The sequence below is a fragment of the Pempheris klunzingeri genome, chromosome 18, assembly GCF_042242105.1.
Source record: "Pempheris klunzingeri isolate RE-2024b chromosome 18, fPemKlu1.hap1, whole genome shotgun sequence".
NCBI classification, from domain to species: Eukaryota; Metazoa; Chordata; class Actinopteri; order Acropomatiformes; family Pempheridae; genus Pempheris; species Pempheris klunzingeri.
The window spans coordinates 16,382,539-16,670,896 of record NC_092029.1 but is presented as its reverse complement, the minus strand read 5'-3'; the positions used below and the strand labels follow the sequence as shown (position 1 = coordinate 16,670,896).

The following is a 288,358-nucleotide window of genomic DNA, read 5'->3' as shown; positions in this document are numbered from 1 at the left end:
GATGCCAGTGTGATCATGATTTATCAACAGGGAAAGCGTGTTCTGTAAAACTTCTGCGTTTTCCTCTGCTCTCCAGTACGATGTGGATCGATGCCCTGCAGAGAAAAGCAGATGAGGAGACTCTGGTCCTCCAGAAGTTGACTGGCGACTGGCAGGACTACAGCCGAGTTCTGAGCACCATCAAATCCAACACGAGCAGCACCACGCAAACCATGCGCTTCCTCCAAAACAACATTGCAGCAGATCACCAGAGAATTGCCATGTCCACTGAAGTGTACTACGACCTCACCCAGCAGGTGTGTGTGTTTCCAGCACCGAACACCATGTACATGCCCCCATGTACATTTTCAGTTTAATTTAAAAGTCGTTGTTTTGCGGACTACAGATATTTTCAATGTGGGTCCTCACATGTAAAGTAAAAGCAACATATTTCTGTATTTTCCTCAGGTGATGAACCTGCAGATGCAGCTTGACAATGTGACGACTTTCATGGACGAACACGAGGAAAACATGCATGACCTTCACTACCATTCCAGGTAGCACACCTGGAATGTTCTACTGCTCAGAAGAGTATTGATTTACATCAACTCCCTGGGGATGAACCAAAACCTTAACCTAAAGCATTAACCTTGTGTGGATGAAATACTTTGTCTCAGATGGGAAGTCCCTACATGTGACCTTGACTGCATTTACATGCACAATGTTTTGTACCTTCAGACCACAAATGTGGGCTTTTCTTTTGGGCATGAATCACTACTACAGCCTTGTAAACTGTTGGCTAGTTGGTAAAAACGGCAGTTGAGAGGCATGTTCCACAAGAGCTGTATACATGTCAAGACAATGCTCCTAAAACCTAAATAATATTGGCATATCCTTTCTTAATCAGGGATGCTACTCTCAGACTATGGCCTAACCAGAAGACCCAAATGGCTGTTTACATTACCCATATCAAATATGGAATACTGTCACATTCAGAGTTATAAATGTATATAGAGAGAGTATTGTCATCCTGGAAATGTGAAAACTCACCCTGTAACGAACCTTTAACTGTCCTCTTTAGGTACTATGAGAACCGTACAGGTGAGCGTTTTTCTGCTTTGGATGGTCGTCTGAACTCCATCGCCATGGAGATCGACACGATCTCCTCCAGTATCAACGCCACCGTCAGCCACGTCCAGAGCATGTACAAGTACATCAACATCGAGAGCTCGTCCTGCCAGAGTCGCCTGGGAAGACACACAGAAGATCTACAGGTAATAACAACTAGAGTTCTCTCTTCTTGCTCATTCAGCTATCGACAAATATGAATGCATACAAAAAATATAGGTCAGGGATGAAATCCTGCATAATAGGACGCAGACTTTTGGTGGCTGTGGCTCAGAGGTTAGAGTCCACTAATCGTCTACTAATCGAAATCACTAATCTGTTCGATTCCTGGCTCCAGTCCACATGTAACAGTATCTTTGAGCAAGATAATGAACCCTGAATTGGGCCTGAGGCTGTACTTACCGTGTGAGTTTGTATGAATGGTCAAAAAGACTAGACAGGCGCTAGGCAAGAATCATTTACCATTCTTTGTCTTTGCGTTCTTTCTTCTTTTGCTTTTGTCCTTTGTCCTCCTCGTCTCTTTCATGCAGAACCTGAACAACACAGTCTTATTACTCCTCCATTTGGCCGACACACTGAGACAGCAAAATATGTTGTTGAATGTGCGACTGGATGTGGATGTCAGGAACCTTTCCATGGTGATGGAGGAGATGAAGCTTGTGGATCTTCACCATACCCAGATCATAAAGAACTTCACTATATTAAAAGGTATTGGAAATTGTCAAGTGTAAAGAGCAGAACAGTGCATGTACAGGATATTTTTCAACTTGACTGCACCATCCTCTGTCAACAGGTGCTCCTGGACCACCAGGACCCAAAGGGAACCGTGGTGAGAGTGGATCAAAGGGACCCTTGGGACTGACTGGTAGCAAAGGTGATCGAGGCCCTATAGGAGGCCGTGGATTACATGGAGAGAAGGGTTCTCTTGGTTCCAGAGGAGCAACCGGTGAAACAGGCCCCAGTGGCAATAGAGGGGCAGTAGGAACCAAAGGGGCTAAAGGGTCTCTCGGTCCACCGGGTCCACGCGGAGAGAGGGGCCAGAAAGGTGACATTGGCCTCACCGGTAAAGACGGCCTCCCAGGACCCACAGGGCCTTCAGGGATCCAGGGTCAGGCAGGACTACCTGGCATCATTGGGCCACCAGGCCAAAGGGGAAAACCAGGGCCAGTAGGGTCGCCTGGACCACCAGGAACCCCTGGGCCTCCAGGCTTGCCGTACCACTATGACCGAATCAACACCCAGCAGCAGGCCGTGACGCCTGCTACTGGGTCCAAGAGACAGTAGGAAGATGGACGAAGACATGGACTCAGAGCTGATTTGTCCGGCACACAGATGCTTAAGAGTTATTGACAGATACAAACTGAAGGAATGTCTTCCATCGCAACTGGAGACGCAATAATCCATTTATGTGGGATTGTGCAAGACAATCAAGAACTTTATGAACAGATGCAACAAATCAAATTCAAGATGGAGCGTTAAAGGAGGCATTCCCCTGATAGTATGACATGGACACATGAACCAAGAGGAACATTTTAAGAAATAGAAAACAGAACTGCTGCCACAGACTGTTTGAGTAGAGAGAAATAAGAGTACCCAAGGCCAAAAAATAACTGTGTTGACAGACTTTGAGTTTTGTATGATAGCATGTTGGGGTAAACTGCTTTCATGCAACACATGAGTCTCAGAACTACTTTTGATGAGGTTTTCCTTGTACAGCAAAGAACACACAAACCCAACAAGCCACATTCATATATGAATGACATAGTACGACATTTTACCAGAATTAAAAACTTCTTCGTCTCAGATGATAAGATCAACAGGAATAAAAAAAACAATGTTGAATGTACTGAAACCAAAGAATCTGTTTTAGGTTGTTGTCAAGCCACCAAAACCTCATGGAGCATAATAAATAGGAGAGCTGTTAACCACAGATTTGGACTGAAGCAGTGGTATTTTTCCATCCACACTTCTCAAAGCTTTACAATGCCATGCACTACTATAGGGGCACAGAAAAATATCTGTACACATTGACACATCCTTTTCTGACAGCTGGCACTTTATTTGTCCTTAAAGTGTAAAAAGTGAGGTCAGTTTGCTTATTCTTTTGGCACTTCAGAGCAGGTACTCTGAAGACTTTTCATTTAGTGGGCTAAAAAACGTGATTTTTCGATCTGTGTTTGAAGAAGTAAAGTTTTAGAATGTATGACCTCTGGATTTCCACTCTTCAACACTTTTGTTTGACATTGTATGCAACATTTGCTTCTATTGTTACTACTGTTGAAATACACAGATTTGTTTTCTCTCAGAGAGTTTGATGACAAGATTGATACTACTCTCATGTCTGTGCGTGGGCCTGGTGATTAGCCTAGCTTAGCATAAAGACTGGAAGCAGAGGGGGGGTAGTCTGACTTTCTACCTAGTTTACTAGCACTTGTAAAGTTCACTAATTGACAAGCTGTATCACACAAACAGAAAAGTAAAAATAACAATGGTTGCATGAGGAATTACATGCTAACTGTTTCTTGGTGTGTTCTTCTGTGTGAAGAATCTCCTTGAAGCTGTTGTTTGCCAAGAAACAGTACCAACACACGACTCCCTGTAACTACATCTCTGATGAACTATTACTTTAAGAGGTACGAAGGCTAGAAAGGTCATGCAGCTCTTTCAGCACATAAATGAATGTTTGTAAAAAATGTCATGTAATGAAATGAAAAACACCAAAGTTGCAGTTAAAGTTTGTGTTACATTTGCCACAGTTTCTACTATTAACAATTGTGATAGCAGAGTAATGACTAATGAGTGGTCTTGGATCTTATGATACAAACATAATAGATCTTTTATATCTCAGAAAAAAAACTCTCACAAAAAGGGAAACGTACTATTTTTGTAAACCTGTGTGTTGTAATGAAATGCGACTGGCTTGCATCGAACTTCAATAAAGCTTCTTTTAACAGTCTTGTTCATGTCAGTATCCTACTGTACCTCCAAAGCAGAGCGCTATTGTTGCCCTGTGAAGGAAAGGGAGCGGTCATTAATTTAAAACACATGTTAACCCCTCCCATTGGATTTTTGAGGTTTGCTGCCACAGACTCAAAGATATTCAATTGTCCAGATTTGGCCTGTTGTTGTAATTTAAAGATCCTTCCAAAAATGTGGCCTACAATTAACATTTTACAGTTTGTAGTGGAATTTAATAAAATGTAGGGTACAAAAATAAGAGTCCAGAGATCAAGGGGCAAAAATGATACCTGATATGCCCCAAGCCACCTGTTTTATGCTATCTATCGCAAAGCATTTATCATCTTCAAAATACTTGTCAGAATATTTCAGTGCGATCAACAGTGTTGCTGTAGATGTGTTGTTGTTGTTGAAAACAGCTGATAACCTCCCTGAAGCAGGCCGTGGCGACAGCCCTGATCTCCTGCTGAATGATATTTTCACAGCAGTTCCCTCTTTCTCAGTGCTGGAACATGACAGGCCGTGTGGGATGTTAGGAACCTGATCTCCAACAAAAACTTCCTCCAAGAATCCACTCAAATCCCTTATTTCTGCAGTCCCCACGACTCTTCGCTATAAGCATCGAACATTTAGTTCAGAACCACTCGCTGCTTTCACTTCAGAAACCTTAAGTAAAAGCGTAAAATGGCTGTTTCTGATCTATGAAGCAGGAAAACAGATAATTAAAATCCAGGATTATTCCTATATGGTATATAGTGTGTCTGTATGTCTGATTTGAATTCAAATTATACTTTATATCCTCTGTAGACATCCTTCAATTGGACTAGCAGCATTTCCCTGCATTTTTCTTTTTTTCCCTTGTGGTGTGGGAGGCCTCCTGCAGACTTCTGCAAATCTAAACTATTCCCACAAGTGGAGCCATAAATCATCAGGACTGTTGCTAAACCGTTTTGAGGACACATTTGCTGGGCGCAGAGTTACAGATGTCACCACATCCAGCTCAGGACTAAAGTGTCAGAAATTTGTCTTCCTATGAAGAAACATAAATCAATATTTCATCATTTCAAAGTGGCTTTTCCACTGTCAGCACCATCCACACCTTTCTGTGAGCTACAGCAACATGCAGTGCATCATGTTTCAGATTGTCAACCAACCACAGCCCCGATCAAACTGAGGTTCAGCTGAGTAATATGAGAAAAGGGGCAGGGGAACCAAGGTCTGTTTGAATTGGCAGGAATCACTTGTTCATTTTTGGTTTGCCCTGTACACCACAAGTTACTTGCAAGGTATATTTGAGAACTTTAAAATTGCCAGAGGTCACTGGAGGGGGATTTTCTGGGGGAGCTTAATTACTGTTTTTCTCCTTATTACAGTGGCTCAGCATCTCTAATCCTAGAGGAAAAAAAAAAACACCACAAATGTATGGCAAGATGAAAACCTCTTTAGTGTCCATGTCATCCTTTTGTAACTCAGTAAAGCAGCATTGCTTTTACTGCACCGCTTTTAGTTTATTCAGTGGGTTTTAAAAAGTATAATTAACCTGAAGGTACTGTAATTTTGTGAGATGGATTAGAACATCAGCAAATGAGGTTAAAACATCTCCATCTCCAGTCTCCAACATGGACAGAGAGAAAGAGAGCAGCTCTTCGCTATGCCACAGGAGCTGAAGTAAGGCATGGTGTGCTATAGCTGTGGTGAAAAACACAGAGCAGAGCCAGCATAAACCCCCAGGCCAGATGTGCTCTCTGGACCTTCTGCCAAGACTGACTTTCCCAGGTGGAATATATTTCACCGCTTCATATACAGGTAATTGTATCACCCCGCGGGCTTAGCAACAGGCTGAAAGCTCTAACTTCATAATTTAACTTTTTTTTTTTTTTCCTGAAAGCCATTAATGACCAGGATGTAACACCTCTCTCCCTCTTTCCACATGAACACTTCAGGGCTGATTGGCTGTGAAGTAGATTGAGTAGCTGTGATGTGCCATAATGGAGTAATGGTTTGTTACCTAACGCGCCTCACAGGACCACTGCTTTCTGCTGACTCAGTGATGTGATGTCATGCCTGCACATCACTCAGATCAAATGAGTGATCGCTGGGTCTTTATCTTAAATATAGAAGTTTCATCATAGAAGGCTCTGTGTTTAGACGGCCTTTGTCACAAAAATGATTACAAAATGCTCCAGCCTGATTAATGTAGTTGACGGATATTGAATTTGAACTGGACCGATATTACTTTTTGCTATTTCGGTCTTTCAGTCCAATCAGTCAGATTGAACAGTTATTATGTCCTGTCACACACGCACTGTTGCCTTGAATCAGTTGGATCTGATTAAACTGATTTTACCCTGCCAGCTCACTGGTACAAAAATCCATGTAATGTCTGATTGAGTCCGTGTGTGAACATTGTCCACAGGTGATTGTCCAGTCCACTCTTGTCTGATATTGCGAATACTTTCAAATACACATAGTATTGATATCAATGTGATCATGATGGATGAGTCAGTAGCCATCTTTGATGTGCTGTAAACACAAATCTCCAGTAGTTTACTGTACCTTTAGAGTCATGTCCTCCCTCCCTCCCTGCATGCTCTGCTGTATTGGTATTTCCAGAGAACAAGGCTGACACCGATAATCTCTGGGTGGATTGTCATAAAATTTGGTGCATACATTTGTGGTCCTTGGATGATGATTCCCACTAACTTTGATGACTCTCTGACTTTTCCTCTGTTTTAGAATGACATTTCTCAACAGCTCCTGGACAGATTGCCCTTCCCCTTCCCCTCAGGATTGATTGTAATAATTTGTCTGAATAACCTTGGTTTCCTTAACTTTTTATTGTCAAATACTTTGATTTATGACCAAGATCCTGAAAAATTAATGAAATTCACATTCCCTAGATAACAATAAAAAGAACACAACACTGCTTTTCTATTGATTTTTCTCTTCCCTGCCATTGAAAAGAACACAAATGCTATTTTTATTACAACACCTGCTACTGTAGTGATTCATGAAATTCTTCTTCTTCTGAGTTACCTGAGTTAGAAAGGATGTTGGACGTGTTTGTTCTTAATAGTCACTGACTGCTCACATCTTTATTAAGATCGACAGCACTGGCAAGTGAACCTCTCACCTCTGCAGTGTTTGCACATCTCATTAATGTAACAACTCTCTTTATATTCCACTTTTAATTCTCAGCCCTCTGTCGCTTTTATTCATAGTTTAGGTTGTGCAGTTTCAGTCATTATGGCATTAAATCTGCCAGGACTGGGAGGTGGCACAAAGAGACATTACCTAACATTGACCAACACACACACACACACACATACACACACACACACACACACACACACACACACACACACACACAAACACACACAGTTGAGACGTTAGCTAAGCGTTCACTTGACAGGACCCCAAAGAGCTCATTACGTAGACAGCTGTAAAAACACACTTGGCCTTTCACAGTGACTCAGGTAACCATTATTCTGTGTGTGTGTGTGTGTGTGTGTGTGTGTGTGTGTGTGTGTGTGTGTGTGTGTGTGTGTGTGTGTGTGTGTGTGTGTGCGTGTGTGTGTGTGTGTGTGTGTGTGGGGGGGGATCACACCTGCTGCAATGTGTGCAGTGAGTCAGCAAGTAAAAATAAATAGATTATTTGAGCCTATGATTGAAACTACACAAAAGAAAGAAATTGTGATTGCAATGAGGCTTTGCCCAAACAAGACTGATGAAAGCTCACGTCAGGAGCTCCACCTGCTCTCCTTCACATGCACCAGGCACAGACGTCCTTTTTCAGATTCAGACACACAGCTGGTTCACAGGATACTACTGCACTTGGCCCTAAAACGATTGGGTTGCTAATTGTGCCTTAACTTGGCCTTATTTTTTTGTAGTTTCTCAGCAAAATCTTATTGACTCTTAAATGTTAGGTCGCTGCTGTCCAAACGGAGTTGAGAGCGCAGACTGGCACTACTGATCTCACCATGAAATTTGAAGACATTCACTTGGAAGGAAAGGGCCGGACAGACCTTTTGAACCACATCAGTCATCCAGCTTGAGACACTATTTCTGTTGGCAGTGAGTGCAGCGAGGAGGCTGGGAGGGCTGAACGCTCGCTCAGTGCACGAGAGCGTCTGCAGAGTCACAACAGGCAGCGGAGGAACAGTCTGATCTCTGCTGTTGACCCTGCTGAGGCATTCTTAAGTTTATTATGTCCCTTTTAAGTTGGGGAATCGAAGTGGGTCTGATCGTTTTTCTATCCTGTTAGCGCATGACAGAAGAATTAAGACCACATGTCCTGTTAGTTTCTTTTAAAGGAATATTTCAACATTCTGGGAAATATGTTGATTCATTCTATTTACAAGACTTGGATGATTGAGTAGGTTTGGAGGTGTATTAATAATTAGCCTAGGCTAGCGATTAGTCTAGCTTAAAACCTGGAGGTAAGGGGGGGTCACCATGTAGGACTGAGTGAGGTAACACGATGTTAATAAAGCCTATGGCACACTCATGAAAACACTTGAAAACTTTGTTGGTGGCGACATTCCCAGAAAAATCACAAGTAGCGGACAGTTAGTGACCTGTTTTCTGTCACCCGGCTGTGATTATTCTGCCAGACAACGTAGACAGAGCTAACACAGATTCGCTCTTATAATACACATCCATGTCTTCAACTCACTTGTGTGTGAAGCGATGTACTGTTCTTCTCTGTTGCGAATAAACCTGACTAACCTCACACAGCCAACACTAGTTTTCAGCAAACAACAGCTGCTGAACACAGTGACCCCTGGTATTTGAACGTATGTGTAGAAATCACTGGAGTCGTTGTTCCTTGTTGCTTTAATGCGACAGAGAACAGCGGCTAATGTCAGTAACTATAGCTGCTGTTATCACATGGAGGTGTTAAGAAAATCCGACGGTGTGAGTGAGGTTTCAGAGTGTTTAAATGAAGTATAAACTGAAGTTTTACTGAGTTCTCCACACATATGAAACATGCCGTATGTGTGCATCTGAGTGGAGAAGTTGTGTCAACATGATGGAGAGCTGGTAAAAGGAAAACCAACATTAATGCACAATAAAACCTCACATTTAATGGACATGTTAAATACGCTCTTGCGATTTTCACATCTCACACCTGTTTACCTTGAGCGCCGGCCCGGCTCCTAATCCGTGCAGTAAGACTGTTTTCCTCCAATAGAGGAAAAATGACTCAGCTTCCTCAGACACTCTGAAGTCAAGTTATTTCAATAAGTAACCTAACATTTAATACAGAGACTAAATTAAAGTATTACATGTTTGTTTGCTTTGCATGGCTGTAGAGGAAAAAATGAGGTCCAGTGTTATTATAACCATGAGCTTAGAGTTTGGCGTGAAGCTGCAGCCAAATGAAGAAGATTAGTCTGCATTCACTGGCTGAACGACATTGGCTGATTGGGTTTTTTTCTTCGTTTTATTTTTGGTTCTTTGATTCAGCGTGTCTCCTGCTGGCGCCAGAAACTGTCGTACGATCTGGTTCTGTTTTTAAAAGGGTATTTCATCGAAGCTAATTACATTAAAATGCTTCTTCCCGGTTATTGAAGCCTGGTGAAAAATCATTATGAATAACGCCTCAGAGGCATAAATCAGCATCACACATGACACAATATTACACAACACCAATCAATCTGAATAAATATGTCTGTTTTATGAACAACAGAGAATACAGCTCTAGACAGAGCATGTAGAGGAGCTCTCGGGATTTAGCGGAAATTGATCATCTGATCCTCTCTTTTGCAATCTGAGATGTTTTGCTTATGATCTACATTTGCCCTTCTTTGTTCTCCAGCTTTGCCAAACAACAGATTTCGTTGAAACAACTTCAGCTCTGGGTCCTGGATGTTGTCACTACAATTTAGCAGCAACATGATGGTGGTCTTATTGTGGGTTGGTGGGTGTTCTCTCATTGCTTTTCTTGTTTGGGGAAAAAGGCCAAACTGTGTACGAGTCATGCACGGCCCACATGGCAGAACATATTTCTCTTCTACTTTGCCATCGCCTATAAACGTTCCCCGTCTCAGTCACAAATAGCTTCTGACAGTTTGCAAACTCTGGTGCTCATCAATAACCTGCAAAGACTGACCACACTTGACAGATTCCTTGGTTATGCAAGTAGAAACAAGGCAGTGCAATTGTGTGTCACCCTCTCACTCCATGTTTCAGCAATAAAAATCTTCCCGCTGGTCCTTCATGTTTGTCTTCCAGCTTGTGTTCCCTACATTCATTGTTACTACTCAGTTCATCTTAAAACCTCTAGCTTCAAACCAGAGGCAGTCACTTCTTCATCCAACTGCTGCAGCAGTAGAAGAGTGAGCCATGACTGTCCAATGAAGTGGATTTGTGTCTTTAAAGCTGTGCTAATCAGTATCTTTATACGAGCCACTGATGAAATGACCATTAGTGTAATATGAAAGGTGCTGCCCTGTAGTTCCTCTCAGATCTGTGGAGCGTTTTAACATTTTTTAGCTCATTGTTTTGGTTTCAAGACCTGCAACCTTACAATTTCATCTTTTGCTCCTCATTTTCAGCAGTAGGAAGTCATTTCAGTGAAAATGATCTGATTAAAGTGGCTGTAGCTGGTAAACTTAGCAGAACATTTAGCTGCCAAAGAGCCAGATATTCCCTCTGGAACTGTTGGAGACCAAAACAGAATATTGGATTAATCATTTTGACAGAAACACAAACAGCAAATGAATGCTAATGTTTCTCCTTCATCTGCCGGATGTGTGAATACACAACTGTTTGCTAACACAGTGTTGAATGTGTTTGCAGGTCCAAAAATATCTCATTTACAAAAAATCAAGTACAAAACAGCATAAAAAATAATATAAACATCAGGTGAGTGATTGTCCTGGAGGTCAATTTATCTATTAATTTATGAAAACATGGATGACAAGATTATCTGTGTGTCCCCAGTACATCAACAGCTCTCTGTCAATTTAACATTTGGTAAACTGCATGTGATATCTCCTACCTAAAACCTAAAACATGTGCTGAACCTAACATAGACTGTAGTATTTTCCTTTAAAAGGTGACTAACACATACGTGACCCCGCACAGACACACCGTCAGACCCTTGGTTAACCCTCGTCCAGTGTTTTTGGGAGGAGCTGCAGTATAAAATCCTCTCTTCATTTCCCTCCCTGGGTTTAGAATAACAGAGGTGCAGCTGCTCCAAATGGAAATTGCCGCTTTCAGGCTTTTTACTCTGCTTTTTCTCTCTCCTCCTGTCTGTTTTATTTCAAGTGAAGCTGGGCCTCGTTGATTCAGCACAGCAGCTCTGCCAAAGCAAGGATGTTGGCCATGAAAAATTTAAATAACCTCTCCCTTGCATTATGCAACTAGGCTCCATGCAACTGTGTGCCTCCATACTGTAATACTACCCCTTCCCACACACACACACTAAGCATAAACATTAGCAGGGACAGGTTTTCTTTTTCTGGGGTTCATTTGCATATGTATGTAATAAAACATACAGGAAAACTGATTTTTTCCACCTTTTTCCCCATAGACCACCATTCTAAAAGAGACACAGGACACTTTGTCAAAAGTTTTGACAGCGTTTTAACACTTTTCACAGGGCTGCATACACACAGTCAGTCATATCATATGACTTAATCCACAAAGGTTGTACATTTGGACAGCTTCAAGATAACACTAAAAAACTGGCCAAAAACAACAAGCAAAAGTTAAATAGTGTGGCTTTCAGTGAATCATCTTATGAGGTTTTTGGGCAGAGCCACAACTCAGCTGAAGTTTCCTGCTTTATTTTCTGCTTTAATGCAGGAACGTGCAAGAAACTGTGTTTTATTGTTGTCTGGATGACATGACACTAATTATAGTCTGGAGTCCTTTTAGGCGTCAAGACAGACAGAAATCTGTGAATGTTGGTTGAAATAGTCTTTAGGTGTGAGGTCTTTGGTCGCTGTGGGTTTGATTCTTAAAGGAGATTTAATTTAATTTAACTAATTTAACATTGTTCTCCTTTAACATTGTTGGACCTGTTGTCAGATCAAAATCAGTGCTGCAGAGCCAGAGCTATCTTCTTTTTAATTGTTCTTCCTTGCAAAAACTTGGCGTAAATAATATCCACAATGCAACTTGATTTCAGACAGTTCAGTCAGATTCAGGTGCGTTATGCTAGTGGGGCCTAACGTAGCATGGAGCTGCTAGCTTGAAGCAGAAATGAGTAGCAGGCCACAGAGGTCTGATCAGATTACTTCTGTCTAACTCCGCAGCTCCAGATTTTGTCGGGTTCGGACCCAACCGACACCAACCCACAAGACACCACTTGATGCAATTGTCCCAAAGTCCTGTAAACGCACGTTGATGGAGTTCCCATTTAGTGCTTGCTGCCATCCTTTGATTGCATCTCCTCTAAAGCTTCCCTCTCAGAGCCGTTAAAGGATTCACAAACTTCATAACTATGTTAAGATTATGATAAAAAAAAAAAAAACTTACAGGACAATCTACACTGTAACATATATAATCAGTTGCAGCAATAAAGAAGGGTGCAGAATAGACACGCTTAAGTGCGACAAACAAGAGTAGTTTTTAGTGTCGACAAAGCCATTTCAGCACAGATGATTATTTCCACGGGGACCAATTTGTGGTCAAGCTGTAAATGTGACGGGGCCTCACATGTCCTGATAGCAGCTTTACGACTGTGGGTTTGTAGGAGCCAGGGGGTCCTAGAGGCAATCAGAGATAATTATGGGATGTTTATAATGTCATTGCTTGCAAAACGAAAACACGTACAATCACCCACCTACACGACACATTCTTATACAAACACTCGTGTGCACGCAGACTCCTCTGAGTGGACTCAGATCCCTCTTATTTGGAAATGGTTTGAGGGTATTTAGACCTAAGTCTGCTGGATTCTTAAGAGCTCAAAGTATTCATATCCAGACGACCCTCTTATTCTTCAGGATGATGGATTTCCACTGAAAACCTACTGTACTGAAATGGTAACCCAAACTGAACCTTTCTCTGCAGGTAATTCTGTCTGTGTTGCATCACAAGTCACATTTTCCTTCTTTGCTTCTTCTCGCTGTCCAAACATTCCCCTTACAGACTCGCAGGAACCTCTCCTCTCCGTCTGGCAAGGCCTCGGCAGACCTGGCTCCCATTAGCATTTTGGAAACCGTTCAGATATTTGTAGTCGTGATTGATCGCGAGGGCCTGTTTACCCTGGAGCCTGCGGAGAAGTCACGAGTAGAACTGCTGACACTTCCTCTTCTCCAGCTGATGCTCCAAGAGGATTAACGGAAATGTTGGCCAACGTTTTTTGGCCTCTGTCTGACCCAGAGAGGCTTTATTACGCTGTCAAGGAGATGGAGTAAATGAGTGATCAAGCGTCATACATATCATGTCCAAGGTACTCAATACTAACTGATAAACAAACAAGGTCATGCATAAACAGATATAAGAGAGTGGCAATACTTTTGGGGCGGGGGCACAGGTATGCAGGAAGTCTGTGGTTGGTTTGTATGCAATCCGTTCAATGGATTTCCTCTTCTGAAACATAAACCCATCAATCAAATCAGAAAATTTAACATAAGTTCAATAAAATATATTTTTGTGCTATTTTCTATCACTACTGGGAATTAAAGTACAACAGCAACACCTCAATTGCAAAATGGAAGAACAAATCAAAGATGAATGTGATACTTTTCAACCCCCTGGTCTCATTTGTTTGCCATCTTCATACCAAAGTATTATATTTAACTTGACAATGAGTGAAGTAAATGGAGGGTGAGGACTGTGCCCAGCATTCTTACTGTGAATGACCACAAAATCATAAACATGTTACGCAGAGCTCACGCATGCCGCCGAAACACACACACACACACACACACACACACGAGCGGCTGCCAGATTGAACAGCAGGGGTGCACATGCATGAGAGGAACAATGATCTCACAGGACTTCGCTGCAGAGGATCACCTGGTATGGGTTAGCTGCGCGTTCTTAACAAGCCTGTCATCTGATCGTAAACTTGAGGGCAAAAATCATTTCATGTAAATGTGGAGAAAGCCACTGAGTCGCTGGAGCCGCTGCGGGGGGAGTGACACTTGAAATGAATCTTTGATTTCTTTTTAGAGGATGAGGTTCTTTAGCAGTTATAAGATAAGATAAGATAAGATAAGATATTCCTTTATTTATCCCACAATGGGGAAATTTCAAGTCAGCAGCAGTTCTGATTCACACATACAAGATACAGTTCACACATACAAAGAAAGGGAATAAAAAATAAAAAATATATATATGTTTACATGTACAGTATATACAAAAAATAATGTATGGTGAAAGAATGAAAGAATGAGGTGAGATATAAAGGCTATTGCACATGGGGAAATATAAAAATATATAAATATATATGAAATATTGCACTTGTTCCTTTTTCTTGGTCTTTGGTCTACTGGGAGCAGATTTGGTTGTAAAGTCTGATGGCAGCAGGGAGGAAGGACCTGCGATGCCGCTTTCCAGGGCTCTTACAGTTATAGTTATAGTGATTTGAGTTATTTTATTTCAGAAACTAGAAAGAGTGTTAATTACCAGGGAATAGGGGAGGATGGCTGAGTTTGTGTAAAGAAGAGTGAATTTGTTTTAAAGTGGAAGAACAGACAGATGAGATGTCATTATATCTCTAGTTCCAAGAACCTCATGGTTCAGACAGACTGAAATAGTAATATTTTTAGGACTATTATTACAATAAATCGTGCTTCATTTTGGCATTTCAGCCTTTCACTTGACAGCGTAGATATGGCGAGCAACAAGGACAAAAAACAAAAAACAAATTATCCATTATGTGGTACACAGCCTAACCATTCAACACCCAGGACCTGCTTTATTATCAGAACCTGTGAGGCTGTGACACACTCTGTTTGTTTAACCAACTGTAGAAATGATTTGGGAAGCACGACTGATTGGACCAACGTGCAGTTAGTCTAGTCAATTATTTTATGATTCAGTTCATCAGTCAGATTCAGGTGTGTTTTCCTAGTCGTGGCTAATGTAGCCTGGGGCTGCTAGCCTCAAGCAGGAAGCTACAGAGATCTGATGAGCTGACTTCTTTCTTACTCTTACAGATCCACGTTTTTTTTTGTCATTTTCAAACTTCAAACCCTGTAAACACACTTTGAAGGAGTTCCCCTTTAAGGTTTATTCCCATCCTTTGCTTGTATCTGCTCTAAAGCTTAAAGAATTGAAAAAAACAAATTTCAAAGCAAATGCTGGCTGTTTTAGACAATTATCATGTCATGTGGTGTTGCGTAACATGTGTCCTCTGCTGGGTTGTTTACAAGGTATTACAGTAATTGTTACTGCTGCTGGGTTGCAGGCCTTTAGTCCGTCTTGATGTGGACAACGTTATTTGGAAAACTGGTGAAGCCGCGTCTTCACCAGCAACACACAGAGACCCAAAATGTTTGAGACAAATGAGTGTCGACCTTTTGGACACGGCTTGGGTGACTGGTCTGCACGCACAGGGGAGCATGTCTGCATGCAGGGACCCACAAGCATGCGCCCACACACACACACACACACACACGTGCACGCACACACACTTTAGGCTGCCATGTTAGTTTCATTATCCAACAAAAGCAAACACTGCTGTTAAACACAGCTTAGTAAAAAGTGGTAAAAAAAAAAAAGTGTGTGTGTGTGCACATTTGACACCGTGCTCTGGTATGAGGTAGGTCAATATGGCAGACACATGGGGTCGGAATAAATCATTTCTTTCTTGAAGTGTGAGGACAATATATGCTATCACTGGCGGTATCCATGGTATTCGTGTGTGTGTTGTTAAATGAGAAACACCGAGATGGTTCACTTCCCTGTCCACATACATCTATGGCATGGTAGGCATGATGTGTGTGTGTGTGTGTGTGTGTGGTCCTCATCTAGCATTTTCAACAACCAGCAGATGTTAGGATGACCACCATGGGGGTGGTAGATGTTATTTCCATTTGTGTGTGTGTGTGTGAGCACTACAAGAGTGGAAGAGGTTATTGTGACTGGAAGCCTAGCAGATAAAACAACATGGGTAACTGAGATCATCACAGACCTCACTCAGACTCTTCCTTACATACACACATGCACGCACATGCGTGCGCACACACACACACACACACACACACACACACACACACACACACACACGCACAGTGCTCTGTGTGCAGACCATTTGGCACCATGGGTAATTTTACTGTTTCAAAAGAGTGGATACAAAAATTTGGTTCCTCTTTATTTTACTTAAGTCCTCTCTGTCTTTCATTTGTTGTAGGTGGAGGATGGACTGTGGAGAGGATGACAACATATTTCCTATAAACAGGAACACACACACACACACACAGAAAAGAAATCCTAATGAGAACTTAACTTTAGGAAACAATCAAAGGGAAAATTGCTCAAAGTAAATATGAATTACATAAAATAGGCAGTCAAAAAAGGTCAAAGAGGATGATTTCCACCATAAATTGCCTGCCGAAATTCTCACTAATACACATTTCTGGCATCCTGGATTAAAGCTTTTTCCAGTGGAGATCAGCCATTATGGAACATCACACAGTGACATCTTACTGTAACCAGTTTTTAGAGGCCAGTAATGACATTTTTTTAATTTTCTATTTATCCATTAAGAGGAAAGGCCTCTGTGGGTCTCTCTAGATATGTTGTTAATGAGTCACAACACGATCAAGCACATTTTATTAACAAGTTAAAGGTGGACGACGTTCATTAGTATCATTACTCCTCAAGCAGACTGTCACCACCATGTCCTGCAGAATCCACAGTGTCTTAATTAAATGGTTGGATTTGGATTTATATTGTTTGTTAGAGTTTTTTTTTTTCTTGTGTAGCCCTCATCATAGGATTTGACCATCCCAGGCCTAAATTATTCTATCACCACCACTGCTACTTGAACCCTGGACATTTAGGTCCTTGATTTGATATTCTTGACATAATTTGCGGAAAATTATTTTCAGTTTTACATTTTTACTTGTAGCAGTACAGTCAGAGCCCAATCTAGATGCCTTACCCTATTCTTCTGTACCACAGATGTATTTTCCCAGCATGCTTTGGAGCAGGTAGGAAGTTTCAGCACTGCAGAGCCAGCTGGACCATCTGGGATGATGACTCATGTTTTCCAAAAAGACCTTAGAACAAATACAGCTTCAGTATTTACAATGAATTCTCAACATTTCTCCTAACCTTTCTGGACCACCACAAGGGTGGAGTTTACTGCTTCAGGATACAGTAGTTTACTGTTAAACTGGACGTGTGCTCCTGCCAGTCTTTTTTAACTTCTAAGATACTATAAATTGGAGTGGGAAAAATAATGTTTAATGGGCAGAATAATATCCTCCTCAATTAGCAGTGAAATACTGGGAAAGAAGAAGGGGCTGGCCGACTGAACTACACATATACATGTTGAAGATGTGAATTACAGGAACCACGGGTGTTTGGCAGGATATCTCGTCATTTCTCCCCATAAATTTGAGATTAAATGGCAGTAACAGAGCTGGGCCTCCTCCCTGCAGGGAAAGCCTGTCCTGATTTGTTCTGCCAGACCACTCTGCCTCCCCCAGCGTCACTGCCAACACTTTTACTGTGGCTGTTTGGACGACCCTTTGCCCTCTTGCAAATTACACTGTCTCTTCACTGGCCGGTATTTTACTCCCTCGTTGCTTTAGAAGTTGTCATTCCTTTTCTGTATTACCACCTTTACAGTATTGTGTATTTGGTGCAGTGTGCAGCATACTGTATATTTACCTTGAGCAGCTGTTCCCTGCCAGATCATCCACAGTAGTGAGCCATCTCTCCTCCTTCCAGGCTTGTTAGGACCCATTAAATGCCTTGTTGGACTTCTTACCTGCTTGTTTTCCACTTTCGGTTGCCTGGTTTTACTGCCTGCTTGATCCTTGATCCTTCCTACTTTCACCTTACTTGCGTTCCCATGAGGATTAATAAAGTCAGTTAACTTAAATCAACAAACACTTTTACAGCACACTAGCTGCTGTACACTTTTTGACAGGCAATAATAAACTCACCAAATGCAGTACAATGAAACTCTTTCTATGTAAATTACATTAAAAAGCCATGCACACCCACACTGATGTTTTTCGTTGCTCTTGTTGTGGCACAAGTAGTATTATTAGTAATTATAATTATAGTAAGTAATAGTTATAGTAATTATAGTAATTAGTTTTATGTTTAGGGGGTTTAGTCACTGCTGAACCGTATAACTGTCCCACCAGGTTCCAACATTTCTAAATACCTTGGTTACAACTCAAGAAAAGGATGCAGGCCATACCTGCTGCAGATCCATACTGACTGGTTTCAGTTGATTCTTGTTAAAAAAAAATAGATGCAGACATTAACTAAACCAAATAAGGGACAACTCTGTTAAATGTAAACTCGGGCACAAGTAGACTAATTAAGTGGATTGTCTCAGCCAGCAGTAATGTAATATATCCTTTGGGGCAACCTTGGCTGTCCAAATATGTCCACTAAAAGTGTTTGTTTTTTCCACTGACACACTCAAATTGTTATTTGAAGTGTGCGACAACATTATATAGAGGATCGTTACAAAGATAGACCTGTAAGTGTCTGACCAGAAACAGCGGCTCTATCTTGGTTCAAAGCAGACCAGACTCCATTGACAAAAACGATAATTTTACCTCACAGAACACGGGAGTTGCTGGCTACCACTGCCTCGAACAGTTGGTTTGCTTCTGTTATTGTGTAACTTTGCATCTAATGTGTTAAAGCACCAAAGTTGCAGCAACTACCCACGTCCTGCAAGGTAAAATTACCGCTTTTGTCAGCTTGTCAGTGGCAAAAACACAAGCACTTTTAGTGGGTGTAATTTAACGGATGAGGTAACACAAAAGGATCGTATTACAGCTATCGTAGCCCCTTTGCAGCTGCTGGCAGAGATTTACTGAACCAGCTCCAAAACTTTTTGCACCTACCAGTCATTTCGAACCCAAAGTATGTAAAAATAGGGCTAAGATTTAAAAATACAAGAATTATCCCTCTCCACAAAAACAGTTGCAAGAGTTGATATAGATTAGTAATGAGAGTTACTGTATAAAGTTACTGTAAAACCTCAAGTACCCACAGCTACAGGAACAATTATAGTAGAACAATATAGTTTTGTGGCTTTAATGACCTGGAAAATACAATTCTTGCCATTTATTGTGGTGAGACCTTGCACATAAAGTGGCTGTGACAGGAAGTGCTTCAGTTATGATTTGTTTTCCTGCTGCAGACAGCTTCTAATGAGATGGTGGATTCTACAGATCCTCCGTCACAAACAAACTACAAAGCAAACTCCAGACACCAGTTTGACTTTAATATCCACAACAAGTAGAGCAACACATTCTCGTTTTATGATGCATTTTACCACAGCATCAGAACAAAGGCCTTTTTCCACAGCCGGATGGATTCATTAACCCAAAAGCAAGAAGTGTGATTTCAATGCATCTTATGAGACTTCTTTTGTCTTTAGGTGGAGTTGAGAAAAATAAAAACACTTAAAACACTTGAATGCCTCGGTGAAGTTTCTAGATGGACATTGTGCACCACCTGCTGTTGAAAGAGCAGACTTCATATTCTGCTTAACTGGGAGCACAGTGCTAGCTTGTGGCCTAAATGAGAGTTAAACGATTCACATAACATGCAATAAATATATTTTTATTATCCTCTGTATGTTTCAATGTTAATCAACTATTCTGAACGCTGCGTCTGGGCTCTCACTGCCCACCAAAGTGCACAAAATAGACTCTTTCCTAACGATTGCTGTGTTTACATCTTTGCTGGATTAAGACCAGAGTCGGTATGCCTCTTCCAGTAAGCGCTGAGCCTCTGACACAGAGGGAGCTGAGTCACAGGCCAGATGGAGGCTGTAAGAGGACAGAACTGTAATGAGTGGAAATCTGGCTAAACCATAAACGCCTCGAACAAACACTGAGCCAAGTCCTACAAAAAAAGAGCATATCATCTATTTCAACATTCATATTGAAAGTAATATATGTAATTAATATCAGTGATATATGTAAACCATATCACACCATACCTGCAATATATTTTTTGTTGGGTGAAACTATTCATAGTTTTCCTTTCATATCCAACACTTGATTTTCCACTTACACAGCTGAGGTTCATGCACTCCTGTTTGTGCAATATATTTCAGATCTCCAATGAGTCACCCTTCATAAATGCGTCATCTTTGGCTTGCCTCTAATGGAGCACTTGACCTCTGACCTTTTGAAAAGGGCCGCAGGACATCTGGACAACAGCTCACTAATTAAATATTCAGTAACAGTTAAACCTGAGGACTGGATGGGTAATTTATCAGTGACTGATTATTTGACTGAAATTGACTGATTTTTCTGAAGGCTTATGAGAAAAAGATACTCTCACGAGTATTTATGACTTTTTTAACAAGTATAACAGCAGAATGGAAACTCATGAGCATTTATTAATGATTCAGTTATGACTGACTGACCAACCTAAAGGTTCTCTTATCAATGGCTTACAAATGATCTGTAAAGCAACATTACATAATTTACAAAAGTACTGAAGTCATCAGGGCAGCGTGGTGGTGCGGTGGTTAGCACTGTTGTCTCACAGCAAGAAGGTTCCAGGTTTGAACCTGAGGTCTTTCTGGGTTTTCTCCTGGTGCTCTGGCTTCCTCCCACAGTCCAAAGACATGCAGGTTAATTGGTGACTCTAAATTGTCCGTAGGTGTGAGTGTGAGCATGAATGGTCATCTGTCTGTTGGCCCTGTGATTAGCTGTGATTGTTCAGCATGTACCCCTCCTCTCCCAGTCAGCTGGGATTGGCTCCAGCCCCCCATGTGATCCTGAAGGATAAGCGGTACAGATAATGGATGGATGGACTACAGTCATTACTTACAGTACAATTCATTAACCCTTCATAAAGAGTGACCCACTTACTGAAAGTGGTGTGGACCAGGGATTACACATGTAAGTGCTGTGAAGGAGCACTTTGAATGAATTTATTAGCATTGTCAGCTAGAATGTAAACCTGTATAAGCATGGACATGTTGGTGGTCACAACTACAGGCACCGTTCAGACAGACAAACTGCTTGAATGTTCACAACCTTCTGAGGAAAGTTCTTCATATTTATTATGAGCTTGTAACACTGATGCAACACTCAACTTTCATCTTCATCATCTTTTGATTATGTTATTTACTACAGAATAAACACAGTCTCAAATACTGGACACTGATAACATGAATTAGGTCGTTTCTTCATTGTTACTCCTGTTGGTTGTTCCGTAGTAGATATTCAGCCTGCAGAAATAAAACAGAACATATCAGCTGCATCACTTCACTTACATTTAGCAATGGCTTTGCAAAGCTCCAATGTGTAAATACCAGGAAGTCGACGGGGTCGTCTGGTTTGATCTTGCAGCACTCTGACATGGCCTCAGTGAGCGAGGGCATCACATACTTCATCAGGTAGTTCCTCAGAGGAAGAGAGCGAGCTTCAAACATCTCGTGCTCCTGTCTCTTCACCTCAGACAAATTCCTTTGCTAATAAATAATAAAAAAGAAACGGTATGACACAAATGTGGCACTGCAATTTATCACTACCATCTCATTTTATTTGCCTCAGTCCTGAAATATTTTAATCCAGGTTCAGCCATGTAAAGCACTTTGTAACCAAATCAAAAAAGTTTATTATTAAGACTTTTATTGTCTGTGAGTGTTTTTCTTTCAGCTTACCCACTCCTCATACTGTGCAGCCATCTCAGCCAGTGCAGCTTCATTCCTTCGTTTCTTCTCTGCCGCCTCTGCAGCCATTTTCTGCTTCCTCTCTTCTTCTTTCTTTCTGTCCTCCTCCTCCTGCTCCTTTTCACTCAGGCCATAGTTTTTGGGATTGCCCACCATCTTTGTGATCTTCTTCATGACATCTGTGTACTCTGGATCTCCTGTACTGACCTCTAGAGGGAAACAAGCCAAAAGTTAGTTGTAACACGACCATCATGAAGTGGATTGGCAGCTTCTACAAGCCTCTCTACTGAATATTATGTTTGTGGCCATGAGGTGAACAGAAGATCGCTGTTTTTCTTAATAAGCCAGGTGCTGGAGAGGGAAAAAACTAAAAGAAACATCACGTCCAATGTGTTTATCCTTTTCATTAAAGGAACAATGAAGAAATGCTCTCTTTCTAGGAGTTAGATGAGAAGATTGTTTTTCTGAATCCTGTTGTGGCCTTATATGAACTATGTGCCTTTGAGGACATTACCGATATGTTCTGGATGAATCTCAAGCTCATCAAAGTAGTCCAGTATGGTTTCCTCAGCAGTATTAAGTTGTCTGTATCTGATCAGGCGAGGGACAAATTCCTCTTGAGTGTAGCGCATTTCCTCTGCCACGCTCTGTGGAAGTCCCTGTGCCCTCTTTGTCAGAAAATCATCTGTCGCATTTAGGGACAAAACGTGCTCTGCAAGGCATTAAACAAGGAGAGTAAGAAAGAGCTTTAGCCAGAGTTTTGAGCAAGTCGGTATTATCGGTATGAATGATGCTGTACGAATTGAGTGGCCTGTCTTATGCCTTTGTGGTAAATTAAAGTAAGAAGTACATCAACAACCTGGAGTGATGTTCTTGTTGTACAAGGGTGCTTTGGACATCAAATCCTGGTTCTCCAAGTCCTCATCTGAATGATAAAATCACCACATCCACATTAGTGTAATCAATATCAATCAGCATCATACAGTAATTAAATGAACGGATGAGACTTACCAGAGAAAATCAGCTTTGCTTGCTCGTAAGTTTTAGGGAAGCCGTCCAGGACAAATCCGTGGTTCCTACATGGCTTTGAATTCAGCTTTTCTCGCAAAATTTCAAAAACTTGATGGTCAGCCAGTCGACCTGATGGACCAACATGTGTCGTTTAAACCTATAATGAGGAACTAAAAGGCTCTGTATGCAACAACAACCCACCAATAATCCAACCACAGATAAACCTATTACAAAAGTCTCTACAATGAACCTGCATTCATATCCATGCTATTGTTAAAGTTCTCCAGTTGTTTCTGTGCAGCAGCTGCTGCCTCTTCACTGACATGGTCAGGATCAGCTGCACTCACTGTCTCCTGTGGGACATGGAAAGAAACATAAAAAATGAACAGTGGGTCTCAAATTGCAAAAGAACTTCCACAGCAGGGCAGGGTTACATGACAGCAGTGAGAGAAAACTGAAGTCTGCAAATGTAATTCTTTGGCTCCACTGACCAGCTGTGTGATCTTGTCCTCAATAATGTCTTTGATCTTGATGTGATGTATCTGATAATGACTGCAGAGCTTCTCTGCAACTGTGGTTTTACCCACAGCTGGAGGTCCAACCAGGCAGATTCTGATCGGCTTTGGAAATTAACAGAACATTTTTTAACTGGTATCAAAATAGCTTTTACATGTTTGTATGGATCTGCATGACTTTACAGTCGATATAGATAAAGTCCTTTATTTGAAGGACTTACCAGTAGCTGCCTGGTGTTTTTGTATTCCTCCACAACGCTCTGCATGTTTTCAACCATCCCAGCTTCAGACGTCCAGCGCAGACTGAAGGAGTCTTTTATAATGAAGGCATCCAGGCGGAGGTTGATACTTAGGTACTCCAGTTCCTCCGGCTGCAAAGAGAAGACTGGTTTTACAGTACAAACACAACGCTTGAAGGCAATTGAGTCCCAGTCATGTAGAAATCCCAGTGTCAATAAACATATGCACCATTGTCTCGTCATGCTGGTTGTGATGACAGATATGACCAGACTGACAAAGACTAAAACTAAAGACATTTCCTATATATTTTGTTATTTCACTTTAGTTCGTTTTTTAAGTACACAATGTCTTTTCAGTTAGTATTTGTTTTTCTCTGAAGTCTAGTTTTGATTTTTATTTCAGTTTACTAAAACTGAAAATGACAAGAGATTGTAGTGTTTGTACTAAAGCTTGGTTGGATATTCAAGCTTAAGCAGCTCTACAGAATTGCTTGACAGATTGATAGATTGCAGACTAGATTCTAACTTATCTAAAATGACAGAAAAATGGGCATACTGTACCTTAAAAGCCTTCGTGGTGATGGCTTCCTGCTCTGGTAATTTGTTCACTTTTCCCGGCCCGAGTGTATCGCTTATCATCTAAGGGGTTAAGAGTCAGAGAGCAAGAATATCTTTTGTATTCTTTTTGCACCTTTCTGTCTTTTTTTGTCATTGCAGCTCATTGTAGAAAAGTCACAATTGAGTGATGAAAAACAAAAGGGGAGAGAGACAACATGTAACAACCCCGCTGAATTCAAATCTTGGATTACCTTTATGATTCCCTCTAAAGTGCTCTTGGAGTCATCAACAGCAAGAATGTACTTAGACTTTGGCCTGAGTTCAATGATGCTTTGGATCACTCTGAAAAAGGAACACAGTTCAGCACTACTGTAATGATTTCAAAATAACAAATTATGGTCAATATGTAGAAGTCCAGTCAATTAAGATCACCCTCCAAGGTCGTAAACGTGTATCATGGGGATGTAATTTGTGCCCTGTCCAAACAGAGGAACTTCTGGAAACTGCATCAACCAAGACACCTGTTCGTAAATACAAACAAAACATTTCCCGAAAAACAATATTGCAAATTAAGCATCCAGTACATACGCAGACATACAATATACTGAGTTACTATCACATTCATATCTACCTTAAAAAAGAAGTGAAAGAGGTTTTCTCCCTTTCCATACTGAAGACCACATGCTACAACATAGCCAGTGAGCTTAGACCTTTTCTGTAAGATTGGAAAATAAAACAGAATTTTAGTTTTACAGACACTTTTGCCGTCTGTATCTTTTTATAGTTCATTCATTATCCTGTTAGATGACGTGAAATGCTCCCATTCTTTTATTTGTATGAAGTTGAAGTTCCTATCCGAATAATGTACTTACACCTCTACCCAGTTTGAGCACAAGTTTCTCCAGATTATTGTGGTTTCTGAAACTGGGATGTGGCCTTCGTCTTCTGAACTCCTCCTCTGTTAGAAGAACATCTGTTTCATCCTGAAGAGAGCAAGTTGTGTTTTATGCACTGAACAAGTCGACAGTTTGCCAAAGTTTCCCTGCAGGCTCACCGGATTCTGTGGTTTGGTCATGGCCCAGGTCATCACGGTTGAGACTAAGATGAACATTTTCCGAGAATTGAAACTCTCCATCTCAGCATGAAGGGCTGTTTGTAAAGGATGGAAAAAAAATACAACATAGAGCAAGGAAACAGCTGTAGGCTTAGACCAAGATATATTTATGTCACTGTGTAATAAGCCTACTTAAGCTCTTACCTGTGATTGCCCATGTCGCTTCTTCAATCTGCTGTTTTGTAGCACTTTCTGAGATGTTGTACACCACCACATCACACTGCAGCAGGCGTTCAAGAAGCTCATCTTGAGTTGGTGACTACCAAAAGATTTTATACACCCCGTTACACGTTGTCTGCAATTTGCTTTGTCCAGAAACAGACATGAAAGGCACTGAGTTGTTGTGAACACCTTATGCAGTGGTGGCAAGTAAAAGCAGCTATGCCACATTAAAACAGCAAAAGCTGAGTTGAATAAAAGTGTTAAATGCAGAAAAAAGGCCTTTGTGACAGTTATACTATCACATATTATACCATTAGATTATTATTAGCCTTATGCATTAATGTAAAGGCTGACTTTTGAGGTTAAAGTGGAGCTAATTTCTAACTATTATGTATTATTATTATTATTATGTATGTGTTATTATTATTATAAGACTCTGGACTCACCTGGTGCAGTAATTTACCTCAGTGTAATAATTTGTAATAATAATTTTTAATACATCTTTTTTTATACATACTTTTATATATTTATATTTTACTTTGTGTTTGAAGTTTATTCTTATTCTTATTCTTTTGGAGCTGTGTGTAACAAAAAGCAATTTCCCCCTGGGGATTATTAAAGTAATTCTGATTCTGAATTCTGATTCTGATTCTGATTCTGATTGGACTGCAAGTAATGATTATTTTCCTTATGGATTAATCTATTCTGATCATTCTCTCCATTAACTGATTGATTGTTCAGTTTACAAGAATTCAGAAAAAGTAGTGAGAAATCCCACCACAGTCACTCAGAACCTTCACAGTGCTTGTTTTGTCCAACCAACAGTCCAAACCTCAGTGAGTTTTCAAAAAATAAATCAAAATGATTCAAATCAGTCAGTTGACTAATCATTTCAGCTGCTGTGTCCTCTGTCTTAATTTGTAAAGTAATGAGTGACTAAGTATGAGATGAGATGAGATGAGATGGACTTTATTGATCCCCCATCTGGGGAAATTCACATGTTATAACAGGAACTCCATCCCCCCACTGCTGCAGAATAATTAGTCTTACCTCCAGCTGGCAAATGGTAAAAGTAAAAGTACTTAAAAGTAGTTACCTTCAACCACCACCTGTGCTGTAAATATTTGCCAAAATAAAGCCTTGAATAAGTGCCACATTCCAGCACACAACCAGAAGGACCACTTTGTGATTTAATGGCTGACTCACTCTGTACTGTTCAAGCAGAAAGCTGCCTCTCTCCTCTTTGGCGGAGGGAGACACAGTTCCCACTATCTGGAAAGCAGGTTCCCCTGGAGGGGAGGCCGACGTCTCCTCGGCCTCGGCTTCCTCGGAGCTCTCTCCGGAGACGCACGTCGATAAAAACTGTTGAGTAAGTCAGAAAAAACGCAGTAAATTTGATGTCAACCCATTTGACATGAACAACATAGCATTAGCTACTTATTGACCTGCCTACCTTAGCAATGTTTTTGGAGGAATACCTCTCCACGTCGTTGATAAAAACACGTTTCGGACGTGCTTGTTGCTTTTTGTCCCCCATTATAAAAAGGCGACTAGTTTTACTAATATGTTGTGCTTTTTGCAGAAATGACTACTTGTACTGCTAAAAGTGTGTTTTAAACTGTTTAGCAGTATAGCTACATTAGTGAGAATAACTGCGGTGTTCCTAATCGTCCGTTGCTATGGACTCATCTCGGTTGCTATGGCTCAGCCAATGTAATGAGACGTTGAGGAAACGTAAAGTTGAGACGTCACGCGTTAAGTTACTTCACGCACTTCACGTTCACCACATCTCTTTTAATCATTCATTATTATTTTGTGGTCTTACAATTTGACAAATTTACACTCACACACACACACACACACACACACACACACACACATATATTCCTCCACCTTAATAACTTAAATATATTAATCAATGTGTGGATAGAGAAGTTCAATAGGACTGAAGATGTGATGTTTAAATATACACGTTAGTTAGTACGTTATACTGTACTTTTTTTTCACACTGGACTGTTGCAGAGTTAAGATTTATTATCTTCTGTGGTTATTATTTTATTATCTCTTACAGTAAAAAATTGTGCCTTTTTATTTGCCCAGTTGTGCCCTAAAGGGTACTTTTAGTTACCCCAAACCCATGATTAAGGTCAACCTAATGTTGAGACTGTGGTTTGCTTCAAAGTTTAGGGAAACTTCAGGAATTTAACATTGGAGTTATATTCTGTGTATGTTGACATACCCAATTTTATAGGGACTTAAAACATTAAATGTGTGTGGTCTTTGTTATCTCTTTTGATCTTTCATCCCCAAATGCAGCTCCCCGTCTAACTCAGGACCCCTCAAACACTCTCTCACACACACACACACACACACACACAAACCACACAAACCACACACACCTGTGGGCCTGTAGATCCCCTCATGGCACGGGACAAAGGAGCACTGACATGGAAACTTTCACCCCATATATTTATAGAGCTGATATTATCTGAGAAACGGCTGGCAGTGCTTGATGGTGTCTGCTCTACACAGGTCTCAGCACTCAGTAAAACACACCCTGTACGTTCAGAACACAGCGATACCGAAGGGAACGGCTTCATGGACGACCGATTGTTTCTGGCCATGTATAGTAAACCTAAACTTAAATTAACCAGTGTTTAATCATTGTGTTTTATTCCTAAAAACTCACTGAATCCTGAGAGCTGGAGTTAAAGTATTTGATTGGTTTCATAAACAATTCCTGGAAAATATTGGAATTTAAAAAATTGATCAAAATATAAGAAGAATCAGAGCGCCATTATTATCGTCCAATATTAGTTTATCAGAGATATATTATATTAACATATCCTGTGTCGGCCTAGTACCATGAAATTTTAAGACTACTTGGTAAATATGTCCTGGGATCTTTATCAGAAATGTTTATGTCTATTTGATATTTTCTATAACAACAAATTATCAAATGACAATATGAAAACAATGTGACAATGGAATCAGTCTTATGTAGTGATGAACCTACAAAGAAATCATTTAAACCTGTGGTTTCGCTGGGCTTTACGAAGCTTCATAGTGACCACCTTTACTGTTTTGGTTTACTCTCACTGCCCTCATGTAGTGTTGTTTTTGTTGTTTCCGCTGTCTCATATCTCCTTTCTCCACCTCTGGTATAATGATTTACAGTGACAAAATAGCTGCTGATGTGATTGTTCTGATTAACATGTCAACCAGCACGCAGTTTGTCAAACATTGAGCCATCAGCTGTTTACAGCAGGCATGTGGCACATTACCATAGCGGCTGCTTGGTGCCAAGGACAGCAATGCATCCTCATTGTTGGTGACTGGTTATGAAATGAACTCCTCTGCAGTGACAAAGAAGGGGAGAAGAGTTGTAGAAGAGCAGAGGAGTTGTAGGATTTCTTTTCATTCAAATATCAGGAAAAGCTTACATAGTTTTTGGTTTCTCTTTTTGTACAATGTTGGATGAAAGGGTCTCTCAGATGACAGAAATAACACGTGTCAAACTTTGCAGACAATGTGGCACAAAATGCACCAGATTAATTTTGTCTTTTTTATTGTCATCTCAGCAAAAATATGTATTGTAACACTGAAATATGAATGATGAACAAACCACTGTCTGAGCAGGGCAGACTGCTAAAAAGCAATTGCTGCTAGCAGCTGCTGAAGTGTGTGCATGTGTGTGTGTGAGATAGAGCGAGAGAGAGAGAGATAGAGTGTGTGAGAGAGAGTGTGTCGAAGGAGGTGTGTGTGTGGGATAGGGGGGGTTTGCGGTGCAGAGGGGGCAGCTGTCAAGGCAGACAAACCGCGTGCTTCCTACGTGTCCTTATAAGGATGAATGTCCCTCAAAACCATGACCCATTTCAGACCGATCCGCTTTATCCTGATAAAGACCTGGTGATAAAGATAGGACTCTGCCAAAAAGTGCTACACTGACACGAAGGGGCCTGTTGACAAAACACAGCACCGGTTTCATCCCAAAACTAACGTGATGTTTCTGCCTCCTACTTTCTGCTAAAAAATGTGCAGAAGTTTTCCCCTTAGTGAACAAGAGAGTCACTTGAGACACATGTAGCAGTAATTAGTCAAATTCTACATTTGTATGGTTGGTGTTGATATTATCAGCTCAGTCAGAATCACTCAAACAAACTATTAATGACGCTAAGCTGGAAAGTATCTAAGCATTTTTATCACAAAAGTACTTAGGTAAGATTTTGAGGTACTTTACCTTAGAATTTTCATTTCCTGCTATTGGACATTTGTACTCCACTACATTTTGTATGTTTCACTCATTATTTAATAGCTATAGCTACGGGTCACTTTTCAGAATATAATTTCACAAGCAAAACATATGATCAGTTTATAAGATACGATGCATAGTAATAGATTTAATACCCAACAGCATATGAAGCAGGACTAGTTAGCTACACTACAACCAAATACCACAATAAAGCTTAAGGTGACCTGCAGTTATAATAAGAAATGATCCACTAACATAAAAAACTGACAGCTGTACTTTTTCTTTCAATACTTTAAGTCGATAATTTACTGAAAATAGATTAGTACTTGTGTAAATATTGAGTTTACTTGTAATGTGGAGTGTTTATTGTTAGTTTCACTTAGGTGAACTTCTCTCATTGCTAACTGATGATGAAGGCCATCAGAGGGCAAAAGACTCCTGGAGGTCTGTGATCTCTACTGCTGCTGCTGCTGCTGCTGCTGCTGCTGCTGCTGCTGCTGCTGCTGCTGCTGTAAAAAAGTATATATATAGAAAGCTTGCAGTGGCAAGAAGAACAACACTTGAGTTAAGATATGCCCGTACATAATCCACATGTAGTGTAGTACGTCCAGCTTCAATAGAGGACGGTCACGTGGCTTTATTTCTTAGAGTTGTATTCGTAAAATCTTACTTTTCTGCAGGATATTTCTCATTTGTTGGCCTGATGATCCAAATTTCTGGATTACGTCACTGACACAGAAAGTACATAAAGCTTCATGTCCCATAAGCAAATAATCCCCAAATTCTCTGTTGATTTCAACTTAAGTTACAATCATGTCACCCTCTGTGTTGTTCTCTTTGTGGTATACTGTCTGACTAATTTATATTTCATATTGTCGTACATTGTCTGCCTCTCATTTTCTCTTCAGGATGTAGATTCTGGGTGACTGAGATCACCGTAGAGCTGAAATAGTTGGCTGATCAACAGAAAATTAACAACAATCATTTGATAATGGAAAGTGATTTTTTTCAGGCAACAGTGAAAAGTGGATTTAATATCTGATCTGAATATTTGATCATTTGATCATTTGATCATTTTGTTAATTGAGCCTCTTTGCAAAATACAAAAAACCTATGCAGACTGTAACGATTCACCAGGAATTTCCCCCCAAAACTTTAGTAATAGTTATGAGTTGACAAAGATATATGATGTGAAAGTAGCTCAGGTCTCTGTTATGTAAAAGCTTGGAATAGAAATAGATAAGTAGGTTAGTAGCGTCTCTCCCTGAGGTACATTACAGCACATGGCTGCAAATGGAATATTTCAAAGTGTTGATGGTGCGGGGGGGTATTTACATTCTTATTGCACTCACAGTGGCCTGATAGGGCTCTAGCATGGGGACGCAGGCACTCTGGGGGCAGTACAGGGTGACCAATAAGGAGTATGAGCTCTCGCCGCAGTCTGTGGCGACACGCAGCCACTGGCACCTGTTACACTCCATTTCCCTAAAAGGAGACACTGGAACCAATCAGAGCTCAGAATCACCGCTCGTCGCTCCCTGCACAGGCCGTCCCAGAGATCTGTCGTCTGCTGGAGGTCTGTTCTCTGGCCTCGGCTCCATCCCACCCCCTTTCAGAGTATTGCCTCTCAGCTGTCTGGCATGTTTTTGGCCCCCTCCTCCTTCCTTCGACATGCCACAACACTGGCAAGCTGTCACTGGCAGGTCCCCTTAGACAGCTCCTTAACCAGGCTGCTCAGACAAGATCTCAGATTACCATCACAGCACCACATCCCCAGTGCCCTGTTTGAGCTTAGTCATATTAACACATCCTCAGGGAACTGAAGGGCAAGTCAACAAAGTATGAGTGGGAGACAGATGCTGCTATGTATGGGGCATGAATCTGAACTTACCATGGTATTAACATTCCAGTTGAGGGCTTTCTGGGATGTAAAGGGAGTAAGTCGATTTGAATTAATTTTAGAAGAACCCACGCACATAATTTGACACCTAAAATAACAATAATACACTAAAGTCCAATAAGTGGATAACAAATATGATACAGAATTCTAATAATCAAACCAAATATATTTGTCTCAAATGTGCACATTACAATTTGAGAATATCTCTGAGCTTCTGAGTCACTCTGAAATTCAGCACAGACTGTACTGTAAAAGCAAACATTATCAATCACAACTTTTTAACATCCTTTATCATCAAAATTCTTCATGAAACATCCCACTGATCTTTACTTCTGTCCACTGCCTTTTGTCTCCAAGGCAACATCTCTCCAGTTTGGTGGCATCCCTGACACAGGATCCACTTTACTGAACCATTTTGCTTCGCAGCACTTAATTTGGGCTTGTGTGAACTCCTGAGCCCGCCCACCGGCCCTCAGCCTCAGGACGGCGGGGCATATTTAAGGACCCCCTCGCACCCTCGCCCTTTGTCCCAGTGGAAACTCCAGTCTTGTGGTTACAACTTGGTGAGTGCCTTTGCAGCCTTCTTTCATTTCAGCTGTTGGTTTCTGGACCGTAGGGATCAGGGAAGATGAGTAGACGCTGCTGCTGTAGGACATATTACTGCCACAACATGGATATATATCTTACAGTTTGAAGCTGTTTTTGTGTTTTGTGATCAGAGTCGATGATGTTGATGCTGTTGGGATGGGAGCTGAGTGTAAGAGGGGTGGAAGAAGTAGACAGAAAAGGAGAGAAAAAAAGGAAAACTGGTGGTGATGAACAGTTCAGAGAGTGTTGCAAAAACATGGAAGGGCCAGAGGCCAGATTCATTAACAGTGACCTGCAGACTAGGAAAAGACTCTGAGGTTTAGGATGCAGAGATGGGATGCTTCCTGTGGAGTAGCATGCAGGAAGCTCTGAGTCAGCTTTGATTCAACCTGGAAAAGTAATTACTTTCAATCAATATTGATATACCTTTAAATTAAATACATAATATCAGTAAGTTTGTTGAAATACCAAAAAGAACCAAACACCACTTACAGAATATTTTCATGACAAGGATGAAAATCCCCTGAAGTAGCCTTTTAAAGCTCTGGGAACCTGAAAATTATCCAATGAAACTATCAATGAACAAAATCTAGTCTGATCTTGGTCAGCGCATTTTTCAAAAAAAATAATTTAATCTCTTTGAGGCTTTCCTGGTTGATTTAAACAGAAATGGTTAAATAATGAAGTCATAGTAGCTTTTTAAATCCAGTGTGGCACACTAATGCAAATGGCCTCTTAAATAATTTTGCACATAACAGCCAGCAAATTGTATGACCTGAAAATGACAAGACTATGTTTAATTGTGGGTATCAAATAAGAAATACCTGCAAATTCAAATTTGATTAAGAGACTCTTGTACTTTATCTCTGGTCAGAGATGAACCACGACTGGCATGGATTTGCAGAATTAATTAAAAAAAAATAAAAGAGAACAATTTTGGCTTAATGTTTCATCTTGTTGGACAATCTCACAGGAAGGATTTAAGAGTTGACAGAAATTATACATTTTCCAGCAGTGCATTCAAATCTTATAAGGTTTGAAAAACTCCATTTCTATAAAAGATGTGACGTAGAATCCTACAGCAGTCATTTAAACCGAACCTACAGCCTCCCCCTGAAGGAGAGGATGCTCACACTTGGGATGCAGACTGTGGCTGGACATCCTGGAGGGATCAGACCACATGGTCTGGCTCCAAACAGAGGAGTCCACTATGTGGCGACAGCTGAGGAGACACCCAGGCCTCCACTGCCACTTGTCAAAAGACACACCGCCTCAGCTGTTAACTGGCTCTGGCTTAACGATGAGATATGGAGGAGGGTTTGTGGGGGTGGAGGTGGGTGACAAGGGTCCCCAGGCTGAAAATAGACCCGTGAGTGTGAGTGGGGGGTCGAGTCATGTCCCGTTTTGGCTTTCCACGCAGCTGTGAGACTCAGAGGGGAGATTAGAGCCCTAAGAGGTGTCTCCATACTGAACATGGTGCTACATTGTTTCTCACAATGGCATGGTTTTATTTTTTTATCTCAGATTTTCAATGGAAATATTACACATTTAAACACAATAGGTTAAATGTGGTTGGTTGACTTGAAAAAGTAAAATTGAAACTTTCTTAAGAGCCTTGAAGAGAGCAAACTATGTTCAGTGTTTTGATCTAAACGCTGTCAAATAGAGTTCATGATTAAGTTAAAATAACACCTTTCCTGTGTGTATCACTAGCTAACGTTTCCATCCTCTCTGTCGCACAGAAGGCCAGCCCAGAAAAGACCAAACATGTGTGACGACGACGAGACCACCGCCCTGGTGTGCGACAACGGCTCTGGCCTGGTCAAGGCTGGGTTTGCCGGTGATGACGCTCCCCGTGCTGTCTTCCCATCCATCGTTGGACGCCCCCGTCACCAGGTAGGAATCCTGAAGCGGCCACGAGTTTCTGAAAGATTACATTTCTGTAGCTTTTATCACAGGCTGTCTGTCTGCGCTCGTCCTCCTTCCTGAGGTTCTGAGATGTGTTTGCTTCGTTCTCAGGGTGTGATGGTGGGTATGGGTCAGAAGGACAGCTATGTGGGAGACGAGGCCCAGAGCAAGAGGGGTATCCTGACTCTGAAGTACCCCATCGAGCACGGCATCATCACCAACTGGGACGACATGGAGAAGGTGAGATTGTGGGACATGAAGAACATCAGAAATATCATTGTCCATCTACTATGTGAAATTAAGTGCCTGATATACTTCCTCCCTGTTCCTCTTTCACAGATCTGGCACCACACCTTCTACAATGAGCTCCGTGTGGCCCCAGAGGAGCACCCCACTCTGCTGACTGAGGCCCCCCTCAACCCCAAGGCCAACAGGGAGAAGATGACCCAGATCATGTTTGAGACCTTCAACGTCCCTGCCATGTATGTGGCTATTCAGGCTGTGCTGTCCCTGTACGCTTCCGGTCGTACCACTGGTGAGTCTCCACCAAGGACTTAAACTCCATGACAGCATCAGCGCGCAGGCAGATAAAAACGCATGCTTTGTGTGCCGTCCTCTGACAAAAGGCTGCTTTTTCTGAACAGGTATTGTGCTGGACTCTGGTGACGGTGTGACCCACAACGTGCCCATCTATGAGGGTTATGCTCTGCCCCACGCTATCATGCGTCTGGATCTGGCCGGTCGCGACCTGACTGACTACCTGATGAAGATCCTGACTGAGCGTGGCTACTCCTTCGTCACCACTGGTAAGAAGGCCTGGAGACAAAAGTTAGCCACTGTGACAATTACCATGAGCAGGAGTACTCGCATGCTTTACTTCCTAATGAGTTCATTCTTATTTTAAAAGTTTCAAAAGCCGTGTTTCCACATGTAGTATCTAGAACTTTTAGTCCCAGGAACTGAACTAAAAGATTCCTGTTGTTATCTGCTTTTCCACCACTGTTAAAGACAGCGAAGAAAAAGCAATTTAGTCTGCGGAAAAATGAAAAAGCAACGGTTCTTTTCACACATAATTTTTGCGCAGATCTGTACAACTGCTGTACAACAGTCTTTTATTATTTTAAAAGTCAGTCTCACTTTAACATGAGCTACCATCGCCAACTGGTGATGACATAGCAGCAAAAGAAAAACAAAAAAAAAAATGAAAGAAAATTATATTTTATCACTTTATCACAAAGAAAAATGAAGTGCTGAACTTTAATCTGCAGAAATGAGCACACAAGACTGTTTTAGGGTTATGTATCAATCATAGTGTTGCACTGTTTGCTGTCCAGTGAGACTAAAGTGTGACATTTCCTCCCTGCAGCTGAGCGTGAGATCGTGAGGGACATCAAGGAGAAGCTGTGCTACGTTGCTCTGGACTTCGAGAACGAGATGGCCACCGCGGCCTCCTCCTCCTCCCTGGAGAAGAGCTACGAGCTGCCCGACGGTCAGGTCATCACCATCGGCAACGAGCGTTTCCGCTGCCCTGAGACCCTGTTCCAGCCCTCCTTCATCGGTGAGACCTGCCAGCTGGGCCCAAATCTGACCTGCAGTCTGCAGGTCTCATTTCTGCCTGGTTGTGGTTCATGTGCATGGTTCCAGTGAGCTTACTCTACCTAGATGCCAGGAGAGGAATAACAGATAGAAGCCAACAATTTCACTTAGAATCTGAATGTTCACACAGAATAAGACACCAGCAGACAAAAAGAATAATGTGACCTGAAATTTAGATTAAAGTAAAGCATGAAAAAGGAATCCTATCAAATGTGTATCTCAAATTAATCTGGTCATTAAATGTTTATATGCTGCTTGCAAGTGATAATTAGGGGTTACAGTAAGGTCTTGCCATAAAAATTTGTTTTAAGAATATTTTTTAAAGAAGACACTGAAATATAAAAACACATTAAGAAAAAATATAGACATTTTTTTTTAACTCGTGCTTTATTTTAATCAACATTTTTTCACTATTTGTTATATTTTACACACTAGTTATTTGTTTTAGTGTAAAGCACTGTGTATGTTTATGTTTGAAGGGTGCTATTATTATCATTATCATTATCATTATCTCTGTATTAGCATGCATGTGCTGTCAGTCTGACGTATAAAAACTCTCCCCTCTCCTTCCACCTGCCCAGGTATGGAGTCTGCTGGCATCCATGAGACCGCCTACAACAGCATCATGAAGTGTGACATCGACATCCGTAAGGACCTGTACGCCAACAACGTGCTGTCCGGTGGTACCACCATGTACCCTGGTATTGCTGACCGCATGCAGAAGGAGATCACCGCCCTGGCCCCCAGCACCATGAAGATCAAGGTGAGCCCTCATGGACCAGCACCGACTGGCTTAATCCAGTTGACAGGAAGCTGTTGTGAGATTGTTCTCGTACCAACCTGTCCCTCCGCTCCTCCCTGTAGATCATCGCTCCCCCTGAGAGGAAATACTCCGTCTGGATCGGCGGCTCCATCCTGGCCTCCCTGTCCACCTTCCAGCAGATGTGGATCAGCAAGCAGGAGTACGATGAGGCTGGCCCCTCCATCGTCCACAGGAAGTGCTTCTAAATCTCCGACCAGCACCAACAACCCCACACCAACTGCACCAGCTTTCCTTCCATATCTGTATTTCTACTGTACCTTTTGCTGTATATACATGTACTGTTGTAATAAAAATAGCTGCCTTTAACAGTAACAGTCTGGAGTTTGGGTCTCAATATTTAAGCATTTCCATGAACGCATCATATAATCTGTAGTCGTTTCCTCGCTAAACTTGATTTCCTGTTTTAATAAGTTGAAATCCAAATTAAGATATCATGAGGTGAGGTGCTGATTTATAAAATGAAATTTATATAAAGAAAGAAACAAACCAGCGACATTTGTAGAATACACACCAACTCTTTCTGCGACAACTGAGTTGTTTCTGTAGTTTTGACTCTTAAACACGACTTTTTCTTCACCGTAAAGAAGTAAGGACTTGACACCCTCACTCAATTTGAATCCTAATTTGAAGGAAATTGAAGGGAGTTTGAAGCCTCAAGACATAATGATTAAGATACTTCTTCCACCTTAAAAACATTATTTTCCTCTTTCAATAAAATATAGTAGTTACCTTCACTTAAAAGGCTGTATAAGTGAGAATATCAAACCGTAAAGTGCTGGAATAAAATCATGCATAATACAATATAAAGTTATTTATTATACTTTAAATGTTGCTGGATGTTTGAGCCTTTAAGACTTATTTTTCTTTTCTCAGGGTGGACATCCTCTCAAGTGGTACTTAAAGAAGAAGAAGAAAGTAAAAGTGTTCTTGATGCAGTAAAATCATCCCCAAGGGTTAATCTACAGCAATGCATCATGGTCTAAAAAAATCATCATAAAAAATGATCATGTTTGTAGCTTGGCCGTCCTGTGAGAACCACACGCCTCTGAAACATCAACCTTTCATGAGAGAAACAGCCTGTTTGTGACAGATTTAAGCTTTTTTCCAGCTGTTCTAGATAGTTTAAACAGATTTAAATAGTTTACTTATCTTCAGAGGGAGAAGAATTTTCTAAACCCACAAAAGAAAACTTAATCCTTCAGTTAATCAAAAAAATCAAAATCGCAGAATCTGTAGAAACATGGTTTTAACTGGACTGAAAAGGTATGAAAAATCTGAAAAGTAGTAAAATATCAGCCTCTCAAATGGAGTTCAGTAGAGGTATAAACTAGTATAAACTATAAAGTAACTCAGATTTGTACTTGAGTTAAAATACTTTCCACCACCTTCCATCAGCACATGAAAGCTTTGGTGAAGGATACTTTCAAATTAAAAACTCATTTCTACCACTTTCCCCGTGTGACCTGAACACAGCACTCCCCCCCCCCCCCTTCACTTCCTTGTCACCTGGGCCACAGGTGATCTGGATGAGCATAATAAATCCCGCCTCCTTCATTCACAAGTGATTTTCCAGAGTTTATGGTGTTTCAGTCAAACGCTGCTCAACTGTGTGGTTTCTCGCATCCTCTCAGTGGTATCTAAACGATGAAGGTCACAGACAGCAATGTGATTCAGTTTCACCTTCAGGTTATTTATGGGATATCTGTGAAGAGCTCTGAGAAAAAGAAGAAGAGAGTGTTCATCGGCGGAGCAAAGACCTTTGGTGTCCCTCTGGAAAATTTACCCAGGCGATACATTCCTGAGTTTGGACTGGTGCCCTGGTGAGTTGGTTGCAGCCGGATTAGGACGTTTATGATGTTACCCAGGACAGCAGGTCAGTGATTAACTGTTTTTTTTTTTTTTTAACATGTTATGTCTCAGCTTCTTGGTGGAGGCTTGTTCATTTCTTCTGGAGCGTGCTGGGACTGTAGGCCTGTTCAGAAAGCCAGGCTCTCTTCCTCGCATCAGAGCCCTCAGGGTATGATTCTGACCTTTGGTAGACTTTAAGAATATAATTTCTAAGTGGAGCAAAAGCGTCCTCTAGCGGTTTGAGCTGACGCTGGTGCTGTATCTGTCTCAGTAGGATGTGTGAATGAGCAAATTCTCCAATCATTTTGTTGTCTTGTGCCTGTTTCAGGCCAAGCTGAATGCTGGCGAGGGGTGTCTGTCCGCAGCCCTCCCCTATGACGTGGCAACTCTCATCAAACAGTTTTGCAGGGAGCTGCCAGAGCCTCTTTTCCCCCCCGAGCACCACGCAGCCCTGCTCAAAGCCCAGGCGCTGTCCAATCTGCAGGACAGGACCTCGGCCCTCCAGCTGCTGTCCTGTTTGCTGCCTGCCAGAAACTGCTCCTGTCTGCATTACCTGTTTGACTTCCTCTCCAAAGTCTCCCAGAGGTTTGTCAGAATACTGATAGACGAAGAGTGTTCAAATGACATGAAATTACTTCAGACTGTCCACGTTTCAGAGTTAATAGTGGGCTTTTATCAGGTCATTGGATTAGATGACCAGGATCGTTACTTAACACAATATTTAAACTACTTAATGCCAGAAAAAGTGATATTTAAAGGTGATTGCACCCTCTGTATAATTGGCTTTAAATGATGAGTCTTTTCTTTTTGATTTAATTTAGATTTTTTTTTTTCTCTTTTACAGTTATTTTACAATTATTGGATATCGTCCTTTTAGAAAGGGCTTCACACATTTTCAAGTCACACATAATGATTTAATTTCATTTGTTTTTTTCTCAGCTGCTCTGAAAACTTGATGACCAGCTCCAACGTCGCCACAGTCTTTGCTCCGTGTCTTCTGCCGCCTCCCAACAAGGCAGAAATGTCTGAAGGGCGACTTGAACTCAGAGTTCTGGTCCTGCGCACCTTCATTGAAAACCCTCAGTTATTCGGTAACAAACCAGTCATCTTCTTTTGGTACCATAATTCATTTAAGAGTATTTGTGCGACTGGAATATCTGCAACCCTCAGATCTTCTCTGTGTTTACTAGGCGTGATTCCTAAAGCTGTGATGGACAGCATGGAGTTTCTGATGAATTTCCATCTTGTGAAAGACTCAAAGAGAGGACATAAAAAAAGACACAGTTTCAAAGGTATTACACACAAGCCTTTAGATGTGACGGTCCCAGCTCACAGCTCCTTAATTAATACTTCAGTGATGCAGTCTGTGAAGACGGTGCCCTGGATTCAGGGGAGGTCAAAGCTCAGGCCTCGGGTCTCTGAGCAGAGGCAGGGGTCCGCCCCAGGAGACAGGCCGGCCTTCAGGAGGAGCCTCGGCCTGGAGACTTTCCCCAACGTCCTGCTGTTTAGGACCTGCATGCCTTGTGCAGGTGAACACAACATGAAGACATGAAGGAAGACGCAGGTTGGGATTGATGTGCATTTTCTGTTTGGTACAGAACGTAATGATGATTGAAATTGTTTGTAGACCAAAGTTTCAGGCCGGCAGCGGCTCTGTTGGACGGTTCGGCTCCTGCTGACAAAGAGGCCTGCAAGACCCCACAGGAGAGACTGAAAAGGTAAATTATGAACGCTTGGAAATGAATTTTACTAATTTTACTACACACTATAGAACCAACTAATGATTATATCAGCCTCTCATTTCCCTGCTTCCTACAAAATGTGGAATGTAGCATTGCTTCTTGTGACAACTGATTGGAGAGATTGCATTAGATAGTATAGTGACTGATGATGCATCTGTACATTAGTCACCGTGGATGCTTCACATTATTCAGTTCTGGAGAAATCAACAAAAATTGAACCGTAAAAGTCAGAATGCTGAAAATGTGAAGCATGCTGACAGTTTTTCAGTGACTTCATGTTAAAAACGACAACATCTTAAATCTAATGGACATAATTCTTAGTTTCTTCTTTGGTTTGTGTCCCTTTTTGTTTTCAGAGACCTGCGTTTGGGTCATTTCCCGAAGTTCACCAGGGGACCAGATGCAGACGGCTCTCCTGTGCTCACTGGTGTTGGGAGGCTGCAGTTCACACCTTGGAGCAGACGCATCTCACTATAATGAGTTGGATGTTAAGAAGCTGTCATGGGGTTTGCTCCACGCTATTGCAGCATTCTGGATTATAAGGTGGTTTAGTGACGTAAAGTTTAAGTTACATTCTAAATTTTAATGAATTTTTATGTATTTGACTATTTATTTGATTTCAAACCCAGACTGGTGCTGTATTGGACTTTCACTTTTCTATCAAGTAAATAAAGTTGTTGGCACTAACTTGTCCATCAGGAGCAAGCTGGGGTTCATGTGAGGTGGGGATCAAACCACCTACCCGGGGATTAGTCTGTTGAAATCTTAAGTATCTGTTGAAGATTAAGAAAAAAAATACCAAGTTTAGGGGGTTTTTTAACCAATTTTTTTTAAATTAGTTACAAAAGTAATCCACTTAAGTTGGCAAAAGACTGTCTGAGAAGAAGAGCTTTCCTCGTGGATTAGAAATACTTGTTTTGACCACACTTTGGTTCTTCTGTGTTCAGTGCTGCTGTTGTGGCTCAGAGTAACAACCAATGAGAGGAGGAGGGGGGTTGTTGGTATCTTAGCAACTGCATCTGAACCGTGAAGTGAGGCGGATCGCATCCTTCAGCAAGGTTGCATAACAGACAGCGATGATGACAAAGGAAATGAGGTGATTCCCTCCTCCAAAATAAAGTACAAGTAAAATGACCCAGGGGAAGCAAAGCTTGTTGGCTAATTATTGTAGAACAACGATAAAGAACTAAAACATAAAAGTTCCCTAAATAAATTTTAAATTTGAGAGAACCCGATTACGAAATTCCTTTTTTTCTTCGCGTTTGTGGAACAAGCTTTTTTTTATTTTGAAAACCAGAAATGAGTTCTGTAATTCTGGCCAGCTTGACAGAGGTATCGCTCAGTGGGCAGGTTCCGTCATCAGCTCGGGCACGGTAAGAGAAAAACAATTATTAATAGTCTGTGATGTTTTCTGGCAGTAAGATCACACATTTGATGAAGGAAACGTGAATAAATGAGCTTTTATTATAAATGGTGGCGTTTTCTCTGCCCCACAGACATATGCAGGCTATTTATAGACTATTTACATCGGCCTTGTCTCTGTTTACACAGAGAGCGGCGCACCGAGGCTTTATTCCAATTAGATACAGTTTCTATTAGCAGTAATAACAGGTGACAGGAAAACATGTAGAGTCCATCACTCCTGTCCACACTACTGCTCCCTCTCCATCTAATTACCCTGTAGGATGAATGTGACAGGAGCACGCAGCCGTCCACCTCCTGTACTGGTGTGTGTGTGTGTTTTCCCTCCGCAGATGTCAGACATGAGCTCGGCGGTGCGGTTGTCGTTGCTCGGCCTCTTCCTGCTCCTGCAGATCGGCGGGGCTCCGGCCCGCAGCCCCCGCACGGCGGACCAGGTGTCGGAGGCCGACATCCAGAGGCTCCTGCACGGCGTCATGGAGCAGCTCGGCATCGCTCGGCCCAGGGTGGAGTATCCAGCACATCAGGCCACCAACATCGTCGGGCCTCAGAGCATACAGGGTATGCTGGGTGCATGATGAGGGTTAGGTGAACCAAAAAGACATTTAAAGGGGGGGGGTGCTCTGGTTTTCTCTTTCACGTTACTTTTTAAATGGTCACCTGCAGGTAAATGTTTTTTTTTGTGTCAAACGTTGCTTTAGACGTAATAATTCATATGATCCTGGTTCAGTTCCATTTCAGGCCAGTGTTACTCTTTTATGAAATAGTAACACTATAGTGAGATAATAGTCATCTATGGATGACCTATTAATCATTCTGTCTATGAAATGTAAGAAAATAGAGAAAAATGACAATCAGAGTCCAAGTTGATGTCTTTAAATTGCTAATTTTATCTGACTGACAGTCCAAAACTCTACAATATTCAATTTTCTGTCATGCAGATTAGAAAAACATCCAATCCTCAAGTTTGACAAGCTGAAACCAGAGAATTCTTGGTTATTTTTGCTTTAAAGAAAATGACTGAAATAATGACTCCAATATCAAAACAGTGTCAGATTTATCCAGCATTGATTTAGGCCCATTCAAATGCTGAAAGCAAGTCATGTCATTAATCACATATCAGGGTTTGTCTGCAGAAATAGATGCTGTAAATATGCAGATGAGGTTTTATCGTGAGGCTGAAACAACTACTAAAAACTTGTAGACTTGTGCTAGTGAAACATGTAGAATATAGTTGTTTGATATGACATGACCTGGGTTGAAAATGCTTCATTGATGACTCCACCTGTATTATGAAGCTGTTTTTTTTTCCCCCAGCTGCTGCTGTTGTTGCTGTTGTTTTTGTGGTGATTGTAGTGCTTGTTTTCCTCCACAAGGTGGTGCTCATGAGGGGCTGCAGCACCTCGGCCCTTATGGCAACATCCCCAACATTGTGGCCGAGCTGACGGGCGACAATGTTCCCAAAGACTTCAGTGATGACCACGGATACCCAGACCCCCCAAACCCCTGTCCCCTGGGAAAGACAGGTACACACTTGTGCTAATCATTCCTGAACAAACTAAGTGTGAAAATCAGGGCTAATGCTGCCACTGTGTCAAACCTTTCTGGTCTTTATTACTTTTATTTTTCAGACATCTGACATCAGTACATTAACCTCTTTTTGATGAACTGCTGGTGTTTTCCACCAGTCCAGATGAACAGATATGGTTCTCTTATCTCCTCTATCTCACAGCAGCGGACGGCTGTTTGGAAAATGCTCCGGACACGGCCGAGTTCAGCAGAGAGTTTCAGAAGCACCAGCACCTGTTTGACCCGGAGCACGACTACCCAGCCCTGGCGAAGTGGGTGAGTGGGACTGTAACTAATAAATATTTTCATCACAGATCAGTCAAATGGTGAAATGGTGAGCCCCTTAGTAGTTCAGAGAGCTTGTTTTTGTCCAAATAACAGCACAAACCCAAAGATATTCCAATTCCGATTATATAAATTATATATATTATCAGAAAATGAACACCATGCTTGAACACCTCGTTAACACAGAATTCTCCTGTTTTTTGTTGTTTTTTTTTTTTTACATATTGCACATTTGGCAGGTTGTTTTGTTCAATGCAGCTTATAATCATAAGACATTCAGACTTGATGTGAATGAGAACTAGATGTCATCAAAACTTGAACTTACAGCCCTCTCGTGTAAACTAAAAGAAACTCAATATTAGCGTTGGCAATATGATAACAATTTATTGTAGTTTCATTGTCTAACTCTTGAAATAAAGAAATTCTATCTGAACTTTTCCTGGATGTTAGGAACAAGCAGCACAGCTTTGGTTTCTCGTGGTCTACCCACGCCGGCCTGTTCTTTAAAGCAAAATGAAAAGAAAGAAAGAAAGAAAAGCTTTTGACTATTAAAAGATCAAACAAAACTTGTATCTTGGCCTGAAGAAATCACCCCTTTGAGTGTTTTTATTCCTTGAAAATCCATTCAGGCAATTTGTTGACTGCTTAGGAACAAAGGTACTGGCTGTAAAATGACGGATACATGATGCATTGATATCTAAGAAGTGTTTTTTTTCCTGCGTTTCCTTTCAGAACAAGGAGCTTTTGTACCAAAAACTGAAGGGAGGACCAAAAAGAAGAAAAAGGGTATAGTGTTTGTTGTTGTTTTCCTCTTCCTTTGTAGGATTATGTCTGAGAAACCACATCACCAGCACTCACATTTACCCCTGAAGGGGACCGTGCACTCTTAAAGTCACTGCTAAGAATCTCACTTTAGGTTTTTTTTTGTAATAAAACACATTTTTTGTTTGCAGATTATTTCTGTACGGTCAGCTGCCAAGTCTTTATGTCCATGCTCTCCGAATGTAAAGTCATACTTCTGTGTGCCTCCCTGCAGAGTGTCAACCCGTATCTGATGGGCCAGAGGCTGGACAACGTGGTCGCCAAAAAATCTGTCCCTCACTTCTCTGAGGAAGAGGAGGAAGAGGCACCGACCGCCTCTGCTGCCAGCAAATCCACGACCTAAACTCCTGCACCCGCAACACTCACTGTAATGTTAAAGGTTTTTAACACTGCATACTTAAGCATTTTGGTTTACAAGCAATGAAATTGTAACTTCAGTGCAAGTGCTAGAAAATGAGGAATAAGAAAATACTTTTGTTGTTGTTTTTTTTAAAAATATATTAATTGATCCAGTTCCTGTTCACTAATTAGGCACAACATACTGTATCTGTCCTATAACTAGTGCTCATATGGGCTTAATTGGTAGACCATAATGCACCATTACGATCTAATTTGGTCCACGGAGACAGAATTGCAGGGCTTTATTGAAACGCTGACACTCATCTGTCATCATAGGGAGCAAATTTCAGTACAGAGAAAAGCCAGACAAAATGTAAAATCTTTGTTTTGACAGCTTAAAGGTCAAACAGTTTGAAAGATCGTCTTGGAGAGAAAACACGCTGGTCATTCATAAGAGATAAAAATGAATCTAGGTTCACTAACATCAACCAATTAAACCCAAAATGCTAAAATACAGTGTGTTAAAAACAAGACTGGTAGTGTACAGTATATCTACAACTGTATTATAATGAGACGTATAAAGATATATTGATTTGGAGGAATGTTGAATGACAGTTATTATAACTCATGACTGTACAGAGATCAGTTTACTTACACTTTGAAGTTTCTGAAGTTTAATTTTTGTATGTCTTGATATGACCAGCTAATCATCCTTTGTGTCCTGAAGAAAAGGTTCAGCACAGAACATGTTCTTAGAGGTTAATCATGAATTGTAGTAGCTTTGCTTTGTCACGTAAGGGATGACTGTGGACTATGTAGCATGGCACATCTACAAAATCTTATTCTGATTAGTATCTGTTCTCTTTGTCATACCGCAGTAATGTGAGTCTTTACAGCCGACACTGAATCTGTCTTTGGTCACTTCATCTTGAAAACATGGCTGTGTTATGTTTTGGTTCTGTAAAGTCAAATAAATGATTTATCTGCATTGACAAAAGATTGGAGTCTGAGATTTTTTTTTCAGCCTCTCAGATGGATGAACTGAAGATCTGGGTTCTGGGGAGGCGTGTTCTGCTGAAGCTCTGAAACTCAAGACAGTTTAGAAAAGCCCTCAGTGTGTCATTCATAAAGCCATTATAGAGGAGGCAGGACCTGGAGAAGAAACACGTGCTCTAAACTGTCTGACTGGTTAAAGTTTTCTTGTGAGGAGCTTGAATAAACAGGTAACTTAACTCCAAAATCATCTTGTCCTCTGTGCGTAATGCGCGCGTAAAGGCTGTGCGTAAAACTCTCTCCATCAGTGACTTGACTTGTATGTTTCTTTCCCTTCAACTTCAGCGATGAAGACTCCATCAGTGCTGATCTCTGCAGCAGTTGTGGCGCTGCTGCTCAGCCCGCTGAGGAGCACAGATGCTGCCACCTTTCAAGGCGCTTTCCCACACCCGAACAAATACAACCCAGACGAATCGGATAGGTGCCAACAACCCGCCATCAGTGGACTAATTTCCCGCGGGACGGGTCCTGTAACCTCGACGGACGAAGTGCTGGAATCCAGTCAGGAGGCGCTGCACGTCACGGAGCGTCGGTACCTGAGGCTGGACTGGTGCAAGACCCAGCCGCTGAAACAGACCCTCCGCGAGGAGGGCTGCCTGAGCCGCACCATCATCAACCGCTTTTGCTACGGACAGTGCAACTCCTTCTACATCCCGAGGCATAATTACCAAGACGGAGACGTTTTTCAGTCCTGCTCCGCCTGCAAACCCAAAACATTCAGCACCGTCACTTACACCCTCTTCTGCCCGGGTCAGACACCCAGCACCAGGAAGAAACGGGTCCAGCGCGTAAAGCAGTGCCGCTGCACAACAATAGATACGGATTAGACGCAAACTAACACACCCAGGTCGATAATATCCTCTTCCACTGGAGGGAAAAGCAGCTTTGCAAAGATTAAAAAATGGAAATTGTATTTTGCTTAAAGGACACACGAAAATAAAGTGGAAATAGGAAGGTGAGCAACCTACCTGAGCCTTATTTTATCATTATAATGGAGAGAAGATCCACAGATTCTCATTATAGACGACATACATGACTGGTTGATTCAGGTGCCATACTCCCCATAAGATGACACTTGACCTGCAATCAGTCATTGCTTCCAATAAGTCAGTTTCTTGTGGTCTTACATGCAGGGACTTTGCCAAAGTTTATGGTTTAGTTAAGTGAAGTGATGACCTTGAGAGCCAAAGACGGCATGTTTAAGCTTGAGGCAGGCTGGTTTGTAACAATTTCTAATGTCCTATTAGTTGCAGACATGTAGATCAATGGATGTGCCGCATATCAGAAAGGACACATCTTCAAAGGAATCGGATGGTTGTATGGTTTCCACTGTGTGGGATGATAAGCTGATCATGTATAGTTTTTTTTTTTTTTTACAACCTGCACTGCCAAATGCCACTTCGTTTCATGACTGTGTGTAACATGTGTACCATTGATCATACGGTTGCTTGTAAATAAAACTTTTTCCAAGTTATTACATCACATATTTTTCTGATCAGTGATTTTATTTGTGGGAAAGTATTGAAAAGATGAAACTTTACATGTCAGAATCAATGAAAAATGTAAATGTGATATCAGAATCTATACACAGTTGAAGCTCTCTCTCTTGTCTACATATTGCACAAGATTTTTTTCAATCTTTTAAATTTAAATACACATTTAGGTAGGAAAATTATATATTACATAAAGTTGTGGTCTTGATGAGTGCGTGGGTTCATCTGGGACAGCCTGATCCAGCTTGGGGAGGATGGTGACTGCAACATTTTTATACCTCCTGAGGGTTTTTACGTTGAAGACATGCTGGCTTCTTTCTGGCGCAGTCGCTCTTTCTGTTGAGAGTCAAATATGGTTTGACTTGAGATTCAATCAGTACAGCAAAACAGAACATGGTTTTGTATCTGCTTTGCATTTATCTGCATAGCATGTTCAAAACTTGGTGTAGAAAGTGTCTGCTGGCGTGTTTCTACCCATAGAAATAAACAGAGGACAAAAATATCTCTTTGCCTCATCAGTATATCAGCTCTACTGACTGAATCCTGCCTTACCAGACTGTTGGGGTTGATCTTCCTGGTCTCCACCTTCTTCTCTGCTGTGATCCTCTTCACTGACAGCTGAGCCTCTTTTAATCTGCAAACAACAATTCAATACAATTCAATACTTCAGACTGACTAGACTTTCATTTATCAAGAGAAGCTGACGTGATCAGCCTGCACATATGTGGCTTTTTCCAAACACAGTGATCAGCCAAAAGCATGGCCACAAAAGCCATTTGTTCCTATCACATTAGGGAGTAGGTCACTCATCGATGGTGACTTTTTGCAGAGATGAAGACTTGAACAAAACGCCCCAGCTGCCTGATACCTCTCTTTAGAGATGTTCTTGTTCTCCTTCTTCCATCTGGCCTTGAAGTCGGCACAAAACTCAAACCAGAGCATGAAGAAGTGCCCTGTGGTCACCTCCTTCTCTCCCGTCTTGGGCTTCAGTCCAAAGTAAACAGCCAAGTCCTGAAACCTGAAAAGCAAGTATTAAAAAGAAAACACAATAAACCACGATGGAGGTTTTGTTAGGTCTTGTTCTGTGTTGCTGGATGTAACCACACTACTGGCAGAGTTCCCTATTTTGTCACTGTTGAGCTGTGACAAGCAAATACTGACAGTCATCTACATCTAATATTTATCTTGTGTGAAACGCCCATGTTGGGCCATTTTCTGAAGGTACTATTTTTACTACAGCCGTTTTGTGACTGTTGTTTTGTATTCTGTTAATAGCCACAAGCCGTCTCAGGCTAATGTGTTGCTAATACATAATTATTATATCCTTAGAGGGACATCCAGTTTCCTGATTGTTATATATATGTATGTTTACACCTTTGGTTTGACTCAAGTTTTGCTTTTATCTCATCTCTCTTTTCTCTCATTGTCCAAAACTATTGATTACAGTTTTAAAGTTGCCTGTATTAAAAACTACATAGGCCATCTCTTGTCGTGAACCTTTACTGGAGGTGTGTTTAGCTCACTGCACTCACAGTGAGGGTAGAAGAAGACTCTCAGGTGACTCTCAGGAAAGCACATTATCACACATTTGCACGACATTTGGTGAGCGTTTCTAATTTTCCCTCTTGCAAAAGTTATGACATTAATAAATAATAGTACAACCTCCCAGTGCCGTCACTGAAAATGATTAAGATAAATGTTGATGCGCTTACATGTTACCTGCTTTGGTTTGTCAAACGGAAGCATACTGTACACATTTTGTGGCTGCTTTGTGTTGACACTGAACTCAACATCCAAATTCAGACACAGACCAGTATGAAAATGCAGCACTATTCATTCCTCCAACCTTTTTTGTACGTTCATCAGCTGATAAGAAGCCTCTCCGTGTTCTTTTCGCGCTGCAAGCAAACAAGAAAAGGAAACGGTTTAGCTGTGCTCAGACTCCCCGAAAAACACAGATATGTATTTGAAACAGTCCTAATCCCTCTGGAGACTCTGGCTATAGAAATATATTCAGGAACACAATGAGAATCTCTTGTGTGATGATGACCATGTCAAACAGAGCCAGACAACCATTTGGTCAGCAATTACACAGTCAGTTATTCAACAATGGAGCCATTCTTGCACCATTATCACAAAATAAGAGGCTCACTACTACCTGCGTCTGTCTCCCTATAAAGTGGTGGGATTCTGCTTTAGCCTCCAGATAAATGTCTGACTCAACAAATTTTTGTCAACTTTTTTTTCTTCAGACCAATTTAGGAACTATTTTTTGAATAAAGACACATTCTCTTCGAAACCTTTGTTTCTTTTGGTAACTACAGTTGTAATGCTTGGCTCAAAACATCTAGGAAAATGTTTTATTTTACACCTACTGCATTTTAAAAGAAAAAAAAATGCAGCTTCACATTAACTTCCCAAGTTCCAAATGACAAGAAAGGCTTGAAAAATTGCCTATAAATTTATATCAAATGACAAATGAGCTATATAAGGATCTAGCAGTAAATAGTCCTGCGTTTTCTGGTTGGAGCACACACACACACACACACACACACACACGCAGCATGGACAAGCTTTGATGTGCCACTTTTCATCATGGCCAAAAACGATAATTGCATTCAAATGTATCAATTGCGATACATCAGTGTCATTTCCAGTGCCGGTAGATGGGACGCTCTGTTCTAATGCGGGGCTGCGTGATGGGTCAGTATAAAAATCTTACGACGTGGAATGCCTCTGTAAGTTGGACGAATTTTTCCCAGTGCCTGTGTGTCAAGCAAGAGTCTCTCAGCCATTGCCAAATCTGACTGATCCCTATCTGAGTGTCTAGCCTTTACTCTGAATCCATCCTATCTCCCTTCACACACACACACAGATACCAAAAAATAGGAAGAGGGACAAAGATAGGCCAGTGACAGGATGAAGCCGATAAAGACAATAGAATAGTTTAGATGAGGGATATGGAGACAGAAATTGAGGGACAGTTGACAGGTTCCTGAACGTAAACCGACTACATGGTAACTCTTGACGAGTTTGCATTGCATCTAAATTGACTCTTTTTTTTTGTTTCTATTTTTCTTTACCGAGCACCATGTCTCCAGAGTGAAATCTACCTTGTTAAACACATTAAACTAAAGCAGGTACTTGAGTCCTAAATACTACAAATGTGCTAAAAGAATGTCCCAGGTTTGCAGTTGCGCAATATATGATAATTTCTCACCACTGAGAACAAAAGCCTCCATTTTGTCCTTAAACGGCTGCAGGTGTTCTTCAGGAGACTCAGAGCAAACTTTCTGTACGTCTTTCTCACATCCTGGAAAAAAAGCAGCAAGAAAGAAAATGAGGGGTAATATACTTCACCATTATTTTTAAAGCTGGACGTAAGAGAGGTGTTGAGATAGTCAAAACAAAGGGTCATTTGCTAAAAGTGCACAAACTCAAAATATCCATGAAAGCATGACAATACTGGACTGGTGATCCCTGAGAGGTGCAGAGTAGAAGTACAGCAATGTCTGTTCATATAAGGAAAAGGATCTCACACAGAAGGGTACAATTTGGTGAATTTGGTGAAACCAGAATGACTCAATGTTTCTCTTCAGCAGCACTTTGAGAAGCGGGACATGATTCACTCAGGAGTGTTAGAGACATTGGTCAAAATTTTGGATCCTACATTTCCCATGATGCAACTCAATAGCGTCTTTCGTAAGAGAGTCCCTGGCTGATAAACACCCACTTCTCCAGACCCACAGCTTCAGTTTGTAACATGGGCTCTACATAATACATTTGCCCCAGAGCCCAAGCTGATAACCCTGATGACATCACTATGACATCTTAGGGGTTATTTTCCTCAGACAAACTCTCTCCAAGAGCCACTGAAGCCTCAGACTAAACCCTTTTTAAAGGCTGTGTAGAAGTCCCCTTGACTTCTCTGTTAAAGCCAATATTTATAAATGCATAAATCCCTTTTTGAACTTGACCGCTGCAGCTGTAACCCTCAACTACAGTAAGATGGATGGAAAGAGAGGCAGACAGAGTTAAACTAGCTCCACCTGTGCCCGAGCTGGAGGTTATCAGCACCGCTTCCTCTTCAGATATCACTTATTGAGATTCACCCAGAGATGGCGACTTCAAACTCCCTCCCTCTCTCTCTCTCTCTCTCTCTCTCTCTTCCTCTCTCGCTCTCTCTCTCTTCCTCTGCCAGTCTGTGGCTCCACGTTGCTCTGCGTCCAATCAGTGGATCAGAGGAGCCAGTCTGCGGAGCCAGTCATAATAGAGGCTGCAGAGGGAGCCGAGCCCCGGCCCCCGACGCTCGATCAACATCTCACAGATAAGATTACAAAAGAATACTGTTTTCATTCGGGATTTGTATAAACTGTGGAGGCGGGTATCTCTCTCTCTGCATTGTGTGGCGAGCCTCTCTTTCCTTTGTCTGCCTTTTGTGTTTGACAGAGGTTTGCTTATTTCAGACTGAGGAGGGTTATAGACCTTCACATAAACAGAGCCGGCTGATGAGGAGTGTGGTGCTTTCAGATGTGAGACTGGAATTACACAAACTGCACTGAAGCAGTGATTTGGTTTCATAATAAATGTTTTCTTAAAGAGCTCATAAATCACAGCAATATCATACCAAAGAAACCAAACTCAGGCTACAGCACGGTAAGTAAACAGAAAGTCTTCAGGAAGGAAACTCTGTCTTTACAAGTTATATTTCATATGAAAAGAGCATAAATCTGCCAAGAAACTTGCTACCAAAATAAAGACAGATTTTCACTTAAGCCAGTTACAAATAGACACATGACAATGGAAATATTATTCAGAGAGATGAAACTTCATGCCAGTCAGTAAAGGACACAAAGTAGAGCAGAAGCTGAGTTTAATCCATCTAATACCTGCTGAGATATTTCACTTAAAGCTCCACATGGTGGCACTACAGGAAAGGTCAGAGAATCACCAAAGCTAGTAGGATTCATCCTCTGGGGACCATGAATGTACAACATTTCATGACAATCCATCCAATAGTTTTTTTTTCAGTTTTTCAGTCTTGAAGCGACGGACAAAACAGATTATTGCTATCCATCCGTAGAGCTACGCTGCTCAGGTGGCTACAAATGAATTTAGGGGATCCTTATTTCAGTGTATATTATGTGTGTGTGCTGCTACTCCAGATTTTTCTTTAAAAAAACAACTTGAATATCAGTCGGCATTTGCCTCCAAACTCCTGCATCAGCCTGGCTATGAACACTTCCAATGAAAACTGGTGACAGAGAGCTCTTCTGGTCTTCTGGGATACTGGCAGTAACCAGAGAAGAGTTTCTGGAAAAATACTTTGCCGGTGAACTTTTAAATGTAATTTTTTAATGAGTAGCACAGACACCAATTCTATTCACCTCCATCATATTGGGAGGAGGAAATCATCTCGGAGATTACAATCTCAAAACCTGGACAAATAAACCAAATCTGCTTGGCTGGATGCCAGGACAGATAGGTCAGAAAGTCTGTACTTTGAACTTTTAAACTTTTATTAAACATTTATAGCGAATAAGCTAATAGAACAAAGCCCTTTTAAGTATAATTCAGCCTTTGGATCTCCTTTCGCTAAGTCAACATGGATGACTTAACAGAAACTAATCTCCGTTTAACTGTGTTGGAAAACATTTCATACCAACCAAACAGACAACACAGGCATGAGGGCGGTTCAAACAGGGAGAACAAAAGGAACCTGCGACTGGCGATCCAGATTGCACGGTGGTTTGGCCAGCCGGGCCGATAAGACAAAGCTGTGTTGAGAGGTAAAGAAAGCAATCTGTGGCACGCATCTGGGGGCCACACTGGAGCCCAGGTGATACAGCCGAGCAGGTTAAGCATATGTGCATCTCTGCAGAGGCCCGTGCAGATACGCCACAGATACTGGAGGTCTGGAGATTACATAAGTGGGAAGCTATGGTCTCCCTGCGCTGGCGACAGGGGCACAAAAGCACAACGATGGGAGATCTGATGGGCAGGAGGATTAGAAGCTGGATATGAAAGGCGCCAGGCCAGTATCAGCAGCAAGACTCCTACTAGTCTCTGAGTACACGCACACACAGCACACGGTGACACACAGGCAAAAACACATGTATACATAGGGATACAACAATGCTCTCACTCACAATCATACACATGTAAGAGTGAGCATTGTCCTCAGTATGACTTGTCTGGTTTGACCGGCTGGCATGCTGAATGGCGTCATATGGGCACACTTAGAGAGAGAAGAGAGCAGGCAAGAAGGATAAGAAAGAAGAGAGGAAATCTTTTGTTCTGGGGCTGTAGCTAACCCAAGTCTGGTCGAAGAAGCAGGCCTTTAGCCCTAAGTATAAACAGTTACTCAATGGCTGGGGCCAGTGATGGGAAACCAGGGTGGTGAGTCGTGAAGGGTGGGGGTGAGGGGGGTGGGGGGGGGGTGTCTGAGGAAAAACGATGCCAGACTAGGCCGAGGTTTGGTCTGTGGGAACCTCTCAAAATCATAGTGATAGAGTTACACAGGCTGGCTGAGGTTTTCAAACAAAAACACACAACAAAATGACCACAAGGCGAGATTATTCCGGTCACCCAGTCACATGGATGGAGCTCACCGTCTGTCTGCTCAAAACGGAGCTAATGTTTTGGGGAATGTGTGCAAAGATCTAATATTATAACCAAAGAGGGGGAGAGGAGAATTGGCAATCATTTTCTCTGCATGTGTTTGGAGTCGATAAAGGGTGCAGAAGTGACATCACATACTTGTCAGATCTCGTACGAGTTGTCTCAGGTCTCTGCTGAGGTCGTCAAACTTGACCTGCGCTGCCAGGAAGGTGTCCTGAGGTTCAGGAAGTGGGAACATACTCTTGTCTGTGCCGGCGTTCTGGTGGCATACAATCATAAATAAAACATCACTGTTAGCCTGAATAAATGAGGAAATGAGGATGCAGGAAACACACAGTGCTGCCGTCTTCAGAGTCAAAGAGGAAGGCAGAGAAAACTGTGCACACAAGGACAGAAATATGTAAATATATAACTCAACGTGAAGAGGGGCAAAGAAAGAAAATGCTATTTAACCGATGGTGTTGCATCAGCGACAATTGGGACAATTTATAGGTGCTGCACCACTGATTTATCACATGTGTACTTGTATATCATCATCACCATAATACAGTTATACTTAAATCATTCAACCCCCATTGCAAATTAGGTGCATTGGCAAAACTAACAAACTTTCAGCTGTGTTCAACGAATAACTCAAACAACAAATATTACAGGTGGTTTCTCCAAATTCAACATGCAGTGTCAAAATTATTCAATCCCTTCTTGATAAGCATCTTTAGTACTTAGTAGAGCACCATTTTACTGTTATGACCCACTGAAAACCTGATGCACAGCCAGACACCAGGTTCTGACAGCGTTCCTGAGGAATCTGAGCCCATTCCTTGTGGCCAATATCCTCCAGCTCTCTAATATTCTTGGGTTTGTGTGCTGCATCCGCCTTCTTCAAATCCCACCAGAGATTTTCTCTGGGATTCAAGTTAGGCGACTGTGACGGCCACACTAGTATCTTCCAGGACTTTTTCTGAGGCCAAGCCTTGGTGGACTTTAAGGTATGCTTTGGATCATCGTCCTGTTGGAAGGTCTGGCAACGTCCAGGCTTCAGCTTCCTCACAGACAGCACAACGTGCTTGATACTTGATTGAATCCATCTTTCCCTCCAAACGCTGCAGGTTTCCAGTGCCACTTGTCTTGTGTGTTTGGGTCAGTAGTGGTGTTTGTCTTGGAGTTCAGGCATGGAGGCCTTCAAGTGTTCAGCATGTGCCTTACTATAAAAACTGAAACCTTAGTGGCTGCTGCCTCCAAGTCTTGCTGCAGGTCTTTTGCAGTCACTTGAGGGTTGTTGGCCTCCTGCCTCCACAGAAATCTGGTGGCAGCCGTTGATAGTTTCCTCTTTCTTCCACGTCCAGGTAGTGTAGCCAGTGTTTAGCTTTGAACTTGTGAATTTGCACTAGGGGCTGAATAATTTTGAGTGCAACAGTACCTCAGTGATGATGAATGTCAGAAAGCTGATGATAGATTGATAGTGCTCACATTGGAACAGAAATCAAAAAGTGCTTCAAAATCAGTATAAAATGATCATGAAAAGAGAATTAACAGGGAAATGAAGGGTCACTATGAATAAAAAGAATGATGAAATTAAACTTCAAATCTGCTTGTTAATTGATCCAAGGGTGGGAGTTGCCATATCAAATTTCCAAGTGCAACATTCCACATGCACATCAGAAACAAAAGAGCACAGATATACGAATCTTAAAGCTGAAAATATAAAGCACAAAAAAAGTGCTGCATCAGTCAAGTGTAATCAGTCAGAGGAAACATGACAAACTCAGTTCTTTATTTAGACCAAAAGGCTCAGATGTTGTCTCTCTGCAGTGACTTGACTATGACAGCTCCTACATACTAATAGATTCAGGAGATATTGTACCATCTCAGTGAACGCCCAAACTAAGCTTGAAACCCATTTTGTGTTGCAATTACTGGTTTTTAAAAGCAACTATTTTTCCTTCATGAACATGATGAATACCAACTATGTTAAAATACTGATGGGAAAACACTAAAAAATGCATCAGCTTCATGTAGAGTAAAGATACAAAGCAACAACAACTAATACCTTATCCACATTGTGCAGGTAGTAGGACACCACGTAGTCCACCAGGCTGATACGATTGTCCTGTGAGAAGAAGCACAGGAGTCAGAACTGCATCAGTAAAAAGCAAAACCTTAGTGTGCAGCTCACTGTCATATACCATAGCCTTCATTAAAACCACATCATTCATTGCATGATATTCAGACTGCATGCAAAGAGAAAATCAGATCACTCAGACAGATCGGTGTTTAAGTTGATCTTTCTTTTATTGCCATTGTGTAAAAATGTGTTTAATGGACTTTTTCCAGCCAGGGTTTGGCCTCTCAGATATATTATATATAATGCTGTGATTGGAGGAAGCTGTTGAGTCCCAGCTGAAAAAAAGCTCTGCAACCCCCTCTACACGTTTTTATGAGCGTAAACAAATATTTTACAAACATTTTTACAGTTAATATTCTGTGAACAGTTCTGTGCTCCCAATGAGCAGTAAGGTTCACTTTTTACACACATAAGAAGACCCAGAAAACTGTATTTACAATAAGTAAATAAAAGATTTAGCCACTACAGTCCTTACCCTGCTCTTGACGTCCTTCAGTTTAGGTAGAATCTCCAGGCCAAAGCCATCAGCCTGACCCCTGACCCTGCTGCCTCCATTCATGTGGTTCCCCAGAGCCAACACCAGACCAATCACTTCCTTCACACCTTCGCTCTCTAGCAGAGCCTCAAAAAAGAAAACACACACACATAGAATCAACTACATTTCATAATTAAGTGCAGACACCTCAGATTTTCCATGTCCCACGTCTCCAAAGACAAATATGTCTCACACACACCATATGAGACTCACTGCACTCAGGTATAATCCCTCTAAGTACCTTGTAATAAATGGTGGCCACAAGTCTGACAGATTTGATCACATTTCAACTGTTTAATTAACATGCATTGATATTTTTCCTACCTCACACACAGAGGAGACCGTGTTGAGCTTGCGCTGGATGGACGCAATCCCATCGATGAAGGCTGACTGGAAGATGATGCAGTGAGCTCTGCCTGCAAAGTCTGGGATCTGAGACAGCTCATACAGGAACCTGGAGCACGACCACATGAACAGGAAGAGGACACATTGTGGTGATACTGTCTGCTGCTACTGCTGACAGAGGCCACCACCACCACTTAGGCCAGATGCCCTTTAAGTGTCATCTAAGGATGCCTCAGAAAAAAAGAGTTGCATGAAATCACCATAAGGATTTCTTTATGATATTGTGAGTGAAAACCCTTTGATGTTGCCTGTAGCTGCTTCAGCATTCCCTCGTGTGTTGCTAGAAGGTGCTTAGTAAATATTTTCCTCAGAGTTTTAAGGGACCAATTCCACTATTAAAAGTTTGGGTTACATGATGAATAGCAGAGTAACCAATCAGCAGATGCTTCTCACTCAGCAGTCCTCTGTGTTATTATTGGGCCCAACCTCACTCCATTTTACGGGTTAGAAGTATAGATGCGAGTGAAGTGTAACCATGGTAACTGAAATGCTGTATCATGATGTTAACTACTGTAAAAGCCTTAATCCAAACACTAATGCAAGGACACAACCTAAGAGGCTTTATGTAATGCCCCTAAATGAACCCCTTAGCATAGGGACATGATTTGCATTAGTGTCAAGTTTATGGCAGTTTATGCAGCCGGGCACTGGTATTTATTTGTCTCCTCAGCACACACACACACACACTGGCACACTGTTAGCAGGTGAGATACTGACTGCTCAGGTTTGTCCAGCAGTTTAACGTCCTCTTCCTCTGACGTCTCGTAGTGCTTCTTGATTCTCTCCAGCTCCTCTGACTGTGCTCTCTGAAAACATTGACAATAAAATATGAATGAAGAGGTTTGTAATTGTACAAATGCGCTTGTAGTTAAAGCTCTGTAAAGTGAGATATAACACCTACGTTTTCGTACAGTGCTTCAATGGTCTCCACGTCCACCACTGAGGGGTCCACTGTCAGTATGGCTAGAGGGAGGAATGTAGAGAAGCAAAGATATCAGTGAGATGAAATGGCAACATAAAAACATACATAAAAATATATAAGAAATGTTATTCTTTGGATGCTTTCTCTTTCATTTTTTATTGAGGTACTTTAATCTTAACTGTTTTTCTCTCTTTTTATGGGCCCGGAAAGACGTAATTCTGTGGCTTTAGAGGCGTACATACTACAGATGAACCAATCTCCCTCTTGTCATTTTCTTCTAGAAATATTTTTATTTCATTTCTCGTTTGAAAATGTGGGTAGTTCAGGAAGTTTGTATTTATCCTCTACAATGTTCTTCAAGGTTTATCACTAATATGTACAGTGCAAGAGAGAGAGCATGATCAGATGGTTCCAATATCACAGCCATGCATTCTATTAAAAGTTAAGAAAAATCCTCTAGTGTGCAGAAAGTGATGGGTTTTTATGGCCTGCAGATTTGTTTTAAATAAAAGAACTAGGTCTGAGCCATCTTGGGATGTTCTTTGATACAGCGCACAATAGAACTGATCCTGAATACCTTCTACTTGGTCATTTGTGAGACTAATGATCCTCTGATAAATCTTCTTCTGATTTGAAGAACCAAAAACTGAAATGTTTGCGAGGCCAAACAGAGCTGCAGCTCCCCGGGGGAACATGAACACATTCCTCTCACGGGGGAAACACAGTCTGCTGTTTGCTACAAAGATGTTTAGCAGTTTGGGATTAACAATGCAGATTGCCTGCCTGTAACTGCCTTGCTGACATTGTGGTGAGCGTCTTAGCCTTTAATCCTGCTTTAAGTGCACCAACAGCTCACATTCAGAGTGAAATACAGGGCGACTTCAGTGTGAGGTTAAAGTTAAACAAGGGTGATGTTCAGGGAGCTGCGGTCACCTGACTGATTACAGATGAAGGTTGGAGGAGTCCCCGCACTGGCTGGGAAACACAGCTAGTTTAGTGATTCACTGTAATCCATCCTATGTGATCGACATAATGATGTCATGAGGTTTCAGTAGTGATTCTCATGGTATTTTAAATGCTGCTTCAGAGGCTTTTCAGCCACAACAAGGCTAAATATCTGGGAGGGAAACACTAAATGCTTGTAAATATGCATTCAAGATCTTACTGGAGTAAAAATGATTGGTAGTATCAAAAAATGTTGCTCAACTATAAAAGTAAAACTACTCATTCTACAGCCAAAATGGACCCGGTCAGTGTAACATTACTATATATCATAGTGCTCAATTATTGTAGCTACGGATACATTAACAGGGAAGGAGCATTTTAATGTTGAATTGAAATGTACTGGAGTTTAAGTATAAAGTAGCATTAGAATAAGATAAGATAAGTTTCATTCACATTGTGATATATGGTACTGAAGAAAACTTCTCAATTTATATTAAAGCTACAACTATGACGTAAAACACTTCATCTAAATGCAAACTTTTATCTGTTATTCTACTTTGTGTAATGATATGTTTTTATACCCAGAGCCGGAGAAAAATAGATTTTTTCTTCATCATATTGCCACAATGTACGGGAACATTTTGAATGTAGCTGACAGGAAATAAGCGTTGATCCAAGCTGTTTCCCAGCAACACAAGTGAGAAAACCAAACGCTCTCACCTTGTTGTATATCCTTCATCTCCAGGTGGAGGCTCGAGATGAGGATGCCCACGGTCTGAGAGCGCTTCCCGTCCAACAGCTTAATGATCTGACACACACACACACACACACACACACACACACACACACACACACACAGTATGTTACCATGACCACCTTACCACTAGAAACCATTAGTGAGCCATTAGTGGAGAGTTTATTGTGCTCACAAACAAAGGCATAACCCACCATAACCCATTAGCACTTCTTACATTTGTAACCAGATGTCTGGAATGAAGGATTAATCTTTCTACACAGCTGATTCTGATTATAATGGCGACTTCTGCTACATGATGATCTGTGTTTGAACAAATGGGATCTTCTTTTGCCTTTTTATTTAACCTTAATCTATGCTACTCTCCTTCCCTCATGGTCTCTTAAATGTTTAAATCTCTTTTACATGTCATATATATTGTTCTGTGGGCTGCCTTTGCGTGTAAGAGGTGTCTCAATTTATAATGCTCATCTGAGAAGTTTGTAATGATCTGGCATCTGTATGATATGACAGTAATGACAGTAACCCCATCTAGTGGACAAATGATATATTTCAAATAACTCCAAAAACTAAACGTGTCTTGTATGATGGTCCACTTAATTCCGCATGTTACCTTCCTGGCTTTGGCTTTCTTCTCGTAGGCCTCAGACAGCGGCTTCCTCTTGGTCTGCGTGGTGGCTTTGGCGAACAGATCCTCAAACTCACTGGTGTTAATTATACTTGGTTCCTCTAAAATGTTCCACATTGTGTTGTTACTGGGGAGGCAGGAAACATACATTATGGACACATTAAACAGCCTTTGTTTTCGTCTATTATTCTACTCTCTAAACACAATAACACAATAATATATAAGGGCATTTAGGCAAAGCCTTCACCGTCATGTTGGAGTTCACCAAAGTGACAGTGTTGTCAGTGTTTTCAGACTATAATCTCGATTACTCCATAATCCTTTCATGCATAAAATGTCCCAAAAGAAATGACAAAATGCCCAGCTCTACTGCTCAGAGATAAAGAGGCTCAACATCTTCAGATATTTGGTTTTGTCCCATCAACTTTTTTTGTCCCATCAACTAAACTTTTTTTTTTTTTATTAAAATGACAGTGCATGAAAGCAGTGTGTGATTTTGGAAGATAATCTCGTGTACATTCTTATGTAATGAGCGGTCGTTCTTGGCTGTGAACCTACTTGTTGTCCTGGATCTGGATTCTGTTCCAGTAAAGAGGCCTCATGGGCCAGGACGGCTCCACCACTGGTTTCCTGGGAGGTTTATCAACCATGAGAGCCCCACCCAGAGGAGGAGGGGGTGGAGGAGCTAAACCTGGCATGGATGGCGGAGGTAGAGGAAAAGGAGGTGGTGGCGGCGGCGGAGGAGGAGGAGGAGGAAGGCCTTGTGATGGCTGCATGTGGTTTAGGGGTGAAGGCAAACATGGTGGAGGAGGAGGAGGAGGCAGATCATGTGTTGTGGTTTGTAACGTTGCCTGAGAAGCAGCAGGTGGTTGTTCTGCTGGAGGTAGTGTGGCTCCAGGAGGAAGAAGAGGGTCATGTGATGCAGAGGAAGACAAGGTATCGTCCCTCCTACCGCCCAGGCTGATTGTGATAGAGGCCAGGTCCAGTTTTTTGGGGGTCACCCTCTGCTGCTGAGGGCTCGTGCAGGCTCTCCCAGAACCTTCTCCATCTTCAGGAGTCTTAACAAATGTCTCTCGGTCTGTCTGGATGCAGACGGTGCGGTAGGATTTGTGCAAAAAGACGTCTCCCGTTGATACAGCAACATCTTTGAGTTCCCCCCGATGGCGAGTTCCAACCTGGGAGAGTTTGGCCTGCAGCTCGGCCAGAGTGAACTCCAGACGGGCGACATTGTCCTCGTTTTCCACCCTCAGTCTGGAAAGTTCCTGACCATAATCCTCCTGAAAATAATATTAGTTAGACTGAGCTTCACTGTGTGCCTCTGATGTATTATCATTATTATTATTATTATTACATTTGAGTCACAGAACTGTACATCAATTTTTCTTAAATTAACCGTTAATCTTTGGTCATCTCTCAAAACCAAACCATCACTAACTATATTTTTTAAGCTGTTTTAAACATATTTTTACCACCAGAATACAATATCTACCAACCAGAAGTTCTGAAACTCAATAATTAATATTCTATGTGTAGTTTGTTAAATCTGTGCAAAAAGATAATATGCAAAAACCTCACATTTTGGCTTGGTCCTCTTTGTTACCTTTGCACAGAGCCTGGCTAGCTGTTTCCCTCTGTTTTCAGTCTTTGTGCTAAGCTAGGCTAACTCCCTCTCTTCAGTTTCATATTTACTGTGCGCACATGAGAGTGGCATCAATTATCTCATCTAACTCTCAGCAAGAAAACAAACAAGCATATGTAAAGTTATAAGTATATACATTTGGTGGTTACGTCCTTCATTCTTACCTGTAACGTCTCCAGCTCCTCTTTGCATTCTCTCTTCAGCTGCAGCAGAGCAGCCTGGTGTTCTGAGAGGAAGCACAGCAGGAGAACAGTGAGGAAACATCTAACAGTCGCTCTGTGTTCTGTCTTGTACCAAAACAGATGTTCATCATTACAGCTGTGGTGCCCGAGAGCACCTTTTATTTTTACCACAATGAGTCTATTAGTGATGCGGCTAGGTACGCAGTGAAGATGACAACCTTACAACAACAGTGAGACACCGAAGAACTGTGACTAATTTTGCATGACAAATCAAATTCATGTTTTCCCACTGCAGGTGACAGATGGGGTGTGTGAGGATCCACAGCAGTTGTGGAGGGCAGAAACAGTCAAAAACAATAGAAAATGTGACCAGGGGATGGCAGCAGAGCCTCAGATGTAACTGTAGCTGGCATCTTGGACAAACTGTAAAACAGCAAATATTTATCTGCTAATGGATGACTGATCTCACTGAATGGTCAGTCAGAGAGTGTATTTACTGTCAGGAGGAAGTGACATGGGTGTGATCACACAGAGCACACAGTTTTATACCTGCCAAATACGATCAATTATTTTTTCAAACTTGAAAAAACATCGTATCATTTTTCTTTTGATAAAGAACATGAAAATGGATGAAATCAGGTCCCACAAACCTGAACAACATATAAGGGTTAAAGGAGCCAGCCTGTGCCTCATGTGACCCCAGTGTGCAGTCTAGTAAATCCCTTCACATACTGAAGGTGCTGGAGTCTTGCAGACTAGTTTGCTGTGGACACACACAGGGTGGAGTTGTGTTTACTGTAGCAGCAGAGCTTGATATTACATCCACCACCTAATATCACAGAGCAAACACTCCTACTCCCTCGACTGCTTTGTCTCCAGTTAACATCTGTCATGAATATTCAGAACAAAGTATTAAACATAATGAATCCGTGTGGACTTATAGGGTGGTGATATCTAAGTCCACGAGCACTTCTGTTTCTGTTTCTGAACAATTTCGTCACATTATGGGTTAAAATATTGTATATTTCTTTGTCTTTGAATCAGTTTTTAGCAAAGGAATATATAGTTGTTCATTGATAGCCCATGTAACATATAAAGCATAAAGTATATCCTTGCCTTTTGTAATAATACTTTATTATCTGTTTTCATACAAACAGATGAGAAATCTGTGGGACCCAAGCAAAACCAATGTCAGCAGAAGACAAGAGTTAATTCAGTGAGGAGACATGACTGTAGAAATGTGTTGTTACCTGCTTCTGTGTACTTCAGCCCAACTTTTTCCTCCTTTAGTGGCGGCCAGACGGCGTGTAGACGACCAGGAGTCCTCTCTTCTCCCTCTCCTGGGGTGGAAGCTTCGGACTGGAAGGAAAAAAACAATTGACTACAGATTTATAACAGAATCAATCGTAAATAAAGCTTGAGCATCTTAACCCTCAGGACAGAATACCAGCAATGGCTCTGGTGAAGCGAATTTTCCACCAATACAAAGTGATGATTATATGTCTGATGTTGGATGTTGATTCATACACAGTTCGTACTTTGCCATCAGGTGAGTTCTTCTTCTCTGGCGTCTTATTGGAGGTTCTCTCAAAAAGCGCCCTCAGCGCTTCTTTATCCGCTCTTATCTTCTTCCTCACTGCCTCCAGGTCCACCTTTTCTGCAGGGTCCTTCTTCAAAGGCTTTGGGGTGAAAAAAGCTTTGAAGGCATCGAACGCTGCCTCCGCACTGGACACGGAAGGTTTTGTAGACTCAGATGAAACCACCGCAGCCTCTTCTGTTTCAAGTTCTTTCCTCTCCCTGTCTGAACTTTCTTCACTCTCATTCTTCTCTCTGGAGCCATCCTCGTCTCCCTCAGCCTCCATGTCCTTCTCCTCTCTCTCATCTCCCCTCTTGTCCCGGTTCAGGAGCTGGGAGATCTGGTTCAGGAAGTTCCCCTGAACTTTAGCGTCCCCGGAGAAGATGTCCCTCCTTGCTCCTTGAGATAAAGGTTTGATCTGGGCCACAGTGTCATGCTCGGGCCCGACCACCCCCTTCTTCAGGACCCTGAGACCGCTAAAGAGAGCCGGGAGCTGGATCTGCTTGTCGGTGGGGGAACCTGGGGAGAAGGTGGCTCTGGTGAAGGTGGATCCAGGCGGAGGGCTATTGGGTGCAGATGATCTGAAAATATTCGGCAAAGTGTCTTTTGGGCTGGGAGGATGGTGGGGTTGGGCGGAAAAGTCTGGAAATTCATCTCTTTTCTCGCCCTCTTCTTCGCAGTCCTCCTCTGCATCTGCTCTCTCATCTTGACTTTTAAAGCTGGAAGGTTCACCAGTTTGCTCCGATGCACCTATTACTATTGGTTCAGCCTGTCCCTCCACTGCAGGTCCTGTCCGAGTCACAGTTATCACTACGTGCTTGGTTTGAGATGGTTTACTTTCTGCTGATTCCTCCACATCAAAACCCACATCTGAATTGGAAATACCTGTGACAACATCTTCCTGGCAGTGATTGCCTTCACACTCTTTTCTCACTTCTTTATTGACACCGATTGGTGCAACATATTCTGTGTCTGGATTTGTGCAGTCAGTTGAAATGTGTTGGCATTTTGCTTGCAGAGATTCTTCCAAGGCACATTCATCAAGTGATATGCGACTACCCTCGTTGCTGCAACCATTAACTTTGTCGCCGTGTTCGTCCGGCATCGTGGCCTGCTTTTGATTTGTTGCAAATGTCTGTTTCTCAGAGCCATCCTCAGCGTTTACAGCCACGCTTTGCTGCTCTGTTAGGTTGACATTATTCCTCTCCTCCTCTGTCATCTCTGAGTCATTTCCTACTTCTCTCCTCCTTATATGTCCCACTGAGTCATGAGGGAATATAACATACGATAAGGAGCCTCTGCAGTTCTCCAGAGCATTTTCAAAACTCATATTGACATTTTTCTTTAGATTGAAACTCAACTCAGTGTCTCCTTGCATCATGTCCTCATTTTGCTCCTCTGAGAGGGTTCTGAAATATTTTAGAATGGCTTTTTGCTCCTCCATTTCCTGAGAGACAATGTCGCTTATAAAGAAAGTGAAGTTATCCAGAATGGAGGGAGCAGGAAGTTCTTGAAAATCTCTTCTTCAATGAGATACTTAAGTGCAACATTGTGCTATCTTAGATCAGAAAAAAGCAGGCTAAGAAGGCATGAATAGTGTTCAGGCATCTGTTAGCATGCATTCATTTCTATTAGTGGTTCCACGATCATGCAACTTCCACTTATTATCAATAAAGTAATGTAAGATATGCTTCAGTCTATTCATTAATATAATCAGTTCAGAAATATCCGACCTGTTTCCGCTCCAGTTTGTTGAAAAGAAACAGATTTATCCTGCCACTGCTACAACGGTTCCTTCATGTCTTACCAGAGAACTGAATTTCCAAACCTAAAACTGGAAGCAGCTGTTAGTCACTCAAAGTAACCAATAACAGGAGAGAAATCTGCAGAGTAATGGAAAAGTGAGGGTTTCCATTCCCAGCTCAACCACAGTTAAAAGTCAGGTCCAAGTCCTGGTTTAGGCTTCCAAGTTGTGCCTCCTTTTCCCTCTGGCTCTTCTATACTTGCTGTAGTAGCTTCCAGAGCTGCCTTTTGGACGCCGTCCTGCAGAATGTCAAAGTGTAATTGGAAGCAGATGGTGTCTTCAGCCACCGTCTCTGACAACACCCTGACAGATCCGTGAGTCGTAAGGCAAAGGAAGCCACCCACAACAGATGGGGGGGCACCACACCCAGATCTGAAGGAGGGTAAACAGGACTGCCAGGGATCACTTGTTAAACGTTTGGCCTGTAAATCTCTCAGCTCCCCTGCAGGTACTGAGCAACAGCCAGCTAATCTTGGCGTGTTAGCGGGTCTAACCCCACCTACACTGTACTGTTAATCAGCTCCTATGAAATCACAACATACCCCATGGACAGACAGACAAGTTTAGAATCAACTTGCATTTTAATGTTATATGAAATGTGTCTTTCTGTGTAATTGTTTTTGTAAATTAATAGTTTTTCAAAATAATGTTACACATGTCACATTTAAGTTGGTGACACAGTAAAAAAAACACAGAAAGAAATCAATAAATAAATATTTCCTCACAATCAAGAATAAGCTGCCAACACTGAAAATAGAAATGAAACGATAAATAAATACAACAAATTTGTAAAAAACAGTCAAGCTGATCAGTGAAACTGAGCAATGCAAAAGACGGAAGCATTTGGTTGTAATAATAATAATAATAATAATAATGTGAGATTAAGACGGTGAAAAACAAAAAATAATAACTAAAATAATAAAAAATAATAATTGCAAAACAACAGCAGGGGAGCCATTTGATGCAGAAAAATACATAACTTTTAATAGAATAAATATGTACAGGCACTTATTAGCTCAAGAACACAGAGAACAAACGTGTTTCAAGGTGTTTCAAGAGTATTACTGACCTGCCTACTTTCTTATGGATTCCTGAATTTCTAAACTCAGCCTGACACTTCCTCCTTCACTGGTTCATGTTTGGATTATTCTTAGCTATCAGGTTCCACCCTTGTTTGCTTTTATGCTACATTATCGCAGGCAGCTGCAGGTAAGTGACAGAACACATTAGTGATAACATCTCATTGTTTGTCGTTACACTGTGTAACTTTCTCTGACACTTACTGCGCTCAGAGACATGCCTGTAACTTAACCAGATGAATACTAATAAAGTGATTTTGCATTCCCAGGGAGGGACACTGTGGCTTTTGTATGAGCTGTGTTTATGTAACAGGAATGAATCCAGATAATCCTATGAAATAGCATTAGTATTTCTGTTGAGTGTTGTGTGCGCTCTCTGATTCTAATGTCCTGTACACAGCAGATCAACATACCACATTACAGTGTCTCGGTATTAAAGTGGTCTTTACTGATTGGTCACAGGTCTGAACTTATCTGCATAGTCTTTGCTGATTCATATCAAATTCATAAATACAGTCCCTCTGCCTTCCCAAAATGACTTCCACATTAGAGAACATTAGAAAAAAACATTTAGTGGGAAGTTTGCAACTCCATAAGACACAAATTTATGATGATGGAAATAATTTTGTTGTCCAGCTTTAAGTTTGTTTGGATGAGTTCAGAGTAGCTTCAGACTGGATATAGTACAAAAGAATAAAGGCCAGATTCTCTACTAAAGTAATCAATTAATTATTATTATTATCATTATTATTATTGCTGTTGTTGTCATCATCACATTGTTGATTTCTGTCTATATTTCTCATTGTTACTTTAGCGTGATTGAGTGGTTTAGTGGTTGAAACAAATGTTATTTGTCCAGGACAACAGCTCCACACACACACAGAGGCAGAGCTTTAAGCCTTAAACCCTTTTCATGCTGATGCAGATACCGCTGCTTATACATGGCACCTACAGAGTTACATTAAATCCCTTCTGTTATGTAACCACAAGGAGCTCTTTGTCGCACACAGCTGTATGAGGCCATTTGCTGAACCTGGATGAACGAACTGTTGAACAAGTAATTGCCCCACAGAGAGACCAGACTCCACTGTCAGTGTCATGATGATGCCATGAAGACGTTATTTGCATAGGAGTTTATGTGTGAGGATTCAGAGAGCTGAGTTTTCGTTTCAGTGCTGATTACACAAGCATTGAAAATTACTCTCCCTGCCACGAGGAGGAGACAAAAGTTCCTGCGGGTTTAAGGGGAAAAGCCAAATTTTTCCCCAGTCAAGCGGTTTAAGGTACTCACCCAAAAATCTGGTGGGAGAGGCGTGGTTGTCGGTGTATCAATGATGTCATCTTCGGGCGCTGTGATGCGCAAGAAGTCAATGTGTTTCCGCCTGGATGGATGAGAGAGTGAGCTGCAGAAGGAGAGAGACTCCTCCACCTCCAGCTGCCAGATCTTCTCCTGCCTCTGCAGAGCCTCATCTGGGGGAAAAGGAGTAATTGGAGCAGAATTATTATAAATGGGGAATCTCAACCTGGAAGAAAAAGTGGCCCGAATCTGTTTTTGCTCCTTGTGACACATCTGTTTCTTTAATTCACAGTGAATCTGACATTTTTAGCTCTGATTTGGACAACTTTACCGTAAAACGAGTCAAATATTACACAGGATATACCGTAAAAGACAAGTTCTGACTGTCAGAATGCTTTTCACATGTGGCAACTGATCAAGGCTAAGACTGTAAACTGGCCTTTAAACATACTGAGAGCCAAATAAATCAACCCAGAGCTCTTTAAAATACTTCAGACTGATTCATTGGCCTTGCAGTGAATCTTGTGTGTTATGCTACAGTGTCACCATGAGGAAACGAGACAGAACGTCAGCTGCAAATAAAAAGCAAAATCATAACCAGCACCTACACCTGAGATTATATGCAATTAGCATACCAGTATCAAAATTCATCAATTTCTAAATGACTCTCAGTCTCAGTTTGGTAAAGCAAATGCTCCAGAGTGAGTTGCAGTTTTTTTTTGTGTGAGTGTGCAGCCTGTTCCCAAGATCTGTTCCCAAGATCCAAAAAGTTTAGGTGACATATCCTGATGAATGCATGCACCATGCACACACATGTTACACTGAGAATGATCATCCCTATCAGTTACGCCCTATATTGTAAACCTGCATTAGAGGATGATTGATGCATGGTGATGCAACGTTGACAGCTACTGATCCCAGGCCAAATGTGCTAATTGAAAAACTGCAGATGTACGATGGGAGGTTTTGGAGCTGACGTGGTCATTCATCACTGTAATTATCACACAACACTTGTTTAAAAATCCATTTTAATACATATTCAAGTAAGGAAACTGTCTATTTATTATTTATTTCTGTGGAGCTTCCTGAGCTGCCACAGTAGGATGTTGGGGTTCGAGGGTAACACCGCTGGAATTATGGGTTCAAATCCTGCTGCAGTCAAGCTAAAAATGTACTTTATGGTCCTGAGGGCACTTTAGATAAAAACATCCAGCTAATACCCGTCACGGTCAAAGGCGGTTCAACCTTGAGGTGAGGACTGTGTTTTCTTTCGCTTCCTGCATCCAGATTTTCCTTGTTTATTGCCCAACTGGTCACATTGTCCTCACTACAGTAAATCTATCTGTATCATTTCAGATAAGGGCGCCGACAGAGATACCAGCTGCATAACTTTTCAGCAAACACATAAGCGCCCTCAAAGCCACATTAAACAGCTTATGGAAATGTGTTATCTGGCTCAGTTTGACCACACTGAGGGGAGCACTGGATTTTGACAATAACCCTCGGGAGGCTCTGCTCGTCTTTCTTCCCCTCACTCTAATCATTATCCTCTGAAGATGTGTTGTATTTCACAAAGCTCAGCGCATTAATCCTATTTGGACACAGCCCGGTCCAGCTTGCACTTCCTGAAAAGTGACATCAGACTCTACACTGATCTAACAGCCTGCCAGACTCCCCTTCAAAAATACATTTATTAGCTAACTTACAGTTTCATTCCTGAATATAGAGTTTTCTCTTTTTTTTCCCCCCTAAAGACGCTTTAAGCTCGGTCAATTAATCTCATTCTACACTGTGATTGTACAGCACACTGAATATCAGCTCCCAGCTTTTCATTGAGCTAAATGATGTTTAAACTGAGTGAAATATTCCAACCGAAAAAGAAAAACTCCTGCTGTCTTGTGTAGCATTTTGTACAACTTTCCTCAAAATCCAGCCTTACGTATATGGTACCTTTGTGCATACATTTCTATAGATAGAGAAATAAAGTTCTGCACAGCAGAGTTTCTAGTAACCTACCTAAAGGATTAAAGACATTTTTCAAATGTAAATTCAACCAGCAAGAAGCGTCGACATTGAATGATATAATCCACATCATGGGTTGAAACCTGCTTTACATCTACACTCTTCTTGATTTATTGTGTTTAAGGAGTGTTTATATGCAGAGATAGACACATAGACGCAATAAAGGCAACAACATGTCCTTATAATATGTAAAGTAAATGACATAGCAAAGTAAGTGCAACAGCTGTTTGATGTTTGCAACTTTTATTACAGGCCTCTGTCCCATACTGTAGCCTGCACACACACACACACACACACACACACACACACCCGCATACAAAATGTCTGCTCTTTAAAGGGAAACGCTGGTTGTCTCAGGTCAGTGCCAATCCAGGACTATGAGGGTATCCACATCAGGCGCTCACTCCTTCATCCCTGAGTGAACAACACACACACACAGACGTGGTATGTCAACCCAGCAAGGGGTCATTATTTACAGGCTGCAACACATCCTTCAGGACTCCTTCAGCAGCTGTGATGAGAGAACGAGACAGTGTGTGTGTGTGTGTGTGTGTGTGTGTGTGTGTGTGTGTGTGTGCGTGCGTGTGCGTGCGTGCGTGTGTGTGTGTGTGTGCGTGTGTGTGTGGGTGTGTGTGTGTGTGTGTGTGTGTGCGTGCGTGCCTGTGCAAAAGACCAGACACCACCAGGCTGAGTTCAGAGCGCTAAAGCCAGAGTGTCTTAATCAATGTGTAAATCTGACAGTCAGGACCCAGCATGTACTAAGCCGTCTGCTCTTCCTCATCTGTTCACTGACCGACCACTGAAAGTCTGAACGTCATGCTGTGGTGCACACACATCCCTCCTCACCCTGGAACAAGCTGAAATCTTTCCAAAAGGTATTCCTCCTCCCTAATCCACCGTACGCTAACTGACCATGAAGTACAGAATGAAACAGCTACAAGATACAGCCATGCTGTTAAATCCTTTAAAATACTTCATATTATCCTCGACCCTGGTAAACTCACTCTGAAACTGAACAACTAGCTAGCTAATTCTGGAAAAAAAAACTGCCTGTCATGTAACATCCTGTCAGGCTTGGTATCATGTGTAAAATGATTATAAAATGTTCAATCCTATGCAGCTTTTTACAGTGAAGTGTGAGTTTCTCTATTGCTTTCAATCACTTGATCTTCATCAGCACATAGAGTTTTCCCAGATGCTTTGGAATTATAAATGCGTTTAAGCACTTGAAAGCTCTTTCTGTCCATGTTGGCTTAAAAGCTGAAGTTAGAAGTTCTGTCTTGACCTTGGACTAGTTGAGTAGAGGCAATTAAAGAAACAACCCAAGAACACATCTAATAGCCCCAGAGCGAGCACTACATGGACCTTGAGGTGAGTCTGTAAGTCTGTTGGTCTGTAAGATGTCAGGAATTAACTTTAAAGTTGAACTTTTATTCAAATATTTAATAAAATGCATATGACTCTTTGTTGCAGTAGCATAATCAGCATTATTACCTGAAGATAGTAGATGATCTTGAGTGGCCTCTGTCTCACTGGTCCATCTGTCCGTCTGTCCATCCTTCCTACCTGTGGTGGTACTTCCACAGCCTGCAGCCCCCTGAGGGAACAAACTGTCCTCCGCTGAGTTTATCCACTCTGTGTGTCGCTCAGAGGTGTCTTTGTCGTGCTGCTCGGTCAGGCTCAGAGAGCACTGGCTGGATGTGAACACAGGCGACAGGATGGGGGAAATGCATTCAAAGCAGATAGATGTTCTTGGGGAAACATCCAGGACTGCAGACAGAGGTGGTGAGGGCACAGGGGAGGTTTCTCCACGTGCTGGGAGAGAGGGTGAAGAATTATCTGGTACAGTAGAGGTGACGCAGGAAGAGTATGGTGGTAGGTTTAGAGGCCTTCTTGTTGAGCCTATGAGGTTTGGCTTATAGGAGGTGTCTATGAAGGCTTCACTCTCTGCTTTCGCTCCCTCCATCCTCAGGACCTGACGCAGACTCTGGCTCAGAGCTTCACCCAGAGCTTGAAGCTCCTCAGCTATCAGAGGACTGTCTTCGTGGCGCCTTTTGCTCTGGGTCTCCAACCAGGAACTGAATTCCGCTCGGCATCTGTGTTGCTCCTCACCAACACATCCGTCGGAGATAAACTCATCTCTCCCATCGCTGCCTTCTCTGATCCAGTCCGAGCTGGTGAGACTCACCCGACGTATGATCCCTTCCACCTCCTCAATCTTACCCATCACTCGCTGTGCCGCAGCCTTCTTCCCCATCTCCTCATACCTCCACTGAGAGGACTTCACCTCTGCGCCTTCTGCCTTCTTTTCCTCGACTGTACCTCTTCCTGCCTGGACAATCTGAGCTTTCTGAGTATTCCTGGCATTGTCCTCTGCCTTACTAGTCAGCTCCAAACTAGTAGAGGAGATATACATTGAGTACATATCATTGTCATATTCAGAAAGGTCTGTGTCTGAGTCAAGGGGAGCACATTCTTCCTTTGCAGATAAATCCTGTCTGGGAGAGAAAAGGCCTTTTTTGCTGAAAGGGGAATCTGCAGACGAAGCATCAGGCAGCTTCACTCTCCAAGCTGGCTTCAGCTCCTGTGGACTCCCATTCCTCTCCTCCGATAGTGAAACTCTTTCTTTCCCCTTGGCCCTCTTTCTCCTGGCTGCAGGAGTGCAGATGATTGGCCTTTCTTCCTCTAAATCCCTCTCATCAAAGGTAGAAGAGCTCATTATCCGGAGCTTTGTCAGTCTCCTCGCCTTCGGAGGCACCCGTGGAGTCCCAGGTGTCATCTTGAGGTTCTGTTGAAAGGCACCGCCGTAAACAAGCCCTTCAACTCTTCTCCTTCTCTTCCGAGGGATCTGTATTCTGGGGGATTTTGGTAAAGTATCCCAACTCTCTGCGTAGCCATAGTTTGGCTTATTCTTCGTGCTCTGCTGGTTGCCCATGCTCATGAAAACCTGGCACTCCAAACACAACGGTAACAATTCCGTCAGCCAGCGGATCTCAGAGGTATCATCCAGTGCTTTGAGGGCTTCTTCAAAGTCCGCAAGACCAATTTTGTCTGATTGACCCTGCCTCACTGTTTGAGCTGGACCCTCCTCCTTGCAGTTAGAGGTTAGTCCTCGTTGGTGCTGCAGAGGGGCTTCAAAGGGGGAAGCTGGGCCCCTGCAGTAGCAGAGAGATGGGCTTACACAGCTCTTCTCGCTGACTGGGGTGTAGAGGCGTATGCTAGAGTGAAGGCTCTCCATGATGGTATTTGATTACGACAGATCAGATAAAGCAGGAGATGATTCCTTCACAGCAGGAATGGGTTCTCTAGAGCTGCTAGACCACTGAGTTCTCAGGCTCCACTGGACATCCACATAATTCCTGACACAGACAGATGCAAAGTTTATTTCATACTTGTTGTAAATGACAGTGTGTACATGGGTTTACATCAATCGCCTACTACTTCAACACTGACATCGTATGGGCCAAATCATCAATCAAGAAAAGAATCAGTAGGTCAGTAATCAAGTACTAAACTATGGTACAATTTTTAGATGCATGTATTTCCATTTTCTGCAACTTAATACATCTACTCCACTATAATTTGGAGGCAAATTGTATGGCTTTTACTCCTCTACATTAATTTGACAGCATTAGTTAGTTGTTACAAAGTCAGATTAATAACTGTCATTAACTTTAATCCAGTAATATTCTATAGCCTATATCAATTTATATAAGTCTGGTCTTTTAAGTAAATTAAGTTAACTAATGTTTTAGGAACTTTTACTTCAGTACTTCAGTAAAAGATCTAGTTCTGGTACTTCTAGAAATGGTACTTCTTCCACCACTGCCGCACACCGATGCTTCACAAACAGAAGCAACAGAAGATAATATGCATGTGAAACAAATGCACTGATGCCTGGACCCTGTTTACCAGTTACGTAACTTAAGGATGACTTTTAGGGGAAAATCATTTCAATGAAAAGACATGAAAAACTGTTGTCCTGTCCTGACCCTGATTCACAAACGTTATGGATTAAAGAAGAAACTCCTATTAGTCAAGTGTATAACTTTCCTTTTGTTATTTTAGTGTTATTTGGTAAATTGAACAACCCATCCACAAGTTATAATCTCTAAAAATGTACTTGAAACAAGTCAAGAAGCCAGAATTGTGTTTTAAAAACGTCTTATTGACAATCCTTTAAATAAATATTCACATTATAAACTGCATCATATAAAAAGGCCAGTAAAGCAGTAAAGCATGTATTTAGACTTCCACTTACTTGTCACAGTCACATCCCTCCAAGCTGCAGCATGTCACACATCTCACTGAAGAGACTCTCAGGTGACTGGAGACAAGCTCCCGCCCACTGCAGTGACACACACGCGTTCCATCCAATCAGCGCAGTCGGTGAGGATTCGAATGACTCCCATTGGCTCCTCAGATAAGAATCACTGCCGTCAATCGCGTGAGCGCTGCCAGGTAATGAGGGGAGCACCTAAACAAACAGACGGTAGGCTTAGTGAGGATTTGCCTCTAATCAATGTAATCCTCTTGGCATCGAGTGGGCACCACTGAATAGCCTTTATCAGTGTGGCTGACACGTCACAGTAAACCAGTTGGCTATTAATGTCTTCAGGAAGAGTGTTTCTGTGCAGTCACAGCTCTTAATTGTGTAAAAGTAACAATACTAAAATGTAATACTGTGTGTATTGTATATGTAAAAGTCCTCCATTCAAAAGCTTATTTATGTAGAGATGCACAGGGCCTAAGTATTAACAATAAAATACACTTACATTAAAAATAATCATTATGCAGCAGAATGGCTCAACTGTAAATTAATATATATTACAATAATGTCATTGTACTAATTAATTAGTCTGTAAGAAGTATTTTCAGGTCGTAGCTGGTGATAGTAGATCTAGTTTTATTCACTGTGCATGTTCTCATTTAATGTATAGCATTATAGATCGCCTGTTTTGAGTGTGAAATCTTAATGTGCAAAGTGACCAAGGGCTAAAGCTGTTCAATAAATATAGGGGAGTATGGAGTTCAATATTTCCCTCTGAAATGTTGTGAATTCTCTGAAAATGAAAACACTGGAATACTGTTGCTCCCTGTGAGTTAAGGCTGTGGGTTCATGCCAAAGGCTATGTATAATCTCTATATTAACCTGAACCATGTGAGTCACATCTGCCTTCCTGCTGTCTACTGACCATGGGCTCTATTTAGCTCAGCTGTTCACCATGCCGAGCTGCACCCTGGTCAGTGGGTTCACCGGCCTAATCTGACCTACTGACCACCTGTCTCTGGTGGATTACGGAAGTTTAAAGAAAACAGCTGTTAAGGTCACTGAAACTGCAACAATGAAAAACAAGATAGATGGAAATCTCAGTCTGTGAAATTAACTAAATCTCCCGTGACTTGATGACATATTGTCAATCCTATGTGTGTGTAGGAAGTGAAGCGGTGTTAAAGCAACTGCAATAATCGGCAGGTGTAATCATGCTGCACACGTTCTGGCTTTACAGAGTCAGTAAAAAGGGAGCGCTGTAAGGGACCAGTAAGTCCTTTCCCCCAGATACACAGCCATACAGACACACAGCTGAAAGGAGTGAAAAGGACACAGAGTTACACAAGAAATCTGAGTTATTGTGCAGCCAATGACATAAAACAGTTAAAATGAATGAGACTTCTGAGTGGTGCCTACAGATGGCATGTACAATACAATATATGCAGCTCGATTGCATTATGTGCAAGTGCAGTAACGCCTCGGTTTAAGGTTTCACAGGCTGATATTGTCAACGCTCTTTTGGGCTGTTTATAAAGTATGATGTGCAAAACTGTCCAAAATAAAAACGGTCATAAAATTCAGTACACACAGCTACATGGAAGGTTCACTAGGTGCCCACTAGATGTCAGCGAGGTTTTGGTAAGAAACATGATGTGCAGCAGGTCTTTCCTCCTGTGTCTCCTGATCAGTGAATGAGACCATATGAAGGGCACATATGGACACCTGACTAATGTTAACTGGGCTTAGCTCTCCATAGAAACTCACACTGAAGGTAATACTAATTTGAATATAATCTGCACTTCATCTGTATGTGACTGTTGATTATACAACAGAGTTCTGGTGTGAGTGAAATATTGTACACCTACATGACTTTTACCTGATCTTAATCGAGTCAGATTTGAATTGGAAACTCTAACTCTTCTAGAAAAGTTGCCGATAACTCATATCAAATCCAACAAGTGTTTAAATAAAGCAAAATGAATGGAGTCAGTTTGGGGTAGTGGACGAAATTCACCTGTTTCTTAGCAACACAGTGATTTATGATTAACATTAGAGCTGCAGCCAAACTGATGACCATATCATCTTTTCTTTTAGCGCAATAAGACCAGATATTTGAGCCAACTTAAAGATTAAAACAATTCCAAAAAGAGAGCAAGCACAGCAAGAAAGTAAGTAAATTAGCGAGTTGGCAAAACAAGTGACGATAAAGAAGCATGTGTATGAGAAATATGCTGTAAAACAAGCCGGTAAGTTTTAATAAGCAATGAATAAAGAAGCTAAACTCTGTTTCCACATCTGTTTCTCCCACAGTTGTAGTTTTATGAGATGGGCCCTGTCACATGAGACAGTGAAAGCTGTTTTCTGTGCTGCAAACTGAAATGGCATCATTTGCACAGGTGTGAAGGGTCAGGTGTGTGCATGGGTGAGGGAGGGGGAGCTAAGGTGAGGTGCAAACGTGGAGCCAGAGCCACTCATAACTCCACATTCAGCCGCACAGCTGCCACTCAAGTCTACCATCTGACCACCGTGCGTCATTGTCAGACAGACGGGGGGAGCCCTTCAAACTGCTGACTCACGGAGGGGCTTCACCGCAAAACATTTTAAAAGTAGTACTGTCTCAGCCTCCGAGCATCATCAGCCATCATCAGCAGCCGGCAGCAGCATCACAGCCGCCGGGTGCTCGCCCTCTGATGCCCCGGCACCCACCGTCCGCTGGTCCGCACTGCTGCTGCTGGCGTCTGGGCGCAGGGAGGAGGGGGAGGAAGAGGAGGAGTGAGGAGGAGGAGGAAGGGTGGATGAGGGGGTAGGTAGGTGGGAGAAGAGAAGAGAGGAGAGAAGAGGAGAGGAGAGGAGGAGGAGGAGGAGGAGGGAGGGAGGGGGGGCTCGGCCGGGCTGCCCTATATGGCTGTGGATGAGCTCTATGCTAATATCGGCTTGAGAGGCGCAGCATCGCGTTTCTGCCGGCAGTCAGTGGTGGCTTCCAGAGTCTGAGCAGGCTCCTTCACAGCCATGGCTGAGGGCGGAGAAGGGGAAGATGAGATCCAGTTCTTGAGAACTGTAAGTAAAGATAATTTCACCGCACGGTATGATCCGTTTCATACCGTGCGGTGCGCTTTCAGTTCTCCGTCGCCAATTAACGCTTTCAGCTGCGCCACACAGCGCTTCAATTAAGCAAATCAGTCATCCAAGTTGGATTATTGCTAAAGTTTGGGGGTTTTTTGGAGGGAGGGGGGGTTGATTTTGGCTTTGCTTGTGCATGAGTGATGATTTTTGGAAGTTGCGGCAGGTTGCACGCTGCGCTCCGCGGCCACGGCGCACCTGTCGACAGGACTCAGGACTGATGTGAGGAATCTCAATGAGACTCCAGTCTGCTGGTGCAAGGGCAAAAACGACTGCCTTTCCATTTCATGGCACATATCCCCCACACCCGACCCACCCACCCAACCCCTCTCTTTTTCCACCCTTCATCGCTCTCTGATCTGCATCTTATTCCCGGGAACGCCTTGTACAAAAACGCCCCTTTTAGATAACCTCTATTTTTCATTACTTTTTATGGATGCATTCGGCTCCTTGGGGAGAAGAGTTTCAATAAGTTGTGCTCTCACGCAAGCCGCCCTCTGAGATGACTATTTTAGTTGTTTGACGCAGGCTGCTCACGGTGTCCCTGCTCTCTGTGTGGTTCTGCTTGTAAATGATATGACAGCTTGTATGTTGGTGTGGTGGGAATATCTATGGCGGTGGCTTGACCGCGCACGTATTCTTGTCTTCTTTGTGACCCAGGTGTTGAATGAAGAGCAATAAGACTCAGTTATGATGCAGGCGACATGCTCAGCATGGAGGTCTAACTGGTTTCAAGCCACCTGCATCCATATAAGACTTATTTTCACCATCAGTCTAATGGTTTTTAACTCAGCAGATAATTCTGTACACAGAGAGATAAAATTATGGAGGTGTACCATCTGGTTTGAATCCTTTATCCTGTAATTGGTCTAATTTCTAGTGTTATTGAGACCTTGAGCCATCTCCAGGATCACTAGAGTTCTCTGCATCCCAGCTTTCAATCATGGATTTAAAAAACTCAACTTTTCTTATGCCATAGCAGTTGGTTTTCATTGAGAATTTATTTGTTGATTGTCAAATAAAGTCTCTTGTTTTCTAAATAAGAAATTTAGTGAGATTTTAGGCATATAAGGACTACACACTTTACATCACAAATGATAACCTTTGCTGGTCTGATTAAGAAATGTGGATTTACAGGATTTCGCTGAGGAAACCCTTTATTCCCAATCATTTCTGTGTGTTTTTCTTATGTGCTTTATGAAAAACACCCCCCCACACACACTTGCATGAGTTGTGTAATCCATCACAGTTGCATTGTTGGTGTGAAAAATGTCAGCAAACACTTGTTCATCGGTGGATTATAAAACTCAGATTTTAATCCCACACAGAAAATAAATGGGAAACAATGGCTGCTTGGGACTGTAAAAAAAAAAAAATAGCACCAGCAATTTAGTATAACACATTGAAATGGTCAAAGCCATAGCAGCAAAGGCCAAGATATCCTGACTTTTGGTTCCTTGTAGGAGTCAAACCAATCAAAAACCTGAATCTGACATTTCCCATAGTGCAATTTGATATCTTCTCTCATTAGAAAATCCCTCCAGAGCCACAGAAACACATTGAACCATACATTTCGCTGACTGTGTAATGACTTTGTGACAATTAAAACCAATCTTCCTTCATAAAATGGAGTGACGTGACCCTTAAAGGAACTAAAACGGCTGTTTTAATCAACATTCGGTGATGTGATTCTCTGTGTTTTGGTTTTGATATGCAGTATCTATACGTAGTCTCCTGAAGGCTTGACTGGTTGTTAGAGGCAGACGGGACCCTGCACTTAACAGCTCCTACTATTTGTGATGCCAGTGATATGCTGACCCATGCCTCTCAAATTCTACTGTCACAATGGCATCCTGGTTATTTGATGACAACAGCGATCTGAGAGGGGGGTTTCCCCTGGGGTCCACACAGCCTTGTTATCAAACCTTGGTGGTGAGAGAAACATGCCCTCACAGGAAGCCCTTAAATAAGAGTGTTAATTGAAATACACTACGTTATAATCTGTTGAACATTATGGTATAAGCTTATGTACAACTGGCATATCTTTTGTGAAGGGTGGGATCAAAACTGTCTAATTGATTTTGTCAGCAACTACATCTGTAGCATTGCTTTGGAAGCCAAGTAGTGACATAATGTGCTGGAATGTGCAGCTCTGGTGGGTTTTCTCATTTTCAAATCAGATATTTTAGAAGAAAGAAAATGCAAAAGAATTTTGAATGGTCAAAAGTGCAAAGGATCCGGTAATTGAATACTGCTGTCAGGCGGTGACAGAGGTCCAGACATTGTGATTCAATTTCAGCAGGGACGCAGTCTCACCTTGCTGTTGATGTGTAACGTTGGGAAAGCTGGCAGCGATGAGAGCTTCTCTGTCAAAGGAAACAGCCATGAAAGGCAACTGAGAGGAGGAAAATGTTGCACCTCAATTGCAAGATGAAGACAGCAGTCCCATCTGTAACTTTATAGACCCACGCTGAGGCTTTACCCTCTGTCTTGGTAACAGACATACAAAGGTTCAGAGTAGCGGCAAAAAGAGGTTTCCTTCTGAATGAAAATGATAGGACTGCTGTTTCTTGTTATTCCTCAGTATGCGCATGTAAAAGGATGACAAAATAGTATTTACTTTGTTGCCAGACAAATGCTGCCGGGTTTGTCTTTAGCTTTGATTTGCACTGCACAGGAGAGCTGAATAACATTGTTTTGGCTTTGAGTCATGCAGGAATCATAAAATGTGCAAGTCATTTGCTCAGTCTGCAAACAGCAGAGTCAGAAGAAGTGATAATTGCAGTGGCATCAGATAATGATGTGCAGTCACTTGTTTTATTTGTTGTATCGTTAGTTACTGATTGTGTTGCTGTGTGAGACTTTTTGCCAAACAAAGTAATATTAGTTTACTTCTTGACTGGAAATACACTGCGGTATATTGTCATTGTCAGGTGAATACCTTGTAACCAGGTGATTGTCATGTTTTACTGAAAAGTGTGTTGGAGCTAAATCTGGCTGCTCTTCCTCAAATGTCCAGTCATAACTTAGCAACTGTGATATTCTAGGTCTGTCAAGCTGTGGATTTCTCCACATGCTGAAGTGGCATCTATGAGGTGCAAAATGTTGCAGCCTTTTCAAAACTGCAAAGATTTCTTTCTTTTACTCATTCACTGTTGTCTTTCAAAGCAGAGGAAGTGCCTGGAATAGATGATTTACCCATTGAGGTCTAAAGCAAATGATGTAATTTGACTAAAAAACAAACCAACAAAAAGTAATGATACTAATTTCTTGTTTTAATTTTCTCTCACAGTGTATTTGTCTAAGAAAGTAGGTCTCATCCCCTTTTTACTTAAGCAGAAACCAATTTAAGGACCATGTGAATCTCAATCAATAACACCTCAATATTATTAAGATACTGACTAAATGTTTGGCTCATAGACTGAAGAGTGAGCTGACAAACATTGTCCATCAAGATCAACCAGGTTTTTTGGAGGCTCAGTAACCTGAGACCTACCTTTTGGCTTTTAGCATTTAAAGTGAAAACACTGTTGCAAAACATGAACAAGTTGCTTTACAGCGAGACAGTGTCATGTTTTTTGGCTATCAAGTGTATAATTAACATATTTAGAGTGTTTTTGTAGTAAAAGTAGAGTTAGCAAGAAATATATATTTTTTTTAAATCAGCCTTTTTTAACCAACTCATGAGATAATGTAATTAAATTAGCTCGCTAGTTACAGCTGATAAAATCTGCGAATCAACTGAACCATCATTGTCATTATGCAAATTAAAAAAAATAGCCTACACGAGCAATCTAAATCCAACTTGTATTGTATTAGTAATAAGCATTGTGGGAACATAATTAACATAATATGTTTGTTTAGGCTATAAACGGAAAAATGAGAGTCTGAGTGCCAGAAAAACAAAAAAAGAAAAACACTGTGCTATCCAGCTCTCTTTATAAATCCATACTGTGGTGCTGCTACACTCTCGTTCAAAGGCTCTGATAATGTTCCACTGAGTCACCTGTGACTCCTAGAGATAAAATTCTATATTACCAGTCTGGTTGGTCATTTGGCTCCACAAGCTCCTGTTACACCTTTAAAACCAGGTGATCAAGGCTTACAGTCCACCAGTAGCTCCTCGGGGCTTATTTGGAGTTTATGTTGTTCTGGAAGCCTTCTGCATACCAAGGGGAGGACTCTGGGGGTTTAAATTTAGCCTTTTTAAAGATGATGCTTCCACAGCACATACAGCTCTGCTCCCCTGGCACTAAACCACACATGGGGCAGTGCTGGAGTTGGGGCAGCACAAGATAAGTGACACTTTAACACCATTTTTATAAGGATAAAGTAGCATTTAGATGTCAAATGTGCGATACCACACAGTAATACATAACATTTGCAGAAGCTTAATATGTCAAAGTAATGGACAGTGTCACTCAGCTTTCAAATGAAGCAAATCTGAAACGGTCATAAACAAATGAATGTGGCACAACTTGGATTTCCAAGGTGTTTATTTTGAGTGAGTTTTTATGTTGTCTAAGTAACAGTGTGTACAATACCCGTGTAATGCATGCAAATGGCAATCTGTACTTCTGTGCTTCAGATTTATTCTTCAGTTTAAAGACAACATGCTGTAGGGTCTGGATCTTAAACCAATGCCAAGGGATGATGAGCTTAAGCTTATGTTCTGATAAATGACTGTAGGATTACTTGAGCTTCTCTGATGTAACTGGTTGAGGAGTTGTATGGAGTCAAATGTCAGTGAAAGTGAACAGAAGCATCAGACTGATCTTATATTAACTGCCCCAGCAACAAAGATTTCCCCAAGAAGTTAAAATAGTTTCTATGGAAATGTGTTTTAGACATTATTTTCTTGAGGATGTCAAAAATATAATCAAAAGGGCCTAACGGTTTGACATCCATGGACATCAAACCTTTTGATAATTGCCTGCCTAATTAGGGATGATTGCATTTGATTTTTTTTTGTTTTTGGCCAAAATGCTGTGATGTTTCATTTCCACCAGGTAATGTTTAATCATTCCAAGGTTTTGTAGCTGTTTTGGGGCTTTTAATAAGTTATACTGTAGATGAACATGAGCACATAGCTTCCTCTGATTGTTGGAAAGTGAGCCAAGATAGCTCAACTATTCTTACTTTGTGCAGACACAACCTGGAATATACAATGATGGAGTGTAATTTCTTTGTAATCAAGTCGCCACTCCAGTCCAGGATGCAGCATTTAGTATATTGCAGTGGTTGATGCCCTTGCAAAGTTTTGCCCCTTCGCTGAGCGCTGGAAAGAGAGACAGAGAGAGAGGCAGCATTGTCCTACCGCCTCAGGTGAACCTCCCCGAGCTCGATTTTTAAATTGAATGAGAAGTATTTCCTCTGTATTGATTGAGCAGGCCATGACGGCAGAGCAACAGTGTGTTCTTTGGCAGCTCCGGCTCTCTCCAGTCATCAGTACTGAAGGACAGCGAGTCTGCTGCCATCACCATCATTTACACAACCTTGATGTAAAGGTGGCAGGACCTTACGTCACCGACTCTCTTTCACGCTTTTAGTTTGTAAATGAGATGTGAGGGGTTTGACTGGGGTGGCCCTGTTTACTTAAAAAAAAGCACTAACTGATTATTTAAGATGACATTTCTGACACCATTTGGTTAATATTTCATGCTGAAAGAGCTCCTTTGGAGTTGCATTAAAATGTATGAACTTGTTTGAAGGTTTGTGAAACTTAGCTGGTTGAGAAGGAGATTAGGAACTTGTGAGGAAACACTCAACTGTTTATCTCAGCCTAAAATGAACATGGAAAATGAATTAGAATAATATAAATTATTGTGACTGGCTGGCTTGTCTTGGAGAGAGAAAAGGTCAGATTCATTCAGCGCTCTGTCGCTTTCCAGACAGAAGGCTGTCTTTTCTCTGCATTACTCCGTCTTCAACCTTGAACTGGTGCTGTAGAGCTCATGAAATAGCCATTAATTATGAAAGTGGTGAGACAAGGCTCTCTGTCATTTCAACTAGTGTGTGGCCTCAGGTTTTATCTTCACACACACGCCTTGAGTAACTGTTCACTCCTAAAATACTCCATATCAATTACTGTAAGACTCATTAACTGTAAAACAATCTATTAACCTGCAATATTACGGCCATAGGTCCCCCATATATGCACATTTTTCTACTTGGGCTATGAATCATTTTGCCTTGACTGTGCCTGTGCCCTGTTTGTGCTTTATCACAAACTGGAAGAATGCAAGTGATTTAATTAGCAAACATTATATGATCAAAATCAATAGTTTATTAGAGTTATTGGCTCTAAATGCACTTACTCAATACTATGATTTCAAACTGTGTGCATTAACTTTTGTGCCATAACACAAAAACTTAATTGAACTTTATATTGATGTTTCATTTTCGACAGGAACTGTGCAGCTTGTGCAGTTGGGTTCCTGTAGTGGTCCAGGCAGAGTTAGCGGTAGAATCCCTGTAGCAGCAGCAGCAGCAGCAGCAGCATGAGTGGACTCTCAACCCAAATAATTACCTTCATTAATCAACAGAGGACTGAAAAAGGTGCAGACGGTGAGCCATTTGCCGTTTTGAGTGTCCCTTATCCTTATCCCAGGTCACTCAGTTCATTTTCATTTAATGCAGACACAGTTCAGTTTGATGTGAACTAATGGTCTGCTTATAAAAACCAGTTTTATTTGTAGTGTTTTATTCAAATGCGCTGAAAATGTATTGTCACATCCAATTTCTTTTTTTTTCCTTTGTGCCCCTTTTGCCCCTTTTAAATCAGAGGGGCTCAGTTGGAAGAAGATGATGTCACATACTACCATGCACCAATCAGAGTATATCAAGTTTTAAATCAGAATCTGATCATATTTGGTGGGTTGTTTGGTCTCTGATCAAACCACACGCACACAGTCCTGATGAAGCAGACAGCACCCACTTAATTCTACACTAAAATGTTAAACTTTAAATCTTAAGTAGTTGATTATTTGGCCATGAATAGTTATTGTTATAGAGAGATACTTGTTGTGATCCATGTTGTGAACGAACACTGATGGTGTTACTGTCCACCTGGCTAATGCAAGTCAAATGTTCACTCTCTTTCAACTCTGTTTTTGGTCTCCACCAACTCCTGAGGGAAATATTTGACTCTTCAGCTTCTATATTTCCTGAATACTCACTAACTGTGTGTGTCTGCTGTATGGCACTAAACAGGTAGTGCGCAGCAGCATTTTAGAGCTTTTTTGCCAAAATGGTTACCTGCTGCGACGAAAAAACGACATTATGAGACTGGTGAGAGTGAACCTGAACAGAGAAGCTGAATCTTGCCAAGAATCTCCATAAAGTTGGGTGTTGCTGCAGATTTGTAGGATAATTGTTTCATCAAATTTTGATTTGATTCAAGAATATCATTTAAGGCTACTTTAAGATTTGAAGCTAACTTTTCTCAGGCGCTTTAAGTTTGCCAAGTGCCTTGCTCAAGGGCACCTCATAGTAATGATAAATGGGGATCAAGCACTCAATTACCGCCAAACCCGATTTTTAAGGATTGCAACCAAGAAAAATCCATTGTTTTAATTACTGAACCAATTTATATTACTTTCTAACAAGATAGGACGTAAGTACAATCATGTTTCCTGAAGTGGAACATCCTTGTCATTTTTCTAATAAGTCACTCATCTTTAGTTTTTCCGGAAGCCCACCAACATCCTAGACACACCATTTTCTATTTGCTGTGTGCATCCAGCCATGGCAGCTGCAGTGTAGAGATGACATCCTGTAGCTTGATGGATCTGGAAACAATTTCCAGCCCTTGTAGGAAGGGAGGTTTACCTTGTCACAGACTGCTACTGATGTATTGCGAAACACTTAAATGCTCATTGAATTTATCTCGTGTCACGTCCTCTATTGACCCATAGGTATTCAGTCTATCTGAGGAATGAGGTTTTGACCTGTTTTAAATCTAATTCAAAGAAAATGGGCTTGCCTTGTCAGGATGCTGTCTTCTTTTGTAGCATTAGAGCTAAAAATTGTCTAAAGTTTGCATCAAACACGCACAGTGGGATGGAGGGTAAAACAACTGTCAGTGTGTCAGGAGGGCTTAGAGGGAGAAAGGGAGGTTTAAGTTGGCTGCAGGTGAATGTATTCATTTTAGTTGATCTCTTTACTTGTCTTTCAGTCTGTTTTTCATCTCACAGCTAGACGCACAAACACACACACACACACACACACACACACTCCTGCCTGTGACCACTCTGTCTCATACGACAGGATGATGGACTTTAGAGAGGTTCTAGCCTCGTCCCTGACCAGAGGCCCCCCATTTTTCAGAGCTCCTGCTGAGGTGGACGCCTCGGCCTTGCACGCATGGGGGCCTCTATTATTTGAAGCTGCTCTAAAGCAATATGCATACAAACTAAGCCAAGAAAATCCAATTTGTTAGAGGAACACCATATAAATCTTAGCGTCTGTGATCCATGACAGTGTACTACGGGGCAAAACTTGCTTGACTGCTGAATTTTATTTCATTTTTTTAATATACAGCTCTGATGTGTGGTGCATTATTCATTTGGAGCCATGATGTTTGCACACTTACTTGTGGATATGCACACCTTCTGCATGCTTATATGTCTTGCACATGATGTGTGACAGTGATGGCATGATGCTTAAATTAATCATTAGTGACAAATCTTTGTGTGTAACTCCTGAGGTCAGAAAAAGGAAATGTGAACATACTATCAAACCATTTGTCTTGAGCGATGCCTAGTGTCTGAGTTTTTTTTAAAGTAGATCTGTCAGCTTTTATTAACTATATCTGTTTGTCGTAAAAAAAAGGAAACCCAGACCTAAATCAAACTTGAACAAACCGAAACATCTAGCACAGACAGGGTGAGATCAAAGTCCTGCTTGGCTGTACTGTCCTCTGTTCACTATCTTAGTGGTCCTTAATGTAGCTCATCTCCATACTGGAATAACAGACATTAACATCATTGTATAGGACTGTAGGGAGAATCCTATGCAGGCCAGAATCCTAACGTTTCCCACTTAGGTAGCTTCATCTTCTTTGTATTCTAGAGCTCAGTGTCTGAATGTCTGAGTGTGTGTTTGTTTAAGAGCCACAGATCTGAGTCTCATTCGTTCAAACATCTCATCAATCAGATGTGACAGAAAGCAGCGTGGGGATTTTTTTGTAGACAATGACTGGAAACATTACCCAACACAGCCACTACTGCTGCTTAAACTCAGAACTGTAGTAGATGAACTGTTATTGCGCATCGGAGTGACGTGAGCTTCTGTGGAAGTTTGAGCTTTGAAGTGAAATTACATAAAATCTAATGTTGCCGTTGTCTGTGTCCTACTCTTGCTCCCTCCTCATTCTCCAAAGATGCACATGAATGAATCCAAGTGAAATGTGAAGAACACACATTTTTGCTCCTACATTTATTCAGTGACCAAGACCGTACCAGTGGTGTATGATTACCAGCTTTTCACACCTACCAACACCTGATCACTGATCCTGAGCCTGATCACTGCAGAGTGACATGTAGGCTTTTATTTTTTAGGTGTTGAATGCCTTTCATTTCACTCGCTGACATATATATGTTCATTACTTTTTGTGCCTAGGAAAAAAGAATAGTTATAAGATCATCTGTCTCTATGGCATTTTTTTATTTACTACATTTATTTACTACTGCTTTTTTCACTGACTCTGCATGACCATATTAAACAAGCAATCTTATACCTAAGTATACATAATTTGACCATTCGTTTGACCTCAGAGAGTACTGACCACTAAAATTACCCAGCAGATAAACTGAAATCTGTTTCATCACTGTTTCTGTTTTAGATGTATGAAGGAGCTGCAGGTGTAACGTGCAGGTGTGGTTGACTGTATTGAGTTTGTATCAGATCTGATTAATAGATGGAGCAGCGACAGACTATGGCCAAATCTGCTATAGCCTGGATATGAACCAAAAGTGCTGTGGCTGTAGAAAATATGACTGTAGAACTAAAATATCAAATAGCTAAAAAGCTATTTGAAAATAGCTAATAGCTAAAAAAAAATTCCTCAGTCCTCCTCTCTGTCTCTCCAGCAGTTTCTTATTTTCATCCTCATCTGTTTCTATTTCAGCTTTGAATTCTATTTTTCACTGTCACTGTACTTTGTCGGGTACTCCGCTGCCTTTAATCATTCTTTCACAGTCTCACTATTTGTCCCATCTCCTGTGGCTCTAAAATATTTAAAAAATGTAACATAAAAGTTGGAACACAGTGTCTAATAACTTAATTATTTATAGTCAAGTGCTCATGGTTGACAGATCACTCATGAGTGCAGATATTCTTTAGATCTGTCTTGGCTGTGATACTTTCACAGCCAGGGATCCACAAAAGAAAGTTTATTTCACAGTTATGTGACACAAAGTCTCACATTTCATGCTGTGCTCGCAATTGCATGCAATGCTTCAGGCCTCAGTACAGACAAACAACAGTTCCAGTTATTTTCCCCTTGGCTGCTCTGCTAGACATGGATGCCCCATATCATTGCTGCTGTTCACAATCACCATGGAACCTCTTGCTATTTCTCTGCATACCACTTAAGGCTTAAAAGGAATTAAGAGGAGGGACAGAACATAAGGTGTCATTATACGCAGATGATTTATTGTTGTATATCTCAAACACTTCAAAATGAATGCTGATTACGATGTCAAACTTGAAAGGATTTGGAATACTATCAGGATATAAGCTTAACCTCTCTAAAAGTATATTATTCCTAGTCACTCTTAAAGCAGTGCATCATGCACACATACTTTTAACTCCTTACCATTTGCAATTTCAAATCAATTTACTTACCTTGGGATACATAACTCAAAAGTTTTCTGATGTACTTAAACAAATTTCTCAAAGTTATATGACCAAGTAATGCAGGATTTTGACAGATGCAAGAATTAAGAAAGCTATCTTACAAAGACCAAGGACACATGGGATTCCCTTGCTTTTGGCTTTATTAAAGGTCTTGTACCATAGACTCCATGACATTAGGTTTCACACACAAGGCTAAGGTTGGAAAATCAAAGTTGCTCCCCTTTTCAATACTAGTTATGATTTATTCCAGTAGCCTTACATTGAATCAGATGAGGAGACACTTTAGCTGGCAGAAATTCTCAGTGCTAACTCCACTGACAATCACACATTCATTCCATCACTCTGTGACTTGACATTTCATCAGTGGCACTTCAAAAGCATACATTTTATATGAGACTTATTTATTGACAAGATTTTTCCCACATCCCATAAACTACAGGAAAAGTTCGATTTTTGTAAAAATACCATTTCCATCCTTTCCCAAAGAGTCACCTGGTTCCACAATGGATGCATTGTTCTTGTTCAGCCCTTCAACTGAAGGAGCTACATCAAAAATTCATGAGACACTGGCGCAAAGACTGTATAGTCATACTGGACCGACTGAAAGAGGCGAGGCGAGAGGATCTAGGAGTGGAAATTACATGAGAAGAACACATCTATTCCTTTTCTGTGTGTAGCTCAAGATATTATAGAGACTGCACCTATCAAAACTAGTACTCTCCTACATGTTTCCTACTGTAAATCTATCCTGTGACTGATGTGCACAGGTACCAGCTTCATTAGCACATGTGTTTTGGAACCCCCCATGCATTGTTAAATATTGTTAAGTATTCCAAACCTGGTCTGGTCTTACAGAAACAACCTAAACCAGACTCAGTGCTGGTTGTGTTTGGAGTGAAAGCACTTATGATAGAGCTGTCAAATAACCAATAGAATATGCTTTGTGATATTGTTATCAAGAGGACTGATTTTGTTAAACAGAAAAGCCCACCAGCCCAATTAAAAGCAGGATGTGAAACAATGGAGAAACTAGCAACAATAGCTAGTCTCAGCTTTTCTGCCTGACAACTAAAGAGTAATGTTACCTTTAGGTCATAATTACCACACCACTCGGCTCAGAAGGTGTGCTTTCTGCTGTTAGCTCACTAAATTGCAGTCTGTAGGTACATACATTTGAGAGCCGTGTCTCTCTCTCGTTCGTTGGGTCAGTGGCTGTGTGCTTTGTGAACTTTGGCTGCACTTTCTTGACTTTTTCCATCAAACTATCTCATTTATTGATTGCTGTCAGGTTGTTATTAGACTATTATGGACTATTTCAACAGGATAAACCCATGACTGGTATTTGATTACAGTGTCATCGTGTAATCAAACATTGACGTTGAATTGAAGTTTTGGATTTTAAATGTTTGGGGTTTTTCATTCTTTTTTTCTTCAGACTAAGAAATGTTCAAAACATATGTACAAAATTCAGAACCTGTGATTGTATTTTCAAGAATATCGAAATCTCCAATAAACAGAAGTTCTAAAAAGAAGCTGTAACAGGCATCAACATCAGCCCCAATCTGGCTTGTCAGATTTTAGTTCTGACACATCTACACTGTATCTACTTTGCTCTCCATGTTGTTAGCTAAGCTTTACTAAAACATGTAGCTTAATCTGTACTTAACACCCTGCCTGACATTTATGAGAAACGTGATACCTGAGCAGTCAGAGCAATTTAGGCAGACTACACACTGAGACAGTGTGAACAAGGAGACAAACGTGTTGGAAGTTTATTCAGTCCCTTCAGTTTTTAACCCCCCGTCTTTCTTTTTTCTTCTTCCCAAAGTCTGCATGTTGATCTCCACTGAGCATGTGCAAAGCATGTGTGTCAAAATAGCAGCGCTGAGGGATTGAACATATTCACCTTTTCTCAAGTTCACATTGGTGGCAGCCCCGGGGGACTTGTGGGAGTTTATTTGGCACGCCGGAGCATCTGTAGTTCTCATGTTTCAGTTGGTGGATGCATTGGGCGGTGTGCACACACACCCGCGTGCACACACATACACAAACACACACACACCTGTTGCTGTCTGTTAAGGTATTCAGAGGCTGGCTGCTTAGTCAAACGAAGTAGAGGAAGAAGAGCAAGAGAGGGGTTGGAAACGTTCAGGGTCTGTTGAAGAGACTCATCCAACACTGCCAGTGGTCATTCAGCAGAACCTCCAACCGGACTGACAAACGCTCCTTTGTTTGAGAGAGTGGAGAACTGTTGGGCCTGCAGGATCCAGAGAGATATCACGGGGTAGCGAGGGCGGGTGGGGTCGGGTTGGGAGAGGGCAGGGTCAAGTTCCCGCTCTGCACTTGGAAGCTGGGTAAAGCAGCCACCCAACCCCTCGCTTGCCTCCTCTCGCTACAAGGCCAGGGCCCTATACATAGTACTGATGCTGTTCTTTAGCTGTCTAGCAGATGGTCTCACTGCTGTTGCAAGGATCACTTTGCCTCAGATTCACCAGATTCCCTGGCTGGGGATCAAGTCAGGAGTGCAGAGAGAGACAGAAAGTGTGTTAGGAAAGTGTCATAGCTATGGCTACACATTGGTTTTTTGTTACTTTTTGAGATTTGACAATTGTGATTGGATTTTTATTAGAGAACGCCACTATGTATCCATTCTTGACATTAAACCCTGTCATGCACAGTGTCTCCTGTGGTTATATTTATTTAGAACGATGTTGGCATTATCATCCATCCAGCTTTTCCTCCCATTGCTTCACACTGCTCAGATGACTGGATGGCATCCATTCTATCTAGAGTTTTGATCCCAGTGCAGCTCTGACCAACTCTGGCTCTGAAGCTGCACTATCAAAATCAAAAAGTATCAATTTTCTGAATCTGAATATTGTTGCCTGGGTTTCAGTGTAGTATTTTAGTGTTGGATCCAATCGCTGCTTTGGCGGATGTTTCATGGAGGCAAATAATTTTATGAAACCAATCACGTTTCTACAACAGTTTGGCACCAAAAATCAGCTGATAGCGGTTTCATAAGCCTTAAAAATGCATGCTACATACACACTTAGATATAGTACACCACTAATGGTGCCAGGACCTGCTGGTTTCATAAGGCCATCAGAATTCCAAACAGCTGAAAAGAAAGAAGTGTATTTACTCCTTTTTAAAGAGGTGACAAGTCTTTGGTCATCCAGCGGCCATATTGAGTTTCCCTCCCTGTAGCTTGAAACAACAAGCTGTATTTCCTCCATCACACAACTACCCAGAAAGCAGCAGTATTGATTCAGAGCCAGCAAAGATGCTTTCTGATATCGGTAAGCACCTCCCCGAAGCTCCAAGTCGAGTTGTGGGGTATTTAAAACGCTGCTGGTATGAGCTGCTGTGCCAGCTCGTCCCCTCATTCACTTTCCAGTGACATTTAACTCGACTGCGCTTCACTTTATCCATTAAAAGTGCTTGAAGATAGATTTTTATTTCTCCGCTGCACAAATTGACTAGAGTGTGTATTTAATAACGTTGTAAAAGAATCATGAACTTTGCCTTTTTGTTGGATCTTCATTAATTAGCTTCGGTACTAATTAGCTGCTGCATAAATCACTGACTGCCCCTATAATCATGATTTATTTATTCATCTATATCAGCCACATTTTGCTCTTTAGGCTGTGCAACCACACCTATAGTAAATAATAATGATAATGATAAAAAGATGTTGATTTGTTTCTGCCTTCAGTTAGTCATTTGTAGCATAAGATTTCACGAGAGCAGCGCCATACTGTTAAAGGAGAAGACAGTCCAATCAGTACCTTTTTGATCGTGAACACCTCCCACGCGTAGAAACCAGAAAAACCAAGGATCTAATTTGTGTTATGACACCAACCCCTGATGCTAAATATGAAATAAAGGGATTGACAAAAGGCCTCCTACATTGTCTGATTGAACTTGTACATCTGTTGAAAGAGCAGAAAAATCCTAGAAAAACTGTTCTGGATTTTGCTTGACACCTTTTCTCTTGTATCCATTTAATTTCCATCTGTACGGAAGTGTTAAATTACAAATTAGGATAATAATTCTCTCTTTTATAGAGACGGTAGGGTATTCTTTGTAAATGTAGAATGGGGTGCTTTCAAAAGCTGAAAATGATTTTCTTCACAGTCTGACCATGCAGGGACTTCACACCATCGCACTAAAATCGTCTAGTTTTGGGTCCAGAGTGCCATTGTTTGCAATATTGTCAGGGTCTGTTAGCTCGCCTCTCGAGTCTGTGGGTGCTGTGCAGCCTGTATCTAAATCTATTGAATTAATACGGCTGTGAAGGAGGTGGGAGCCAGAACCATGGCAACCATCAGCCCAGATTAGTGTGGGACGTGAGCTGGCAGGAGACATGCACACACACTCTCACACAACACACATACATCCAGTACACAAACAAATCAATATCTGTGTGTGTGTGTGTTGCCCAATAGAGGCTCACCCGCCCGACCCTGACAGATACAGATGTTCATTTATTGGCTGCGCTGATTGAATCGAGGTTTTCCTCTCTCCCACAGAGATACCAAAGACTGCGTAAAAGGTTTAGAAATGATATTACTCAGAGCTGCTTTGCTGTTACTGCTATTGATTAATATAGTTTTTTGTTCTTTTCTTTCCTGCTGCTGAACTGTTTGTCTGTTCTAATTTGACAGTGAGATATTCCTTTTGTGTGATTTCCTCAACAGTCTAATTACATTAGATATAACTATTTCCATACAATTACCATCTAACTCTACGTGTGCTCTCGTCCTATAGTCTGTTTTTTTGCTGTGATGGATCTTGCTCTTCAGGGCGCATTCACATATTCAGTCACCCCCCACCCCATAACACACATCTACGGGTTTATTTTTTATACCATTTTGACTTCACTAGCAGCAGTGACCTCCATAAGTCAAAGGTGCATATCATAGTATGTTTTGATTCCAAGTGAGGGAGGCATGACAAGCAACAAGCCAATATAGATTATTTTCTTCTTGTCTGGTCTCATTTGTCTTGGATAGGTCACTGTCAAACATTTTTGGCTTTAACACTCCTCTCTCGTCTGGCAGGATGACGAGGTGGTGCTCCAGTGTGTGGCCACCATCCAGAAGGAGCATCGCAAGTTCTGCCTGGCGGTCGAGGGACTCGGAAACCGTCTCTGTTACTTGGAATCCACATCTGAAGCTAAGGTGACGATGGCAAGCTGCTTTGTTTGAAATTTACACTTTATGGCTGCTGTAGATATCATGAAGAAATGGCAAGTCAGTAGCAGTTTGGCATGAAAAAAGCAGCTAAAGCAGTTACACAGCAGTATAATAATGACCTTTACAGCAGGGAAGTACTCTGCTGCTGAAAACACTTTGGCTGAAGACTAGTTTTACCACTGTCTTTCAAGCTGAAAATGCATAGATTTTTTTTTTTCTTTTAAGTTTTATGAGGTAGTGCAGTGGTTCCCACAGTTTTTTGTCTTTTGTAACCCAGCAGATGAGCTCCAGTCTTCCTTCTTCAACACCCCCATCATATTCTAAATGTGTTCCTTTGAGCTGGTCTTAATGTGGATGTTATTTAACACTATTAAATATGAAATAACCATAATTCTTTCCATACAATTGAACTGTCAATATTTAGGCGGATTTGTAAATGTTGCATTTGTTGTGTGGCAGAAGCTGAACATTTCAACCATTTATCTATTAGCTTTAGCTAATTATTTCAACTGTTTACTCTTCATTCATTCATTCATTTTACTGTTTCAATGATTTATCTATTATTTCAACCTATTTGAAGTGTTTATCCTTTATCTTTAGCTAAGTATATCAACTGTTATCCATTACTTTTAGCTAACCATTTCAACCATTTATCTATATATTTTGCTATTTAACTTTAACTGTTTATCCAATACAATCACTTTTACCTAAATATTTTAACTGTCTAAGTTAACTAGCTGTATGCTCAACTGTCAACTGTTATAGAGTTATAGAGAACAGAAGAGTCTTGTATATCTAAAAAAAAGTTTGAATCAAATTGTAATTTTTATTTTTACAGATTAGTTGAGCTACTCCACAGTCTTTCCAACTACTCCCTGGCCTATGGGGTTCAGGTTCTTCTTGGTAAACTTGGTGTCAGTGATCACCTATCAGATTTATAGAGGAAAGCTTCTTTCTCAATTAAATGACAGAATGAGACGTTTGCCAAATGTAATATTCAGCAGAGACATTCCTGAAATGTAATTAACTGAGTGCAGCTTACTCAACATCTTGAAATCAGCCCAGATATGAATATTCAGACATTTACTGTTGTGAAAACTACACATGAGACTAGACTGGAGGACGATGTTAATGCTGATGAAGTGTGACAACAGAAAAAGTTGGAGCCCTATTAGTAGCTCTGTTTCCCTTTCATGTTTCCCTTTCCAAAAATTAATTACGTCTTCCTGTAATTGGATCCTTGAACTATTAAATTGGAATCTAACCTCTTTTGGAAGAAAAAAACAAAAAAAAAAGTGATTCTCTTGCATAGTTTAACAGACACACAAAATAATGTTGCACCACAAAAACGTATGCAGTGCAGTCTTGTTCTTTGGCAGTCTCTCTTCCTGATAGAGTGTAAATCAAAGAGACACTTGTGATTTCTTTCACTGAAACCCATCTGTTTATCCCCTCTTTCCCTCCCACCCACTCTTAATGAGATGAGCTTTCCTGTCAAATAATAGCAGTGGAAGTGCAGACTCTGCTCAGGCCCCACGGTGCAAAGAACATCTACTTGGATAAAAAACAATATGAAAATGGGTGCTTTGGTGGTGCAGAGGAAAAACATCCCCCCACCCCTGCAGCGATCGAGGTTCAGCTCCTGACTGTGGGGCTTCCAGCTTGGCGAGAACCCAAACAAACACAACTGACAGTGTTAGTGGGGCTGGTCATGGATCATGTCCTCGTTTCTGCACTGGTGCATCCCAGTGGTTGACCACGGGGCCCTCGCAGCCAAAACAACAGCAAATATGCATAAAGGATGTTTCTGACCACTTTTGTTAGTGGAGTGAAGTTTCTCATTGTGACTGTGCATCGATAATTAGCATTTTGCTGCCTGTGGTGTTGTAGCGACACAACAGAGCTGTCAGTACACTGTTACACGTCTCATTAATCTTCTTTTTGACAAGATGGACTGTATGGTCTTCAAAAAGATAAAAAAAAGACTTGTTGAAATGAGGCAGATCGTGTTGGCCCAGGAGAATATGCTTCTTAATAGGAACATGATTGTTGTATATCATTATCTGCATCATTAGTCACAACATTTTCAGTGATGTTTTTGATTTCGGTGGGGAGTGCAAGTTTGTTAGTAATGCACATGTATGTGGGACAGACATTGCAGCTGATATTTGCTGTTTTATTTTTGGTTTCACGCCAGATGTCAGAGTGATAATCAACATTCATAACTGTAAAACACTCCAATGCCAAGTTTGGATTTTTTCATCTGCTGTGCATTTCAAGCAAATCCTGATTTAATCAGGCGACTGAGAAATAAGACTTTGAGACCAAAATTTAGGGGGTGTGAGGGCTTGTTTCTGTGCACCCATCTGCAGAGCTCTAGACAGCCCATCACAAACACCTTTCCCCCCTCACCTTCGCACCGGTGACAATGCTTCGGGCCTCCTTGGGTGTGAAATGTGGCTGTGTGTCGAGGGTGGCGGCTGTGGTTTGGCACGAGGGGAGGGGCTGTCATCTGCTGGCTGGTCTCAGGTGTTGACACCTCATTTCCCAGACTCTAACGAAGCCTGGCTGCCTGCCGCCGCCTGTGGAGAGAAATGAGGCCTGAGTGAAAAAAGGGAGTCATTTGGTCCGATTGAAAACGAGTTCTGAGGCAGTGTTTTACATATGATGTCACTCCATAAACAACTACCAAGACATATTATCAGCTTGGGCCATTACAGTGGCATAATTGAACCATAAATATGAATATTCAGGCAAACTCTTATATATACCATACATAAAAACATTTATATGATATACATATACGGAACTTAAAGACATATTAGTTAGTTAGTTAGTTATTGCTTTGATTAATTGGTTAATCCATGTCTTTGTTATTATATATGTTTATTTTCCAACATTGTTTCAATTGTTTTTCTACACTTACTTCTACTATACTGTACTATACTTCTATATTTTATTGTATAGCTTATTATATGTGCTTTTACAATGGAGGCTACACAGAAAAACATGAGGATTTGCTCTTTTCACAGGATTTGTTGACAATCATAGGAATAAAGAATACCACCACAGATTTACAGATTTAACACTTAGAAAGTCATTTCAGTTTACGTGCATTTTGTTAGGGAGCAAGAGGAAGTTAATGGGATTTACAACAGGAGATGACCTTGAGAAGACAGAATTAATCTTATTTCACTCGAGTTGATCTCTTTCGAATAGCTTGCATACGCTTGCTAATTCTCCAGATTGTCAAACAATACTGTTTGATCTTGTGAAGGTTCATTTTAGCCATTTTATGGCTTATATTATAGTGCTGAATCAAGCCCCCCCACAGAGTTTGGAGGGAAAAAAAAACTTTCTAAAGGTCGCTGTGACCACTGAGACAGTCTTTTTCTATTTCCAGACAAGAGAGAATGTTCAGTATGTCTGCACGACCCTGGAAGAAGTATGTTAATTGGAAAATTGGTGGTGAATAATTCATAAAAGGTGTAAGGTCTGCGGCAGGCTGTGAATTATATCTCAAGAAGGTCGTATGACACCATAGGTGAAGCTGGGCCATATAATATGGCGGCCTCTCTCAGGCAAAAGTAAATATTCAGCTGACCCTGTTTGTGGCGAAATAACTAGATTCTGGGGGGCTGCTAGCTTTTTATAAAAGTCTTTTTCAGTCATATTTCCTGGATTTTTTTTTTTGTCATCTTGTCTGAGTGTAGATACAATTAAATGATGACTATCTGAGTGGACCATATTTTGCGTCAAGGCTATTCGTTAGAGCTCACAGGACTGTGCACATGCACACACACAGAGGTGGTGGAGATTCCCACGGATGTTTATATTGAGCAGTGCCATCCTCATTATCACTCAGCAGCCCCCCCTTCCACTTACATTTCTCACTTCACTGCGGAGGTCAAGGGTCGGCTGGTGGTGTTACAGAGTCAGGGCAGGCACCCGACACCTTCACTTTTTCTTCGTCATCTGCTGTGTTGGTGGGTTGGTGATGGGCGGCAGTGCAGCTCATGTAACGCTGGCTATTGTTATGAAATAGAAACAAGCTGTAAGTGTGTGCTAAATAATGCTAGGGTCACTTAAGGGTACTAAGTCAGGGATATGAACTGATGTGAGGGTGTGGGAGTTATTGGACCGTGGCTAATGTGTTTGTTTACATGTCATGTCATCAGTGTAATGTTAATCAACAGTGCCATCTAGCACATCACAAAGTAAATTAATTTTTCTTTATTTGACAAGCAAGTAATGAACAGGTCCCCAGGTCTGCTTCTAAACTGTTGTTGAGTAGCCGCTAATTATGTAATTATGTAATTATGTAGCATTATGTAATCTAAAAAGCCTCATTTTATTTTTCAGTGTCCTCTCTTTCCATTGACTATTTGAATAAACTTCACTTGACTCAAAGATCCACTGCTAAATCAGTATATTTTTCATCTCCGCTCCCTCTTGCTGTGGATATTCTGTTATCACTGAATAATTTATGATTATCAGTTATTACAGCACGCACTGACCACAGCAGCAGCGCACTGAATGTATAGAGGCAAACTTAAACAGTTTGCTGAGAGTTGAAATCCAGATCTGGAGCCTCTTATAGCGGAGAGACAAACAACAGTGCGTGCTGAGGAATAAATCCTAGCCAAACTAATTATTGGCCATTGCTGCCACAGGCTGCGCACCTTTTGACAGCCCTCCTCATAATCCCCAGCCACTCGTTAGCAACACACCAGGATGGCAAAGAAGTTGCAAGTCATCAGAATTATTTATGTGCAACATCTCTCCCTGCGCAGTTTAATAATTTCAGTTGGTCTCTTGTCTCAGATCAGAGCCCGCATTTAATTTAGTAACCACTTACCGCCATGGAGATTTTCAATAAATATTATATAATATAATAGATAAAATGTTATAATCTCCCCGTTGTTTTTAAGTCAACTCACTTCTTTAAGATTCATAAATGTGAATAGAAAAGAACAAAAAAGAATTTCTAATGCGTTGCATCACTGTCACCAGAATTAGTGACATGACTGATCGAAGCAAACACGCTGTAGAGTAAATACAAATGTGCATTCAGTGTATTGTAACGGCAGCAAAGAGAGTTTTTGTCTAGTGGACTACATCTTCACATGCTTGTATGTTTATGGATTTGGTCAATTTGAACTTCTCTTGTCCTTATAGCCATGTCAGCTCAAGAACTTGTTTCCAAAAATATTTGAATAAATACCTATTTACTGTGTCGTGACTGGCCCAAGAGCTACTTTAGACTGACACTGCAATCTTTATTTAGGTCACTGCCTGCACATCACAGTCTGTCAGACTGCTTGGATACAACACAACGTTTACAATGATAGAGACAAAACTGCACATTTCTCCAACCTTAGTCTTTACTCTCACATTTTTCGAGGTTTTGTTATGCTGATTCTCACAACCTGCCACTGTCGTGTCATGAGTCAGTAGATCAGGGAGGCTGGGTGCAGCAGCATATCTTCGAGGCTACACGGGTAACATAAAAGGGCGCAAACAAAGTCAAGGAATTTCAAGGAGAATCAACTCGTTGCATATTGTTTTTGTACCCAGGAGAGAAAACAGCCTGTCATTGCCTCTTCAACTAATGTTTCTTTCCCCTCGTCCCTTCGTCCTCCTCTCCTCCCTACCCTCTCTCCCTTCTTACATCCTTGTCTTTCTCCTTCCTTGCAGTATGTTCCTCCAGACCTGTGTATTTGTAATTTTGTGTTGGAGCAGTCCCTGTCAGTGCGGGCCCTGCAGGAGATGCTGGCTAACACCGGGCAGAGCAGCGAAGGGGTGAGTACTTCCCTCCCTCTCACTGATACCCCACCGCTCTCTGTGTCTCACGCTCACAAACACACTCAGCGCGTGCATACACAAACACATACATGCACACTCGTGCACAAAAATCCATTTTTAGTCGTCCAGCAGCACAAAATGCCCTTGGGGCTTTACACAGTATAAATTTCAGTTACAAGTTTGATGCTCTATTTCTGCGATATTGCTTTTTATATGTACTGGAGCCTAAGATGAGTGTGACAGAATAATGCTCTTCACAAATGTTTTTCTGTTCCCATAATTCAGCCAAAAGGATATTTATTGAGTGAACATGAAAAGAAATCCCTCCCTGGAAGGAGCAGTCACAGTACTGGAAACACAAAGGCACCAAATCTGCTTAGAGGAGGCGTCTCAGTTCAAATGCGAGAAACTGGCCTGATTGGAAATACTTCAGGGTTTTTTTTTTCCAGGCTACCCAATCAAAGCCAAGTCCAGCCTTGATGCCTCTGCTGTTGTTCCCAAAATGATGCATTCAAATGCTATCAGGCTTTGTCAGGAGACAGGAGAAAGAAGCACCTCAAACTTTAATGTCAGATGTGGAGATCAAATACAGATGGAGCACAACTTTGTGGAGCTGAAAATGTGACATTTAATGTTCAAAGTCATTCAGTCGTAACATCTACCAAAATTTCATGCTGACTCGCAAGTACCTGTAGGCTCTGCTAGCTGGATCTTGGCCATGTTGGATGTCCCACTTCCCCATCTGCAGAAAAGTGCATCCAAAAGAGACATCAATGTGTCTTGAACCTGCAAAAATGCTGATTTTTAAGGTCAATAATTTTGAATTTGAACACTCAAAAAAACTGACTATCGACACATAAGATTACAAAGACACTTAAAGGTGACTTTTGAGTATTAGTATTTTGAAGGTACAGTACAAGGGACATACTGTAATACATACTGTAATACTACCTTACTGTAATGGCTGCTCCAATACATTGCCCACAACAATGTGCATGAATGGGAGAATTACACAACCAGAGACACACACAAAATATTTCTGGAGTAAATTTTGCTTATTTTTAGGAAACTATGTTACAAATCAGTAAGTAGGTTGATCAAATCCCAATAGCATTTAGAGCCAGCAGACAAATCACACCTAGCAATGCTCTGAACTGCATTAACCCCAAGAACAGCAGTCAAATTCTAAATAGAGGCTATCTCTTGCCATTCTCTGCAACACGTCCCAGTTTTGCGAAAAAGAGATTAGAGGGCCGTGATAATAAAAGTCCATCGGGGGTCAAAGAAAGGAGGGAAATGATCTGCGAGTGCCCTGCTGCATCCACAGCCTCCTCCCTCAATGCTAAACGCTGTGCTAAACAGAGTGAGCCCCCTTTCTCACAGCTCCGCTCCAGCTCACTTGGCGTGTTTATTAGAGCAGGTAAGTAATCTCTGATTGGACAGAGACTCTGTGGTGCCAGCGGGGTGTCATCGACAGCGGCAAAGCACTCCGGTGGACTACGTGTGGTCTGTAAACCCAAGTCGAGATGCTCATATTCACTCATGCTGCTGTGCTCTAACAGAGTCATTTCATGTGTCATTTAATCTCATCGCCCAGCACTTCTAGAGTAGATCCAGAGGGGAAGGTTAAGAGCTGGAAAGGGATGGCATCTCACTTGTTTGGATGAAATGTGGAGCCCTTCCCTCTGAATATCTTTTGGGAAAAACTAAGAGAAAACAGCGCTTAATTCTCGAATAGATCACCACTACCTACGAGAAATTGCTTGTAAATGTTTTTTTCATCACTGTTCCTATTGGATACACATGGTCTGTGTTGATATTGGCCCATGTATTATTATTAGTTAATATTTTGGACAGACCACTAGTATCTAGGATCAGAGATGATAAAGCTATGGTAGCATGAATCAGTGTGCAGTACAGCTGCAGCTATTAGAGAAGCCCGAGCACTACACAGCATTACAGTGCTACTTTTAAGATGAATTGAGTACAAATCCCACAATACTAATAGTAAAATACTCCAAATTGCGTGTTGTGCTGGATGGCTCTTGCTCTGACTGTACTTTCATGCACAGCATAGCCTTCTGGCACTGATGTGTCTTTAAGTGTCTTATTTTGTATACCGCTAGGTTCCTATCCACTGGTGAATTAGGCCTGCATTGTTATTAGCCTGGGTAGCAGATTTGTTTTGTGCTCAACAGTGCAACATTGTTGGCTGGCCTTGTTTGGCAAGACAACATGATGTTGGCCTGAATACAAACTCTCTGGTAGCAAGGCTAATAAATCAGCCTCCTCTTCCTTTCCACTGTAAGGGCCCATTTTTTTATCTATTGTTGCTCTCAGATTTGTGTAATTGACTGCAATACGCCCCAATAACACATTCTTTTCATTTGTATTTGTGTGTTACTAGAGTGCTGATCATGAAAAATGGGTAGGTCCATCAGTTCGTTCATCCATCATGTTGTCAGTGTGCATGACAGACTGCCAAACGCAAGGGTTGAGCTTTCGGCTCTTTCACTTGAAATGAACGCCCATTTCTCGATTGCCATAAAAGCTGCACTTAAAGCATATACAGCATTTAGTTTAACAGTCCATGGCAGGTGATGCATTGTGGGGGGATATTAAGCAAATAGTAATACGTTTAAATTTTCCCACCTCATCATATATTGTGCAGATGGATATTTTGAAATTACATTTATTTCTCACTGTAGCTCATCATACCCTCTTTCCCCCAGCGAGTTTGCAGACAATCAATTAGCTTGTCATAGATGTCTCTGAACTTTAAATTATGGCAATCTTGAAATAGACTTCCATTGGTGCTGTCACCTTGTGCACAAGAGTCAAATGCCTCGCCTCTGAAGACTGCTTTGTGTGCAAAGTGTGCAAGTACCTTCAAGTGATAGTGTCTGCTTCTCATTTGCTTAAAGCCATTTATTATCCATTCTTTGCTTTCAATGCAATGAGATTCAAGCGTCAGTACACATGTTGAAAAGCTTGTGCTGTTGAAAGATTAATACTTATACATACATTATCATTACCAAGAGGTAGCAATGAGCTTCAGAATTTATCTAATTTAATGCATCTAGATGAAATGATCTGAAAACCCATACGTTGGCAGAAAACTCACTTTTTGGTTTGGGTGTGCTGCTCTGTTTTCTCTGGGTTTGGTCTCACGTCAATTAATTTTAAGGGTATTGGCACGAGGAAATGTCCTGAAATCAGTTTTGATTTCAGAGTGTTCACATGTACTACTGTTGAGCTGTTGAGCAAGGATTATTTTTCTGTACATATAACTCACACAACACACTGGACTGCCAAAACACAACATTTGATTTTATTTTATTTTTATTTTTAAAATTTTTTTTTGTAGAATAACTAGCCTGGATGGATGGTGTGTGTGTGTGTGTGTTTTTTTTTTTTTTTCTCTCTGAACTGTCACATATTACGCATCATGGTGTACATCATATTTTGATGGACTGTTAAGAAGTGAATGTAAAGCAAGTGTAGCACAATCTCTGTCTCATCATCCAGATGATTTGAAGGACAGGGCACTGAGTATGTACATGAGAATCAATATATCAGATGGTACTCAGCCAATGAGTCTGGCATGACTCCCTTCCTCACGGCCTTGAAAAATTGATTAGTGTGCTATTTCCTATGCTCAGGCTGCTCCATATAAGATAAGCTATTGATATGAAGTGAGCATTTAAGTAAATTACTTAGTCATGGTTTAGTGTAATGGCTGTGTCAAGCATTAGCAAAAAGCCAAGCAGGCGAAATATTAAATATCACTTAGTGCTCATATCAGCGATTAAAAAAACAGCCACCCAAAATCATCCAGATGTTTTAAGTGAGTCTGTAAAATATGAGGTTTAGGTGTCTATTTCACACAGGCACATTTACACAGCTTCCAAAGGAATCACCAGGAAATAAATCATCTCCAGAGAAAATGGATTAGAACTGATCGGGTGAACTTTTCTGTAGCAGTTATGCGTATGGTATCGCTTTGGTCTTTGATAAACACTTATCAAAACTTATCAGACCCCATAGTATTCAGCATTATCTTGATGTATATCTTTTATTTGTTAAAAAATAATATTGATGAAGCAAATAATTATTAGTTGTGGGTTAACTTCGTAGCTGCAGCTGAGTGGACAAATGGTTGATGGAAAACAACTAATACATAACATTACAATTTATTAGACGTTAGAGTAAAAACAAACCAATGGCCATCTTACGGAAGGAAGCACGTACGACGTGATGAGGTCACAGATGCGTCTAGGTGGTATCCTACGTCTCAACAGTTAAACATTCTAAACTAACTGTCCCTGATGGATGAAGGTAACCACACATCCCAGGCGTTAGCGTTTTGTTACAGACACTACTTACAAACTTCTCAGTTACAGTACAGAAGAAGGTTTGGTACACAGGTAAAAAAAAAAAAAAAAAAAAAAAATCAAAATTGGCACATAATTGATGTCGCGCAGTTCGCCTCTTCTTCTCTCTGCGTTTTAATGGTGGAATCGATTGGAATGTCACTTAGTACGATGTAGTTTGTGACGCTGTTGAACTCTACTGTTTTCTACTCTCCAGGTGTTTTATTTCAGGCTAAGTAACAAACACCTGTGTAATGCAGCACAGTTGAACAGCGCCATAAACTACATTTTCCAAAGTGACCATACAGTTGAAGCCTTACCTCTCCATAACAGCTTCAACAAAAACTGACCATGAAGGAAGGTGTTAATGTAACATTCAGGACTGTTGTAGCTAACAGGTGTACTTAATAAACTGCTAAGTGGGCGTAGCGATCTATGTGTATTGTTGGCGTGTATGCTAAGGCTAGCTAGCTACAGTAATTAGCCCCGAAATAAGTCGCAACTTCATTATAACGTTCATGTTTTGGTTAAACTACTTTAAAAAGTGTTAGTTCAACTTTGTGGTGGTTTGTTGGGCTGTGCGCGATGCTTTTGATCATACTGAGATGCGAGTTCAGTATTGATTCTAGCTACTCCCATTGATGTTAATCGTTAAGTGAACAGAGAGTATTTTTAGCTAGTGTTAACCTATTTTTAGCTAGGTGTATCTTACCCTGACTGGAAACACTGCGGGTTCCAGCCACCACTGAATTATCATTCAGTTTTGCTGAGACGTTTACAGTCCTCTGATAGTCTGGTTTTCTCAGTACTCACACCAACTACCGATGGCAAAAACAAAAAGTAAAGCGATCCACAAATATGATGTGTGATCATCAGTGCTAAAGCTACATGTTACATCTCATTAACTTAACTTTGCTAGTATGCAGCTATTAGTCAGCACAATGTGTGGCATGTGCCGAAGCCAGCGATCTACCACAAAACAAAGGATGATTCTGGTGTCTGGATATATCCTGTTAACATGTGGGCCGATTACATTTCCAAAAACCTACAGTATTCTTTTAAGATACAGCTTACTGTACACACACACACACACATGCATGCACACAAACACACTCGTACAGACTTCTCTGTCTTTGTTTCTAACACCGATGTACTCCCAGTACAAAGCTGTTTAGGATATGGTACTTAAACTGGAGGGGCAGCAAACCAAAGGTCACAGTTCCTGGCAGTGATGTGTCAGCACGACAGCAGGCTTGAAATACAGGCTGGCTCTCTCTCTCTCTCTCTCTCTGTACCCCCTCCCTCACTCCCAGCTGTTGCTGGATACTCTTCCCATTTTTCTTTCGATCGAACTCCGTTTCCTTTTTTGTCTGCCGTATACAAGCCATCTGGGAGAGATTAGGTAGCTAAAAGAGAATCAGCTTGGGGTCATATTCAAGGGACAGTTTGGAGTTCCCTGTAGGTCAGTGTAAAAGTTGACCCCGTGAGCAAACACAAATTAACACTGACAACTGGACAAGAAAGAGGATAGCTGTCATGTATTGCTTATAGGATAAACAGTGCAGTGTGCACCGCACTGGTTAGTACAGACCCAGTCCTGAGCTTAATCCCAGTGCTGGGCTTGGTCCCAGCTGTTTCTGTGACAAGTTTAGACATTGCTTGTCACCTCAAGAGACAATCAGATCAAGCATGTGTCTGAATGCTTGAGCAGCAGTATCGGGTATGTGACCATTGGGCGAAATTATCCTCCAATCTTTTAACAGAATAAAAGCAAACATTTCTGAAAATTATCAGAAAATTATTAGAACCCTCTAATGGAAAATCATGTCCACACACACACACTCCAAATTTGTTTTTATCCAGCTCACAATAGTAACACCTGATTAAAATTGTTGAAAAAATGTCACTGCTTATGCTACCTTCTTTTTTTTTTCTTCTGCCGCTAGAGGTTGATTAAAAAGGTAAGTAAATTTTTCTTTAATCGCCTCAGTGGTGGAGAAGAAATGATATCTTTTTTTCTTTTTTGTTCAGCTGTTTCCTCACATTTCCTCACAGTGCTGCAGTATATATATCATATATAATTATTCTTCTTGGTCGCAAGAATGCGCAAGGTGTCTTATGAGTGTGGTAGTGTACATGTTTGTTGGTTTATTTGATTGCGTGTGTAGTTTAGTGTGTTGCCCTCCCTCTTTATTTGTCTGTTTCCTGCTTGCACTTGGAATGGAGGTCCAAAGTAGAGAATACTTTATCCATTCAGTCCCATGCAGTTTGCCCACACAGGGTCAAAAGCAGAGGACACTCTCGACTTAATGTCTGACATAGAGGTGATGTGGAGGTTACTAACTTTTTGTGTTATGTCAAAACTGACAGGGTCCAGAGTTCAAGGGTGCTATATGATGATATGATGATATGATGATAATCTGTAACCTGTGTATTTCCTGGCAGGCGGCTCAGGGGGGTGGACACCGGACCCTTCTCTATGGTCATGCCATCCTCCTTCGCCACTCCTTCAGTGGTATGGTGAGTATCAATCATCATCGACTATGCCCAATGAAATAGTGCTTAGTGCCACATGCTGAAATAAGAAATATATACACGTATGATACTAATATAACACTTATGCACTTGTCAGAGCAGCAATAAAAAAGTGTTTAGCATTTATACTTACTTGGAAAATCTCTCTGTTTATATATATTTTTAGTCTTTAATCAGATATTTGAATAAAAGCTGATTTCTTAAATATTTCCTTTGAACTGCCACTAACTCATTTGTCACTCACCAGTACTTGACCTGTTTGAAGACATCAAGGTCTCTGACAGACAAGCTGTCATTTGATGTCGGACTACAAGAAGATTCAATAGGTACAGTATGACTAACGGGCACTTGACGGAGTTCACTTGACTTTTTACTGTTTCCAGTTGAATTCGGTTTGAATCCGGTAGCCGCTTCAGGTCAACCTAACCTTGAAATGGAATCAATACCCAGGGGTGAAATACTGCAACTGCGCTCTGTGTTCTGTGCTACATTTGATGTTTGAACTAAGGAAATGCTTGTGGCCATTTATCAAGCATAAATGATACTTCAACTGCTCCTTTAGTTTTACTTTTCATACTTTTCATCTCTCAGAATGCAGACATGCCGTCACCTTAACAGCAGAGAGTTGGACTCTCCAGAACAGCAAACATATGACTGTGTTGGACAATAGACCTGCTGAAATGTTTGAACATATTCTACATTACCACCAAAATACGCATAATGATTCGTGTACTTGTGTCAATAGGAGAGGCCTGCTGGTGGACCATCCACCCGGCGTCCAAGCAGAGATCTGAAGGAGAGAAAGTCCGCATCGGAGATGACATGATCCTTGTTAGCGTGTCAACGGAGAGATACCTGGTAGGTTAAGTCCAGCATGTCCTTTGCACAAAATGTATTTTTCAAACTGCAGTAAAACTGAGACGGTCAAATACATAATTTTTTTTTCAGTGGCATCAATGGAAAAGAAGCCATAGAGTTTTTTCTTGATGTTCTTGCTTGAAGGTTAACAAATAGAACAACTTCATCATGAAGCCAAAAATCATTTGTAGGCATGGTAATTATTGCCCAAATATTATATATATTATATTATATATATTATAGATATCCAAAGATATCTAACAGAAAACACGCACTCAAAGTAATGAAGCAATCTGACAAACGTAGAGGAAAGCTGCAAATGCTGCTTGATTCTGATACCGTTAATCAAATGACTCCCATAGTAACACTTCTTCAAAAACTAGAGTTATAGTTGAGCATTAGCTACAGAGATCCATTTTAAACTAACCATCACACACTAGAGAAGAAGATGCAGTTTAAAAAAATGATTGGCTAATTTCAGCTCACACTATTCTCATTAAATCAACAGGGCTCTGCTCAGTTTCTCTTTTCGGGATAAGAGGTTTTTCTCCATGAATATTTATGATTTGTTTCAGACAGTGTGGATAGATCAGATACAGCCTCTTGTTTCTTGTTTCACTGCTCTGTATCATCTTTTATTTCCTGTTAACTGGATTGCTTGTCGATCTCGCTTTATTCATATTCTCTGTTGTTTTGATTTATTTTTTTGTTATTTCTCTGCCAAATGTTTTCATGTTAGAAGAGAATTGTCTGCCTCTAAAGAGTTTAGAGGCAGACAATGTGCCACATTTTGGAGATAATGTGGCCCGCATTGCTGGTGTTATCTGCTTTGGTTCACTGTCTCTCTCCAAAAAGGCACTAGCTCTGATATCCGTCTCATTCCAGCCAACTTCAGAGTGACAAGGCAATTCACGGGGCAAACTTTAAAACTTTACACTGCTATCTGTAATGGAAATCTGATTACTTGTAAAGCCCTCCTGTACAGTTTCTTTTGAAAAATTGTTTTTAGGGAAGGCATCCTTCTGAGTGATGAGCTTCGAGTTAATGCTGGCTCCCTCATGCAGAGCTATACACCCAACCTCAATTAACTTCCTAGGTAAAGAGAGAGGAGAGGGAGCTTTCAAGAGGGAGAGGCAGAGAGAGAAATGGAAAAAAGGAGGGACAGCAACGTGCGAGGCATAGGAGAGTGAGCAGTGCTGATTCCTAGTGGCTGCTTTGGTCCTTCGGGGAGGGAAATTTGCAATTAAAGCAAAACTGGCCAAGAGCCAGACTTTCTTCTGCTCCGATGGGAAATCTTTACCTGATGTGACCATGACAGACACTCAGCTTTTGAAGGAAGGAAAAAAACCATCAGAAATTCAGTCTAGAGCGATCAGTGCTCCATTACCGCGAACAAAAGGTTGTGACATAGTCTTTTTAGGACGCTTGCTTTTGTTGCTTCATGACCAGTTAGGCTGAATTGTGTTAGCGGTTTTCCTTTGCTCTTCATCTGCGGTGTGTTTGAACCTGGTGCCCAAATGTCAGAAGCCACATTAGGTGCAGCTAGTGCACTAAAAAATTTGACTTCACACACCTGCAACCCACACGCTGGTGTGCAGTAGTTTAATGCACAGAATGCCATCAATCCATATCACCTGTCAGCATGTAGGAAAGGTTGCACTGAAGTACATGCTGTGTTAATAAAACAAGTAAATGCATAGTTATGTTTGGCCCAAACATGTTGGAAAAGTACTTAATTTCTAGGGGAATTCAGTGAGATGGAACAAGATGTCCCACATTTGCATGTTTTTGTCCATCAACACATCAGCTCTTGCGAAGATGTAGCTGGAGGCTAGGATCACTTCGAGCTTTAACTCTTCTCTGAATCCTGCCTGTAGGGAAATGACAGCTGCTCTATGTGCTTCTGCTGCAAGGCACTATTGTATTATCTGGACACTGCTGCATAGAGAAACACTGTTGCAGCCCCCAGCGTTATAACACCGTTTGGCAGCTCCAAAGAAGAGACAGTTGTTTTAATCACTTTTCAATCCCAACACTGGGGCATCTCCCTCCTCTGTGCAGTAGTGCTGACTCTCAGTGTTTGTCTATGCCCCCCTCTTGCTAACACAACTACCTCACTGGCAGTCTTCGCCCTTCTGTCTAAAGCCATGGGCACCCTGCTTCTGTCTTGCAGCACCTCTCTATCTCCAATGGCAACAGCCAGGTGGACGCCTCCTTCATGCAGACCCTGTGGAACATCCAGCCTACCTGCTCCTCAGGCAACATGCTCGTAGGCAAGTTCAGGACCCCAGCTAATCCACTTTTATGGTCTGTATGAGAATTTCTGTCTGATCAAAGTGGGTATTGTAACACATTTTTATCCTAATCATTATTATTAGGGTATCTGATCGGTGGTCATGTCATGCGTCTTTGTCGTGGGCACGATGAGAGCTTGACCATCCCTGGAGCAGACAAGAGTGAGGAGGAGCAGAGGTAAGCAGATAATAAGATCAGTTATTCAGCTAATCCAGGTAATCTTGTGACCAATGAATCAGTATAAAAAAGCTTTGAGATCAACAGTTTAGAAAGTAGTTGTTGTCCAAATGCTTGAGCAGTGAGACTCAATATTAGTGGTATTTCCTGTGCCACAACTGCAGAGATATTTCAACTTCTTTCATTCCCGCTGTGACTTGAAAGACTCAGAAGTAACAGAAGCCTTTTGTGTCTTTTTCGCTCTCAGTATAGTGAACTTTGAGGCGGGAAAGGGAGCGTCAAAGGCCCGCTCACTTTGGAGACTGGAGCCTCTCCGGATCAGGTGAGATCAGACACAAATGCACACACAAACAGTGTGTGAAATAAAATCAGTAAAGTTAATAAAAGAAAACTCCAACATAGGTTTCTCTCTCTCTGAAATACATAGAAGCTTTGACTTTATGAGAGGGATCTCTTCACAAAGAATAACAAGAATTTGGTGCTTTATGTACAAATATCACAGTTGCTGTACTAGAAGTTATAAATAAACTTCACCTCCCTCTACTTCAAACTGTCACTTCCAATTAGCCGGCAAAGTCCTTCAGAGGGTGCCGTTCTGTTTACCATCCCTTTCAATTGACTTCTCTTTCTCTGTCTATCATCCTCCCTCTTCCTCTTCCTCTTCCTCTTCTCTTTCCTTTCTTTAACTGGCCACCCACGCAATTATCCTCCAGTCACTTCGTCTGCCAGCTCTCACTGGGACTGCCTGTCAGAGTCTGTACACTTTGAACGGTGCAGGTGCATCTATTAAGGCACATGTTCTCTACCTCGGCTTAGGGAGACATTTTTTCAACAGTGGAAAATTAAGCTCCACTGACAGTAAAAAAAAATTCAACTTAATCTATTTCTCAGCTGACATTCTCATTCTATTCGCAGATTGGTTTTACGGGCATTTTGAAAATATTCTAATTGGGCGATTTAATCTGCACTGCAGAGAGAAATGGCACAGTCCGTGTTAGCTGAAGGAATTCTGTTCAACATGTAAATAAATATTTATCTGTGGTGTCTCTCTATATTCAAACGTTATCATTCATGATTTCAAAGATTCAGAGCCAGAGAGCTGTTTGCTCAGCTAGCTGAAATGGATACGTTATACTGCAAAACAAACAAAGATAAAAATAAAATATAGAAAAATAGAACTATTATGTTCATACATGTAAGTGAGAAATACATGCATGTCTATACATAAATGCATAAGTAAGCAAAACTTAAAATATTTGACCAAATATTTGATGCCAAAGACACATTTCAGGCAGTACCAAAAAAGTATTTTGATACTTTGAGATAACAATCTCATTCAGTCTGCGTTTAAAATAAAACTACAGATTGATTGTAAAATCAGCCTCGTGAGGTTTCCAGTGTTGAAGAACACAAACGATCCACAGATGTATGCAACGTTAGTGACACTAGTACTTTGTCTCCAGCTGGAGCGGTAGCCACATTCGCTGGGGGCAGGCATTCCGACTACGGCACCTCTCTACCGGCCATTACCTGGGCCTAACCGAGGACCGCGGACTGGTCCTGCAGGACAGGGAGAAGTCTGACACCGCCGCCACTGCCTTCTGCTTCAGGCCCTCCAAGGTGAGTGATCACTGTCACTATATGAGTATATTTTATTTGTTCTGTTGTTGCAACCTGCTCAGGTTGCCCCTTTGAGCAAGGCAACTACACCATCTGAAAGCTGCCCTGGCGTTGATGCAAGCCGAGTCAACGTACCTCATTAAAAGAGGACTCAAAATATCTCCCCTTGACTCAAAGACTCCCGAGATGGGTCTCTAAGCTCTTAATGAGCTCATGGCTCGCCACAATAAATTGACCTTTTCACAGCTGCTGAGTAGACAACACTGTAAATGTAAACATTCATGTTGTCCGCCGGACTAACAGCAACTGACTGAAACGTAGCCATTTTCAGCTGCAGTATTAAGATTCGCTGTGAACCAGTGGGGGATTTTCAGGATACTTTGTACTTTTTAATTTGCCTCTTGTTTATTTCTTTCCCTCAATTACCCACCCTTTTTTGATCCCACACTTTTTGAACTCTCTATCTCTCTATCCGAGGGATCTTCAGATCTTTTGTTTTAATAGCATGTATTCCAAAAATAGCCTCACTGCCATGAATAACCTTAAAAAGGGAGCGTGTGTTTCACTTGAAATTCAAACTGAAAGCAGGTTTTTTTAGTGGTGCTGTTCAGTGATGCTTAGATATGATGTGCTTGTAAAACCTAATCTTGTCTTAAAGCTAGATAATACATTTATTTCCATTTTTAATTGTTTCAGAACTTCTACCTTAAATTTTCCCGGATGTACCGTTTGTAGCTTAACTAATGATTCCCCGGTGTTGAAATGGGTACTGCCACATAAACAGCACAGCGCCATGAGTCACCTTCACAGAGTACCATTGTGTCCCTGTAGATATCCTTTTATCTACAAATGGTACAGTTGAAATCCTCCTGAGTGCTGTCCACTTGGAGGCTTTCATTTTCCAACCCATCCCACTCTTGACAGGACTGTGTAATTGCCCTCAGTAATCACTGTTCCTGCAGGACCCACAGGCTTTTTGGGATTACTGGGGATTCATGCTTCTTTGGAAAAATAATTATAGGTAGAAACTCTCTTGTTTTCTATGGCTATACCTCTTCTCCCTCCAATCGTTGTATTCCAATACATGGAACCCAGTGCCAGTCGGTTCCCGTATCTGGTAAGGTCAATGTTTTGCCATGTTGAACATTGGCATTAATACGTTCCCCGCTACTTGCTGTCGACTGCAATCAACTGCATCGCTCCATCTCTGCTGAGCCAGAAATGTAGCAGAGTTAATGAGGCCAGCAGCAACCTCCTGGCAGGCCAATGAATGCACTCTCCTCAACCTGCCTCTGTGATTACCATCTAATCACAATATATCTTCGTTTGTCATATTTCAATGCCTGTGTGTGTGTGTGTGTGGGCGTGGGCGTGAGCGTGCGCGCGTGTTTGTGTTGCTTTTCTTTGTGTGTATATTTGCTAATGTGGCTATGTGCCTCTCAATGTCAACGCAACAGGAAAAGGTCGACTTTGGCCCAAAGAGGGACATCGACGGCATGGGAGTGCCAGAGATCAAGTACGGAGACTCTGTCTGCTTCATTATGCATGTGGCGACAGGCCTGTGGCTGTCTTACTTGTCTCCCGATGCCAAATCATCTCGCCTGGGACCCATAAAAAGAAGGGTAAACAGGATAAAACTTTTTTACTGGATTACACACCAACAATATCTAGCTAATCAGCCATAATAAGCAGTGTCATTTAAAATGGAAGATAGTTGATGAAAGATGTATTAAATGCTATCAAAATGAAAAGCGGGTACCTGTAGAAGTACTTCTCATGGTTTTTGTGCTCAGATAGTTCCTTGTTTTGTAGTTTGTAGTTTACTTCAGTAAGAACTACATTCTAATACATAGTTTCCTTTTAGCAGCTGCTACTCAATATTTACTATGAGAAAACATACTGACATTATGCTGTTATGTACATACACTGCACATACTGTATGTAATAGTACAATAGTACAAACAATGGTTGGGCTTTAATTCCACATTGTCTTTAATTAATTTTCCACTGTATTTTTATTCGGACAAAATGATCATTTCAGAATACCAGTTGATGTTGATGTTTAACTTAATGATTTCAAGCAAATTGTAATCAAAAACTGACATTAAGTTGGTTAGTTCACATGGACAAACTAATCAGACAAATCAATCCACCAAACAGTGTCTCTGTATTTTGCACTCATTTTTCATATGTGTAGTATAATATATTATAGTATAATACTGGAAATATACTGTTTCTATTCCTGCCCTGGTTTTTATTGTCACAATTCACCATTAGTTGTGGTCTAGTTGTGGAATATATTAACACTTTAGGAACATGTTGCAGGCTGATCAGACTTCAGAGCTGAAAGTGCCCATTTCATTAGTTATAGTGAAACAAATAGCTATATATATGGCATCTGTCTACCTATGTGTTTACAGTAAGGTCCTGCATGCCTGCCATAGCTCACCCCCAACACCTCGGAGCCCATGTTCACAGCAACAAATCACACCTAATCAAACCAGCGGGCCATTTACATACCTACCCCACTCAGGCAAATATTTATTTTCCACTCTACTTAAAATCATTGTCTACCCTGGATGCTCTTGACGCGACCCCTCTCCCGTGGCACCAACCCATTCTGCACACAGGATGTAGCAACCAATTTAAACGTGATAATGGGCCACATGGAGGGTGACAGTTAGTTTTGGGTGAGACAGGGGGGGATTAGGGCGGCACATGAACGCTGCTCATCGCTGGGCATGCCTCCAGGGGCATCAAGCTCCTCCTCGTACTGGCGCCAGGCAGTCCCTGCAGCCTTGGCAGCATGCCAATGCACCTGATATGTAGGAGGTGATGGCCAGTCTACACTTAGACCCCCACCACCTCTTGCCTCCTCTTGATGATGCCATTTGATTACAGCGAGTCAGGTTTCACTGAGCTGTAGTGGTGTCAACCCACTAAGTGCAGGAGACTCTCCCTTCACACTTGTCCATCACAATTCTTACTTATATTGCTTTTCTCAGAGCTTCTGTATCTAAAAGCTATCTCTAATGTATCCGTAATCAGAGAGCAATGCTGAGATTAGGCTGTGATTGTGTATTTATACATCTTTCATTAACTTTGACAGCTGTTAAAAGTTTTACACATTTTCTCATCCATTAACTTGAGACTAAATCTCTCCATTTGCCAAAGTCTGACTAAAAGACATCTACTCATGACTGGTGGTTTCACTGCTTTATTAATTTGATGATGTGGGTCCCGCTGTAATGATGAAATGTATATTTATGGGTGCCTTTCCTGGTCTAGGCCTGCCTGCATTCTGAAGGCCACACGGACGATGGACTCAGCTTGCAGCGCTGTCAGCACGAGGAGTCTCGGGCTGCACGCATCATTCGCAACACCACGTTCCTCTTCACCAACTTCATCAAGTATCTGTCTTCTCTATCACACTCATAAGACATGACAGAACACCCACACAGTGTTAATTCTTCCTGAGTCCATTTCGAGATTTACAGCTTGATTCTCCTCCTTGGTCTCCCCCGTCCTCCCACCCCCCAGTGCTTTGGACAGAATTGCTGAGGGCGAGACCATGGATATGGCAGGGTATGTTGAAGAGGTACTGCAGACGCTGAATGACCTGATCGAGTACTTCAAACAGCCCGATTCAGAGCTGGAGCACGAGGAGAAACAGTGTCTTCTCCGTTCACTCATCAAGCGTCAAGATCTCTTCAAAGACGAGGTGAGAGGGGATGATGTGGAGGCGCTCTGACAAAATACCGTTTGCGAAGTCGCTATGTGGATACACCAAAAGATACTTTCACCCACTGGAGCAGCTTCAGTTCAGATACATCAAGATGACAGTTCAGACTATTTAGAGTCGTTGATGGGCTGAGATTTTGACAGTAGAGAGATGGCAGGAAATGAGTGGAGAGATGGAGAACGACATGCAGAAAAAGGTGCTCAGCTGGGCCTACTGCAGCCCCTAAATCTAAGACAAGATGGTGCCTTGAAAAAAGAATTTTATGATATAAGATATAAGATAATAAACTTGGGCCCTGCTTGAAAACCCTTATTCCTTAGAATGTGTTATTCGCGCTTGTAAATGTTTGTAAAACTTCACTGTATTGAGTGATTTAGAAGCATAGTTACATTTCGTTAATGTTATATACTTCCTGTGTAATGAGGGGAATCACAGGTTAATTGTGGCCTCGTTCTCAGGGCATGCTGGCCCTCCTGTCCAAGTGCATCGACCGGATGAACCTGTACAACAGTGCTGTTCACTTTGGAGAGATGGCTGGGGAGGAGGCAGGCGCAGCGTGGAAGGACATTCTCAACCTCCTCTATGAACTCCTGGGTAAGCGGGCCTGAGTGACGCATCATAGGAAATATCCACATCTTCTGTCAGCACTGTCAGCTGTTGACCCCGGGAAGACATGCAGTATTAATCTTCCCCAAGTGTCTTCACTTCTAGTCTCACCTGTTTTCCTCTCCTCCTTTCTTCCTCTCTCCTCCATAAACTGCACAGCTGGTAACAGCCTTCATATGACTTTTATATGTTATAATTTGTGACAAGGGAGTGCAGAGAGAAACAAAAACAAGCCAACAAACCAAACATTTTTCTTGTATTCTTCTCACAATCTGTCGGACCCTCCATTTAGTTCATCCTGTCCCTGAGATCAGTGCGGGCACATTACGAAGCACTGAGCTGCATATTTGATGAAATGATGGCGTCGTTAACAAAATGCCAGCCATCACAGGTGCTGGCATTACCCCGTTCTCTCGGGGCCCTGTATTGAGTCATGAACGCTGAAAGCTATGACCCTGAAAAGTTTTTCTTGGGTAGTTTGTTTTGCTGTCATTGGAACTTTCCCCATCAACAGCTTCCCCTCGGCTCACCTTGACTGCCCTTATATTCATCATCACCTCCCCAGCATGTACTCTCGCATGCACGCACGTTCAACACACACACTGAAAACCCACAAATACACTCCTCAGAGTGCGCGCCAGCATCGCCCACAGAGGGGTCACCCCCAAACATGCTAAGGCGGTCTGGTGAAGCAGGTTTCGCATGATGAATTGTGCCATAGCCTTGTTTGTCCTGACCTCCTCTCCTCACCTTTTCATAGAAAGACTCTCTATTTGAAGGAAAACGCATAATTAGTTAATTGTCACTTACTTGGTAACGGATGAGGACATGAACATAAAATTCTTTCTTCATTGTTAGTCGGTTAGTCAGCTTAACGTAAAACATGAAACCTCACCACTTTTAATGCAAAATGATCAGACAGTAGTTTGAGTACTTACTGTATTTGTCATTGTGAAGTACTTTGACAATATTTACCTCATTATGAAAGCTCATTATGTGTTATGAAGGTTTTATAGGAGAAACAAGATTTTCAGGTAGTGTTAAGTAACTAGTGTGTATTATAATACATTGTGATGGAAGCTGTAATGAATTACAAATATAGGCATTATAAGTATAACGTAGAGGAAGCTCTAAAATAATGTGTTTATTCCAAATGCAAAATGTGAAAAATCTAACAAAAAACATTGTGGTGAACTTTTTTTTTATGAGATGGGACTGTTGATCCTGGATTCAATGTATTGAATTGTTGACAGTATTATTACTACTAACAGCTCAGTGGCGTTCTATGCATCTTAATATAATGTTTGCTGATGTAATCCTCATTTGAACTTTGTAGTCTGCGTAGCCTCTCCGTCTTTGACTGAAAATGTCACCTTCACACCAGTCACAGTGAACTTCCTTGCCCTTGCCTCGTGTTGTGCTTCGATCCATGTGTTCATATTGAACGATAGCTTTCCCGAAAAGGCCGAATTAAAGGAGATTAGACACCCATCAGTATTCCCTTGTCACAAAGTGCTGTGAAATTGTTTCACAGGCATTATCTAGTCTGGTGTCCCTGAATCTTAATGGTGAAAAATGAGACAGTAAAGTAATAAGGAGACTTCTTAATGTCACCACGGTGGCAGAGAAAGGGCACAAGGCGACACACCTCAACTTTTTAGAGAGGACAAGAACGCCTGACTTCACAGTGGCTTCCAAAGCTGTCCCATGTATTTTCAATCGGAAAGACTTCATAATAGGTGTCAGGTGGCGTCACGGATGTAATTTTAATATCTGCCTGTGAACGGAGGATTTCACACTTTATGTTCACAGGAAAACGGTGGACTACTGTTCATTAAAAGTTATACAGTCTGCAATATCCACTCATTTACAAGTCACCTGCCTGGGTCTAATTTTATACCTTTAACCGTAATATTAGTGTCTTTACTAAACCCGGTATGTATTTTCATTCAACCATGTGAATGCTTTGTCCTTGGTTCAGCTGCACTGATTCGTGGGAACAGGAACAACTGCACCCAATTTTCCCGCAACTTGGACTGGCTGGTCAGCAAACTGGAGAGACTGGAATCTTCATCAGGTATTATGGGAAATGTTTTTTCAGATATATATATATTTATATATATATATGTATATATAATATATATTTGTTCTGGTAATGACAATTATTTTGTCTGACCTCTCAGGGATCCTGGAAGTCCTCCACTGCATCTTGATAGAAAGTCCGGAGGCTCTGAACATCATTCAGAGAGGTCACATTAAATCTATAATCTCTCTGCTCTACAAGCATGGACGAAACCACAAGGTGGGCAGAAATATGAGTGCAGTAGTTTAAATGATAGCTAAGGGTGTTTGAGACTGAATGGTGATTGGTTTCAACTGTGGTGTGAGCCCGTGTGACTTCAGGTAAAGCTGCTCAAGTAAGACTATTATATTTTGACCCTTTATGATACTGTTGGTGTCAACACGACTTAAACAGAGCCCCGCTAGCAGCCAATGAGGCCGTACAAGCTCAACACACAAACAAATTGCTGAGTGGATGAAAAATGGAGACACAATTTGCCACCTCTAGCAGTAATAATTTAAAATGTATATTTTGGCCTGAGAGGTTTTTCACACTCTGCCTAGCTTTCATTAGTCCTAGCTGTGCTTTGAACTAAACACTTATGTTAACATGTCAATATGCCTACTACAGTTACCATGTTAACATGGAGTTTTAACTCATAGCAGGATATTTAAAGGCAGAAAATAACATAACGTGACATGAATTGTAAAAGTTAGCTTTTTTATCAAGCCTAAATGTGAATTGTTAGCAGCATTAGATGAAATGACAAGGTATCAGCAAGGCATAGGCAACAACAAGGCAATATTTGTACCAAATATTTGTAATATTTGAGGCCAGGGCAGTACAGTAGTGTGGGCGTTATCATGTTGCCTCACAGCAAGAAGGTTCCAGGTTTGAATCCAGGTTGGAATTTGGGGTCTTTGTGTGGGCAGTTTGCATGTTCTCCCCGTGCTTGCGTGGGTTTTCTAAATTGTCTGTGGGTGTGAGTGTGAAGTCCAGGGTGTACCCTGCCTCTTTGCCGAAGAGGGACTGGCTCCAGCTCCCCCGCGACCCTGACGGATAAGCGGTATAGATGATGGATTGAAATATTTAATTCTGGTCCACACTGATCAACAGACATTTCCATCTCAAGAGCCACACTGCCAGTATGCTCAAACGTCACAATGCAATCTATCTGATGAATTTTGGCCAACCTCAGTTTATTCAACTTCATGTTTAATGTAAATTAAGAGACGCTGTACCGTGCTGTGAATTACAAATATCTTGTACAAACTGTCAAATATTTTTTACATGCAAATGGATTTTATAAAATGCAGGGAATTACAGGAGGTTAATTCCAATCTTATGTCAGGGTATTTTTTTTTGCTTTTTATTATTCTCTATTCAGTTTATTATGAAGTGTCCTCTTAGTGGACAAAACAAAACTTGACTGTAAAGCCCTTAGCAGAGTGCACAATGTTTATCCCAGCCTCCAGATTCTCTCCTCTCCCTCTCTGCGGGGTGACAATAACAAAACTAAACCTAGCACACAGACATTCGAGCCTGAGATTGAAGCCTCTTTTCAAATTACATTCTTGTGTTTATTGGCATTCCAACCATGTGTTTTACATGCAATGTTCAAATGTCTCTGTCTCTTAATATTTACCCTGTAACTTGTAATAGGCATGAAAGGGCATCTGCATAAACAGCAGCTGTTGCTCACAAGTGACAGGTGGAAGTCTGTGGCCTTGTTGACTTAAGAGCCCTTTATACAGTTTATGTATATGCTACAAACATTGCAGCTTGCAGAGAATCTGAATAACTGATCATTTAACTGCAAAAAATAATATCTTGGAGTGGGTGAATGTACTTCATTAACACATTTGTGCAACACACAATATAAAAATTGCCTGACATAAGAGTCACCCCCACTTTTTCCCTCTTGTAGATTCTGGATGTCCTGTGTTCCCTCTGTGTTTGTAATGGAGTGGCAGTGAGAGCCAATCAGAATCTGATCTGTGACAACCTGCTTCCCAAGAGGGATCTCCTGCTTCAGACTCGACTGGTCAATGACGTTCAGAGGTAAAGAAAGAGAAAAGCCTTCTAATGCAGCAGCCAGGTGACATTTTGGATGAGCTGACTGGAAGAAATGTAGGCATTTTGGGCCACTGCTTAGTGTTAAATTACAGAGTGCACTTAAAGTCTCAGCTTCTTCCTCTCTTATCACCACCAGTATGAGGCCAAACGTCTTCCTCGGCGTGGCTGAGGGTTCAGCTCAGTATAAGAAGTGGTATTTTGAGCTGGTGATCGACCAGGTGGACCACTTCGTAACCGGGGAGCCGACCCACCTGAGGGTAGGCTGGGCCAATACTAAAGGCTATGCTCCGTACCCCGGTGGAGGAGAGGGATGGGGTGGCAACGGTGTCGGTGATGACCTATACTCTTATAGCTTCGATGGACTTTATCTTTGGTCAGGTAGGCATCTTACTGTGTTTACATACATACATACATTTTTTAAACCTAATATTAGAGGTAAATAAGGACTTTAAAAGCAGCTGTGTTTGAACAGCTACATTTCTTTTAAGTTTTCTGTGTGTAAACTAGCAAGTAAATTACAACTAAAAGTGTGTTCCTGTTACTTTTGATGTATTTTATAGAATATATACTGGTAAAGTCTTTCTATACTATACAAGTGAAGTGAAGTGACAGTGAAGTAATGGCATGTCAGATATGGTGTACTGATGTGGTGTAATGAAAAGCCTTATGGATGTACTCTCTAGGTTCCTCTTTTCATTGTCCTCATAGTGAAGGACAAAGTCACAGCACCGACATTTATATAAAAGTCCACCATACAACCTCCACCTTGGACCTTCCCTGAGGATTTTCATACAGATGCCTCACATCTTCAATTTTAACGCACTGCAAAGCCCATAGCCGAAGGCCAGCTGACTGCAGATGTGTTTCCACCTGTATAACTAGTCAGTAGTTTGTATTTGTACAGCCAGCTGGCATCTGGGTGCTTTAGGGCTTTATGCCCTCTAGAAGCCCCCTCTTTTCTGCTCTCACCCTAAATGCACAACACCTATTTCACCTCTCTTCCCTTCCAAAACTACTAAAGGACCCATCACCTTCCCTCATCCATTTCACGTCATCCCCTCTAAAGCACTCATCACCCATCTCTCCACCTTTGTGCTCACCACTTTTCTCCTCACCAATCACCCTGCCCTATATTCGCAATGACTTTGCAGCAGTAACAGCCATCCATCCTCCCTCTCTGTGTCTGCCTGGTATTGTCTAGGCCGAATCCCGAGGGCAGTGGCCTCCATTAACCAGCACCTGCTGAACTCAGACGATGTGGTCAGCTGCTGTCTGGATCTGGGCGCTCCCAGCATGTCCTTCAGGATCAACGGGCAGCCTGTCCAGGGCATGTTCGAGGACTTCAACACCGAAGGGTTCTTCTTCCCTGTCGTCAGCTTTTCTGCAGGGGTCAAGTAAGGATCCGCATTTATAGTTGGGAAATGAGATGAAGAACAATTCCCAATAGAGGGGTGGGATTTTATTTCTTGCTGTGGCAGTTTTTATACTGGAGATGCAATTTCAGCTACTCAGCATATGAACACTTTATGTATAGAGCAATAATGTCGATTTTAATTAAAAGTTTACTGGGGGTCAACTCCAGTCACGGACCGACAAAAACACCAACAACAAACAATCAATACATTTACAAGAAAACTGCTGTCTTTTCTTAAAAGCTTCAGCCTTCTTAAAACTTAAATTGTATAGATACTAGGTGTTACTGAGAAAAAAAATGAATTTGCAGCAGAAAGATTTCTGAGAAAGTAGATAATCCCCGCCTTTGGGTGGCTTTACTCTCCACTGCAGCTCAGGTAATGGCAGATTTGTGGAGTGTTTATTGAATTGTATTTCGCAGAAGTTTTCAGGTTTCACCATTCAATGAGAAAAAAAAGTAAGTAAAAAGAAACTCTTAAAATACCCACGGTGAAGTTAAGAGTCACAATACTATTAAGTAACGTCATGCAATGTTATGTAACTTCTCATCTCAGGGTCCGTTTCCTGTTGGGTGGACGCCACGGAGATTTCAAGTTCCTGCCACCCGCTGGTTACTCCCCGTGCTACGAGGCACTGTTGCCTAAAGAGAAGATGCATGTAGAGCCCGTGAAGGAGTACAAGAGGGACCACGAGGGAGTCCGTGACATGCTGGGAACCACCCAGTTCCTCTCTCAGGCCTCCTTCATCCCCACTCCTGTTGACACCAGCCAGGTGAGGATAGCACCATCAGGGAGGGATCGCTGCTGCGTCGTTAAATTCATGATTCAGCAAAGAAAATGAATGAATATTGTTTATGTATACTATGAGCAAATATGTAAATATGTTACACTGTATGACAAATGACAAATTAAATAATAAATATGACAAGAGAAATGGTTTTAGGTGTGAAGGCCATCTACTGTATTTTGTAAGAAAATATACAAAATGCTATTTAACAAACATTCTTACTTGAATTGTTCCAGCTCCTGGATTGAGTTTGTGTTCACAACCTGAAGTGATATTATTATAAAAGGTTTTTGTCATTTTTGTTTCTTTAAATTCATGAACTGGGAATACTTCCCAACTGCAGCCATTATTGTTGTTACTGCTTTTTTTAAAAGATTGTTCGGAAAGATCTACATCTTATAAGTTTTTGAAACCTTTGGGAGAGTTCAGGAATCTCTCATATCTCAGTGTGTTATATAAGATTCAGTCCTGCAGTGGCCCTGAAGCACACATGCAAAATAAATGCACGCTTGCTACCTCAGTGTAACAAAGCCAAAATAATGTGACTGTTTCCACAATCCCCAGGAATCTAACAAATGCATAGTCAGGTGAAAAAACATGAGAACTGTTTTCATTTGTTGGCCCGTCGGCATCTTTTTATCATCCAACTGTACCATCTGTTCCCCTTCTCACTCCGCAGATTGTTCTTCCCCCTCACCTGGACAACGTCCGGGACAAGCTGGCAGAAAACATCCATGAACTGTGGGGGATGAACAAGATTGAACTGGGCTGGACCTATGGCAAGGTAAAGGTTCTATCCATCATCACATTCAGCACACAAAAACACTCCCGGTATGATTGGAAATGGTGAGTGTGGTCAGCTTTAGACCTTCCACAGTAAAATACACGTTAATGGCCCATTAACGCTAATATCAGTCCTTCTGAGGTGCATGACAGCAGTTTGGGTTTTTACTGCTGCCCCAGTTCACTGATATTAGCCTGCCGGAGAAAGTACCAAATCCTTTAATTAAGTAAGAATGAACATTATCTACTCTAAGTGAAATTACTCATTGTGAGGGAGAATTAGTTTTGCTGACAAAAAACATAAAATCTTCAGTTTGGGAAATGTACATACCTTCAGTTCAGATTAAGAAAGAAAAGAAGGACACACGTGCAGAAAGTGTCTTCACAGTAACAATTTTTTATAGAAAATAAAAGTGCTAATCTGTGTAAACCAGTTTTCACCTGGATATTATGTCCCCATGTGCACAAAAGTAGGAATGTTTCCTGCAATAAGAAGACAGCTCAGAAAATGCTAACTAAAAAGTGCAAAAGGAAAAACAAAAAAAGCAAATTAGCTGATAAATGGTGGAACTATGATGACTTAAGCAATTGAGTATTTGTTTTGTAAATTCTGTTTTTATTGTCAATAAAATTCGCTTCTGGGTTTTTGCATTTTTTTAATCTAATTTTTCACCACGATAATCAAAGTTTAGGTATATTCTAACATAAAAGACAAAAACAAAAATAACCATCTCTCTTTTATGCCTTAAACCTCTGGTATGGTCCTTTTTAAACCTGCAGTTAAAGCCCCTAAAAAGTAAAGATAACTAGTATCGTGACTGGTTGGTTTTTAATTAATCAAAAAGTGTTTTTCCCTCTCTCTGCCATCATTTTACAGTTAGCCACTGTTCCTGTTCACTGCAGGACAACGTCTGTTAGAAGTCTGATCGCACACGCTGCCTCTTTTGTACTGAAATGGTTATCATAGAATCATTTCCCACTGAGGCCGTTGCCACAGCAGCCGTTTAATGAACTTAATGAGTGTCCCACCTTCCAAGAGGATGACATCCACATTAATTAAGACTGGGAGAAAGCTCCACGCGAGGGGGGTAACCCTGTGGCTTACAGTTTATTAGGACAACATTTAGGTCCAAACAGCTGCTCGGTATTCAATTTTGCTGTAACAAGCCTCAGTGAGCTCAAAGTCACATTGCACTGGATCCAAGACAGAAGCCTCTTTGGACCAGCTGCAGATACTTGGCAGGCAGGACGACAATGAAGTTGGACACGGCTTCCTTGTTATGAATCAGAGTGCTTGACCTTACAGCGCATTGCTTTTACCTTTTGTGCACCTCATTTTTATTTAACCTGTGCAACAGAGGACTATCAAAGGAAGAGGCACTGGCAGCTTCTTATGGAGATTGTGAACGCAGCATTACTAAACCTTTCCTTCGGCGACTCTTTCACAGACAGCTGAGCTCTTGCCACAGTCTCTATGTTCTGAGCTGATTCAGCCTTATCTCTGCTTCATTAAAAGAATCAGCATCAGAGGCTTTGATTTAATTAATCTAATAATTTATCTGTCCAAACGAACAGATGAACAGAAATGCACCTGCCAGCATTTACTGCAGATAAATTTGGCTGCAGTCCTGTTTTTTTTTTTTCCTTATGGAGCATTATTGCAGTTATGGAAAGACAGACTCAGACCGAAATAAATACAGTAATGACACCAGGCTGCTTTCTCCGCAGGTTCGTGACGACAACAAGAGGCAGCACCCTTGCCTTGTGGATTTCACCAAGTTGCCTGAAACTGAGAGGAACTACAACGTGCAGATGTCCAGTGAAACACTGAAGTAAGGCCAGGCAGCTCACTAAATAATCCAATTGCTTATTCATGGAACTTGCCTGCGCGCTGCTGAATGCCGTGCGAGAGTTGATTGAGGCCCAGATTAAAGCAATGCTTGTAACGAGCTGCATATCCTGAGTGAATTCGTATTGATTTTTAAGAAATCTTGGGTCCAGAGCTTATTTGAGCCAACGACTGAGTCATTTCACTGTAAAAACATTTGGTTTGGCTCAATAAAGCGATCCACTGTTACATTGAGCTTCAGCGTCGAGTATGCAATTTGTATACTGTTGGGGCCCCAACTGCCATGCATCCACGCAGCCAAATCTGGCTCCTATTCGCAGCGTAACTATCGATCGACCGAGATTTATAAATGTCTAATGAGCTGTGTTAAAATGCAGCAATCTCTCGATGGGACATGTTCATCTAACAAAGTGTAATGAGTATTGATATCAGTTGTGGTCTTTAGCTGTCTTTCTGCTTTAAATTCCTCTTTTATCCTCAGGACCCTGTTGGCTCTTGGATGTCATGTTGGCCAGGTTAATGTTCACGCTGAGGACGATCTGAAGAAAATCAAACTTCCCAAAGAGTAAGTTAGCTGTTTTTTTTGTTTTTTTTTCTTTCCACAGCCTCTTCCTCAATATCAAGAATCACAAATACAATATCATCTGTTTGTAGTCATCTAGATGTTATAGGAGATCCCTATAACATCATGATTGGCAGATTTACCAACATTTATAATAGTTGTAGTCATTAATATTCTTATTTTAAACTGAAGAGTCAATGAAAATGTTATTTACTTTGCTTGTAGCTTTCCCAGTTCGGGAACCAGACAAATCTGTGAGCCCATTCTTTTGTTGTTTTTTTTTTTTCTTTGCTCTGGTCAGACAGATTCCAAGCTGACTTGGCCCAGGCCAGGCCAATCACAACCATTTATCTAGTATGGGGCTGGCTTGGTACGATACAATATGCCATTGAAACATTTTTGTAAACAACCAAGAAGGCTGCCGTGGAACAATCTGTTCAGTCTGCAGAGGAACAAGCAGCTGCACTTATAGCCTTTGTTCATATTTTCTATGTTTATGACCGAATTTAGTAAACGTTTAATTTATGCTCAGCGCCATGTCACACCTTTCGTTATTCTGATTGGCCGTACGTCTATCCAATTTTGTCCAGATTAATTTTGGTCTGCGCCCATCGATAACACCCTTTGGAAATGGAGATTAAACCAAGAGGTTCCAGACTAATTCCCATAAGTGGATTTGTCTGATGTCTGACAACATTAATTGTATTGTAAATTTAAGTGAAAACCTCTGATATCTCATTACAAATGTTCTTTGAAAACTGTGAGAACAATTTTTTAATTGTCACAAGACACTACACTGCTAAACATGACTTTTTTTTTTTTAAATTTACTTTCTATTTGTTGCATTTATTTTCATAATTGCATGTTGTTCATTGCCTTTTGTTCCAGCTGTAATGTGTAATTGTCATACATCCAAGATAAAAAAGAAAAAAAGATGTAATGGATATAATTTTACCATGGTGTTCATAAAATGCTGTGCTTTTCATCTGCAGCTACATGATGTCTAATGGTTATAAGCCTGCGCCACTGGAGCTCTCTGACGTGAAACTGACTGCAGGTCAGGAGGCTCTAGTTGATAAACTGGCCGAGAATGCACACAACGTGTGGGCCAAAGATAGAATTAAACAAGGATGGACCTATGGCATCCAGCAGGTAAAACTCATTATTCTTTTCACCCAGAAAGGAGCTGGTCTGTCCTGGTCTTTGAATTTTAGTGCAGTAAATAATAAATTAGGTATTTTATTTGTTTCTTCAAATATTGAAAAACAAGTACTAAGTTAATTGTTTACCTCATCTCTTTTCCTTTATTTTGAATACATGCTTGTCTTTAGTCTGCTGTTTCCTCTGTTGTATTAATGCACTTTTCTTGTTTGTGTCAGGATTTGAAGAGCAGGCGTAATCCTCGCCTGGTGCCATATGCTTTATTGGACGAGCGCACCAAGAAATCTAACAGAGACAGTCTGAGAGAGGCCATCAGGACCATGGTTGGATATGGATATGACATCGACCCCCCAGATCAGGAAGGTGAGACCATGGCATAGCTAATAACTTGAATCAGTAAAATGTGATACTGATAATGAGAATACTGTCTTGCTCCCTAACTGTGTGTCTGTCACTGTCCCTAGCTCCCCATGTGGTGGATGATCAGAGCGTCGAGACCATCCGCCTCTTCCGTGTGGAGCAAACGTATGCAGTGACGACAGGAAAGTGGTACTTTGAGTTTGAGGCCCTGAGTGGAGGTGATATGAGGGTTGGCTGGGCCAGACCGGGCTGCAGGCCTGATGTGGAACTGGGAGTGGACGACCAGGCCTTCGTCTTTGATGGATACAGGGTGAGCCAGCTCTCTTAGGGCACATTGTACCATTTTACTTCAACAACAGCCATTGATTTTCCATCCTTGCTACATTCCCTTCTACATCCTTGTACAAGGGAAGGTGACCAGCCTAGCAACAAATTATTTGGAAGACTTTAAGACAGCTGTACAATAAGTTTTTGTGGAGGATGCTATACTAATTACGAAATTATTTGTTAAGTATAAAAACACACATTTATGTTAATGACCCACAGAGCATTTAAGATATTACCATCCATTGATGATTTTTCAGCAGCTTGTACAGTAATGTCATTTTAATTTACATGATCATCACGATCATGCTGCAAAATCTTCAAGCTTTGTCTTCTTCCTTAAGGGTCGACGTATGCATGCAGGCAGCCGCTACTTCGGACTTCCTTGGAAAAAGGGCGACGTGGTTGGTTGCATGATCAACATGGAGGACAAATCAATGATTTTCACGCTGAACGGAGAACTCCTGATCACCAGCAAGGGCTCTGAGCTCTGCTTTACTGACTTTGAGACAGAGGACGGTGAGGGCTTCATGCTCCAGTGAACTTTAGTGCTAATTCATTCATTTATTCTGTGTGTGCTCCATCCACAGTATCTCCAGAGACAGACTGACTTTGTTTGGCAGTTAGCACGAGGAAAAAAAAAAGAAAAAACCATGCCAGCAATGTTACAATTTAATGAAGTCCACTGTGGCATTGGCCCATTACTCTGTAAATGAAGCATCCTTCAAGTTCGATTCTATAGATTCCACTCTATAGATAATTTGAAAACTGTGTTTACACATGTAAACAGTACTCCTATGAGTTTTTCTAAGCTAAGATGTGTTTTAGTGAAATAGTGTTATTGAAGGTACTGAGACAGTGGTAGGGAAACATCTGAGATCTTTTTAATTATTAGGTTTATTAGGTTCCCTGGCTTTGCTCATGACATTGCAACAAGGGATGGCGTGTCTGGATGATATTTCACACTTTAGAAAAGACCAATATTGGCCTGGCAAACACACCAATGTCCCTTATTCCTCCCGCAGGTTTCATCCCTGTGTGCAGTCTGGGCATGTCTCAGATTGGACGTATGAACCTGGGCAAGGACGCCAGCACTTTTAAGTACTACACCATGTGTGGTCTCCAGGAAGGCTTTGAGCCCTTCGCTGTCAACATGAACAGAGAGATCACCATGTGGTTCAGCAAGCGTCTTCCTACCTTTGTCAACATACCCAAGGACCACATGTATATCGAGGTAAAGAAGCATTTTCAATTTTATTATTGTTGTTGGTATTGACCTGTTGTTATGCGTATGGCAACGGGGATTCTCAGTAATCAACACTGTATGTTACCAGTATCATCTCTAGACTGTAACTGGAGTTTGGCCAGTTTCTAGCTGGCTCTATGCGAACGAACCTAGCTGTAATGAACAGTGCTGCTAGTGTCAGTGGATGGATTTTGTTGCGTATCGACTTCCTTGTTGGAGTTTGATTCCTTGACTTTTCAGGTGACGAGGATTGACGGGACAGTAGACAGCCCTCCCTGCCTCAAGGTCACCCACAAGACGTTTGGCACACAGAACAGCAACAACGACATGGCCTACTGTAGACTGAGCATGCCCGTGGAATTCTACTCTGCAGACAAGTTACTGGACGAATCACTGAAACTCAGGTCAGACATTAACACTACACTGGACTAATTCTACAGCTTTAAAAGAAAGAGTCCAAAGGGGGGGGGGTTCCACCAATGTATAAAGGAATAACAATGGAATTGTCTATGGATGTTCTAGTAGCATTGTCAGACTTTGCCACTTATTTGCAATACAAAATGAATGGATGAAATGAAGTTGGGCTTTTCCCAAGATCATATTGTTGCTTTTATAACCTGCGACTGTTTTTATCTCTGCAGTCATCCCACAAAAGAAGACGGAACTGTTGACTATGGAAGCATCACAACTGTAAATCAACCCAGATTTTCATAGATACACACGCACCTGAGAAATGTTGTTATGCTCTCTGCTCTCTGTTCACCCAAGGATAACCTATTGTGCTGTGTGTTCTTCATGACAGTACTACCACTCAGTGAGAGTGTTTGCTGGACAGGACCCTGCGTCAGTGTGGGTGGGCTGGGTCACACCTGACTATCATTACCATAGCAAGAACTTCAGCCTCAGCAAGACGCGGAGGGTCACTGTCACCCTGGGAGATGAGAGGGGCCGGGTCCATGAAAGGCAAGCTCCCTGCTTTTTGAATGTCTGGAGTTTATAGGATATCATGAAACAGAGCGGTGTACTGGAGAGGGGGAGAGTCAGCACATTTGCTGGGTTCTCTGTGGAAACCAGGCTGTGTCTGGGAGTTTTAAAAATGTGCCACCTTACAGTAATTTAGGGGCGTACGTCCAATATTGTTTAGGGACCAAAGTGTGAATCCTGTTCTGTGCACAGCCCTGAAGAACACTGTGTGAATTGTGTGCTCTCAGAAACTCATTTCTTTTGCTCACAAGACGTTCCATTACTGAAGGCCAAGTTTGACGTGGAATCTGTTAAGTCGATCTATTATACTAGCACTGGGTGTTGCCTGAGAATCTAAAAAGCTGAAACATGTATTAATGGGAATGAGGCAGTATTGTGAGCAAATGCAGGGAATCCCAAAAACTTTTCCAAGAAAAGGCAAAAGTATTTTAGACATTAACTTCTCCCAGAGGATTTCAACAAGATGTGTCTAATTAACAAGTTACTGTTGATGAAAAACCAATTGTAACATCTGAAACAAGAAATGCAGTTTCACAAAAAAACTGACACAAGACTAAATAATAATTTTTAGAATAGTTCCTAGTCAACCCAATATAGATTACTTACCAATTTAAAACAGTATGGTACACTTACAAACTTCTAATAAACCAAAATTTGACCTTGGAATGACATTCACAAGACATATTGACTAATCTTGTCATCCTTTTTCCGTCCTCTTAGTACTCAGGGGAGTAAATGAGGGCTAGAGCTTCTCTGTGTAACAGAATGAATGAGAATGAGGCAAAAGTCACACTTCTACACAGATCAATGAATGCAGAACACTTAATGAAAAGTTATATTTCTCAAGTTCCTAATTGTGTAGTCGTCTTTGTTGCCCTGTGGATGTTCACATTTACATAGAGTAATGCATGCCAAGCTGATTTTCTGCTGCTGTTGCTGCTGCAGTGTCCAGAGGAGTAACTGCTACATGGTGTGTGGAGCAGACGCAGTCGGCCCGTCTTCCACCAGCCGCTCCAACTCTGACCTGGAGATCGGCTGTCTGATCGACCTGGCCACTGGCCTCGTCTCTTTCACTGCCAACGGCAAGGAGCTGTCCACAACATATCAGGTAAATAGGAATAATAGCACAGCAGTGGGCTGCACAGGACTAACACACAAGGACGGTCTGCCTCATGAACTTCAGTATGTGAATGTCATTATTTCTTTCTCATTATTTCTGTGGAAAATATACAGTATCTCTCCTCTGTATGCTTTGTGTAAGTTGCTGTTTTTATTTTAAATTCCACCTGAAAAGTAGAAAGAAGTTGATTGTTGTTGAAATTTGGGTTGAGACTCCTCAACACTCAGCTCTATAACCACTACATTTAGAGATTGCTCTTTTGTAATGAATCTTTGGGATGATGGAGCTCAGACATATTTGTATTGCCTGCATGCAATCTTTTTTTCTACCTTCACTTCATTAACCCAAACAAATTCGCACTGCAGTAAATTAGACCTGCAGAAAGGTAGTGTGGAAATTATACAGCTGAACTCTCATTAGTTTTCAATGCCAGTCTTAACAAAGACAGACATCTGCACAGCAAGTCCCCGTCTCGCCTCTCTGATTTCAGGTTTTTAACGTATCATATTGAGTACCTGACTAGACATCGAAATGATGCCTTGAGAAGCTTTTATCACCTGAGTCTTGTTTGCGTCTTTATCTCTGTTATTGTCTCGCATTTTTCTCTCTTTTTCCGACTCCTTGATTTAGCCATGAGTTGGCATTTTTAAAAGGGGAGACGTCTTAGGGAATCAAGTGGCTTTTAATCTGATGAAAAGCTTCCTGTCCTGTTATGGCTTCAGCGCTGTGGTTGTTGTTCCTCTCTTTTTTGTATTTATCTTTTGCGTCTGATGGCTGTCATCAATGCACCAACTGGTGCTAATTTAGGATTTAAAACAGCAGCTAATCCGTGGGCTTAGAGGTTAAAAGCTTTCTGACATTTGTTGAATTTGCCACCGGAACAAACAATAGAATTTATTTCTCTCAGGGTTTAGTTCAGGATAGGTCTGCCTATTCATCCCCATCATGCAGTATTGCAGCACTTTTGTTTCAGTTTGCATTCATTAAATCCCATGAATCTAAATGACTGAATCTATGATGTTGATGACTGAGCTTTGTTTTTTTCAGGTGGAGCCAAATACCAAGCTTTTCCCCGCTGTTTTTGTACGTCCTACCAGTGCAAATCTCTTCCAGTTTGAATTTGTCAAGATCAAGGTTCGTCTACCTACAGATCCAATAACATGCTATGCTTGAACATGATTATGTCTCTAAGAGTGGATGCTAGTATTGTCAGAACAAACACAAAGTTTTAAACAATTGTCCTCAAACAGCCACACACCAAATTGTAATTCTGAGAACATTTCAGGAGTTTTTGACGTAATTAATTAAGAATTACGCTCTGCTGAAATAGTTGCCATTAAAGTATGATAAAATTACATATTTGTTTATGTAAATGCTACTTGGGATGATCTAATGATAATCGTGGAGGAAAAGTTACACTGAAAGCACCACATATTTCATATTACTAAATTTATTTTTTTAGAATGAAAATAATTATTCAAGAAAGTGTAATGTTAAAAGTGCATGGTCCATTAGTTAGTTGTTTTCCTTAAATGAATATTATTCTTTACCCTGAGTTTCTTTCCGCCCTCTCCCTTTGCTCCCAGGATGCAATGCCACTATCGTCTGCCATATTTAAGAGCGAGCACAGGAACCCGGTGCCGCAGTGTCCGCCACGAGTGGATGTGCAGTCCATCGTGGCCGTGCTGTGGAGCCGTATGCCGAACACGTTCCTCAGCGTGGAGACTGCAAGGGTCAGCGAGAGGCACGGCTGGGTGGTCCAGTGCCTGGAGCCGCTGCAGATGCTGGCCGTACATATACCTGAGGAGAACAGGTCTGCAGCAAGGATATGATGAAGACAGTCCGTTATGTAGGCTCAGAACATATATTCTAAATACCTTCATGTAGTTCACCGGCTTGTTAATGCAAGTGTTCATTCAAAACTTGGCTGTATAATGCAGGATCCTTGTCTTAATGGGGTAATGGTTTGGCGACTACTGTTGATTTTGAGGCTAAAATTTGAGAAAAATTTTAGTTTTAGAAGTAGCCAGGTGCCAGCATTAATGAAGCCAGCATTGTTCATCGTAAGGGTGGGCGATATGGATAAAATCCTCCATCATTAAATTGTAACTTTCATGAAAAAGTAAGTTCCTTTGGTTAAAATAGATGTTTAGGTTGCCACCTAATATATACTGCTGCAGTGTAAATGAATGTGCAGTTCTCCATTACCCTTATACCCTTATATTCCTTTCCTGCTTTCTACTAGGTGCTTGGATATCTTGGAATTATCTGAGTATGAAGACCTGAGAAAGTTCCACTACCACACACTGAAGCTGTACTGTGCCCTCTGCGCCCTGGGAAACACCCGCGTTGCTCACGCCCTCTGCAGCCACCTGGACCAATCACAGCTCCTCTACACCATCGACAATCAGTACCTTTCTGGAATGCTGAGAGAGGGCTTCTACAATGCCCTCATCAGGTGTGGTAGTTGCTGTTTAGATATAACCTAATCAGACAATTACTCGGTTGATTTTTTTTTTGCTACATGAGAGAGGGTATAAGAGAAGATATTGTTGTGGAAAATCTAATAAATGCTCCTGTCAATGATACAAAAGTCTACAATCCAACTGTTCAAGAATTTAACAAATCAAAACAAACTCTCATACAGGCAAAGCAATATTTTTACTCTTCAGAGAATTTAGCCATGTTAAATGATAGAACTATAACTTATCATTAACTGTTTATGGGATGGAGCAGGACAAAAGATCACTAAGTAAATTTGTTATGATAAATTGTAATCATGCTTTTGTTATGTATTTGTACTGCCTTGAAACATATATATATGAAACATAATTGAATCTCTCTTTCCTTCACATAATGTCAGTAAATTCTCAACATAAACACACAGACAAACATAATTAGGATAAATCATACAGTATGAGTGTCACCTGGTACTTTCAGGACATTGTGCTTACCTCCGTTATTACTGAGTATATAATTTTCAGGTGAGGGTCTCAGCATCCCTGTGGGTGTGGGGTGTTGTTTCAAAACTGTGACTTTAGGCTACAAATAGCTTTAGAACTCAGTCCCTCAGCAGCTAGTGGTGTAATCGCTGAGTCATTGGTATTGATCAAAACCTCCCACAGATATATTACGGCGATTTTGTGCTGTGGAGCAGTAAAGCTTTTGCTACATGCACATTTCTACCACTTAGGGAAAGATATTTTTAACCCAAGGCCTAGAATACTGAATGGTTAGTTTAATGCCTCCAGATGTGTATGATAATGGAATTGATTCTTCTTCTCATTCCCAGCGTCCATCTTGAGACAGCAAAAGAGGCTCGCCTAATGATGAACAACGAGTTCATCATCCCTGTGACAGATGAGACTCGCTCCATCAAGTTGTTCCCCGACGAGTCCAAGCAGCACTCGCTGCCCGGCGTGGGCCTGAGCACCTCCCTCAAACCTCGCGTCAACTTCTCCCCCGTCGGTATCATCAACACAAAGCGCCACCAGTACCTCCTCAGCCCCCAGATACCGCTGGGGGTCCTGAAGGAGAAGGCCATCAGCATGCTCACTGAGGCCGTGCAGGGCGGAGGCACACACATCCGAGACCCGGTAGGCGGCAGTGTAGAGTACCAGTTCGTCCCCATCCTGAAGCTGATTGGAACGCTGTTAATCATGGGAGTCTTAACTAGCGAGGAGGTGAGACTGATTCTCCTCCTGATTGACCCCAACGTGTTTGGAGAGGCCAAGGAGGGCGAGGAAGTCAAGGGGGATGAGGTGGCTGTGGCTGGGGAGAAGGAGGAGGTGAGCAAGAATGAGGAGAAGGCTGTGGAGGCTGGAGAGGAGGAGACAAAGGAGGGTAAACCGCTGGTTAAAGGCCTGCTGGAGAAGTCACTGCCCGAGCCGGTCAAACAGCAGGTGATGAAAATGATCACAAACACAGGCACACACAAATCAGCGATTAAACGTGAGATTTATATGCCAAAGTTTTAATTCAATTTTAATTTTACTAATCTTTTTTGCCTTTATCTGATTTGGTACTCTAATCCCTCATTTTTCAGTAGTTCAGAGCTTTTATGGTTTATCTCTTACTGAGAAGCGACTGCATGACTGCAAAGGAAGGCAGTGGCCGAATAAGAGTTAATAAATACAGCATGGAAATAGCAAAACTATGTGAGGTTGCTCTCTGTTTAACGCACAAAAAATGATCAGCCTGTCGAACTCTCTGACACAGCAAATAAGAGAATCTTATGTACCCTAGGATTAATGTCTGTGCTGTTTTGCTGTTCTTGTCAGATGTGTGAGTTGCTGCACTACTTCTGTGACTGCGAGCTGAGGCACCGCATCGAGGCCATCGTGTCCTTCTCCGACAGCTTCGTGTCCAAGCTGCAGTACAACCAGAAGTTCCGCTACAACGAGCTGATGTTGGCGCTCAACATGTCCGCCGCCGTCACTGCCAAGAAGACTAAAGAGTTTCGTTCCCCCCCGCAGGAGCAGGTACTGCAGCGGGCCGAACAGCGTATGAGAAATTGTTAACATCCTGTTTGAGATGTAGTTTATGTTCAAGGTTGTTTGCAGCATTATAATGGAACAGAACTCCAAAATGATCGCTTGAGCCTTGGGGTGAAAAATAGGACCTTGACTGGGAGAGCGTCAGAAGCAGAGACTGGAGCACAGGCCTTTTAGTTTCCAGTTGTTTCATAACTTTATTTTCAGCCATAGTCCCAAGGACTAAATTGGCCATATGTGAGGCTAAATTGAACTTGGAGTGGGTTGACTGTGCATTTAGAGTTAAACGGCGAGCGTGTAGAGTAGAAAATTATTATTACTCCCAAAAGGGGAGTTTAACTTTTCTGTTTTTCAAGTAAGTATACAGGTCAGGATGCGTTGAGAAAAACTGTGCAAACAGCATCAGTCCACATTAGCCTTGAAATTGCATGCGAGGCTCAGCGCAGAAGGGCAAACCAGAATATTTGAGCACAAACAAGTATAAAGAGGCAAAGTCAGTCCTGCTAGATATTACGAAAATACCTGTGTGACCAGGGCATATACGCTGCTAGGAAAGCCACATCAAACCAGCAGACACGGCAGACTGTGCCATCCGAACCTTTCAGACCAAAATATCGCCCCGAGGGTTTATTCGCTCTCACAACAGATGTTGAAGCAATCAGCTTTTTTAAAATTTGAGAGGTCACACTCGGGTTTCATTGTGCCATGCCATTAGTTGTTTCTCTTTAAGATCCATAATTGGGATTGAATCATAATAAATGAGCTAAAATCGGCTTGATCGTTATAGATAGAAGCACTTGAAATATTTGTTGAGACTGTGATTAAGAGCTGGATCTAGTTGCCGAGTGGCGCGTTCATGGTTCTCAGTTGTGCTGCTCCTTCCACCATATGCTTTCAGTGTTTTTCAGCTCACTGCGTAATAACTGCGGCAGTGCCAGGGGCTCAGATCCTTGTACTTAACAAGAAGGCAGCATTTAATCTCAGTTGCTCTCTCAGAGCCAGAGTAGAGAGGAAAAGAAAGGTACAGCATCATTATTCCTGCCCAGTAGCCAGAGAGTCCCAGTTGTTTGTGTTTGTGTTCACATCACTTGATTTTATGCCCTTCAGAGTTGTTCCAAACAACATGGCAGCGTCTCAAAGAGTGATTCAGAAGTTTAGATCTGCACGACTGCAAAGCTTTCTCTTGTCAGAATGTTTAATTCCACTTCCTCTGAGCTACAGAACGTCACAGATAAGCACAAGCTCACAGCTCCGCCCTGATCCCTGAAAAATAGCTACTGTAGTGGTCAGCAGCAGGTGGAAAGTGTAGGCAGCATTCTCCTAGATTGCTGTATGTTCCTCCCATGGTTTATTAAAAAGCTCTGCCAGAAATAGACATCAGAATCGCCTAAGCTGGACTCTGCATTTGCTCAGCCAGAGGAAGCATCTCATGTATATTTAGTATGTTTCATAGTTAGCTTACATGCAGCAAACACAGCAGATTTGTGGCTATTTGGAATAACTTATCATCTTTGCTTGTCACTAGACTTGATGTACATTTATGTTTGTAAAGATTTTCTTGCACCAAAGTGGAGCAGAGCCCCTAATTTGTACCACAATGACAGTAACAGGCTATTCTAAAAGGCTTCAGACTATTTCACTCTGCATTGGTCAGACCGATACCATAAGAAAAGCCTGTGTGAGCGCTCACTGCAGCAGACTCCAATTTCTCATATTCTCTTCCTGACTCTCTGCTTTTGTTCTGTGACAGATCAACATCCTGTTGAATTTCAGCGCGGGGGAGGACTGCCCCTGTCCCGAGACGATCCAGGATGAGCTCAACTCCTTCCACGAAGAACTGCGACTGCACTGTGGTAGAGTCCAACTGCTCCCTCAGTTCTCTTACCAATATTTTGGTTCATAAATGTTCATTCATTGCTCAGTGAAGGTATTTTTCCACACAGACTGATTCGTTCCTCTTGACTTTTGACCAAAAAAGTTAAAGATTGTAATATCATAAGCAATCCTCATATGCTTCTCGTGAAATGGAGGCTGCCAGTCATGACCTGATCTGCTTTCAAAAATACTAAAGCAGAACATACTGGTGTCGTACTTCACTTAGGTCCTCTTAACGTAGTTGCCAGTACCACTAACTTTGTCCACATTTAAGCAAGTTACTCAAAATGTCTGACAGAAGCATGTTTCCCTTTGCAGGAATTCCTGTGGAGGAGGAAGAGGAAGAGCAGGACACTTCGATAAAGGGCCGCCTCCTCGCTTTACTCTACAAAATCAAAGGTCCACCTCAGAAGACAGAGGAGGAACCCACGGAGAAGGAACAGGCTGCCCCCAGTAAGTAACTTTAGATACTAAGGTGGGAAATGGCCTTTTAATCTCAAAGTGTGCTTATTGGCTTGCTGAACTTTCTGAACATCTACACAGTTGTTACTTATCCTAAAAAACGTATTTAACTTCTCCAGATGCACTGATGATGCAGAGACAAATTAACCTCTGAAATATTATGATTCTAAAAAGTCAAGAGTTTTCCATACGATAATTGAGATAGCAGTTAAAGACTAGCTTTCATCTCGGTGCTACACTATTTACACAGGATTTCAGTGTTGTTGCACGGAATCTATTCAAAATCTAAAAGTTCTCTCGAAAAGGCAATAAGCCAAAACACGATCTAAACTCTTTTATCTGTCTTTGATGTACCACAGTATTCATTAAATATCACATTGATATAGAAAAACCTTTGAAGTAGGCACAGATTTATCCATCATAAATGAAAGACAACGTAGGACACTGTCTGGCTAGTTAGTTTAACAAGTTCTTTGCTTCAAACTGGAGACAGTGGTTTCAGCATTCTGCTGATAGTTTCTGGGGCCCTTTGCTGAAAGCCTGGTTATGTTCTGTTTCCAATAATAGAGGACTGATGGACAGTCATCCCAAGGCTTATTGCTCTAAATTCTACCGACTTACATCAGCCTCCCAACCTAGCCTGCATTATGGAAAAGTTTCAATAAAGTTTCTTTGGCCCATAGTTCCCGGTAAATTACTGTGTAAACTTTCAGGCACTTAATGATTTTCACTATTCACACATGCACCGATGTTCAGGAACTTATGCATTTTGAAGTGTGCCATGGTAACTCCAGGAACATGCAATACATCAGTGGAGTCCTGTGATTGGTTTGCTGTCTCCATGTAAAAGCATAATTTGCTTGCTCCCACAGTGTTACTGCCTTTCATTTACAGCACAGCTCTACTGGCATTTTCCGATCCTCGCTCCCATTCACACATGACCCCTTGCAGGGATAGACTGCATGTGTAAAAGGGGGTTTAAGTGGACATATGAAGGCATTCAAGATGATTCTGATAGACCTGCATTACCTATTCTGCATCATATTAAGAGCTGCTCCTCTTCCAGCATTATGCCGTCATTTCTTAAACATATGTCACTTGTCAACCTCATGTCTAATCTGTAAATATATCTTAGTGTATAATCTGAATCACACCAAACTACTTCATGAAGGCTTTGTAATTAGTAATTTAGATCACGGTGCACACCATTTTGTGTTCGAGAATAATCCTTCCTCTATTCACTCTAACATTACTCTGCATCTCCCTCAAATACATTGTGGCTACATCTTGATAGAATTTAGAAGGACAGGATGATCATGCCAGTGATGAACTGACACTGAAACTATATTGTGGTGCTACATTAAATGTACTTTGTAGAACCAACATAAGTAAATGAAATGATAAAAGTTACACTTTTAAGTACGTCAGTGTTTGGTCTGTGCTGAAAATATATTTTGAAACAGAAATGAAGGTGAACTGTTTTTATAAATGACACCATACTGACTGTGTATGGTAATTTGTTTTTGTTTTTTTGCATTTGTGATGACTCCCATGTGAGCCACTGTTTGAGATGATGCGGAGCAGATGTGAATCTGTGAGACATTCACCTTGAGGGCAGCTCTCTTTGCGTCTGTCTCGACTCACATTAGGATTCCGGTACAACCCGACCCTTTGTTTGCTACAGATGTTGCACTGTTTGACTTAAACACTCAAAGTTCAGCGATAGCCTTGGAATAATAATGTTATCATTTGGAGAGGTGCAGCATCTAGCTACAGCCTCTGCATTTATCACCACAGGTCACTGAGTTCCTCTGTAGTTTAGCCCCGTTTCAATGTTGCTTGTCTGTAGGATTAAAGTTTTATGAGACCCTAAAATTAGGTTTCAAAGAATCGCCCCTTCTGTTAAAAAGAGTCTTCCCTCCTTGACACAGTTTGATACAGTTTAACTGTCAAGTATCTCTATGTATCTATAGTGTCTTTAGTGCTCTACTATAAATGTGGATGAAATGAATGGGAGCAGAACAGTGCTTGGAAACAGTTTCAGAAATGTTCTTCCAAGGTAGTCGGAAGAACAAGTAAAAGTCAATTATACCTCAAACTCCTCTAAATAAAATTACAGCAGGGAGAAAAAGGTTGAGAGTAGTAGTAGTTATTATTTTAGTACTTTGCATTTTGCTCATAAAAATCAATCATTATCTCATTGCAACATTTTAGAGTCAATGTTTGCTGAATGATGAGTGAATGTTGTTACTGTTAAGTCTTTGACGCAGTGTTTTGCATTGATGGGAAGAGGGGGGAACACGGGGCTGAGACAAATATTTAGCTTGTTAACATATTTTGAGTGAATGTGGGTTAGAGCGCTCAAGATATTGTTCACGCAACATCCAAAAATCCCAGTTGGATATGTGGACACCTCAGTTGTGATGCTTTAATTATCTTTCTCCTAGTGCTCGTCTGAGACATCCTGTGATTTTTTTCTGTAAATTAATTAACTGTAGTCAGTCTTCTTTATAGTGGTAAATGTGCTTTACCCAGTGACCAACAGCATTCCCAGACTTAAGACTCAATTGAGTCCCAGATGCAGTGTGACTTATAATCAACTGTTTATTGCTAATGAAGTATCTGTGTTGCTTTTGGCTTTTTCGGGAACTTCCACTGAAATAGTTAAAAAGGAAACACAGCAGTTGTGCCACAAAACTGTGGGAGGAAATAACATTTTTATCTATTACTAATGAAGTAAAATACTGTGAACCATTGTTAAAAGGTGTAAAATGGCTTTCCTGAGGTAGCACATGGAGGGAGAGCTAGCCTCAGCATTCTGTTTTCATACACAAAAATAATGCATTTTCTTGTTGTTAGAAAGGTATAAACTAGCAAGTGAGGTGTTGAAGAGAAATACTGTTGCGCCACACAGTAATTCCATATTCCATATCCTCTGTTTTTACCCTTTTATAGTGCTGTAAAATAGTGTTTTTCCTCATATACTGTAAGTGTATGTGTGTTTGTGTCTGTGCGTTCCTGTGCTTCATACATAGAATAACATAAAATAACAGCCCAGCTGCAGAACCTTGGCTTATCTACAGTAATCATAAACACAATAGGACTGCAAGCCCAAAAGCATTTCTTTATTGAGCTTGTACCACCGAACACCTGTCGTAAATCTGGCACATTTTCGCACTGTGTGTTATTATAAGGCATTGTAAATCTGGTGGCATAGAGAACAGTTGACTAAGGTTGCAGTCTGCTGTCCATTTCTTTTTTACCCCATACACAGCTCCAATAAGGTCTGGTTAGTTAGAAATGGCAGGATGGCACAGTTTTATCTTCATGCACTGGCTTTTAAAGCTACATTAATTAACTTTCAACAGATATGAAAAGGATGAGAAAAGCAGAAAATGTAATAAAATTATGATTGACGGTCTATTGATATGTAGATTTGGAGACAGTTTGTGTTTCAATCTTAAGTTTTGCTTTTGCCTTTGTATGGAAGAAGATTTCCCTTTAAGTTGTTATCAGATAGAGAGATTATCTTTCCAGTGTGTCACTAATGATTTATTAATCTCTGTCAAATGTGTCTGGTTTGAAGGAGATGTTTTCAGAGCTACACTCTAACATTGAATCCAGTGACAGCGCAACAGTACGTTCTTTGCATCCTATGCTGCTACTTTCTATAGGAGCAGTCAAATACAAGCTGTGACACACAGAAGAACACACTCCTTGTTAAGTGCTGGTCAGGTGTGGTGGCACCACTAGCCTTTGATGGAAAAGCTGTACTACTTTTACTACCATTATACCGTTATTCACATTATCGATGTTGAACTCTCACTTCTCCAGCCAACCTGAAGGAGTTGATCTCTCAGACCATAACCAGCTGGGCTCAGGAGTATCACATCCAGGACCCAGAACTGGTCAGAGTGATGTTCAGCCTGCTGAGGAGGCAGTATGATGGCATTGGGGAGCTGCTCCGGGCTATGAAGAAATCCTATACCATCAGTGCCGCGTCTGTGCAGGATGCTATTAACCTGCTGGCATCTCTGGGTCAAATCAGGTCTCTGCTGTCCGTACGCATGGGCAATGAGGAGGAAAAACTCATGATTGACGGACTCAGGTAATAAAAAAGTCTTGCAACAATGATGTCTATCTCTCAGGTTTTCTAATCTCCCGTGTACTGCCTCAAAACGTTGGCATGTACAAGAAATCGTGACCCTCACAAACCACTTTCTTTTGTTCCCAGCGACATCATGAACAACAAGGTTTTCTACCAGCATCCCAACCTGATGAGAGTGCTTGGCATGCACGAGACTGTCATGGAGGTCATGGTCAACGTGCTGGGAGGAGACAAGTCACAGGTACAAAGGCGTGACATATTTTTTTATATATTTGTGTTAGCTGTGGTCATTACAACCCAGTGCTGTCAACTCAAGGTCCACTTAGAGGCTTGTTCCGGAGCTTTTGACCGTCATCATCAGCAGATTGAGTTTAGTCAGTTGAAACTGTTTATGGTTCTGAGCACCTTTAAGACTTCCCATCCACGCTTAAGCTTAATTAAAAAGAAATTTTAACAGATTTGAACCTTTGTATGTAATAAGTGTCAGCTTATTGGTTTTTCTATTTCACCCTCCCAAAAGTCACTTCTTTTTGGAACTTATTATGGAACCCTGGAACCTTTCGTAAGATCTTGAAACATGGATGAAAACAATACAGGATGTAAAATGTTCCAAAAATTGGCTCTGGAAATGTTCATTCAGCACGTTTGTTAGACTTCAAGGATGAGCACAAGTGTTCTGGTGAACAATACTGAAAGTCAACATAACTCCACAGGGCACCTTGAACTTGCATTTTGAATGTGGAACCTCCCCCCAGTTCATGTTCCTGAACCATGATTTCTACCACCTCAAAAAGTTCTTTCTCCAAGTTAGTAAAATCTGATGGCCCCAACACCATATTACATTTAATAAGTTGTATACTGATCTCAGGAAAACAAATTGTATCCTAAGAAGGTGAACCAGGCCAAGATCAACAACCTTATACCCAGAAAACCCACAAGGGTAATGGAGAGGGCAGAGGAGTAAACTAGGCCTAGGAGGGCATGAGAGGGGTGAGAATGAGGACTCTCAGCCGGTCCTTTTTGGGCAGTGCTGACAGAAGCTGGAAGAGACGGTTGTGATTTAATGCTATGGTCAGTGCCAAGCATGAATTGAACCTCAGACAGAAAGACCTCAGGGAGACATTCAGGCCTTCACATCTCAGTCTGGCAGTCTGATCACGCAGTCTCAGACATAAATTCCAGACTAGTTTACTGCCACTTGATATGTGCACCTCACTTACTGTGTCCATATAAAGTGGCAGCACCATAGCCTCTAAGTATTTATCAGGTTTGCAATATTTACTCTTTAATCATCTCAAATGTCATCTTAGTCATGGCATAGACACAATATCAAACCATGATGAGTTGGGTCGTGGCTTTTCTGGTCACTATTTACAAAATTTAGGATAATGATTTTATCACATAATCAAGGCAAAATGCACTATGATACGAACTCAGACTTTAATAAAATGTTGTTTCCCAAATGTACACAGCATCACCACACAGGGTCCATTAGTACTGAGAAACTTTCCTCAAGCCTTAAACACATTAAAAAGATTAAATTGCTCGACAAAAACCAGGACAAATCTGAAGTGAAAACTTTTGGCATCTTTTAAAGTTTAACGGTAAGGACAACTTGTCTGATGATTTTCTGTGCTGTGCATATTTGTAGAGTGTAATTTGCCAGCGGTAAGGTGAGGATTTCCCTCCCCCTGATGTCTATCCATTCCTCTGGCAATATACTTTCTGCTCCGGAGTGAACAATAATGACTTCACTCTTAGATTTACGCTCAGACTGAACCTTGAACTGAACCCATACTAGAACTTGACACAGGTAGCTGTATTATATGCAAAAGGACCTGAAAGTGAAATCATTTTCCTGTTGTTGTGTTCTGAGCAGAAAATAAATCTGATGTATTGAATACACTTTAAACTTTTATCAGAGCCAAATGTATCAGACTCGTCCTCTAGATATATCAGAATTGATTAAAAGTCACCTTAGCTGCAGCAACAGCTTCTGGGGAAAAATCATCTCCAAAAATGTTTTCATGTCTCTCCAAACAAAATTTAGCTCGCAGAATATTTACAGTTTCAGATTCATATTAAAACCTGAAGTTCCAAAAGATATGCTACTGTTTATGCCACACAGAAAGGGGAGAAAGAATCAGGCCTGCAGGTATCTGAAGATGATTGGAATCATGTATGGTTTAGGCTAAGGCTACTAACTCAAGGTCCTGGAAAGAGTTATTTTGGAGAAACATAATACGATATGTTGCAAATCTTAAGAGCCACACCACACATATAACGATGAATATAATGACCTATAGTGGCGAAAGATATCGTTGGGATCACTTTCAGATCAATTTGATGAAGAGTTTGAAGGATAGAAGCACTGACAGCCAATCAAAATCCATTTGAATTTTCAGTCTCATTCAGCATGGTATTGCAGAGAGGCTAATCAGTGAGATTAAAACAAAACTCACCCATGTTTGTTAAAACAAACCTGCATACATGCACACAAATGGGCCACTGTCCAGGTTGTCAAGGCAACGGACGCCATAGCCGCGGTCCTCAATCTGGAGGACCTGTAAGCCGGTCTGTGATCCCTCTCTGGACCAGCCGGTTCTGACTGCAAGTGGGGGAAAAAGGGATCTGCTTTGACTTCATCTGTCTTTTCATTCTTGTCAACAGGAGATTGCCTTCCCCAAGATGGTGGCCAGCTGTTGTCGCTTCTTATGCTACTTCTGTCGTATTAGCCGCCAGAACCAGAAAGCCATGTTTGACCACCTGAGCTACCTGCTGGAGAACAGCAGCGTCGGGCTGGGTTAGTACTCACAGAGTCACAAAATCAGACGTCTGCTCTCCTATTATCTACTGCCAGTCGCCTTACAGCATCTCTTTCGATTACAGTCGGTTTATATCATTCTGAGAGAGGAAGACAGAGGTTTAAATATGTATGGAAAATGTAAATGATGAAGGATGAGCAGAAGATACTGAAGAAAAAGATGCAAGATTTTCAGAGGGAGAAGTTGAAATGGTGAGAGAGTTAGAGGGTAGAACAGAACCGAGAAAATTGAGAGATGAAGGAAAATCTTGACTCTTTGAATTTCTTTGAGTATTTACCACACTGTAGGAACTGAGAATGGCCTTTAACTGCTCCGAAAATGATGCAAAATACTCACTGAAACTAATACGGGCCACTTGCTGGAAGAGTTTGTCGCTAATTGAAGTGTCAATGACACAAACATATTACCCACATTATGCGAGGATATCAGGTTGGGAGTGAAGGAAGCAGCTGATAGAAAGAGAAGAGAGAGGGAGGCAGGAAAATGAAGGATGAGGGTTATTTAGGCATGCAGGACAGGACTGATGAGTCACTGGGAACTGCTGCTGCTGCTGCTGTAAACTAGAGCCCACTGTCTGTGAACGGAGAAGGTTCACATAGTGTGGAGTGGACAGTTGAATGCAAACACACCGGTTTGTCATGCCTGGCGTGAAACATTGATCTTATCTTGCTTTAAAATCACGTGCTTCATTGTGAAGTGCTGGTAGATCTGCCACGTGTTTTCTGTGGGTTAACGTTTTTTTTTATCTAAATTGCTCTGCAACAGTTATTAACTTAAAATGACTTTATGGCTCCCGCTATCAGAAAAGTGTCTGTTATACAAAAATAACAGACCGTAGAAGAGTTGGAAGCAGAAATATGTCAACTGGAATCGATATGTTTGTTAAATATCATAACAGTGCTAAAAATCATTATGTCAACTAGAATGAAGTTCTTTGTTTTTGGTCAGATGTTGATTTGAACTGATCTGATTAACACTTGAGCACCGCATGGCTACTCTGAGCTGGAAGAAAGAGATAGAGAACATCACAATAGCATATGTCGATAGACTGCCCCCTGTTGTTTAGTACAGGATAAATGTAAAACTCTGTGTGTGTGTGTGTGTGTGTGTGTGTGTGTGTGTGTGTGTGTGTGTGTGTGTGTGTGTGTGTGTGTGTGTGTGTGTGTGTGTGTGTGTGTGTGTGTGTGTGTGTGTGTGTAGCCTCTGAAGCTATGCGGGGCTCCACGCCACTAGATGTTGCAGCATCTTCAGTGATGGACAACAACGGCCTGGCTCTGGCCCTGGAGGAGCCCGATCTGGAGAAGGTTTGTTACCTCAGCACAACAGTAAAAAAATGTTTGATGGCAAGTAAATGCTGTAATTACTGCATTATTGATCCTCAAACCATTATTGTAATTGGTACTGAAAGCTTATTTAGAGAGACCCATCATGGCTATTCCACAACTCAGCCGCAAAGCAGTGCGCCCAGGGGTTTCAGGCCAATTAGATTACCAGCCAGTGTTTATAGTCTTCAGTGGTGTTATAACCTCAAGCTATTTGTTGCTGTCATAGATGAATCTGTCATATAATTGACTCACTGTTGTGTGAAATATTATTTCAGGAAATGCAAGTGTGAATTTGTATCAAATTAAATGTAACATGCTGAGATGAGAGAGCCAGATATTCTTGTAGTAAGAGTAAGGTTTAGTTTTATATAGGTTAATTGAACCGACTAATTTACATATGGACTGTGACAGTAACATGAAATTGGTCTTGATGGTATAATATCCTTTAGATGTAAAAGATTGTAAATGATGATCAGTATTTTCTGTGATTTTAGAAGGAAGCACTGAAAAATTCTGAGGTGCAAAACAATCAGCAGACACTCCTGCATTATTAACAGCTGAGATGATTTCTTATTAAAACTCCTCACTGCTGACTTATGGTGAAAGTAAGTCAGACAGAAATAGAAACCTCATGCTACCCAGGTTTTCTCAGAGAAAAATGAATTGCGATTTTGTGCCTTTTGAATGTGCTAGCTCAGCAGATGCTGTTAGTGACACTGACAGTCAAAAAGACATAGTGTGCCATTATAACTCCCTGGCATGAAACTGTGTTGTGTGTGTGTGTGTGTGTGTGTGTGTGTGTGTGTGTGTGTGTGTGTGTGTGTGTGTAGGTGGTGACATACCTGGCAGGCTGTGGTCTTCAGAGTTGTGCCATGCTGGTTGCTAAGGGTTACCCAGACCTCGGCTGGAACCCCATAGAGGGAGAGCGTTACCTGTCCTTCCTCAGGTTCGCTGTCTTCTGCAATGGTATGTTGACTTTTATTCCGAGCACATGGAGTAAGAACAGTAAATGTTGCCCTTTGAAGATAGCTTGTGGACCTTTTTGTTCACCTTTGAGCTCTAGAGTAATGTTGCTCTGGAGGTCCATGTCTTTTTGTATCACCTGTTCTTCAGTTGACTTGACAGCAGCAATCAACAGCTGGTGGCAGCAATGTGCGGTGAAAGGTAGCAAATAAAGATGAGACACTGAATGTAAACAAAATGTGTTTGCAGATGAAAAACTGTTTAGATTTTATACCACTGATCAAACTCTAATTGTGAGGACTTGTTATCTGAGTGTGAGTGGTCTGTGTAGACACACTGTGTTTGCATGATATGTTCCATAATATCATTGTGACATCAGAATCAGAATCAGAATTACTTTAATAATCCCCAGGGGGAAATTGCTTTTTGCTACACACAGCTCCAAAAGAATAAGAATAAGAATAAACTTCAAACACAAAGTAAAATATAAATATATAAAAGTATGAATAAAAAAAAGATGTATTCAAAATTATTATTACAAATTATTACACAGAGGTAAATTACTGCACCAGGTGAGTCCAGAGTCTTATAATAATAATAATAATAATAATAATAATAACAATAATACCACTACTAATAAAGATATATAACAACATGCACAATCACAGTAAGGCGCTGTACTATATAATACCAATAATACTACCGCTACCACTACTACTACTACCAACAATAATATATAACAACATGTACACTCAGAGTGAGGAGCTGTACCATATTATAATAATAATAATGATACAAATAATACCACCACTACTAATAATAATATATAACAATATATTACTGAGGTTACAGGTAGACAAATAAAACAAGGTTAACAAAAATCACAGATTCTTTCAGGAGACTGCCATCAGACCTAACCCTCTTTACCCTTAACTACTGTCAAATGCCCAAGAGTAGAGAAGTGCCCAATTGGAAATAATAAGAAATGAAATAGTTCTCTAGAAAGGTAGTAAAAACAATGTCCAGTCCAATGCCAAATGTTTTTTCCCCTCTAACTGGCTTTGACTTGTCTGCATTTGGGATCACTTGAGTCACCTATAAAAGCCTGTGCATTACCCTGCTGTATTTTTATATCAGGTGAGAGTGTGGAGGAAAACGCCAACGTGGTGGTGAAGCTGCTGATTAGACGTCCAGAGTGTTTCGGCCCCGCCCTGAGAGGAGAGGGAGGGCAGGGTCTGCTGGCCGCCATGAAGGAGGCCATCAAGATCTCTGAGGATCCTGCCCTGGACCTGCCCAAGACGGCCAATGGAGTCACCGCTGGGTAGGAATCACAGTTTCTTACATTATTTTCTCCTAGTCAGGGTTGAAAAGCTTCAGTATCAACATTTAGATCAATATGAGACGCTACACCTACTGAGTAGCTTGAAACAGCCACTAGTGATGGAGTTTCCCATTATCTATGTCTTTGTAGTGAATTGATACATTTAATTAGATTTGCCCTTGTGTTTCTGGGCCTTTAGTTAATACACCTCTAAATAGTGACCTGTCAGTATGAATTTAATATGTTGTTCATTCACATCACTGGGAGGAGATCGAAGTTTACCTTTTTGTGGAAGCCTTCACAAAGGAACTGCAAGAAAAGGAGTTTCTTCCTCTCATTTTGAATGTGAAGTTTTACCATCTGCTTGCTTTACTAGTAGATCTACTGCCAAAACTTTCTTTTTTTTAACTACTGTGCAACATTCCATTTATTAAAACACGTTACTTTAGATTACATTGATGACATTGATCGAAGCTGTGGTCTGCTGTAGAAAGTGTTACTGCTTGCAAGCTCACATCAGTATGCAAAGGCTGTAGTACACTGGCTGAATTTTAATGGGGAAGATTATTGCATGAAGTGAGGAGAGGGATGGGAAACGCGTCAAAATCAATATGTATAACACAGTGGCCTTTAAGAAGATCATGTAATGTGCCAAAACATTGTTATAAATGCTCACGAAATTGTCCAACCGTTACTCCACTAACTACCTTTTAGAATTTAGCCTATGGATCCTAATTTTCTTCATACTAGTGAGGTTTAAGTGTCCCAAAATATGATGTCACAGTGAGGGATGTTTTTGTGTTTCAGGCCTGGAGAGGAAGAAGGAGAAGTTATTCACATGGGCAACTCCATCATGTCCTTCTACTCAGCTCTTATTGACCTGCTGGGCCGCTGCGCTCCAGAGATGCATGTGAGGCCCTCCACCACAACCTGGGCTGTAGAATAACACACTGTATACTGAGATTAGACTGTAGGCTGAAAGTAGAGTGACACAATCCTTGTTTTGCTCTGGTGAAGCAGATTTCTTCACCATGACTGGTAATATTTCCTCCTACACATTCATCAAATTTGATGCATAAGTACACTAAATGATTTTGTTCTCGCACAGTTATCAAGATCATCTAGACAATAAGGGATACCACTGCAATGACCTGAATGAAATAATAAGGTGAATGCTTCCTATTTATATGTCTTTATAGCTTATCAATGCGGGTAAAGGTGAAGCGCTGCGTATACGGGCCATCTTGCGCTCTCTGGTTCCCACTACAGACCTGGTGGGCATCATCAGCATCCCCCTCAAAATGCCTGTGGTCAATAAAGGTATGTTGGCTGTTTGTTGGTGGCTGTTTTGTTATCCACATTAAGTCATGCACGCAGATGTTGATGGTTGAAAAGCAACAGATTAACAGATTAGGTGCAGCAACAAAAACGAGCACCGTTATGTTTTAAAATGCAGTAGGCTGAAAAAAACTCTAATAGCAGCCAAAAATAACAAGGACAAGCATCCGACTGAGACGGAAAAATGGTCTTCGGACCAGATTCAAGACTAAAACTGGTCTCAAAATATTTAAATTTAAACCATGTATACAAGCACAAGCTGCAGTATATCAGACATGCCACACATTACCTTACTGCTTAAGAATAGGAAATAAAAGTTGATTTGGCTGAAAAGTCACGCAGCCTGACCAAAGCAACTAAAATGATTTCATCTCATCTCTGCCAGCTGAAGGTATATCATGAAAGTGGCAGTGTTGTACCAGCCAGGCTTCATTCAGGCATGAATGTCTGTTTAAATCTCTCTTGTGTTCCTCCTATGGAGGCAATTTCTATTCGCTTTAAAATACTGTGAATACTTTCTATCATAGCTTAAAAACAAAAAAGAAACCATCCTCTGCTGCAATCACACCACAACGTTTCACACTTTATGTCACTTTTTACAATTCACTTTGTGACATTTTCTAATAAGAAAGCATGCTGTGTCTTAGATGACTGAACTCACAAGGTTTAGCTTTGGTAATAAATTTGCACAGCTTATCTTGCCTGGAATTACTGTTACTTTAAAAAAACACCCGTGACGCTCATTCATTAGTTTCTTTTAAGTCTGTTTTTTCTTCTGCACCTTCCAAACAAAGTCTGTCATGTCTTTCTAAATGTGCTTTAAAAGCACAAAGTGCATATTTTGATGAACAACCATTCATTAACCTGAAACCTTTTTTCCCCTAAAATGTGTTGAACCTTCAGATGGCACAGTGACAGAACCAGACATGTCGGCCTCTTTCTGTCCTGACCACAAGGCCCCCATGGTGCTCTTCTTAGACAGAGTGTACGGCATCGAGGACCAGAGCTTCCTGCTCCAGATGTTGGAGGTCGGCTTCCTTCCTGACCTGCGAGCCTCGGCGTCTCTAGACACGGTGAGTGAGAGAAATCCTAAACGGCTTTCAACGCCTATCTCCAGCAAACCTGCACCTTCATACTCTTATTTTGTTGTCTTTGTTTCCTGAAACATTTTGTTTTTCTAGCTTTTAATTGCACAAAGTAAAAGCACTAGTTTCTGTAATTTAGTAATAATTTCAGTGCACACAGTTATGTTTGGGTTTCCAGTTTGCTCATTAAATGTGTGACAGAAGCAGATAATCTCAGCAAACATGAACACTGATTGCTCAGTACTACAATCAGGACAAAGCCTTGTCGTGACTGCCTCCGAGTTGGCCGAAACATTAGCATAATTATTGGTAAAATCATCAGGTTTGAAACATTAAGACATCTGCACATCTTCATGAGACTGAATAGTGTGATCAGTATTCAGGCCGTCATATTCGTCTTGTGCTTATGATGGTGTCATTCTCTACTGCAGCAACGTATGAATCACCATTTCTCTTCAGTGAACATCGTTCACACAGAATATCCCATCAGATGGACTCGCAGTCTGTCATGGTGACAGATGTGCAGTGAACACATTGGGTTTGGGTTTTTTCAATTGACCTAACTTGTTACAAGTCTTTTGAGCAGACTTGTTTTACTCCAGTATTACTTTATCTGATTTACCAGGTAACTTTCACTTAAAGCTTCCATGGTGAGTTTTTGACCAGTAGTAGCACTATGGAACAAGGTGGGTCACTATTTCCTTTGGACTTGTAATTTGCATTAATCACATAGGCAGCATGTTTCACATCCTGCTCTTTCATAGTATTCCACTGTTTTAACAATTTGCGCTGGAGACACCTAGCAATGCACCAACAAAGGCAGTAAAGAAGAAGGCCACATGCTGGAAAACGTGAATGTAAACTGGATTCGAATTCAGCATTCAGCATATTTGTCTTTTGATGAGAAGCACTGAAGCTAAGCATACATTTTATTTACAAGACAATTTCCCAGGGCTCCACAAGGATCTCCAAGGCTCACGTTAACGCATTCTGTATTCGACAGGTAGACTGTCATTCATAGAAATTGCATTTAAATTGAAAGCTTGCGCTCAAAAATGACATCTGTGATTTGTGTTGCATTGTTAGAGTTTTAGATTGATGAAAAGTTTGAATGTTCCCCTTATGTCCACTTCAGGTCTTTAGTGGGGTCCATTACTCCAGAGCAAACATAGAAATGCAAATACAGAGTTAAACCTACAGTTATAAACCTGAAGTTAACACCTGAATTGATCACCATTTGATTGGCTTTGCTGATTCCAGACGTGCGTTAGTTATGTCTCCATTCTGTTTTGCTCCTCATTGTTTTTGCATTAAGTCATCAGTCATTTCTGTGATAGGAATAGGGTAAACAGCAGCACTGCCACCGCCACCACCTGTCACCCACAAAAGGTCAAATTCATATGTAAGAGCATACAGAAATCTTTTTGAAAGCTATTTATATTCAGTTAATACCCTCTCCAAACTTTGCTGAATGATTAAAACAATGCCCAACTGTGACATCAGGGAAAATTACGCTTTTTTCAACTCTGCATTCCCTTTATTTTTTTTCCCACCCAAAACCAAACAGTATTTCTTTGTGCTGTTGCCAGGAGCCTGTATTCACTGTGGAGACTGTGCTATGCCTCTCTATCCTTCAGCTATGTGTGTTGTTGTCTGGTCCCACAGGAGGTGCTGAGCACCACTGAGACGGCGTTGGCTATGAACAGGTACATTGGCTCGGCCCTGCTGCCTCTGCTGACCCGCTGTGCCGCTCTCTTCGCCGGCACAGAGCACTATGCTCAGCTGATTGACTCCACGCTGCACACTATCTACCGGCTGTCCAAAGGCCGCTCACTCACCAAAGCCCAAAGGGACGCCATCGAGGATTGTCTGCTGGCTATCTGCAAGTAAGACCGAGCTTTGGTCAGACTCAGCAGAGTGAAAATACAAAAGGGGAGCTGAAGATTTCCAGAAACTGCACCTTGTTATTTTTCAAACAATGCTATTATCAAATGGCACACATATCGTTCCACTTTAGCTTGAAAGTTTTGCTGCTCACCTCATCTTACTAACAAGGGCTAACTCTCTTTTCACTTAGATAGGTGCAGCATATATACATCATATTGAATCTGCTGTGATTGCACTGTAGCTACTCTGCAGTAGCCAAAGTTATGATATCTTATGATATCTGTACATATATGTTTAAATAATTAAATTCTTATATTTCACAGGCATCTGCGTCCCTCCATGATGCAGCAGCTGCTCAGACGGCTTGTGTTCGACGTTCCCATGCTCACTGAATACTGCAAAATACCTCTCCGGGTGAGACACTTTTCTTGTCTCTAATTCAAAGAGTGATGGGTTAATTGTATCAAGCAATTAGAGGCATCTTTTACAACCCATTTAACCTCCTCACTTGTTGGGTGTTGAACACCCACACAGACAGGATGATTGTTTCCTCCTTCAAACATTTCTTAAACCTCAGTCAGGTGACATTAGGCATCATGTATTTTAACCTGTATGAATACAGTATAGTGTTGATTTTGTGCTATGAACCTTATGGTCATTGGTAAGAACGTTCAATGAACTCAAATTGCTATGTCTACTCGTATCTCTGATCTCTAGCTTCTGACCAACCACTATGAGCAGAACTGGAAGTACTACTGCCTGCCTTCTGGTATGGGCAGCTTTGGCATAGCCTCCGAAGAGGAGCTCCTCCTAACAAAGAAACTCTTCTGGGGAATCTTTGACTCCCTTTCTCAGAAGGTACAACCAGAAACCATCCATCCGTCCATCCATCCATTATCTATACCGCTTATCCATCAGGGTCGCGGGGGAGCTGGAGCCAATCCCAGCTGACTTTGGGCGAGAGACCAGAAACCATGTTGTGTTAAATATTAATTAAGATAAGCCAACAGTATTTTGCACGGACTGAGACATTATTTATGATTTTGAAAACCTCTCTGTATTTTCTTTAAATATTCTTCTTCTTGCTCGTTTTCTGAGAATAAATCAGAAGTGTCAGGAGACACAGCAATATTTTTCTTAAATTCCTCCCTGTTACATAACAGAATGTTTAGTAGTCTAGTAGTGTTTGCTTTCATAAAGCTTTCCTCTGTTTGCTGCAGTTTTTTTAATATTCTGTTTTCAGAAAATCTTGAGTTTTCAACACTTAAGTGTGGCTCCCTTTAGAGAAAAGTTCTTGGTAGTCAGAGGCAGTGAAGTGAAAGCTCAATGAAGTGCTTGTGAGCAGTGCAGCTGAGGCGAAGCCTAAACAGATGAATCATTTATCAGGCAGTGACAGGCCATCGCTTGGCGCAGACCTTTCCAGCTCTCTGTCTTTCATGTAGACTCCTTCTCTTTTTCTTTCCCTGCCTTCGCTCCACTCAGTCTGTCCATATAATAGCTAAGATGGTGGGTTGGTGAGAAAACCCGTTTGTAACCCTCCCTGCTGTTATATCTGTCACCTCTGTAGAAGTATGATGCTGAACTTTTCAAAATGGCCAACTTGTGCCTGTGTGCCATCGCTGGAGCTCTGCCTCCAGACTTTGTGGATGCCAGTCTTGGAGCAACATTGGAGAAACAGGCGTCAGTGGATGCACAGGGCAACTTCGATCCCAAACCCATCAACACTGCCAAGTGAGTGGTTTGAAGTATGCATTTACTGACTTCTACGTAGGGCCAATGTTGAAATTAAACACCTAACGATAACGATGCTTATTTGTCAATGTGTTTTGTTTGAAAAAGCGATATAATCAAAATCAGTTTGCCCACAAATCAGCACAAAGCTTTTACCTGCTCAATATACAAATGAAATTAACAACAAACTGTTTCACTTTCTAGTATCTCTCTTCCTGAAAAACTTGATTACATTGCCAACAAATATGCAGAGCATTCCCATGACAAGTGGTCCTCAGAGAAGGTTAGGCCCGGTCGTTCCCTGACATTTAATTCATGCCATTTCTCATTTTCAATCATTTGAATCTACATTGTTCTACTGAGTTTATATGCCTGAAATGAAGTATCCCACATGGCCTACAATAAACTCGTCGTTGCAGGTGTCAGCAGGCTGGAAACATGGAGACAGCTTGGATGAACAGGCCAAAACACATCCACTGCTGAAGCCTTATAAAGCGCTGAGTGAGAAGGTAAGCACACACTGGTACACACACACAGCTGCTGCTAGGGGAAGACGTATTGTGTTGGTTGCATTAAGGTGTTAGATTGTTGTAACTGTTTCAGAGAACAAATTAATGTTTGCCAACTTGAAAACTCGACTGTCAAGGAAGGAAACTGGTCAAAATAGGAAAAATGAGCTCAGGACTGAGCGTGCTTCAGAAAACGAATGATCCTTTCCAGATCAGATGCGTTTGTCTGATTTGTACAAACATTTTCACCTGCGTTGAGGTGTCACATCAGCTGGGGACACAGTTCTGTATAAGATGTTAGGCCAAAAAGTGACTTTTGTATGTGTTCAATATGTAGGAGAGAGAAACATACCGCTGGCCCGTAAAGGAGTCATTGAAGAGCATGCTGACTATGGGCTGGAACATTGAGAGGACCAAGGAGGGAGAAGCCATGTTCCAACAACGAGAGAGCGAAAAACAACGAAAGACCTCTGAGTCTCAGGTAACATCCTGGTATATGACCCACTTATTGTGATGGTGCCCTTCATCACGATAAGACAATGTTGTCCCAATGGTTTCCTTTGTCATATTTAATTACCATCTCACATAATTTACAAGATTCTCCTTTTTTTAAGTGGTCGTCGTCCTCTGTGTTAAGTAGCCTTAGCTTTTGCTGTGGTGTTGATGCCTTGTGTTTAGCAGACATAATTTACAGTACAGCCCCATTAAAAGATTAAATGGGCTAATGCACACAAAGCAAAGGCTTGTATCAATAGCTTGTATAAATAGCTTGCATCAACAATGGCTTCATTTGTCGTAGAAAAATTATTGGCCAACATAAATACTGAAAGTCGTCTAAAGTTGTCTGGGACTAAGAAATAGCTGCTGTGGTTTGAAGTAAGCCTGTGGTAAAACTCTATATAGAAAACTTCACATTTTGACTTACTGTAAAAGTAATTGTTTGTTTCTGGAATGAGCACTTATTTTTGAAAGGAAATACATTTACTGATAAATTTACTATATCACATCCTATTGCCTCAGAGCAACTTCCCTTTCAAGTGTGTTTGTTGCAAAAGTTATATTTTGTTCAACAATGTCAGCGCCCATCAGACATTTGAGAAATAAATATATCATGAAGATGGTCCTGCATCAAGATACAGAAATGTTGCATACACACAAAAAATGCATTTGGAACTCTATACAGAGAGTTTATGCTTATTAACTGTAAAGTGAGCTGTGGTAATACATCTGCCCACGTACTTATACTATATATCATGAACATGCAGATGTTTTTGGCTGTGGTTTCTTTCTGTAATGTACAGTAATTAAGAGAAGGAAAACAAGGCAATAATGTAACATGAAGTTTAATTTTCTGCTTGGCCATGTTGGCTGCCGGTACTCATACCATCTGTTTAGTGTAGCCAAACCAGAAACATAAAAGGCATCACTTCCTGCACATTTTTCACGGAAAGAGCTACAAAATTGTTTAGAACTGCAAAAGTAAAGCCTTGAGGTAGATATCAATTGAATTTGAGTACAGCTACATTTTGTTAGCTGGCCAAACGTAGTACATTATACTCTGTTTCAAATGGACATATTACAGAATAAATCTGTAGTAATAACTTTGTATTAATAACGCTATATTGTCTGTTTGTGCCTTTGTAGGTTAATGGATTCAGTCCTGCTCCAATGGACTTGCGCAGTGTCACTTTGTCTAGAGAGATACAGGTTGGTTTTCATTCGACTTTTTGTTGTTATTGTTACAATAATAATGTAAGGATTGTTTTAATGAATTGTAACATATGCTCTAATCTTAAAAGAAAGACGTCATTAAAGCTGCGTTTTTCCCGTTGCAGGGCATGGTGGAGGTGGTAGCAGAAAATTACCACAACATCTGGGCCAAGAAGAAGAAAGCTGAGCTCATTAGCAAAGGCGTGTAAATGTACAATGTGCACTTCACATCTTCGTGTGAGGGTGAATTATCTGAGCTGTGCTAATTCTGACAAGTGATTTGTCTAAAATGCCTTTGAATTCGATTTGACTCACCAGGAGGAGGGACCCACCCACTGCTGGTTCCCTATGACACCCTGACAGCTAAAGAGAAGTACAGAGACCGAGAGAAGGCCCAGGAGCTCTTCAAGTACCTGCAGATCAGTGGCTATGCCATCACAAGGTTAAGCACCTTGGTCTTATAATATCACAGCAGCTCAAAGCTGTTTTAAAAGTTAACTGTATTGTAGACTTAGTCTTAAACTTAACCAATATTTTAATCTTTCCTTGAATTTTTGCAGGGATTTCACCTGATTATTGTGCTGTGCTTAATGAAATCATGCCCTTCACTGAGTTATTCTAGTTTAAATACTAATTAGTGCGACTACTGTATGAATACAAACCATTTTCCTCTATATTCAGAGACTTTGTTTATGCTAATGTGAATTAACGAGTCTTTGTGATCCTTTCATCTGACAGAGGTCTGAAGGACATGGAGCAGGAGTCATCCATGGAGAAGCGTTTTGCCTACAAGTTTGTGAAAAGGCTGCTGAAGTACATCGACTCAGCCCAGGAGTTTATCGCTCATCTTGGTGAGTGTGTGGCATTTTAAATGCAGGTACTCTGAGCACTGAGAGGTGCTTTACATCGACTCAGAACTGTTCCATGACGATGACCTTGCCGCTCAACATTGTTCTTAATCCAGAGGCGACGGCCACCAGTGGGAAGACAGACAAATCCCCTCATGACCAGGAAATCAAGTTTTTTGCCAAGGTCTGGAAGTCCATTAAGACTTGCAAATGAACCACTATATATTAATGAGTTCACTCTGTTGAGGTTGTAGTGTTATAGCTGCATTTCCTCTCTCCAGGTTTTGCTTCCTCTGATGGACCAAACTTTTAAGAACCACTGTCTCTACTTCCTGTCTACGCCCAGCATGAACCTGAGCAGCTGTGGCTGTGCCTCCAACAAAGAGAAGGAGATGGTCACCAGGTACTTTTGTAGAAGCAATCTATGTAATCGGTTTTTCCACTATTAGGTGCTGTTTTCGCTGTTTTATCTCGGTGTAAAGAGTGCAGAATTTGTCTTTGACGTTTTCATCTGAGCTTGTCTTATTTCCTTGCTGTTTGCTTTTTCAGCTCTTCTTTGTTTTCTCGAAAGCTTTTTGTTCTTTCTGTTCTGCTCTTACCGTCTTTCTTTTCCAGCCTGTTCTGTAAGCTGGCAGCTCTTGTCAGACACAGGATTTCTCTCTTTGGTAAGGTTGGCTCTGCCTCTGTTTGATACTTGTGTGCCTTTTTGCTTTGGATCTTTTTCCACATCTACAGTAAATGTTTCTCTCACAGGAAGTGACTCTGCAATGATGGTGAGCTGCCTGCTCATTCTCACTCACTCACTTGACACCAGGTAAGCGCACGTTGTTTTTCTGTATATGCACAGTGTTCTATCAAGTAGGCAATTTAGTCTTGTGGCCGCACACTAACCCTTGTCTTTCCTCCCCTCTCAGAACGGTGATGAAGTCCGGCTCGGAGCTGGTCAAAGCTGGGTTTCGGACTTTCTTTGAGAACGGAGCGGAGGACCTGGAGAAGCTGCTGGAGATGCTAAAACTGGGGAAGTTCATGCAGTCTCGTGCCCAGATGAAGAGCGTCACCCAGAGCATCAACTATGTGACTATAGCACTGCTGCCCATCCTCACCTCCCTGTTTGAGCACATCACAACACATGGAGTGGACCTGCTGTGTGAGTTCTGTTTCCATGCCCACCTTTTTTTTTTACTTTGAAAAAAAACTAATTTATGATCGAAACACTTGGTCATTCATACTGAGGGTGAGTTCACTGTATGTCAAGGCTTATATCACCAACTTTTACAAAATAAATGGACGTGCATATTATTAATAATTTGAGTTCATTTAATTTTACTTTGACTTTTACTCCTGTCATGTCAAGTTTTTACTCAAGTACAAGCTTGCTCAAATAGATTGATGAATGTTTTGCTTGGTCCAGTGGATGATGTGCAGCTGTCCTGCTACCGAATCTTGACCTGCTTCTACTCTCTGGGAACAGGAAAGAATGTTTTTGTGGAGAGGTAAGAGGCCAACCCTTCTTTAACCGCTTTTGATTCAACACATGAGCAGGACTCTGTATTTGATCATTAAGTTTAGGAATCCTTGGTAACGCTGAATGCTTGCTATAATTTCTATGATCTTGAGAATTAGTATTGTGGAACTGTGACATTGCAATTCCTAAACTACATTGTGCTAGTCAGTGTTAATTAGGATATGGCTGCTATGGCATGAGTTTAACTCATATTTGTGAAAAATGCAATTCAGGGCCTGTGGAATGATTTATGATAACTCATTAAAAATCTATTATGAGATGTATCCCGTATTTTTTGTGACACATTATGTGTTACAAACTAGCGACAGAGGTTTAGACTTTGGCCAGCCAAGATAACGATCATAATCAATGAAAATCTATTGCCATAAGAAAGATTTCATGGCCCAGGACACAACAGAAGCACTTTATGCTATGAAATCTCTTTCATTAAAATCACAATTCTGTGATGTTTCTCACTGACTGGCTGTTACAAGGCAATAAAACCTCCTAAAACTGTTTTCCACCTTGAACAGACAAAGCCCTTGGACCTCAACCTTACCTTAGCTGTCTGGTCTAAATTAATCCTGATACCATGTGTTGTTCTGAAAGCTCTGTGCACTCAGAGTCCAATGGCAAAGGAAGATTAATGTGTTGAAGCTCGTCCTATTAAGTGTGTGCCTCGGCTCACAGTGCTCTGTCCAAACAGAAGACGTGACTTGTCAGAAGACTTGTCAGGTTGTGTGGTGCAAAACTTTATTTTTTCTTAATTTATATTCCACTGTATTAATTTACATGTTGATCTTCAGGCATCTTCCAGCGCTGGGGGAGAGCTTGGCGACGTTGGTGGGGGCCATGCCTGTCGCATTCCTGGAGCCCGACCTAAACGCCCACAACCCGCAGTCTGTCTTCAACACTAAGACGCCCCGAGAGAGAGCCAGTGAGCATCCTTCTGATCCTCCTTTTGAATGGATCATTATCACATTCATTCACCATTTACTGGCATTTCCTATTCATGTAATTTAAAGTTTCTTGAAATACATTTAAGAAATTCGGATTTTTCTAAAAATGGTGGTTTTATGTCGTTCTATTCTAGTCCTCAGTATGCCCGACACAGTGGAGGAGATGTGTCCCGAGATGCCTCGTCTGGACAGACTGCTGAAAGATGTCAATGACGTCTCCGAGTCTGGTGCTCGCTACAGTGACATGCCACAGGTCTGACAGGCTGATGGGTTATTTGAATGTCTAAAGACAGCTACATTTTTAAGGCGTTTGGTGTTTATAGGGCCTCGCCCGTATGAAGAACTAAAAGTCAGAATATTTCAGCCTCTGCTTCATCAATTTTGACCATTTGGAAAAAAAAATATCTCTGTCCTTCTAAATGCAGGTGTAACACTAAATTGAAGGAGTACCACTATAAAGAAAGGTTCATTTACTTTATTTATTTCAGATTATTTCAGATGATATCGGTTACATTTTGCACAGTGAGTGCTGAACATTGTTTTACAATCTAATGTAAAGGATGTAGAACGTTTATAAGTTTTAATGTTTATTTAGAAGTTATATTACCAGCTTTAAACAGTTTATTGCACATGAGGTTGGAACATGTCACTATAGGAATACAAAGTGTGAGGCTGTTATTAGACATTATCTGCACAGTTGAGATACGCAACTTTTGGAAGGTATATGACATATATTCTTTCATACAGTCTTTCAGTTTATAATGTCACTTTACTGTGCCAAACACAACATAGTGATTGCCTTTACCGCTTACTGCTTTGACGCTCTCCTGCAGGTCATTGAGGTGATCCTTCCCATGCTGTGTAACTATCTGTCCTACTGGTGGGAGAAAGGCCCAGAGAACTCACCTCCTGAGGCCCAGTGCTGCACTATGGTGACCTCTGAACACCTCAGCATCATCCTGGGAAACATCCTCAAGATCCTCAACAACAACCTGGGCATCGACGACGCCCCCTGGATGAAGAGGATTGCAGGTAAGTGGCAGCCTCAAGTATTGAAAGGGTTTCCCACTGGTCAGGTTGTGTTTTTTTCCAGACCTGCAAAGTCAGAAATTGTAATAAGCTGTCTGGAGATATCAGAGAATATTTCTGTGAATTGCTTCACAGGAAGATATATTATCATGTATTTACATCGCATTAGGTGGTTAGTTTTGTCTGTTTACCCCAACAGAGGTAGAAACAAACATGTTCATCCCTTTTCCGTTTAACTCAGGTCCAACCAATAAAAATACAAATTCAGAAAAACTCCTCTAGATTAGGAAACCAATATGTGAGCCTAATATTAACACAGTAACATTTATCGTTTTGTTGAACATTTGCATTTTCAGTGCATATTCCTCCGTGTGGGAGTTCAGGAAAGGTCAAATAATATAATTGTCTGCTGCGAGGGCAAATACCCTGAAGCTCTCTCTCACTTTTTAAAACCACATCTGAATATTGTACTTCTAACCCATTCACAAACAAGGATATTCAACAAAGGAAATATTCACGCTGTGTCCTTTAGCCAGCTATTCTTTGACTAATATTTCCTGTTTCTAGTGCTCATGTGTTTTCAGAGACAAGGATAAGAAGTAAGTAGCTGATTTGACTTAAAAACTTGTATTTGTTGTAGTTTGACAGTTGACACCAGAGCCAATAACATCCAGGGTCAAGTGGAGGATATTTTTCAAAACTTGTACTTTTCTTGAAAGCATCAGTTTTTCTCAGTTTTCCACATCCAGAATATGTTTTCCACTGTGTCTGTGTCCAGTCTACTCTCAGCCAATCATCTGCAAGGCTGGGGCAGATCTGCTGAGAACCCACTTCCTGCCCACACTGGACAAACTGAGGAAGAAGACTGTGAAGGTGAGAGCTTAAATTATACTCTACGTGGTATTACACCAGCACATCGTATCTCCTGCTCAGTGATACCTGTGATTAAAGAAGACTTTTTGCTGACTCCATTCTAAGCATTATAACCTGTAGTTTGCTGAACCTGTAGTTCATATATAGAGCTGTCATTAGTCAGAGGAGCTAGGAACATAATGCTCATTCACATCACCCAGTGGGAGTGAAAATACTTCTGTCACTTCCTGAGAGCGGACGCAGAGATGAGATTATTACCAGTGAGTTGTTGTGAAGACATTTCCACTAAGGCATTGATTGCCAAAGATGAGTTGACAATGTGCTGTAAACATAGGTTGTGGCTGAAGAGGAGCTGCTGAAGGCGGACAGTAAAGGTGACAACCAGGAGGCGGAGCTGCTCATCCTGGATGAGTTTGCTGTGCTCTGCAGAGACCTCTACGCTTTCTACCCCATGCTCATCCGCTATGTGGACAACAACAGGTACACTACTGGCAAAGAAAGATTAGTTTTTGATATGTAGTTTCTTCAGTTCCAACAGTATGAACATTTCCCTGTTTCCCTGAGCTTTATCCACCTATATTTCTGATTTATTATTTTTTAATATTGATCATGTTGATTAATATAACTCAATATAAAATGTTCCTGGTTCATGTCGTGGTCCATCCCAGGTCCAGGTGGCTGAAGGAGCCGGATGCAGACTCCACTGAGCTCTTCAGGATGGTGGCTGAGATCTTCATCCTTTGGTGCAAGTCCCATGTAAGGCTCAATCCAGCTGTCACATCACAGTATCGCGTTTGATACCAGGATCCTGTTCTTGGGGATGTCTTTCCTGATTAACCTTTTTTCTTTATCCCCCAGAACTTTAAGCGTGAGGAGCAAAACTTTGTGGTTCAGAATGAAATCAACAATTTGGGCTTCCTGACGGGGGAGGGCAAGACGAAGATGTCAAAGGTAAATATCACAGATATTACTTATGGTATGGGTGAATAGAAAATTGCCAAATTATACGTATTGCTGATTACACTGACAGTGTAATGAAATATATTAAAGGATCATTCTTGTCAGAAAAACCCACAAAAAGACCAAAACCAACCATTGATCCCACTAACAAGTACTCAAGTAATTAGTATTGATCTTATTGTTTGGGGTCATTAAACAGCCCTTTTAGCTTTGAAATGTTATTGTAGATAACAGCTAAGAAAAGGCGAGGTAACTCACACGCCATCCAGGAATGGCTCTTTTTCTTTGGAAGTGGAACCTCTTCATTCTGTAATCTTTCCTGTCGTAATGAACCCAAGAGATGGAGTCGAGTGTGTCGTAGTTCTCTGTGGGTTCAATTTGGACTTAGGTTGCTCCTCTCCTGCTCTTTCCTTCACTATGTCAGCACTTTAGAAAAAGCACAACCTGAAAGCTTCTGTCAGGATCCCCCAGTGCACCGGCGTTTGCTACTGTATTTCACACACTTTGATAATGAAAGGAAATACCTTTATAAGCACTTTTCCTGTGTTTTTAATAGATCCCCCGACATGTGCTGAACACGCGGAATTTGTAGATGTAAGACATTCTGCAAATCAACTGTACGAATTGAAACCTCTTAAATTAACCTGTCCACAGAGGGTTTACGATACATGGCACTTTATGCGAATATTTGTCACAGTTGAGTCAGGTCATATATCTGGATGTTGACAGTGTTCGGTCCAACAGCCGCTCAACTAGCTGTCACTGTGTGTTGTTTATTTGTTTTGGCAGAGCCGGACAAGTTTATTTTTTGCAATCTTGAGTTTTTTTTGACACCATCGCTCACAGCGGAGAAAAGCTCCTCAGCTCCTGATCCTGGAGGACTCTGTTAACTGATTTATGTTGAAGCACCTTGGTTCCTTAGTAAGGATAAGCGGTATAGCCAGTTTTATCACAGTAATAACAGTAAACTTAATTTCTAAAGCACAATTCATGCATAAAATGCAATATACTGTGCTATACATGAGCAAAGCATTATAACAGCTAAATTAAAATAAGAATAAAAGGTCAGTGAAATAGGATTAAGTTAAGAAAGAATACTTAAGGATAAAGCAGTGTTAAAAAGATGCGTTTAGAGGTTTAAAGTACCCTAATAGACTGTAAGCTTGTCTCTGTTCTCTCCGTAGTCAGGGGGGGACCAGGAGAGGAAACACAAGCGCCGCCGAGGCGAGTACTACTCCATCCAGACCTCTCTGATTGTAGCTGCCCTGAAGAAGATGCTTCCCATCGGCCTCAACATGTGCACCCCAGGAGACCAGGAGCTCATCTCCGTTGCCAAGATACGCTACAGTGTGGTGAGCTGACAAAAACTGGACCTGGTACAAAATGTTGTAGACCATCAAAATACTAAACTAAATACTGATAATGTTGATGCTTCTTTTAGGATCACTTTTTCTATGCAGGACATCCAGTATATACTCTTTCTCTTAGCATACTGTCCTCAGATTCAGCCTTATCTCAAGTTGTTTTAGGACTTATAATTTGATTCTTTGATAGATAATATTAATCAAGTTGGAAGACAGACTTCTAAAAGTTAATTATTAGAATTTCCTTTGAGTGCAACTTCAAAGAGACATATGCTGTATGTTGTAAGCTAGAGTGGTGCCTTTGACTAGACGTATGCGTCTGTGGCTGTACTGTCAGTTTGTATGTTCTTCAGCTTCTGCTTAGTTGTGTTATTGTTCATCCAGAAAGAGGAAAAAAAAACCAAAGCATCCTGATGTAGATTAAAGCCCTTTACCAACTTCCTTCTCTGCTGTAGACGCACATTATTTAATTACAAATATTTTTCAAATGTAGTCCATTGTGATGGCTTTTTATGCTCATAAACACCTTTGTATGGCCAGTGTGTTAACACTGCGTTGCATATTCTTAGCTATGAATACCCTTTCCCTTTGCAGAAAGACACCGATGATGAGGTGAAGGAGCACTTGCGGCAGAATCTCCATCTCCAGGACAAAGTAAGGTGGTTGTGATTCTAGCAGAAAGAGCTGCTTCAGTAATAATACATGTATCGCTACTGATGCTGCCCTTTATTTGTTGATGTGATTGTTATTACGTTGCAGTCTGATGACCCGGCGGTCCAGTGGCAGATGAACCTGTACAAGGATGTGGTGGTGAAGAGTGAGGAACCTGTAAACTCAGAACACACAGTGGACCGAGTGCAGAGCATCTCTGCTGCAGTCTTCCACCTGGAGCAGGTAAAAACACAGTTCTTACCTTTAATTATACCCACATGTCACCAATACATGACAAGACATATAATATGTGAAATGTCAATTAATTAAGCTATTGAGAGAATTTTATTAGACAACAGTTTCGATAATAGATTAGTTTTGTATCAATTTAAATGCAAATTTTTGGGCTATAAATTATAAACTAAACTAACTAAAGTAAACAATTAATTTGAGAAAAAAAACTCAATTTCATTGATAATGAAAATAATTTATTGCAGAAATAGTGCCTTTTACTTGATACAATTCTAGGCTAATACTCAGTGAATTCTCAGAATTTTACATTTCTATTATTTGGATAAAATGCTATACAAAATATCTTGATTGTAACGATACAACTGTTCTCTTCTTTGCTTTTCCTTGTCCCTCAGGTGGAGCAGCCGCTGAGAAATAAGAAGTGTGTGTGGCACAAGCTGCTGTCCAAACAGCGGAAGCGTGCTGTGGTGGCTTGTTTCCGCATGGCTCCACTCTACAATCTACCCAGGTGGGTCTCTTTTACACCTGCCACACTTGTGGAACTGATTTACTATGTCAATAATTAAATATTGACACAAACTATTATAAAAAAACAATTAAGACATTGCTTTGTCTTAATCTAACCTTACATAACAAGCAATCACTTAGCAATTTTGGGGATTGGGGCATTTTTCTCTTGATTGTGTGCCCATGTGAACCCCTCTTCACCTCCCTAATGGCATTCTCTCCTCTGTGTTGTTTTCTTGCATAACACTACCTCATCCTCCCTCAGATACAAAAATAATAATTACTTCCTGAATGGCTATCGAGAGGTTTGGCTGGAGAGGGCATTCAAAGCCTCCAGCTTTGATCGCCTGTTCTCCCTGCTGACGGTAAAGTGAAACTACGGGGCGAATGCTTCATCTGTTCAACCCCCCCTTCATCCACCAGGCTGTGGACCGATCTCTGCCTAGCAACCAATTGTTTCTGCACTGTTGATTCTGATTGGTCAGCTAGAATGAGCCCAAGAATTGACTGAAACAAACTTATTTGGAAAGTGGAAACACACTGCGAACTGCAGGCCTTTGTCTCATTTCAGGTGTACCCTGAAGGAAGGAATGAAGAAAGGAAAGAAGAAGAGAGACAGAAAGAAAGAACGAAATCTATTGAATACAATTTTGACTTGAATTAGTTGGCTACCTGGTTTACAAAAGTACGCTTGGTTACAGTAATATACAGTAAAAAAGTTGTTTCATGCTATTTTGCTTCCTGCTCTTATGATGACTTAAAGATTTGTTTTTCATCTGACATTTTGCCAAAGTTTGTGCAGTTTTACAACACATCTGTGCGCCTTTGTTGAATACAATATTTGATGGAAATCTCATAATTGCTAGAAAATAATTTGTTGTGGCAGATGCACCGATTTGTTGGAAAACTGCATATCTTCCCTAAAGTGTGCATGCTCCTCTAATGAATTTTACAACCCAATGGAACCAACTGTAGTTATTTTAGAGACCAAACGTGACCAGTCAGAAGAGCCAGTGGGTCCCACATTGACCAATCACCACCCTGCCTGAAATGCACTTCCTGTAACCCCTTCCTCCCCCTACATCTCTCCTTCCTGTCTCCTCCAAAAACTCACCAGAACCCACCCTAATGCCACTGTACCTCCCTCCCCACTCCCCTCCATTCCTCCCCACCTCCCCCCTCCCCAGGCATCGCGCTATCAACTTCTTCATCCCGGCCTATCAGAGACTTTGGATAGAGGCAGAGGAGTACTCCTTTGAGGAGAAGCTAGTTCAGGATCTGGCAGTAAGTACTGGGCTCGCCTTGCCCTTGCCCCACGTGCCCTGCGTTGGCACCCCTCTGCCAGTCCTGTCTGCCGAATGCTTCTTTAGCTCCGCGCCTGTCGAGCCTTGGGAGCACGCGCGGGGGGGGACCTCGCCCAAAGCACCCAGGGGCCCCCGCTCCAGGTGTGCGAAACCCTTCAAACAGAGAACCGTCAGGGGTCAGAGGCTGCATGACCAACTCAGGAGACACAGGGCCAGCTCCGGCGCTCACAGCTCTAGAAAAGCAGGCTATGCCTTTCTGACAGCAGTGGTAAGGAGGGCCTTTCACTAGGAGTCACTAGCTGTGTGGCTGTCAGATCTGGATCCAACCCATCAGTTGTCTTTTCGCTGTACTCTGTAAGTCTGTAGTGTGAGTGTGAAGGTGACGTTACAGTACGTTCTGTGGCCGTGACGTCAGTGGCATGCTCGCGTAGTCATGTGAAAATCACATTTCATATTAGATCTTTGTATGCAGCTGTGCTGAAAATCCATCAAGACACTAAAGCTGTGCCATTGATTAAGATAAAAGTTCAGCCTAAGATACAGTTGCTCAAAAAGTCAGATTATTCACTGTTCTTGTTGGTGAAGATTATTTTTATCGTCAGTCTTATTCTACAAATCTGTCAGGTTAGAGTGGACACGTGGAGATTTGTGTAGTTGTGATAGTCCCTCTTTGTCAGGCTCCTGTACCGTCAGGATCATTCTTCATGTTCAAAGTCATATCACCAAATGGCTTACTGCTTGCATCTGTTTGCCGTAACATGCATGTCTTTGAAAACCAGTTCTAACGCTGTTCATCATCCACTCTTAACTTCCTCGCCCTGTCCTCTCCACGGATCATCAGGACATGCCAGAAACTCATCTGCATGCCAGTGCTAGTAGATTGTTAACTGACTCATTTCACTGTTTTTGACAAATGTGTGAATTGGCACAATTGTCAGTGAGTTTAGAAAAAAAAACAAAAATGCTGATGAACTGACGCTGTGGAAGGATGATATTTCATGAAAGGGGTGGTCAGTGATCAGATGAGACTTGGGCTGAGCTAACTGTTCACACCTGTGGACTCCTGCAGAAAACCCCGATGAAAATTGTGGAGGAGGAGGAAGAGGAGGTGGCTGAGATCCAGCCAGACCCTCTCCACCAACTTATTCTCCATTTCAGCCACAATGCTCTGACAGAGAGAAGGTGAGAGAGTGAAATCACTGAACACATTTGAAATTCTTTTAGATTTCTTCCCATGTTTCTTTTTGGCAGGAAGAGAAGATCTTAAATGTTTTTGGTTGTGGTTTATTTAAATGCTCCTTTTATTGTTTTTGTCAGTAAATCATTGTGTCATCACTTCTTTTTAGTTACTTGGAAGAAGATCCTTTATATATTGCATATGCAGACATGATGGCAAAGGTAGTGGCCTTTACATTATTTATATATGTAAATATTTCCAGGGAAACTTAATAATTATTCAACACCGTGAAAAATGAGTTTGAATGCTGACCTTTATGTCTTCAGAGCTGTGCAGAGGATGAGGAGGAAGAAGAGGAGGAAGGGAAAGAAAAGACTTTTGAGGTATGGTCTTTTTTAGACAGACTAACAATGGCTCCCTCAGACTCTGAATATATTGTTCCTTTTGCAAAATACTTTTTTCTTGCTTTTTATCAGACTTTCTTATATCTGCTGCCTGCAAAGAATTCGGAATAGGTGCAGTGACAGTTGCGCTGATGATGGCCGCTCTGTGTGTTTGGCTCCTCAGGAAAAGGAGATGGAGAAGCAGAAGATCCTGTATCAGCAGGCGAGGCTGCACGCCCGTGGGGCCGCTGAGATGGTGCTGCAGATGATCAGCGCCAGCAAAGGTAGCAATGAGCTGATCGGTTCTCAGCTCATCATTTTGCAGGCATTTCAAAGGGAATTATTCTGTCACATTTTTTGCTGTTGTACAAGCCAACAGACTGGTAGTGGTAGTTTCTCATGGGCCACAGCCACATAGTAACAGAAATTTTAATTATTTACTTATCATTTTATTAAATGACTGTAATGACTGTCCCCCATAAACAACTGCCAAAGCCAAAAGAATTACATTTTTCTGGGATTCATGAGGGAGTTTACCTCCATATAAGGTTTAATGAATTTTATGCCTTTAAGAGGTTTTTCATGATTGACAACAACACAGTTCTGAATACTTTTTTTAGTAAAATGGTCTCATAACATAAAAAAACTAAACTTTGTTTTGACAGTTACATTAATCTTAAAGCATAGCCTTGCATAATGCATTTTTTTTTTTCAGAAACCACGATCTGCAGCAGAGATTTAGCCTTTATTATCAATCAAACCTGCTTCTGCTTTTTATCTCACATTACTCCCTTGTCATCAGGTCGTCTGGGCCCCATGGTGACCTGCACCCTTAAATTGGGAATCTCCATTCTAAATGGAGGCAACGTGCAAGTTCAGAAGGTCCGACAGCTACATTCATTTATTTGTCCAATTTCATTGTATCGTATTCCTCTGTCTATCCATCAACACATATCCACACAGCATGTCCAGAGACGACACTGGAGTAGCATTTGCTTTTGAGAGTAGGTTGTTTAATGCCTTTCTTCTCTCTCACCCCAGAAAATGCTTGATTACCTGAAAGAGAAAAGAGATGCAGGCTTTTTCAAGAGTCTGTCAGGGCTGATGCAGTCTTGCAGGTACAGTTAAATTGTCTATATGGCAAAAAGGAACTTCTGCGCAGACATTAGATGCTTAATTTGACTTTTGAGTGTCTGTCCCTAGTGTCCTGGACTTGAATGCATTTGAGAGGCAGAATAAAGCAGAAGGACTTGGCATGGTGACAGAGGAAGGTTCAAGTAAGTGAAGAAATGTTTTATCAGATGGGCTATTTGACAGTCTACCAATTTTCCCTTCCTCAGTCCTCTAAGCACCACATTTTTGACACTGTTTTTCTTGAACTGCTGCTATAGCACCTGTTTTCAGTCTTGATTACAACAAAAATATCCTGGCCCTTTCCTTTCACTAAGCTAATGCTGAACCATGACAACTGTATAACCTCAAATTATCCATTGACAGCTGTTAATAAATGCTAGTTCCTAATTAGTAGTTCCTGAATGGCTCTTGTAGATGAAATAGTCAAAATTACATTGCTATCAATGTGAATTTTGATTATTAATAGTTTGCTGCTTGTGCTACAGCCTCGAAGTCACATAAGTCGTCAGTGTGGTGTCTTTAATGTCTTCCAGTTTTAAAAAGCAGGATTGAGTGATATTATTGGACTGTGTAATGTGTAGCATACTTTCTTTGTAGCACTTTCTGTTTATCTTTGTGAAGGTCTTGAGTATTCTGTCATCTGTTTCAGAACAGAGGTCCATTTGCACAAAACTTGTCTTTGGGACATGGTCCAGCATTAAAACGAAACCCTCTGTCTCTCCCCAACGTTCAACACAAACACTCTTCACTTGACGCTTTTCACATCAAACTATGTTCGTCTTTTCATCCTTCAGTCCTCTGCTAAACATTTCCACTAAGTTCTGTGTTTAACAATTCACTGTTAATACTTGTGTCTCTGTTACTGTTACGAATTTTTCATCATGACTGAATTCTTATCATCTAGTTAAATGCAACATAGACACAACTCAGGCCTATGATTTTTCCCCGTCTAAAAACTATTCTTTTTAACTGCATGACTTTGTTTTTCACACGGAGCCAATATATTCATATCTCTTTGTATTGTAACTCAATGTCCTCTCTTTTTGCTTATGTCTTCGTGTATTGTTTGTCTCCTTCCTGTCATTTTAAAAACCCATCGATGGCAGTCCACACTCAGCGGGGTAAATACTGTAGCAAATTTAGATCATCCTGATATGGCTATGCTTCCACCCTGAATGTCTCCTCCATATCTGCAGTCCATACTCCCTGCTTTATTTGGTGCCCAACCCCCAGACGTCTGTAGGGACACCATGTGCATGCAGAGTGTACACAGAAAGTGGATCCTCACAATCCATTGCCTGTCCTTCTGTGTCTTATTTGTTCCCATTCCCTTCATGTTAACATTTACTAATGCAAATCCTATTACTGATGCTCAAATCTGTCGTTCTAAGGCCATCAGTGCCACCTCCCAAGGGTTTGACTGAAGGTTTGTGGACCATTCCACAGCCTAAGCAAAGCTTTCTCTTGCTTTGGGCCTATTTCACAAAGCTGGTCTCTATACAGATGTCTAACTTTCACATGTTCTATCTGCTCACAGAAACGTAGTTTTGCTCATTTTGTTTAGCTCTGTTTACCTGTTTATGTGGTTGATTTTTTTTTTTTTTTTTTTAAATATAACCACGTCTGTCCGCTGCTGACATGACGCCCTTCATCAGGCCCAAGCCTGGCCTGCATGTGAAAGTTATCAGGCTTCCTCCAGCTTATGGAAATGTCCTTGTGTTTCACTGTTGTTTAATTTAAAAGCATTTTTATAAAAAGCACTTTGGATTCAGATTTGAACCTGCAATCTAAAGGCCCTGGACTTTAAAATGGTTTTGAACATGAAACCTGTCCTGCTTGCCTCATATTAATTGCTTCTGAGGAGAGTTTCACATATTTTCACATGTTATTAGATTCTCCTCATGAATTAAACCTCTTTCATGAATAAAGCCTCGAATTATTTTGTGTAGGATCACATTGTATTCACCAAGATGTCTTTTCCAAGGTTCCAAGGTGCTACAGAATGATGAGTTCACAAAAGATCTCTTCCGGTTTTTGCAACTCCTGTGTGAGGGGCACAATGGAGGTGAGGCCGTACTTAAATGCATTTGTCTTGCTTGTATAAGTTGTTCGTGCACCGCTCCACCATGATCCATAAGAGGAACATGGATGAGAACATATTTCTTTGTGACAGATTTCCAGAACTTCCTGAGAACCCAAACTGGAAACACAACCACAGTCAACATCATTATCAGCACTGTGGACTATCTGCTTCGTCTTCAGGTGTGTAAAACACTGATATAAGGCCAAAAAAAATGTACACACACACTTGCACCACAGTCTTCATTGTCTGCTGTCTCTTTAGGAGTCTATCAGTGACTTCTACTGGTACTACTCTGGCAAAGATGTTATTGATGAGACTGGGAAAATCAACTTCTCCAAAGCTTTATCTGTTGCCAAGCAGATATTCAACTCACTGACTGAGTATATTCAGGTAAGAATTTGTTCACCCAGTCAGCTCTGTCAAACAATGTTAAGATTCAAATTACAGATCAGATCAGATATTTAACATTTTCCCATCATCTCTCTTTCCTACAGGGCCCATGCATTGGGAACCAGCAGAGTTTAGCTCACAGCAGACTGTGGGATGCAGTTGTTGGCTTCTTGCATGTATTTGCCAACATGCAAATGAAGCTGTCTCAGGTATAATAAACCTCGTCATTAAAAAAGAGTTCAGCTTGAGAAGATACAACTAATGCAAGCAAATGAAATGAAGTCATCTCGTGGATTACCCAGCATGTGTTGGAATAAGAAATCTTCATCATTTATTCATATTTATAATTTGATAGCTATACCGAATATGGTAAACATTGTCATTCACTATTACTATCCTCTTTTATCTCTCTAGATTTATATATTATGTGACTGTGTGCATGTGTCCCGTTAAATTAAGTCCAAGTCTACATGCAACACCTCACAGGTTATAACCTTAGTGCAAATACAAGTTATAAGCAGTTCAACCAAAAGTATATAAAATATACCTAAAATGTTTATATCTTGGTACTGGATGGGTGCTGATAAAACACTATGGTACATAAAACCATAATAGGTTAGTGATGTGATACATTTTACACATTAGTTATCAAGCCTTTATTTCTGAGTTTGTACATGTGGCATGAACAACACATTTGGACTCTTTGGATTCTTGGTTTGGGAAAACTCCAGAACCGAACTTTAACGAGACTCTAATCTCCTTGTAGGACGCCAGTCAGATTGAGCTGTTGAAGGAGCTGATGGATTTACAGAAGGACATGGTTGTCATGTTGCTGTCTCTGCTTGAGGGTAAGAGCCTGAAGCTGTTATTCAGTGTCAAAGAAATGACAGAAAACAGTCATGTTGAACATAATGCATCATGTTTGTGTATAATTACTCAAGTGCATGTGCTCTCTTCACATCAGGTAATGTGGTACATGGAACAATCGGAAAGCAGATGGTTGACACCTTGATGGAGTCTTCCAACAATGTGGAGATGATCCTCAAGTTCTTCGATATGTTCCTCAAACTGAAGGACCTGACGACCTCCGACAACTTCAAAGAGTATGACCCTGAGTGTAAAGGCATTATTTCAAAGAAGGAGTTCCAGAAGTCAATGGAGAGCCAGAAGCAGTACAGCCAGTCTGAGATTGAATTCCTGCTCTCCTGTGCAGAGGCCGACGAGAATGACATGTTCAATTACAAGGAGTTTGTGGAGCGATTCCACGAGCCAGCTAAAGACATCGGCTTCAACGTGGCAGTGCTGCTAACCAACCTGTCTGAACACATGCCACACGACTCCAGACTCGCAACCTTCTTAGACCTCGCAGAGAGCGTACTCAGCTACTTTGAGCCGTATCTGGGTCGTATTGAAATCATGGGCAGCGCGAAGCGGATCGAGAGGGTGTACTTTGAGATCAGCGAGTCGAGCCGCGAGCAGTGGGAGAAGCCGCAGGTAAAGGAGTCCAAGCGTCAGTTCATCTTTGACGTGGTCAACGAGGGCGGCGAGAGCGAGAAGATGGAGATGTTTGTGAATTTCTGTGAGGACACCATTTTTGAAATGCAGCTGGCCTCACAGATCTCTGAGCCTGATGTGGTTGAACAGCCTGAGGAGGAGGAAGAAGAAGATGGACACAGTCTCCTGGACGAGCTGGCTGGAGAGGAAGAGGGCACCCTGGAGTCTGCCTCAGCCTTTACCACCGCATGCCGCTCAGTCAAGAAGAAGATCACCAATGTCCGCCAAATCTTTTCTGTCAAGAGTATGCGCAAGCAGTTCAAGAAAATAAAGAAGCTGAGCATCAGGGAGATTATTACAGGCTTCTTCTCCTTCTTCTGGATGATCTTCATCGGCTTCTTCAAGGGAATCTACGGCCTCATATTTGGGTTCTTCCACGTCATCTGGTCCTCCATGTTTGGCGGCGGCCTGGTTGAGGGAGCCAAGAACATGAAGGTGACGGACATCCTCGGAAACATGCCTGACCCAACCCAGTTTGGTATACACGGAGATGTGATTGAAGGAGAGAAGGTGGAGGCCATAGAGTCATCAGGAAGCTTGGAAACAGCCATGACACCAACAGGCGACATAGCAGAGGTCGACATGATGCTGGAGATGCTGACGATGCCCAAGAAGGAAGGAGGAAAACATGTGGAGCCGGGCTTGGGTGACGTTTCAGAGTTGAGTGAGACCACCTCCACTGATCACAAGAAGGTTCGCAGTCCAAATCCAATAACTTCATCTGTGTGATTAATAATTTTTCAATAATTTTTCTGCAAAAATCTTCTTTTCGTTTTCACCATTCAGTCTCTCAGTTCATGAAAATGTATCACAACTCTTGCAGAAAGCTGCTGTCAAGCCCGTTGAAACCCCAGAGAGTGAACCAGAGAAAGCTGAGTGAGTAAAATGAAGTGAGAGGAAAATGAGTTTGTCATCATGCAAAATAAAATTAACTGTTTTGAATACAGCACAGAGAACCAGGAGAAGGAGGACAAGCCAAAGGAGGAGAAGGCCAAGGAGCCAGTGGTGGAGGAGAAGCCCAAGACCAGATCAAGTCAGCATAAAGAGGCGGCTCCTGCCTTCATGTCGAGTGTCTTCGCTCTTCTGGACGTCTATCTGAACAAGATGCTGGTGAGCCATCACACTACATTTGCCTTCTTTTAGATAGTTTCAGATTGATAGATAGATAGTTTTTTTTCTTCCATATTGTTTGCAGCAATTTCTCTCTGAACTGTTTCCGTTTTTTCCCTGTTTAATTATACTCTTTCCTTACAGAACTACCTGGCTCGTAACTTCTACAACCTGCGTTTCCTGGCTCTCTTCATGTGTTTTTCCATCAACTTCATTCTTCTCTTCTACAAGGTAACTCAAGTCAAGTTTCTATCAAATGGATTACACATTTTAAAAACACTTGAGGTCAGCCAGGGCCAATGTGGTGCTTATCAGTCTGATTTAGCCACCTGAAACGAGTATTATAATGGAGTTTGTGGACCTTGATTTCAATGTGGCGATCACCATCAATCCTAGCAAGGATTTTTGGAAAACTGAAGGACAACGTGTAAGACCAGAACTTGAAAGAAATGTATAGTAAAAAGTCAAAAATACCTCAAATGACAATGATGTAATTGCGTATACCGTCTGCTCTTTAGGTCACTGGTGAAGCAGATGAAGAAATAGATGATGAACAACAGTGGGGTAGTGACGATGAAGACGATGTGGACACACTGTTCGACATGGATGAGTTTGTACTGCAGGAGAGCACCGGCTACATGTTACCAACTCTGCGCTTCCTGGCAATATTTCACACTGTCATCTCACTCCTCTGTTTGCTCGGGTACTACTGTCTGAAGGTGGGTATATTCACGGCGTGATTACCGCTCCTCTCTTCACTTAGCCGAGAGAAAATTCTTTGCAGACGATACCATTCTGTAAGTAAGGACACCGTTTTAGTCACCCATCTTTATATGTTGGCTCTAGGTTCCTTTGGTGGTGTTCAAGAGGGAGAAGGAGATTGCTAGGAAGCTTGAATTTGACGGCCTCTACATCACCGAGCAGCCGTCCGACGATGACATCAAGGGCCAGTGGGATCGACTCGTCATCAACACCCCGTGAGTCACTGGCCACGTTCACACCTGACGTTAACATTAGCCTCAAATCTGGATAGTCTTAATAATATGGTCATTTAGCAACCTGTAGATAAAGAAAACATGCTGTGTAATCATGAAAAGGATGTTACTGTCTGTCTCACTCCTTTAGATCAGCGTGATCCAGTTCAGCGCAGCAAATAGTGGGAAAGATTAGTCAGTTTATTTATTTAGTTTTATTTATTTCGTTTTTAATAAAAATGTAACAAAAAAATATTTGTTGCATCCTTATACCATTACAAACTGAGTCATTTGGGGGTTATTTAACTGTTGTTTGGACAGTGTCTTAATAAAAAAAAAGCATTAAGCTTGAGTAGCAACTGTATAGTATGTAAACTCTGAAACACTCTGAAAGGTTTTTGTTGATGGGGGCAAATCAGATTTTTGAAAAGAAATGTACTAAAGCTTCTCTAATCGATGCATTTGTATCAAACTATTTGTATATTACCGCAGCTAAGCTGATTCTCAATTCCTGCCATTACAGGTCTTTCCCCAACAACTACTGGGACAAGTTTATCAAGCGCAAGGTGAGCACTTGTAAAGTATTGTTACTCTTTACTGAAATGATGAACTTTTGTGCTATTAGGATCCATCAAAGCTGACAAAGTAGTAACATCTGATCAACCTGATTTCTCAGACCCTCAGAGATAAAATAGAACTAAATACGTAGTGACGTCGTGTCTGTAAATCTGGATTCCTAGAGAGTCATATCAGGGGTTGTTGAACATTTTCATGTCCAGACCTCCTGATGTGATAAGATTTTGTCCCAGGAATCCATGTTAGTGGATTGTCGTTGTAACTGATTACATATCATGGGAGTGTGCTAGTGACATGTGTTGTGCATTCTCTGAGATAATAAGTAGTGGAATTACAGTACAATGAAACTGATTTTAATATAATACTTCTTCTTTATTGCCTCATCATCTCCAAAACAGGCTTATACTCCTTTCTCACAGTTTGATATGTGAGGTGACCTAAGCTGAACTCTGCTGTCCTCCCTCTGAATGTGTAGGTGATCAACAAATACGGCGACCTGTATGGAGCTGAACGCATCGCTGAGCTCTTAGGCCTGGATAAGAGCGCTCTGGACTTTGACCCCACAGTGGAGACTGTCGAGAAGGAAGCTTCCCTGCTCTCCTGGTCAGAGCTCAGGCTAAAGATTCTAATTTAACACTAACCCAAATAGTCACTGACTTATTGATACGCACCAACACTCAGACAGCAGTTACTGTGTATTAAAGGGTTGTTGAAGATCGTACCTAAAGGACCTTTAGATCTACCTTTTATATGTCATTGTATAATTCAGGTAAAAAGACAAAGTCTATGGTCAAAAACGTTATCTCCACATTTTAGCAAACATTAGCATGACATGAGTAGAATCTGTAGATCCCCCTTTACTGTGACGCAACATGTTGTTTTCTCATTGACAGGCTGAGCTCCATTGACACAAAGTACCACATCTGGAAACTGGGCGTGGTTCTGACCGACAATGTGAGTCAACATGATGGGAACTAACTAAGCGCTTTGTATTTGCGCCACAGTGGGAGGAAATCAAGTTAAAAAAAACTTAACAAAGCTATAAAAATATATACAGCTGCATCAGTCCTACTGTGAATGGAGGGCAACAATAACCTTTACCACAAACGGGTTATTGAAGACAAGATTTTTTTAAAGGATTCAAAGGGGTTTTTTTGTCACACAAAAAAGTCAAATGCTAACAGACCATCATGGAATTAATGATAAAAAATTGGAATAAGAGTAAAAGTATATGAAATCTATATATGTCACTATAGTGTGGCAAACTATACATTTTGTGTTTGTTCAAGGACAAATATACAAATACACAGATCAATTTTGACCAAAACTGTCATTTGACACTAATAAGTCAGTTTCCTTGTCCTGCAGAACTTCCTGTATCTGATCTGGTACACCACCATGTCCATTTTTGGACACTTCAACAACTTCTTCTTCGCTGCCCATCTGCTGGACATCGCTATGTGCTTCAAGACCCTTCGTACCATCCTGTCCTCTGTCACTCACAACGGCAAGCAGGTGAGGGGTTCGACCAGCAGAGGGAGCCAGAGGACAGAGAGGAGACCAATAACAATCCCTTCACACCCACCATTGTGTGGCAGTGCAGCTTTCTCTTATAACTTCCATTTTCCCTCTTTCTGTGCTTCTGCTCCAGATCAGAAATCCTTTAAAATAAGTCAATAAGTGTATGGGGTTTTGAATTGCTTCAGGTTTAGAAAATGCGAAGAAATATAGTGATTGTTATTTTAGTTTCCTTATCTTACACTGATATACTTGTTGATATAATCTAATCTGCATCTACATGTGATCTGTGATGGATAATAGTGAGGAAACAACTAGCATCATCATTCATACTGAACACCAACATAATCAAATCAAGAAATTATCCTCTGGAAAAAAGGATGGAGCCTGGAATAGAAGCAGGGCTCCAGGTCACAGGAGATATAAAAATGGTCATGAGAAATAAATTAATGGAATGAAGAAGACATTTAAAAAAAAAAAAAAGTCAAAGGTGACTTGATTTGATTATTTATTCTTGAAGATGTGTTGGCACTTATCCAGGAGGCAGCTGGGGTCATTCACTTTATGACCAATGGTGACCAATGGGAGTTATTCCTATGGAAAAGTTAGGTTTTATGGTGAAGTACAGTTGAAGTAATCTGTATTTAGTTTATTTCCCAGTTTATCAGACAAGTTAAAGATGAGTGATTGTCACTGTTGCTGCTGATATAAAGTCGTACAGTCAATGAAGGCAAAATAATTCTTAGGTTAAGAATAGTTAAGAACAGTAATCCCCACCTTGGTAGTTTGCAAGTGAGCTGAATGGTTTTTCATGGTTGAAGTAGGTCACAAAAAACAATGAATAAACAGCTTAAATAATTAGGTAAATGTTCAGCTAAAAGTCATTAATAAATGGTTGAAGTAGTTGAAATTAGCTGAAAGTAAACAGTTGAAACAGTTTGATAAAATGATTGGATAAACAGTAGATATAGCTGGATCAAAGTGGCAGAGGAGTGAGAGAAGTGTGATACATGAAATGGCTAAAGTACCAGTGGCCACTGACTGTGCGTATCTTAACCCTGAAGCACCTTTTATTGCTTTATATCCTGTTCTTATAATTATTTGCCTTGCATACATATCTTTATATGTCTTTTCCTTATCTTGCATATATGTGTTTAATGTAACAGCCAAGACATTTCTTACGAGTGTACAAATAAACATGATGTGATGAATTAAGGGTTGAAAGGTCAAGCTTAACTTTAGTAGTACAAACGTAAGCTTTATGAAGCTGACAGAGAGACAGTTCAGCTGTATGAAAAATACTTCAATAGAGTAAATAGTGGTGACAGTCTGACAGGAGATGCAACAGGCAGCGTGTGTATCTAAAACATAACAGGCTATTGAAGAGGCATGAAGAAGTTGTGTAATGGTGAATTTGGTTTCCTGAACTGCTGAAGGTCTCCAAAGTCTTTACAACTGAAATAAGGATTCAGGGTGAACATCATTGCTGTATTGCCTTAAACATATTGCCTTTCCTTTGTGTTCCACCTTCCCCGTGAAAACACTGCACTGCAGTTTTCTAACAAAAGAATTACCTTAAAATAAATCTACATGTACATGAGAAAAGGCCCGATCGCTGCTGCTGCCCCCCCAACTTTCAGCCACTGTCAAATCAAATGTCTCAGTGCGTGCATGAGCCGTATTCTCATCAGTTTTCTCTCCGTCCAGCTCGTGCTGACTGTGGGTCTGCTGGCTGTGGTTGTCTATCTCTACACCGTGGTGGCTTTCAACTTCTTCAGGAAGTTCTACAATAAGAGCGAGGACGAAGACGAGCCCGACATGAAGTGTGACGACATGATGACAGTACGTCTGACTGATCTATTGAATTCTGAAAATATTTAGAACATTTGAAATAACTTCCCTTTGTAGGTGTGAAAAAAAAAAACTTGCAGCCCTCAGCAAGGGTGAATGTTTGGAGCTGAAAAGATTCCTGAGGCTTTTGTTTTATTTGTTGACGAAGATATTTTAGCCTCCTGGCCTTCATCGGGGTATGAATATAAGGACCACTGGACTAAGTAGGAAGTGTTTTTCATTTTTGAGCCTTTTGATGTTTTTCATTGCCAAAAGTCGTGAATTATTATGGTTTTGAACATGAATTCTTTTCAACTGTTTTATTAATATATTTTCCCCTTTGAAAGAACAGCTTACAGATTCTCACAGTTTTCAATGTCATTTTTCTTTTTATTAGCCACATTCCACATTGCTTCCTCAGGCTTCGTGCTTTTTAAAGCCCATTCACATGCTCATCACAGAATTCAGCATTTTGTCAGAAATGAAGGGAGCAAAAATGAAACTTTTGTGCTCCATCCCCGCCCGCACAGAATAAGACACAGCTGCCTGCAATGCTCTACTCATCATTTCAGGTTAAAAAAGCATGTGAAATTACCGTGAAGCTCTAAGCCACTTTCCCTCTCTTCCTCCCGGCAGTGCTATTTGTTCCACATGTACGTGGGCGTGAGAGCCGGAGGTGGTATTGGAGATGAGTTGGAGGACCCAGCTGGAGACCCCTATGAGCTCTACCGCATCCTGTTCGACATCACCTTCTTCTTCTTTGTCATTGTCATCCTGCTGGCCATCATTCAGGGTACGCCATCTTTCCTTTTTCATGTTATTTATCTTCTTGGGTGATCACATCTGCCTGCGTTCTCCAACCTAAAAATTAGATAACAACTGTCCGTGTATTACGACGGACACCAGCCTTGCCACGTGCTCATATCGGCTCAATAGATGTGTTGTAAGTCAGTTTTGTGACGACCTGTTGCATCCTCCCTCAGGTTTGATCATTGATGCCTTTGGGGAGCTGAGAGACCAGCAGGAGCAGGTGAAGGAGGACATGGAGGTGAGACTCTGGTCCAAACTGGACTGAAACTGCGTGAAACATTCCCGCTACAAAGTTCTTTACCCCTCCTCACGCCCTGGTGCACACACGTGGAGTTAAATGTTTGAAATGCTTTAACGCCTTGTTCACTTCCAGAAAGGTCTGTTGAAGGCCAAACTTAGGATTTGATTACAGTAGATGTGTGAATTTAACATGTATAAAAAGTTAAAGGAAGGAAGGAAGCTCTCCTAGAAGCAGCGTACAGTGTATATTAATGGAAATAGTTTGATAACCATGGTAACACGTACGCATGTCCTATTTGAGGGGTTTTAAGTGACACATCAGAAACAAAAGGAGCTAAAACAGCGGCGTGTTCCGTTTTCCTCGCTTGGAAGTTAGTGAAACACGACTTCAGTAACTATCCTCTCCTGTAACATTACAGTCATAACTAGTTCTCTCTTCACGAGGGAGCCGCGACACCAGAAACACATAATGATGCAGGATGACAATAACCAAAGCAGTCAGTGAGTTACCCGTCTCACAGTTTTAAGGCTGAACGATCCAAACTGGAGGTGTGAAAGCGGCCTAAACACATTAGGAATCAGGGTAATGTGTGAGGTGATGTATCAAAATGCAAACGTCCCTTCCACCTCCTCTTTCAGACCAAGTGCTTCATCTGTGGCATCGGGAATGACTACTTTGACCGGACGCCTCACGGGTTTGAAACCCACACCTTACAAGAGCACAACCTAGCCAACTACCTGTGAGTGCAGCAGCAAACGCAGAATAATGACCGACGTGAATGAGTTTGAAGTGTTTCTGATTGGCAGTGAGGGTGTTTTTTTCACACCTTCATGTCCCCCTGGCTGCAGATTCTTCCTGATGTACCTGATTAACAAGGACGAGACTGAACACACGGGTCAGGTACGTGACTCGAGCGTCTGTGAGACGCTTTGTATCTTCTGTCTCATGTCTGATCAAAACTCAAGATGGTTACAGAGACTTCAGTAGGTTTTACTTATGCAACATAGCAAGTGGGTTGAAATGTTGCACAAGTGCAGCGTAGAAGGAGGAAGAAACAATGCGTGGGTTCACTTGGACTCTTTTGCTATTAACTTATTGTCGTGCACCTGAGATGCAAGTTGTTTGTGTTTGATGTGCATGCGTCGTTCTTATGTCACATAATTGAAAATAACACTGATTTTGCTGCAGAAAGAGCCAAATTCAGCTGCGTGTGGAGAAGTCACAAGCTTTAATGCTGTTAGATGTAATGTTGACTTTTTAGTCATCCTATTTATTGATCACCACATCAATAGAACACACAGAGAAGCATTATAGATCATTCCTTTAAGGTCTTAGTCCAAATGGTGAGTGAATTATATTTATAGTGTTTTATCTTACTGCAGTACCTTGGACCCATTTTAACAACTTAGCAACATGAAACCTGTAATGTGAGATTAGTTTAAAGCTATCTGCAGTTTCATCTGCATTTTGTGAAACGTATATATTGATCATAACCTGAAAAGCCATTGCAGTCAGAAGGAATGGAGGGTCACTCCAGCTCCACTTTAGTAATGCATTTACAGAAAGCACGGGGAGACAGATTAAAAAGCAGAGAGTGAGATTCCCTGCTATTAATTATTTATTTCCTACTATTATTTATTTATTTCCTACTATTTAAATCCCAGCAGCCTGTTGCCATGCGCAGGCTAAAACCCACCGGGGGCGTCTGCGTTGCGTTCCAGCTGCCGGAGCTGGTCGCACCCACTCCAGTCAATGCTCTAAATCCCACCAGAAGCGCCGCGTTGCGTCCCGGCACGACACTCTGCTCCACTTAAGATATGCGCCTGGTCTATTTTTGACGGGAGCCGCGGCCCGGCCACGACGAGCAGCACAGAGCAGATGATGCAGGCACAGAAGTCAGACAAAACAAACGGCAATTTTTAAAATAACACTCAGAGCAGACTTTCACTTGTGTATTCCACCATCACATCAATATTATTTTATACTCCATGGCACCAGGCAAGACACTAACCGGTCAGAGGGTTTTGTACTGACAAGGTTTTTCTTGGATGTGGAAGAACACTTTAACCTGCTCTCTGGAGGCCACAGCGCAGCAAAGTTGTAAATACACACAAGAAACACATTAAAACCAGACAGAATAAGCCAGGCTCTGCTCCTGAAACACTCCTGGTGGGATTTTAAGCTGCACTGAGGACGGCGACACAGACATGGCCAGTGGGTTCTCGGGGTGTAAGTACAGTGGGTAGCTCAGTGGTCAGCAGTCTGTTTACAGGTGTTACAGTATTACTGCATAAGTAAAGAAAACAGTAGAAAGCCTTGTGCGTCTCCAGAAAGAGCTTAATTTCACATGATGAAACCAATGTCATCTTTTAGTTTGACCCTCCAGAACATCAGAGGACATTATATTATTTGGACCAAGTGTCTATTTGGTTGTTTACACCCGGTCAGGTCACGCACTATACAGAATAAATAAAGGTGGCTTAACGGTGGCTTAACTAATCTACATTCACTCGCAGTTTGGTTAGGTTTAGGAAAAGATGATGGTTTAGATTAAAATATTAAGTCAAATACAAATATAAAAGGCAGTGTATATTAAACTCTAAATGCCTTTTTTCCAGCCAATGTTACTATTTACACTCAGGTGTAAATAGTAACAAATTCTTACTAAGTCTTACTCCCCATGACAAGTACCAACAAGCCTAAATAGATCTTAAGGTGTAAAATTGATGCAGTGCCCCTTTAAGTCTTTATAAACTGATCTACATCACCAGATGTGTTTTTCTGTGCCCTCCAGGAATCCTATGTGTGGAAGATGTACCAGGAGAGATGCTGGGACTTCTTCCCCACTGGAGACTGTTTCCGTAAGCAATACGAGGACCAGTTGGGTTAGAGGGGGCAGCCCCGTGCGGAGCCCCAACCACCCTCCCTACTTTCCTTCCATCTGAAACAGACACTGAACTCGACTTCACACCCCCCTCCCCCCCCGATATCAGAACCTGAACACTCGCTGGACTTTCTCTGCTGCCATGGTGTCGAAACACGTGAAGAGAAGAAAAAAAAAACAAAACAACAAAATCATTCATTTTGAATTCAGACACAAAAGGTAAATTTCAAGAAAATGACTTTTGAGACGAACGACTGACGGTTGGACAATTCGGGTTTGTGCATCCAAGTCCTCTTCCTAGTTACTGAAAATAGTCACTTTGCCACGACGCCTCTTTTATGCACACTGACGCCTCTTTTATGCAAATTCTTGTTTTGATTCTGATTCACATTGCCTTTTCACTTGCTTAACCCCAACCTGTTGCACAATTTGTTGTGTGTAGACATTTGATACATGTGAAGGGTTACAGCATGACGACTGAATGTCTGAATATGCACAATTTCTAGACGATCGCCAGGATGTTCACGTCACTTATTACCAAAACCAACTGAGTGGATGTGCGCTGCTCCTGTTGATCCAGTTAACATCGAACGACACGAGCGAGACCTGATCTGCCTTTCAAATCTGTCACGCGAAAGTTACAGGAGACGACTCACTTTAGGTGTTTATCAAATGCCAACGTGCCTTACGAGAAACTATGCAAAAAAAAAATAATAATAATCATCATTTTTGTTCCTCCTGACACAAGCAGCGCTCTAGTTCTGGATTAGTTACTAGCAGATTTAGCTGAAGCTAGTTTTGTGGCTTTTAAATGAATTCAAAAAGAAAAACATTTGTTGTATAAAATCTAGATGATCCTTGTGTAAATGTTGCTTAGTTTGGTTTTGTTTCTAAGCTGTGGTGTCCTGCCCGCCCGCACTTCTTTCCACAGTAGAAGAGCCCCACAACAGAGGAAAAGGAAGAAGCAAAACTCGGTTCAAGGATTTGTTAACGACAAAATGGTTAACTGCTATTGTTATGGCCATTTGTATGTATGTAGTAGCTTTGGTAAACCTGCATTTCTTTCAATGAGAGGGAGGAAATGAATAAAGTAACTGACGCAATAAACCAAACCTGTTGTCCATCCCTTCGGCAGCTGAGACCCCCCCCAACGGCGGCGGCAGCGGCACTCCTGTGGCGTGTAACTTTCACAGTCTAACAGGGAACAGAGAGTTATTTCTCTGAAACACAAAGGCTAGAGGGAACATTTTGACACAGACGTACTGTCCCGTCTCTACACCTCCAAACATCATGTCTCTCATCCAGGCACAGGAAAGTAGATCAACAAATACCTTGAACTCCGCTTCCTAATAAGCAAAAAAAAGTGGAGGCCAAAGTGAAATAAAAATCCAAATACTGAGTTGTTCTTCTCACGGACGGAAGCTGAAGTCGAGATGGTTGAGTTTGAAAGTCTTTCCCTGGCGGCTGAGGGTCAGGAGATCATGCTGTCGAGCCAGTCCTCCAGGTCCTCCTCCGTCATTTCCGGCCTCACAGATGCACTCTTTGGAGGTGCAACGTCTTTGTCTTTCTCCTCTGTCACCTCTGGTGCCACCTCCTTCACGGCCTCACACACTGCAGATTAAAAGAACGTGTGATGAGAAAACAACCTGAATCTTACCATCTGCCATATTTAGTGCTTAAAATCTTTTCTCATGTAAGAATGTTTGCAACTTTGAAATTAAATTCCTGCTGATTTTGGTGCATTTAAAACAAAAGTTTGACATTTTGGGACGTGTGCTTGTTCACTTCCTGGCAGACAGCCACTCATGGCTGTACAGCAAATCTGAAGATGCAGCTCGGCCTGGCTCTGACCAGCGGTAATTAAATAACCCCTTCAGCACCTCTAAAGCTCAGTAATGAACATGTTCCATCTCCTTTATTAATGGCCGACAACAAACTTACATTTCATCTGTAAAAACATGACAATTGACCATTTTACAGTGGGTTATGGGTGGGTCTTCGTGGAGTTGCTGGACAACTGCTCTGATCCAAGAAATAGTCCAGCACATAACCGGCTATAAAACACCAAATTGTGTATGAATTAAACAGACTAGATGCACTGTGTTAATTAGTGAAGTTCAAGGTGCTGGTAGGAACATTTTGTTACCTTTGAACAGATCCAGACCAGCAGTTTACTCTTGCTCCCAGTCTTTATGCTAAGCTAAGCTATGGGGCCGTTAGCTGTACAGTACAGTACAGATACGAGTTCTCCACCACAAACTGTATTATTTCCCAAAATGTCGCACTACTCCTTGAAGCTGGGATGAAATATGATAAGAGAGCTCAAACAGAGCACGCTGAGCACACTCACCTTCCTCTGGGACGCTCTGCGCCTCTGTGACACTGGCAGACCGGTTTCCTGAAACACTGCACACTGGTTTCTGTAAACTGAGCAGCTGGTCCAGCTCTTCGTCAGCATCATCCACCGGCGGCTCTGCTGCACTCGAGGAAACCCGCGAGCCTGAGACCGACGGCGAGCGTGTGGCCCCTGGAATCTCCTGCGCGTTGCTGAGGACTTTAGAAGCAGCAGGCGGGGGGGTGAACGTGGCCTTTGTGTCCATCTCCTGCTTAGGGGCGAGGGTCATGATGGGCAGCTCCACCGGCGTCGAGACCTGAAACGGAGAGATCAGAAACATTCCAAACCTGCAACCGAGCTCGAAACTGAAAGGCTAGTTTTTCATGGAGTGCAGCTAAAAGCGCCCTGCCTGAAGCAGCTCGGCCTCCAGGTTGAGTCTCTGATGCAGAGGCACCTGTTGGAGGCTCTGGGCGAGCGCTGCGAGGTCCACGAACACTGCAGGCATCTGGGGAGGAAACAGGAAAACAAACTGTAAAAGCAGCCGTTTGTTTGCAGCCACAATTTAGATGTTAGCACTTCCTCAATGTCAGTCTTAAACATAAAGAAAAATAATCCAAATTTTGAGAGGTTATGCAGGTAAAAGCCCAGCATGGAGACAAAATAGAGCTCCTCTGTGTCTGTGAAAAGCTCAGTGCAACATGTTAAACCCTCTGTAATTGTTAGAAGTAGCCTACTAGTGCAGTTCAACACTCTTTTGTTCTTGCACCAAGTGAAACAAAACACTGTAGCTCTGACTGTACACAGGGAGTAGAGAGAGGTCAGGAACCGTTATATAATCAGACTGTGTGCGATGCTGCTTTTGTATCCGCAGACAAACGCTGCCAGAGTCGGGACGAATCAATTTTCAAAAATTAAACATTTCAGCATCGCTGCCTTTAAAGTTCACACGTCTGATGGCTGTTGAGATATTTCAGGTGAATCCAGACATGCAGATATCATGTCTGCCTGAGGGATCCGTCCATCCATCTGTCCTTTAAACCCAGAAAAAAAAAACACAGAGAGAGAAGACCCAGAGTGCTGCAGTTAGGGTGGAATATAGATTTACCTGACTGGGCGCAAATGAGTTCATCTCCCAGTCCTTTTCTTCGGAAAACCGGAATTGAGTGAACGAATCCCCTGAGGGAGAAACACAGAAAGAGAGTTGGACGTGCAGCTGCTAACCACAGCCGTCTGTTTTAGCTCAACTGGAAACAACAATTAGCCTCTTCAGCCGATTCATTTCTTTGCGGTACGAAGACAAATCTGTTGGCTGTGTGAGAGGCCTTCACACCTAAAATGTCTGAAGTGCCTCAGCAGTGTTTCTGTGGAAAGCAGACGGTATCTCTGTGTAAACTGTTGATGAGTGCGAGAGCCAGAGCTTCCAAAACACTGACTGGCTGAGGGCTCTTGTAGCTACAAAGGCTCTGAGCTTATGTGTTATTAATAAGTAAGAGCGGCAGCGGTGCCACATGTTCAGCAGACAGGCAAAGAAGGAAATGGACTCATGAAGAGATGACACGTGTGCTGTATGAGGGAGGTAAAACTACTCAACGAGGCCGCGGCGTGCCATTTTGGCTGGAATAGCAGGGCGGATGAGAATAATTTTAGATGGAGTACAGGAAAGTCTTTGCTCACACATAGGAGGAGGAAAATAGCGGCCCTCTCTGTGAGGTAACGGCCATTTTGGGAAACACTCTTGAACGCTTTCTTTGCAGAGCCGTGATGGGAGAAGATCGATGCCGCCACAGTACTTGCGCTGAATATGGCGCTGGAGCGAGTGAATGATTAGCCTAGCTTAGCATAAAGACTGGAAGCAGGGGGAAACAGCTAGCCGGTCTAAAGTTTGAAAAACACTGAGCACCTCTAAAGCAAACTAATTAACACGTTTTATCTTTATCCATCTGGACACAAACAGTGATAAAAATGTGTGATAACAATTTGTAGTTTTAAGGGGTGTTATGGACTACAATTGAACAACAGCTGGGTGCAGTTACTTCCTGGAATCTTAGCATCATGGTGAGGTTACTAGGCTACATTAATTGTGCAAATTAATTAACTGTTGTTCCGCAGCAGATAGTTCAACCACAAACTACTGTTTTTACTATCGTTTATGTTTTTATTTACATTCCTGTTATGTTTCCTGTTTCCTGATATACAAAGACGAATTTACAAAACGCAAAGTGGGCAAACAGAAGAGAAATCTAAATCAAATCAATATTTGGTGTGACCTCCCTTTGCCTTCAAAGCAGCATCAGCTCCTCTAGATACAGTTTACAGTTTCATATGTACAACACAGTAGCTGAATCAGAAACAGCTGTAGGAAGCTTAAAACTGGGTGAGGAACATCACAAACAAAATGACTGAATTGAATAAATCAGCTGATAGGCCTTGAAAATTGTTTGATTATTTAAAATTGCTTCTTTTGGAGCTGTCCGATAAATCATTTTTGTGGGTGTCCCCAGTGTTACACAATATAATCACAGCATCCAGGACTCCACTGCCACCTGTCAAATACAGACCTACATGGCCCAAAAAACCTTTTGCATACATACATACCGCAATGACTGTACTTTATTTTAAGTTGCACATTTTGTAAATATATTTATATCTAGCAATAGTAGTTTATATTTATATGATTTTAAATTTTATTCTATCCTCTTCTTTTTCACTCTTTGGCATTCAGTGCGGATGGCAAAGTAAGATTTTCATTGTACAGGGAAACCCATTTCTGCACTGTACACATGACAATAAACGCTTTTAATCTTGAATGAGCCTAGTGCTTCCTGCAGACAGATACAGTATTCAAGGATGAGAATGTGTGAATTTTTTAGGGTGGGGCAGGGTGGGGCAGGCTTGGGCAGGCTGTGGGGCAGGGTGGGGCAGGCTGTGGGGCAGGCGGTGGGGCAGGCTGTGGGGCAGGCTGTGGGGCAGGCTGTGGGGCAGGCGGTGGGGCAGGCTGTGGGGCAGGCGGTGGGGCAGGCTGTGGGGCAGGCGGTGGGGCAGGCGGTGGCGGCGTGCCACACACAGATGGACGGTCAGTGGGAGACCTGACAGAGGAGCTGCAGTCAGACGCAGCCTCTCGTTTTGTTCCTCTGCTCTCTGGGCTTTACATTACAGACACTCAGCCTTCCAGCACCATCTGCAGTTGTCCTTGATTGCTTGGGTGTACGGGAAGTGACAGGGGTCAATAAGGAGAGGCTACGGGAGGGCTTTTTGTCTGCGGACAGAGTCCCTGCTGTCAAACAGGCGGTGAAAAGATGATGCGTGAATGGAAGCATTATCGAGGTTACAATGACTGTGAGGCAGACGGATAAGAGAGGAGAATGGGAATGTCAGCTTTCTGTGACGGCTGGGGGGGGGGTGCCTTTATGTTGGGCCACATGGGTGTCTGATATCAGTAAGATTGATTGACTGATTTTCACCCTCACAGGGAACAATCTGGGCATATAAATAAAACCTGGATCTTTTTGGACGTGAAATCGAAAACTAAATCTTAAACCTAATCGACGAGACTGCTGCCGCTATCTTCCGGTGATCAAACAGCATTTGTTGACGACGTTCTGAGCACCACAGCTGCGAATAAGACACCAGGGAACCGTTACACAGTGACAAAATGAAGGCCTGAAATTCAGCTCTAATGTGCAGCCTCTCGTCCTGCAGTTATCAGTCACTTCTAAAACATAGTCGCCTTCCTATTAGGTCTTAAAGCTGATGAATTAGCCAGTGGGGCTCTGTTAAACTCTTCTTTACACTCTTTTTGGCTCGTGACCTTTTAAAGCATCTACACCAGACTCTTCATCAACCAAGAGCAACATTCCTTTCTTAGACTGCTTTATTTCAATCATCATCCCTGTTTGGGAGCCCATCACCATTAAAAGTTGAAGTGATTCTAAGAAATCTGCCCGAGCAGTGTTTCCCGTACAAACATGCACATTCATGCACAATTTAAATTGATACCAAGACATGTCAGTACAGACATGCAAAAAATATGTATGAGGCGATTTTGAAACAGCATCACTATTACAGAGTTTGACCACATGAGAGCTCAATGTTTAACCGTAAATGCCTCCATTGGCTCAGATGCCTGCCAACATATCGCAATCAGACTGTCTTATCATATAAGTATCAACCTAAAAAAATTCAGTACTGGATTGGAGATGGTGTATAACTATGAGATGTAACTATGTAACTAACACTTTACTGAACCCAAGGGGGTAAATTAGGTGGTTCAGGAGCACCAAATACAGATATAAGATATAAGATACAACGAGGAGAAAGCAAAAGAAAACACAAGTGCACAGACACCATGAGATAATATATAAGGCTAGACACCAAAAAGTAGGAAAAAAATTGCAATAAATTAAAATTGAGATTGTCCACTCTCTGTTAGCATGAAGCATCTACTGTGTAAGTGGACAGCAAACATGGATCCCTGGAAAACACTCGGAAGCTAAAGAAGTCAGATGAAGAAATGAGGGAATGTATTGACCCGTAAATCAATACGCCATCTGGGCTGATACTATTGGCTGATATCGGCATATCATCTGCATATACTGTACGTTAGCAGCTGACGCAATGACAGGTCTACACGCTGCATTTTACTTCATTTTTCAAACTAAAGTTCACAGATTGGTATTGTTCTCCGATATCAGTGTCAGCGTGAGCCTAAAAACGTGAATGATGCATTCAAGATTCACTCTCATTCAGGCCACAATTAGTGAGTCATCGTGAAGTGCAGGAAAACCTGTGTAATCGTGTCATTCAAATGTTACACATCCACTCCAGTGTTAATGGAACAGCTCCAGGGTTTAGTGTGCGACTTCTCCTGGTGTGCCTCGACTTGTTCCTCTGCCTTTGTTGCTGCTGTTCATGGAGCTAAACTCTAGAAATCGCCCTTCAGCAGAGGCGACGGTGAGATACCCCCCACCTCTCACTCTCATCTTCACTTTTTCCAGCTCCTGCTCCTCTCTGTTTAATATCTTCCCAGACCCTAATCCTCCTCTTCCTCGTCCACCTCCTCCTCCTCCGTCTCCATCAGTCTGTCTCCAACACACAGAGCTGCTGACACAGGTGAGCGGCCTCCCTCCTACACCTCAGAGCCCAGTGCCATCCTGATCTGTGTCCATGGAAATACCATCCCAGGTAGTTCGCAGGCTCTGACACAACCATGGCAACAGCTGCCAGCGAGGATGTGAGAAACTTTTGTCAAACATCCAAAAGACAGAAAGAGAGAGACAGAGAGGATTGGAGGAGGAGGAGGAGGGGTGTGTGTGTGTGTGTGTATGTGTGAAGAGGAAAGAGACGTGAGTGAGGAGGGGATGAAGAAAAATGAAAGAGAGAGAGAGCGGAGCAGATTCTTCACTCCTGCTCGTCCAAACAGATCTGTGAGACTTAAATCCCCCCTCAGCTCTGACACTGTTTTAAGTGCAGGGTTAGATCTGTGGCCTCAGATGTGTCAGCAGGCTGTGTGAAAAACAGGCCGCGCAGTTTCCGATGCGCATTTAAATCAAACTGCACACATGCACTCTGCTGAATAAACACTGGGACGTGGGATCGGTTCATACGAAGCACCTTGAAGACCTACCTAAGAACCTAATCAACTGATGCACTAATTGTTGCAGCTCTCTTGTTTTCCACAGATAGAACAAGCCACTGTGAAAGTAATCAGCAGATGACGACCGTCAACCAGGTCGCGTTTCTCTAACTCATGATTGGTCTTCGTGTCAGCTAGAGCTGCAATTCATGATTAAATTCATTATCAATCGACATAGTTGGTTTTCAAACTGCGGGAGAAGAGCTCCTCTGGAGAGGAACAGAGCCACTGCTCATCTGGAGTGCATCTAAAATGTGATTTATAAATGAACAATTATCAAAACATGAGGAGTCTACAGAGACGATTACAGCCTGCTGGTTAATGCCACCGGGATGTTTGACAGTGGAGAGAAAGGATTGAAGAAACGAACATCGTGGAGTTTTTGTGAAGAAATGGACACCACTTAAACGGGCTGTGCCCCTGTATGTTGTATATGTTCTGTCTATTCATCTTCTTGACCTTATTTGTCATTTAAATGTACTTGTTGACGAGATCATTTCCCCTAAAATGACAGAAAAAAAAAAATCCCATCACAATTTCTCGGAGCCCAAGAACCAGGAAACCTTTGGCTGGGATAAATAACTTACAAATGATTAATGTAACACTAACATGGTTGTATTTGATGTCGTCTTGTAGTCATTCTGTTAAATATTACTGTGATAAACAATGATATTTGCCAGTAAAGTTGCTGTCCTCACTTTAAACAACTGATAAAAGATCAATTCATAGTTCAGATGATTGTGTAAGTGTGTCAGCTGGCCCGGTAAACCTTCCACGGTGAATAAACACTGCATTACTCATGCTGTGTGCTAAGTGGCCCGGCTGGCATTGTGTAACTCCTGTATAATGTGGTATCCTGTCTCTTGACATCTTGCTGGCTGAACCCCGTATTAACAAATGTGGCTTCTCGTCTGCGACCCCGGCTTCGCTGAGCTATCTATGGCTCCAGCTCTCATCTTTTATATCTGGGACGTGTTGTGGCCTCGCTCCTGCCCCCCCCCCCCTGTTCCGCTTCTGCTCCACTCAGCTCTCATCCCGCCGCTGTTCATCCTCACCCCTCTCCTCCGTTCTGCTCTGTCGAGACTGTCGAACGCTGGCACCGAGTCAGGACGGAGATAAGATGTTCTGGGTCTGAATCGCTTCGAACGTGGAGTCGAGGGTCGAGGAAACGCACATAAATGACGACAGGCCAGGATAGCCTTTACTAGCCGTCTTCTTCTTGATGGCAAAAGGGAACGTTAATGCCGCCAACACAGTTTGGGTCTGTTGCTTGGAGCAAACAAGCAATCTGAGGACATTTCTTTGGCCTTTTGAGAAATTGTGACAGGGAGTTTTTGCTATTTTTCACATTTCGTGCAAACTAATCAGCTGATTAATCAATGCTGGAAATAATCATTAGCTGCGGGCCTGTCCTGTGTCTTGTGGGATTTCATGTAGCATCTTCAGCCCAGCAACACTCATTTGAGGCACTTTGATACGTGAATAATGTACAAACATGTGTAAGAGAATGCTGGGAAACTTTGCATCTTGGGTTTTAATAATTTACTGGCTCTCTGCCCACTTCTTCACTCAGAGTAGGTGAGCAAGCAGATACAGAACATAAATGTGATGCTGTCTGTAAAGATTAGGAAATGTAAAGGTGACGCAGCTGCAAGGATGAGTCAGTTCTTGGTCTGCAGTCCAATTGGGAATTTGTTTTGGACTGTTGGTTGGACAAAACAGCACAGTTCATGATGACAGTTTGGGCTCTGGGTAACTGTGATGGGCATTTTCTGATTCTTTTCTGTTTTGTGGTGTTTTATAGGCAAATTGATGAAGTGATTTGTCAAGAAAATAATTTGTGGATTAATCGATAGAGAAGGGAATCATTAGTCACCGCATTTCATAAATCATAGGTTACTTTACTTAAAAGCTATCATCACTCATTGACTTTCTTGTTAACCAATGGCAAAGTTGAAGCCTCAGTCAGAGAATAAGTATGAGGGCTTGGTGCCACTCACTATGACGCTGCACCTCTACATCTTGAATATGGTGGTAAGATTTAATGTGCATACAGATATAATCCCACAGGTAGCCTGGGTGGTTGCATTTCCCTGCTGGAAATCTCTCATCCTGTTTGCCAGAGCATGCCGCTGTTGCCCTGTCACTTGCAGCACAGACACACACAGACCACAAACATGACAGACACACACCCATGTTGACTGGGCCACACCTTTGGTATACAGCAGCTCCCTGCACAGACCCGGACTGCTCGCTGTATAAGGCTGCAGCCTGGAACTAACCTTGATTAGCCTTCCCTCTTGGAGCGCTGACTGGCTGAATGGAAACAGGAGGGACATGTAAGGAGCAACAGCGCTGCTGCTCAGTCTCCACTAACACCCGCCGTGAAATGTTGACATTTTATCTGACTGGAAGAGGAATACACACATTCCCCGCTCCCCCTTCCTCCTCCATTTGCCAGTAGAGTAATGGCGTGTGATCAGTGAGTGATTACTTCTCTTTTAAGCCGGCTGTCGTGGCAGATCCTCTCTTGATAAGAGAGGAGAAGTAGCGGTACGGCTCATAGGAAACTGAAGAGTAATCGAATGTTATTATTACAGTGACAAAGCCCATCTGATAGGTGTTTGGTAGCACTAAGAGTGGGGACAAGATGGAAAATGGTGGAGAAAAGGCAAAGGGATAGATAAAAGAGGAAAAGACTGAGGGGGGATGAAAGGAGTAAAATAAGACAGAAAAAATGAGATAAACTGACTATAGAAAACACGCAGGAGAGACGGTTCAGAGAAACTTGTTGAGAGCTACAGTACCTCCAGCGTGCTCCCTGTCACGCCTTTTTAACCAAACCAATTAGCCCAACACGACACGGCACTGAAACCCACTACGCGTCGATAAATCCCTGTCTGAGGTAATTGCAATTAAAATCCTGAGCAAACCAGGCGAGACAATAAAGACGGCTGAAGCTATTTACTCCTAACTTTTAATGGTGATTGCGTGAGGCTGTGTTTGTGTCCAAGTCATATCAGAGGCGCTCACATCCACCCGGGACCTCGCCCTCATTAGGCATGTGTTTTACTGATGTGCAGCTTGTTTGGAGGTACGAGGCTGCAGCTCTGGCTCTGAGCTCTCACACCTGAGATCTAATCAGTCATATTCAACCAGGTGATGCAGACGTCCAGCGTAATTTACCTGCTGAGCTTTTTGATGGATGTTATCGGGCGACAATAGCTGTTGGTTTTCATGTTTTATATGAATTTAAGGACGGCTGAGATCGATAGCGTCAAAAAGAAATATGGGGTGTGCTTAATCGTCCTGCAAGTGGATTACACACACACACACACACACACACACACACACACACACACACACACACACACACACACACACACACACACACACACACACACACACACACACACACACACACACACACACACACACACACACACACACACACACACACACACACACACACACACACACACACACACACTGGGCTATTCTGCTGTAATCCATGTCAGTGTAATAGCCTCTTCAACACATTCATACTGCCACATGATGATTTAATACTATTAGAGGACAATGCGCAGAGAATTAATTGAAACTAAGGATGAGACAAAATCACTGTAAGCCTTCATCTAATGCAAATATGAAGTAATATTGGCAAAAGAAAATGTGAAAAATGCTCTAAAAACAAACCTACGCAGTCAAACAAGCAAAAATTCACACATAAATATAAATTTATAATCATGTAATTTTCAGTTCAGGGTTGCAAAGTGTTACTAATGTTTGTTTTTTTGTTTATAGAATTGAGTTGGTTGTAATTTGGCTGCGTAACTGTGAACACTCTGAATCAACTGTATCTCATATTTGCTCTGGTGAATTTGTCTCTCTGCCATAAAAAGCACTGTTGTGTAAATGTAGCCGCTTTTACTTGAGTGTAAAAATCACCTCGTCCTGACTGCACTCATTTTAGTAAGCAACTTCTAAAGATTGTAGATAGTAAAGGAGGCGAATATGTGCGAGATTTACTACGATCTGTTTTATATGGTGTGTATAGAGATTTGTTTTACCTTTTTTAAATTATTTCAGTTCTGGATTCTACACATCTACTGTGTTTAAATGTTACTGGAAAAAAAAAAAAAAAAAGTCCAACTGCCAGGCCAGAGCACGATGAGAAATAAAGATACCTTCACTCTCGAATGAGTTGGACAGCTGTTGGGTATAAAAACAAACCTGACATGACAGCAGTGCCAAGAAAACTAAGTGACAATTAGACACCGCAGTAACTGACCAAAGACTCCCTAGTGAGTAACAGTGACAGTCACAGAGGGTCAAACAGAAAAACCATGCAACAAAGTTGACCTTTAAATCAGTACAAACATCAATTTCAGAGCAAGTAGCACTATTATTATTATTATAATTATAACTTCTTTAGAGGAAACAAACATTAGCTGTTCTCTCCGTGCTGCATGACACTGTCTAGCAACAGACTTAACTGGGAGGCTACACAGAAGGCAAATCAGGTGAGACTGAGTACGTGATTTAAGCTCACATGTAGCCTCCCAGCGCTGGTCCCTGCAGCTGAATTAACCACCGGTCTGAGAGTGCCGGCACACCTGGGTCCCTCATTATAAAGGACGCCAGGAGCCTCAGCTATTAGGTTATCTGTGTGAACGAGTACACAGCTAATACTGATCAGCACAGTGCTGATAATGGATCAATAGAGTGAAACAAGCAGGCTACACTGAAATGGCTCACAGATCTATCAGGAACACACTGAATATTTTAGCTGCTTTAGCCTACTGTCATGACTGGCCCGGCAATGCATTAGAGGAAAATCCGACAAAGTTGACAGACAGCTGAGGGAGTGATGTCCGTTGGCACCCGAAACTGACAAACTGATGCATTTTGTTTGTGAAATTGATGAGAAAAAAGTGAAAGCATTTTTCTCTCTTTACAAAAAGGCATCAACATCCACAGGAAGATGAGAACAATGCACCCACTGGAAGCTAAATAAAGACCTGTGGATCGCCTTAAATAAGCACCAAACTGCCAGAAAGCACAAACATTTCAATCCTTTGAAGACTTGAGCGGATGAAGTGTGACAGACGCCACGACACTAAAATCCAAACAAGACATTCAAAGCAGCCACCCAGTTGATCTATTCACCCCAGAAATCCAGAGCTCCTCTGTTCGTGTAGTAAATAAATCAGGAGACACTCAGAACTGTCTGAATCTGCCCGACTCATGACACTGAAGTTGAAAAGACACAAAACCCACACCGCCACCTGCACTCTGTAAAGACAATGTGTAAGAGTTCTTTTCACCAGCAAGGCGTCTTTGTAGTGACCAAACACTTTATAATGCTGTAAAACAGCAAAGAATAATTAGCTAAACCTTAAATTTGTTCACAAATGTTCGGTATCACTTGATAAATGACAATTTAGATGTTATAAAAATTTTTGTGTTCATTTTCTGTTAGACAAATTGATTCAGAACTAGCCTCAATAAATAAAAGCTTGATTTTAAAGGCTGATATTGATCTCAGCTGAATGTGACCCCTCTGTTAACGTAGCAGGGGTGCAAATGCAAAGGGCTAAGGCACAAAAAAAAAAAAAGGCCATCAACCTTTCAAGCACAACATCATCCAGCAAAGTGATGCATTGGCCAATCAAATGCCTGCAAGTGGTAGATTATTTTGCAACGTGACTCAAACTCATAGTTCTTAGTTCAAATGGTCTGTGGATCGTATTTTATTGTCTCACTGTTACTTGTAGTTGCACCTCCAGATCAGCCCTACCAGTGCAGACATAGCATTTCTCTTCTGCCATTTCTTCTTACTTGCACTATGGGTTTTATTTTATTTTATTTTATTTAACTCGCACTTTGGTTTTAATCTTTTTATCAATTTATCTGCTTATTTATTATCTGCTTATTTATTGTTGTATTCGTGGTGGTGGTCACTTTTACTGTTTTGCTGCTGTAGCACCAGAATTTCCACTCTGGGATCAATAAAGTATTTCTATCTATCTATCCATGTACTTACAGGCTACTGCACAGCAGTGGATAATACATTTCAGACATGAGCAAAAGGACTTCTAGTAAAGTTGTATTTAACGACCCTTTTCATCCTTTTGGTGAAATGATGTGAAACGAAAATGATGATTGGTCAAAACATCGTGCACCGCAGAGAGGTTGCATCATGAAAATCACCGACATGAGACAACAGTTGGACAGGACACATGACCAACCGGAGACACATAAGCTGCTCCTGCATGTTATTGACATATCTCACTAATCGACTAACAGATGCCACTTAAAGACCACAAAGAGGACATCAACTTAATAGTTTAAAATCTATTCAACACTGATGTTTCATTTTGTTTCATGGAAGCATTAGATGCATCAGTGTATTCATGGGCTATTGACAGGTTTATCTGCACACCCACATAGCACACCGGGCAGCCACAGAAGGTTCAAAAGGTGTCGGTCAATGAATGCATGGCCAATTACACGGCAATTATCCAAGGTGTCCGTCTCTCTCAGACATCCTTGCTCAGATTTTTTCTTTGGAATGTAGGATTGTCATTTGGTTAATGACAAACTGGACAGAAAAACGAAGAGATCGATAGATTTAAGTGGCTATCGCTTTCCATTAGAGGACCTCCCCCTCCCCAATACCGCCTTACTGATGTGCTCTGAGGCACAAATGCACCACAGTCAACTTTGCTTGTGTTTCAGTTGGAGCTTTTAATGACTCTCGTTCATCTTGGTCCCCCCAATTGTAGACTGAGGTCACATTCATATCCAAAGGCGGGCTCTATGGAGGAACGAGAATACTGTCATATGTGAGCAATGAGCTAATCTATCAAATGTTATTGATCCTTTATTACAAAATCCTGTAGTATATCTCATCTACACTGTGGGGAATATTACATCAGTGGTCTAAAAGTAGTAATAACTCATTCCAATGATACATGAAGACACGGTCATCCTGGTTTGCTATGGGCAGAGGCCACACATTGGTGTTTGCTCAGATAAAGACCATTTGACTGATGGCAGAAGTTACGTTTGGTTGGTCACAGCTAATGAGCAGCCCGAGTTGATACTGAATGCAAAAATGTTCAGGCAGGAGGACAATGACAAACAAAGGCTTTTGGAAGCCATGCATGGAAAGCTTTATATGCCATTATTACCAGCACGGCTATTGTTATTTACCACAAGACAGGCAACAAACACAGTGTGGGAGGTGTGAAGCACACAAAGCAATTATCCTTAATTGAGGCACAGAATCAGACCATTAAATGACTAATTTGATTTTTCTTTCTAAACCTCACTCTTTTTAAATAATTGGTTCAGCTTTTGAGAATAAAAGGTTATTTGACAATGTAGCTCTGACACAATCATATATCGTCTAAGGACAAAAATCAATAGTCGCCCTAAATATCAATATTTAGACAGCTTTAAAGGCTGTGCACAGATAATAAGAGTAGCCTAGATTTCACTGATACATTAGGTTAGAGGGCTTAAGTGGTATTTTTCACCTGCTAGAAGAGCCAAATCCCATGTAAGCCAAGGTGGAGGCCACATTGCTTCTCCTAAAAACAGAACTGCACTAAAACAATTCAAAAAATAAATCCAGAGTCCTGTAAGGAACTGAGTATTTCTTCTTCAGGCTAGAGTAATACATACAGCTCATTACTGCGGGCCTACGATACCCTCCATTCACAGTAACAGTGGCGGTTAACAGTGGGGGGTCACTGGGGTCACCTGTGTAGGTGCATGTGCCCAATCTATGGAAATCAAGCAATCATTGTACATATGTGTGCCTCATTAGATGACCTCCCTGAGGGATACATTAGACTCATATCCTTTGCATTGCATTCTCCTGATAATCAATAGCTCGCCTGTGGCTTAGCAATCCCCAGAATTATGCATGATGTATCACGTGGAAGAAAAAGAAGAAGAGGATGAGAGGATGGCACAGGTGTGGTCCTTACAGGGGAGATGTGATTTCTGAAGGAGCCTGAGAAATGGTGGCTCTTCAGCGGCCCCCCCTGCGGGCTGACGTGGAGGGAAGATGATGAGCGATGGTCAACAGTACTCCATTATTAAAAAACGCAGAACGCCTTCACAATTTTCAAATTTCAAATTCACAATTTCAAATTTACTTTTCTAGAAAATATGTCAAGACTGCTGTTTGTTATGTTGTTTAATTCAATACAGTCCGTACACAGTTGGCACATTTGCCTTGGTTGGAGAAGATTGTTCCTCCACTTGGTGGGACAAACCTGTGCTGGTTGGCAATGCCAATAAAGTTTGCACCGGTAGCAGCACATTTCACACCCTCTTGCACTACAATTTCGATGGAAAGAGCCCAGTAGCATCACACTTTGCAAGTGAAAGCAATTTTCCATGCTGTAACAGTGGCTGATTGAAATTAACACCAAGCTTCCAAACAAGTTTCCGCAACAACTGTGCCATCGTCGGTGCAGCCCTCTCGCCACTGTACAGGGCGACAACAAGAATTTACGGGCTGAGTCAAGGGTTTTCTTCCTCTTCATTTAAGAGAAAAATGCCACTCAGCAACATTAACATCCTCATCTTTGCTACTCGCCTGTAAGAGGCTTCATCTCATCATGAGCGTGGTGGTGAATGGTGGCATGTTCCACAACACATGATGCTGTGACAGTCTCATTGTGTCAAAAAGGCAGTTACCAAGCTGTTATCTATGGGAGTGAATGCTGCTGAACAGCTGCTTGTGAACTTGCGCTCATCTGCTTTCTGACAAGCAGGCAAAGGATGAGCTTTTTAAACCATTCTACTCAGAAGTTTCTCATTATAGATCCTGAATGAATGCATCTGCTCATCAACAAGAGGCTATAAAGTGCTCTTAAAGAGCGCAACAAATACAACAAAAAGCCAAAAAGGTTTGGTGCACAATTTAGTAGTGTTACCATGACGTCTGTCTACCTAAAAGTACTGTGTACATTGTGTAGATTGTTCAACTACAAAACATCATGAAACAAAATAAATCAAAGGGAATTGTATCTAGATTGTGTTTACCCAATGTGTTTTATGTATTATTAATATTGATATCTGTATAAGCCTCAGAATCCCAGTGTCGGCAGGGCCACACAACAGATATTCATCTCAGCACATTTTCTCTCCGCTTTCCACTAAATTAATTTAACATTTAAGCCACTGAGAGAATGTATTTTTCACCTCAGTGCAGCTCCATATGAAAAAGAAACTGATTTTTGTTACAGCAGGAAGCTTATTGGAGCAGGGAAGGTCATTGCAAAAGAAAGAGAAAGGACACGCTAAAAAGCACTTGCTACAAGGCCAATAGAGGCAGATGAGATTGCCTGGCAAATTGGGAGCAGTTTAAAAACTCTGCCAATCACCACTGACAGCTTCCACAGTCACTCACCCTGCTTTAGAGAGGGCGCACGGTCAAACACATCAGGGATTAACCCAAGTCACCGTGAAGTGGGACGCGTGAGGCTGTGTGAGGAGCCAGCAGCTGAGTGAATGCATTTCCTCTCTGGTGAAGGCATACAGCTGTAAGGCCCTTTCTGAACTGCTGCTGACACCCACATCGACTCCACCCCCGGCTCCTCCCCCCCTCTGTTTCATCCTACTCCTCCACCTCCTCACCTCGTCCTCCCTCCTCTTACATGTTGCTCAGTGCTCTGATGCGGGATGAGGCTTCCAGCCATGTGGGAATTTCTCCTAATAGTGGCTCATGGTTGGACCCGCGTGTTGGCGAGGACGTTAGTGCAGCGTGCATCCATGCAGCTTTCTCAGCGACAGCAATCACGAGCCTGGTAGGAGACAGACAGTCATTCAATCTGTGCAGCCTTGGCGATCGAAGAGGCTTTACTCCGCTTTCCTCCCCAGTGGGGTTGCTCAAACTTTGAAGAGAAAGTGAAAAACTTTTGCTTCCTTCATCGATTTCCCAGAAGATGTTGAGCTCATCTTCAGTGAAAAAGAGACAAGCTGATGAGATCTTCTCTTGATTTTCACTGCTGACGACCAGGAGCCATTTCCGGTGATTCATCCTTCTGAGAAAAAGGTCTGAGCAGGACCAAAGAGGCACCTACAGTGAGCTGCTCTGTCACATGGACACTGACGCTGAACAGCTGTTGCATTTACCATCTCGCCTCAGAAAGAGGCCGGAGCTACACAGTCCTACACGAAGATGCTGAAAAACTTGTTTGCATCAAAGCGGCTCGTACTTAGCAACTGATGAGGATGAGGCACGGTGGGATGACCTACCTGTATTTGACAAGTGTGTTTTTCACCTCGTTGGAGAGAGGAGCGCAGAGAAAAAAAAGTCAGCGAGAGGGAACAGGGGAGGGGAAGAGCGAGCCAGCGAGGGAAGGTGTGAAGCAAACGCTGTAAGAGGGAAACAGGGAGCTAGAGAAGACATACAGAGCTGAGAGAGACGCAGGGAGGAGAAACTCTGCCAGACTGGAGAAGGAGTAAAGGAAAAAACAGTGCATCAAAGCCCTGGCCAAACACCTATTTCATGCTGGAGGATCGTGTTTTGTCAGAGCCGAACAGGGTGAGTATATATTCTGTTTGATGTGGCTACTCTGGCAGGAAATTAAACAGGAGCAGCTGTCAACTGACCCTACTTACTGTTCAGTTATTCAGTATTATAAATTGTAAATGTAGCTTTAGTTCCTCTAATAAATGAATCATGGAGTGCTGGGGTTTATCAGCTGTCAGCAGAGCTTTTATACTTCAGACTCAGACTCCGCAGCACATTTTGTAAATTGTAGATTTAAAAGCGTTGCATTTGATGCCCACCAAAGGTTATTAAATAGATTCTGATCTTAAATAGTCTTCAGTGAGTTTGGGTATGGGTGTGTAGGAGTGCTCTGTGTGTGTGTCGGTGTGTGTGAGCGCTTTTTTTCTTTTTTTTTTATTTAGGAAAGAGTGGGAGGTACAAGGAGTTAGATGATTTAAGGAATCATTAAAAACTATGACAAGTTACGTGGCTGGCATCTCAACACTTGCACCACTGTATTATTGGAGGCATAAACACTATGAGCTTTGTCCAAACAAGGTTTAAAACTGAACAAGAACAGAGACAATAAACAATCAGTCGATCACCAGAAAATTCATCACAAACTATTTCGATAATTATTTATATCAAAAAATTGTCAAAATGTTGTTCTGTTGTTCTAGCGTGTGATAGAAGTGAGTGTGACTGGCTTGCTTTTCTGAAAATGACTGGATGAATGTTATTTTCCATTATCAACTGATTTGACGATTATGCCAATTAATTGACTGATCTATCAAACAACCGAAAACAGTGAAAAATCCGGCAGTGGAGTCATCAAATATCTCGTTTTGTTTGGAAACTGTCAAAAATCCCAAACTGGATTGAGATACAGAGATATACGTTCATATCAAGTATATTTGTTTACTAAAACCCAGAAAAGCAGTAAATTCTCACATTTGAGAAGCTGGAATTAAATAAATTTAATGCTAAATTTATCATCAAACAGTTGCTGATTAGCTTTATTCCTATTGAATAATGGAATAATAATAATAACTGTTGCAGCTCTGTAGTTAACTGGATATCATTGGATCTGGACGGTAAACTGGACAAAACAAGCAATTTGAAGGCATTAACTAGAGCTCTGGGAAAGTGTGAGGGGCATAATTATTTGTTGCAGCCCCAACTGTGGTAATTGTACTTGCGTAACTGTATTCAGTCTTTTTTTAAGCATAAATGTGACGATTTGCTGCTTTTCTGTATTGTTTTGTGATGAACCAACAACCCAATCAATCAATTTGCAAGCAAAGCAGGTAATATGAGGACATGACCTGTGGCTCTAGGAGACTGTGATATGGATTTTATACCATTTCCTGCCCGATTCATGTAGAAGTTAAAGTGTACTTTAACATAAAAACTACTGCAGCCCTAAAATGAACCCTCACATGTTAACATATATTGACCCTGAAACAATGGCACGGGTATCAAAGGATGAGAGTAGGCAGACTGTTCTGTGGGATGATCTCAGTGAAGTGTCTATGATCCACCTGCTGCTGCATTTGACCTCACACCATCCTTCTCTGGCTTAATGAATCATAATCAGCAATTGCCGGAGACCGAACCAAAGAGCAGTAATGCTTTGTTTCCTATTTTTTTTCCCAACCAGACAGTACATGACCAGCCTCATTCCTCTGCTTTGACGCCAGTCTCCTCCAGTCTGGATGGCTAATCAAGTATCCATAACGACACCGGAACATATAAATTAATGGCATGATTGGGACTATTCATCTCAGTTAGGAAAACGTCCTTGTGTTTGTCAATCTAGTTAGCAGAACCACTGAAGCTCTAATGCGATTTCCTTTTGTCTCATTATGATTGAGCCTTGATAGGTCCCCATTAGCGGCCTTGGTAAACTACGGCTGCGGGGGAGGAGGATTGATCCTTGTGTTAATGTGTACAGATAGATGACCGTGTTAGGATGTAAATAACTGCCCAGCAATTCCACCAAGTCGTACAGGCACATGGATGTGTACACACACACACACCAAGAGAATTGCACCATGTGTGCATTACCCCTAGCAACAGCACAATCAACCCCCAACAATGCAAGAGACTGAGACGAGACCTGACAAAATAAAATCACCTTCAGGTTACGAAACAGTCTCGAGTTCTTTCAGGCATCACAGCAACTTGATATGTTTTAATTCAATCAATACACCTCCCATTCACCAAAGTTCCTCTCAGGTTTATAACTATTGAAATTCTCAAGGTGACGAAAATATTCCTGCGCAAAAGCAGTCTCTAAATGCATTGCTTCTGAAATATTTTGAGCCTGAAAAGCCCCAAGGTTTCATCCTCAGTCTGGGCGCAACAGTCATGAAAAAGGTCTGCTGCGTCCTCGCCTCCTGACACACTGAATTCTCGACACTGAATGCAATAGAAGGTATAATCAGAGTCATTCAAAACACACGAATGCCAAAAGCACTTGGGATGTTTGGACAAGCAGTGGGGCAACATAATAGCCACCCAGCAGGCCACAAAACAACAGAAACTGAATTGACCTTCAATTCAAATCAAATAGTCTGTTTAGATAATTTCTCCATCAGGCTCCATTTTTCCTAATCACACAGAGTACAGTTGAGCTTTTAATAGCGCTTTTGTAAATAGAGCCACTGTGTGTCCCGACGCCTCAATTATGTATTTCTAAATAGACCGACGAGAAACGTTAACTGAACAGGTAGACGTCGTGTGTTTAAATTTCCCAGTTCCAATCAAGTTCTGTGCGTTTAATACCACTGTGTGAACAATAAATACATGCGGAGATAAGATGAAACTTTAATGGTCTTTGTGGGAAAACCGAGTCACCGCAGCAGCACACTCGTTACATTAAACAGAAGAAACGGTCAAATTGAAATCCAAACAAAGGGAGGTTATATAAATGGAGATTATATAAACAACAGTGAGGTTCTGCTAACATCTTAGGTAAGAATGAAAAAAGTGGGATGTATAGAGTGCAGCTATTGTATGTAACGTATTAGAGTGCAAGAGGTGGAAGGAGTACTCACTCTCTAAAACCAGCAGCACTACAATGTAGAAATACTCTGTTACACATAATTATTTTCCTTACACAAGTATTTGCAGCAGTACATACTTTAAGTACCAAAAAAGCTGAATTGTGCAGAATTATTATGCAGAATGTCCAATTTCAGAATAATGTTAATTATACTACTGGAATATGACTGTTGATACATTGATGTTTTTATCAATTAAATGTGGCAGCTAGTAAAGGTGGGGATCATCTATTGACATGAAGTTTATATAGATTATAGTTTATGGATTTTCTCTGAGGGATCAATAATTAACTCTTACCTTTATTTAACCTACGATAATACATCACAATGCATTTGTTGATTGGATTTTGTATATTAATTGTTGTTCTAGATTTGTAAAGTTAAGTACAGGTATCAAATTAATGTGGTGAAGTAAAATATACAATGTATGAACTACTAATGATCAATTATTAATATTGATTAAAAATTGTTCATATTAAAATAGCATCAAATGCAAATGCCCACATAAAGTACCTCAAAACTGTACTTGCATACACTACTTGAGGAAATGTACTTAGTTACTTTTCCCCCAACAACAGCAGCAGAACACACAAGAGTAAAGAAGTTATTATGTGACATAAAAATATATCAAAATAGTTAAATATATATAAAGTTTCTTCAAGCTTGGATTCTGCTCACTTTGGATTAAGTTGATCTGCAGATTTCAACTCTTGAACATGTTTCATCTCTTTTCTCTACATTTCCTGATTTAGGATTCTATCAGAGGGGTGTGCTGCAAGTAAGATGAGTGGGTTAGTGAGGTATGCTGAGCTTAAAGTCAGGATTTTCACTGTCAAGAAGGTGGCTCTCTCTCTCAACCTGGCTCCATCGCTGTGGGAACTGCCCTGAAATCACCTGTAAAAAGTGCCAGCCTCTTTTGTCCCTGATGATATTCTCTCTCAGCGACAGATCTTTAGCTGAAGGGGTGCGCAAATCATGATGCAAACATGTTGAGCCGTGCATTATTGTGAAGAAGCCATTCAGTTTCAGTGGTGCAAACCGCAGTATCAAGTGGTCACAGGAACCTACATGTGTTCAGCTGGTGATGCCGAACATCTGTAATATCACACGCAGACGAATGTTTCACAGCAGATCATCCTCACAGTGACAGAATGATGAAGGCTCAGCAGCTGCAGACACATCACAGATACTACTCAATAAAATTCATGGCACTCTGATTTAGCCCAAAAACTAAAGTGATTTCCAAGGACAGCGTCAGACTTAAATGCAGTTGATTATGTTTAAATCTGCTGTATAAAATAAGAGCTTTACAATGTGCAGCTGCAACGTTACAAATAAACAGGAGGTGCTGTTATAATATATTAACTTATTCTGCAGCGTTCCTTTTTTGCTTTATTTGCAACAACAGTTTAAGCGTTCTTCACATGTCTCCATTATAACGACCTGTTCCTCTTTACTGAAGTAGGCGGCACACAAATCGACTACTTGAGCCAGCTCCGTAGTACAGCCCTCGTTTCAAATGTTGACAAAAGAATGCCACCTCCAATTCCAATAAATACATGTTCTGGGGCTTTCAATCATATCACATAATCTTCATGATGGGATGAAGGCCGCCTAGTTGCCACGGTAACGTGCTGTAGATATCCATATTGTCATTACACTTTAATGACTTCTCCTGAACATCTTAAATGTTGTTTAGACTTTAGACGATAACGGTTCATATATTTGTAGATAATCCTGGCCTTCACTTGAGCCATGTTATTAAGAAAATCACTGCCTCGCTCCATCTGTTGCGCCTGGCACTGGAGTAGTGATGAACCGACGGTAGCTCTTGCCAGACAAACTTGGTAGGAAACTTGCATGTGTTCTCAGCAGCCGCTGCTACAACTGACAATAAGGCATAATGTTAAACGCCTATTTATAATGTCAGAGAAACACAAGTAGAAGAGTCTCTATGGTTCATCTATGGTCTAAAGTGCTTGACACAAGGGGTGCGCCCAACTCCACTTTTGTTATTTAAACAGCAAAGTAATATGCAAAGGGGTTTGTATTTAGTCTCTTAATTAATCATAAGTGCATTTTGGGCCTGACATGAATTAAAGATGCCCTTTGAAATGCCTTCAATGCCCTTTAAAAGCCAGGTACATCAGCTATGTAAAGGATTGGCTAAGTTTGCTAAGTAAGGGCTTTATCCTGCTTATTGCACGGCTTTGTACTATAAATCAACAATTTGACAAAGTATTGACTATAAAAATGGTTTTATTGATTGATTGATTTTAATACCTCTGTCATCAGAATTGTGTTCATAGCAACGGTCTGCTATACAGAAATAATGAGAAATGCAGAAATAGTGATTGCTGTAACTGAGCAATCAGAATTGAATATTCAACAACACAACAGTAGCTACTGGTCATACCAGACAAAGTATAACTACAGTAGAAAAAAACCCTTACTTATTTGTGTGAGGGGGCATTGTATTGATCATGAATTCAACTTTTCATTTGAGGTTCTTTAGGGCTGCAACTAATGATTGTTTTTATAATCGATTTAGCCCCCAATTTTCTCAAATAATTCTCAGTTAATTGTTTGGTCTATAAAACATAAGAAAACTGTAAAAAAAAAAAAAAAAAAAAGCACATCACCAAAGTGCAACTGACGTATCTGAATTTCTGGTTTGACCTGATAAAACCTACAGATAACTAGTTTCCTCTATTGGGAAACAAAGAAAAGCTGCACATTCATACATTTGAGAAGCTGGAGAGCTTTTTTTGTCATTTCAGCTTGAAAAATGACTAAATACCTTCAATCGATTAATCTGTTTCATCTCTAAATACCTTCCGAAGTTGCATGGTCTCACTTTTACAAAGCTCTGGTGCTCTCTGGCTCTCAATGTCTGAAACAAAACAATCCCCGTCCATTTGTAATGCTACAGTCTTATTTTGGTGCATGGCACCATTATCAGATCATGTCTTCTTATGACCGGCAACACCCTTGTCGTGGAGTAGGAAAAACATTTCATCCATTTCATTAAAATGCAAAATCAGACCATAATCTCATGTCTAACGCCTCCAACACACTGTCGGTAAACCTCTGCTCGCGAACTCTCTGCTCTGGGATTTTGAATCTTTGGAAGAGCTGCTGCTCTAGGCCATTTCTATCCGGAAATACATAACATCTGCACATACTTTTGACCTGTACATTCTGTACTGCAACACTTCAACACCTTGGAAACAATAAGTGATGGTGATGTAAGCTCCACAATAGGAAGTATTTTGTAATATCTTCGGCTAAGAGAAAAAGGGAGATTTCAGTGGCGAATTCCTGATTTCACGGCTACCTTAATTGGCCAGAAAAACGACTCTTGAAAGCATTGCCTCCCACGTACAATTAAGTATCCTCTAGAGAGCTGCAGCCTCTTGCTGTACGGCATGACTAATCTGACAATGTGGGCAAAACACAGAGAGAGTCAAACAACTCACAAGAGAACCTTTGGCATTTACGCTGCAAGAGAAGGGGAGAGAGACACGCCGCTGCAACACTCTGTTCCTCTCTAATGGCGTGAGAAAAAAAAACAACAATCCTATAAAAACAGCTGCTTAAACACTCAACCTGAGTTAAAAATGGCCTCAACTAAAAGCTTGAAAAATTCGAGTTTTTAATAAATAAATAAAAAAGAACAATATTTTAAGACATAGGTTGTAAATAGGGGACTCTGATGTAAAGAAACTAATTTGCCTTTCAGTCTGTTTCACATCAAAAACTCTGTGCCCGCTCAGCATCTCATACAACGGTGGCTGCTGGAGATGTGGAGAGGCTGTGGATCATTTATCTTAATTGCTAGTTCTGTCTCAAATTGTATTTCAGTGGACTAAGGACACCAGTGTGCAACAGCATGAGACTGAAAATAGTGCTTCTTTTTCCTGTTCTTTCAGATAAGAATTGGTTTTGAATCGATTCTGAATCAAATCAGACACACTAGAGTCAGAATCAAATTGTCAGGCTCCCAAAGATTCACACTCAAAAATGTTAGCAAACAGTTGCCTATTTACAGATTTTGCCATCACAAAGCAACATTAGCATTGAATTAGGGGAAGTGTTTATGGATACCAGATTAATGCAAGCCTAACGTTCACTCTCAACTTCAACAACAACTGCTAAAGGCTCTGCTGCGTATACCAGACAGTTGTGAACTTTAACTTTAACGGGTGGTGCACAGTAAGTTGTTGGAGCTTTTCCACCACTGCTCATTGCAGCCAAAAATAACACCAACGAGAGCTGGCGAGTGAGACTGAACCAAAACAGTAAAGCCGTGTGCCCTAACACCAAGACAGAGAGCTGATCAGTGCAGCTTTAAGCCACAGTCAAACTATAAAAGTCTCGTCTTCAAGCCATAACAGAACTTTGAAAAGAGCTAATTTACCAAAACATAAAGCAATGGACAACTAAGAAAGTAAAATCTCATTTATAAGCTTTCCATTTCATTTACATGCCAATTTTGAACAAAAGGAAAGTGAATCACATCAGTAGAAGACAAAATAACTCACTGACGTTTGTTAATGAATACAAGGCCAACGTGTTGGTGTAGCCCTAGTTTGCATAATGGCATCTTAATACCCATTCCGCATCCTGTTGATGTATAAAATTCAAAACACCCAATACTAGATAATATGAAACCAAACATTTCCACCTTAGACCTTTAAAAAGTGCTATACTATCTGCAGAAGCACGTTATGAAATCTACTCGTGCTGAGAGGGGACTGGGTGAAAGGGACGGCTCAGTGACACCGGATTTGAACATCAAGATGGATTTCTGCCATAATGACTCCAGTGTAGTAGCCCATTTGTGCTATGGTTCAGCTAGAGTTTAACTTGTAGGCAGTAGATGGATGTGTTTTCCATTAGCAGGCCACATGGTGCATTCTTTATAACACCTATTTTCAGAATTTACCAATCGAAGTATTTTTTTTTTTTTTTTTTTTTTAAAAACAAAAATGACTGAAAAAATGCTGTTTTCAGCCTCTCAAAAGTTACGATTTGCGTGAGTGAATGTTTTTGGATTCTGGATGTTGGTGGCCTAAAAGAAGACATCTAAAGAATTTACTGTGGACTTGTGATGGTCATTTTAAAGGCTTAGTGATCAATTGATAATCAAGAAACTAATGAGCAAACTAATCCATAATAAAAATGTTCAAAGGAAATGCAGCCAGGTTATAAATACAGTCTTGTCTCTTAGCTACTGAAACCACTGAGCCTTGTGTTCATTACAGTAAATATTACTAATCATGTTTATACTCTTCTATTCACTTTGTGAATGAGAGAGATTTAATACTTGTGGAGATGACAGATGCACTACAAATCTAGTCTGACAGGAACACACTGACAGAAGGCTCCTAACTTAAACTGTGTGTGGGTGTGAGCTACTTGGAAACGGACACAAATAATTCCATGAAAATGAGAGGCAAATATTCCATGAAAGTCTGGGTGTAGGCCCAAAGGGAAGTTTCAGGTCATAAATACTAAATACATAAATACTGCAAACACGTCAGTACAGGAAAATCCACGTTTCATATTTCACATTATACGCATTATATGCTGTTAACAATCAGACAAGAGAAGCTGCTCACTGAAACTGCTTGACTCCTTCTCACAGTCTAATCATAAGATGCGTATTTTAGATTCAGTGTGTGACTTAAAACTTTCCAACGATATCATTATCTCCAATGTGCACTGCCAATAAACTAAAAGACATTTGCCAGAGAATCGTGACATTTTCAAGCTTTCTTCAGTAACAGAATTATCCACTGATAGTCTGGTCTGTAATTTAATGGGCACATTTCAAACAGCAACTGCTAATATCTGATTCACCATTCCTCTAACTGTACCAATTTGCCAAATTTGTTACTGCTGGTCAATACATTTCAACCCACAGAGGCCAGAGAAGCTGTGTTTGTCTTCATTTTTAAATCTAATGAGGAGATGGTCTCTAACAAGAACTAGAAACCAACAGCCATAGCAGTATAAAGCACACATCAGTTACTTTGGCTTAATTACTGCACGCGTGGGAGCTGCTAAAATGAGACGGAGCCTTCTTCCCGGTCTGTCATATTTCATTTTTTATTTATTTTTTTTTGGCAAAACAGTGAACAGCTTTGGAGGGTGACCCTCTGCCTTATTTAACCCAACCTCAGGCATGGTCTAAATGTGACAGTCCCACACTGGGGCTGTTTTCCAACAATCAGGCCTAAATATAAAGGAATCTCAAGCTCTTCTCTAATCAGTAAACACTGAGCTTACTTGTGTTCCTTTGGGGGAAGAATTATCAAAAGAAATGGGGATGAGGCTGTTGAGGGCCCAGGGGGCCAAACACCGACTACTGAGGCTGAAATTACTACAGCGAACAAAGACAAACAAGGATCAGCAACCTGACAGTAAAGTCCATACAGAGCAATTACAGTCCATTAAGATGACAGACATTTCCTTTTAACTAATTAGGATACAGAAAAGTAAGATTAAAGTAAATTAGACTCAGTGGAGTGTTTGACACCAAGTGAATTTCCATGTCATTATCCCAGAAAGGCTGATCCACAAATTAAACCTCAACACACGACACACTCGTACTGTTCCTTTAATCTAGTTTTTGTTTGATCAGTATTAGAAAAAAAAAGCATATATTTGTGCTTACTGAACCAAAATGTTAGAGCAGCAAAGCAAACACGCTTTATTTCTTCGTCATACCTACTATCAAAGGCGCTGACTGAATAAGTCCAAGTATTATATTTGCTTTATAAGTCAATGTCACATTATTGTGTTGGCTTATACAATTCTACCCTTGAAAGGAATTCATTTATATAGACAAATCGAAGACCAAAAGACGAAACACTGTAAGAACAGGAAGCTCAGATGCCCGACTCATCTCTCCTGCTGAAGGCCCACTGAGCACTTAACGTGTGTTCGGCAAAACAAACTCTTGAAGTGTTTCGTGACCAGACCTTACCTGCTGACTCCAGCAGGACTTGGTAGTCTGTTCCTCTCTGAGTGGGTGTGTTGTCATCCGGCTCCTGCCTCTCTGACTCCTCATAGCGATCCCAGTTAGACTCCAGTTTCCTCCTGGAGAAAACCTCCATCCTGTCATCTTCCTCCTGAAAGCTCTCCCCTTCATCTTGATCCTAAAAGAGAACATAGTGGGAAACCCAGTGAGGAACGTGTGATTCAAGTGACATTAAAGTGATACCAGGAGTTCTTTTCATCTGGCACATGCTAAGCCTTGAGATTTAAGGCTCAGTATGCTTCAGACAAACTAGATTATACGATGCTGTCAGACCTTGACTAAAGGCTAAAGGCTTTATGCTTTGAGGGGCCAACTGGAAGGTGGAGCAGAAAGCTTTCCATCATAGAGAGACGAGGCATTATGGGAATAATGGTGCACACTCACATGGTGTTGCATTTAACTGTACACATGAAAGGTGGCAGACGTAGTTGTGTGAAGAATGAAAAAGCAGAGGCCGAGGGAGAAGTTCAAAACCTGCCTATTTACACATCACACAGGGTACAGGCACTCTTCAATGGTCAGACATGTGCTTTGTTGTCTTACATACAAAGGCCTTGAGTTTTAATCCACTTTGCTGCGCTAAGCTAATTTTGCCAATTTTACATGGAGCCAAACAGTATGTAAGAAAACTGAATAGTTCAGGGGGGAAAAAACATCTTGCATGCATACTTCAACAATTCCCCATTTGAAACTAGCAAGGATGGGACAGACTTTTCAGGCTTTGCCTACAAGAGATGAACACTGTAGAAGTGACATATTGTCATAATCAAATAATCATTTAATTTGCTTTTTAAGCAAAAATGGTGAGAATTTGCAGCTACCCACTCCTCCCATGTGAGGATTTGCTGCTCTGTCTGTTTTGTACCATTGTAAATTGAATATTTTTTGGACTGATGATCAAAAAAATAGTTATTTAATAAAAAATGTCATCTTAAGCACTGGAAAGATACTTTTTTATTCATCTTACAAACACACAGGAGGCTCACACACATTCAGAAATAAAAACCTGTATTTTGATACTTGCTACTGTTGTAGATCACATCATAGAGAATTGGCAGACTGTGTCAGAAAGTGATTCATTTTTGTTTGCTTTATTCTTACTACTATCAAAAACTCAGGGCCAGCTAGCCTTGGACACTGTGAATATGATTTTTTTCTTTCCACGACAAAAATGCTCCACAAAGTATAATTCAAAGAGCGTTTTGTAAAGTGTTTGTTAACACATAGCTCTTACTCATGAGTGGTAGCGAAGCCTGACAAAAGAGTCAAGGTAAATGGCATGACTGTATGACAAAGAACAGACGTCCACGCCAAATCTGAACTCATTAAATTTGTCTCATCTCATGAGTCATAGATTTCTTCCCGTTTTGTCACGTAGCTGCACAAACCTTTGATAATGTTGTCATGGAAATGGGCAGCAGGTGATGCATCAGAAGGACACGGTGTGGTTTTCCTGTCAAAACTCACTCATAAACTAACACACAAACCAAAAAAAAAACAGAGCCATTTTTTCAACAATATCATCAAAGACCCCATGGTAGCTATGGATGCATCAAAGGAGATTTTTATAATTGCAATCAAGGAGCCCCTATGTACCAAAGGAGATCTGTATGATTGCAATCACAGAGCCCCTATTGTTTCCCTGTCTAATTTTGTAGTTACCATGGCGGGAGCATCAAGTGACAGAACATCCCAGTGACAGTGAAGAAGCACTCTGTAGTAGTGCCATATCCAAGATCAAACACTGATAATGTAATGGTAAACCAAACAGGCTTCGCTCCATCAGTCTAATAGGGCCTCATTATGCGCATTATGAATGTGCGTTACAGTACAGTAAAGTGTTCAATGTTTCAAAGCCACTTTTGGAGCAAAAAGGCTCATAATTACGCTAAAATGAATGCTAATTAGGCCGAATTGACAAGGAGGTTAAGTTTTGATGTTGAGTTTTACAGCGTCGTCCACGAACCGTCCGTGTGTTTTCTTCAAAACGCAACCACAAAAATATTACTTTTTTTGAACTTGGTTTGGTGGAGCAGCTTAATGGGGCCACAACGCAACTTCCACGCTCTCTCACCCGGTGATGGAACTCCGCTACATGGGCGCCTCCCCCGCGTCCACGACCGCGGTGGTGGTCTCTTTTGCCCCGGCCGCGTTGGTGGCCTCCTCTCCCTCTGCCCCGGTGCTCACCGCCAAAACTGTCGCTGTCGTTTCCTCCCCGGCCACTTTTTTTCCAGCCGCCTCCTCTACCTCTGCTTGGTCTGGCCTCCATTGCTGTCAAGTGTGGCCGGACAGTTTAGCGTGTGACACTCAGAGTTGAACGGAGGGCGTGTTACATTGAATGAAGTCCTAAGATAAAACGGCGTCTGATGGTTCCGAGTATCATTTGGTCCAAAATAATTCATGTCATACTCACATTACTGTGGACATATTAATAAGAAAAATTGAATGTCAGCATTTTAGAATTATTTTATTGGAAAACAATTGCAGCAATACAGGACATATAAATTACACACAACATATTACATCAAGGCTATATATTTAAATCAAAATAAGTAAATGCGTTTTTTATTAAACATAATGTATTTAATTTTTAATAACGAAATGACACAGCTACAGGGATAACTAACAAAAAAACAGAAATGTTAAAGAAGCAATGCTAATTATTGTTTTCATTCTTTATATCATATAAGATTTTGAGGTTTGTTAAAATAAATCAAAGCTCTGAACAACCTTAAAGACCCTTGATCTCATAGATAAATTATTCTGCAAATAATATTTAGAAATCACCAATATTTCTGTGGAAACATCACAAACTAAATTTACGTGAGTTAATTTGTTGCAAAAAAGCACCATTATAGTAAACGGCTGTATTAGACATGATATTGCAGCTTGTACACTGAAGTATTCAACATGATTAAATAAACTGAATACTACTACCACTACGGTACTAATAGTAAATATATGAGCGGATGTTTTGTGATCCCTTGAAAATGAGTTGATATGTCATTATTAATGTATCTCATTAATGTTTTTCTTTTTACTTCAGGAAACATCTTAATGGAGCTGCAAAAGGGCACCTGTCTCTGACCTGTCAGCAGTAACACAGATAACACACCACCATGGATGTAGACCCTCCTAACAGCACTTTTGCCGACTCATCACATGTCCAGGCTGCTCCCCACAGCCTTTGGGAGGTTATAGCCATCGCTACGGTGTCGGCCATCGTCAGCTTGATAACTATTGTTGGTAACGTGCTGGTGTTGCTGTCCTTCAAAGTCAACAGCCAGCTGAAGACTGTGAACAACTACTACCTACTGAGTTTGGCTTTTGCTGACCTCATCATAGGAGTGTTGTCCATGAACTTATACACCACATATATCCTGATGGGCTACTGGTCCTTGGGAAACATTGCATGTGATCTCTGGCTAGCAGTGGATTATGTGGCTAGCAATGCTTCAGTTATGAACTTACTCGTCATCAGCTTTGACAGGTACTTCTCCATTACGAGGCCGCTGACTTACAGGGCTAAACGGACTCCAAAGAGAGCTGCCATCATGATAGGCCTTGCATGGCTGGTGTCTTTTGCTCTCTGGGCGCCACCCATTCTGTGCTGGCAGTACTTTGTAGGGGAGAGAAATGTGCCTCCTGACCAGTGCCAGATCCAGTTTTTAACAGAGCCTGTGATCACGTTTGGGACAGCCATCGCTGCCTTCTACATCCCAGTCTCTGTTATGACGATCCTTTACTGTAGGATCTACAAGGAGACTCAGAAACGGACCAAAGATCTGGCAGAGCTGCAAGGCCTCTCAACAGAAACCGTTCCAGAGGGGGCTAAACCACAAAAAACTATCATTCATTCTTGTTTTCATTTCACCAGAGAGAAGAGAGACCGGAGTCAGGCCTCCTGGTCCTCATCGAACCAAAGTAATGCCACTAAAACCACTACTAGGTCAGATGAAGCATGGGTGAAAGCAGATCAGGTCACTTCCTTTAACAGCTACACCTCATCTGAAGAGGAGGAGCATCATGTTTCAATAGACACCCCACAAGGATCATTCAAAGAGCAAGGTAGTGGACAAAGTAATAAGAACGGGCAGGTGATCGATTATACAGAAGATCAGTATTTTTCCACCCCTCAGAAGAAGAACAGTAAAAAGCAAATCTCTTACAAGTTCAAACCTGGATCAAAGGGCAAAAACGGCAATCCTACCGTTGCAACACCCAGCCCTGCTGAAGCAGAGCCGCCCGCCAAAAACGCCTCCCCTTCCTCCTCCACCACCTCCAAACCCATGGACGCCGTCCTGAAGAACCAGATCACCAAGAGGAAGAGGATGGTGCTGGTGAAGGAGAAGAAGGCGGCCCAGACCCTCAGCGCCATCCTCCTGGCCTTCATCCTCACGTGGACGCCGTACAACATCATGGTGCTCATCTCCACCTTCTGTGCCGATTGCATCCCTACGTCCCTGTGGAACCTGGGCTACTGGCTGTGCTACGTCAACAGCACCATCAACCCCATGTGCTACGCCCTCTGCAACAAGACCTTTCAGAAGACCTTCCGCATGCTTCTGCTCTGCCAGTGGAGGAGGAGGAGGAGAGGAGAGGACAAGTTGTACTGGTGCGGACAAAACCAAAACATCAACAATAAAATGACTTGATGTGGCACTGCAATGTCAGGGCAGACGTAGTGCTTTTTGCCCACATGGGGATTTTCTTGGTATGTTCTGTAGTCAGTGGTCATCTTCAGCATGAAGTGCTGCATGTGATTCTTGTGTTTAAGTACATGTTGGTGGAAAGTTAGCTGAGCATGATGCAGCACTTTAAAGTGCCGCTCCGGATTATTACAGAAAAGAAGGTGGCTACACGTTTTTACAGTGGTTAGAGAATGGGTTGAGATTATGGTGAGTATATTTTAAAGGGGAACTCCACCAAATTTACACTTCAAAGTCTGTTTACGGATCTTGGGGAGTGCTACTGCATGTGAAAAACATTGTGAGGCAGCAGAGGGAGCTGTATGAAGTCTGCAAAATTGCCTCAGATGATGATGAGTCCATCTTGAGTCCAACAATGTTACAGGAGTGCAACGTTAAATCGGTGGAGTTCGCTTTTGATGTAATATTTACACGCCAATATGTGCATTGAAAGTCACTGGTTGCTGTAATTATTCCTCCTCCCCATACTGGCGGTAAAACCATCTCCTCCTTCTGTAACATGACTCCATTGTTAGAAGATGGGAGACAAAATCTACAGTCCTCAATCTGTGCAAGCATGCATTTTAAAGTCCCCTGCCACTCACAATGTGTTTTGATTATTGTTGACTTTCTCTGCCTGGAATGATGTTTGTGCAGAGCTTGACGCCGGAAGGTTTTCTTTGCCCCCACAATAAATCTGAGTTTAAGACGTGGGCATGATGAATGATAAAGTGATGACGATACAGTGTGAAGCTTCCACCACACAAACAATGAGAATGGACTTTTCAGTGAAGTAAGAGACACTTTGTGTTCATAATTAAAGTTTTTAAAATGAAAATGCTTGCATGGTCATAGATTATAGATTTTGTTCAATGAGGGAAGAGGAGCAGATGTAAATTTATGATTTTTTAACCAGGAAATTGAACTTTTTTTGAGGATAAATCATATTCAACACAAATAATTATTCGTCATAACATGTCTAAGCTAATATGAGGCCGCTGCTGCCTTTTTCTCAGAAAAAAAAAAGAAAACCCATAGCACGTACAACAGAGCACAACTTCTTAATATATCTAAATATCCAACAAACACAGTATAAAGAATAACATTGACACGGTGGGGGGGGGTGGTTGGGTAAAATCTCCACACCCTTCTTCCTACATCAGATCATATATTCTATTTTTTCATTACTGCAGTTCTTTCTTGTTACTAATTTGGTTCAGCGTGGTTTTGTTGCAGGGTACAAGCTGCTGGCTTCTTCTTTGGGGCTTTTTTACACTCAACGTCAATAAAAAATATGTCCTTTAATGTCAAAATAAGACAATATCTGTAAAATGTGATCCAAATTAATTACAAGGAGGGCAAATTTAGAATAAATCGCTGTATTCTTCATTTACAGTTATTCACAAATAAGTCCTTTTTCTATATTTCTATTTTATTAAGACTGTCCTCTTTACTGCCAGAAACACAGATGTAACAAAAGCTGTTTTCTGAGTAAACAGCCATGACATGAGCGTGTACCAACCTCACCACAGCCATGGCTGCACATTTCTAATATAATCTGCTTTATTTTCTTTAATCTGCACAGTAGTAGATAACTCTATGTATATTTTTAGCGGAATTATCTTCTCATTAAACGGTGGAGGGTAGGTGGGGGTAATTGAGAAATGGAGGGTATATTGGGTATATAACAATAGTAAATTGGTACTTGACTAATTTTTGATCATATTGTGGATTTTGTCACCACTCTCTTACAGTAGAGCCTCGTTATGAAGGAATCACTTCAGGACCTCTGTGGACAGGAGGTATGATCACAGTATCAACGTGTTTTTAACATACATATTGTATGAGCATGCGAGTAAAAACTCTGAACCTGTCCTATAAACCTATAAACCTGTCCTATCATATAATCCTCCTTCATTCTATTGCTCACGTACACTGTATATAAAGGGCATATTGTAGACTTACACATTTCAAAGTAATTTATAGTATAAAGAACATAAGTCACTGATTCTGTTGGATTTTAAACTTCACAAATGATAAATGTAAATTGCTTAATGTATATCAGTGTTTGCTGAATGTCTTCTCTTTTGTTTTCTATCTTGGCTCTTGCAATCGATATGTAAACTTGTGTTCAAGGGCTAAGCTGTACATTTCTGTGCATTTACAGCGGCATTAGTTTCACAACTGTAACATGACATGTGAGACTGTTTATGGATCACATCTCTATTTCTGTCAATATTCATATTACCGGGAAAAAGAAAACACTTGGACACATGGTATTTGAGATAACTTCTCTCCGGTTGGATGAGTGATGCTTTTGTAAACGACTGCAATTCTTTGTCTTTTAATGATGTAACGTCAAATGTTCTCCCGAAACTCTCTGTGCCTTTTGTTCTGCTCAGAGGCAAAAGTACTTTGTGAGTGGATCTGTGCTCATTGTCTGTCTGTGCAGTTTTGTGAACGTGAGTCTGTGCGTACTGATATGAACAGTGAAATACAAACTCAAAGACAGAATAGTGTTTTTTTTTTTTTTTTCATCATCAAATGCTCTGAATGTGATCTGATCTGTAAATTCTTTTTTTGACAAATTATCCAAATTATTGCCTGCTCCACAAGTTGAGTAATAAAACTAAACGTGCCATGGATACCATGTACAAATAACATGGCTGTTGATAAGTGCATTACGCACTTCATAGAGGTGATCAGGGTCCCGAGACTCTTCTAACTCTCACTTTTTTAAATTGTCAAAAAAAACCATAAAAACACCAAAACCAAGGATGCATTGATTCTAACAAGCATGGTCTGTGTGGTCAAAGCTTGATGAAGCCTCTTCTTTTGTGCATAGACCTCCATTGTTGTCCAAAAACTATTACAATCTCAAGAATAAACCTCACTGTTCCACTTTGTGACCTTTGTGTTCTTTGTTACAAACCATATGGGCAGTATAGTTTGAGTTTGCTGCCATCAATATTACTACGCACCAAATCTGCAGCTGAAAATAGTCCCCAATGAATACACCATTTTAACCTGTTTCAGTAGCATTAGCTAAAAAGTAGTTCCCAGTTGTATTGGTAAAATATTAGTTTTTAAAAGAATAAAAGTGTATTTTCATTCATGACATTTTATTTAGGTTAATGTCTTAAGCGTGTATCAGATGCATTTGGAGCCGAGTCACAAATCGGCAGAACAGGTCAGAAATACTGAAAGAGATTTTGTTGATCTTGATCTTCTTGTGGGATTTGCTGACAATATAAAAACTGTAATGGCCAGCCTTCTCGCATCAAGCAGTGGTCTCCAAACTCCCTACTGGCTGTGGCCTTAGTGTGCCTGACAAAGATCTGTGATCTGTTTAATTCAAGCTAAAGAGTGAGCAGATCTTTTGTAGGACTTCTGTCTACAATTTGTTTTCCAGACCAGCACCTTTAACTTTTTTGGACCGACAGGGGATTGATGGAGGACATCAGCTGTGAGCAGTTCAACCCAAAAGTGATTTCTCTGATTGTTTGAGTTAAAGGATTTTTTAGAGGCCTCAGCAAGTTACAGATTTCCCTCTGACATTCACCCAAAGGCCCCTGTGCTGGTAGGAACCATTTTCTTAAGGCATCACAGCTCATTCAACACCTTTCAAACAGGGATTTAACAAATAATCCTACCTTAAATGTCCTCTCACTCGCTTTTTCCTTAGATTTAAACCTTATCACATGGTCTTTATCTGTGGATGGAGTCGTGGAGATTTATTTGTTGATGTGGGAGCTTCGCAGCACTTATGATTTCACCCATAGCACCTCCAAGAGTCCTTTGTTAAAACTTCACAAATCATAACGGCTACATATCTGCTCACATATCAATAGATTCATCTCCAATGAGCCAAAAACTTTGCAACAGTCATTCATCTTTAAATCCGTTGTATCACTAACAATGAGTGACTTATAAACCGAGACACTTATCACAATCACATTTCATTATGACTTTAATATGGACTTTGTTGTCCGCTTTATTAAAAGTAAAGCCAGTTACACTCTAAAGATCCTGAAAGCAACCACGCAGCTCTTTCATCCTCTGAACTGCCGATGATCGCCATTTTAAATGTATACACCTTAGGCACGCAATGTACAGTATATGTGAATTCTAGCCATACAGTACGCCACACAATAATTCAAAATAATGAGAAGGCCATGTGTTCACTCTCAAACAAATAAGATGGTCTGAAATAAAACCACACTTGTTATATACCATTGCAATTTATTTATCTAGGCTTTTAAATAAGAATTTATCAGTCTTAAAATTCAATTCATCTCCATTCACAGTCGTATTAATGAAATCGAAAAAAACAAGAAAATCTCTGTATATATGTTCTCTTTCAGGTAGAGGAATTAGCAGCAGTGGAAAAATGCACACTGGAGGGTTAGCACAGAAAAGATTGATGAGGAAGTAGTCACATGAAGAAAGTAGAGAGCAAATGAAGGATAACAGCTTTTGCGGGGGTTTAAGAAATTTCTATCAGTGCAGTATGAAAAAAAATCTTATTTTTTCTCAGCTTCCAATAGCATATTAGAAATCAAGATGTGCTCAAAACATCTATCAATAAAGAAAACTGTACAATAGACCCAGAGGGGAAAAAAAAAAAACGACACTTAAAAATCTTGCTTCCATGGCATAACTCAAGCTTCTTTAGGCAAACTGAGGAGACGCGTGTGGTACTACCTCCGCTTCACGGCTGGCCTGGTGCCCTTGCTGCTGCCCCCTGCCTTGCTGGAGCCCTTGGAGCCAGAGAAGAGCTTGGTCATGAGCTCAGAGACGTCTGGAAGCTCGGGGTTGGGGTTCAGCATGTTCATGGACTGCTCCATTTCCTGTAAAGACATTAAAATTAAATCGGCTGTAGATTTCGGGACGGGAAGGGTGGGGACAGACTCACCGATTTTGAAAGCTCACCACACTTATGACCATGGTTATATGCTCACACTTCAAGATAAGGCAAAGGCTATAAAGGGTTCTTTACCTTTCTCATCTCTGGGTCATTGGTGTTGACCACCTTGGGCAGTAGAACAATGATCAGCAGGGGCAGAACCATCATCATAACCTGCAGGAGCAACAAAGACCACACTCTCAATCAGGAGAGCTAGAAAAACAAATCACTTGCATCCAGTATGTATTTTATGGTCAGAGTGTGAGGTTAGTTTCCAAGTTAATGAAATACAAAGCACAGAAAACAAAAACACTTTAGTCTATATATCCCTGCATTTCTGGACCCAAATTCCGCTACACTTTCATCAACCTTAATCTAAACTTATTTGGCCTATTGGATATCTCTCTTTCCCCCTAAAAGGTACAGATCAACAGTTCAACATCATTTATTTTCTTTACCATCGGGTTCATGAGGAAGTCTGTCCATCCCCAGGTTTCTCTCTTCATGAAGTAGGTGTGAGGGCCACCAGACCGGATTTGAAGAGGATATGGCTGACGAATGACTTCTGAAGTCTTGATGTAGTTCACAAGACGCGCCCTGTGAAATGACACACGGTTACTCTAGTGGGTTACGAAAGGCGAAGGCGTCCGACTTCATGAACCATCCGTGTGTGCCTTTTTTGCCTTCTCACTCCAATAAGGTCTTACCTCATCTTGCCCTTGGATGTGATATCGACGCGCACTGGTTCAAACCTGTAGTTAGGGGTGATGATTTCCACAACGTAGGATCCTGACGGGACGTCATTCACAGTGAAACTTCCATCAGTTCTGCAACAAGAAGGCACATTTATACAGTTTATTAGGGTTAAAGGGAGAGAGGATCTGACTCAACATCAGGGAGGCATCGGAGGCTGCAGTTTGTACATATTACAGTGAAATGTCAAACGTGTCTTTTGTCCACCATTTAATCAGTGAGGCTAGATTAAACACTAGAAACACCTCTCAGTCACACATACAGGTGCATTTAATTAAGATAGATGTACATTATTAAGCAGCAACAGAGTGTGCTGTGCCTAAACTGAGGCTAACAGCTGAAGAGAGGAGCAGCCATCTCCTGAAGATCACTGTCACTTCACTATCAAGTGGAACATCTATGTGGTTGCCCCATTTGTATTTAGAACGACTTAACACCTTCATGATAACGCAGATTATCAGCCTATAATGTCAAATTAATCTCAGACAAATTCATACCATACATCACACACACCTGTAAAAACACACAGAATGCTTATGATGCTGTGTGATTTAAACGTACACACCATCTACACCGGTAGTATTCAGACTGCTGTAGCAGACACGTCTCTTGAGGCCATGGTTTGTTTTGGTTAGCGCTGCTATGAGCGACAGGCCTGGTTGTGCGCATAATGAAATTAGCAACTAAGTTCAGAGACAGGTAGGTAATAATGGAGCAGTCATGCTGTCCCAGTTGGCATGTGCTACATGGGCGGTTATTTAACTGTAAAGTAGCTGGAACAGTGAGGACCTGCCATCTGCTGACAGCAGCTGCCGTGTGGTAATAGGCTAGCAGGCTATGCTAACGCTACTTAGCCTCGCTAACAGGCTAGCTAGCTAAGTAGCAAGCTAGCGAGTGTAACGGCGACCTTTCTTACCTTATAAACCCCACGTACTCTTCACCTTCCACGAGTATTCTGGCTGTAGAGACCCAGTCTTGTGTTTTAATCCCCGGGACTATCGCTCGCCCCTCGATTTTGAATCGATCTCCGTTCGGCTGTGTCGATACACCTGCGCCAGGCCCCGTTTCCATATCGGTGAAACACCACGCCACGACGAGCGCAGCCTGCAGAAAAACCCACAGCAGCGGTATTCTTTCTCTGTGCAACATACTGTCCGCCTTTATCGAATTAAAATGAGGTCCAACTGTATGTCCGTCAACATGTATACAGGAGCAGTACTGGAGAGGGGACGGAAGACTCGGCACATCAGCTGTCCCTGCGGAGGATGACGTCACTGAAAAACTTTATTGTTCACACGGAGGGTGACACGCCAGTAGTGTCTGATGTAGTAACAAACGTCATAAACACCATTTAAAAGGTGGCAGTAAGAGATGTGATTTCATATTTGGAGTGTTAAGACCCCCAAAGTATTTTATAAACAAGGTTTTAATTGGGTTTTTTGTAAATCACAAAATATCAGTTTACTTTTTTCCTTCAATACTTCAGTGGCAAACTTGACAAATCTTTCTGAAGGTCACACCTATAATAGCCATAACCAAATGTTTTGAATGGATTAAAAAAATTATATATTATTTGCCTTTGTTTTGTCTCCTTGGCCCATTTCCTGATTAATGAGTGTGCCTTCCATTTTACTGTTTAAAACTTTTGCTATGAAACACAAAACAGAACCTTTTAGACTTAGCAACGCTTGGACCCTACTAACTACAAACAGGAAAAGCTGACAAACTTGTTTGGCCACTTTGCAACATAAGGGATTAACAACTATGTACTTAAACATGTATTTTGTCATAAAATTTGACCAAATATCTAAAAGTTTCTATCTGAGCCTCCCCTGACAAAGTCTATTCCTCCTGTAATACTGGACCCTTTCTGTATACACTACACAATTAAAAAAAACATACACTTGATTTTTATCAAATTTATTTAAAAGAAGATTAAAAGAATCAATTATTTTTACATTTTACAATTATACAGTCAAATGTCATATGAAGAGGCAAAATAAAAACACGAGGGGCTCTAATAACTTAAGACTGTTGCAGATTCAAGTTCCTGATTCCAGCGGACCCAGGCGCAAAACATCAATACAGCGGAGCATTCAGAACATCCACAAGTGCATTTGCATTCAATGGCAAAAAGTGGTGTAGTGAGAGACACAGAGCTTGGCACTTCATAGAGCGACGTTACACCCAGTCTCATGGAGGTCCACTAAACATGCCCCTTCACAAGACGGTCCACTTCAATGTGAAGCAGTCATTTGCTGTGTTTTTTTCTTTTTTTTTTTTTTCTTTTTGCAGAAAGGTTCTCTCGGCCCTCCTCCAGAGGCCCCCCCCCTCCATCTCTGACTGAGGGAGTTGTCTGAATTGTCAAGTTCAGTCCCAGTAAGAGGATTGAGTTTAGGTGGCAGAATGAACCAGTCCATTTCTCTGGCATCATTATCAGTTCAAAACATAGCCATGATCCGGCAGTAGTGGTCACATCCTCTGAGTGCTACGTCGACGACTGTCAGGGCAGCTGTGATAGATAAGCCTCGATGGCCTGCAGCATGAAGGGGAGATAATGCATTAGTTGTTGTGAAAGCCGGTGAAACAGTCTGCACACATTGAAATAATTATTGTTCCATGATATTCTTGTAAGCACACATCACAACATACTGCATAAAACACAGACTATAAAAGGGGGATGTTGATTTGCCTTTCTGTGCTTGAAACGCAGAGTCAGTAAAATTACTTCCTGTTAAACATCTCAGGAAACAGCTCTTCCATGGTTTGATGCTTTTTCACCTTGAAACAGGATTTGGATGGAAAAAAAAAAAAACACAACCCCAACTGACTCAACTAGTGTATGCTAGTAGGCTTATTGTATGCTTAGTGGACTTAGTGGTATTTTTTTCAGGATGGGAGTGGCTGGCTGTGTTCACCCAGAATCAACAGAGGCTGGAAAAAACACTGAAGGAGCACCTGTACTATTCAGAATAGGTCTGTGACAAAGATCTTTGTGACATAGTGTTCATCTCAAAACGTGAGATTCAACTCCACTGCAGTAGCTCTCATTCGGGTGTGTCCATAACAGCAAGAGGAAAAATTGTATGCTTTAGTTTAAACTTAACTTAATGAGATCTTCCAAGAAGTAAACCAAACAAAGCTTGACACTGGAATCAGTGCCCATAGTTTGAAGGAGTGTTAAATTCCATTGAAACCATTTTCTATAAACATCCCCAGTCCTGACAAACCTTTTAAAGCATCTTTTTTTTTTTTAAATCTGTGTTAGGTACCATAATAATGGCATCCTTCTCACCTTCGCCAGTTCTCCTGTGGATCCTGGAACCAAACATAACCGGGCTCCTTCCTTCCACAAGTCCTTCAGCCGCTGCTTCATGACTTCAATATTCCTGCAATAAGCATACAGCCATCACCAACACAATATGTGGAAACACACACACAGTCTGACTGCAGAAACCACAACACACTCACTCTCATTCCCATGCTCTTGCTAATTAAGTTCACGACTACAGTCCAAACTAAAATCCAACTGCAGTTCAAAGAGGGTGACATTATATTGAAAACGACTGAAAAAACACCTCTTTTTTTTTTTTTTTTTTTTTTTAAAATCAGCAAGTGCACCTCGGTCATAAACTGGTAGAAACTGAAGCTTTGGTGCCATTTGAGTTTCCCTTTTTGAAAAGATCCAGCAATGTGCCTAGAATGAACTATAAACTCTGTTTTGACAGTCATGTGTTGCAGTAAAACAACCCACATGCAAGCATAGCCGGCCTGACCCCATCCACAGGTTCATACATGGGAAAATATAAGGAGGTTGCTTTCATGCAAACACTATTAAAAATGCCCGGTAACAAAAAATGGTGTAACATTAAGTGGTAGTAATGACAGTAAAATGTAAAATAAATAACAAAAAGGTCATGCATCACCTCATAATACATACTAAATGTGTCTCTTAATAGTGAATAAGGTATCGTATCTATGGTGTAACGTCACTTCTCGTTCCTGACAAACAGCCAGCAGTGGGGTGAAAAATTGCCTCATATAATGAGGCTAACAAGGAAAGCTTTGGTTATTTTCTTGAGTCATCTCTTCATCAAGTCATCATCACATTACAATTTGGTGATGGTTTGAGTTTCACCTAGGCAGGGTCCCCCTTCCCTTCCCCCCCTGAGAGAGCATTAGGTTGTGTTTAAGCACGCACTGCTCACCTGTCTTCTGAACGACTGTCCCGCAGTCTTTTGTCATTCTTTGAAAGTTCTGGCCACCATTTCCTGATGACGGATTGAACCCAGTGTAAACCAACCATTATGTGTCTGGGGGAAAAAAAAAAAAAAAAAAGTTAAAGCGGGTGAGTTTTTCATTTTTTCTGTCACCTAGACCATAAGCTACAAGTGCTAAGTTGAAGACATCTCATATCTCATCCAAGAGGCTTCGTCAGTTCTCACTTCAGTTCAGTAGTTATTCATCAGACTGGCTAAACCTTCTTGGACAAACTGAAAAACATCTTAATGTATGCAATTCCTCAGTGACACTTACTCTTCATATTTACTGGCAAGAATCACTTTCACTTGGGGCAGGAGGTCAACGCAGCAGCCAAGTGACAAACATGGTGCTTCAGTTTGAAGGCTGGAACAAGAAAACACAGGATGAAACAAAGAAAGTGATGTGGTTATCAGTAATGTGGGCAAGCACAGAAAAAGGAAAGCGGAAAACTGGAGAAATGGTTGACTCCAGTTTTGCACTTGCTCTGATGATGACAATCACAATAAAACAAAAACAAAAAAAACAAAATCAAGCATCAACTTGAGCTGTCAGAGTCACAGGACTGAAGATGTATCCTGTAGATTTAAGCCTGACTAACAAACATGTACAGATTATTGTTCATCCTACCTATCCCAGTCAGTCAGTTGTTGCTTTTAGCTTCTTTGCCTTAGAGAGCAAATAGTTTCAGCAATTACATATTTCACATGTACACATGTTCTAAATCAATAACAAACATTTTCATTTTCCAATTAGACACACAAAGAGAAAAAGAGAGGCTGTTTAAGGATGTGGGATGCTCGATTTGGCCTGTTGTGCTAGTTAACAGACAATTGTTCAACAGAAAAATAATAGGTGATCATTTTTTTAATCAAATAATTGCTAAAGTAAATTATCAGCACTAATACCACATATCTGGTGGTTCCAATGTCATGAATCATTGTATCATCATTGAAAATGGATAGCTTTACATTTTCAACAGCTGACCGACCAAAACAAGAGATCTGAAGAATCACCTTGTCCTTGGAAAAACCATGCTGCGCATTTTATGGCATTTTACAGACTTTTAGATCCATTCAAACAAGACAAGATGGATTAATCAATACTAAAAGTCATCATTTGCAGCTCTAATGATGCTACCTGATCTTGTTTATAACAGGTTTGTGCAGTCCAGTCATTGAGCTTAATCAAGCCAATACTTATTTGACTCACTTGTTTGTTAAGACAGGTAAGCAGTCAAGCAACACCCCTGTGTCTTGAATTCTGGGAAAACAAAAAATAATCAAAGATGAAGCATGATATGCCACAAGGAATTGACACAAACTACCAAAAAGCAGTTTTAGCCATTGCTGTTTACCTTATTAGGTAGGCCACCAATTCACTGGCGTTTCTTCGCCATAGTGTTTGGGCTACTTTTAATCTTAGATTCCTTCCGAAAAGGACGTGAGTCATAGCTTCATGGTCCTTTGAAAGCTGTGTGTAAAGACAAGAAATTCACAAAGTGAATCCAACCTGTAAAAAGTGCTGCAAATTTCATCAACCCCAATGAAGAATTAAAAGAATTGAGTGTTTACCACCAGTCTCACCTCGGTAAAGTCGCTGTACTTGGAGCTGGCCCCCGCCATCTTGGAGGCCTCTGCAGAGTTCACAGGGAGCCCGCAGTTGTCATTGCAGTGCACGCCCCGCACATCATCGGAGCATGTCAGCTCATTTTCTTTGTTGGCCATGCCGGGGTCACGGGCACGGCCTACATCTGATGTTTTGCGGTGCAGCTTTAAGCCCACCTCCACCAATGGACAACCCTTCCTCTTGATAGATGACAATCGCTTCGCTTTGCCTGGGCTGTGTACTCCGTAATGGACTTGAAATCTGCCAAGCGGAAAGTTGGCACGGATCAGACACAATTCTGCCTTAGGTTGGAAAACCATGTAATTCACAGTCACAGACGTGGTGATAATAGTTATGGAAAGGTGCCTTAATGGTCCAGTGACTGACAGGGATGATCTGTGGGACAGACAGTGAGTGAGTGATCATGATCAGATGAATCCCACAGATGTGGATCAAAGACTCACCTTTCTTTATCTAATTCTTCCTTACTTACAATATCCACCTAAAACAAAAGGATAGGGGATGAGGCCACTACTGCAATCTCTACTTCTACAATACCACTGAACTGTACTTCACAGTCACCAGGATGTAAGACACAACAACACAGTTATTTACACAATAAGCCATGATATTTGCTTTCACAGCTCCATACCTGCTTCATGTTCTTTTCAGCAGAAAGGTGCAGGCAGGATCGCAGAAAGCCATTGGATTTAAGCTGGTTGATCTTGAAGACTTCCCGTTGCCAGACATGCTCACCAGCTCATGCTAACCAGCTGCCATAATATGGGACACTGTCGGACAAACAATTTGTGGATCAGTCGTCAGTAAACTTATCTCAGGTTCAGCAGTTGCAGGACTCACTCACTTTTCGTGGCCTAACAGCTTACAGGTTGACTTGCTCTGTAGCATTACAGCATGTGGTCTTAAGATGCAGCAGTGCGATTCAAAAAGACTACAACCAAAAATACAGCTGAGATAAACAAACAAAAAACGCTACATTTGCGTTTCAAAGGCGTTGGCTGCATTAACGTTAGCCTGCCGAGCGACAACACAAGTGTCACTATTGTTGATTAAAGTTGGGGTTGTAACGTTGCGTTTCCTGACTTACTACAAACGAGACTGTCGACGTTTGGAGGAGAGCAACAGAGCATTTCGTCCAGCTAAAAGTTAGCTCCTCTTCCTAGCTAACGAAGGACTGCCGTTAGCTTCGTCTGCTAGCTTATCTTAGCTCAGCTATCAAGGATACACGTAGAAAGTAACTATCTGGGCCGCTAATGCGAGCTAGCTAGCTAACACTAACTAGTTAGCCTTCCAACTCCAGGCAACATATGGCTTCATAAATGGTAGTTGAGAGATTATTTAGAGCAGTTAAATAGCAAAGTTAAATACCAACCGATTCATTTTGTGAAGCAATAGTAGGTCTCCTCTGGTGTGTGAATCCAAAACGTGAAAAACTGGCTAAACTCAATAGCAACGCCTCTGTGTACAGGTTCGCTAGCGTTTCGCAGCTCTACCATTCAAATGAATACACCGCCGGTGTGTGGGGATTGTGGGATTGATGTTGGCAAAGAAAAGCCGGAGTTTTAGCGACGACTGCTGGACGTCATGAAACTGATTCAAATCCGAGTGCGCGATGACGCCACCCAGCGTCATGACGCATGTAATGCAGAGAGAGAGGCGTCCTCTGAAATAAAGCATGCAAGGATGTGGAAGAAGTGCTGCTTTTACAGAAGTGGCCATGCCTTTAAAATTTTACTCAAGTAAAAGTTCAAAAACATTAGCACCAAAATATACTTTAAGTGCTCATTTAGCTGAGTAGGCAATTTCAAAAGAATGTGTATTTGTTATTGTATTCTGGTTATTGATGCATTAATGTGCACCTCATGTTAATGTTTAAGTTATCAGATAAATGTAGAGGATTAAAAAATTACAATGGTTGCTTCTATAATGTGGCGGAGTAGAAATATGAAAAAGCAAAAAAATGGAAATACTCAAGTTATTAGCACAAGTACATCAAAACAACACTCATGCACAGTGCTTGATTAAAACTTGGATGGAAAGCTTTCACTGTTTTCTGATGTTGAACAGACTAAACCACGAATCAAAAAGATTAGTTGATGATTAAAATGAGTAGCAGTTGCAGCCACAAAAGAGTTTATCTTAAGTTTCAATATATATTTTAATATTTTAGCAACTTTTATAGTCTGAATAAAGTGTTTGATTAGTTTGACAAGATGAGGGTTTTATTACTGAGTCATGCATACAGCTATTCCCATCAGCCACCAACTGTTTTAATCTGTAGTAATTAAAAGGTCCAAAAAGAAAATCAAATCAAGAAAATCAATTTACATAGTTTTAACAGCCAGATTTTCAGACTTTTACTAGGGCACCTCAGCAAAATGACAAACCATTAACGTCACATTCATTTTCTGGAAAAATCATAGCAAGTCAAAATTAATAAATAGATCATCTTGTTTTTTTTTCACATTTGGAGACAAAGTTAATTATTTCTGGTGATTTAAACTCATCAAAATTAACCACTCAATCACATTTTTGTACCAGTACACTAGAATATTTCATGGTTTTGGTAAATCTCTCCAATCTTCCTGATACAATACAGAGAAAAATGACTTTCCTTTTCCCCCACATCACACAGCTCACACAATCTAGATGACTAGTCCTTAACTGCGTAACTAAATATTTTTGGCTTCTAAATAAGACAGATGCATCATGCTATTCAAGGCCATATTTTTATCATGTTTAATCTGACGTCAAACAAAAGCGGAGACCGTTTAAATGAAGACATTGTCCCAGATTATATAACCAGCCACCTTTGTGTCTTTTGCCTTTTTTTTTCCCTTTTCTGTTCTCATTCAAAGGCTCTTCAGAAAAGACAGCTGCTGTCCAAAAACTAGAAAGCCTCAGTATAGATTTACACTTCTGAATAACTGACAGGCGCCTTCAAGGGCAAAACTTTGATAAAAGAGAAAAAGTAAAAACTTATTCGGGCTGTCTCGTTTGTTATCTTGATCTTTGTGACCTCCTGATGAAGGCCGTTCAGACTGAAATATTGTATGAAATGTTTATGAAATAAACCAGCAATAAGCAAGACAACGTTGTAGAGTTTTACTTAAGAAGAGGATAGTCGCTTCCATGGTTGGAAACAAAAGTGAGGTATAACCAGGGTTTGAGTTAGAATCTGAGTTTTGTGGTGGTTAATGTTGGTTAGGAGGACATAGATAAATAATAGCCAACGGGTTCAATCCCTGTGAAAGAAAGAGAAACTTCACTGTTCACTGCGTTCACTTGTCATTCCATTCCTGTTGTCATTCCATTCCTGTCTAAAGTGTAAATATCCTATGGTGTAAATATTTATTTCATTTCATCACAATCCATATATTTATATTTATATTTATATTTATAATTATATTTATTTTTGCTGTTTTTTGTCTTTTCTATTGCTTTGTTTCTTTCACTCTCCCTGTTTATATTGTTGCTGCTGTAACAAGAAAATTTCCCCCTATGGGGGATCAAATAAAGAAGTCTAAGTCTAAGTCTAAGTAGTCCAAAAACCACACACACACAACACACACAACACACACACACACACACACACACACACACACAGCCACGAGAGGATATTGTATGTAGTTCTTTTGAAAAAACAGGTTCCTTTTAGCCTCTTTATCACGTTCTACTCATTAATATGTTATATTACATTGGATAATACATTATTACATTGGATAATACATTATCTGTAAAGGTTGTTGGTATTGCATTTGGTCACAATGCAGCACCCTAAGAAATAAGAAAACACAAAAACAAGTCACACTGCAGATTGGATAGGGAGTCAAACACTCAACTCTGATGTGGTCTGTTATTTCTAGGCCTTTACTGTCTTTATATGACCTCAGTCGAAATCATAGCAAGAGGTTACATGCATGATTATTTCTTAAAGTAATAGTTTGGCATTTGGATATAAGCTGATTCACTCTCTTGCTAGCAACCTGTTTGTATGCTTGGCATAGATCCTCTCCTGTCACTCTCTGCAAATGAAGCGCATTTGACAAAAATGACTACGCTCCCTTCCCTCAGATACAGCTCATATGTCTTATATCATGTTCCTTAAGGAGTAAATCACCACATCAGCACATTGTTTCCTTGGAGATCCTTTTAACAGCAATTTTGATTTCACAAGACCGATTTAGAGGCTCTGGCTGCTCTGTCGTGTCAAGAAGGAAGAAAATTTCCTGGCACACCTTTGGTAGACTGAAACCCTTAGCGGGCAATATAAATGCCAAAAAATACAAAGCAATTCTGAGTGATTGCCTTCATCACCTTATGGTGAAGCGTTTCTATCCTGATGGAAGTGGACACCTTCTCAGGGTGATATCGTCTCTTCAGGCCGTGAGTGGTCATTGAAAGGGTGGATGAAAATAAAAACATGTGATTCACTCTCTGTGGCTGGCGATGTCACCACTTCTCAACTCAATTCAGCATTTTGGTGCGGAAATGGAAACAGCATGCTCTACAATTATGAGCAAAATCTGAAGAATAGGATTTCCGAAAGAGCATATTGATGTTGATGGATTTGTGAAACTTGTAGAGTCTACGCCAAAGCACAGAGTTCACAGCGGTTCAAAACCCCTTTAAAAGGCTTAATATTCATTTATTTTGGCAGTTACCTGCAGTTACCTTTGTTAAAAATCATGACTGTCTCTTTCCTCAGACAGTCACAAAAATGAAAATGCCTACTGGCTGTTTTTGTCCTTTTATCGTGTCCAAAAATCAGAGCGCAGCTGCACGTACCAACTCAAACATACCAGTTCTCAGAGATACAAATGAAAATAAACTTAGATTAGAGAAATTCAAATCGTTGTGCTGTTGGTGTATTTGAGCAACAAAATGTTCAAGTCGTTTGATTGAAGCATAACAAGATTTTGGCAAATCTGGTGGTCTATGGGGCATGTTACCAAATACGCAGATGGTTTATTGTGCAGCAATGAAAGTCAAATACAGATGAGTAACACTCAGAGTCAACCACACTAGCACACTAACCCTCTGTAAGGGATAGTGGTGCTTTGAGCTAAATGCTAACATCAGACTAACATGCTTGCAATGACAATGCTAACATGCTGAGCCTAAGCAGGTATAATTATTGTGTATAATGCAAATCATGGTCACCATTTGCTAATTAGCAAGGTACAGTTGAGGTTGATGGGTTGATTAAATTATATTTTTGCAGGTATTCAGTCATAAATCAAAGTGTTGGACAAATTCAAGCTTTGACCTGATGATGACAAGTCAGGCGATCAACAAATCATAACAATTCTGAGGGAAAAATGGGTTTCAGTGCCAAATGTTGTGCCAATCCATCTATCCAATCATTGTTGAGATATTTCAGTATAGACCAAAGTGGTGGACTGACACACAGCCATGGAGCCATGGCATTAAGATGACTAAAAATATAGAAAATGTGTTCATTTGGAGTTAACTTCTAGATAACAAAGCTTAAGCAGCGTACCTGCTTACTGTGCCCACAGAATGTAAGGCTATTGTTCTATCTTTGTCCTCACTTTTGTTGTTCTTGGCTTGTAATTTATTCCAAGCAGTACAGTCGACCTCTAACTTTCACTCAAGGCAACAGGAAGGATAGATAAACCTGACAGCAGTTAAAAAGGTAAAGTACGCTCAAAACTGAAACAGCAGAGGCCAAAACTGATTGATAGTGTCTTTCGTTAGACCCTCCCTGCCTGACACCCATGTCTTTCAGAATCCCCCCCCCAACGTTGCATTAGATGTACACCTCCCAACACGCAGCAGCAGGGCAGTCTCCTCAGCACATGTTAGTCATTACAGAGGGCTTCATTTAGCTTTGAAACCAATTAGCATACAGATGTTTTAACTTAAAATTCAGGCAGATTTAATTGTCGTAACTGAGTAATGCAATTTCAGTTTAACCCTCAGTAAGTCAGAAGGGCATGCCGTCTGTACTGGAGAGATTAAACATACTATGTAAATCTCTAAAATCCATAAGCCATGGGTAAATTCTAACATGCACATTCATAACATTTGCCATTCTTTATGGCACGTCTGAAATGGATTGTTTATGTGACTGTCCAAGTTGTAACAAATGATAAAATACTATGATATTTACTGTGACCACTGACTGTGCAGTGCTGATAGGAAGTTTTATGACAGACTTTAAATGGACGTTAACTTTAAACGTTACCTTAAATACTAATTTTACACCGTACAGTCAGTTTGATGAGTTGAATGATGATTATCTATAAATCAGCTCACAAACAGAATTTGAGAGGGTGACTTGTGTTCATTGCAGTGCGCTTTTTCTGAAACTGATTTTTTTTTTTTATAATAATGAGCTGGAGATAAACATAGGCCGCTAAATCAGATTTTCTCAGACAAAAGCAACCACCCACAAAGTCTGTGAGAGCATTAGGAGCTTTACATTAGCGAGGAAGGATTTGTATGACAAGGTTTCCTGCAGATAGAAAAAGCGCTTGTTAGAGTCTGCTGGTGTTAAAAATTTAAGCTGGAGGTGAAAATTCTCTTCTTATTCCTGAAAGGCTAAGTCTCTCATAGCAGGATATGCTTATTACTAAGAAGCAGCATGACTTGTAATGGCAGAAAATCTTTTGTTCACAGAACGGAACTGTGTTATTCAGCCAGTTTTTTTTTTTTTTACAAGCTAATAAAAAAAAATGAAAATAATTCAGACTGTGAGTGAATTCAACTTTCCAGGGATAAAAATTAAGAGGTCTTGCCAACTCTTTAACATACAACATGCTTAAGAGGCACAGAAACATCGCAAAAGTGTGAATATGGAAAGTTTTGGCAATGATCAGACCTTATGGGCATTAAATTTAGTTAAAATGATTAGCTAAATTAGCTGTTATCTAATTATATCTCTAAATTAGCTAAAATGGTGTGACAAACTGAATAACACTCACATCTGTCTTCCTGCGCTTTTATGTGTAACCAAACTCTCTGACAGCACATTTCACTGTCAGCACTACAAAAAAAGTTTTTCTGTTTAATTAATTCAAACCTGCACTCATTTGGCCGGTGGCAGCATTTCATCCTCCTCAGGTCTTATCCTTAATATCCTAAATCATGATTTTTGCAAATAAATTGATCCTGATTAATTGTTACTGAAATGCAGTCGATCAGCTGGCCCACCACTTTGGTATATACGAGATAGATTGGCACAAACGTCGGTACAGACGTTCATGGTCCCCTATGATGAATCCTAAAGAGCTTTATGATCCTCTGACTTTTCCTCTTGCACCTGCATGACGTTGACATTTGCGTTTTTGTAATAACTCTGGTGATCCCTTTTCATTTAACAATTCCATTTAACCTGCAAGACAAATAACACTCCCATCAGCCTTAACTGTACTTTGTATTTGGTGCTTATCAATGAATGTTTGCATGCCACCATGCTAAAGATGGTAAGCATGGTTAAAAAAAAAAACAAGCCTGCTACGCATTAACATTGTCACTGTGTGTATATCAGCATGCTAACTTTAGCATTTAACTCAAAACACTGCTTCAAGTACGACCTCACAGAGCTGTTCCCATCAAAATGACATTAATTATTCAAATTCTTGCAGTTGTGTGATTGAGTTTCCTGCAAATACAGTCACATCTATGATCTAAAGTCAACATGAAGCACTTCACAAAGTGTGAAACAGTGGAAGCCATTAACAAGTCGCAGCACTGTGTTCTTTCCCTCGGGTCGGACAACAAACAAGCAAACTAATCTCCTACTTTCTTTTATCACGAGAGGAGAGAGGACGTGCTACTTGAGTTGCTAAGACCAATCAACTTCGCTCCGTAATCTGTCTTTTCCTGTCCCCCCATGCCCCTGCCCCCTCATAAAAGCCCTCAGATCAGGGAATGAAAAAGCTCTGGCCCGTTGCCCTTGAATTTACTTGTAGCCACTAGAGCTTAATGTGGGTAATTGTGTTGACATTATGTAAGACTGTTTTGAGAGGTGCTTCAGACACAGCATCTCTGTTCTCAGAGCGGCTCTCTGCCACGATGAATGATTCAGGGTCCTCGTCCAAAGACCGCAAACCAAATAAAATCAAAGGGATGGCAAAGATCTCAGGAAGGGAGGGGTGGCGGCGATTTGAGCATTCCTGTCATATGACTCGGGGACAGATGCCCAGGATTTCTCAAACCAAGCAAGTGTTCTGACTCATCAGTCCTGAGGTGAGGTTCCCTGGGGAATCGGCTAATAACCCTTCCCACCAATAAGGGTGCATCTCCATTAAGCCTCTGTTGAAGTCTATATTTGCATCACCCTCTACAGATCCTTTGTGCCTCTTCTCATGGGGCAGCTTCCACGGAGGACCAGCAGGACCCACGCTGATGTAATTTCACTGAAGTAATGATGTCTAACACGCATCGGCTGTATGGCTGACTGTAGGAATGTTCCCATACTTTGTCAAATAATCAGGAACTTCAGGGACTCACTTGACTGAAGTTGTTTGGATTCAGATTTTATCTCACACATTTCATGCAGCAGCATTCTCTCTCTTTTTTTTTTTAATGCATTACTTCATTCTCTGTGCACAGTTTCAAACCTGCATATAATGGGGATTTGTCTTTGATTTACTTGTTAGTGGTCAGATCCACTTTGCATTTGTTTGTTAAATACATCTGACAAATTTATATGATCTTTTCACCACCATAGTCACTGGTGTCCTGAAGGTTTCTACCAAGTACACACATGCATTCAGCTTTAAAACATTCATAATAAGGCCACAAAGTAGAGGTTGTACTGGATGTTTATTTCATGCTGTGAGCTCCTCATCCAGCCCGTCTGGATCAGTTTTTTTGCCAAAGTTGTTTGCAATTTCAGGCCGAAGTGCTGATTTATTTGAGCCTCTGGTCTGCTGGGGAGGTTGGTTTGGATGAGTGGCAGATCCCTTTTGTTGTACTGAATCAGGACATACAGATCTCCATGTAGGTGGCCCTTTACAGCAAACAGATGCTGACAGTATGCAGCTTTTGACAGCTTATTCCAACACTAGATGGCAGTGTGTGTCTGTAGCTACCGGACATCTGGCTGGATGTCTTGGGATCCAGCCGTTGGGTCCACCTCGGACGGTCTCATAAGGATTTTCACACAGTCGCAGGGCTGCCAAAGTGTCTATCCCCGAGAAGCCACACAGCTTACGCAAAGAAAGTCACACAGAAAGAAAGAAGAAGAAGCCCGCTGCTTCACAAGACATGACAGGGGAAAGGTGGTGTGGTTTGGTCTCTCACAGACTCTTAATTGGGTTTCAACGAATCTTTCCTGGACTCTATGAACTTTAACTGAATATCTCAAATAGGCATAAGTGCACCTAATATCTGACACCTATGTTCTTTGACGGTCAAATTGTAAAAAGTGGAGAAAAAAAACACAAACACACAGCGTGTAAGTGTTATTCATTACATTACAGCGCAATTACTACATACATGGATGTCCTCCATTGTCATTTACAAGAGCAAAGGCTTCATTTCAATTACACCACAGCTCAACAAATGAAAATCACATCAAAACAGGACACCGCAGCAGCTCCTGACAGGTGATAAGTCAGAGCCTAACCTCCGTCACCATCACAGGCATGCTGACTCTCACATGGTAACCCTGAATCTCAGCTGCCCCCTTCACATATGACCTTTGACCCTGCCATTTAAGCCTCCTTCACTTTCACATGTTCCATATTTTTAGGACCCTCCTCTGCTGTCCCACTATATCTGTTTATTATTGTATGATAATAAATCTCGTTTTTAGGACTTGCCTGAGTGCTACTGGGGGTTATAACATCATCAAACACCTATATTAGTCATAATACACTTTTGATTTCAGGACGTGAAACTCAGGCCTGGCCAGTGAAAATACACTTGTGTACCCTCACTGCATGCGAACAGACCAAATGATGATAAAGTGCTCTCACGCTCAAGGCTGCAAACCGCATTTCTTAGCATGAATGGAACATGTGGCAGCACCGTGGTTCTCCTTATATTTATATTTTTTCAGCCAGAGATTTATAGATTGAATTTGTTGAATGTATGTCTTGGCTTGAGGTCTTTGGAAATGTTCTGTGCTTTGGTTGTTCCTAGCATGAAATTGACAGGAAATAGATGCATCTATGTGCTGCACCTCGGACGGGAATGTCTGGAAAGGGCAGGTCTATTTAGATTGCAGGTTGAGCCTCCTTCTTGGACACTTGTTTTGAGTGGGTTGAGGTTGAGGCTGGGTGAGGGGCTTTGGTATGTTCAAGCAGGACAAATATGCAAATATAAAGAAATCATCACATTTATCACAACTTGGCTTTTATTTTCACAAGTCTGGTCATTGATTCTGTTGGCTAACACAACACTGTACACGCCAAAGTAATTGCTGAGATCTTGGAATGCAGCAACAAGCAGCCAGTTGATCACACAGGTTTTTAACAAACCCACAGGTTAGATTATTGTACAATCCAGTGTGAACATCCATCACAAATTAATGACTAACTTCTTGGTTCAAGTTTGACTCACTGTACAAGTCAAACCTAATATGATTTGCTTCTGGATGCACCCCTTATTTTCCAGCTTTTCACAATATATTTGTGAGTATTTAAAAAAGAAAAAAAAGCAATAATATCACATGTTTAGGTGTTTTCACAACAGCAACATCCACGCAAATGATGACACACAACAGGACTCATCATCGGGCGGAATTATTACACGTAGGGTTTGTAATTAAAATGCACTGACGCAGGACTACTGATATGCGCGACTTTGTTGTTTGCAGCTTCGTTGTGTGAAAAGGAATATGGTGATACAGTTAAATCTTGTATCACCAGCTCATGAAGCAACTTGTTTGCACCAAAGATGAACCAGCGGTCTCAGGCTCTGTGGCAACTGACAAGAGCAGTGCAGTTTCCACCTTAACCGCTTCCCTCATGGCCCCCCTGTCAGCTGCCTGTTTTGGTAACCCCAGGATCCCAACACCCTAACCTACAGGCCAGAGGAGACATGCAAGAGTGGCCCCATACAGGAGGTTAGCTGTCCCGCTCCCAGCACTCCGAGATGAAGTCAATATTCCACAGCTTTATTCAGCTGACTGTATGTGCGGATGAATAAACATTACTAGCGTCCCCCGAGACGGATTCGCACCACTGACTGCAGTGAACAGTCTTTAATTTTAAAATTAGGACAGGAAGAGGGTGCCGGGCTGTGTGACACTGATGGTTATTGTTGCTTTGCCAGTCAGGATTTTCCTCTTTAAATGTGGCTTTGGATGATCATGATGTCTGCACTCATGCATGCATGGAACCATGCATATATTGTGTAAACACATACAGAACTGTATAAAGTAGCAAAGGGATGGAAGAGTCTTGTCTGTCAATGGGAAATTATACTGAAATACAAAACATATACTGAAATAGAGGCACTTTAGGGTTTAGGGTTAGGATAAAATACATCATAGATATTATTACATGCAATGTACCCAAATATTAACAGTTAGACACGATCCTCTAATAACAGTTCATCCATAGTCTGACATGAAAAATGCAACCATTTAGAATAACAAATAGCTTGTCAAAAGGTAATTTAAATATTTTTTCAGGACATGATTCTTTCATTGCTCCCAGGTTTGCAAGGCATCCATTTGTCTTTGTTTCTTCTATCTGTGTGCCTGCGTATTCACTGGGAAAACTTTACTGTATTTATACAGTGCATTTTAATACTCAAGGGATAACACAATGTGCTTCACATTAGAAATAAATGGAAGCAGGCTAAAGCGAGACGGTTTAGACAAAATGAAGCGCAACAATTTGATAAAAGTAAAAAAAAAAGCCAGGAAACCGCAGGTTACGACTTCTCAAATGTGACTATTTCCTGGTTTATTTGTTGTTTTGTGTTGATAAATTGAATATATTTGGGTGTTATATAGTTGATTGTTTGGTTGGACAAAAGAAGACATTTTAAGACTCTGTATAGGACAGACTTTTCTAAATGTCTAAATAACTAGTGCGTCAGACAATAAAGAAATAATCTGCAGATACGAAAATAACCGATTTTGCGGCCCCAAAGGGATACAGTTACAGATGGCCACACACAGGAATGACTCAATAACTAGAACACAATTCTTGTATTTAAAAGCGAAAGAAACCAGAAACAAAATACATTTTATGCACTGATGTACATGTGTATGTTTGTGAGTGTGTGTCCAGCCATGTATTCTCAACAAAATACAGAATTTACACATGTTGCACACAACAGTCATGTACAGCTGGATGATTTGCTTTGAGCGGAGGTATGTTTAAGTAATAAAGGAGATTCATGTGTGAGTGGCTTTAAGTGTTTTAAACAGGGGCCGGTACAGTCAGGGGTCTCACCTCCATGAAACACTACACCCCTCCCCATGTGGCCCAACCGTGTTTGCAAGCCAGTTGGAACAAGTTTCCATTTGGCTACTTTCTAGATGTCTCCCCCACTAGTGGTACGTGCCATGTCTGACAGCTCCACCGGGTCTCTGGAGGGTGATACCATCTGTGCGTTCGGTTGCTAATCTCAACACTGGGTACAACACTGAAGTACCAACTAGAGCCAACGCAGGCTGATACAGGTGCTGCCCTGCCAGTCAGCAACCAGTCTGTCAACGCTTCAGCCTGATGGGGAATCATTTCCCACAAAGACACAAGAAAACACACATGTGTGGATCATATTCTAGCATTCCTAATCAGCTCACTTTACTGCTAAGGAGCAATGGAGCCTTTTGGGGGTCTGGGGAATATCCTCAAAGATCTTTTATACCTTCAAGATGTGATGTTACACAATTTTCTTGTTCTTCTTTAAGCCGTAAAACCGGAGCTATGCGCATTCACATGAAAAGAAGTGTCTTCTGTTAATAATATCAACTGTGGCTTTATTTCAGGCAGAAGAGATGGACCAGTCGATCAGTAAAAGTCAGACAGTACACACCTCACTCTTAACACCCTGTGGCTTCGCTTGATATTGAGTGATGCTCACTTATCCATTACATTTCACGCTGCTTTGATAGCAAAACAGAAAAAGAGTGAAATGGAACTTTACAGTCAGTGCCAGTGAAACATCAGTGCTGATGACATATTTTGCAAATTCAACAAAAACTGAAAGAAACCGGTAACAGAAACACTCCTGACCACGTACAACATAATATCATTTAATACCACACTGCAAAACTAAAATCTTATGAATTCATGTATCACTGAAAAATCTGAGGTTAAAAACAAAACACAGCAAAAACAGAAAGTGAATATTGAATATTGTGCCTCAGTTCTTTCCTGCACTCAGCATGCTTTATTTAACATTAGATCTCTGAGTGAATATTGAATAAAAAGTTGCCAAAATTCTGTTTTTCCAGATGCGGTCTTTTTGGCACTTTGAGCACAACTGGTAATAGCTCATTTTGAGGCATATTTTTCAAGTGACTGCTGCAAAGTGCTTGTTTTATTTGACTATAATCAGTTTTAAATTATATTAAATACAGAAAAAAGTAAATTCTCACGTCTGAGGAGAAATTATTTCTCCATGATTAATTACAATTTAATGGCTAATCTACTATTTTCTCTGGGTTAAACCACTTATAAACTGACAAATTGTTTCAGCTGTATCTTCACCAGCATTCCAGGTAAGACAAACAATGTTTTATTGTACTTTTAGAGGAACTGTCCCTTTAAAGTCTCCAACACCTGTCAGTAAAACACTTTTAAAATTCTGCCCTTGCACTAAATCTAACCTGCATATAATCTGTGTGTCGTTAGAGGCTCCAAAATTGTTTGATGGATGAAAACCCACAAACATTCCAGCATCCGGCTTCTTCCTCTTCCTCCTCCTCGCTGCCGTGATCTCCCCCACTGTACCACAGTGCCACAGCTGAACTATAACAAGATTTCCACTGCTCTCTCACTCACCCTTCAATTCTCGATGAGGGTTAATTGGACACACCTGGAGGGAGCATGAATCACGGACCACTTAACGAAAAAATATCTGAGTACAATTTGAACCAAAAGGAGAACACGAAGGGAATAAACAGCTGAGGGGACAGGGGGCACACTCAGTCAATACAGCTATCCGAGCACGCTACCACTTCCCATGCAGAACTAAACAGCTCTGTCAATGAGCCACAAAGAAATATCAGGAACAGACTTCTGTTGGATGGCGTGTCCAGCCGAGTTGTGTGTGTGGATGAAAAATAGACAAAATATTTAAACATGTGTGGGCCCACCATGTCCTCTCCAGCTGACCAGGTCGCCAGCACGTTACACTGGTTCTCCTCTGCAAGCCATCACCACCAGCTACTGGTGAGACGACAGCCCAGCCTCCTGCTGGAAGTGAACACACAGCAACATGCTGAGCAGATGTGAGAAACCCGCCGGCGGCTCTCTGTGCTGTTGGAATAACACTCTGCACATCAACACGCGGCCATGTGAAGAGAGGGAAAAAACACTTGCTGATCACGTTCTCTGCAGCATGCCGAGCTCCTGTCCCGCAGGGTGGAAAGGTCAGAGAGAGTCGGGCTGAGGTAGTGAAAGCACCTGGCTGTTCCTTAACAAGCAGAATGCCAAGTTTCTGCTGGATTCCTCATGGCGAAACGACCCGATGAGGACACAGACAAGACAATCATGTGATGTTGCCAGACACTTCTGTCATAGACGGCCCATAGAAAGGACAACTGGATCTATACCAATGCCTCTAGTTGAGAGCATGTGTGCCTGAGACTTCTTCACGTTGCTTCACTGCACTCATGAATGGGATAAATTAATTCAATCAGACAGCTTCTCCAAACTTCCCGTATATTATTGGACTGAATGGATCCAAATTTGAGAACTGAAAACCACATTTTAAGGTGTTTATTACCATCAAAAAATGTTTTCAAAGTTTAACAGACACTTTTTTTTTTTTTGCAAAGTTTGTGGAAAACAATGCTTTTTGGGCCTTTGTACACCTCACTATGCTCCCGGAAGCTGAAATACGAAGTGCAGACCCTTTCACATAAACATCTGGAGTAATTTCTGATGGCTTGATGCTGCATCACCATTCACACATTTTGGATGATTCCTGCTTCAGTGCCCTGCAGTGCCAAATCTCAATGTAAAACCAAAAGAAAATGTCTGCGTTGAAGCATTTCAAGGGTTTTAAGCAGCAATTGTAGCCTCAGTGTTGGCAAACAACAAAATGCTGAGAAACCTGTATTAAAATACATTCAGCAGATATTTCATCTATGAAAAAAGCTACAGTATATGGCATGTTTTGGTCATTATATGTTGCATTATATGGAATCTCTTATTTAATGTCAAATTATCAGGTGACTGGGATTGGTGGGAACACACTGAGGGCAACTACGGGCCGGGTGGGGGATCCAGATTGCCCAATGGGAAGACCTCCCGTCCTGATGCCTAAAGTCAGGTTTCATATACTGGGACAAGTTTTCACACAGTGTTGGTGACCCAGTATAGAATAACAAACATCCAACTCTTTGAACTGTTGCAGAAGTTAATTTCTCTCCAGAAACCCGAGGAGAAAAACAGACCACCTACAGCATGTGTGGGTTTGTCAGCATGTGTTTTCACACATCCTGCCACATCCTGCCAGTTTATCTCAACTAGTTAAACTGCAGACATTTTGCATTACAATATATATATTTTTTTGTTCAATCAATCAGACTGACATTTCAAAAATCTGAATTTTTCTGAGAACTTTACCAACCCACAGAAAAAGTTCACCAACTGTGCAGTTCCCTCAGCTCTCTGGAGCATTTTCATAAGTTTCAGCTCATTGTTTTGTCTTTACAGCTCGAAGTAAACAGCTGCTTTCAGGAAAAAAAAAAGCTTCCATAAACAGATTGCACACTACCTGCCTTGCAATAATCGGCAAACAGACAAAGTTGGTGACAATCTGGTCAAAAAAAAGTGAAGCATTTAGCAGCTAGAGACAAATCCCTCAAGAGTGGGAGACCAAAACAGAAATACGAGGGAGTCTGCTGGACATGTAAATAGGCAGCTCTTTGCCAACACGTTTTCCATACTAACTTCATAAGGTGAGAATATGTCAGCGTTGTGTTTGCAGCTTGCTGTGCTGCCCCCAAGTGGCCAAAAAGTCAACTAATGCTGCTGCTTTAATAAACAGTGTGAATTCAAAGTGTTCATACATTACAAAGAGTTGATTTATGATGTTTAAGTGCTACCCAACTATTTTAAGATGAATGTAGTATCAAAAAGATAAAACACAAAAAAAAAATGTCACCATTAACTATAGAAAATATGGTTTTGATAACACAACCTGATTTACACAGTCTAAACACACAGCTTTGATTTTGAGAGACAAGATTAATGAGTCATCCTCTTCACTACGGCTGCCTCCATCTTGAAGTTTAACACATTTACTTCTTCTCAGCGGGCCAGCCCACACTTTCCCCTTCTCCTCACACTTCAGCTGTCCTACATTCCTGCTGGCCCTGATTAGTCAGTAAGCCTTTCACTCTGTTATTATTGCAAGAGTATCTCAGGTCATGAGACTTAAACACCAGCAAATTCCTGCCCTCTGGACCCCGCTGTACCCCCTGTTACGTTCTGTCCATTAATGCCGTGAATTACCGAACTATCCCAAGCATGAGAAGAATGGGTGTCCAGACGTGGGCTTGTTGAAAGGCTGCAGCCCCTGCTATGTGGTTGATACATCGCTTAAATGTGATTATTAACAACTTTCTGGAGCCTGGTGGAATGCTTTCTTTAAACACTCCGGGACTTATTTTTGCCTGGACAGCCAGTGCTTACATAATCACCAAAATTATTTGTGGTCTCGTTGAATATTCAGAGTTTTCATAGCACTTGTAGTGTGAAAGTGTGCCATGCATTTGCAAAGACTCATTGGACCTGAATGAATATTGAATAAACTAAAGATGGATCTCTCCCAGCAGTGTTACAAGTGTATCATGATGACTTGGTTTCTTTAGTCACCAGTAAACAAGTGCAAGAGCTTGTTGACAGCCTCCAAATTCCTCCCTATGCAATCATCTATCTTTGTGAGTCCATCCCTTAATTACAATAATTATAATCTTTCCTTAACTGGCCTAAGACTGACTGACAGTATGATTGTGCGCGCTGACAGTTCCGTATTGTTGCCTCAGCTCGATGCTACAAACCTGCATGTGCAAAGAAAGACACGTGTACATGCAAGACCACAGTTGTCGCTCATGGATACTAAATATACTTAGACAAACTACGTAATAACAGCACGACAGCCTAACAATTACTGTCCTGACCATGAAGATAACAGCGTTCTGCTGATAAGCTCTTAAAATACTGGGGAATGGGCTCAGAGTGAGTTATCGTGGCTCTAATCAGCAGGGCAGATCTCATGTTACTCTCGCCCCCATGGGTCTTTGGGTTGAAAACACACATGACTTAATCAGTGACATTCATGGAGCCGGGATCTTTGGAGTCAGCGGATCACATTACCCAGGTAAGGCCCAAAGGAATGTGGCATACACTGTACATGTTATCAACTCATGACCAGGAGCCGATGAAAGTTCGACCTTTTTGATGATTAAACATGATGTAACTGACGACGGTGACAGTCCGGAGGCCATGTGATGCTGGAGATGTGAAGGCGGGGCAGGTGGAGTCACCTGGCAGCTGAGGAGTAAGGATTTGTTCCCAACACAAAGTGGAAACTATCCCGGTTCCTGACCTCTGACATTTCTGATTTGAACAGCGATTCAAACAGGTCTGGTGTTCTCCCTGTAACCACTGTTTCTGACTGCCCAATCCGTGCTTTGAGTGGAGTTAAGAATGGGTACGCCATCTTCCTACATAGCAAGTCTGCTTCCTTGCTGCATCCACGATAAACAGGAACAGAAAAATTATGGATGAGGTCAACAATTCTTCAATCGTTGTGGAAACTGTTCCAAATGGTCGCTACCGCAGCTTCCATCCTGACTGAAACTTACACCAGTGGGATAGATGCATCAGATGCTACTGATCGGTTAGTGCAAAACAAAGCAACCGTAGGTGTTTTTATACCTTCAATACCTGCATACACGCTCAGTAAAGTCTGGACTTCACTGTTGTTAATTTTCCCTGTTCACTCAAGCTTACAAGCTGAGAGACTAGATTAATGACCAATCTCTGACCAATCACTGTACACTTTCATCACTCAGGGTTCCTCTTGTCTTAGTTATTCTGAAGAATTAAAATTATTTCACAAAATGCGGTTCTAAGAGCTATGATTGTTCACAGTTCTTGCAGTGCAGACACAATATGGTCCTATTGTCAGGCTGATTGAATAAAATTAAACAAAATGGCAAATTAGTCTGATTATAAGAATGACTGATGTACAGTCATATATATATATATATAAATACATTTCTAAAACATCCCCAAACCTGTTTAATGAGAATTTAAAAAAAAATATGTTGTTGACTTTAACAAAAAAACAGCACAGTATTACATTTAGCTCACTTTGTTTAAAAGTAGCATGTTACCCTCTCAGCCAAACATTGACTGATCTTCATATGGAGCACATGAAGGAGCCCGGGCCCCTGCGCCACTGAAGAGGCCTTTTGAGACGACATCTCGGCTAATCTCTTTCTGTCTGCAGTTCTAATCTTCCCTGTCTGTGCCTGAATCAACTCAAAGCTTTGCTTATTTGCCAGTTTTTGCTGTTTACCATCCATCAGAGATCCAACCTGCATCTGCAAATGTTGCACAACCGATTCATCAAAGAGGCACTTAAAACTCCTGGATGATCACACGGACATGATGCTTTCCCTTGTGTAAACACTCTTGTTTAGTGGTTTGCACTGCACTCCAGTGACTGCATCCATTCATGAAGTTGAACATGGATGTAATTAAATAAAGTTATTTTGTCGCTGGCTTGGGAACACAGGTAAAAAGACAAACATGAACTGAGACTTGCTATCAGAAAATCATGTTTTTCACAGCTTGCATGCTTAAATCCTCAAATAAATGCTCAATATTTGCTTATCACATGTATACAGGTATCAGCGTACATGTAGGCTTGTTTATGTTAAAAAATGAAAATCTACTGATATGTTGCTGATATATCACATACATAAAGGGAAGTATTGATCAGCAGGCCAGGACAAGATGCCAGCACCACCGCCACCAGCATGCTCACAATGACAATGTTCATGGTTAGCAGGTATAGTATTTGTCATGCTCACAATCTTAATTAAATGTGTTAGCATGCTGACATTTGCTATTTAGCACTAAGTACAGCTGAGGCTGATGGAAATGCCATTAATTTTGCAGCTATTCGGTTATATTATAGTCAAATCCTGACCTGATGATGGCGCTGTATGGAAAGTGAAGGGATCACCAATAATTCTGATAATCCTGATCCTGCATCTGCATCAAATTGCATCGGCGATCAGTTGTTGAGACATTTCACTCAAAGCCACAAATATCAACCTCATGGTGGTGCCTGAGGAGAAGTCAGGGAACATCCAAAGTCATTAGGGTTCATCCACTGGGGACCATGAATGTCTGTACAAAATTGAATGGCAACTCATCCAATAGTTGTGGTGGACTGACCAGCGCCAGACCAGCACTGCCATCCCATGAACCTCCTGCTTGGTTAATGCTACATATACAATATACAGCATTTCGTAGCATCCACCCTGGCATCATGGAACACAGAATCATCGTCATTCATCCGGGCCTGTAAACTCTCAGCGCAAATACATTCTACTTTTCTAACTTTTCTTGTTCCGTGAGGGTGAAAATGTTATTTTTGTGCCATTTGCACCAGAAGCAGCATTCAGTACTCATATTTTTCTTGTTACTTTACAGCGGTTAAGTTTTATTTTACACATATCAATCAAAAATTGGGCATACATGCAGGTGTTTTCCTTTGCCGCCTCTTTTGACCACACATTACATAGCACCTCCTACTAAACAGAATTAAACGTAGTGACTTCCTAAAGCCGAGTTTGGTTATAAATTAATAGCATCGTTAAAAAACAGCCGTTTATGCTGAATTAGCATACATCATTCATTTGCTTTATTTGACATTTTCTAATTCAAATATTGTTTTATGTAAATAGAAAGGCATAGGCAGAGAGACTGCTGGGAAGGCCTCAGCATTCCTCCTCACTGAATCCCACAGCTTGTAGCAGTTACCCACCCTGAAACAGTCTGAAAACTGAGAAGGAGGATATTGTGGAAAATCTGACATATTTTCACTCCATCTACTCGAGAGTTTATAGAGGATGTTCACAGTCTGTTTTTTACGAGGAAATGTGAGCGGTGACTGTCCGGGCTGAGTCATGGTGGTCAGGCCACAGTGTTTACAGTCGACAGAAACAACCAAAAGGATGAATATAGATCAGAAGTCCTAAGTATAGTCGATGCATTCGTAGTTATTATATGAATATAATTAGATGCTATATTTATAAATTTTTTTGGTTATTAAATCTGTAAAACTCTCAAGCCTTTCCTGTTTACAGAGTGATTTCCGAAGCTGCGCTAAAATTGTTCTTGGATTCCTGAGTGTATTTCTCACTCGAAGTTGATTTTGCAACCCCACAGCAGGAATTATTATTCAGACATTGTGTTACTCCGCACCAAACCTAAGTCAGACATCTCTCTGAGACCTGAGCAAACCTCATCTGTCTCCAAGCCTCCGGCCTCCCAGATCAAATGTGGTTTTCATCATTTTTGCTTTCTTTCATGAACAAAAAGCTCTTTTTGGCAAAGTAGGTAGTAAAACGGAGCAAAATAAGAGCAACGAGTGCACTTGTATGTGTGAGAGAGTAAAAAACAAATCGATTAAATGGCAGGGGGCTTGAAAAAGTTCTTGATACCTGTTCATACGATTGCGCGATGATCCAATCATGTCTGCCAGAAGCTCACCACAGCTGACAGGTTGGAAAATATTTCATCTGCATCAGAATGAAAGGAATAAATATATTGCAAATACGTGTATGGTTTTTTAAAAAATTTTCTTTAATTGATTTTCTTTTTGTTTCGTATTTTTTTAGCTAACAGCTGTTGTGGAAAACAAGCAGCGGTGGCCAAGTTCACGTGATAATTTCAATATTGGTTGAATTAAATGACTAGTACCCGGAAAGCTAAGCTCATGGCTGAGAGCTTTGCCATGACATTTTAAATCGCTTCTCTTTGATTCCCCGAGTATCACGAGCTGGTCCTCAGATTGCCAGGCGATGTGACGTAATGTTGTCGGGATCAGCCAGATGGTTTTGTCACTGGCTTGCGATCGCCATCTTGCATCATCTGGCAGCTGAGCTTCTGCATATAAAATTTGCAGGCAAGGCTCTCTGTCTCTACCCCAGTGTTGCAAAGGGCCGCGTAAATTCTAAATATTGAATTTCCGAGAATCAAAGCCCAACTGTCCAAATTCAATGATCCCTGATGGAAATGAACAAATAGTTAAAGTGCTCAGTTTTCTTCCACTAGCTAAGGAGTCTGTCTGAACTGTGGATCACTCTTTCACCACTCAGGTGTTCCAAAACAGGAAAGGAAATCTTTCCAAAACCAATTAAAGTGATCGGTTACAGTCAAACCATAGTGTCACTCAGTCAGGTCAGCGGTCTGGGGAAGCAGCTGTTTGTTTAAATGGAGGAGAGGGGGTGAGTTAAGTATTACAGACAGGGAGGTGGATCCAAGGCAAATGTAAAGGGTAAAGTTACAGATGGCATACGGGGGAGGTGTGTTGAAGATACAGGGTTGAATATGAAGGAAAACGGAGAAGGAAGACGGAGGAAAGCTTCAAACGAGGCCTCATTTCCAAGTTTATTTAATATTGAATTAATGTTATCTTGTGTAATGAAGAGAAGCCAGACGTTGAGGTACAGTAGGGGGTGTGTGGGGGGGGGAGGGTGTCGGATGGTGTGGGTTTGTGTGAGTCCTCTCGTACAATGCCCCTCTCTGTCTGGACCGCTCAGCTATGGTCCGATACTCCCTCACATACCCCATCACCACCCCCTTTACCACCAGATATGCTCCAGGGCTACAGAAACAGGGGGGCCCGGGCCTCTGCATATTTCTTTTTTCAAGCTGGACTCCTCAGAGGAAAGGCCCGTCTGGTGACCTTGTGGTCAGATCTACCTTTCCTGCTCTGACAAACACAGCTATATCCTTCCAAGACTGAACATTATCCACCTGTGCTTGGTGCAAAGAATCACATGCAGTGCACATGCACGCTCACCCGGGGACACACACACGTCTCACGCTGTGGTCATATGGGCATTCACACTGCCACAGCGGGCAACTGATAGACGACTTAAAGGAGAGGTCTAGCTAATTGGATTGGCAAGATGTGCAGGTGCAAACAACACAAAATATTATGTTTTTGTGATACTTATCAAATACGTGGACAAGTCTGTGATATCTGAAAGTTTATTTTGAATTTCTGAATCTCATGATCTTGGAGCTAGAGTCTGCCTTCGGGAAAAGAGGAAAAAGCATGCAATCAGCAACCAGCCACTCTCCCGCTGAGCGCTCAGCCAGGATGTGCACCAGCCTCAGTGAGGTGGTCCAAGGATTCTGAGCCTGAGCCAAAACCTCCTTAATAAATCATGGACATCTTTTATTCGTGTGGCAAAGTTAAACTAACCATTAGACCCTTGCAGAAAGAAAAACATTTTCCAAAGCGGCCATCCATTGGAGACTTTTTCTTACCTTCAGGAAAATCTGTGGTCATCAGAGGAACAGCAGCCTTCTTCTCAGCTGCCACGACTCAGCCGTGGGGGCTCCAGCTTTACTGAAACGGCTGTAGAAACTGTTTTTATATCAGAACGCTGTTTTGGTTTTCATTTCACTAAATAATACAGGTAGTGTTTTCAGACAAACAAAAGAGTGCAAATGAAGATGAAGGTCACATCAGCTGTTACTGGGTAACATCCGGTGGCGAGTAGTTACGTTAAATTTAACTTTCTTAATGTTTTCTTCTGAGAGTTGTTGTTTTACAGAATACTTTTTGCTCATCCTTGAATATATTTGCGATAAAATATATGTACTACTCCATTACACCCAAGTGTAAGGGGTGAGTGGCGAGTGTGTGGTGGAGCGAGCGAGAGAGGGAGGGAGCGCAGGGGGGAAGATGAAGTGGCAGATGAATGCGAGTGGAGCTGTGCACAAGTTTAGCAGTAAATGTAATAAAGGTTGCAGCTTCACAAGAGCAACGTAAAGCTCCCATGTGTTACTTTGGAAAAGTGAAGGGTCACTGGATGCAAATACACACATTTTCTTGTTGTTCTGCTTTAAGAAATTAAACAGTAGCTTAACAGTGCGTATTTTGTCAGTTGTCTGGTGTTGAATATGGCACTTTAATGACACTATTACCTGCTGAGGACCTGTTATTGGCCTTCATTGATGTAACAAATTGCATCTAATAAAGTTACTCACCACTTGAGTAGTTTTTTACTTCTTTACATTAACTTGAGTCCTGAGTACTTTTGTTTACCTATCACTGGTTACATCTGCAGGTGTGCAAACCTAAAACCAAACCAGCCTGCCACCTTGTATTTTTTTTTTTGCTACAGACTGGGATGATATCTGCAGCTACTGCTCAGTGCTTAGAAGGCTCATTTCCCTCAATGTGACAGGAAGGGCTTGACACACCTCAGCTGCTCAGTATCAGGTATCATTTGGCGTGCCATCTGATAATCATTTCAGGCATGTATTAAAGATATTGTAATCCCTAGGCATTCAAAGTTGCAGTGTGCAGATTTGCTCGCATGAAGGCGGCTGTGTAGAAAACGTGGAGTGGTTAAAGTGACGCACCAGGTTTTAGGTGAATTCCCCACATGTGCTCGACCATGAGCTGGTCACATGATCGGGCCGCTCCAGGGACATCCATCAGTGTCTGCTGGAGAAGCAGGAGAACTCGGTAAAAGGACTGTCACAGAGAGCATCTGTTGAGCAGTTATATAACTTTTAATGAGGCTGTGGTTTTTAGGGTTTGGCTCCTGACAGAGCGGTGCTGTGCTGAGGATGGAGGAGGAGTACTGGCCTGTCATACCTGCCTCTGTGACTTTCTGCAGTGACAGATGTGCACAAATGGACAAAGACACACACACACACACACACACACACACACACACACACACACACACACACACACACACACACACACACACACACACACACACACACAGTTCTGCACGCACACAGTGTTTTCATATATACCCTACCAAAACAATGAAGCACGAGACTCAAACCAATGAACAGATTCTTCTTTGAGCTCCTCTCTTATTGCTACTTTATCTTCCTCCCTCCTCCTGCTCCAGCTCTCTCCTCCTCTCTGAGTGTTGAAAGATTTCCTGTTTGGTTGCTGTCTCATCCATGGAGAGGAGACTGACAGTGATAACAGTGTGTCTGGCTGGTCCTGCTCTCTGTTCCCTGAGGTGCTGTCATCAGCAGACGGCCCTCCTAATTCAGTGAGGGAGAGCCTCTCCCTGCTCCAACACAGTGAGACACAGCCTCTGATTTGTGCGTTTTAGTATTGTGTAGGTGTTAGGACACACATTACGCATATAATACATTTGTGTGTAAGAGATCCAGAGGGAAATGTGAGAGAAGATGATTCATACCCAGCACGTGTGTCTTACTGCATTTGATTTTATATAAAGAGCAGGAGAGAGATCATGTTTCAGACTAATTTCCATAATTCTTACAGTGACTAACTGCATAATCTAATATTGTGTCTCCATCTTTGCAGCCAAGATCTCATTCCTTATTTTCCTGCACTCCACAGCATATCCAGTGCTGCGACATCTCTTTCCGTTGTCTGTTCAGCCATGGCTGTTGAAGCAGAAACAAAAAACGAATAACCTGCATACCACTGTTGTCACTAGCATGTAAAATGTAACATAAAACTGTGCAGATTTATTGTAAACAGTTTTGGATAGCAAAGTATCACACTTGGCACTGTGATGTGTGTAATGAACTTTGTTTAAGAAGTGCGCGGAGTGTATTCACGTGCACTTTACTGTTTATATTCACAGTAAAAGACGACCTTACGCCAGGGTGCGGTAAGCTGCCGAATGATGTCGAATAACAAAAGGAAAAGCCTGCTGGTAGCCAGCATACAGACGCACCAACTCACCTCACTCATCTGTACTCTGCTAATTTACACCTCCAAAACACAGACCCCTCCAGTGTGTGTTAGTGTGTATATGTCACATGCACACTCAACCCCTGCAGCTCTGAAAACAGACTTCGGAGGTGGTCAGCTTAGAGAGAAGAAAAACAAACGTGACAGACTCAAACACTGGGCTCTACACAATGAAGGACCAGTGCTGGGAGAGCTATATCGGAGTTATATGTTTAAATGAACAGAGTAAATAGTTATTTAAAGTTACTGTGTGTAGAATTCAAATGTGGTTATCGTGTGTTTTATTAAATGACTCTGATGCCAAGTTTTTGTTTGTAGAAAGAAACACCCAACAGTGCAGACATGCTTGTGTGTGAAGTGTGTTAAGTGTGATACTACCACTAGGTGGCACCAAAGAAAGGGATTTTCAAAACCTACACAGAATCCCCTAAATATTTAATTACTGTTTATAATCTAGATGTGTCAATCATTTTTCCTTTTTTGATAAGGCCGATGACGGAACAGCGCCAGTGCTTGCCGCGCTATCCAGATGGGCTCGAGCGCACGAGAGGAAAGAGTTCAAAGAAGACGTGTCACTTCACTTAAAAGTAAGAAATCTTTCTAAGAAGCCGAAGAGGAATATGATTAGAATGTCTCAGAGAAGCAGATCACGTTGACTTGCCAACCAGTGTTGCTTCAGTTCATCAGTGCTCTATATTGTGGTGAACACCGTCAGTCATGACCAAAGAACTTAGAACTTAATTGTGTCACAACAGCTCATTCAGTGGTCACAGAAAATGCTCCTCTCTGATTGGCTGGCAGGTGTCTGTTAACATTCTATAACAAAAGCTTCTAAATCAGTGGAAAAGGTAGCCGGTAACCATGGCAACGGAATCCCTGCTATGTGCTGGATTACCAGTAATCTAGCAAAATAACCAGTTAAGCGGACTTGAATTTAAACAAACATTAAAAATGGATAGCAAGTTAAATACATCCTCGCTTTAACTCTATGAGAGGTGGCCTGTGGTGGTCTATGGGTAAGATCGATAATACACTCTAAAGTGTCCCGATAAAGAAAACAACAGACCTGGTGGAGGAAACTCAGATATTTCACTCAGGAGATGGTGGAGACCAAAACAGAGCTAAAAGGACAGTAAACATGACATGAATTCTAATGTGTGATTAAGCAAATATTTTCTGGCATTTTAGCCGTATCGACTTTGTAAGGTGATTATATGCCACATTGTGTTTATAGCTTGCTGCGTTGCGCCCAGATCACTAGAAAATAAAAAATCACTTGATAATAGATTAATTAGAACTTGTGATTAACTGATATTAAAATGCAACGACTCAAAAAAGTCGAGGAAAAAGAAACTCAGTAACAGCATTTGTGTCTGTCACTGGAAAGTTAAATTTCCATTTTCCATCAAATTCCATCTCTTCTCTCTTGTCCTCTGTCCCTCAGTACCTCTCCGGTCAGGGTGAGGGTTCAGGGAACAGAAGCCGGCCTTTCAGGCTTCCTCACTGAGGCCTTTGGCTGGGTCATGTCTCTCTCTTTCTCTCTCTCTGGAGGCCCCCTGGCCCACTGCTCTCTTTTCCTCCTTCCCAAACGAAGTGGGTAAAGTCAACACATTTGGAGGGAGGAGGAGGGGAAGCTGCTGGAGGCAGAGCTGTGAGACAGGCCTGTGGTTGTCAGCCGGCAGAGGGACACTTGCCAAACAGGGTGTGAGCAAGTGAATGAACGACTCAGTGAGTGAGTGTGTCTGTGCGGAGCGGAGAGGGTGTTCAGGAGGTAAGAAATCCTTCACTACCCTGCTTCGTCTGCTGTGATAATAAAACACAAATATTTGCTGATTTTTGGCAGATAACATATACCATGTGGGTGTAAGCTCTGCCCCAGTGGTGTTAATACTTTGCTCGCCTTACAGACCCAGTAATCCAGACTTCACATTGGCCCTGGCTGAGTGTTTTATGGCTTTAGCGTGTGTTTGCATGTGCCCTGACCCAGTACCAGTCAGTAAATATGACACAGTGAAATGCGCCGCAGTAATAGTGCTGCTGGACCTAGACTTAAAAAAAAAACAGAAGGGCTCACAAGTACAGAATCAAATTCATATGCTGTTCACGCCGAATGCAGGAAGAGGATGTGAAGGAATGGGCCGGCGCCACACCACAAGGATGTGATCGTCTGCTCTGACCCGACTCAAATGAAATGGAATAGGTCTCTTCATTTTGGCTGAAGAGGTAAAACACTGATTGAATTTCACTAATTGCAACAAAAATAAATTCACTTTATCCGGCGAACCCCCTGGATCAGACTGAAATAGCAGCTTGCTGAAACATTGGGCTGATTTTGATTTTCATAGACTCAACCAATGAACTTTTAACCACGGCATCATGAATTTTTGTGAAGCACATTTTATTCTTTTGGTTGCTCAGTAATCATAGGGGATAGTGTTTCGGCCTACCTCAAGGAACCAATGATCCAAATCAAAGAATTTATTAATTTGTTCCAAACAATTGTCTATATGAAGGTTATATTCACAGCTGTTTCACTTTGACAAGGTTATCTGACAATATTTTAGCATGAAAAAAAGGAGTTCATACAGAAACCAGTTCTGCATCAATAAAACAAAAGGGGCTTTGTTGGTGGATGCATGTTAGTTCAAGTGTCGGTATGATCACGATGTACTCGTAACACCTGTTTTATCCTTCGCCGCAACAATTGTCGGGTAAACAGTAGAAACACAGCGTTCACTGACATTGATTCTTTTTAAGGGGTCACAAGATAAAATAGTTGGGAACCATAAAGTGCAATTTCATACCAGCAATGGTCGATTCACAGGTTTGTAAAGTAGCATCAAAAGAATTTACAGTCACTTGTATGGTATGGTGTCTCTTTAACATTGGTCGCTTTTTGCGTTTCTGTCTTAACTCTGGTCGAAATGTAAAAATGTCAACAGCTGACCGTGAGCATGAAGGTGACCAGCCGTCACCGGTCACCAGCCCATAAACACCTTGGCCCGCAAGGAGAACCCCTTATCCTAGAAGACCAATCAGTGCACACGTACAAATATTTTGTCATGACTACCTGTCCCGCTTGTTTTCTCTCACTTACAACATAAGTAGCGTTTCACCCTTAGCTACAGGACTCGGTGCTAAGTTGTGATGCATTTATGCTGAGACGGTTCCAGGCCCTCGCATGTTTTCTAGCATGTAGGACAGCCTACAAGGCACCGCATCACATTTTCTCCACTTTCTCTACATATACCTCCACATCTGTACAGAAAGTGACCACATGCATTTCTATAAGATACTCAAGCTTTCAGTTTTCCTCTGCACTTCTCCTGTTAGAATACTCAGGAAGTATTACACATATTTCCAAAGTATATGATACGCATTATAACAGTGATAGAAGATTCTTCATTTAAAACAAAGTGACAGCACTCAGCTACAAGTAAAAGTAAAATTCTTCTTGAGTAGAAATACAAAAATATTATCAACAAAAATACCTTAAAGTATCAACAGTAAAAATTCACATCTTCATGTAGCTGCCTGAGCTAATGTTGGGATCACAGTGTATTGCTGTAGAATTGTTGTATTGCACTGTTGTCTTAAAGGACACAGCAAATTATTGTGAAATGAAAGGTCCCACTCATGAATGTCATAATAATCTTCCAGACCATGATGAATTGCTGTGGAATAAACTCTTTGAATTAATTCAAAAACATCATATACAATGGTGAGATGCTGACAGGAACCATGATGACACTCCCACTGTTACGTTGGATCTTGCAGATGTGGAACAACTTTTAACATCAAAACAATTTGCACATGACACCTGGTAATGAACAAATAGGAGCTGCATAAGAACAAAATTATCCTATTAGCTAATGTGGTAATTGTCTGTGTCATGTAGCTATTGTAGATAAAGTTGTGGTTCCTGTTAACACCAACTAAGATGATAAATACTGTGATCATGCACTCATCAGTCTCCCATGTGTTAACTGGTTAATACCGTGTGAGATGACATCATTTAAGAGGCCATGACCATGTATTACTTAACACTCATCAATGTCTGGTAGCACTTAGCTGGTGATTTCACAGGGAAAAGATGCTGAGAGGTCAAAGTATTTAACTGAAGGTTTCATTCAGTTTCATTAAGTCTGGGTTGCAGCAGCTCTGTGGACAGGACAGAGGCCTGCGACATGTCAAACTTGAACCTTCCTATAAAGAGTAACCTCACTAGGCTTTTACACACATCTGACAGAGGACCATCCACCCTCTTCCTCCTACTCCTCCTCCTCCTCCTCCTCCTCCTCCTCCCTGGGTTATCTGACCCCCTCTGAGACTTGGCCTCAGCTGATGCTGGCGTGCAGCGCCGCAAGCAGCTGCTGCTGTTTGACAATTGCTCAGCTTGTTCATCGGCACTTTCACCTTTCACAGACAACTCAGGAGGTCCTCGAGTGCCATACGTCACACCAGAGGCTGATCTGGAACACCTAGCTGCAACATACGGGCTGCTGCACGTGAAATAGGGCGACGCGAAGGGCCAGTTCTACCGCACAAAGCTGCCGTTGATGCATGAGGGCCAGACGTCACTGGCAAGGTCGGATGTTTGGCGTGAGGAGAATGCAGAGCTCTGTCTTCTCTAATACACCGTTTGATTCCTAGATTTCTCACTGTGGAGATTCCAGGTGCTGGAGAAAATATATGTATTCTCCTTTTGCAGCCATCCACAAAGACATCTTTAAATAAGAGGTCTCTGTATTGATATTACACTCTCCAGTCCTAGTCTGTATCATTTGCGTTAATGTGGAAAATGTTCCATCAAAGTAATTGCAAGAGCAAGGCATAACTAGTTTCCCATTTCCCTCCTGGACACTCTGAAGGGATTTGCTCTTAAATTATATCAGCGTCTGTGAAAGGTAATGTTCTACCACCCACCACATGAATGGATACAAGTGATTATGATGACAGAGAGCAAGTATTTTGGCGGCTTCAGTGTGTTTGGCAGTTTCTCTGACTCTGAACTTGGAGACAAAGTCGATCACGCTCCCTCCGTCTTCTGCCTTGTTTTATATTTGAAGTAAAACGGAAAGATTTTTCACCGCGGCTCAAAACAAGGACCGTTTGTCTTTTAGGATGAGACATTAGAGCTGACGCCGCCATATTACTAACTCTTTTACATTTGTCAGCCACGGGAGCTACTGTCGTTTAGGGAACTGAGATTTATCTGATAGAAACCTGTTGCATTTAAGCCCATTTCAAACATGAAATATGTGAAAGTAATGGATTTATGGAAATTAAACAATGCATGAATTTCTATGATAAGTGCACGCTATCTTACCTGCTTTACGACGACACTGATGTTCTCGGTTTGCCCAGTTGCAACTCTGGGGTCAGGTGTCACTGAAAGCTGAAATTATTCCCAGTGACACATTGACATTCACTAAACCTCTCAGCACAACAGTGATAGCCCAATCGTAGCTTAGCAACCGTAACTATGCAGTGGAAATTTGCCCGGCTGCACACGGTGAAGCTTGGGGCATGTAGGAAAAACAAAGGAATGTAGTAAAAGTGATACTCAGTACAGAATTTGTTGTTTTTTTTAGGTGAAAGTGGACATTTTGTTTGCTACTACAATATTGATTCCATTATTTCTTCGCAGTGGTCAAACAGACACATGTTGCTGCCTGACTCCGTTTGAAATAAGCTGCATTTGCTTTTTTGCTGTAAATGTGGGTATTCAGACAAACAGACAAAATGTTTGCAGCCATGGTATGAAATTCAAGGTGAAGATAATTTGTGGTGAGACATTGCCGATCCTAATTTCACATTGCATAACACACAGTTTCACCGAACAGGACCGGGCTGTTTCAGGTTAGTGTGAGGCCTTCTTGAAATATCACAAGCGTCTGCATTCACTGTTTTTTTTTTGGGGGGGGAAAAGAAACAATACCATTTCCTTTTATTTAAAATAACCCCCCGAATGAACAAAATGCTGTCTTATGCAAGTATGCTAATCTTTCCACACAAAGAATAACTTTATGTCTACAGGCGTTCGGGGCTCACTTGTGGGCATAGAAAATAAACCTCTTCAGACAGGTTTTACCAAGTCTTACTGTATGTGTAGTATTAAAGGATTTCTAGCAGCTGGAGCCTAAAACTATGCCTTATAAAAACCTCAACAGCTCCCACTTCCTGTTTTTGAGGTGCTGAAAAACTCTCGGTGCTTTCAGGGATCATACGGGCAGGTTTGTTTTGTTTCATGGCACAATGAATGCTACTCAGATCTGATCCAGTTGACCAGAAACAATCCAGAAGCCCAATTACTCCTTAAACAATTGATCAATTAGTCGATTGACAGAACATTCAACTTCAACAGTTGTTTTGTGAAGTCATTTATCAAAAATCCAAAAATATTTTGTGGTTCACGCCTCTCAAATGGCATAACGTCTCTTTTATATCATTAATTGAATATTTTTTGGACCCTTGATCAGACAAAACAAGCTGATGATGTCGCCTTGAGCTGTCTGAACTTGTGATGGCTGATTTTCACATTTCTTTCCTGTTATTTACAGACTAAGCAATTCATTGATGATGAAAATAATAATATCTCATATTTCTATCAATCACAAAAGAAAGGAAGTTCATCGGTGATCATCCATGTATGAGTCAGGCTACGTTTATGAAAAAAAAAGAAAGAAGTGATGCTAATTCCTGATGTTGGCCAATAACAGGCCTCAGCCACAAACTCGCCAAGCGAAACCCAAGTACGGTCGCCTGGGGTTGAATCACAAGCTTGGTGTAAATGACAGATCTATTTGAACATTTGTGTGCCTTTGTTTTGATGGTGGCATGTGGTGGGCAAAGAACGAGAGAAAGCCTCTGGGCATTTGTGGGTGCGCAAACATGCAGAGGAGTGACTGAAGTGGATGTCACTGCTTTTGGTAGCACTAATATTTACAGTCATCCATTTTCTTCCAGTAATTATAGATTTTCCAGTAAATGTGATGGAAAAAACATCAATTTGCATGCCCATCATCTCCCTTGGGATTTCAGCTGTTGACGCACACATCAGTCCTCAGCTGAAATACCTTTTTTCCAACATACTTGCCTTCACACACATTCTGTGGTTGGAGAGTTTGATAGGCATGTTTGGTGGGAGCTCTAAAAGCCCTCTGTCCTCTCTCTGCAGCAAAAAAAAAACCCAACAAAGACAGGACGGAAGAGAAGAAAAGAGGAGAAAATGACGATAGAAACAGAAATAAGGAGAAAAGAAAGAGAGACAAAAAGGAAGAGACATGAAAATAGACAGATAGTAAGTTGGAGGTATAGAGAAGTGGGCTTGCAGGAACTGCTGTGCTGCACAGTATCAGTCTGTTCCACACTATCACAAAGATTCTCTTATGCAGCCCCTAGAATCTTGGGCCCGTGGGAGAAGCCAGACAGCAGACATGGTGTGAACCCACTAATCCAGACAGAGGAAGAGTCGTGTCACTGTACAGACAAGTGTGTATCGGTGGCAGGCAGGTTCAAAAGTTCTTTTATCATGAAGTGTGTTACATCTGAATACGAACAAGGTACTTTATTAAGAAGAACGCAAGAAGATTGTGAAATCTGACAATGTTTACAGAAATTATCTGTGCCATTTTTGTAGAAATTGTACTCTTTATTGCTCATTACATAACAGTAATCATATCCAGCATGTGAAAACTTTTACATTTGTTATGTTAAACGTTAAAGTGTCTGGTGGTTAGATGTTCTGGCACAGGAAAGATGTGCATTAAAGCGGCGGCTGCTCAAAAGAACAGAGAGGAATCCGGCGAATATGTCAGCTTTATTATTCTTATAAATTGTATTCATTTTGTAAATTGTCAAAGTTGGCTCGATGAGTTAACTGATCAGTGGCTGTGTTTTCGCTGGCTCGCTCTCCTCTTGTATCAGACTCTCTCGTTGAATTTCTGCTAATGTGCTCTTAATTAGTAGCAACAAATGTGTTTTTTAAATAAACATTTTTCCCAACTAAATGCATTTTTTTTCTTTTATTTGTAAGGAAATATTTTTGATAAACATGTGCACGTGTTCACAGCGTATTTCATTTAATGCACTCGTGCATCCACTTGTGGCAACTCAGGCATGATTGCTATTTTTGTACAGTGCAAGAATGTAATGCTGCACATCACATTTACATTTAGTATTAAATAAATGTGATTTTTAGGAGAAAGGATTTTGCCCAGGTTTGCTGTACAATGTGACCGTTCAACCAAAACCAAAAGTTTTTGTATTGGTCAGATTGTAGGTGAATATGTACAGAAGCCAAGACAAAGATGGAAAGAAAGTACCAAAGAGAGAGAGAGAAGCTGTCGAAAAGCAATAAATGTGGCCTCTAGGAGTTGTGCAATACTGAAATTACTTATCATAAGATAATTTAAATAGTTCAATTTGCGAGACACACATATACACATACACCACACACAACAACACCAACACACACTTATTTACCAATTTATACAGCTCACAACTTCTCTGGGCTGCAGCCTCACACTGTGGGCTGAAGATGAGTCCCGATGGCCCTTGCAATGCATGTCTACATTTCCAGCTGCAGCAACAGTGGATTTTTTTGGAATAAACTAAAGGGAAATCAAGCACGTGGACCAATAAGCATTAGCGCTGATAGCCACCATGGGTGAACACACGAAGTATGCTGCAGTCAGAAACTCGAACTACGTCACGAGAAAATCTACAAAAATGGACTTGGAATGGACTGTTCTGTTTGACTGATCGGTGATCTCTGGAAAGTGTAGCACAAAAAAGCGACAATGAAAACAAAAGACAATCCCTCCTCGACCAACCGTCGGAGACATTTTCCACCAAGAGCTCTCATATACCTCCGCAAGTTTATCGAAGGTTAAATGAGTCCGAGCATGGCCAACAAAATTTCCATTGCTGGACCCAAAACAAAGAGCATTCTTAAGTGTGATAGTGCTGACAACACAGAACAATTAATCTCTCATAATATTAACTTCAGTTTTTCCTGTGTCTGGAGAGTAGGACTTGCTGGATCACAGTCCAGACCAGCCTCCGTAGGTTTAGCCTGATCCTAATGGATCAATCCAATCCCAGCATTCTAGAAGGAGCTGTTTCCCCAGCGCTCAGGAGGAATCCCTGCTCAGGCCCTGGAGGAGGGGGCCCGCCACTCAGGAATGTCCTGAGACATCTTATCTGATGGGCCCTGGGTCTGTAGTTCGGGTGCACTGTAAACTGACCCAAGCTGGTCCTGGCCTGAGGGACATTTTGTGCCCCTGGAGACTTAGTGACCCCGAGGCCGCCGGTCCCTGCATCAGTCAGAGTTTGATAGCCATCAGAGGGTCTCGACGAGTTTAACGATCACACAGAGAATTCCCACCTGCAGAGGTGGCGTCGGTATGTTGTGTGTCCTTGTTATGTAACTGTAAGTTTCTCTCTCTGTTACTCGGAATATCAGGGGTGCCACAAACCTCCATGGTTGCATGTGAACTAGAGCTGCAGCTAATGTTTTCATTATCAGTTAATTACCATGACCATCAGAATAATATGCAAAATACTATAATCACATAGAAATTCAACTCTTGACGCAATAATCAATATTCTATACAATCGATGGATCAAATGCCTATAAGATGAAATGAGTCTCTCGTAGCCATAAACCCACAGATACTCATCACCAAACTCTGCAGTTCCCCTTCAGTTCTACGGAGAGTTTCAGAGTCTTTCAGCTCATTGTTTTGGTTTTCACAGAGTGCAGCTTTAATGTTTTTGTTGACTCGCACCGCTCTCATCGGTGTCCATTGCAGACGAGGCAGCAAAAACCTCTAATACACCCATTGTACACTACCAGCCCAACACCAAACAGCACGAAGTGACTAGCTGAACATAGTGGGCGAATCTAGCAGGTTTGAGATCCATGACCACAGAGCTTCACTCATTTGTGACAAAATCAATACAACTTTTGAGCATTAATATTCCTTTTTTTTGCAAGTAAACAACCAAAGGTGTCTCAGAGGAAGCCCCCAACAGAGCATCTTTACAGATACCGAACAACCTCTGCTACACACTTATAACCGAAAGACTGCACACGTTCCTTTTTGATTTTGATAACATGGTGAAAATACATGTAAAACGAAAACATAGCTAAATTTACATTGACGTTTTACATTTAGAGATGCCAGTCCAAGAACTGGAAGCAGAACAGAGATGAGAATGGATCCAAAGTGAACCGCAGAGAGTAGTGCAGCCAAAGGCTTGTGACAAAAATACTGAAACCCCTCTGGAACCGTTTGTGGCTTCAACTCAATGGATATGGTGTGGAAATGATTTTGGCAATGATATATCCTTTTTCCATACTTTAACTACTTCATCTGTCTTTTCATTATGTAACACATGAAAGTCGGTCCTGTAAAAAGAAACACCCAGCTCAGGGGGTGCCAAAGCAAATGTACACTGAGTAGCAGGTAAAATGCAATTATAATGCACTTCTTCCTACATAATTTAACACACAAAAACACATCAGGCATGAAGGGGTGGATTAGAATGATTTAAAAACACATTTCCTAAGGGTTAAGACAAATAAGGTCAGGGGTGATGATCGTCACGTGGACTTTTGGGGGCCCAGGTAAGAACCATTCCTGTTGTGCCTGGATATGATGAAGCACTTGCTTGAAAGACTAGCTGAGGGGCCAGAAAAGTGCTGAACTCTCACTCACAAAGGCACCATTCTGCGCTCGAAGAGAGAGAGGAACAGCAACACCCAAGGAAAGTATGACACTGGGTGTCCAGGTAAACATTTCCAAAGCAGCTGAGTTTACAATTGCATGTCGGCTGCTGTGCGATCTTCCTCCCCCTCTCCTCTTCATCCTTAATGCCCTCAATCACACTCTAAATGGGGGAGATTTGAGTGCCGGGCGTTGGTATATGGCGGTTTATTTTTTCCTCTGTGTAAAAACATTCAAGGCGAGGGCGAAGGCAGACGAAAGACCGGGAATGAGGGAGAATTAAAGGGATTGTAGAGCGGTGGGGAGGCGTGAGAGACAAAAAAAGAATGAATGTGCAGTTAGTGGTATGTATACGGGGTTGCAAGGGGGGGGTGCACGGACACGGGGCAACAAGCCAGCACGGGCAGACCGCGAGCGCTCCCTTCGCAAACAGACAGCCGTGTGTTCGACAGGAACTGCAGCGGGGGCCCCCTCGCTCATGAAAGCTGCTTCATAAATTGGTAAACCTAGAAGGCTGGTCGCTTTTCCCCCCACAGCGCTTTTTTTCTCATTCCGATACCTTAATGATGAAACGGGCAGAGGGCAAACATGACGCACACAGACATCTCTTTATGAGGCTGATGCACACCTGCAGAGGAGACGTACTGTCCATCAGGGGAAGTAGGTGGAGGAGACTGGGGTCAACATCCCGCCACAGTGGACCTGTATTCCCCTCTCTGCAGGACACAGGGGCGGCTACTGTATGTGCAGGCCCAGGTGCTGCTCAGCGATGGACAACACTTGATCAGTTTATGAGGTGAACATGACAGTTCGCTAAAACCCACCCCCAAACAGTGATTGTCCAAGCATAGTTTCACCAACCATAACCATTCTCCAAAGACAGCCTTTGTTTACCTTTACCTTTTCAATTGAAGACTCGTTGTTTCAAAAATGACTAAGAATTTCAGGTGATAGCGGAAAATAATCACAACGTTAAGCTCGACGTGTAGCAACAGTAACTAAGTCGAATCAAACTGTCTGTTCTGATGAAGTATCAAACCACTTTTCCTCATAAAGAATCAATCCAACATGCCATCACTAACACCTTTACTTGCTTTTTTTGTCTCCCAGAATTTCCGACAAACTCTTACATGCTGTATAAACGGACTAGCAGAAGTGTCTCAGGGTCTCTTTCCATCTGCTAGAAAGTCATTCATCGCTAGAAGAGACTAATCCGCCTCTTCTCCCAGAATCATCCTCTGGAGATCAATGTATCTTCATCAGAGCAGCTTCAGAAATGAAGTATCAAATGATTATGATTTATTTGACCTGGCAAAGCCCAACTCACATGATGAGGTCACTTTCAGTTGTTTCTCTCTCAGCTGTAAATCTTCACTTTGTAGATAATTGGAATAAAGGTCAGAGGTCAGAGGATAAACTTTCTAAAGCACACTTATATTTCAAAAATATCATTCAAGCTCTTTTGATTGCCATTTGGTACATACAGATCATTTTGACAAAGCTAACTCGTTGACTTGAGTCAGAAGTACGGATGAAGAAATTAGTTTCACAGACCCATAACTCAAAATGACCATAATACTTCTTTGGATGGTTAATAGGACTGTTGATAAATATCAATGATTCGACAAGTACTTTACCATGTCATGAGATTTCTGCTTTTCAAAATGGATTTTCCAAGCGTTCTTCAGAAATTCCCAACCCACTGGCGGCTGTGTGGCTCGTGACAGAAAGCTCTGTCCAACAGTTTGAATCTGCTGTTTTGATACTCCACTTTAAAAGAGCTGGAGAAATTCCTGGTCAAACGGTCTGGAAAAAAATTAGACTGATAAATTCACAGCTAAAATGTGCACGCAGCATTTGCCAGTTCAGTCTTTTGACTCGTGTAGCTCATTTGCAGGTAAAGCTACACTGTGGTAACAAGACAGTGATTGAAAACCAGCAGATCTGCACGTTTGTTCCATATTTTTCTTGTTGTCAACAAATCCCATGAAAGCACCAAAACTAACCATATCTTGATGCCAGTATTAGTATTTCCTGTGCATCCAAAGCCTGATATATCCTATTCCTCTGTGCCATAGACCTTCATTGGCATCAGTGAAGCACACTGTTAAAGCAGATGATATATTGCTTAATTTCCATGAGCATGGGCACTGTAGTTTATTTAGACTGTGCATTAGTTTGATGTTGACTACATTCAACTTTTCTCACCTTGCATGCTTTATTCAGATTGCAAGATTTTCCACGATGTGGTGGTAAAAAAAATGGGGGTTAAACCATGTCTAGAGTACATCAGACCCACTGCAGTTAGTTAGTAATTCATATCGATGAGAAAAACCTCTTTTCAATGTTTAAACTCATTTTCTGATGGAGCATTCATTCATACAAATAGTTCTTTGTTTTCGTTTCAAATCTTCAAGTCAACTGCATTGAATTGAATTGATCATAAAGACAAAAACACGCACGCAACAGTGAATTCAACGTGTCACAACATGTGACTTGTTCTTTTCTAGGCCACGGCATCAAATGGTTGCATCCCTCAGCATCATAACATTATAATTTTTTATCGATTTTCCTGACTGGAAAGCTGCTCAAAAGCTTCAGGATGCCCCAGCTGTAAATTCAGACCACATCGCTCATCTGTAAAGCTGGCCGCTGCCCTCACAGCGGCAGGAAACAAATATGAACCAGTAGCCAAAGAGATGAGTTCCAGTAACAAAAGATCTCTATAGGAGGCAGGGAATGGAGAGAGAAAAGACGACTGCGGACTCTAAACATAACGGGCCAATAAAATTGCAGATGAGTATGAGCCAGTTTGTTTCAAGTATCAGTGAATGATAACAGGAGGAGGCAGGAGGATTAATGCGTCTTATTGAATGGATCTGTTTGAGACTTGTTTACCGCAGCTCGACCTCATGTGGAGCTCAGAAACGTTGAATGAGAACGTCTGTGAGCCCGCTCACAGGAAACGGGTCAAACCTCACATATCCATATGGAAATTCAATTTGTCCATAGCCGATCCAACACCCAGGAAGACCTCCCAGGGGTGAGATCGTGGACTCTACCTTTGGGGCTCCGCAGAGAGGTTCTGAGCCGGTTCTGGGGGTGGTGGCGGAGGAGGGGTAAGATTGAAGTTTGACTAAGGTAGGCCTGACACAGAGGGGTTTTCAGGTCCGAGCCGGAGGTCCAGACCCACAGTGCGTAAGAATACAAGTCTCTCCTGGCTGTCGACTCCTGGCAGAGTGCGCAGGAACTGCTGCTGGATGTGGGCGCCGAGTCGACGCTGTGAAGCCAAAGGAACCTGAATACAGGGTATTTGTGTTTAGTTTGGTTAGGTGCAACAGAAAAACTGCACACTCACTGTACCTGGACAGGGGAACAGCAGCGATGTATGAGCGTGATTGATTCATCAGCTGTGGAGATACTTCAAACATAAGTCAAACATACTGCTGGCCGAGGCAGCTAAAGGCAGAACTGATGGCCCTAGCATTAAGACATTTTTGACTCTCCCTATCCATTCACTGTCTTCATCATTTTCTCTTTCCCTCTCATGCTCCAGCTCTCCCCTCTCACTCACTGTTTCTTTCTCCTGTTTTCAAAAAGTGACAGTATAGCAGCCTGTGAGTGAGGAGAAGAACAAACCCAAATCCCCACCGTTTGCTAAGGTACTTTTTAACCCGCTATTTGCCCCCTGCTCCAAGCTCTCTGCACAGACACTTTGCTTAAGGGAAATGAGAACACTCTAAGGTCTTACCCAGTAAGTAACAAGGACGGATGCCAAAATCATCCATGTGTCACAGGTAGCCCCCTGACACTGGCTTGCGCTCTGCTGAATAATGGCACATGACTGGGATAAGCCGAACGAAGACTGACACTTTTGTAATAAAATGAAATAAGGCCATACATGTACTGAATCATTTACTGCTAGCATATACGGTCATCGTTCCCCTGAGGCACACGGAAGACTTGGGTGTCCATCACGTGACCCATGGTCAGAACCTGATTCTGATATGACGGGGGATATTCATTATTTTCAGATTACTGTTGTTAATTAATACTCATGGCTGGAGGGCTGCTCATTTCAGCCGTTTCTGGGCTTTTGAGGAATAAAGCAAAGTTCATTCTAAGGTTGAAAATGTTAAGAATGTGTTTCCCCAAAATAAGAATAAATAAAAAGTACTGTATGTCTGATTGCTGGCCGGTGGCCCTCGCATACGCAGGATAATCCTCCCTGCGGTCGAATAAAATACAGTTCTTTGTGGAGGCTCACCTGATCTTGGCCTCCATGTCATGCATTACTTTTCAATATCTGCACAGCTTTTTGTGGATTATCCCTTACATATATACAGCAGGACAATCTGCGTGCCCCCTCAGGGCCAGGCTAATGGGTAGACTTCGTGGATTTTATTTCACTGGAGTCAGTTGAAATTAAAAAGCAGATTGAACTTGTTGCCTGGCGTTCATTAATGTACACAGGTATGCATATGAATGCCTCATTATTCAATAGGATCTAAGAGCAGAGAGAAATGCCTGTAAGATGTTATTCAGCACTAACCTCATTCACACACTATCAAGTCTGTCCTCTGCAGGCCTGATGTCAGGCAGCTAAATCCTCGTTCCAGGTCAGACGCACAGGCCCCTCTCTTTGCTGCCCGCGGAAAGTATTTTGCTAACCTTCTGCAACTGTTTTATGTCAACATCTATTTCCAGTCAAGATTGCAAAGAAGTTTTTCACATTTTCACAACGATCGTTCTGTCCTTATCGACAGGATGCTAAATACAAACAAACCACACTTCAGACTTAGTACATTTCACTCAGGCGGAGTAGTTTAAATGTACATATACTGTCTGTTGTCTACTGTATGTGCACTTCATCTGCTTTCTGCAGATGAGTGAGTCAGCAGAGAAGATGCATTGAGTGCTCACTGTGACGCGTCGTATTTCATTCATGGCCTCCTGTAAATGTAATTTTAGTCAGTGGTTATTGGAAAGCTTGGCAGCAGTGAGCAAAGTGATTAGTTGATTAATTAGATGACTATTTTCATAATAAATACATTATTTAATTTGTTTATTATAGCCAAAAAAAAAAAAAACTGCTTAGTCCAAGCTTTAGAAAACGGTGATGTGTGTTTTTCACAATTTTCTGACATTTTAAATGATTGATAAAGAAAATAATCAGCAGATTAATTGATACTGAAAGTAACCATTAGTTGTAACCCTTGTCTAGTCATGACGCAGTAATGCACTGCTGTGGGATGATCGATTGATTTTGTCTTCCAAAACAGTTGAAAAATAAATCAGAAGCCTAATGGGACGGCGTTATGCTTAAGGTTTGGTCACTAAATGACACATAATGAATTAAAATGAGTACAATGTTAAGGTAAGTGGACCCTGGTCATCATGGTTATGACACTAAACACGTGGTCATGGTCACGGCAGTAGACTAGAAGAGTAGCAACGAATGGATGAGCCTGCAGTGTGTTTAGTTCTCAGCTGTTCAACCAAGATAGATATTTTCATCTGAAAAGTTTCTGGAGGGCTGAACTGGTAAAATCATTCTGTATTTCACAGTTTTATTTCATTTTTCCTGTCTTGTCAATCATCTCAGAACCCCTCAGATCTACCTTATAGCCTGACTCTAGGTTGGGAACCACTGATTTATCAATTAAAGACTTGCTGAAAACCAACACTGTGATTGTTTGCGTGCTGAACTAGTGAATTCAGTCAGTGTGAGACAGTTCTCATGACAGCTTCAGACATCGCAAGTGATGATGTTTAACCATGACATCCCATAATGCCTATTGCTCAGCAGCCAAGTCTCACAAGGACTGAACAGTCACAGACAGACACACAGAAAGTGATACAGCGTGAGCGATAAATAAGCAGCTTAGAAGGACGCTGACCAATTTCTACATTGTTTAGCTTCAACGTCTGCGGCTGAGACTCTTTCAGGCCGTAAAAATACAATGTGTTGATTTCACCACGGCATCTGGTTTCAGACTGCATTACGATATCGGTCCAATTGATCCAGCATCATCTGATCTTCTGTTATGACTAAGCACCAGGGTCCCTGTGGGGAGGAGACGGTGAACGGGGATGACAACGAGGGGTTGCAAAACGGCAAATCCTGCATGTGAATCAAACACAAAGCGAAGCTGGGAATATTTAATTCAACATCTGGAGTCTATTCATCAGTTTCTTATTGATGGTAATTATTGCTGTGGGAGGAACGGTGGATAACCTCTATCATATGCAGCCAGACTGACAAAACTAAGCCCTTTCTCACCAGTTGTTTTTCGCTCTCACACTCAAAAGTGTTTTTTTTTGTGTGTGAGGAGACTGTGGTTCTCCTAAAGGGTTTTTCTTTTTTGGAGAACATTCTCCGCCCGCCCCTGAGGGATTTTCGCGCTGGAGGATGTGCTGTCCATCAGTGAAGGAGAGCAGACTTTCTCTCACTTTTATCTCACCTGCAGGATCATGGGTGACGTGTGAAAGCTGAACACTTTCATGAGGCAGTTTGAAGGACTTCAGAGTTAATGCATTTTGGAAGAAGGCACAAAAATATACATGTTCCGCTCACTTAAAAGCTGTTGGTTGAGCCATGATTGAATAAATTGCAGCAAAATTACAGCAAAATCCTCTTGAGTGGCACACAGCTGCATACAGAAAGGCTCACTGGTGGTAGAATGATTGCCTGTAAGTTCAATATGTCATCCAGTGTTATTTCACAATTAAAATGACAACACAGCTTAGCCATTAAAGGACTTAAAGCTACGCCAATCAACGTTTTTACATTAGCAGTGGATCAAATGACTATGTGTCATGAGGGGTGTCACTCGTAATGATGACACACGCAATTATCACCTGACTGCAATTTGCCTCAGCTTTGTTTGTGTTCTTGTCTCTCTCTTCTCATTGCTGTTTCAGTTCAGTGTTTCTACATAGGAAGCTGTTTTCAGTGGGAACTCAACTTAAAGCCTACAGCAAGCTACTTGTCCAGCACCAAACGGCAGACGGAGAAAGTTAGTGACTAGCTTATGAACATTTAGCAGCTTAAGAAACAGTTATTTCCCACAGGAGTTGGTGGATCCCAACATAGAGCTACAACTGCACCCAGATTCTAATGAATGCTAATGTTGCTCCAAGTCTGTGGAAATAGGCAGCTTGCTAACATGTGGGTTGGCGTGTTGTTAAGGATCGGGTTAAACATGTCAATGTTGTGTTCACAGCTTCTCTTGCTGCTCCCCAGGTTCAAAACAATAAATATACACAGCTTTATAGGAACAGTTTGACATTTTGGAAAATATAAAGTCTTGCCGTCACCACGAGGCTGCCGACCCCAAGAAGTCACTGCTTCTGAACAAGAAATAGTCATAACAGAATCCGCTTGTGTTAGGCAAACCTCATATTAACCATACACACACAAGAGTGGTATTGACCCTCTTATCTACCTCTGAGCAAAAAGTGTTGAACTATTGATATAAGGTTACGAATATACAAAGTTCCATATGAATGCATAAATCTCTAAATAGACATCCCCAGGGCTCGTAAATTGGAGAAGAAATTACTCCTACATCACAGAATATCTTTCACCTAATTCTAAATAAAAAGACATGATATGGATGTTTAGATGGAGATAAATGCAGGATCTTTGGTGGTTTGAATACTTTATCTCCATGGAGAATTTATGAAGCGTGGACTCATGGGATCCTCCTCTGCAGAGATCCTCCCCGTATCTCTCTCGGAGTAATAAATTCTTCCCACATTTCCCTCTCCTCCACATGTCGGGGTTCAAACATCTTTAGGCTTGAGGATTTCCATGCATCTGTTCCGTCTCTGCATTGCCTAAATTATACCCCGCTACTCTTTGTCTTCATCTCAAAAGAATAGGATGAGAAGTGGGTCTCATAAAGTTAAGGGCTCATCCCCCCCAGTTGTTCACCCCCCCCAAAGTCTTCCTAATGGGAACCTGCTGCATGTTCAAAGACGAGGATAGAGAGCCCTGCCTGGTCAGATTCCTAAGGAAAGCCCTGACTTTACTATCAAAAGACACTAGCGGGGTGAGAAGGTGTCATCACCATTGTCTCATCAACATTGGATCAGGCCACAGCCACTGAAAAACAAGGAGGAAGAAAGGTCTCAAGCTTCTGAGCAAAACATCTTCCTCTCAGGTTTACGAGGCTGAGGAGGGGGATTGGGAGGAGTGGGAGTCATGTGCCCACAAACTCGCTTTGATCGACCTTGCCACCCTGGCTTTGAAATGTTTAACACACGGAAAACACCGCTCCTCATCAAAATAGTGCTTCAAAGGGGAGAGAACACGGGAGGCACTGTAGGTGAGAGGAAAAAGACTGTCAGAGAGGACCAGGGTGGGGCCAAGTAGGCAAGCTTAAACTGCATAGAGTGTCCCTTTATGACCAAAAATACTGACCCTGATTTATAAATGAGATGAAGGATCACTCAGCAGGGGTGAGGTGCACTTCTCTGTGGAGTTATGAATGCCAGAAACTGGTGATGTGAGTATTAAACCACTCAAAGAAATCCAGCTTGGCCGGAGGAATCTTACCAATAAAATGCTCCAAAAGTTGCCATTAAGTCATTAGATTGCCATTAAAATTGGAAAATTTGGTGGTTTTTCATAGTCTATGTCAAATAAAATGGCCTGGCTGTTTCTCACGCCGTGTAACTGATGCCGATGGCACCCCAAAAGTACTTTTCAAATAAGTTTTATTTGATCCTTTCTTGTAAACCTTGCTGGCTTAAGTCAAAAGTAGGCCACATACTGAAGATGACATTAACTCATGAACATAATTTCATCTCAAAGGCATGTGCTATGTATAATGCAACACGTGCTACCACACGTCTGAGTCACACCCAACCAGACACATTTCCAAACTCGTGAACCATCAGCAGAATCCATGGCAGCGTCATCAAAATCATGCTGCATGTCCGCACTGTCGGTCCACCAATATATTTCACTGTTTAAATGGTGTGGAAGATCAGCTAAAGCAGAGGTCTGTCTGGGAGGATTGTTAAAGGCTTTACTACTAATAAAAACCAATATGGAGCTCACATAGACTCCTGGTTCCTGGAATGGATGGACCTCCGGGCAGCCAGATACAAGGCCAGTGATAGCCACAGGGAGGCTGTAAAATATCCACATTTTATCTACATGTACGGGAGCAACCTGCAGACCCGAGCATGTCACATGGCTTTCTTAAGTATGTTTTTCCTCATGCTGTTTTCAACTACTGACCTAAAACTCCTAAAAATCACTGACCAGAGATATACATTACAATCCTGCTACTGACGCAATATTTTCCTTATATTGAGCCAATATAGACAAGTGATGACATGACGAGACACTGGTACCAATACTGATACATCTAAATAATACTTTGTTCAGCAACTGTATCTCAAACATTACCATAAGTTCAACTTCATACATGGGACGGGTCCCAGATGTCCCTCGCCTTAATGCTATGATACTGATCAACAGTTGAGGTGGTAACATGCCAGGAAATATGGCAATGAGCCAAAAACCAGCTCATATAAAGACAAATGTAAACAATGCAGGTTTTAAAATGTTTATCTATCTGTTCACTTGTAACGGAGAGGCTGTCTTTTTTTTTTTTTTTTTTGCAAATAAATACTTGTTTTAATTGATTCATTTGGATGTGATGTGATGTAACTATGAATGAAGTGCTTCTTCCCAGAAATGTATTATTATTCCAGGCAAGCAAACAGTGAATTAATTTGGATTTAAGTTCTCAGTCCAGCCATGTGAATATGAGAAGAAAATTAAAATCACTAAAGCAATTATCTGGACTTAAAAGTCAGGTTTTCATACATTTACTTTGGCTGCATGTCGAATGTGTCTCTTCAACCAAGTATTTAAGTGGGCGTGTTTAGTGCTATTGTTTGCATGAGTCATTTGGTTGGATTCACAAGTATAAAGCTGTAAAAAGAGAGCAGCTGTCAGTGTAATCATTTCCCAGGAATTAAGCTGGTTACATGCCTGAGGTAGCAGTGTTTGACTGCTGTCTCGCAAGGGAAACACTGCTCGTGCCAGATATGACAAGCTGTGTGCCGGTGTGCAAATCACTACCGATTTTTGTGTCTAAATCAGCTGTCAGGAATGTGCACCCCTGCTGGAACAGAAACTGTGACATGACGGGTGAACGCTGCGTGGGGTTTACCTGTTAAACTTTATCTCGATCGTGCTTTGGCACCAACTGTCGCTAGAAACCCAGTGACCTGAGGGAGTGCTTCCAAATAAGGCGCTCACACGTTTTATGGCTTTCCAGAGAAGAGGCCTGCCTGTGATGAATGTGAATAAACAAATTTATTATTTATTCTGAAATACTGTACGCACTGTTTACGTTATTGATCATGTCAGTTCGGTTCCTGCTGAGTTTGAACTTCCTGTACGTACTGTATGCACTGTACATGTCCAGTTTGGCAGGTGAAGCTCAAACAGTAAATACATGAGGGGGTTTGTGTTACCCAGAAATTGGCGTCTGAATGATTTATGGACTGATTCACCGCAGTGGGAGAAAACATTAAAGTGTAGTTGGCCTGCAGGGCAAAAAGTCTGGACTAAACTGTTGACCAAAAGAGAAAAATGAGGACATTGGATGTCCCTCAGCATTACAGCAGTTGTAATTAGATAGATTAAAAAAGTCGAATTTTATTTTCATTCATCATGATATACAGCCACAATGGTCCAATGGTACATAAAACAGGATTTAGTGCTGATTATATGGTTAATTTAGGTAATTTTAAACTGCTTTGAAGTTATGAGTATTGCATTATTAATGCTGAGTTTTGATACAAATCTCACATGAGCCAGTTTTTCTAAAGAGTTTATGAGTTGTAACAAATCACTTTATTAATGGTTAAACATTTCTGATATCGATTACAGTTACACTAACTTAATAACTTTTTTGGTTACCAGGTGGTAAAGTAATTTCTCTTGCTGTTGGGTCATTTATGGTTCAGTGCTCTTGAGTCTCAGTTTCTAATAAGCCCCAAAGTCTGCAGTTATTGATATTAGTAAGTGATTAACAAATGAACATAAATGGAAATTCTGCTCTCATGCATGTTGATAAAGTCATTAATAAAAAAGTCAGGATTTTCTAACTTTTTAATAAGACATCCGTAAAAGTTCCTCAGACTCTATGACATCATGAAGATCAAGAGGCAAAGATGGAAAGAAATAAAGAGACGAGAAAGTGGAAAAGTCGTAAAAAAGTATCCCCTTCCATCTCTGACCTTGTTGTCACCTAATTTCTCTCTGAACACCTCCTAATATATTAAATATAATAAATTGGGCTAAATTCAAACTACCAGTCAAGAGTAAAAACAAAACTGTATGGCTGAGTCATTCTCTCTGCTGCGACAGTGGGAGACAGCCGGTGTGTTCAAGTTCCTCTGGGAAAGTGCCATCTCAGCTAAATGACCTGCATGGGAACAAATGAACAGCTCCTTTTTTATTGTCTAGGTTAGCCCCTACATGGGCAGGAAGGTTTCTCCAAACATCCAGTTATCTGTGCCGAGGAATGAGAGCAGAAAGCCACTGTCATCGGACAGACGGGCGGACATCAGAGCTGTCACAGCTGGCCACAAGAGAGAGGATGCACAGTGCGGGTGTGTGTGAGAGAGATCTGCTCTGAGGCGGATATGCAGCATCAAGCTGGTAATGCCCTGGTGATTACATAACAGATGTCAGGCAGACATGATGAACTTCCTCTCTGATCACAGAAACAAAGACACAGTCATGCAGCATTTTGAGTTACAATTATTCAAATTAAACCTCTTATCACAACTTTCAAACAGCAGGATGCAAATAAAAATTTCCATCTTGAGGGCATCTGGTGCTTAAAGATCCAACACATGTGTTATGCTCAATGTGAAATAAAAAACCAGCATCATCCAGACTGTTGCGCAATCCCAATGTTCTGTCACGTCAACTTCAGACTTGCAGTATGCCAGGAATGCCCACAGACAGAAAAGGAGCTGCAGGAGGTGACCAAAGGAACACAGAGAGGCTGGTCACGCTAAACCAGAACCACAAAGTGACTATTGTTCACTCTGGCAGGGATCCTGGCTGCTGCCCTCCACACTCCCCATGTTGTTTTGGAACAGACTGTTTTTGTTTAGAGGTGAGAGTGATGATCCCAATTATCATAAATTATCACGTCGGCGCTAATCACAGGCGTACAAAAATGACCAAAGACCAAACAACACTGACAATTTGCGTACATGGCCAGACTCGAAGCATCATGCTGAGTCACAAAAAACACAAATAATCTGTCCTCGCCTCTTTCCACACTTCCTTCCCCCTATAATCCATCGCAGTTATAATATGACTGACTTTATCAAAAGGCTCGAGAGACACAAAATGTACTTTCCCAAGACCGTTAAACACAAAACAGCAGCTCATAATATATTCAACACATGATATATTTACGTAATAAAACAGACCATAGAATGTTTTGTCTTTCATCATTCCTATTCTGACAACCCACAAATTCAGCCCAAAACAAAAGCATCCTTTTACATGGCTTCAACAGAACACCCCATCAAATTCACCATGGGTGGGGAAAGGCCTGAAAGAAAATAGAGGACTTGAACTCTCAGAGTGGTGCACTCAGGCGGATGGAAAACGCTCATGAGCCATGAACGCGGCCTAATTTGCTTCGAGCTTGCCTACGTCAGGGGCTCTGTCATCTGAAAGTGTTTAGACAGAACGTGGTGGAAACCTCGCTTCCCATCGCTGCTGATGTGCTGGCACTGGTAGCTGCCGTGAGCTGTTTTGGCCGAGGCTGATTAACAGCTGGCAGCGGGTGCTCACAGGTCAGTGGGCCTGGAATCTGACCTGTCCCCGACGCCAAAGTAAAATGTGAGCCGACGTTTTGTTTACTACTACGCAGAGTTAGACTTTTCTCTGCGCTGGTACATAGGCCTCTTAAAGGGAAGCTTTTCTCATTTTCAACTCTATTGTCATAGACATGATGGATGTGCAGATGTGCAAATCGTTGCACTGCTCAGACTAACCCCGGCCTGTCTGAGTCTATGAAATGTTCCCAACACTTTACAGCGTTTTGGATGCAGCGTAAGGGGAACACATCAGTGTCACTTCACTTCAGTGTAACAGAGGAGCTCGGATTTGCTGACTCTGCAAGTGAGCATGTAATAAATGTAATCGGATTACAGTCTGCTCTAATGCGTCTGACACAGTAGACACAGTTTACAGGCTGGTCCATAAAGTCCTCGCTCAGACCCTGCGGATCCTGCGGCTTCGTTCTTTCACAATACTTGACAACGTTCCCGTTAATGTGTTCTGCACATGCCCAGATGTCCCCCTGTGCTGCAATTGACAAAAGACAATAAAATGTTAATTAAACTCATAACTTAGTTCTTTCCTGTATGATAATGGACTTTTACTGCTGAAATACTAATTAAATTGGAAAAAAAATACTGAAAGCAAAAAAGACTATAATTCAGTGGCCTCAGCTTCTCCAATGTGAATATTTAGTACAATATTATAGTGAATATCTTTGGATATGAATTTTTGACTGTTAGTTGGACAAAACAAGACATTTAAAGACTGGAAAACTGAGATGAACCTTTTTCACTCATTTTCGACATTTTGTGAATCAAACAACAAATCGAACTAATCGATGAATCTATGATGAAAATATTTTGTATAGTAGTTGTATCCCTGCAGGTTACACCAGGATAACACCAAAAAACAACAGTAAGCACGACTCCAAGAAACATCTGTATGCTGAAAAACATTACCACCAATCTGTAATGTGGATTTTGGCCCTGGAAAACCGCACAGGACGATCAAATGGTCTGAACACTGATTAACAGACTAATCAGTGACATCATTCTGTCCACGGTGTGTTGAGCTGAGCCAGCCACACATTCCAGGAAACACACAGGGGACTCTGAATAGAAACAACCTCTGTGTTTAGGGCTACTGTTCAGACACCGCGACTAAGAAATGTGAGGGCCAAAAGGTGGACCTCATTCAATCCCTGTTTCTATCTCATACCTGACTGATCAAAATGAGACTAAGCCCATTTGATTTGAATTAATATTGTTTTATCATGTCTTCCACAAAGTTGGGGACCTCATGCGAAAGCTTGGCTTCACAGACCGACTCTCCTAATATCTCTTGGAAAAAGCCAATGGAAGGTAAACACACGTAGTAAAAAAGGAAATAATTTCCATTTCTGGGCAACTCAAATAAAATGACATTTAGATGTAATGCAGTAAGATGAAAGCTCTTGGAAAAAGATCCCTTTGGCTTATTTCTTCGACCAGCTATGATTTATATAACTAAACCACAGTTTAAAAAACACAATTGTATTAGTGTTAAGTACCACATAGAAAATAAAAAATAAAAAAAATGCCATGTTTTCTCCAGATCCTATAATTACTGCTGCAGAACTATTGCAACACATTTCCACACAAAGCCTCCACATGCGGATCACCACATGTGAATAAATGCCAAGGTCATCCTAAAAGGAAAGCCACAGATGAGCTTTTCATGATAAATACAGACAGAGCTCGGTTTACAACTGGCAGAGGTGTGAATGGTAATCAAATTAATGATTAGAACAACGACAGCCAGCAAGCTAACCAGTATGGAAACACACACAGTGTCAGACTGACTATATAATGAGGTTTCATTGAGAGCAATGCTCCATTTTCACACTGATATATGATGTGAATACAGAATGCTTTAAGTGGAAAGCTGAGCTGCCCGGTAACCACAGGATGATCTGTTGGCCACTGAGCAGCTCCACTGGAGGAACTGGGGTTTAAGGGCTTTATTCAAAGGGAGCAATGAAGGAGGGGAAAGCTGAATAAGTGGCCTACCCTCACCTCTCTAACCTTATGACGCTCACTGCTTTGTTGAATAAAAAATTAATATATTAGTTAAACCTACATTATAATTTTTTTGGCCTCTTTGGGGGAGCACAACTTTAAACACAACACTGACATATACTGTATATCACCTTAGAGTTATGATTTTTATGATTTTGGCAGCAAAGCCAAAACACTGAGCTGAAAGACGCTAAAACGCTCTTTAGATCTGAGGTGAACTGCAGAGTCAGGTGATAATCCTGTGTGGTTCATCACTGCGAAGCACACACTGTGATGTTACACATCATTAGACCCACTGTCTAACACATTAGAGCAGATTTAAGGTGGTAATCTTTAATGCCGTTTCAGGTTAGATGAAAAGCAACGTTTGGATCTCTTCCCTTGTGGTTGAGTTTCGCGTGATGATGTTTGACTTTTTCTAGACTGAGCCACTGTTTTTGTTTAGTCAAGAGAACTATCAGTGTTTCATGATAATTATTCACTTCCTCTCTGAATTTCAAACAAACCACAAGTGTTAATTGCCTCCTTATTTCCTGTGTAACACCAGATTTTTAACTGGAAAGCTTTCCATGAACAAAACAAAATACAGTGTATTGCATGGTTCCATTTAACACAAGTGCACGATGATCTCCACTTTATGTTTCTCACATATGACGGACAAATATTCATGCCACATATCACTAAAATGATTAGGGCACAGTAAACGAAGATATGACCTTTTGGTTCCATCACTGACATTCTTATCTACAGTACTATGTATAGCATTTATAGACAGAGTGTTTGCTAACAGATAACAGCTCTTGCCAGCTTGAGAGGGATAGCTTCCTCTGCCTATCATCTCCATTTGGCAGGAAACCCAAAATTTCCTGTTTATACTGTTTTACACTGAAATGTGCCACAAGCACACGCACACGTGTCAAGCTTCTAATCATACTGTCAGAAGCTTGGAGGATAACTGTGGGTTTCACACAAGCATCAGTGGCCAAGATGAGGGTTTTGGCTGCCCTTTATGGTTGTTGCCAAATTGTTTCCCGATTTTGACTTCAAATGAAACCGTATTTTGCGTTAATTACATTCTGGCAGCAGTAAAATATTGATTGTTATGACAAAGTGTTAGAAAGAAAAACACACAGTTTCTCCTATTAAATGAGCTAAATAACCGGCCTTAATCATGGTCTTGGATCTCATAACGAATGCACACACCCACACAAAAAAAGCCACAAATTATTCACACTGATAAAACTAAGCCACAGAAAACTGGATCAAACAATGCAACAACTTCACCCAGTGACTGCTTCTTTTCAAGCCATCCGATTTTTAAGAGTAGGAGGAGGTAGGAGGTAGAGCAGGTCATCCATTAATCACAAGTTTGGTGGTTAGAAGTGCTGTTTAAATGCAGTCCATTTACCATTTAGGGCATTCTATAGAAATCAGGAGGTAGCTCACGCAATAACAAGACTATCTTGACATCCAGCTCTTGAGGCGGCTCTAAGGCACCGCAGTGCTTTGAGATAATTGCTGACATCGGCTTGCTAACATGCTCACAATAACAATGTAAGTGTGGCAGGAGTGGGATTGGATTTAGTTAGCTTGTAGTGAGGAAAACACTTTTGGGACTTTAAAAGGGCATTTTAAAATGACAGGTGTTCACAGATATTAAAAAAAATCGGCACTGCAACAAGTAGCTGTACATGAGATTGCATATTTACCATATTGGCCCACTAGTTCGCGACGGAAGACAGGACCCCAGGAGCAGGGAGATGCGGGAGAAAGCACACTGTCCAAATGACATCTTGAGTGCTTCACAATGGGAGATCAGTGATGGGACACCACTAGAAGATCAGCCTGCCACTCACTTTGGCCTGTCAGCTCCTGTCTGGCAAAAAAGAAAAGCAAACAGTTTGCATCAAGCAGTGTTCAACCAAACTATAAACCGGAGCTTAACTAATATAGACCTCATGCTTAACGGTGCTACCACCTAATTAATTCCATTGACTCCAACCTGATAACAGTTTAGTAGAAGGGGGAAGTGAGAAAGTCTAATCTGCTACACTAGCATGTCATTGGCCTCAACAATGTTTACAATGAATGGATCCTTGAGTTCCAGCAAACGTGATGATGAGTGCATTTCCTTGCTGCATGAAACATTTGAAAAGCGTATCTTTTTTTAAGCATTTTAAACCCAGCATTGTTTACATCCATCTTTGCTAACTTGCGGTTTTCTTCTTGTCTGCCTCTTTTGGTGCCTTGCTGTGTTGCAGTAAAATGTGTGCATGTGCTTTATGCTTTCCTGTGGAGAGCCATTGCATCTCTGTGGCCGGACAATGTCAAAGCGGTTGAAATTTCCACCAGCCACCGTTTTGTTTTTCTTCGTTGTTTCATCATACCTAGAACCAAGAATAGCTAAAGCAATGCTCTGCGGCATTACTGTCTTGTCATGAATAAAGGTCAACTGTACTGTTCAGTAAACTGCAACATGCCTACAAATGCCTATCCTCAAACCTTCTGAAAAACAGCTCCAGTCTCACAAAAACACAGATTCCACATAGGTCACTATAGTAACTTGTGTTTACTCAGATGACGGAGTCCTGCAAAATCTAATCACCACTTCAGAAAGATAGGGCTCCCTGCGTTTGCTCAGTAAGTGGGAGGGAAGTCTGCTCCTCTTTTTCCCTTGGATCTTTGATCTTTTCTCTTCTTCGGGTGAGGAAAACTGTTTTGGTAGCAGCAGTCAGACTGCCTCCTCCAGCCCTGCCAGTGAGACGGCTGATCCCCCTTGAATTCATCACGTGCAGTGAGGAAATTCTCCCGACAGTAAGTGGAGCCACATTTGGGCCTGAGACATATAAAACAGCGCTTGTTTCCTTTCTCTTCAACAAACACTGACAATATCAAGAGTTTTGTCGGCATTGACTTTTCCACCGCGCCTCGTCAGTCAGGGGCAGCCAAGTGCACCGGACCAAATGAAGAGAGAGCAACAAGGGTCCTGCTAATTTCTGCGTGGCCTTGCCGGACTTTAATAAAAAGAAATCAGTCCTTTGTGATTTCGCGTAGCTGAGACAAGGCCCAGGTTCAGCACCGGGAGAGCACTTTGAGACACCAATGGAAATCCAATTTGAGGACATCCAGGTTGTCAAACAGGGACAAGAATCTTTTGATACATGTAACAAGAGGACAAATGTGAAGAGCACTTACAGTACAAGTAGAAATATGAGCAAACATGCCGCGCATTCATGCTCACTACTGACAAAGAAATAAAGTTTTAGTTTTGACTCGTTCTAATAATTCAGGATGGAACAAACGACTCCCGCTGTCATACTGCATGTGACTTTTTCACATTAAAAAATGAACTGTAAATTTGTCTTTTGAGTATCAAATGCTCACAGCACTGTGGGCTGGGCATGAATGTAGCACTTCAGTCACTTGAAAATGTCTGTGAATATATTCTAGACAGGGATTATGCTTGAATAGGTCAGGTGTTGTACACATTAAAGGCTATTCCTGCCAGTTGGTGAAACAGTCGACCAATGACAGTGCTGTGGATGAGATTACAAATGTTCCTTCATGGGTAGCAGACTTCATCGTTGCCACCAAAAATGGTGGTAGGAAAATACCTACAGCTGTACAGGTTGATGGAATATGCGTTGTGGCTGCTAGCCTCAGTTTAATAGCCACAGCTAAGTCACCGCTAACCATTCCGCCATAACCATTAAGATCAGCTGATTCATTGAAAAGCAAAACACAGAAAGAAAAAGAAAACACTCTCTCACACAGACACAAAAGTGTTATTTTGCAGGTATTCTTTGCGCCCTCAGGCAAACTATTTGCCTGGACCTAGACTCTTATCTCCTGTCTCATGTACACACAGCCCGCTCTGCCTGGTCCTCCACGGCGACCTGCTCGGGCCACCCACTGCACCACCAAACAATCCCAACTCTGTCAGATGCTGGAAGCAGCGTGGCAGTTTCCTCCTTTGGGCTCCTCACAGCAAACCCACAGCCAATTATCCCAGCGTGGGGAAATAGATGTGTTTGCCTGGTTTTTCAAAGTAATGAACACTGTGTTCTCAGAGGGTAAGGATGACTGGTACCTGAAAAAATATTTTAGTTTGCTGAGGGACTGCAATGAAGTTTTGGTAATTTGGTCCATTGTCCAATATCTGACATGGGCACTAGTGCCTATGTCCCCTAAATGTCTCTGTAACCTTTAAATATTATTGTGCTGATGATATATGTTTATGATATTGTCGACGTAATCCATTAAAAGGTCAAAAGCAACAAGGAATTTATCCTAATAATATACTAATAAAATCTAGTGTGTGTTGCCAAAGCCTGATGTTATTCCTCAGTGCCATAGAGCTCCATCTGTGTCAAAAAACTATTAGAAGCACATGAATCAGACGCACCGTTGCACTTGGTAACGTGTTCCTGCATTAACACGGTCACCTTATTTTATCTTGAGTGAATCTCACAGACACTATCCTGCTGCTGGAACGCACCAAATCCATGGCTAAAAATAGTCGCCAACAAATGCACTATTTACTTCTTTCTGAGCAATAATTGTTTGTTGTTTGTAAAAATTACTAAAAGCTACATACGTTTTTGACTTGTTTTTAAAGACGATTGTTTTCTGTGGGAGACAATGGGCTTGGGCTGAGTGCCACAGACAGTCCAGGGAAGTCAGAAATAGAAAGATGATGGTTTTAGCATTTCAATGGGATTTCTTTGCAATAACACAAACATAGAATATTGTCAGGCTGATCTTTTGAAGTTTGTAAGTGAAAATGGCATATGTATATTTTTGCAGTGAAAAATATCCACTTTATCATAATGGTGAATAAACACTTGGTGTTTATAGCGCTCCTCTGTTTTAGTCACCATAGACCTCTGATCAAATTATCAGGTTTTCAGCTCTAAAATCTTCACGAGTTAGTTGCTAATTTTACTTCTCTTCTGTCTGGAAGCATGCAAAAAACAGCCACATGCTACAGCTGGTGGGGTTTGTCACTACACTGTCTTTTGATCCATTGTAAATGTAGAACATAAAATATAAGCAGAGTTTTATTGTCCACTGAGATGATTGGATTTGATTTTAGCGCATTTTTGTTAACTTTTCCATTGCACATTAAAAAATAACTATGTCCATACAACAAGTTACATCAGGCGAAACATTGCCATTTGACCACTGCAACATTTCTAAGCCATAAATCTGAAATCTTTAAAAGATGCTCTTCATTCACAGTTGACCTCAAGCCAAAGATGCTTATGACTAAAGAGGATTTCTGCTGTTCCTTCATTCCTTTGTTTTCCTCCCCCTTTCCTCTGCTTGGTCCACATCAGACACTCGGTAGACTTTCACGCAGCAGCTGCCTGTAATCCAAGGCATCCTTGTCTGGCACATACCCTGTGAGCCATTTCACCTGAGGCTGTTTTTCAGAAGATTGAATCTACCAGATGGAAAGTGATGACCTGAAGAAATGAGAGATTTTGGATGGAGGGTGGGACTACGGAAGACTGGAAGCCCTGTGTTATGTGGTATTCATTTTATATTATTTTATCTATTTTGTCTTCATCCCTAATTCTCATATTTATTTTTTGTCATTTATGTCAATGATGTATCAGCATTTGTCAGCTGTTGCACCTTGTAAAAAAATACCTACAACAATGTCATCAACTAACACTTTACCTACCGATTTACTATTTGTAAGCACCGTATTGTTGCTGTCCCATGAAAACCATATATATCCATCACAATATTATAAAATTACATTGTCATAAAGGAGGAACAGTATGTCTCACACGATACACTGTGGACAGGAAAAGTTGATCTTGGAGATACTTGATTTTAACAGGACAGCTTTGAACGAAGTTTGGTTTTCTCTGGGCTGTGATATTATCAGCTGCTCCAGTGACAAACTGAAACTTTGAAAAAAAAAAATGAAAAAGTCAAAACCACAGGCTTTTACTCCATGAAATCAATGCTGACAAACAACCAACCAGGGACCACTAAAAATGGAGCGATCTGCCTGCATGGGGCTGATGGTGAGCCACCAATCTGCAAATTCTCTCTAGAATTTTCCTTCCTAGTTTGGTGCCACGTTGCCACTATTACAGTAGTATAGCTATCATATGTATTTAATGAGCTACTCCCTACAGCAGTTTCACATCCAGACAGTGCATGTCATGCAAAAGTGGTACATTGTTGTTATCTTTTCCCAAGAGCTGTTTTGTAATGGTAAATGGACCCTACTTGTACAGCTAACACTACAGTTCACCCAGTATTCATACTTTGGAGCAATTTGTGGTACATTTGGTCAGTGGTACTCTGAGCCACAGCTGCTCCCCATAATAAACTTTTAGATGTAGTGTTTTGAGACTGAAACTTTTGATTAACCCAAACATCTCTACTTTCACTGTCAGTGAAAGTGTTTAAAGTTTTTTGTGTGTAACATAATTGGACTACAACTTACATTTCTTTGTGCAGCCATGTGTTGTAGAAATACAGATAAATGAGCCGTGTTTCCACTCGGCTACTGTAGTAATGAAAGATTTACCTATAAGGACAGTTTGTTTATTAATGTCAATACTGAGTAATTTTGAGGAAATTAAATTGTTTGAGATTATGGAAATAGGGACATACTCATGGTTAGAATCAATCCTAACCCAAACATATTTAACCATCTCACTGTCACGTCATAACAGTGTTACTGCAGAGCTACAAACTGTGCTGGTTCGGTCATAAAGCAAAAGCTCCGGTCATGCAACCATCGCCAAAAGGCAGCAGAACAGGGGCACACACAAGAGCCAGATGTGCAGGCACATCGCGTGGGATCTGCCCAAACAACAAACACTTTTGGAAACGAAGGCTAAACAACACATGGTATGTGACTTTAAACCCGGCCCGTGACATCTGTGAAAGAACACATCTACAAGACAGCTGTAATTTTGTTGGAGAAATAGTAAATAAAATCCAGCATGAAAATAATTCTTAATCCTGATGCTTATTAATGGGTATGATGAAATGCTTTTACCCGAGAGTCGTGTCATCCTCGGGGTATTTACAGCAATGACATGGTAACAATAAGAACATGAACCTATTTTAGCACAACGTAATTCCATTAGACAAAAAATGATTTCAAGCCTCAATCCAGGTACAAGTTTGACAATTTGTTTTTGAATATCCAGATTCAAATGAGCCTTTCTCTCCAGGGTTTTTCTCCACTGTCCAGAGAAAAGTGACTGTTAACATACATCATAAACAGTGCAGACAGTGGGAACAGGAGGTGCTAGAACCCCTCAAATTAGAAGCAAATGGTCCAGAACTTTACCAAGGAAAATCACATTAAAGCTGTCCAACCTTTGGGTGTAGGGAGGAGTGATTTAAAAGAAAAACGCTGATGACCTGCAAATTTGCCAGAAATAGGTTTCCATATGGGAAAAAAAATTATGTAACATGTCCACCTTTCTCTTTTTTCTTTAAGGCAGAGTGAAAACGAGAGGGGGCCCAGTGTTGCTCCAGGGGCCAGCACATCCTCTTGTCTACTCAGACATAGAAAATGAGTAATAAAAATGGGCGATGTGACCAGGTTCTGACCAAGCTCGAGAGCTGGAAAAAAGGGACAAATCTGTCTCTCTGATCTCCTCCTCAGAAAAAGAGTTTGGCCCCTTCATCAGCCTCAATCAGCACAACATGATATAAGATGTATAAACTCCCAGAGTGAGAGACCTGTAGACCGTAAACAGATGAAACGGAAAGAATTACGACTGTTTATCAACTGACTGTGCAAAGTGAAAATTATAAATAGACAACAAATAGGGTACAAAAGGCCTTTAGATAATATATATTAACATATTGGATTACAATACAAGTAATACTCTATTGTCAGTTTATTAGGTGTAAGGTGTAGGGTTGTGATTCACACACAGAACAAGACAGTGAACTGTGGTTTTCAGATTGTATTTTTGGACACAGCACAGCACTGTTAAACTTCACTGAGTTTGTGTAATATGGGTAAGTTGACAGACTAAAGCACGTTATGTAAGGGATAAAGTTACAAAGCATCCGCCAGCCGGCACTAGCAAAATAAATACAGGCTGATCAAGACCTCATAGTTTCAGTTGTTTAACTAAAAAAAAATGTACATACATTGTGACTCATTCCCTTGTGTGAAAGAATATAAAAAGAAGAAGGCATATTTTTACATTTGTACAACAGATCTCCGTGGTTCACGAGTCACTTATATGCTGCTGTCATGCCCCTTGTGGCCAATTTCATTGATTATAATGGAAGCGTAGCGTTGCAGCAGCCGCTTTGCGAACACTCTGCATATGATACATGTTCAGTGTAGCCTTTCATACAACAGTCCTGCAGTAAACCTGACCGTAACAAGATTTCAGTCTTTGCTACTGAAACTTGAAACTGTTTTAGAGAGGTGTCGATTCATCTGAATGATCATTAAAATGATGAAAATGACATCAGTTTAATAATATTAATGATGGCTGCATTCCACCTGTGGTCATGGTGTTGTGCATGTTGGCTCACTGAAATAGTTTACAGTTGAAGGTTCTCTGTACAATATGTCAGCATCTCAGACTGAAATGTGCGCGTCACCCCTCCCCCAACCCCGCTGGGGGGTTGGCTGGGTCTCTTGTTTGTTCTTGTCGTTTGACCGACAGCCTCTCTTAGCTTTTGTGCTACTATGTTAGCTCAGAAGCTTAGCTGAGTTTGTCGCTGGGCAGCGGCTCGGACTCGTTTTTCAGTGCTACAGGTTCGCTCACCAAACCATTCATGGACTCACATGCACGCGTGGTCGTCCTGACGACCAAAAAACAGGACAGCGTAGCTCGGATTGCGACATACATAGAGTGAGAGTCCCTGCTTAGTTCTTCTTTACTCCGCTGTATCTTTACAAAAAGTTCCAGTGAATATAAAAAGAGAATATTAATCTAACACATTAGGACTTTTGATTGACAGGTTATCTGTAAGAGAATAACCTTGTAAATCTACAATCTACTTCATCTGCAGTTACTAAGAGTCCTTAAGCAAGACATTAAATCCGTAGAAGCTCTATCAGATTGTGACCTTTGACCTTCATGTCAAAGCGGGCTCAGAAGTATATCAAGGCAGCCTTTTCTCTAGCTAGCAGCCATGCACCTCTTTCTCATGGTTTTCACAGATGTTGGCTGTTGGCTCGGGCTCAGGCTTGAACATAATTGAACACAATATAATGATCGTGTTTCCACATGCACGGCTCGCTTCAGGCTTTACAAGGTCTGCTGTGTGACACAGAGATGGACACTTTGATAAGCAGTGGCCCCCATCAGAGAGCTGACAGGCAACGTCTTCCACTAAGGTGACCCTGACATTTTGTAGCCATGCGGATGTGGAAAGACTTACGTCAATTCGATACATTTTAAATCTCACACACATATGCACACACACAATCCACTGTTTTATTGTTGGGTATGAGACACAGTAATTGTCTTTCCATAATTAGGTATGCATACTTAAATTTTGTAATGTATAAGCTAATGTCGGAATTATTCAATTCATCGATGTAGAAACAAATTTTAAGTAATTTAACACACTGAGTAATACTTGGCATCCGACTAAGTGCAAGCATTAACAACGCTTTAAAACCCTTTGCAGGTATGATCATTCACATACTGACCCTGTAAAGGCCGACCTTGGCTATATTCAACCTTATATCCGTGTTTTATATAAAGGGTGGCATCGTGTATTAGGTTATGCTCATAATATTTTACTATTGTCTGATTTGAATTGACCTCGTTATAAAACTACATACGTAACAAGATTGCGAAAAAATTGAAACAATACGAAAAGAAACAGATTCTCAAAACAAAGTACACAGATTTTTAAAAAGGAATGGGTTATGTATATGCAAAGACAACAAATAAGATAAAACGATCAACTATAAATTTCATGAAACACAGATGGGATGCATCAAATAAAATAAAAACAACCAACATAGCTTTCTTTGTATGTCTACACCCAGCTGCAGCATTCCTGTTCAAATAAACTTTACGTAACCAGGTACTGTCTCCTTTAAAAGTCAGACCGGGACAGCTGCTTCAAGTTTACTTGTTCCTTCTTTGTGTTTTGTCCAGGGAGAACAGGGAGTACCACAACAGCTCAGTCTTTTAGTAAAGCTGAGTGGGACATTTTATCAGCCAGTGCACATGTATGAGCGACTGAGTCATAACGCTGTGACGTGATTCGCCGTGCTGTGTCCTGGTCTGGTTTTAAATCTTTCAAAGATTCTTTTTATTATTTCCCCTGCACCACTCAAACTTCACATGCCCATTTCTAATGTGGGATGGTGTGAAGATTCACTGCTGATGACTGCGTGCAGT

The 288,358-nt window shown here is 41.4% G+C and overlaps 11 protein-coding genes across 12 annotated transcripts in view; 7 read left to right on the top strand and 4 right to left on the bottom strand.

Annotated features, from left to right (window-relative positions):
* scara3 (scavenger receptor class A, member 3) overlaps window positions 1-4,021 on the top strand; it is a 19,314-nt gene extending 15,293 nt beyond the window's left edge. Inside the window, exons 8-12 of the mRNA XM_070849335.1 lie at window positions 77-296; window positions 448-536; window positions 1,061-1,253; window positions 1,638-1,815; window positions 1,901-4,021. Of these exons, the coding sequence (XP_070705436.1) occupies window positions 77-296; window positions 448-536; window positions 1,061-1,253; window positions 1,638-1,815; window positions 1,901-2,391 (1,171 nt within the window). The 3' untranslated portion in view covers window positions 2,392-4,021. The remainder of the gene's footprint in view (window positions 1-76; window positions 297-447; window positions 537-1,060; window positions 1,254-1,637; window positions 1,816-1,900) is intronic.
* A 17,274-nt stretch (window positions 4,022-21,295) lies between these two features.
* On the bottom strand, window positions 21,296-27,010 carry LOC139218045 (adenylate kinase 7-like). Its single transcript, XM_070849580.1, has 18 exons — window positions 26,927-27,010; window positions 26,680-26,835; window positions 25,456-25,570; window positions 25,252-25,346; window positions 25,070-25,180; window positions 24,829-24,912; window positions 24,630-24,718; window positions 24,449-24,539; window positions 24,201-24,278; window positions 23,622-23,771; window positions 23,377-23,505; window positions 23,136-23,238; window positions 22,886-23,014; window positions 22,734-22,799; window positions 22,389-22,586; window positions 21,866-22,083; window positions 21,515-21,673; window positions 21,296-21,430 (listed from the first exon to the last, which is right to left on the bottom strand). Exons 1-18 carry the CDS (start codon window positions 27,008-27,010, stop codon window positions 21,395-21,397), a joined length of 2,091 nt encoding a protein of 696 aa, XP_070705681.1. The 3' UTR covers window positions 21,296-21,394.
* A 6,948-nt stretch (window positions 27,011-33,958) lies between these two features.
* actc1a (actin alpha cardiac muscle 1a) lies at window positions 33,959-36,852 on the top strand. The gene is made up of 7 exons (XM_070849070.1): window positions 33,959-34,109; window positions 34,233-34,361; window positions 34,461-34,656; window positions 34,766-34,927; window positions 35,488-35,679; window positions 36,299-36,480; window positions 36,582-36,852. Exons 1-7 carry the CDS (start codon window positions 33,981-33,983, stop codon window positions 36,723-36,725), a joined length of 1,134 nt encoding a protein of 377 aa, XP_070705171.1. The 5' UTR covers window positions 33,959-33,980; the 3' UTR covers window positions 36,726-36,852.
* A 1,332-nt stretch (window positions 36,853-38,184) lies between these two features.
* LOC139218335 (rho GTPase-activating protein 11A-like) lies at window positions 38,185-41,140 on the top strand. Its single transcript, XM_070849900.1, has 9 exons — window positions 38,185-38,360; window positions 38,461-38,557; window positions 38,717-38,973; window positions 39,328-39,479; window positions 39,579-39,680; window positions 39,744-39,917; window positions 40,016-40,106; window positions 40,487-40,673; window positions 41,078-41,140. The coding sequence occupies exons 1-8, from the start codon at window positions 38,185-38,187 to the stop codon at window positions 40,605-40,607; spliced, it is 1,170 nt and encodes a 389-aa protein (XP_070706001.1). The 3' UTR covers window positions 40,608-40,673; window positions 41,078-41,140.
* A 336-nt stretch (window positions 41,141-41,476) lies between these two features.
* scg5 (secretogranin V) lies at window positions 41,477-45,520 on the top strand. Its single transcript, XM_070849279.1, has 6 exons — window positions 41,477-41,503; window positions 41,885-42,110; window positions 42,926-43,075; window positions 43,282-43,394; window positions 44,136-44,189; window positions 44,440-45,520. Exons 2-6 carry the CDS (start codon window positions 41,885-41,887, stop codon window positions 44,566-44,568), a joined length of 672 nt encoding a protein of 223 aa, XP_070705380.1. The 5' UTR covers window positions 41,477-41,503; the 3' UTR covers window positions 44,569-45,520.
* A 384-nt stretch (window positions 45,521-45,904) lies between these two features.
* On the top strand, window positions 45,905-46,444 carry grem1a (gremlin 1a, DAN family BMP antagonist). The gene has a single exon (XM_070849280.1). The coding sequence runs from the start codon at window positions 45,905-45,907 to the stop codon at window positions 46,442-46,444; it is 540 nt and encodes a 179-aa protein (XP_070705381.1).
* Window positions 46,445-76,896: 30,452 nt separating this feature from the next.
* Window positions 76,897-183,102, top strand: ryr3 (ryanodine receptor 3). Of its 2 annotated transcripts, XM_070848799.1 has the most exons (106): window positions 76,897-76,974; window positions 92,964-93,083; window positions 98,796-98,900; window positions 105,722-105,796; window positions 106,059-106,137; window positions 106,557-106,669; window positions 108,843-108,942; window positions 109,048-109,141; window positions 109,389-109,463; window positions 110,605-110,761; window positions 112,219-112,383; window positions 114,050-114,171; window positions 114,302-114,482; window positions 114,962-115,097; window positions 117,091-117,186; window positions 117,293-117,411; window positions 119,099-119,232; window positions 119,384-119,625; window positions 120,449-120,641; window positions 121,215-121,431; window positions 122,126-122,230; window positions 123,958-124,061; window positions 124,560-124,643; window positions 125,633-125,792; window positions 126,020-126,164; window positions 126,266-126,471; window positions 126,830-127,004; window positions 127,511-127,719; window positions 127,972-128,135; window positions 128,373-128,421; window positions 128,534-128,694; window positions 129,661-129,823; window positions 130,883-130,969; window positions 131,422-131,648; window positions 132,081-132,293; window positions 133,128-133,737; window positions 134,116-134,316; window positions 136,079-136,181; window positions 136,522-136,656; window positions 140,500-140,773; window positions 140,900-141,014; window positions 143,444-143,576; window positions 144,799-144,902; window positions 145,754-145,889; window positions 147,024-147,207; window positions 148,015-148,117; window positions 148,407-148,527; window positions 149,449-149,618; window positions 151,296-151,516; window positions 151,841-151,931; window positions 152,235-152,375; window positions 153,085-153,248; window positions 153,453-153,531; window positions 153,668-153,757; window positions 154,095-154,238; window positions 155,402-155,464; window positions 155,593-155,668; window positions 155,786-155,909; window positions 156,206-156,318; window positions 156,432-156,499; window positions 156,597-156,718; window positions 156,931-156,980; window positions 157,069-157,129; window positions 157,230-157,462; window positions 157,727-157,808; window positions 158,626-158,756; window positions 158,913-159,031; window positions 159,612-159,810; window positions 160,586-160,680; window positions 161,015-161,160; window positions 161,349-161,436; window positions 161,539-161,631; window positions 162,825-162,992; window positions 163,599-163,658; window positions 163,764-163,898; window positions 164,303-164,415; window positions 165,602-165,698; window positions 166,788-166,900; window positions 167,065-167,116; window positions 167,222-167,278; window positions 167,463-167,562; window positions 168,081-168,160; window positions 168,320-168,396; window positions 168,482-168,555; window positions 169,519-169,533; window positions 170,397-170,477; window positions 170,586-170,674; window positions 170,757-170,885; window positions 170,990-171,094; window positions 171,652-171,733; window positions 171,850-173,132; window positions 173,263-173,315; window positions 173,387-173,549; window positions 173,694-173,780; window positions 174,068-174,268; window positions 174,396-174,526; window positions 175,047-175,089; window positions 175,575-175,702; window positions 175,993-176,053; window positions 176,468-176,614; window positions 178,325-178,459; window positions 179,084-179,240; window positions 179,431-179,495; window positions 180,137-180,237; window positions 180,347-180,398; window positions 182,293-183,102. In XM_070848799.1, the coding sequence occupies exons 1-106, from the start codon at window positions 76,927-76,929 to the stop codon at window positions 182,386-182,388; spliced, it is 14,535 nt and encodes a 4,844-aa protein (XP_070704900.1). In that variant the 5' UTR covers window positions 76,897-76,926; the 3' UTR covers window positions 182,389-183,102. The 2 variants fall into 2 exon arrangements, with proteins under 2 accessions (XP_070704900.1, XP_070704901.1); XM_070848800.1 differs by lacking the exon at window positions 169,519-169,533.
* Window positions 183,103-183,212: 110 nt separating this feature from the next.
* On the bottom strand, window positions 183,213-213,263 carry aven (apoptosis, caspase activation inhibitor). The gene is made up of 6 exons (XM_070848802.1): window positions 213,056-213,263; window positions 210,928-211,099; window positions 185,823-185,893; window positions 185,127-185,222; window positions 184,733-185,033; window positions 183,213-183,993 (listed from the first exon to the last, which is right to left on the bottom strand). Exons 1-6 carry the CDS (start codon window positions 213,248-213,250, stop codon window positions 183,854-183,856), a joined length of 975 nt encoding a protein of 324 aa, XP_070704903.1. The 5' UTR covers window positions 213,251-213,263; the 3' UTR covers window positions 183,213-183,853.
* Window positions 200,847-215,636, top strand: chrm5b (cholinergic receptor, muscarinic 5b). Its single transcript, XM_070848801.1, has 2 exons — window positions 200,847-200,919; window positions 214,028-215,636. The coding sequence occupies exon 2, from the start codon at window positions 214,101-214,103 to the stop codon at window positions 215,634-215,636; it is 1,536 nt and encodes a 511-aa protein (XP_070704902.1). The 5' UTR covers window positions 200,847-200,919; window positions 214,028-214,100.
* A 3,985-nt stretch (window positions 215,637-219,621) lies between these two features.
* On the bottom strand, window positions 219,622-222,590 carry emc7b (ER membrane protein complex subunit 7b). Its single transcript, XM_070849213.1, has 5 exons — window positions 222,245-222,590; window positions 221,283-221,402; window positions 221,034-221,172; window positions 220,669-220,749; window positions 219,622-220,519 (listed from the first exon to the last, which is right to left on the bottom strand). Exons 1-5 carry the CDS (start codon window positions 222,475-222,477, stop codon window positions 220,370-220,372), a joined length of 723 nt encoding a protein of 240 aa, XP_070705314.1. The 5' UTR covers window positions 222,478-222,590; the 3' UTR covers window positions 219,622-220,369.
* Window positions 222,591-223,232: 642 nt separating this feature from the next.
* On the bottom strand, window positions 223,233-228,705 carry katnbl1 (katanin p80 subunit B-like 1). Its single transcript, XM_070849309.1, has 10 exons — window positions 228,590-228,705; window positions 227,849-227,987; window positions 227,661-227,698; window positions 227,175-227,457; window positions 226,946-227,061; window positions 226,801-226,851; window positions 225,865-225,954; window positions 225,537-225,641; window positions 224,624-224,717; window positions 223,233-223,864 (listed from the first exon to the last, which is right to left on the bottom strand). Exons 2-10 carry the CDS (start codon window positions 227,855-227,857, stop codon window positions 223,832-223,834), a joined length of 819 nt encoding a protein of 272 aa, XP_070705410.1. The 5' UTR covers window positions 227,858-227,987; window positions 228,590-228,705; the 3' UTR covers window positions 223,233-223,831.
* Between the last annotated feature and the right edge of the window lie 59,653 nt (window positions 228,706-288,358).

Bases quoted from the DNA above. Each gene is read 5' to 3' on its own strand.
- LOC139218045 (XM_070849580.1), bottom strand. From the start codon at position 27,010: ATGGGGGACAAAAAGCAACAAGCACGTCCGAAACGTGTTTTTATCAAC. The intron at 26,836-26,926 runs GTAGGCAGGTCA...CTTACTCAACAG, and splicing joins CCTCCAAAAACATTGCTAAG to TTTTTATCGACGTGCGTCTC. The intron at 23,015-23,135 runs GTTCATTGTAGA...TTGGTCCATCAG, and splicing joins TAGCATGGATATGAATGCAG to GTCGACTGGCTGACCATCAA.
- actc1a (XM_070849070.1), top strand. From the start codon at position 33,981: ATGTGTGACGACGACGAGACCACCGCCCTGGTGTGCGACAACGGCTCT. The intron at 34,110-34,232 runs GTAGGAATCCTG...CTTCGTTCTCAG, and splicing joins TTGGACGCCCCCGTCACCAG to GGTGTGATGGTGGGTATGGG. The intron at 34,657-34,765 runs GTGAGTCTCCAC...TTTTCTGAACAG, and splicing joins CGCTTCCGGTCGTACCACTG to GTATTGTGCTGGACTCTGGT.
- LOC139218335 (XM_070849900.1), top strand. From the start codon at position 38,185: ATGAAGGTCACAGACAGCAATGTGATTCAGTTTCACCTTCAGGTTATT. The intron at 38,361-38,460 runs GTGAGTTGGTTG...GTTATGTCTCAG, and splicing joins GAGTTTGGACTGGTGCCCTG to CTTCTTGGTGGAGGCTTGTT. The intron at 39,681-39,743 runs GTATTACACACA...TTAATACTTCAG, and splicing joins AAAAAGACACAGTTTCAAAG to TGATGCAGTCTGTGAAGACG.
- scg5 (XM_070849279.1), top strand. From the start codon at position 41,885: ATGTCAGACATGAGCTCGGCGGTGCGGTTGTCGTTGCTCGGCCTCTTC. The intron at 42,111-42,925 runs GTATGCTGGGTG...TTCCTCCACAAG, and splicing joins CGGGCCTCAGAGCATACAGG to GTGGTGCTCATGAGGGGCTG. The intron at 44,190-44,439 runs GTATAGTGTTTG...GCCTCCCTGCAG, and splicing joins GACCAAAAAGAAGAAAAAGG to AGTGTCAACCCGTATCTGAT.
- grem1a (XM_070849280.1), top strand. From the start codon at position 45,905: ATGAAGACTCCATCAGTGCTGATCTCTGCAGCAGTTGTGGCGCTGCTG.
- ryr3 (XM_070848799.1), top strand. From the start codon at position 76,927: ATGGCTGAGGGCGGAGAAGGGGAAGATGAGATCCAGTTCTTGAGAACT. The intron at 141,015-143,443 runs GTACAAAGGCGT...TCTTGTCAACAG, and splicing joins TGGGAGGAGACAAGTCACAG to GAGATTGCCTTCCCCAAGAT. The intron at 163,899-164,302 runs GTAAAAACACAG...CTTGTCCCTCAG, and splicing joins CAGTCTTCCACCTGGAGCAG to GTGGAGCAGCCGCTGAGAAA.
- aven (XM_070848802.1), bottom strand. From the start codon at position 213,250: ATGGAGGCCAGACCAAGCAGAGGTAGAGGAGGCGGCTGGAAAAAAAGT. The intron at 211,100-213,055 runs GTGAGAGAGCGT...GTTCTCTTTTAG, and splicing joins TAGCGGAGTTCCATCACCGG to GATCAAGATGAAGGGGAGAG. The intron at 185,894-210,927 runs GTAAGGTCTGGT...TTTCTCCCTCAG, and splicing joins AGTCCTGCTGGAGTCAGCAG to GGGATTCGTTCACTCAATTC.
- chrm5b (XM_070848801.1), top strand. From the start codon at position 214,101: ATGGATGTAGACCCTCCTAACAGCACTTTTGCCGACTCATCACATGTC.
- emc7b (XM_070849213.1), bottom strand. From the start codon at position 222,477: ATGTTGCACAGAGAAAGAATACCGCTGCTGTGGGTTTTTCTGCAGGCT. The intron at 221,173-221,282 runs GTAAGACCTTAT...GTCATTTCACAG, and splicing joins ACATCCAAGGGCAAGATGAG to GGCGCGTCTTGTGAACTACA. The intron at 220,520-220,668 runs GTAAAGAACCCT...ATGTCTTTACAG, and splicing joins ATGACCCAGAGATGAGAAAG to GAAATGGAGCAGTCCATGAA.
- katnbl1 (XM_070849309.1), bottom strand. The intron at 227,458-227,660 runs GTGAGTCTTTGA...TCCGCTTGGCAG, and splicing joins GAAGAATTAGATAAAGAAAG to ATTTCAAGTCCATTACGGAG. The intron at 226,852-226,945 runs GTAAACAGCAAT...TTGTTTTCCCAG, and splicing joins TTGGTGGCCTACCTAATAAG to AATTCAAGACACAGGGGTGT.